We start from the raw sequence: 288,358 nt of genomic DNA on the forward strand, positions 1-288,358 counted from the left end.
ACATTCTATGGAACTTCTGATAAGCTCCTAAGAATTGGAATCACTAAATCAAAGAACAAAAAGTGTAATGACAGGGTCATACTACAGAGCCTGTGGAACAGCACTGAATGGTGTTAGGAAATCAAAGCAGCAACTTCATCTTGTCAAATGGCAATTATGGGTGCTTTCATCAATATAAATTGTTCAAATGTCACGTTGAGACAAGTTTTAGGGGTGTTAAATGAGTACCTTAAAATGACTTTCTCTAAAAATATTCTAGAGAAGTCATTCCTTCTTAGAAAAAGGGGGTTCAAGTGACTAGCTACGGAAAGCTAATGATTTCCCAAGCCATTTGGGTGATTGAATTATGGATAATCATCACCCATACATTCATACTGAGTCTATCCTTTAGTACAAGCATAGGAGCCCTTATGCCATGGCAGAGGGGTTGAAACTACATGATCTTAAGGTCCTTTCCAACCCAAACCATCTATGATTCTGTGATTCTATGCCATGTCATGGCCTACACCCTCATTGAGAATTGTACCCACGTTGGCTGATGTTTTGTGTTCCAAGTCTACCCAAGAACAAGAAATCAAGATGGAGCAATAATTGGAGAGGTTTCCAGAAATCATTCTGAAGTCTGATGGACTGGTGGCGCGACTGATGAAGGGTAAGATGCTATGGGTTTCAGTGCCACTCACAAAGCAGTGTTGACTATTTCAATTTGCAACAGACTTATTCTTCCTCCTAATGTATTTTCCAGGCTTCTTAAGGTTTGGCATTACTGGAGAAGCTAAATTCAGACAGGCGTTATTGAGCGGAAAATATATTCTGGTCAGGTACCATTTTCTTTCCCAGTTAGTTCCATACATACTTAGCTGGTTCCATCACTGCAGTGTGCTGACAGCTCCTCACAGGAGAAAAATCATTTGTCTGATGTGGTGCCTGGGCTGATTAATGGGTTCACTGTGCAAAATGGCCCTACCAAGATCTAACTTTATTGAGAAAGGAGGCTCATTTTGTCTCTGTTTCTGCAGCAACAGATCCCTGTAAACACTATTTGTGGTGTGATTCAGAATGGTTTTTGCATTATTCTTTTTGGAATTATTTCCCTGGATGTTTCATGCACGGAGGTGAATTTGTGCAGTTTACTGCTAGGGTCATCAACTCTGTATGCGTGTACTTCACTGTCTCTCGTATTATCCTCTCCCCTTGAATGGTAACAATTGATCACTGCCTAATGTAGGCACTGCCTCAATCTGATTTTAGACACTTGGCCTGGGAGGGCAAATCCAATCCATCTAGTATTGAATTTCCCTTGGCAATCAGTTGAGCTTAGCACTTTGTAAGACCTATGAGGAGAGGTCAGTTCTGTCTAAAATAGTCTTTTCCTTTTTCATATTTATTCAACAGGAAATTAAACACCTCCAGAACATAATGCAGTCCATACCTTAGACATACAAATCTTTTTAGAGCAAGAGTGTCATGAAGGTCAGTATCCCTAAGAGTGCTCTTCTGTGGATGTACCAAGGTAGATTTGAGTTGCAGATTCCCCACAATGTGCTGGAAGACTTATCTGTGCCAGATCCAGGGTCTTCTGGCTATCATTTGCCAAGGAGGCTCTACACAGGGTGGTATACACAGAGTGAGCCCATCACACAGAGCTCACATCCTCACATGGATGTAGTTGTTTAGCTGAAAACTGACTTTGAAGTGTACGCAGAGCATATGGAGAACAAGTAAACAATAATACCTAAGGGAAGATATTAAGATATAAGATATTCAGTATTTCTACCACTGTTTGCATGTTACTAGTAACTGTTTTGTCAGCTAAGGTATAATAAGGTGCTACCTGTCAGAGACTCATACAAGGCCGAGGTGCAAATACTGAGCAAAAGAAGCATTTTCAAGAAATCTAAAACTATTTGCCAACGCAGAAGTCAAAACTGACATTTTAGAAGCTATTGAGAGTGTTGTTTGGAAGCAAAATGTGACTTTTAGAATTGTAAATAAATGCTTTTCCTAAGCATACCATTTTTTTTCCTACTTGATGGAAGCATTGTAACTATAGCAATGATTTCTGGGAGGACCTCAGACGCAGTTCATTACCTTGCCATGTCCAGTGGTCACTGGGCTGTTAACAGGACCTCTCTTTTTTGTCAACCTTGTCCTGGGTGATTGATTTCCCTGCCTGGGTTGTGGTTGCTCTCTGCCCCTCATCCTTTTGATTATTCCATTACATGAAGCAGCGTCTACCTCTCCTTTGACCACAAAGGGAGCCAAGGAGTGAGACTCCTAACTTGGGACCACGGTTCAGTGCCTGGAATTAGATGGGATGAGCTCATGCATTAGCTGCTCATCCCTAGCTCATTAGTTAGCAAGTTACTAAATGTGCCACTTGAATTCTTTCTGATAGGAACGAAACAGCTGGTGTCTGGGGATGTCCGTTCAAATTCAGCTCACGTTTGAACTTTTCCGGCTGCACCTTTGGATTCCTCAGTTCACCAGCATGTTTTATGTATGCTGATCCTGCTCATCAGGATACCCACGTGGACTCCAGTCTCTAATTAATTATTCAGCTCTTTTATATGAACATGTTGGAGAGTGGGTGAAGGCAGAGGAGGAAGAGAACTTAATCAGCAGCCTTATGTTCTGGTATGGTAGGTTAGGTTAACCTACATTAACTTAATTAAGGTTAGGTTAAGTTAACCAAAAAATTAGGTTGACTTAATTCTCCTTTGATTCAAGAGTTTTCCAATTGTCCTCAGAGAGAACAGAGTTAGACCATGCTTAAGAAAAACTCCTCTTGCTGATGTTGACGATAAAGTAGAACCTCTGGTTGTTAGTTGAACCCAACCTAGGTAATTCATCTCTCCACTTCAGGGCAAGTCTTAGCCATTTGCAGAGAACATTTTTACCATTCACTTGTGATACAGGAATGACAGAAAGGTTCCCGATATGTCTGTCAGAACGCAAGCCTAGATCCTCTGACAATAAACTTCAGAACTCCATATTGATCCTACATGACTAAGTATCATCTCTATCAAATTTCTGTAGCTTGCATAATCAAACTGCTGGAAGATTTTGATACACAGGAAAATCCATCAGATCCAACAGGCAGTTTGTCTGAGGTCTCTTACCACAAGGGAACTCTCAATTATGTCTCTTTGCATTCACCTAACTACCTGACTTTGTGTACGTAATTAACTTGCAGTGCTGCCACCAAGGGAATCCGTGACCTTTCCAAACAATTTTGTGGCAGCCAGAGATGAGCCCTCTGTAGGAAAGACACAATCTGTTTCTTGATTGCTGTGTCCATTTTGCTCTATTCCCTTTCTGTGTACCCTTTCAGAAGAATCACAAGTGAGGAAAAACAAAATTGAAGGAACGGCAGAAGGAATACCATGAACTCCTGCTACAGCACTGTGTTAACAGTGAATCCTAAAGGGATCACATGTAGGCAAAATGTAGGTTGAAATTCTCTTCACCTTTCATTGCAACAAACAACTCCTGAATATTTAATTTCCCTTTACATCTCATGGATTTAACCAGGGCATATTCATTTCCACATCCTTTTTCCATCCTACCAAGGATGGTTCTATACTTGAGATAACATTTTCTCACCTGGCCAAGACATTGCAAGAATTTGCCTGAAGAACAAGCTCCCTTTGGCATCTTCAAGGACACTTACGGACTCTTGTACTTGAATACAACAGTGGGAGTCAGGAATTTTGGGGACTATTTCTGTCTCTGGCATTAATCACTATAGGAGGGACGCAACAACAAGGCTCTGACCTTTTAAAAGATAGACTCAAGTATTAACCAAGATCTCCTGTTGGGAGATGAAGAGAGAGCCACTTGTGGATGTGTCATTCCACACCAAACAGGTATGTTCAAGTAAGTAAAGTAACTCACCTCCAAGGTTAATACTGACTGTAGTACTGCAGTGATGCTCCATGTCAAATGGAGACAATAAGGTTTATTAGCTATGATATGAGGGCAGCCATGAAATTTTAGCTGCTAATATATATCAAGTGCTCTTAGATCCCTGGGCAGGATGTAAAATTGAACTTCTTGTCATTTTTATCCAATACCAGAACAAGCAATGATCTCTACAAAACTCTCCTCCAATGAGCAAAATTTCCTGAAGAAGAAAACCATAACTGCATTAATGCCTCTTCTGAGTGCAGGCGGTGATTACTCTTGTAGAAAGGAGCAGGAGTAAGCTCTTGTAATTTATGTACAACTGTGTAGGCTGTTCATATCCACTTAAAGGTTTCAGTCTTGCCTCTCTCCTGTTGGTTGGTGTGCACCAGATTATATGGGTGATGTTGTAGTTAATCAAAGTGCAGTGCCATGCAGTGCCCTCAGGTCTTTCCTTTTCCCTTTTTTCCCTTTTTTAGCTCTTTCATTCTGGTTCATTAATTATGCTGCCCATGACAATGGGCTAATAAGTATTTGTTCTGTCTTCTCAGCATTAGCCTGTATTTGCCTGTCTCTGTGAAGTCTTTGCTTCCCATGCCAACTTGCCTTTTTACTCTCTTCATGCCTCCTAAGCCATGCTGAGTGACAGTAATTCCTGGCAGAACTGGACTCTTAAGCTGGATTTTCTTTGGGTTTGTGTTAAATCTCCCTAGTCTTGGCTATCCCAAACACTTTGAGCCAACAGCACATTTTACCTCCTGGCTGGCCAGCAGTAAGAAATCACAGCACTAGTCTACAATCCTCTCCTTGCAGCTACCCACAATTAGTGTTTTTCCACTCTCAGAATCGGCCATTTGTTCCCAGTCTTTGCTCCTTATCTCTTCCCCAGTTTTTAATCCGTGACAGGACTTTACCTTTCACCCCTGGATTGCCAAGTTTCTCAATAGCCTCTTGTGCCAGACTTTATCAAAAGCCTTTTGAGAGCTGTTGGAATCCTCCCTGCTCTCCAGTTTCCTTAACCCTTTCAAGGATTCAAGCCAAAAAAAGCGAGAGCATGAGAGGAGGAAGATTATTGCTCACAGGGAGTTTGGTGGTTGGCACATCTGTCATCAGTTTTGTGTTTTCTTGCCCAAATGGCTTCCAGTTGCAGAAGTGATGTGTGGTTTATGTTAACCTGCTTTTCTTGGGGTGGACTGGCTGTTTGCTGTTTCACCACATTTCGGGAGGGAGCAGGGGAGAGCCACTTCAGACTGTGTTTTATGTTATGGACTTATTTTGGTCACTAGGTCTTTGTGTAAACTCAAGTGACTGCTCCAGACACCCAGCCTTGGAGACTGACTTGCAGGTATCCTCTCATGACAATTGCATTTCCAATCTGACAGGAACAATTCAGTTCCTTGAATGTGGATGTGGTTGTCTGCATTACGGCATGGCTATGTAGGTAGTAGGTACCACACAGGAGCTATGGGAGACCTGGGCCATGCTGGATAGAGAGCTGGAATTGGGCATGTGGGTTATCTCCAACATCTAGAGTCAGCAGTAGACAGCTTGCAGCATGAGGTTGGGCAAGAGGCCTCCAGAGGTCCCTTCCAACTCCAGTTTCCTTGCATATGCTCTAATACAGTCTTATCAACACTTGGCACTTAATGGCACTTTGCCCTCCCTCCCAGTCCCCCTGCAAAGACAGGGCAGCAAGCTCTCGGGTGCTGCAGGGCACTTCTCATTGTTCAGCCTCAGTGGGTGACTGAGTGGGGCTGGCCAAAACCAGGCCCTTTGCTCTGCTCAGACACTTCTGTCTGCAGTAGCTAGCCTTTGCAGTTCTGCATACTCACACAGAGCCCCCTCCTCAACCCTATTTCACCACTTTAGCACGTCTCCTTTATTGTCACTATGCCAATTCTCCATTAACAATGTCCCATTTACTGTTGTCACTTCTTTGCTTCCACAGAAGCAGGTCCCAGATGAAAGGTCCCAACCTCCCCCCCATGAGCTAAGCCTGATCACATCAGTGTGCTGTTCTTAGCAACCCCTGAACAGGCTTCCCTTCCTGCGTGTTTGTCCTCTTGACTGTGTCTGGGCCTTTTGAAGCTTCACCTTGCAAGATGCCTCTTAAAAAGTGCTGAAGACCCTCAGATCTATAATGCCTTCACTTCAGAGTGAGCTGGATGAATTCAATATCTCTGAGGGCATACCTAACTAGTGCCTCTGGCTTTTGCTTTCCCATTTTACCTATATTAACATCATCCTGCCTGGACTTCTGTTCTTACTTGGTGTTGTTACCACCATAAAACCAGCAGACAGGAGAGCACAGGCAGTAAGTGAATTCTCGTATGTCTCCCTTTGCCTGTGAGTACCATGACCATTTCCTTTTTCCCTTGCAGCCCACACTCTTCGCTGCTCTTGCATCCTGCATCCATGCTCCTGTGGGCTTGGACATACGTGTTCCAGCACCCTCTATTACGTAAAGAAAATACAGCAATTGTAAGTGCATCTGGACAGGAGCATTTTGGGTCCTTGGGGCAGGCAATGGGAATTTCATCATTGGCCACTTTACTCTATATATCTACTGCTAGCTAAAATACAGCTATATATTAGTTACATACAAAGTACTCTGGGAATAAATAAATATACAGTTTTGTTCTACATCGAACATCATACGATGAATAAAGCAGGAGTTGCAGAGCATGGACTGAAATCTCTGGCTCTCACATGGAATCCCAGAATTCCCAGAAGTACTAAAAAGCTAAGGAGAAAGATAACAGCATATTTCAGTCCCTACCTGTAATCCTTAGGGACACCAAAAGCCTCTGGAGGGATCTGCTATTTCTAGTGAAGAGTCTCAAGAAACACCAGTGCCAAGAAATCAATTCCCAGCTCATAAACAAGAGTTAGCAGCTTACAAAGGAACACCTCCAACCCGGATAGATGGCAGTTGTACAAACACAGCCACCCCTCCTGAGGCAGCTGCATTCAGACAGCTTTAACCCTTGCAGCAGTGCTCAGGAAAGCAGCCAGTTCTTGGAAATGTCTTGGTTAACCACTTTGCCTCCTTTGGAAGCAAACACCATAAACCTGCTTCTTGGGCGAGAGCCAAGGCTTTACTGAGGGCGATGGTTTCACCTCAAAGCTCTTGTTCAGGAGTGAAAGCAACAGTGATATTGTGTAAATACCATTAAAAGTTGCCAAAACAACAGACCTGACAACAATGGATAACATAACTGTTTGAAAAGGGGGAGAGACGTTCAAATCAATGTCACCGTTCCTGCCAGGCAGAGACCCTGAAGAAGAGCAAATCTGTTACTACCAGAGCACAGGAAAGTGCCTTCTACAATGTGACCTCCTTTCTTCACCTTTTGCTGAGGTTTGACAGCTTTTCGTTAAACCCTGGCATTTAGTTACCTTGGTTTTCCAGCTGCCTTGGCTTTCTGAAGTACTGCTGCTGACCAGGGCATCCGTCAGTCTATCAGGTTCCCAAAATACTGTGGTTTTGGTAGGACTTGCTCCAGGAAGTTTCCTAATGGCCATATAAGCCGGTTGTTCTGCTTCTGTTGGGTTTGAACTTTTCTAATAGGATCAAAAGTGTTAATCTGAAGAAAAAACCTGAAAGATTGGAAACTCAACTGCACACCCCACCTTCTTGTAGCCAAAAAGCATTGACCATCAAGGTATGAAACCTTGTGTAGTGCAGCACTCCCGTGGCTGGTGGAGGATTAGGAAAAAAGTAGGTAATATCTGCTGGAAAGGGGAAGGTTTTATACACAATAGGGAAACGGCACATCATTTCCTTAAATGTCAGCAGAGTGAATAATCACAGAAAATAAAGTTTAAAAAAAGTATTTTCTGCACCTGAAAAAATAGAACACTGCTGTGGGATCCCTGCAGGAAGCGAATGACTTAGACTTAAATCTGAGTAAATCAGATTTTGCTCAGCTCAGCTTGAGAGCATCCAAAGTGAAAAAAGAGCTGCTCTTCTGTTCCATAAAAACACAGCTTTTCCTCTATTTAATTTTGGGACTAACAAAAGGGGAAGATTCTTATGAGTCAGAAGTAAATTGCTTTCATATGAAATAATTTTTATTAAACTCACTCACCTCAACTGTTTTAATTTAACTTTCTTAAGTACGTTACAGGGAAACTTTATCCAACCTTGATGCTCTGGTGTCTCAGGGATTATATATCAAGAGCATTTTAAATCACAGATGTAACACATCATGTGTTAGCTTTCAGCACCTGATAAATGTTATGGGTTTCCTAATGTTCTTGCAGACTTGGAGCCACCAGTTATTCTGCTCTCCAACTGTTGTTTGACTATGTGGCATTAAAGGCTGAATATTTTATTAACGAAAGGAAAACAACCCTTAAATTAAAATTAAATCTAGCCCAACTGCACAATGCTCAACCTCAGATCCAATTTATGCTCCTGGCTGTCTCCAGAATACATAAATTGGATAGTTTTGACGAGTAAAAATGTTTTCTGGTAACCAAAGGTGAATCAGATTCAATAAGCTGCCAGAAGTCCCACCTGGTACAGTCTAAGGATGTCTTCCGAAACAGTGAAATGCTGCAGTTTGCTAAGTGCAAACACCATCATTTTGGGCACTTTGCACAGTAAGACTGAACCAAACTTTCAAGCATAAATGCTGAAACTGAGTGGCAACAGCCCCAGAATCATAGACACAGTGGATGGAAGGTACCTCTGAAGGCCTCTAGTGCAGCCTCCTGCTCAAAGCCAGACTACTAACAACTCTAGACTAGGTCAGATGTGGCTTTGCTAACCAAATTCTGATAACCTCTGAAGTCAGAGGCTGAGCATCCTCTGTACAACCTGTTTCAGTGCTGTAATATGTTCCTTATGAAATTATGCTTCCCCCACTGTCCTTCCCCCACTGCAGACTGGCCATTGCTCTCTCTTACACTGCCCTGGGCTCCTGGAAAGAGTTTGGCTCCGTTACGTTCATCATTGTCCATCAAGGAGTTGTAAGCAACTGTTAGTTTCTCCCTTAACTCCCTTTTGCCAGACTAAATGAGCCCAGCTACCTCATCCTCCTTGTCTAGAAGTGCAGGAGGTCCCTGACCATGTTAATAGCAACGTACTCAGAAGCTGGGGATGCAAAGAAACCCAGGCATGGTGTTCCCATACAGAATGCAGCAGGCAAATGCTGTTTTTAACACATGGTCAGAAGTAGGTCCTTTGGATGCCTGCACAATTGGCTGAAATGACTAGCACAGCCTTCCCAGCAGAGCAGGGATGAGGCTGGTTCATGGAAAAGGGGAAGGGGAGGGTTTGACAGGGCCATCATCCCTGGAGAAACAGCCACCTGCCGAAACTTCCATTCCTCAATCCAATTGGTTTGTCATTTAATCTCCTGTCTTTCTCCTCAGGGTGATTCAGTTTGCTGTGGGTTTTATTTGCACATACATGATTTGTACTTAGAGGGATTCCTGCTTTCTCTCTGCGAGGACTAAGGGAGCTGGCTGGATGTTGGACTGGTGTGGGCAAGCACCTGCTGTGCAATAAATGCATCTCCCTCTTTCATTCCTAGCTCTTTCATCTTCCTTCACTATTTTTTTCACATTTCTTAATTTTCTTTCTTCCTTCTTTTTTTTTTTTTCCTCTTTTTTTGCTTTCTTCTCCTCTTTAAAAAACAAACACCTCTTTTTCCCCATTCTTGGTTTCTTTCCCCATCCACTCTGCTCATTGCCTTCACAGGTGTACTTAAGTCTTGATGCGATGTCAAAGTTGGAGCCAAACTTGTGAACCCATGCAGCTCATATCCCAACAGCATTTATACCCAGAAGGAAAAACTCCCAATTTCTGCAGCAGGTCTGTTAAGGTGAGATGGATTTGTAAGGGAGATGTATTAGAGGCAATGACAGAAAGCACTTGCTACATGGTCACAAACCATCACCACCAAGGGAAGGGCAGCAGCTCCCTGGGTTTCTGGGGACGTGCTCTGTCTCCGCTGTGATGACATCTGTAGGCTGTAGCACACTTGTCCACAGTTTATGGATGTCAGGCAGCCCCACTGGGGCAGCTATCCTTACCAGGCAAGCAGATGTCCTCAAATCCCGACGTATCCGCTGTGCACAGGAACATCTGTTGGGTGGAGGCTCCTGGGAAGCCATGGGGATCCTTGGTTGTGGCACTAACATCAGCTACTGCATGACCCCAGCATGGAGGGTCTGGAGGGCACATCCCTATGCTCCTGCCGGCTTTTGCAGCCATAATGAGCAGTGTCAGGGCAAAATAGGGGACTGAGGAGACTTCTGTCTGTGACAGAGGTTTGCTACGTTGCTGTGAATGTCACTGCATTTTTTGGTGCCTGGATTTGCTACCTTCAGCACAGAGATTGTGTTCCCTTTCTGCTGTTCCCCTCAAATCATCAGCTTTGATGCTGAGAATTTCTTAGTGTTTCTTAACCCTAGTGGAGCCCTGATCTTCAGTTGCACGTCCCCTGAGCCCTGAGGGAAGCCTGCAGCACAGTAGGGTGTTACATGGCATTCCTTATTTCTTCTGTGCTGAGAAAAAGCAAGCTTTTTCACACAGATCTGAGGTCTTTTTAACTGCTGTGGGGGAAGATGTGTCCTAAGCCCAAGTTTCACAGGGTTACATGTAGGTGACACTAGAACAGGGATGACATGATGCCAGACGCTAGGGACTGCTGTCAGACCCAGCAGCGCTCAAAACTCCTTCACCAGTGTCCAGCAGTTTCCCCTGTATGGCAGGAGCCTCACCGCCCTCTTCCCTGCATGAAGCACTGTCCACCTCTAAAGCCAACTGGGCTTTAGAGGCTTTGGCCAGCAAGGAGCCCTCAGCCCCATTCTGCAGGGCTGTTCTGAGCTTTGTCTGGTGACATGGTGGTTTCAGACATAGGGGGGATTAGGGTATAGAAAACCCAGAGCTAGGGTTGACACTGCATTTACAGGATCTAAGGCAGGGCCAGTCTGTAAGGCATGGTCATACATTTACTTCTAGAGAGAGCAAAGCAGGGAACCATAGTGCCTTCCTATAGCTTCCCCAGAAGAAGCATGGCACTGATGGTGGTATCCACCCCACCAGATACCGCTTTCCCTGTGCAACCAGGCAGCTGGGAATAACACTTCACCTTATAGCTGACAACAGAGAGGGCGCAATCACTGCCCCAAGCTTCCTAAATAGCATCCAGCAGCCTTGATCATCACAATGACTGTCACTGGAGAAGGCAGATGACAGATCATGGCAAGGACTAGAGAACACTGTTTCAGCCTTGCCAAGTGCTGTCACCAGGCCACATGAATCTCATGTTGTCAATGGGCAGCAGAGCCAATGCATTGCAAGGAACAGGCTCTGGGTTAGACACACGTCCAGGACAGAGAAGCTGTGATCCAGTCACCCGATGCTGCTGCCTCTTCCATGATCTCATTGCTGGCATCTGTCAGCACCATCCTCTGGGGAAACCCCTCACTGTTAAAAGGTCTCCACTCCTGTCAGGGGAACAGAGCTGCTCTTCACTGCCCAGGCTTGTGCAGGGGAAATCCAGCCTCCCTACATAGATTGGTTTCCATGTTTGGTCTTCTTTAGCAATAGAAGAGATGATATCTCCATAAGGGAGCACCAAGGAGGCCTGGGTGGCTCTCCTCATGTTGAGGAGCTCCCCAGCAGCTCCTAAATCAGGGAGCACTCCAGCAAATGGCATCTCCGGTTGGTGATGAGCACACTCTTGTTACCTATTCTGGGCCTTGCAGCCTGGCAGGATACTCTATTCCTGATGTGCTGGGTCCAACGTCTGACCCAGCTAAAACTCTAGTTAGCTTAAATAAAAGGTTGTATGTATTATAGATATAGAGATATAGAGATATAGGGATATAGAGATATATACATAGAGATAAATATATGGATATATAGATATATCCATACATAGATATAGCCATTTCTATTGTAGGTAAGAAGTCATATGCAAGTGTGGCAAAGTGAAGAAATCTCTTGTCCTGCTTGGAGCATGGAAAGTAAGCAGGAGTTTGCCCCAGATTTTCTCTCTGCTTTTAATACTCTGCATTTTTTAATCTCTCAAACTGGTCAGAGTGGTCATCAAAGCAGCGTGGTCATCCCACATTACATGCTAAGGGCTTTGTGATAACCTATTCTGCAGCACCCCTGGGGCTCCTTAGAAGAAAAGTGCCATATGAGGGAAGCCACCTCAGACAAGGCTTTCTGAAAAGATAGATGTGTGGAAATTAAAGGCCACTCTTGATGATGTTATATTAATAAACAAACAGTCCCTTCCCTCCCCAGTCCCAGGGAAGCGCTTTTTCCTAGATGGGAATGAAGTTCTTTATGCCACAAGCAGAACATCCGAATTTAGCTGAGGGGTTTGAAGCCTTTGCCAGCCGTGCTCAAACAGCATTATCTCCTGGCTGGGTGCCGGGCCCTCTCTGTCCCTGCTCTGGAGCCACAGCTGGCAGTGGCTGTTAACCCTTGAGGCTGCCACCCACTCCCCCAACAAACAGAGAAAACCATGAGGAGCTTTGCAGACATCATTGATCAAAGCTGCCCCTGCCTGCATGAGAAACACACAGGCTGAAGGCCATGTGGAAGAGCTGACGCCTACTGATGTGCTCGAGAGGATCCCACAGACATGCCAGGGTCTCACAAGGCTGCACAAGAGCTTCGTGTTCCTCCTGTGGGTGGAGAAACCCCAGAGAAGTGACTTAGAGATTCATCATATTCAAGTAGTCCAGGGAATTTGTCATCCCTAAAGAGTTTAGCATCCAGGAGGAACTCTAAGGTACTGCTGGTATCTCAGCTCCATGTGGCTTTTTTCTTAAGGACGATGATACCCTGCAAGCAGCATAACTTGAGTTGTTGAATATGTCCTCAATGGCAACTAGGGACTGAAGGAGCAGCTGGAATACCTTTGTTTCTCCCCTTGCAGGGATCAGGTTGGGATCAGTGCTCTCCAGCTGCATTTGGTTGATCACCATGCCTCTCTACCCGAGAGACTCCCCCTGTGGGACTGTCTCCATGACTCTGGCAGGATGCAAAGCCTGATTGCCATGCACAGCTCCCTCCCTGCTTCTCCCCCTGTTCCCTGTTCAATAATGCTAAATATTATCTCATCCCAGGAATTGATTCCATCTCATGCTTGGCTTCACATCTTGGGCCAGGAGAAGCTCTGCATGTCTCAGAGCTCATCAGAAACCTGTGTTCCTTTCAGATGGCTAATAACAAAATGAACACCTTCATCTTGTCCCCTGACCAGATATTTCCTCATGCACAGAGGTGAAATCTCCCCTCTGAAATACGTCTTTATGAAATAAAATTGCAAGCTAGTAGCAGTAGGACAAGGGGTGATGGGTTTAAACTTAAATATGGAAAGTTCAGGTAGATATAAGGAAGGAATTCTAAGTGATACTAGCTCCAAACTCCTCTGTGCCAGCACTTACAGCATCCTTAGTGTCCTCCTCTGATACCTCCTCCTCTCATCGCCATAATCAGAGCAGGCTGATGGAGGTGTTGGCCTGACGCTGCTATGCAGGCAGGTGGGCTGACATACACATGCCTTAGCTCCGCTCCTGGCTCTGTTTTACGTGCTCATCACAGTGACAGGTTGATAAGGTGTGGGTAGGCACAGACAGCAGAGACCCAGACAGCCCTTTCGGGAGCACAGCAGTAGGGAGAGAAGCAAGGAGATTCCTGGAGAGCATCGGAGCTGCAGGGGAACTGCAACCACAACTGGGAAACACAAGTGAACTTGAGTAAATCACTCCACATGCCACATTTATTCCTCCAGCGCTCATAGAAATGGCAGAGCCCAGCTACAGCTTGGGGTTTATTGGATCGCTGCTGGGCTAACGAGATTCATGGGGAAATTAAAGGTTTATCAGATGAGCTGAAAACAATGTGTTCTGCTGGGAAAAGTTGGATTTGAGTCATTTTGCAACTTGGAGAAGCATTTATTTGAACCACGCTTGACAGCGCTGACCACATATTGTTTTGCAACTGGAGCAGGGTGCCGGGCAATCGCTGCATGCTTGAGATGGAAGGGAAACGTTTCAGTTGCACTCACTGGAGTCTTTATTTCAGGTTTACAGCTTGAAAAATGCTACTGTGATTGTGGGTTTTCATTGCAACTCGTGACAGATTTATTATTCTTCTCTTTGATACCCTGACAACCTTCAGCAGGGAAGAAAACTGTGCTCTGCCCAGCTGTGGCTGCATGCCCTTTGGGGCCAGACATTGTTTTGCAGGGAAGGCTGTAAGTGTGTACATTTAAAACAAGGGCTACCCCAAGCCCAGCTGCACAACTGGCTGTTTAACCCAAACAGTAGTATTAACAGTCAACAAGTCAAAGTTGCTCGAGTCCCCAGCAATGACATCTTGCAGTCTGGATGCAAGTGTCCCCGCTGGGCATTGCCTATCTGTACAAGGGTCTGGGACTGCTTCTGGTTTTGCAAAGCAGAGCCATTGCATGCCCTGTTCAGCTGCTCATGCAGAGGCCAATAGCACCATAGTGTGGGGCACTGGACCATATGCGTGGGACTAATGGCTGTGAGAGAGAGACAGGGGCAGATTCCTGCCGGTACAGAGTAGCTGGACACCAGATAGGCTGTGAAATGGTCTCTCCTGCCTCTGTTGAAGCAACAACACTGCACTGTCCTCACCTGCTTAAAGAGAAGACTCTTCTCTGCCTGAATGCTACTGTGGAGCTCCTACAGAGCTTCCCCCCACTGCTGAGGCAGTCAGGTCTGGTGGGTGCATCTCGTCATTCTCCTGACCTTAAGCACCATAATTAAATCAGACACTTCATGTAAGATCTCTATATTCAGCCCAAAGCTCTTGCAAGGCCCCAGCACTTATCACCTCAGCCCCAAAGCTGTGGCAGGAGGCTGACAGCTTGCTCTTCCCCGTGCAGTGAGCCAAGGCTGGCTCAGGAGGAGAGACAGAGGCTGCAAAGTCCCTTAGGGTGAGAAGCACCAGCAGCCCCAGAGCATCCCATGAGAAGGTGGAGGAAATTTCCTGCAGGAAGCTGTAGAACCTGTACCCAGCACAATTTACAGCAGGATTTACACCTGGGATTTACAACAGGGATTGCCTCTGGTAGGCAAACTGAGCACTCTTAGTGATACAGCCAGAATTCCTGGGAGTCACTGAGCATCAGGGATGGGCACAAACCAGCCAGTGTGCTGGCTCCTTTGAACAGGCCCTTTCCTGTGGGGTCAAGTGCCTTTTTTAAAGTGAAGGCACTGGCTCTCATTAGCCTCTGACCTGGGCAACCTGCTTGGGGTCATTTTGGGTTTGATCTGCTGGGAGGCAGAGGCAAATCAGGGCTTCTCTCTTTAGTCTTACTCATCTGGCATCTTATTATCACGCTTCTCTCCTGGCTGAACCAGCTGTTCTCCACAATCAGTCCCACTGAGATAGCAAAACCAGCTAAGCATGCTGTTCCCAGTGTGTCCTCCAGCCTACAAACATCCTTATGCCTTCCACACATCACTGAGGCCCCTGTGTAGATACAGAGCTCTTTTTGGGGCCTCTGACTTGAGCAGGGGATTTCTGAAAGCAGAAGAGAGGTTTGCAAGACTCGTCCTCAGCACTGGGAGAGACTTCAATGCAGACCCAACCAAACCTCATCACAGTATGGATGTTCTGTCTGGCTGCTCTCTTGCCTTTCATCCTTCTCTACTTCTCCCTTTCCCTCCTGGTGCAGAATGTCTAGCCCAGGTGGTCTTCTATGATGGCACACCAGTCACATAAGTTCCCACCTATGGAGAGGAAAGGAGACCTGTAGGGAAAGCCCAATGAGAACAGTTTTCCATCTTCTCCCTACCTACAGGTACTGTTTTTCATGCAGGAGGAGGGGATCCAGGCAGGACTGGAACAGCCCATGGTATCCCTCAGAGACCTGCTGTAGCATAGAGGGGTCCCAGTGAGGGTACACAAAGCAAAATGAACTACAAGCCTGCCTTGCACCAGAAGCATTGCACAGACTTTTGCACCAAGCAAAGACAAAACAAGAGCCTTGCGGGACACATTCAGCTCCACTTTCTACACTGTCCACGGCACCAGAAGCATCCAAAAGCACAAGGAAGCTCAGAACCAAAAGTGCAGGTTGTGTCCTCTCCTGGGAAGCCTCCTGGAGAAGTCAGGCAGTGGCAATGCCACTGGGAAATGAGACAGAAACGTGCTGCAAACCACCATGGCTGCAACAAAGAGACAAACCTCTGAGTTTCAGTGCAATCTGAGCTAGAAAACTCCTGCAGAAGGCCTCTACTGACTCAGCTTCCCTGCGGTGGTGTGACCACAAGCAGCACCAATAAAAGGCCACATAATGGATGTAGCCTCATCTGCTTTGATGAATTTTCTGGCACAACTGCAGTGATGAAGAGAGGGACTTTTTGCTCGCAGGCTTACCTAGGCACACCAGCCAAGCCTTATGCTCTAAATTAAGTCCAAAAGGCTGGAAGAATATAACAGGGTTGTGGCTGAAGTTGAAGGAAATGGCAAATAGCCTTGTTTAGTCTACAAAAGGAGGCTAAAATGCCATAAGATAATAATCTTCCAACATGTAAAATGTTGCTCTAAAGCAGGAGGTGGTCAGTCATCGTCCCTCAGCTCCTGGAAGGAAGACAAGAGTAGTATCCAGCAAAAGTGACTCAGGTTAGACGTGAGGAGTAACTAAAAGGAGATTCAAATACCAGGTAATAAAACTGGAGATTAAGTTGCAGAAGAAAGCTGCAGACTCCCCATATCCAAAGGTTTTTAATGACAGATGAGACTAACTGACTGGGAATAGTTTGGGAATACTTGCTCCTCACTTGGTGAAAGAAATCTGGCCTCAGATTTCTCAGAAATCTCAAGCATAGATTCTGTTTTAGGGGCTGGGCATGGGCAAACAGATGGGCAAAGCTAAAATATAAAGATACTTTGAAAAGTCATTGCCCACAGAAACAAGCCACTCCGTGAAATATGGAATCCCAGCATTTTGGGCTCTGCTTATTTCCCATCTCCTGTATTGCAGCTGTATGCAGTACTGGTCAGACCCCAGCCCTGCCTTTATGTCCTTTCCTCTTCTCCAAGCCCTGGGCATGTTTTCCCAGGGAGCAGGGCTGCTATATGATATTAAATAGGTATTTTTAGCACATGCATCACTATGGCATCTCCTCCTGCCTAACAAAGCTGAAGTCAGGCCCTAGACCTGCTGTGACATGAACCTCTGGTTCCCAAGAGCACAGAGGGCAAGCAGCTGAGCTCTGCTTTCCAGATTACACAGTTAACTGGGGCTTCAGGACCAGTCTGATTTATTGATGCTTTCTGAAGCCTGCAAATTGACCTCCTGTTGGTGAGCAAGGGCCAGTTGATCTTCCAAGGTGCTCCTTCTCAAAACAGGTGGATGAAATCCCTCCTCACCACAGCAGAATAGATGTTAAGCATCAAGCCTATGTCAAAGTCACATCCAATCACCTCCTGGTAGCCAAGTGCTGAACCAGCTGAAAAGGTCACTACCGTATCAGCCAGAACAGCTGGATCTAATAGAAAATGAGTCAAGATGATGCATAGTCGGCATTGCAGGAATAACAGATGTCTCCCGGGTTGGCTGTACCAGCGTGTTGATGTACTGAAGCAACTGAAAGGAGACTCGCATGACCGCAGCATATCATCCTCTTCCCGTCCACTGAAACTGAGAGGATCCGCAGATGTTACACACAGATTTTATGGAGACCAGGTTTCTGCACATGGCAGATACAAGGCAGATCTCACTGCAAAACCTGATCCTGGCAAGGGCCATTTGCAATGAGGGCTGCGGAGATGGAGCAGATTGCAAAGTAATGGATATAACCCAGTTTTGATTTGCGTTAGGACTCTGCAGTCTTCAGTCCCAGGCCCAGCAACACCAGTGCTGCCACCCTGGACCAGGCATGCCAAACCCCCAGATTTGCCTTTTCACCTTATCATGGAATCCCAGACTGGTCCGGGTTGGAAGGGACCTTAAAGCTCACCCAGTTCCATCCCCGTCCAAGGGGCACCTTCCACTAGACCAGGTTGCTCCAAAGCCCCTGTGTCTGACCTGGCCTTGAACACTGCCAGGGATGGGGCAGCCACAGCTTCTCTGGGCACCCTGTGCCAGCGCCTCAGCACCTTCACTGTGTTCCCTTCTGTGGTTGAAGAGGTGATCATGTCTGCAAGTGATGAAAAGCAAAAAACAGCTGCTTAGCTCAGACATCTTTTATTGTCCATATTAAAGGAGACACTTGGGGGCAAGGTGAGGAAAGCAGCTTGCAGGGAGCGGTGCTGGTAAAGCCTGCAAGTCTGCAGGAACTGTGGTGCTGCACTGGCAGCACCTCTCTCCCAGAGCTGTAAAACGGATTAACTTAACAAATTCAGAAAGAAAAAGAAGGCTAAAATAGGAGCCTAAAATAAGAATCAGAATCCCTCTGGTAAATTGCTGAATTCAATCCCTGCTGTGGAAAGCCAGTTGCATCAGGGGGAGTGAGCTATTTTCTGGAGATGTACTGGAAATGGCATGGATTAGTCAGGGAGCAGCAGTAGGTGAGCATCAGTGAGGGAGCCTGTGGTCCCCCAAAAGCTTCCCCACTAGGTTGGGCACCCCAGCCTACACTGGGGGACACAGCAGGAGCCAAGGGGTTGTGGGATGGGATGGGAAGCAGGAAGCACCGGGCTCAGCGCTGCTGATTCAGGCCCCCAGCACTGTGGCAGTGACAAGCAGCTGGTCATCTGGCAAAGCAATTCCTGCCAGGCCAAGTGCTGCTGCTAGTGCAGGAACTGCTCTTGGAAGCAGCTGGCAGCAACTCCCCAGGGAGCACCAGTGGATGGATGGGGGACAGCAGGAAGGAGGTTTTTCTTACCAGGCTTCAGTCCTCACTCGGACGTGCTGAAACAAGATGCTAAGCCTTGAATTCAAATCCTCTGGTCTTCCTTTTCTGCAGGCTCTTGGTTTTCCCCATCTAAAACCTGTTTGTTGAAGCCACACATGATACCTCCTTGGGAGTTGGGCCCTAAAACATTTGTCCTGAGTTTTAAGATGATTCTGCCTCTTGCAGAGGGCATGGCACAAAGTTGATGGATACTGGGGCAGTGAAAAGAAGCCATGTAATGCAGGAGACTGGGGCTAAGAAACTCTGCTAAGGAAAAACACCTTTCCCATGTGGTAAAAGGGGTCACAAAGGAGAAAACTCCATCAGGCCTAATCCCTGGTCATTGTTAAACCTGGGAAATAATCACCAAAACCTAGGGGTTTATTTTGCTATGTTTTTTTCTCCCCCCCCGGAGCAGCAGACTGGCACGTAGAGCACTACCTTGTAAATGAGTAACCATTCCTTATGGAGGTATTTACAATAGAGGCACGTGAAGAAGTGCTGGTTGTTAGAAGGGTTTTGGTGAGATCACATGAAGCTGATGACTTCAAGACTTGCGTCTCTCTGTATGAGAGCACCAGGAGAGAGGATTGCATAGAAAACCTCTGTTGTGTCTCAGACAGGTATGGGAGGGGATGTAGAGTTTCCATACCATGCTGTTTCCTGCAGGCAGTAGGTTATGTGTGGTGCTTGTCCCAGAGGTGCACGGTAATAATCCCTTTCTGGCCCTTCACTATGTTTTCCATTGAGCATTGCCTCATTGTAAGAAAGTGTATGGCCAAGTTAGGGAAATTAAATCCCTGTGTGCCACCCGCACTCAAGCTCTGCATTGTAACACCCAGGGGATGTAAGCAGCCGAGCTGAGTGCCCAGACCCACATTAGGGCTGTGCAGGTTTCTCTGCCCCAAGGACCTGTGGCTATGAGCACCCTCCTATGCAAGCTGCAGTCCCTGGACCCCAAAAGCCAGAGCGAGCCCAGGAGAGGCAGCTCAGCAGTGCCATGGGATGCTGAGCAGGCAATGTGCCGGCTGGCCTCCTGCTCAGCCTGCAGCCTCACCCCAGCTCACCCTGCAGCAGGAAGGAGAAGAGGATCTCTTCCATTCCCCTTCTCTTTCCTACAGGACCCCTCACTTTGTACAGGACTTTTGCTCACCCATCTGCAGCGGAGGAGGAGGAGAGGAGCCCCAGGCGAGGTCCCTGCCGCCGGGGGGGCAGCGACAACGCGGTGTAGTACTCGGGAGGACCACTGGAGGTCTGCGTGCGTTTGCTTTCTCGCGTTCACAGTGCAGCGCTGCACAGAGCGGGATAAACCCCACTCGCATTCCCGAGTCACCCCCAGACCCCATGGGGCAGCTCTGCTCCCCTCTGAGCACCCCCGGGCTCCATAGTGGGGCAAGAATCCAACAAGACACGAGTACCAGATTAGCTCGTCTGGATCCTCTCCACCCAAGAGGCATCTCCTACGGCCAAAACGGCACAGAGGACATCCCCTCACTCTGTTTCTCAAGGAGCTTATTGCAGCTCTCCCAAGTTTGAGGTGAATTCACCCTCAGTACAGACCCGTATGAAGCTCCTGCCTTCAGGATGTGCAAACCTCCATCCTCTTCCTGGGATCACAGACAGGGCGATGCTGGGGTTGTTACAATAAGGCTGGTTTTGCCAGAGTTGCAGGTTCCTGCTTTCTGAAGACACTTGCTGTCATCCAGCTCCTGCAGCTCTGGTCCTGCACCTCTTACCGGTATCCCCATTGCTGCTTCTCTGGTCCCTGCTGCATCAGTTGCCCTGACTTTGTTTTTGACCAAGTTTAGACATGGCTGTGAGCCACAGGATGATGTCATGAGCGTGTGTTTGCACAGAGGTTTTCATTCCAGGAGGGTGCTCACCCCCTTTCCCAGCTCGACGGACAGACAGGTACAATAACGCCGGCACTGAGGATGCAGGATCACAGCAGTGGCTCAAGGGTGGCTCAGATCAGTTGTGTTTCATCCCAGTTTTACCCAGTCATGACTGCAGGATGACTTCTTCCCTGCCCTGGCCTCTGTAGGGTGCCAGGCTGCGCTCATTACTCCGGGCTGTGATGCCATTGGATATCACCACGCCTTTTGTGAATTCTCCCAGTGCAATGAATACAGCAGCTTCACCCCCATGGAAATGCCACTGGACCTTTTAAACTCCATGAGTTGTTAGGACTTCAGTTTTAAAGGAGATATGGCACAGCGTACCCCACTACCGTGCTTTAGATGTTTTAGGGCTGAAGGTCTCACCTGGCACATAGCCCTGTGTCTCTCCTTTCCTATGACCACACCATATACACCACCCTACTCTGCCTGGGAGCTTCAGGAGACAGTGGTGGACCTTACCATGAAGGGAGAGCAGGAAGCAGAGCTAAAGTAAGCAATAGCAGTCAGAGCCTTGCTGCCTGCTTGGTCAAACACAACCATAACATGTCATTTTATTAAGCGAGCTTTGGAAACCTGCTGCCATGTTACACATCCACAAACCACCCCCGAAATAGCCTTCATCTGAGGTTGGGCGAAAGACAACTGAAATTCAGCTGGGTGCTTGAGAGGGAGGAAAAGGCAGCACAGGCAAAACAGGAGCAGAGTGGGGCCAGAGGTACCGGATGTTTTCCTGGTGCATGAGGATGGGCTGGGGAGGAAGGAGGCACAAGAATGGTTTAGGGAAAATGATGGTCAGGTGCAGGAAAGGAGAAGCATTGCTGTTTTTCATAAGCATTGCAGCTTGGAAGAGCAAGGAGATACTAAATGATGGGCTTTTTCAAGTGGCAATGACAGAAAATGCAGATGGCTTTCCTAAAAATATGAACCCCACCATGTTTGCTTTATGAAGAAGAAATACAGTGCACTGGCCACGTTTCCAGCAAGGCTGAAGCAGCATACACATTGAAACCTGATGCAGGAGTCACAGCAGATTCCAGGATGACAGCTTTGTCTACCCCAGGAAAATGGGGACTGCCTCCAGCTCCCCCAAAACCCCTTTTAAGACCCCAGCTGATGATGCCCAACACCTTTCCTGATGCCCAGCACCTTTCCTAATGCCCAACTGGCCTCAAGGAGGATGCTGGGCTCAGTGATGGCTCTGTGGAGGAATGATGGGAAGAGTGATTTTAAGAACTTGAGGCCCCCCAGACAATGAAGGGGGGATCAAGCAGATTCCCCTGCCATAGGTTTTGCTTTTCCAGGAAGAGCCCATGTCTCTGCACCACCCAGATAGAGCATCCCCCAACCCCAGTGAGCAAAGGGAAGGGGACCTGGGGCCCACTCCCTGCAGCATCAGAGCCTGGAGGCATCACTGAGCAGGAAAACTGGAAATACCTGAAAATTTGCCTGAGCTCCTTGCTGAAAGGCATTATACAAGGAAAGGAAAATCCCAGCGTGGATCAGGTGCTGGAAAAACCAGTGTAAAATCAGCTCTGACATGAGGGCAGCCCGTACAGGGGATGAGATGACGATATACATTGCCTCTCCTGAGGCCACAGGCACGTTTCTGCTGGAGTCTGGGGCACTGGCTGGCCCTTGCAAGCAGTTACAGCGCAGTCTTGCAGGCCAAGCAGAAAATGGGACTTTCCTTTGCTTAGCAGCAGAACTAACTCCCAAATGTAGCCCCAAAACCCTCAAATAACCTTTTCACATCTTATCCTGCTTTATCATTGCAGAGCTCATCTTGGGCCAGGGTATTTGTCAGTTGTATTCTGAGGTTTTTCCACCTGTGGTTGGTTTGACATCTGATTTCCCTCTCCTTGCTGCAGAATGTCCTCATCTCTTTCTGCTGTAATTTTCTGCCTATTTTCCTCTTTTTATCTCCCCTGGGTCCTTTTCAAGCTCCTTCCCCCCTGCCTGCTATCAAGCTGCAGTGCCTGCCTTGTAGAGAGGTGAGATGCTACTCATCCAAGCCCCATCAGCTGCCTTAGAAGAGCATAGGGCTGCAGCCAAACCTTGCTGATCATCAGTTACAACAGTTGCTGTTACAAATGCCAGCAAAAGAGCTGTTGGTCAAAAGTACAGTCATTAACCTCATGTTCTTCTCTTCTTCCTTAGCAAAGATGGATACACATTGACAGAGTTGTTCATGACGCAGCAGATTTCGTAGTAGCGTTGCCCTGCTGACCCAAGCAGGTAGCCAAAATTTAGGTGGCTGGAGGTTATTTGCAGCAGGAGAAGGAACTGACTGTGGAGACAGGTATTTTTCCAAAGCAGTGTCGCTAATTTACAAAGAAAGTGCAAAGTCCTGCACTAAAACCCCCAAGAAATGAGCATTTCCTGGCTCACACCCTCTGTGTTATTCCCACGTGCATACAAGCTCTCAGGCCACACATAGTCCTGGTCCCTCCTTTACAACTCTGCACCAACCTCTCCTTGTTTGAAAGATGCTCTAGATAAATCTCCAAATACTTGCTGCATAGCTCAGATTTTAATGTTGCTGTGATCTACAGTGGGGTTTCATCACCATGGATGTTACTGTACATTAAACGCAAGTTCCCAAAATCCCCGTTCGGGAGAGGATGAAACCACACTGTTTGGGAAACATTTGTATTTTATTCACAACCCACAAAATTCTTTCAACCCAAAAAGAGTTGTGGGAAGAGATTCATCTTCAGTTATCCCCTAGGGAGTCTTCCACAGCTGAGCTAGTCACCCCGCACACCCTTTATAGACAAACCCAACTGCTTTTAGCACATGATTCACCCGATCTATTTCAGAGGTCCACATTGGGTTGGGAGGCTCCATGTTTCTCCCCTTTGCTGTGCCTGGAGCAGAGTGCAGCCAGCTCAGACACCAGGTCTATGCCTGTCAGCAGATCCCACCTCTGACCCCTGGTTGCCACTTCATGGAGTTTCACAGGTTGGAGATAATTCGGCACATCAGGTTTTATGTGACTTACTATTCATGGCACAGAGACAGCTAGGGAAGGATGGATCCTGCATCGCCACTGCAATGGGTCACGGTGCGTGGCAGGACTGGGGAAACCGGGATGCAAGTGTGGTTACTGCCAACCACTCGCATGGCACTGGTGCCGCAGTGATGGCTGCTGAGAGTATCAGTGAATCCAATGCCCTGGGGTCTGTGCCTCAGGAAAGTGGCCAGCAACAGGCTCTCAGCAGGAATAAGTGCCCCAAAGAGAAGCTGCTGCAGAGATGCTGTCAGAGGGAATGCAATGAGAGAAAATCTTGGGATGCTAATTAATCCCCCTTTAGGGAGATATTTATTAGGCAAATGCCTCACATTCATACGCACATCTGCAGTAGACAGAGAGGCTTTTACTTTCTTCCCAGCCCAAAAAGAGGGAGGATGGCTCCTGCAGCTGAACAACCGGTAGTGCCGGGGGAGCTCAGCCCACTCCGGGCATCCCAGGTCAAAAGTGTGGAAAAAACACTTGGAACGCCCAAGGTCCAGGTTGGAGGAGAACCTGGAGGTAGCTGAGAAGAGCTTTAAATATGGATACCTTCTTTCCCTGCTCACTGATGGAGACATTGCTAAGGGCAGGGTGGGAGCCACCACTGCCAGACAGTCTCATCCTGCTGGGATGAGCTGTTCTGGAATCACAGCATTAATATAACCTGGGGCAGCTTTTGCTGTCAACCAGATAATTGCTGAGGTTGATTGATACAGTCCCTGATGAGCAAAGGATTGTGGCTGCTTGTGGCTTTTGCAGAAGAAAGATAGAGCCAGCAGCACCTCTTTCCTTGCCCAGCAGACACTGAGCAGTGGGTCAGGGAGGTTTGCAGGGGACCTGTCTTGGCATTTCCTCACTCCTCAGGTGTGAGGATGCTCTGCAAGAGTAACTGCTCATCCCAAATTGTTTGCTTCATTTGCAGTTACACAGATCTCATTACTTCAAGAGTTACAGCAAAATCTAGTTGGAAGAAGATGTTTCAAGTCATTCAAAGCCCAGGGTTGGACAGAAACCCTAACATTTCAGACCGAGAACAGGGTATGAGCTTCCCACAGTGGTAATTCTGTTGTGTGTTTGCTGGGTGCCTCCTATAACCTGTAAAGGGAGTGACTCCCTCTGACCCAAGATAAGAGCTGCACTTTTGGTGAAGTTAAATAGTGATATTTCCAAGGCTTACCGTTTTGATGTGCTAATCCACAGCAAAGTCAGCCTGAAGCAGACTCAAACGTCCTCAGCCCCCAGAGCCACACAATCTGCCCTGGTTATCACAGGGCTTTTTCCCAGCTGTAGCAATGGATCAAACATTTATACAAGCTCCTTCTTTACACTGAGCACCGAGGGCTGGCATGACATTCGAACTCTGAACTGTCCATCTTAATTAAGCTAGTTCTATCCATGAGGTTCAGCGGTCGGTCATGGCATGTGGGAGATTTACCCTTAGGTCCCGGAGGAATAAGAGTAAACCCAAGAGCAAAATCCTCAGTGACTTGGGATGACAACTGTGTTCTTAATGACTGAAAGCTCCTGGCAGAGCAGTTGCCTTGCCAGCAAGCTGCTGTTAACAATATCCTTTTCATTCCAGGGCCCCAAATCTGCTGTCTGCGAACCTGACCGGCTTTTGCAATTGATTTTGGTGAGGTCCTTCATTTTCACTGACATTTGCTTCGGTCAGTCACAGCTGCCTGCTCCTCCTCCATCCCTCCTCCCCACCGTGCAGCACCCCCAGTGCCTCCTCGTCAAACCCCTTTACAGAGAGACATGGAATCTTGGCTTTGCAATAGGAAGGGCAAAGTTTGGCTTTCAGACAGCAAGGAAGGACTTGGGAAATCTGGTCCGGTGCCTGTGTCTTCTTTGAGCTACTGCATGATAGTGCATAAATCACTGCTCTCCTCTGGGCCTCGGCCCCCTCTCGGTGGCCAGGGATGACGGTACCCCCTTATCTTGGGGGAGCAGGCGATATTAATTACTGTTCATAAGATGCTCAAATGCAGCAGCATAAATAGTAAACAAGTATTTAGTGCCTTTCTAAAGATAGCTCATCTGCAAATGCTCAGGTCCATGGCCTGAGACTGGAATTGGGAGCTCCCCTGGCTGTTATATAAACCACAGTGGGGCTGGCTTTTCTTTTTTTTTTTTTAAGGAATGGGTTGATCTTATTACTGTAGCTCATTTCATAAGTAAGCAACACATCTGACTAGAAAGGATCAAACAAAAATAAATGCCTGCTTAACCCAGGCATATGGAAACTAGGCATTTTTTAATTATACTTTTGAAACAGCAACCTCCTATCTTTGGCCCAAAGCTTTCAGAATTCAAAGGCAAACACTGCCCTGATTTATTTTTTTTTTTGTCCTTCCCCCATCCACAGACTTTGCCTTTGTGCTGGTGAATGTGGGGATGCTAGGTCTCTCCCAGCCACAGGAGTCCAACTGATCCTTGTTGAGGTGATACGTGACAGGGGGATGCAGGGATGCTGTACGCTTCACCTCTTCCCATCTCCTTCCCCTGGCAGGCTCCCCTGTCGAGCCAGAGATACTCTTTTTGGCCAGCCCATCTACTGAGCAGCAAGGCTTTATAACCCTACATTCTGCTCTCCAGTTCAGCCAGTGGGAGCTGGGGGTTGCTCTGGCTGCAGTTGCAGACGATGCTCGTTAGAAATGGGAACTCTGCGGGCGCTTGAGCCTGCTGCTGGCGAGGCTGTTCGTGCGTGCCCGTCTGAGCAGCCTGGCAGAGCTGCAGCGTCTGACCACCAGCAGGTCCCACCGCCACCGGGGGAAGAGCTGTTCCCCAGGGACAGCGATGCGCGGGGTGCTGGCACCACTCCTCTGGGTGGGAAGGCTTCCAAGCCCTTACCTAATCCTTCCTCCTCTCCCATCCCTCTTATTCCTGAACAATTTCTCTAGTAGAAGAGTGAAGCAATGAAACCACAATGAAATCACCACAGTGAAATCAAGTTTTAGCTCGGAGTAAGACCCAGTCAGTGAGTGCATCTTCCCAAGGACCAAAAACCCCATGAGCTCCAGAGGCAGCAGGTCCGGCAGGGTGCCAGGGGCACGGCTGCACTCCTGATGGATCGGTGCACTTCCCAGGGGGTGCAGGAATGGAGCTTATAACGGGGTGCAGGAATGGCGCTTATAACGGGGTGCAGGAATGGCGCTTATAACGGGGTGCAGGAATGGAGCTTATAACGGGGTGCAGGAATGGCGCTTATAACGGGGTGCAGGAATGGAGCTTATAACGGGGTGCAGGAATGGCGCTTATAACGGGGTGCAGTTATATCCCTGCAGGGATACAACTCAAACAGGAGTGGATACAAGGGTGCCTCTTGGAAAAGGGGATGCCCCGGTGCACCTTGCAGGGCGAAGAGACACGGAACAAACTTTCGGGGGGGGGGGGGGGGGGGGGTGTGCACCTCGCAGGCGCAGCTGAACCGTTCAGGGGTGCACAGGAGAAGCTGAGGGGGTCGCACAGCCGCACCCCACAGCGGTGGCTGCCGCCTGAGGGGCGCACAGATGAAGCTCCCGGGGGACGCAGCTCGCAAGAAGGGGTCCGGCTCCCCGCGCCTCCGCCCCGTCCCTGCACCGGCCGCGCACAGCGCATGCCTCGGGCAGATGCCGGCCGGTTCCAACCGGGAGAGGCCGAAGCTTTTCGGGTCCTGCGAAGAGGAGGAGCCCGTCCTTCCTCCTCCTTGCGCATCCCCCCCCCCCCCCGAACCCCGGCTCTTCTCTCCGCCCCGCTCAGCGCCGTAGGCACAGAAGGAAAAGTTACAGACCGGGGGGAGCTGGTGCATGGGGAGGGGGATTTCTTTGGGCTGCCCCCCGCATCCCGCAGTATTCCCGGGGCCGGAGTGCCATTTCGCACCCCGCGGTGAATGACTCACCACGGAGCAGCCCCCGCCGCAGCCCGCCGCGACGCGGTGCGGTGCAAGGGATGCCCGGTACCCCCCCCCAACTCGCTGCTCCGCGCCCCGAGCAGCGCTGCGCACCCGCACCGACTGTTCCAGAAGCTGCCGGGTGCATGGTGCTTGCGCTGGGTATAAATACATAGACACAGGCACACACCGGTGGGGACGGGCAGCCGCGCTGCCGCCCCCCGCGCCGTAGTAATTTGCAAGGGGCGGTGCGGGGATGGCGATAGAGATAAGGGATGGGGATGGAGACGGGGAAGGGGAGGGGCCGCGTCCCGCCCCCCCCGATCACATGTCGACCCCGGGCAGCCAATGCGGGGGGCGCTAGGACCCCGGGGACCCTCGGCCCCCCCCGCACTATAAATGTCTCTCCAAAATGCAGCGGAGTTCCTTTCTCCCGTCCCGCCCGGCCGCGCCGCTCCGCGCCCCGCGCAGCCGCTGCCCGGCGGGTCTCCGTCCTGCTCCGCGCCCGCTCCTTCCCCCTCCCCTTTTCCTTTTTATTTGGTAATTTAATTGGTTTTAGTTAATTTTTTGCTATCCCCCCCCTTCCCGTTTTTCTCCTCCGCCCCCTCCCCGCGGCCGGTTTGCATGCATTGTCTGTCTCCCAAGATGGTTTGTGAGACCAAGATTGTGGCGGAAGATCATGAATCAATCCCGGGATCTAAAAAAGACACGATCATTGTTTCTTCCTCCCAAATGTGGCCCTCTTTGGCGGGCTCCCCTTCCACCCCTCCGCCAACCCTCAGCTCCCCAAAAGAGGATCCCAAGCGCGACAATGTCTATATCCGCGAATTCCATCCCTCCGAGCAGGAGGTGGTGCGCCGCATATTTTACGAGGGGATCATGGAGCGGATCCCCAACACGGCGTTCAGGGGGCTGAAGCAGCAGCCCCTCACCCAGCTGCTCTACGGACTGCTGGCCGGTGAGTACCTCATCCCTTTTGGGGAAGGGGGCCAAGGGGTTTTACCCCTCCGGGGTCTGCACAATGTGATCGGAGGGACGGGAGGAGCCGGGGGGGGGGGTGGGACACGGACCCGCAGCCCTGGGCTCTGCGGCGGAGCGGCCTGGGGAGCGCCGCAGCATCGTGCGGGGCGGCCGCGGAACCGCAGCGCTGCGGCGGGGGGGGGGTGGCTGCGCCGCTAGGGATGCGCGACCCTGCGCGGGGTTTGGGAAGCGGGGGAGTCGCTGCGTAAGTTGCGCGGGGCCGAGGGCAGAGCCGTCCTTCCAGTCATTCCAGGCCTGGAGAACGGCGGGTGGGATGCGAGGAGGGGTGCGGTGGAGGGGAGCGGAGGCGGGGGGGCGCCGCTTTCCGGTGTTGCCTGGAGACGGCGGTGCCCGCCGGCGGAGCCCCCCACAGTGTGATGAGGGGGTGACCCTTGCAGCGGGGCCGAGTCGGGGGGGGGGGGTGTCAGCTCCCAGAGCTGCATCCTCAGAACAGCACCTGCAAGGTGACCCCCACCCCGCATATAACTGCGCCCCGTGCTAATAATTAGCAGTGATGTGTCCCCCCCACGCCGCCTCCCAGAGCAAGCTTTGGGCTGGTTTCTCCTGCCCTTGGTGGTTACAGGCAGGTTGCACTCTCGTGCTTCAGCCTGGGGGGACGGCAGGGCCCTGTGCTGGAGGGGGTCCCCCCGCCAGAGCAAGCAATTGGGGTGCAGGAGGGCTCTGGGGGCAGGGGCCGTGCCGGGGGGAGCTGCCATCTCGTGGGCATCCGCAGAAGCCCCTCGGGTCTTCGACAGCACGCCGGCACAGAGGCGGTGCGATGGAAATAGTACTGCCGCAGTGACACACACATGGCTGCGGAGCGGCGTGCCCGCAGAGTGGCTTTTCCATCCCGGCCGGGGAGAGCAGAGCGGGGCTGGGGGCTCCCTGGTGTCCCCACCATTGTCTCACTGGGGAGGCTTGGTGGGATTCGCCGTGCTGTGGCGGCATCCTCCCCACCGGCTCACTCCAGAGACCCCATAAACTTCTCCGGGGTTATCTTGGTGTGTCCCTTAACATGATAATCTCGAGAGCCTGAACTGTGTGTGTACTGCAAATGTATGTTTTGTCTGTGCTTGTTTTCTTTTTGGTTTTTAATTTATTTTGTGTAATGAGTTTGTATTCCGAAATCAACACTACATTCTCTTTTCTGACAGGTATCGTTTATTTCTCTTCCTTATCTCCATAGTAATATGCTTTGTTGTGACCAAGTCCTTCCTGCTGACCTGCTGCTTGCCCATCTTTCTGATGGGCATGAGGTACTACTTCAGTAGAAAAGTTATCCTGCACTATCTCGATTGTGCGCTGCATACAGACATGTCCGATATTGAGCAATATTACATGAAACCACCAGGTGAGTACGAATTCCCAGAGGGAGCCTGCTCCCAGCCCTGCTCCTCCGGGAACATGGCTGCTCCGTGCTGCTGGTGCCTTTTCCTCCTGTCAGCAGCACTGAGCAAGCTCAAAAGTCGCCAGAATGCAGCTCTTTAGCCATATCAGGCGCACAGATACCTCTGCTTTTAGTTTAGGTTTTTGGGGTTGGTTTTTCCCCTTCTCCCTTCAAAGATGTCTAGTCATCCAAGGCAGCCTCCATCCATCCTGGAGCACAGTGCTCCGGGGTCCCACAGCCTGCCTGTGGGGACCAGGATGTAGGTGCTGGGGGATGCTGGGGCTGGGTGATGTGGTTTATTTACTGCAGCCTAGGTCCAACCCAGCCTTTACTTCTTGTGCTTGGTATTTCTTTGCTTCTTGCACTTGGTATTAGCTCTGAGAGTGGGAGGAGGGGATGATGAAACGCCTTTTAGCCCAAACACATAGAGGAACCTGTTTTAGTTATTGCGCCCATTTCCCTGTGTTATGCAAGAAGAGCATGTCTTAATGCAAGTGTTCTGGAAGAGGCACAGATCAGGTATGTAAAGGGATGCTGCCTGGGTTTGATATAATACACGTTCACCCGTTTATTAGATTTATGCATGTAATTAAAAGTATAGTATCCACTGATAATATTTGGCTGTTCAGCTGTAAAAGACCTCTTACATGATGATTTAAAAAAGAAAAAGGCCCTTTAGAACTTGTCAGGTGCTGTTTCCCTTCTTGTAGGCACACATCCATGTTGAGGACAAGAGCAAGGGGATGACTGGGCAGTCGCTTGGGGTTTGAGGTTTGGTGGTCACGTAGCACAAGGAGTGAGCTGGGAGAGCAAGGCAATGCCAGTATCCTGGTTAGTTCCATCTTCTCGGGGTACCTACTCTGTCATTTTTCCATGTAACCATGTTTTCACTGTGTCATTGCTGTTCCCTGTGTGCAGCTAACCTCGTCCTGAGCACTTCTAGAGGATTCTTGGGAAGCAATACTATAGCCACAAACTTCCCTTCACTTCTACAGTGCTCCTCCTGTAATGAAAATCCCTGAAGACTAGATGTGCTTGCTTTAGATTTCATTTCCCATCATAGTGCATATCTTGTACAGGTCTCGTCCCATCTTACACATGGGTTGTGTTTCATTTACAGCGCTTGTTCTTGGAAAAATTGATGTGTGACTTGTATTTAAAAGCCTCCGTTTAAGGTGGTGTCGCAAAGATGAAAGGTCTCCTAAGCAAAACATTTCCAAGCCTCTGAGGTTCAACAGTGTATTATGCTGGATAATGTAGCAGGGGACTCCAGTGGAGCAAGAACGTGTACTATGGAGTCGCTAGGTGTTTGAGCTGATTAGTGCTTGGGACTTGTGTGGTCACGATTCAGGGCATGGATCAAAGTGCTTCTATTTAAAACACTATATATATATATATATATATATATATATATATATATATATATATATATATAATAAAGGGTCTCGGAAGAAGAGCAATGCCCTCAATTTGTTTAGGGTCAGTAATGTAATCTGGTTCAGCGGTGTTGCCAGCATGTCTTTGAAGTGTTAACATTGCTTTTATTTGGTACCTAAAAGGGCTGATTTCAATTTTAGAGCAAACGTGTGGGCTTTAATTTTTGACAGAATTTAACTGTGTGTAATTAGGCTTCTGCCATGCCATAAAACACAGATTTATGGGGTTGGTGGTGCTTGTTTAAGGTTCTTGGTGTTAAGCAGGTTGGCTGGAGTCGTAATTAGATAAAGACCAAAGAGGCTTTGGGGAAGAGAAGGATGTCTGTGGGTCGGAACTGGTACTGCCAGTGATGTCTGTCCATGTACCGTGAAGCTGTGTGGTGCTATTTGGTGTAGCTGTGCACAAGGCATGAAGCCAGTGTTTTGCTCTTGCTTCCTCCCAAAATACAGTTGCTGGTTTCTTCCCTGTAAGACAGTAGTATAAATGCAGTTATCTTGGAACAGCCTGGAGTTCTGCGTGCTTCAGAGGCTGTCTGACTTGCATTGTCTGCCTGAGTGTATGGAGACAGGCAGTGATGTGCCATATCGGCACTGCCCATCCTGCCCAAAGGACAGAAAAATGACAATAAAACAACTTCCAGCCCCAAGTTTGTCTTTATTTGTCTAGTTTACAAATTAGCACACAGGCAGAAACGCGTGCAGTGGGAATGAGAAGGGCTCCTTGTCCTGTGTAATGCTCCAGCTCAGATATTAGTGAGAGCTTTCTCAATGAGGTGTTAGAGAAGAAATGGCCACAGCGAGGGTAATTTGGTGTGGGAACAGGGGCCCAGAGAGGCTAGAGATGGTCAGAGCTTGACTAGATGAGTTAAAATCTAGCCTGATGTAACTGCATCCCAGCCTGGCTTTGGCTGGGAGCACAGCAGGCAACTTTTTGCTCCTTCTGGAGAATCCTTCTTTACCTGCTTGAATGTTGTTTTTCCAACATGGAGAATAGAGGAAAGGAGCGTTTTTGGTGTGGTTTATGAATTCTTGTTTCTTAGGGTGATGAACACAAAGCTAAAACTGGGATGAGGTTTTAAGGTCTCAGATCTTGACGGTGGTTGTGGCTTTGCTGCGGTTTTGCTCTTAGCGTCTGTGGTACCTGGGTATGAAAACCTGTTTGCAGTGGGCTGCCTGAGGTACCCTGGGCTGGGTACCACTGTACAGAGCATCTATAACAAATAGCCCCTGGCAAGGCAGGCATCTACAGTGAGGGAACACTTTAAGTATTAGAAAGGATCATTCGTGGTGGTTTTGCCAAAGCACCTGCTAAAATTGTGGCTCAGCTTCAAAACCAAACCAAAAAGACCTGATTTGCAATGGGATACTGCAAGCACCCAGCTTAATGACGAGTGTTGAACAGTCCCATGAGTTACATCATATTACAGTGTTTCTGCAGTTTTCTGCTCCTCTGGCTTCCAAGTTATTGTTTTAAATTTCCTCCACTGGGCTTTGTATGAACTGAGAACTATGTGCTGACAGTGGTTCTGCACAAACACACCAGCCAAAATCTGTGCCTTTGTTTTCTCTTGCCCTCCTACACCTAAGCCAAGGATCTGGCAGAACATTTAGGCCAGCACTTGATTCTGAGCTTGTATGCAGCGGGGGTGACTTTTGAAAGGTATTGCTTGTGTTGAGTCCTGTGCAGGCATCTTAAACCAGGAGGTTGAATGGTTCAAACACCTCCCTGAGCTCTTTGTAAACTTGCGTTTTTCCATTTAAAATAGCACTTACAGGAATTTTCCTTTTTAGGCACGGGGTGGAGGAAAAGAAAGGAGGTGGATAATGGGCTTAATTGTCAACCAGAATAACTTGGGCTCTAGTAAACAGAGGAAAAAAGAAGGAATTAATTTTAAATAGAGCACTGCCTCTTGCATTTCTCTACGCAAATAAGAGGAGCACAGCTGGAGCTTCTTTTATGGTCTGATGAATTTGACGACTAATCAATTCCACAGTGTCTCTTCAAGCTTCTGTCCCTGTTAGCTGTGTTGTATATATATACTGCAGTGGCTGGTGGTGTGTTGGAGAGATTCTTGTGAGGCTGAGGGCTCTGCTGGAGGGTGATGGAAACCAGGACTCCTTCCCTCCGATGCAAACCTGATGCTCTCTGCAATGAGCAGGGACGGGGCTTTAGCTGATGAGCCAGCAGGTCTTTCTTTGTGGCTTGCAGTGTTATCTCTGCTGCCAGCTGTCCCAGCAGGGTCTGCTGAGGGGTGTGCACATGTGCTGTGTTCATGGTAGTGGGAGCTGGCCTTTCCCCATGGTTTTGGGCACTGGAGATTAGCTGAGTGATTGCATTGCCATGCTCAGTGCTACAGGGCAGGAGCGACAGGCAACGCAGCTGGGCAACCTGGAGCGCTGTGGCTGCAGGACCTGGTGGAGTCTTGAGGGCATCTGCCTTGGATAATGCAGCAGATGAAGCCCAAGTGTCTGCTGCAGGAGGTGTCAGGTCACATTAACCACAGCACGCTGAGAGCTGTGGTTTTCAGCAGTGCCTGCGCCTCTGCTCTCCTGCCTTCATCTAGGGCTGAGCAGAGCCTCCCTATCCTGCTACCTTTTGTCCCCTGGTACATGAGGGTGTGGATGAAGAGCCTGGGCTGAGATCCCAACCTCCCTGGGTGATAGGGCCCTAAGGCATTGTAGCATCAGCTATGAATGGAAAAGACCTTTAAGATCATCAAGTCCAACTGTTACCCCAGCACTGCCAAGTCCACCACTAACCCATGTCACTGGGAGGTGGCTATGGGGGATGGATCATGAGGGTTCAATTCCTGCTGCTCCTGGATGGCACATTCCTCAGCTGAGCCCGAAGGAGGGATGTCCTGCCCTTCTTGGCAGAGGCTTTGGGATCACATCCTTCTGCCAGAAGGATACCAGTTGAGGTGGGGCCAGAGCTGGGTTGTGAGGAGGTGATACCCTGTTTGCCCCTTGTTCTTTTTGAGGTGTACCTCGCCTTCAGTGAGACCTTTATCTGGTTTTAATTGTGCTTTTGGATCAGGCTGTTTGCAGCAGGTTTGACCCCAGAGGAGCTGAACTTAGTTTCCAGCTAACCCTGTTCACTGAGTGCCAGGCACTGGAGGCTGTGGGATGCACAGCAGTGAGGTTTGGGGTGCAGGGAAAATACAGGGGCCACCATGGGAGGAGATCCTCAGCATGGGATCTGTGGTTCCTCTGACATGCCCAGACTCTTTGCAAGCCTGGGGGGGGGGTTTCTCCCCACCACTGAACCCAGTTTCTCCACATTCTGGGTAATGCTCAAGCTACCAGATAAGCAGGAGCGCCGCTGCAGAGTGATAACATTGTTTGGAAAGAATAGAGCAGCAAAGAAAGGGCTTGGTTACCTGAGGCCGGGAGAGGGCTCAGGGCTGCTGCTTCCCAGTACAGGAATGTGTTTTTGGAGACCCCAGCCACACTCGCGGTGCCCAGAGGCAGCTGGAATCCGAAGCATCCCTATCTTCAGCATTTCTTGCTGGCTTATGCAGTGCCCTGACCTCATGTATCTGCCAAACCCCTGCGCTCGCCCTCGTGTATCATGGTTTTCGTGCGTGCCTCTCCTCATGCACGGTGTAGGGTGGTGAGAAGTTGGAGCCAGAAAGCCCAGGGGAGGGGCTGTGTCCTTATCTCCACCTCGGTGTCTCCCAGCTCTGCTCCACACCCCTGAGAACTGAGGTCAGGTCTTGTCCTCAGGCAGTGCAGGGTCTCTCCCTTGAGCAGTTCAGGTGCTGGCGTCTCTCTGCAATTCAATGAAGGTGCTTCAAGGGATGAGATCCTGCAGGGTTAGGATTAGAGACCGTTGGTATACTTACAGTGGGAGGTATTATGTCAGAAAGTATTTGAGGGGAACAGTGGGGGTACTGCACTTACGAGTGTTGCTTTTGAGTTTTGACTACTTAGCACTGGAGCTGCTGCCTGGTTTGGCATTTCTCATCTCCAGTGCAGTTTGTTGGGGAGCAATAGGAAAAACAGCTCATGTTTCCAAATGTTAGGGATATGCTTTATCCAGCATTAGTTTTATATTGGTTTTATTTGAATCATGTAAAATGTCTTTAAAGTTAGGTTGCCTCTCCCAAAACCCGCCTCCTCTGATACAACATGCACTCCATCACTCCTGACTGCCTCGGTTTGCTGCAGAGGAGCCTTGGCTTTTTGCATCTGGAGGCAGCCCCATCCTGCAAGCGCTTAGCAAGGGCACAGCGAGCACGGCACAGCCCTGCCAGGGCCAGAGCCAGAACACACCATGGCTCCTACGCTTCACCTCATGTTCCTAGAGCTGAGCGAGGGCTCCCCCCAGGGCCGGCAGCATGGGTGAGCTGGAGGCCACCCAACGCTGTACCCTTGTGGATAAGCACTGGGTGGATCTGGAGGGGATACAGCTGAGGTCCCCCATAGAATCATAGAATAGTTAGAGTTGGAAAGGACCTTAAGATCATTCAGTTCCAACCCCCTGCCATGGGCAGGGACACCTCACCCTAAACCATGTCACCCAAGGCTCTGTCCGACCTGGCCTTGAGCACTGTCAGGGATGGAGCATTTACCACTCCTTGGGTAAGAAGTGCCAGAAGTGCTGAGCCATGCAGGTCAGCTCTGCTCAACCTCACTGAGTGCTTTCAGGGTCCTTCTGCCCCACAAACTCTATTATTCAGGGTTTTTTCCACTTCTGGGGCTCAGGCAGTGCAGGGTAGAGCAGTGGTGCTGTCAGGCAAGGGCTGGCACGTGGGAAAGCTGCAGTTGTCTGATGAGCAGAGCAGCCTGTGGATGCAGGGCTATGTCATCCATGCATATGGTATGAGCGTGTTCATGGGTAAGCCACTGCAGCCTTCCCCCTCCTGTGTATTTATCACTGGAGTAGGAACATATGCACAAACCCATTCCTCAACGTGCGCAAGACAAAAATAGGTCTCCCACGAGTGCTGGCTTGGTCCCATGTCAAAATTAGATGAAAATAGATTTTATAGTAAGTTTTGAAGAGCAATACTTATTTTTTCTGCACACGTTGAAAAATTCTCTCCAAAGGTAGTCCCTAATTGACATGAGTGTCAGTTAAAGCAGCAGCATTTGAGTTGTATCCATCTGGGTGGGTTTGATGCTTCTGAACATAAGCTCTGCCTGCAGGTGTTTAAAAACCCCAGTACATGCAAGTGCTGTTCATTAATCTTCAATACAAGAAGTAATAAGTTGTGTAAATTGAACATCAGGAGTGTTACAGGCACAGTTAACTTCCCCAGACAAGCAAACACAAGCCATATGAACATGAAGGGGGCTGGAACATCAGATGCTTTGGGTTTTTTTTTCTGGCTTTGAGTATCCTTTTGAATGTTTTCTCTGTGTTGGGTGTTTCCTGGCGTGGTTGTGTGCAATTGCTTACGACTTAAAAGCATCTTCTCCACAAGTTTAAGTGCAAATTGATGATTACTCTTCTAAAGGGTTTTCAGTGGCTCCTCTTCCTTTTTTCTCTTTCTTAGGAATGGCCAAGATGAGAAGCCTGCTTAAGGTTTTCATAATTGCCTAAATTTAGGCTCCATGTCAGGTATGTGGCTTGTAGTAGGGGTTTTAAAAGTACAAGGCTTTGAGCCCCTCTTGGTGCTTGAGTTTTGGATGTGGGAACATGAACTGAAAAATCTTACTTCCAAGCACATTATTATATTTAGTATTACGTTTAGCCTCTTAGGATTATCTTAGAGTGTCTGTGGTCAGGTTGGCTCCTCCCAGTGTGCACAACCAGGGGCCTTAATACTTTGGAAATCATCATTAGTCATCGCTCTCTACCTTAAGACCTCTAAATATACTGCAAAAGCAGCTTTTAGGTAAAACCCTGAACGCACAGCCTGATTTTCAAGAGCAGCCGTTCCAAATGTGTCCACATTTCAGGGTGGGTTTCTGAAATGCCTTTTGTAGGCTTAAATCCTTATCCAGGCAGGTTATATTTAATTACCTGGGGTGGGAATGGCTGGTGGGGCTTGAGGTGGCTGCAAGCCCTGTGTGGGCTCTGGAGGCTCTCAGTGTCATTTACTGGTGTATTTCAGAGCACATGCTTTTATTCTGATCATGCAGTGCTGGGGATCTGTTATAAATCATCACATGCTTGATGCTGCTCCTTCCAGACTAAAGCAAAAAGAGACTTTGTGTGTGTTGCTGGTATCCGGTTCTGTGAGCAGCTAAGGGATGCACAGGTCTTTGTAGCTTTCTGCATTAGCGAAACAGGAAGTCCAAAGTGTATTTTTAGGGTTTTTCTTTTCCTTTCATATTTTCCCCCTTGTAGGAAGCTGAGGAATGTTTTCTTTTTCCTGTAAGGTGGTTAATGAAAGCGGTCTTTAAGGCAACCCAAAGAGAGCAGGGTGCCGTACCTAGTTTACATTTACAAATCTACTATTCTAACCCAAATAATAAGGTTGGTTGGTTGGTTATTTAGCTTTTGGGTTTTTGGAATCACCAAGAAGCCTCATGCTTTTTACTAAGGGTGCATCAACAATTAGTTCATAGTGGCCTGGTTGGAGCCAGGTACAAGCTGAGGTATCTCTTACAGATGGCTTTGAGCCATTTGTTCAAGTCATCTATTGACCCGTTGGACCCCAGCAATCAATGAACTTTTTATGCAAGCACCTAGGGTATCATTTGTTGTCTTCTGTAACTGTTTGACAAGTGCTTCTTTCAAGAAGTGAAAACTGTTTCTTACAGTCTAACTCTAAAATGTAGACCCAGGACTCCCATGGTTTTAGTGCCAAGCCGTGATTCTGCGTTAAAAGTGGGATTCCTGCGAGTGAAAGGAGGCTTTTCAAAATAGGTACCCAGAAATACATATAACAGGAATATTTTTAAGTGCCTACATGAAATATTACTATTTAAAATTGGATTTGCAACAGTGTAAATGCTGATAGAAGAATGCAAGGCATTAGTGGCACATTAGCACGTGCTGCTTGAAATGATAACTTACAGCTAATATTGGTCACTGAAACTTTGTGTGCTGCTTCTAGGATTTATCCAAGTGGCAGAACTGAAAAATGCAGGGTTTTATGAGAAAAGGATTTTTCAGTTCAGGAACTGGAAAATGAAAGGGAAGATGGTTTTAATCCAAATTAAGTTGATTTACTGCTCATTCTGTGTGTTTTCACCATGAAGAAGCAAAAACCTCTGTGTAGTGGTGAATGTAATACTTTTTTAGCCTGAAACAAAGCTGTTGGTTCTATTACAGGCTTCCTCAAGAAGCAAAGCTCAGACCCAAGTATTTATTTAAGATAACTGATTACGGTAGAGCCTTGATAGGATGTCCCCTGCCATCTGGGTAGGACCAAGCTGTGTGCTGGCAGAAAATCATAGGATGATTTGGGTTGGAAAGGACCTTAAGATCATCCAGTTCCAACCCCTTGGATGGAACATCCTCGGGGGGATGCTGTGCCGTGTGCAGGATTAGTGCCAGCCTGGCTTCCCTCTCCATCATCTTTCCCAGCAGAAGATATTGGTGAATTCAGGACTAATGTGTAAATTGTTTGGAGTTGACAAAACCTGCATTTTTAAGCTATTTGCCCAGATTTATCCTCGATCACTAGTAATTGCTATACAAGCTGCTCCCACCGTCTCTTGCCAATGTGCTTGAATCCTGACTTGGAAACCGAGGTGCAAGTTTGTTTGCTTTGTACGGTTGCAGCTCTTGGTCTCTGTGCTAAGGCTGCTAATTGAAATGGGGGTTGATGGACCAGCTGTCTGGCTGTGAATGGCTTCTCAGTGCACCTCCCAGACAACACTCATTTAAACAGCTATCAGCTAATAACATCTATTGGGGGTCAATAGTAGTTCCTTGAGTTCTTTCTTTCCCATTTTATCCCCCTCTTTCCTCCCCTGCTACAGCAGTTCTCTATCTCACTTGTCCAGTTTTGTGTCAAACAGCAATATATGCTGGTTTTTATCCTCTGAATACTGCTTGGCTCTCTTGTCCATTCCTGTGTTGAATTCTCTGGTGGGTTTGGTCTGGTTCTTGCTCCATTCATCACTTCTGGCATTTCCCAGCAGTGATGGTCCCACACCCAGCATCCCTCTTTGTATCTCTCTGATCTTCCCCTTCCTCCTGTTACACTTTAAGTCCCTGTTGCTTTGCTTAATCTCATTGTGTAAGTACTTTCATCTTCTCAGTTTGCCATTCAGATATTGTGCATGGGGAGCACAATGGAATAGAGCACAATATTTTCTTTTTGGTAGAGTACTTGGAATAACAAAGATGAGAAAATAAATAGAAGGCAGCAGCACGAGGATATTGTGTCTGCTGAGCTGAAGAGAGTGCGTCAGTGCAGTGCACAAACCCACGTGTCGGTGGTGGTGGGGAAGGAACATTCTGCCCAAAGGCAAATGAGCTGCAACAACCGTGTTTCTTACACCTTCCTTAGAGCATCTGACCCACGTCGCCCCTACGTGTACAGCTATTTGATCTTTTCAGCTATGATTTTTTATTACAAACCCCATTCTTCCCATTTTAATAGGATACATAAAATCATTGCTGCAGTCAGTACAGCAAAAAACCCCCACATTTCATTTGCTGAGATCAGGGCTTTTTTGTTCTTTTTTTGGAGGTGCCAAATCTGTTCATCCTCCTTGGAACTAGATAACAGCATCAGAAGCACTGTGTAACACTTCTCGTGGGAATCCAGGGAAGACCTAAATCTGTAGTTCTTTCAATTTAAAATAATGTTAAATAGTGGAACTGCAAAGAGAAGCTTTTGCAAATACCCTGGTTTGGAGCACCTGCCATTTGTAAGCAATTTTGGATGATGGTTGGCTAGAGACAGAGCAGCAAAAGCATGGCAGATACATGGCTGCTGTCTGCTCAACAGCAGCGAGCATCTTGGTGAAGTCCTCATTATTGGAATTACGTCGCTGGTGGTGGGATTTGTTCAAGAGAGGAAGCGAGGAGGGGAGTTACTGGATGAAAGGGATGCTGATGAGAGATGCTTTAAAACTCCAAACTGTGTAAAAGGGGTATTTGTAAAACACCTTTTCAGTCTTTTGCTGCCTGTGAAGTCAATTAGATTCACTTAATGGCTGTGAAAATACACGTCTGGTGTGATTTCAGATCCTGCAGATGTTTAGGGGATAGCATCAAGATGTGCCTCTTGGGCAGATTTTCATTTGGGAATAAGCCATGGTCAGGTTTTACGGGGGGGGGGGAGGGTTTGTCGAGCCATCAGCAGTCTGAAAAGCATCAAAGTGTCTGCAGGGATTCTTGGAGTGGGAATGTTTTTCATGGATAATGCAAGCAGCTAAAGAGGATTTAAGTTAAATTAAAAAATAACCAAAGAATCCCCCCCAAAACCCAAACAGCACCCACCCACATACACATACACACACTGCATTGACACAGGCTGAACTCTGGGACAGTTTGGCTTAAAGATTCACTGGAGCATTTGCTTTAACTTAATCGTGGGCTTAAATCCCTTGTCTTTTGTTGGGAGTTCAGCACAGGGGCATCCTTCAGTTACGCGTGCAAGTGCTCTTTTGGCATTTACAGGAGACCTGTGACATAGATAGGGCATGCAGTGATGGAGTAAACCTTGCGTTTGCTGTGTGTGCTCCCAGCTTCCTGCAAGGGGAATTTAGGATGGTTTAGGGAAAACTGGTGCATCAGAAGGAGGAGTTGCAGCTGTGAACCTGCTTTTAGTTTACTCATTCTGCCATGTTTTAGCATCGGTTATGGGGGTTTAGCGTTGTTTAGTGTTGTCTTTGTAGTGAGGAAGATCCAATGGTTCCTGAAAATACTGCACTCCTACCCAGGTTTGCATCTCCCCTGGCTGGTTGCTCTAGGTGCCGTTCGTGTTTGTAAGTTGATCCCCTTTGCACAGATGCGTGGTGAATAAGCATGGAAGTGTCTGCTTTCACTGGCTCTGAGCAAGCCTCATTCATTTCCCACGTGTCTTCCAATGGAATGAGAAACAGCCCCTTACCTACGCACTGATTTATTTTGCAGACCTCTTCTAAATCCCTGGCTCTTGTGTCTGGTTTTGGGGCTGGGGCTCTAAGGAGCCCCACTCATGTGGATGTGGAGGCTTAAGGTGGTGATAGACGGTCATCAAAGGAGATGTGGGAATAAACAAATCAGGCTTTTGTGGGATGTCGGGGCCATGGTAGTCTGGACACAGGGCAAAGGGTTATCTTTTCTTCTTCTTTAATTTTTAATTTAATGTGGAGATTTATGTAGATGTTATTCTCATTTTCTGTTAATGCATCATCTACACCAGGTCCATTGTCTGTGCCCAGCCTGACATACATTTATGCATCTAGACTTTTCTTACACTGCCACATTAAAGCACTAGTTTCAGTCTGGAGCTGTGTAGTTCAGTAGAATCACACCCAAGGCACATTGGCCTTCCTGCACTAGAGGAGGGATGAAGAAACATGTTGGCTTTAACAACAGTGAGCATCCAGGTGTGTGTTTTTCTATACCATGGTGGTGCTCTGGCTTTACATGAGGCATTACCATGGGTTTGCTGAGAGTTAAAGGTTGATGTGTGGTGATGGAGGCTCACACTGCGCAGGACATCGGGCTGGGACTGCAGTGTGCTGGGTGTAAGTACTGAGGCTTTGTAGAGGAAAGGTGTTAGCTTACAGTGGGAGCCTGTGGTGGGATGGCCATAGGGAGGTGGACAGCACGGTGGGATGGGAACATAGTGGTACCCCCTGATTCTACTGGACCATTGGAATCACCATGCACTGTATCCGTTGGTTGAGGGTTGGGTCGGAGATGTGGGAAGGTGCCTGCAGCTGTCAGTGGGTCTGGTTCAGCCCCACAGCAGTGCAATGACACTTCTCAGGGTCTGGGCCTGTGTGATCAAATGAGTGCCTCCTTCCCTGCTCTTCTAGAAGAGGATGGGCTGGTTGGTGTTGTGTAGGGTTAAAGTTACTGATGGAGGAAGACCTCTGGTGTTTGAAGGAGTATTTGAGGGGTTAAAAGCACTCAGGAAATACTTGGAAGGCTTGCTTCCAGAGAGTTTTGCTAGTTATTTATTCACTTATTTATATGGGTTTGGGGTTGCATTTGCTATAAAACGAAGCCTTCGTCCTGTCACTACCTCTAGCCACGGATGTCAGAAGTGCATGACAAACCCCCTTTCCAAGGAAAAGGCTTTGTTTCTTGGCATGCTGCAGGTAGAAATTGCTTTTATTTTTCCCACCACCTTCCATGCCATGATGTGTCTGCAGGAATGCTGTGCTGCCTCGATGGCAGCAGGGCAAGGAGGCTGTGAGTTTGGCTGCTTGACCCAAGCCTGATCCTCCTTACCAGCTTTATTATAATTTCAGATCCCCTGTTTAGTCATCTATTCCTTTCCCAGAGTTTAGGGGAATGGGTTTGGCCCTCTGCTTGGATGGCTCATACTAACAGGTCAGACAGGATTGGTCCCAGTGAGAAGTGTGATTGAGCTGTGCTTCAGTGCCACCCTTGCTCTTACAATGGATTTTGGGGGCTTATCTTGGTGTGGCAGATGGTGACTATTCACATGCTGTGATATGATGGGGTGGGTTGGTCCCAGCTGATTACAACTGGCATCCTTGTTGGGTGCCTGAGCTCTGGGAAGGGTATGTGTGCAGCACCCTTTCAAGTTGCTGAATGTGCTAGAAATAGGATTTTTTTATGGCTTGCAATAGACTTGAGGTGATCAAGCCATGTACATTTGACCTCAGCCTGTAGTTTGTACCAAATACATGCCTGAACCTTTTCTGTTGTCTTCCTTCCATATTAAATAGTGAATTCTTCACTGTGATTTCAGGGAAAATATAACTCCTTGTGACTGCTGTTTCTCTGCTGTAGATTATTCATACAGTGGAAAGTTAGAGGTTGGGGAGGGTTAGTTCACTGTGTTAGCAACAAGGTAGGATTCTTGTGAAACCCAAGTCATCTGCAGAAAGAAAGGCTTTGAGCACAGCAGAGTTGTATTTATTGGTGCTAGGAGACAGCCATGGTAGCTTCTCTTTGCCATGCAGTGTTTGGTGAAATGCAGTCCCTGTCCCCCAGTTCCTGGCATGGCCCAGTAAGGAGCACAGAGGAGCTGCCCTGGGGTCTGAGGCTTTCCTGGTCAGTGTTTCTGCACCATAAATACTGTTCATTGTTGCTCATCGTTGTTGCTCATTGGCTGCTGTGGTAGCAATCCTCATTCAGAGGCTTCTGAGGGCAGAGAGAATGTGCTAAGGGTGGAAAGACCCCATGTTCAGAAGCACTGAAGCATGTTGTACAGCATATTTTAGCTGAATACATGCATCTTCTACATGACCTACAATTGTATGTTGTGCCTTGCCCTTTTCACTCACTTCCCTACTTTACAGACATAGATTTGGGTGGTTTTGCAGAAGCAGTCAGCATCTGTACCAGCACCTGAGGAGCACCATCCCATGAGTTGGGGTTATATGCTGGTTACCTGACAGGCATTCCTGTTCCCAGCACTGCTGTCCTTGATGTCCTAAAAGTAATGTAAGCAACGTAGTCCTGTTTTGGGGTGTGCTTTGTTGTGGGGTTTTCTTCTCTTGTTGTTTGTCAGGGTTTATTTGTCTGTCGTGTTTAAATACACGAATGTTTCTAGTCTCTCCCTTTTCAGTATAGGTAGGTGCCCTGGCTGTAACGTAGGGGAAAGCACTTCTCGGCCTTTTTTATGGCTCTGATTTAAAGAGATTGCACACATAAGAGTTATTCTGCCCTAATGTGTTGTTATGCCATACATTAAGTTTGAACCTACATCTTGGGTGTGATTCATCTTTCCTACCTTATTCCTGGCTAAAAGCAGTTGTTTGCAGTGAGCTGTGTAGGCTTTTGATGTGGTCACTTATAGAAGAGGGGCTCTCCGAAAGGGTGACTCATCTAAAGGTTGTTGACCTCATTTAGAGCAGCATAAATCTCCTTGGAAGTCCTTGTAAAGTTGAGAATTGCATTTATTATTTAACCTTAAGTAAATGTAAAGTTAGTTTCTGTCTTTGCTGTGAAGCATTTGGGGCAGTACCTGTGTAGATACAGGCATTTCCCTTGAACTAAAGGGAGCCTTGGCTAAATTTAGACCAGACGAGTAGTGATGGATGGTGAAAGCGAGATCGATTCTATCTGGTTTCCCTGTATGATTTATGGCTAGGCCAACTGCTAAGCTAAAAGGGAGTCATTTGATGATTATTGCTCAGTGCCTTCTTACACTAATGCGTATGAAGTAGAAGTCAGCCAGCAAATAATGAACTCTAAAACATCCAATAATGGTAGGTTTTCCAGTGCTTGGAAGTGGAAGGTGCTGTAATGTAAATTCAGTACCTTTCTGAAATCACTGAAGCCATATAGTGAAAGATTGGCCTAGGTGATGGAGACTGAGCCTTAACAATGTCCTTGGAAGGAGCTGGCTTAAACACAGCCAGCAACACAATTAATCTTGTATGCTGATTCAACTAGTGAGCAGCTAGTTGTCACATCAGTCTTTCGGAGCAGTTGCTGGGTGCACAGAGGCTAGCAAAGCTGGCAGGAGGGCTTTGTCTTTTTTCCTTTAAACTCCCATCTAAACATCAGTCTAAACTCTAAAGCGTTGGTGTGCTTAAGGTCTGACTCCGCACTTGCGGGCTTAGTGCGGATTCTGGATGCAAAGGGAACATCTGCTCTGGAAGTACTTGTAATGCTCTTTTTTTCCTGGTTTTGTCCATTTGTGCAGACCAGCCCGTTCTGCTGAGCCAGCTCCGCTGTGCTGCACTTATCATCCAGTGAGCCCTGAGGACAATGCCAGGCCAAAGTCACATATTCTGGTCTTTATCCGCTCCTTTAAGCTGTTTAATTCTTTGCTTATCGATAACAATGGCTCACATGCCAAAACTACAGACAATGCCTGGTTCCTCAAACTGTGCTTCCTCTTGATGACCCAGCAGGTAGACTCCAATCGCTACATCAGTGGTTTTGTCTCTCCTGTCTTTGTTGTGTGTCCTTCTTTTCAACAGTGGAGAGCAGAGCGATGGACTGGGTTAAATAAGCCCTGATAAGCAGGGTACTTCTAATCCCCCCTAACTGCTTCTGCAGCTTTGTCTTGATCAGTTATTATACACTGGCTTTATTGCAGCCTTTGCTTTTCAAGGTGCACCATGGCCGGCAGAAAGAGCCGGATGCCAGTCCTGCTGTTGCACTTCTTAATATAGCACCCTCTGAAATGTGCTGGAAGGGCTGTCTTTCCCCATCTGCGGCATCGCCTGATTTTTAGCTGTCTCATCAAAAGCCTGTTCCTGAGATGTGCTGGGCTCTTCCCAGGGCTTTGCGGAGTTCCCCTGGTGCTGTCACACGTGGTGACATTGTGGGCCCCACGGGGCTAAAGCCTGTGGAAAACCAACCCGTGAAGTGCTGACGTGGGGTATTGCCGCTAACAGCCTGTGCTGATCCAGACACCCAGGCTAGGTGCTCCTGAAGCTTTAGAGGAGTAAGGAGCTGTCATATAGGTGTTTCAGAGGAGCGGGGTGAGGTTTAAAGCAGAGGCTTTAAGATCAGGAATGACACATTGGAAATGTTACATCCCCAGCAGTGACAGCAGGAGATGTTGTTTAGGACCAAACCTGGCCGCTTCCTGAACCTCATTTACTGCAGAATGTGTTGGTTTTCTGCAGGCAAAATATTAAAGTGAAAGGATGCTATAGCTAGCTGTCCTCATCCTAGGGGTTTTCCAGGGGCCTTGGCACCCCAAAATGCAATGATAAGGTAGCTGAGTGCTTTTGAGGATGGACCAGCTCCATCAGGAAGCATGGAGCAGGCACTGATCAAAGTCAGTTCTCATACTGTTACTCTAAACTGCAGCCCCACCACCCTTTCCATCCCCAGCTGAAGGTAAAGCTGGGCTGCAGTGAAACCTCCTGGTGGGACCATCACCTCTGCAGTTGCACTGCTGCTCCAGGTTTATCAATGGTGGCACGTTAGGCACAGACCAGTCTGAATCCAAATGTCCTTTTGGGTTTGCACAGATGTTTAGGCCAGCTGTTACCTACCCCCGTGTCTCATTTTATGCTCGGGTTTATCAACTGCAGAGGCCACTTCTGAATTCCTGTCTGTTGGGGTGGCTTCAGACCCATTGCTGTTGCGGGTTGTGGTCATGGTGTTTCTGGTAGTGAATGTGCATGGAACTGTGCTGTAGCCCTGTTGCAGGTCAAATGCTGGATGTCGCTGTCATCCCACTGATCCCCTCATTGCAGCTCTGGAGGCTTTGCCTGAACTTAAGAGGTGGTTGTGAGTAGCTTCAGCCCTCAGTGACAACAAAATGAAGGTGAAAGGTACCAAGGATGGAGAATAAGGTAGATGAGGAGTAGCTGAGCTGGTTGCTCAGGACCAAATCATTGATCTCTTCATGCTGTGTAGGTGATCTCATTGCCAGATACCCCATGAATCAAGGGTTGTCACCCACCCTCAGCACATTGATGTGCTGCCCTGTGCTCTTCCAGCAGGGAATTGTTTATAATGGGGCAATGAATCCTGCGGTGGTAGGTTGTGTGGAGTTATTTATGGGAAGGAAGGGGTCCCACAGCAGTTCCAATTTCATGCATGAGTAATTCTTGTGTGTCCCTGACATGTTTTGTTACCCCACGCCTGGGCCTCGCCTGTTGTAGAGGGATGCTCACGGGTGTCAGCAGTGTTGGAGTCAGAGCCTCTCACATCCCACCTGGTTTCCCTGGCCATAAACTACACTGAAATGCAATTATTATCCAGGAGCCCTCCAGGAGTGCCTTTTAACTGAAGTCAAGTGTAGAGTTATTAGCAGAAGTTGTGGGAGCTGTTATGCAGCCCTGCTTGAAGCCATGGGGAAACTAGAAAGGTGGAAGGGAGAGAAACTCAAGACATGGGAAGGATGGAGGTAGGGTGAGATAATAGGGTAATAATGTGCCTGATAAGCACATAAATAAACCCCTCCCTATCCTGGCTGGCTGTGCAGCTGCAGTCAGTCACTGTTGCCTGACCTTGGTTGGTCCCTGTGCCCAAGCTGTGTCTGTGGCCAGTTGGCAGCCAAAGTGTCACATCTATGCCCCAGACTCTTCCCGCTGGCAGCACTCACATCGCAGCAGCCCTGCTCTCCCAGACGAGCTTCCTTTCTGCCTTGATGTGGATGTAACTCGGCTGGGCTGCCCTGGATTTCACTGAGGATGGAGGGGAAGGAGGAGGGAGACTTGCCTCAAGTGCTGAGTTCTTCTCCCCAAACCCCACATGGCATTAAAGGGTAGGGATTTAAATGGCATCAGCAATACACGGCTGTGGCACAGCCACCTTTAGGCTGGGGACTGTGTCCGCTTGCTGCTGCACATGGCTTGTCTTGGTGCATGGGTGCTGGAACCATGGAGGATGGAGCCAGACGTGAGTTCAGGATGTTTTGGGGCGGCAGAGCTTTGCTTGCTGCTGCGGAAATAACAGAATTTACCAGCAAGCAGTGGGTTTTAAAAGCTCCTGTCAGACGGAGCTTTGCTTTTTCAGAGCAGCACACAGCTGTTAACTGCTGGTTTGTCGGGGCAGTGCTCCTTGGAGGGCAAGGGTCTTAAGGAAGCTGTGGGAACCTGCTGTAGTCAATCACATAGGACTCATGCTGCCGAGGAAGGCGGATGTCTCATTTTCCCCCCTCTCTCCTAGCAGTACTCTCTGCTATTGCTTTTGGCTCCAATCTTTCCACCCATCCACCCACCGGCCTTTTATTCACCAAAGGGTGTAGAAGAATTTGCAGCAAAAATAAATGAATTTGGTTTCACCCACCATCGCCGCCGGGTGCGTGGGGGGAGCTGTGCAGCTCATGACAGAGGAGAAGAGCAGGAGAGGAGGGCTGCAGGCACAGGCAGGGAACTGCATGGCCTTGGGCAGGAGCGGTGGGTGCTTTGGGTGCAGGATGGGCAGCCAGTGTGGCGCCAGTGCTCTGGGGAAGACATCAGGGTGTATGGAGCCTGAGGGCAGCCTGTGCTGAAGGAGAGGGGTGGGTGGGTTAGAAGGATGCTCTCTTTTGGTCCTCAAAAGCTGGGAATCAGCCTTAAATATAGAGCAGAAAGGCATGGCCGTCATGTGTGCTTTCAGGCCCTGGGTGCCATCAGCTGAGAAAGCTGTGACTTGCTGTGAAGTGTGAACAACCCCAAATCATCTTCCTTGTTACCCGCATCACAGCCATCTTGTGCCTTTTCCATAGACGTGTGCATTCCAATTACTTTTCCCATAGAATGTTTTGGGTTGGAAGAGACCCTTTAAAGCTCATCCAGTTCCAACCACCCTGCCGTGAACACAGACGTCTTTCAATAGACCAGGTTGCTCAAAACCCCATCCAACCTGATCTTGAGCGCTGACAGAGATGAGGCACCCGCAGCCTCTTTGGGAAACCTGTGCCAGTCTCTCACCCCCTCATTGCAGAGTATTTCTTCCTTTATTATGTCTTTCACCTCTTGAGTTCCTGCAGTTGAAGCTCTGCATGGTGAGGCCGTGGGCTGGGGGAGTGGAGATGGCTAAGCAAGGCAGCAGTGGGCTTCCCATGGCTGCTTCTCCTCTGCCTTTGCCTTTTGGCAGCCTGGAGGGTTAGATCAAGAGGCAAGGGACAGTGCTGCAGAGAGGCTTGGTGTTTGGCTGGAAACAGCTAATGCCTCCAGCGGGTACCTCCAGCACTCCAGGGTGGCGCTGAGGGGGCAGCTGTAGTTAAATGCAAGATGTCCATGAAGAGCAGACCTCGGAGTGAGCTGGAAGGGCTTTGGATGGCCATAGCGATGAGTTCACAGGGGACCCCAGAAGATGGAGGTGGATGGAAGTGAAGGCAGAGACGCTGCCACGAGATGAGCATGTGAAGGGCAGGGAGAGTTGTGGCCGCTGGGGTTTGTGTTTATCTTTGCTGCAGTGATTATTTTCAGATAGTGGTGTGAGAGAGTAAAACGTCAGCCCCTGCTATTAATAGCGCTGCAAACAAGGCTCCTGCTGCTGCTGACAGGTGAGATGAAGTTAATTTAGGTATGAGAGTGCACAAACAAGGCAGGCCCTGAGTCAGTCCACTCGGTCAAGAAAAGATGGGGAAGAGACCCCCCTCCAGCCCTGAGGAGGGGCAGTGTGGCATAGCTTTCCCGGGATGCTTCCACCCCTCTCCATAGTAAGCAGTGCTGGGTATGGAGGGGAGCTGCTGGGATTGCTGAAACATGTTGGTTAAAAGCAAACTGAAGACCTTCAGGGTTCCTGCTCTGAAACAGGAAGGTTTTCCCAGAGGAAGGAGGGTCTTAGCCCAAAGCAGCACATGATAGGAGCCCAAAACAGCTTTCGGTAGCAAATCCCCATCCGGATGGGATGCAGCTCCCCAGAGGAGGGAATTGACAATTCCATGGGTGAAAGCTTCTCCTGGGCTTATTTGTCACCTTGTGAAATTTGAGGTGCCTTCATTAGGCTGAAGGATGTGGCTGCTGGTGATGCTCAGATCAAACACAAGGTGGGCAGCAGGGTGAAAGTCCTGGGGATTGATGGTGCTGGTGTAATCAAGAGCCAAGCACAGCTCACATTGTTTGAGCAGATGTGTCCTGTCTGCCGCTAATTATAAGCATTTTCGTGCACAACACACTGGGAGATGTGCCAGATACAGTTTCTTTTCACATTGAACTCAAAATCATTATAATTAAGCCTTAAAGTTGTAAGTAAAAGCTAACAAGGAGTGTGGGTTTACCATCATGCTGCTTGCAACCAGGCTAGTACCCACTGAGATGGATGGGTGTGAGGGCACAGGCTGTGTCCTGGAGGGTGGTTGGAGGGATGAGAAGGATCTTGTGGGCTCTGCCGTGGTGGGCACGTCCTGGTTTGGGTTTTACATAGACAGAAGACCCAAAAATACTAGAAACGTGCCATTTTGCAACTGTGGGAAGCGTTGCCGAGTGAGCGTTAGCAGCCTCTTGGGCTTGGTAGGCACAGAGGAGAGGCGCTTGCTAAGAAAGAAATAATCAGGAATAGAAACAGGAAGCATTCAGAGAAGCAATTCCATAACCTCAGGCTGAGAGGAGCCTGGGTTGGCATCTCTGGTTTGGGGAACACGAGACAGGCTTGCTGAGAAGCAGCTCCAGGAGTCACTGCCATGCACAGGGCTGGGTGACAGGGATGTGGTGGCAGTGACACCGGTTGATGGCTGTGTTGTGGCACTTCTGGGAGCTGCCTCTTGACTGGGTGGGTGATGGACACAGCATTCTGTGTCCCAGGGGAGCATCCCACCTCTGATCCCCAAACACGGGGGTACATGTGAACCCCCTTTTGGACTACCCCACAGGAGCTGAAATTGGTGGCTGTGCATGTAGGGGTGAGAGTCATTGTGGCCTTTATTTTGTGGTGTGTTTACCATGCAGCCAGGGGGATGGGCTGGGGTTGTGTTGGGCAGATCCCCCCCATAGAATCATAGAATGGGATAGGTTGGAAAGGACCTTAAGATCATCGAGTTCCAACCCCCTGCCGTGGGCAGGGATGCCTTGCACTAGATAATGTCCAAGGCTCTGTCCAACCCAGCCTTGAACACTGCCAGGGATGGAGCATTTAGTGCTTCTTTGGGCAACCCATTCCAGTGCCTCACCACTCGCCCAGTAAAGAACTTCTTCCTTATATCCAATCTAAACGTCCCCTGTTTAAGTTTTAATCCATCACCCCTTGTCCTATCACTACAGACCCTGATGAAGAGTCCCTCTCCAGCATCCTTGTAGCCCCTTCAGACACTGCAGTGCTACTCTGAGGTCACCACACATTGAGCAGTTTAAAGCAGCTCTGGAGCAGCGAGAGGCGAGCTCTCAGCCCTGTGATTTGTATTCGCAGGGAAGGCGACTGCTGGGTTTCAGCTCTTTGAGGTCTTCGTCTGGGGTTGTGTATGAATAAATGATGTCTTGAGATGCAGGTGACTGCAGGGAACAAGCTGCACTGTCACTGTGGCAGCGGAGGAGACAACTGCTCCTGATAAATGGGTCAAGATGGGTCCCGGGGTTTCAAAAATTAGCTGTTGACCTAGATAGCGACAGCGGGATGACTTGCAGTGGGAACAGAAGCGAGCGTCGCTGGAGCTGCGCATCGCTCTGAAGGTGGGGACGAGCCTGGTGGGCTGAGTTGAACCTGGGCTGGTTCCCTGCGCTTCCTTTGTGCCAGGCTTTTCCTCGGCAGCTGGGCTGTGCCATGGGGAAGGGTGGGAGGCCTCGGCCATCTCTTTCTGATGGCTTCACTGAGCTGCGAGGGGTGTTTGTCCTGCAGGCAGCAGCTGGGGAGGCACCTCCTGCCACCCTGTGCTTTGCACTCCTCCAGTAACGAAGGACTCTGGGGTGCCTTATTCATGCCCTTGCCCCTCATTTTGCAGGGCGAGCGGTGCTGTGCACCCCTGAGCACACACCTGGGCTGTTCAGTGCCAGTCCTTATGGACATGTGCCATGCCATGCATGGGGAGGTTGACAGGGTTGATGCTAAAGATAGAGCTCAAGTCAGGTTTTCTTCTCCTTAGCACTGGAAAGAAGGCCAATGCCTGTGGAAGGTCGTGGTGTACCAGGGTTTTCCCTGTGGTGGGGTCCTCTTCCTCTGGATGAAGCCATGTTTCTCCTGAGCACTGACAGTCAGCACTTTCCTTCCCAGTGACAGAACTGTCCATGCCCCTTGTTAGCTGCAGTAATTGAGCAGTGCCTTTTTTGGGTGTTAATTAAGCAATATCCAAGCTAAGGTTGCAGTTGCCCTACGCTGACATTGGTCTTTTCAGTTCAATTGAAGACACTTTTCCTTCACAGGACTTCCTGTAAAGATCTTTAGTTAAGACCTGAAGTAGTTCGCTACTTGAATTTCATTTAAGTCCACTTGCTGGTGGGGCCAAGTGCTACTGCAGTACTCCACAGTTACAGCAGTTTCCAGTGGCATTGGCTTTAACATTTGCCTAATACAAGCAGTGGGATAGAATGGCATCAGTGCTTCTCTCCAGCGAGGTCCAGTTTTATTTGAGCTTCATAACTGGGGCTGTGGTTGGAGTGCTTGGCACCCTGGGGTACTTGCCTTGAGCCTAGCTGGATGCCCTTCAAGTTGCTGTGCTTTGATTAGGTTGGGTTTTGCTTTGGCTGCTTGAATGCATCATTTGCTCTATACCAAGCCTTCAGCCCCATGGCAGAGTGTCAGTGCTGACCACCCTGTACACAGAAAGTGCAGCCTCTTGGTTAAGCCACGTTCCTGGAGCATTGTGTCTGCTGACCAGTACTGGGGCACAATTAAGGGCAGGCTGGTTTTGCTCGCTGGTTAAACCCTACATGGTTTTGGTCTGAGTTGCTTGAACACCATGTTTCCAGCTCTTGAGATGCTCTTGCCTGGTCTCCAGCAGAAGCGTAGCAGCTGCAAAGCAAGGGTGACCTGGCCACAAGCATCCCAACCTGTGGGGGGAAGATGGGGTGGGTGAGCCTGATCTTGCACAGGAGGTGCTCTTTCTGGGTGTGTACGTGGTGTTTTCCCTTGTTAGTGCTCTGCCCTTTCATCATCAGTTACCCATCATGTGCCACTGTAAGCTGAGGATCACTGCCCATCTGTACTTCATAAAGCTTGGTCCCTAGGAACCTTGTTTTGGTTTGTAGTGACTTCCCTGTGCATTTCCTTTGGGAGAACAACATTCCCTTCACAGCATCAAGGGAAAAGAAAGTTTGGCTCTTCTATAGAGAGGTCATTAGTCCCCACATGTGGCAGAGGGGTGATTTCTGACCCGAAGCCCACCTCCCATCACTGTGATTGTCAACGGGTGCTTTACCTGCCTTCCCCATCCTGGATAGCCAGTGGCTACATGTGCTGCTTTATCTCCCGCAGGCTCCTGCTTCTGGGTCGCCGTTCTGGACGGCAACGTGGTGGGGATCGTGGCAGCACGGGGCAACGAGGAGGACAACACAGTGGAGCTGCGCCGTATGTCCGTCGACTCCAACTACCGCGGCAAAGGGATCGCCAAGGCCCTGGGCCGCAAAGTGCTGGAGTTTGCCATGCTCAACAACTACTCCTCCGTCGTGCTGGGAACCACGGCCGTGAAGATGGCAGCCCACAGGCTCTACGAGTCCTTGGGGTTCAAGCATGTGGGTGTTGTTGAACATTACGCCCTGCCAGGGATGACGCGCTCCTTACTGGAGAGAATGTTCTTCCAGCTCCGCTACCACCGCTACCGCCTGCAGCTGCGGGAAGAATAGAAACCCACCCAACCAAACAAAACCAACAAAATATGCGTTTTCTTTTTCCTTCCTTCTCCCCCTTCACAAAATAATAAACCACCCTCCTCCTCCTCCTCCTCGCCACCCGATTCTGCCGGTTGTTGGGTTGAGTCTTTGTTTTCCCTCATGTCATCTCTTGGTTTGCTCCGTGCAGCTCGATGGCCCGGCCGAGCAGCGCTCCTTCCTCGCATGCTGCAGGTGGTGGTGCTGGGAGTCCTGCGACGCGGCGGGGCAGAGTGGAGTGGAGCGGAGCGGCGGCCTCTCCTCCCCAGGTACCTCCGGAAAGCACAGAAACTCAACTGCGAGCCAGTTACCACTGCTCTGGTGTACATAGTCTCCTCCTCCCAATGTAAGATAACATAGCCACGCGTTCATGGTAGTGCAGAAAATATTACTTGAATGCAGTTCTCAGTATTTCGGGCACCAGTCAGTAGAATATGCATTTGTCTTACCATTAGTTACTGGTCAATAGATTTCAGAGACAAGTGGGGGGGGGGGGGGACAGATTTCCCCCCTCTACCCTAACCCGCTTGCTCCAGTGCATGAAGAGGAAAGCGCGTGCACGCACTCACCCATCGCACTGCCACCACGGCACTGGTGTTGCACTTTTATTGGGATGTGCCTCATTCTGCCAAATTCCCGAGAGACCCTGGGTGCATCCGGTAACCACGACTCCGCTCCATTCCCCCGCTCCCCTTCTCCTTCCTAAGCCAGCACGGACTGGGACCGGCTGAACTCACTCTGAGCCCCATTGTACCATAGCGTGAAGTTAAGATCAAACCTAAGTATCTCCCGCGCTGTTCCGTAGCCACGCGTAACCTGCAGTCCTGGGCCAGGCTCCGCATGTGCGTTGGACTTTGACTTTGCTGCCTTTTGGGGGTTGTTTTTTGTTTGTTTCTGTTTCATTTTTAAGGGTTGTTGGGGTCTTTTTTCCCTTGTGTTTTTTTTTGTTATTGTTGTTGTTATTTTTAGTTTTGGCTTTTGCTGAATGGTGTCATTGAGGCGTAATGGAGGCTGCAGTTCCTATGGCAACACATTTGCACATTAATGTGCGCACCAAATCTAACCACTTCAGAGAAGCAACGTGTGACAGATAATAGCATTTTGGGGGATGCTAGGGGGTTGGGGGGGAGCATACTTACTATCTTAACCAGCTGCTTGTTTGATAAATGTAGATGGCCTCACTGCAGCCTTCCATCAGAGGTAATTAACTGCTTTAATGATGTCAGATTTGTGAATTGTACAATGCAAAAAGCAATGCAAAGCAGATTCGGCATGTGTCTGTACCCGGTATGTATGTACAGTGCCTGCCAACTAAAGAATAACCAAGACTACAGCTTCTTCTAGCCTGAGATATCAACTTTTATAACTTACTTAAACAAATAGCAACTTTGCATGAATTACATCTTGGGGAAAAAGAAGGTTGGTAGGTTTTAACTTTTAAAGCGTGGTATCAGAAGTATACAGAAAACCATTTCTGGCTGCACTTAATTTGGGGTGGGTGGAGGGGTTCAGCTCTGTTAATACATTTAAAGGGAAAACCCCTTTAATTTAATTCCTGGGAAAAAAAAAGTTACTATTTTATGAAGTATTATGGGGGGGGGAACCCCACCACCTATCATGACAAACTTGACGAAAGGGTAGAGCATGTGTTAACCACGCTTGCACTTGCAAACACAATGGAAGCATCAGTGGGAGAGCCCCAGAGAAGGGAGGCGGTGCGGGGTGAGAGGAGAGGAGCTGTGGGGTGAATGGGGGGCAGACAGCATGGACCCACGTGTGGGATGCTGCCTGTGTCCCACTCCCAAGAGTCGTCCCTTCCTCTCCAGCCAAAAGCTCTCCCAGCACTGAGACGTGGCCGGTGATGCTGAATGGGAGCAGCAGGGATGGGGCTCACCCCATCCCTGCTGGGGCCATGGACCAGGCGCTGATGCAGGGGCGCAACCCCGGTAGCGTGCTCAGTGCTGGGTTCCGGCTGGGTCCAGCCTGTAGGGAGCCGGGGGGCAGAGTCCCAGTGTGTGTCCCAGCAATAAGGGGGGAAATGAGGATGGTGAAGGGCACTGTAGCAAGAGACCATGAGTTTAATTAATTAACAAAATTTCTGTATGGGCACTATATTTTTAAGAGTCTTTCTATGCTGTACATTTCTCCTGAAGCTGAAATAATGTACTGTTGGTAGGGATTTTGTATAGTGTACAGAAATGGGCAGACTATTTTCTTGCTGCGTTCAGTGATTTATTACCCGAGGTTCAAATAGACAAATATAAAGTGTTAAAGTTGAAAGAAAAAAAAAAAACAACAAAAAAGACAAAAAAAAAACAAACCACAAAACAGTTTGTGCCTTTTTTTAGTTTATTTTTCTGTTGCTATAGAATCACTGCACTAAAACCTTTCCAGAGGGGAAAAAAAAACAAAACCATGTCTCTTATTAAGGGAGGAATACGTGAAGCCGAAATCGAGTGTTGGTTTTTTTATTGGGGTATTTAATTAAAAAGAATGTTGCTGGTTTTATTTGATACCTGTGCCTTTGTAATAACTCTCCACATTCTGTCAGAAAAGCCAAACCTGGAATAAATCCCACCAGATCCCACAGATGCAGAACTACCATCAGGTTACCAGTATTTCCTTTTTAATGCTTGTAAACCTTAACTGATATTGCAGTACCTGATCGTAATGCCCTGTTGAGTTGCCTGGGCAGGAGGTGCTTTGGAAGGGTGCAGCTTTTGGGATGCTGTCTGCATTCCTCCCTGGGCACGCCGGGTGCCGGAGATGCACCGATGAGGATTGAGTCGTTGCCACTTGGCCAGTAGCTCCTGAGCAAATTTACTCCCTTAAAGCTTCTGCCGGTTGCTTTGTGACCAGGCTGCTTGGAAAACACCCAGCTGGTTGCTCCCAGCTCTCCAGCAGGGACAGCTCGTTCCTGCAGGAAAGGGATCGCTGCCAAATCAGATGGCCTTTGCTCGCCTTGGAAGATGTTTCACCAGCCCAGGCAGGTGAAACACCATTGATCCAGCCCTGGGTTTTATTGGGAAGCCCATGCAGCTGCCAGTGGTGCAGCAGTGGAAGGTGGGTACAGGACCTCTGGTGGTGTTGCTGCTTTTCTATAGAATAGAATGCTCTGAATGGAATTAGACAAGGTTGGGCTTAAATGCATCAAGTAATACTGTTGTTTAATTTGAATTCTTGGGAAGCTTCCCTAAATGCGACAGCTTGAGCTCCACTCTGGAGAAAGGATGCCAATGCTTTGCATGGCCTCTGGGCTCTGGACCATGCCAGGCTCACCTGCTGCCAGCCAGGGTCCAGCCTGCCTCGCCCTGCTGCCTGGACCATGGTGCAGGTCACAAGGTGATGGGTTGAGGTTGAACTGCCTCTTTTAGGATGACCCATTGCACTTCCTCCAGGCGTGAGCATCACCTCCTGATTCTTCCCATCCCAGTTCAGCAAGCGGTTTGGTGAAGAGCAGCACAAGATGGTTGTGGGTCCTGAGCTTGTGATCTGGGCCTACTGCCAGAAACTCTTTGAGATCCTGTTGCCAGTTGTTGAATCTTAATTCCAACAGAGACTCACATCAGTGTGAGGTGGGATTTGTTTTGTCTGTTTCTTCTTCCAAGGATACTTCTTGCTGGAGCACAGGGAAGAGCGGAGCATGTCTTTGTGCTTTAACCTTGGTTGGTATATGGTGGATAGTGAGACTCTAGTAGGCAGAGGATGTGTTGGAGATGTGAAGGAGCTCCCCCAGCTGTGCCTGGTGCCTGTTTTCACCTTGCTGTGCTCACGGGTTATCAGATCCTGAGCAAACTGGCATCTCAAGCACATACAATATTCAGCAATAAGCTCTGTGGGAAGCTGGGCCCCTGAACAGATCCAGGACAATGATGCTGAGCAATCAAACCAACAGAGAAAGTAATTTCCAATCTTACTTGAAAACCTTGAACTGGTGTTTGTTGTAAATTCAGACCATGTTTTCCCTCTGTGAAGCAGACAGCACTTGCAAGATGCTTAGAAATTGAGGTTGTAAATCATCTCTACTGGGAGATGCAGAAGAGTTTGGGGCATTGCCATCAGCCAAAAGCCGTTCCTTGCCCTCACCTTGCCGTTCCTGTGCTCTCTGTGGGACTGTTTCTGAGCAAGCCTTTACCTCTCTTGAGTGTGCTGCAGGCTGTACCAGCACAGGACCGAGCATCAGGAGCTGGGCTCTCCCCTGCATGGTCCATCTGCTCCCATCTGCAGCACATACAGCTCAAGGAGCAGCCAGGGAAGCCGAAGAGAGAGATGCATGGCGATGGCTGTGGGGCTTTCCAAGCTGGCCATCATGGAAGGAGATAGCTGGCAGCACAGTCAGCTGTTATAAAGAGGCTGCAAGGATGCTTGGTTCCCTCTAGGTCTGGCAGGGTTGAGCTGGTTGGCAGTGTGCAGGGGGATGGTGTGGGGCACAGAAGCAGGACCTGGTGCTGCAGAGGTAGTTGGACCCCAAACCCAGTGTCACAGCTCACAGGGCACAAGTCATTGTGCTATGTGCAAAATGCAGCTAAATTCTTACAATGCAAAGGGCCAGCTCTGCATCTTGACTGTTTCAGCATCACCCATCGATGAAAGCAGGAGTAAATGACACTGGGGACGTCTGTCCCCAGGGCTGGGACCTGGACTGTCGTTTCCCCCTGCATTCGACCCATGGGAAATGAGGGTAATACTTGAGGTCATGAAGTCTGAATTCAGTAATCCCTGTGTAGGAGCAGCAGGTCAGCAAGTGGCTGTTGGGGTTTGGATGTGCCTCTTGGGGTCCCAGTGCTGCGAGAACAGAAAGTGCTGGGTGCCTGGTGGGGATCAGGACCCTTTCTTGCTACAGTCAGCTGCGAGAACAAAGTCCTGTGGTCAGAATTCCCAAGGGAACCGGGGTTTTGCAGAGGCTCATCGTGAACCTTGCTGCTGCCCGTTGCTCACTGAACAGCTGGTCTGCTGCCTTTTAGTTTGCCAGATTTGCTGGCTGAGGTGCAAATGGATAGGGACTGACTGCAGGGATTTCCGAACTGCCAAACGCACAAAGGCAGGAACTGGGTCCGGTTACCTCTGAATTAACAATCTCATTTTCAGAGTGCTGGGAGCCTCTTTCGTTAGCACTGGTGTGGTGCTGTCGGTATGCACTCTATTTAAAGCTTAATAAAGGCATTTTAATTCCGTGCTAACTGGAGTATTGGGGTGGAATATACCACACCGCATAAAGAAAACTAAAACTAAGGGATGCAAACTGTTAAATAAGCTTTAAAATGCAAAAGGATTGTTTTATATTTTCTTTTTCTCCCTCAAAATAGATCCACACAGCAAACACACAAGTAAAAGAGGTGTGCTCTTCCATCCCTCAGTGATAGAGACTATGCACAGAGATTATGTTAATCTCCCACCAAAACTCTGCTGCCTGAGTGGTCCTTTGGAGCACCTTTCCTTGGAAATCCAAGAAGAGAATAATTTGAACAATAGAGTTTAGTTACAGCACAGTGACATTTAGAACAGTGAGCTCTAAGTCAGCGTTTGGGGGTTGATCACTGTTTAAATAACTGTTCAGTGCTCTCTTTGGATCACACGATGGTCAGCTGCGGGAGAGAATATACTTTTAACATCTAAATAGTAGCAGGTGGACTTACTGAGACCAAGAGCATACAAATACCTAATGCAACTGTAAACTTATATACGAGTAACGCGTTTGAATGCAGAAGCAGCTACTGCTATGTAAGCATAATGAGCATACAGCTAACATTGTTTTCCATTTCTTTTCCTCCAGAGCTTAGTCCTTCTGACCTGTAATCTGTATATTTGCTTTTATAAACATGTAATTAGGTTTCACAGGGCACCCGTTGCTTTGTGAATTGTACTTATGATTGTGCTGGGCCCTTAGCTTTAAGCAATTTGTGTGCTTGTGTTATTTGATTAAAGCAAAAGTCTTCTTGAGACAAATGCAGTAAAGGAAAAAGGAAGCTGTTTTTTGGTGGTGGTCAGGAGATGTGTGGTGTGAATTTGGGACATGTCCAATGTCAGCTGAAATAAAACCCAAACTGGAGTTAAATTGCTAACCAGAACTGCTCATGTTCAAGGCAGTGGCTGTTTAGATCGTGTGTTACAGGCTAAACTCATGCCTGAATAGGAACTCGGATTTCCCCCGAGCAGCCTCTTACTCTGCATCTCCTCACCGTTGTACAAGACCGATGTGAAATTAGTCTTGTGTTTTCTATGTTCGGCATAGTATGTACTGTACTTTGTAACGGGAAGTGGCTACAAGTCCTCAAAGATAAACTAACATATTTAAAACAGCAATAATTACCACTGTAAAGCAAACAAGCACGTGGGGAAGAGCACAGGGAGACAGCCTAGGAAGGTGATACTGTTAGGAGCACACTGGCATCAGTGCTGCTATTGCACCTGGGGAGCAGGGTTAAGTACTAGGAAAGGCCATCAGTCTTTGACTTCACCTTGGTAGAGAGCGTGCCCATGTAGGATCCCTCCACCTGAATCGCTCCTTGGTGCTGTAGGGCCTTACCCAGCGAAGGTGTTTCACCACAGCTCTAAAGGGTGAGTGATTGCAATTGTGTTCCTGGTGGGAGAGACAGACACAGGGAAGAGCTGTCAGAGGCGCACAGAGGAAGGCGGATGCCCATTGCCGCAGTCTCGTGCCCCGGTGTGCTGTGCTACTGCACTGGTGGGGCTCCACAACAGCGGAAAATAGAATAAATGAATCCACTTTGCTTAGAGAGGGAAGCAGAGTCAGCTCTGGTGCAAAGCTGTTTGCATACGTATTGATACAACCCAGTTCCTGTAGCGAGTTAGCCCTTGGTGTGCTTTAGGCACTTGAGTTCCAGCCTACAAAGCGTTATCCCGATGCAGCGTGGTCTCTCCATCTTCCATTGGCAGAGCCCCGGGAGCCAGCCAGCTCCTGAGGGACAGAGGGTGTCCTTGGGCGGGCCAGGCGAGGTGCTCCGGATGGATGACTTGTAGGTACTTAAGTTCTGTTCCTGATGGCCGCTGTAACTGTGAAAATTAACCAGACCTGCTGTGATAAATTTGGTTATATAAGGTTTATTTGGTTAATTTTTTATAAGTGAAAACTGAAAAGATGAAAGAGAATTGTAATATGAGAGCAACTGCTGTAAATAATGTATGAATGAATAAAATCTAAAACTTATGTCAGTTCTTTCCTAAACTGTATTGCTGTCAAGTTACTGGCACCGCGGTGCAGGTGCTGTCTGCATCTTTTCCAGCTCCAGCATGGGCAAGCACCGCTCATTCCTATATCCATTGATGAATGGGGATGTATGTGTGGGTCATGCATGTCCTTAGACTACATTTCCACACTGACTAATGCTAACACGTTCAGAGGTGTGGATGTTCTTGGAGCTGCAGTGCTGGTTCTGCCCTGTGAGGGGGCTCTGCCTAACCTAACCTCTTGCCTCCCATTTGCCAGTTGAACATTTCCACCCAAAATCCCACCTGAGCTTGGAGGTAGCCCCAGGAAAATGTCCCGTTGGAGCAGAGAGGACAAAATAAAACCACACAGTGTCTTTCCTTCTGCTGCCAAGGACATGAAGCAGTAGAGCAGGCTTTATTGCTGAGGATGCTTTCATGGTGGAGATGCTAGCATGCATGGTTTCTGGTGTTCCCAAGCCACACAACCCCTTGTCTCTTCTCTGTGCATTTCCTTTAGTTAAGACCAGCACGAATGGGTTGTTCCCACTCTTTGTGCATTAAACCTGCACAAAGAGGCTGCTTCTGACCAACTTTTCAGCATCCCTGTGAGGCAGGGAAGCGTTAGTCCCAGTTTGGGGATGGAAATGGGGCTCCAGCCTTCAGCCCAATTAGATACAGTTGGAATAAATTGATCACTGCTGAAATGGCCTCTGGGGCTGTTTATTCCTGAAAAGCAGCAAACTAGCTGTGGAGACGACATAGGCGGCACCCCCTAGCAAGGGCACTGGGTGCTATCACCTTCCTGATGGGGGCTGAGGCCTTGGGAAGTGCAGGGTTATCTGGGGAGCAGGCAGGCAGTGGTGTGGAGCAAAGGGTTAATGCCTTTGCCTTGTGTGGATCCTGCCCCCATCACATGTCTGCCTTATCCAGATATGCAGACACCCCATAGCAGTATCACTCTGCAGAGGGGTACATAATGCACCTCTGGGACTGACAGTGCAGTGCTGTGGAATTGGGGAATTTGGGAGGTGTTTTGGGGGGAAACAGCTGTAAGCTCATGCACATGCACAACCTTTTGCTTTGCACTGAAGCTACTAAAACCTTTTCATCCTTTAGTAAAGTAACAGGGACTTGGCAACAAAAGCTATGTAAGTTTTAGAAGCTGTATTGTGGGGGTGCCTTAAAGCACCTCAATTAACTGCTGACTGGGCTCTAACTCCACTAAAGCCACACATCCTTGTCCTGGTCTCCTTTTCTACCCCTTCACAGTCAATTGCTTTAGATAAAACATGAGAGTTCTTGGGGACAAGGACTTTGCCCCCATTCCCTATGCTCCCAGGCACATGCCTCATGCTCTACATGAGGCTGGACCTCAGGATCCCTTCCCCTGTCCAAGCTTCCCACCCAGATACACCTTAATGCCTCCTAAAAAGCCAAAGCAAACCAGGGACACGAAACCACCCTAAGCTGTGCCTTCTGCTGAGGCCTCCCCTCAGTGGCTTGGTGCCCCTCCAAGTAAAGGAGAAGCCATGGCTGGAGCAAGGCAGAGAGGCCCCCAGGTCTAAAGGTTGTGCACATCCAGCCCACAAACCTGCTTTTAACTTGGCCAAGCAGCCAAAATGTTCCATCTTCTTTCCCTTTCCTTTCCTTTCCTTTCCTTTCCTTTCCTTTCCTTTCCTTTCCTTTCCTTTCCTTTCCTTTCCTTTCCTTTCCTTTCCTTTCTTCTCTTTCCTTTTCCCTTCCTTCCTTTTTCCCTTTCCTTTCCCTTTCCCTTTCCCTTTCCCTTTCCCTTTCCTTTCCTTTCCTTTCCTTTCCTTTCCTTTCCTTTCCTTTCCTTTCCTTTCCTTTCCTTTCCTTTCCTTTCCTTTCCTTTCCTTTCCTTTCCTTTCCTTTCCCTTCCTTTCCCTTTCCCTTTCCTTTTCCCTTTCTTCTCCTTTCCTTTCCTTTTCCCTTTCTTCTCCTTTCCTTTCCTTTTCCCTTTCTTCTTCTTTTCCTTTCCTTTCCTTTCCTTTCCTTTCCTTTCCTTTCCTTTCCTTTCCTTTCCTTTCCTTTCCTTTCTTCTCTTTCCTTTTCCCTTCCTTTCCTTTCTTCTCTTTCCTTTTCCCTTCCTTCCTTTTTCCCTTTTCCCTTCCTTCCTTTTTCCCTTTCCTTCCCTTCCTTTTCCCTTTCCTTTCCTTTCCTTTCCTTTCCTTTCCTTTCCTTTCCTTTCCTTTCCTTTCCTTTCCTTTCCTTTCCTTTCCTTTCCTTCCCTTCCCTTTCCTTTCCTTTCCTTCCCTTCCCTTCCCTTCCCTTCCCTTCCCTTCCCTTCCCTTCCCTTCCCTTCCCTTTCCCTCCTTTTCCCTTTTCCCTTTTCCCTTTTCCCTTTTCCCTTTTCCCTTTCCTTTCTTTTCCTTTCCTTTATTCTCTTCCCTTTCCTTCCTTCCCTTTCCCTTTCTTCCCTTTTCCTTTTCTTTTCCTTTCTGCTTTCCCTTTCCTTTTCCCTTTCCCTTTCCTTCCTCTTGCCAAGAGACAGAGCTCTTCCCAGCCATGTTCCACTACAATCCCGCTGCTCACGCAGTCAGCTCCTTCCTGCTGGCTGTTCTATCAGGTAGGCTGAGCAAATGCTGCTGTGGCAAGTTCTGGGGCCTCTGGCTTTCCCCCAGTCTCCCCTGTGTCCCTACAGCTGAAGGGTTTGGGGTCATTCCATGTCTAGGCTTCACGAGGAGTCAGAAGCAGGGATGAGCTTCTGCCACTCTTAAAGGCTGGGAGGTCTCAGAGCTGCTGCAGTCATTAGACGGGGAAGGCTGAGCCTTCAAACCCAGGGAGATCGCACCAGAAAACTGATCTAGCATTGGATGTTCTCAGATGTGGATTTTATTCTCCCTTCTGCTCCCCTGGTACAGAGCAGCTGAGCAATCCAAGAGGTGCTTGCAGGGGGTTTAGTCCTTTTTGGACCCCTTTGGCCTGACAAAAGCCCCCTGCCTTGAAAAATAACCTCATGCTACATGTAAAAGCTGCACAAACAGCTAAAGCTTTGCTCCAGCTCAGAAGGTGGGTGAGAGGAACCAAAACCAGGAGACTTTGTGCCAAGACTCTTACAGCTGAATGCATAGCATATGCTAGGGGAGCGGGGTTATGCCTGCACTGTGGATGCCCTCAGGCAAATGTTGTCCAGCTAGCACTGCAGATAAATCCTATCAGGAACACACAGAGAAAAATGCATGAAGAGAAGCAGTTCTTTCATTTTAGTGCACTTTATCCTGCAAAACATCACCTAAAATAACTTTGAGGTTAACCACAGGGAAAGAAAAACCCACATTACGTTTTATGTGATCCTGCTTCACAGTGCAAAGATCAGCTTTCTGTTCAAAATGTTCTCTAATGCAAGAAGGAGGCCTAAAAAAGGCTTTTTGCTATTATTAGCCTTTGTATGTGTGTCAATTTGTCTAACAGCTCATGCGAATATGTGTATTTCTATAATGCAGCATTTTTTCTCTTATGAATGTACAGATGTACATTATACATCCACCTCCCCCATTCAGTCTAGCATAAGAAAGAATTCAACTGGAGATACTCCTTTTGCATTGTGAAGTGGGCTTCAAATGACAGGGGAAATTATCCTGACCTACCACTACCTCCATTCCCATTAAGTTCTGTAGGTATTACACACAGCAGGAAGAAAATCAGCTCTGTGCATCTGATTCTATTTCAGACAATGTTAAGTGAGACATCAGTGTCTTGGGAGGGGGGCTGAAAAAGAGCGAACAAATGAAAAATGAAAAGCCTTGGGGCGAAAAAAGAGGAAAAACCAAATCACACTGAAAACTCATTTCTACAACTGCAATAGTGTGGAAACTTCCAGTAGCTGTTTTGCTGCTTTGGTTCCCAGGCAGCAAAAACTTGCACTAGGGCCCATTAAACTGCAGCAAAGATGTCCTTGATGTGCTGGATCTGAACATTTTATCATGGCGATATTGGTCTCCTAAATGTCAGATCATACCTACAATTATCACTCACAAATTCCTTCAGTCTGTCTATGGGGAGGGGGACTGCAATTCCCCTTCATGCTTCAGGTCTATGCAGTGTTTAAAGCCAGTGTTTGAGATTTTGGGCATCCTGGCAAGGTTCCCTCACTGTGACTTGCAGAAATCCTGTGTCTAGTGGAGGCAGATGCTGCTTTTTCACTCTCATTCTAGCAGAAACACAATAGATTTTGATATGAATAGTAATGCTCTCTAGAAATAAAAAGGACATGATTCAGCTGGCTAAACATAAGGATCCAGCATCATTTGAGACACCCCATGTTTAGATGACTTGAAGTGAGCCCAACCAGACTGTGTGCATTGCTTTGGGAGAGCTAATAAGCTGGAGAGGCAAACAGCATTGTTGTCTTCTCCCTTACTCCCATGCTGAGTCATTTAGGTTTATAATATGTTATGTTTGCATAGCAAATGTGATCAAGTCACACAGATAGCTTGAGCACTTGCAAGTTATGCAGTCTAAATAAATATCCTTTCCCCCCAAGGGATTGTTTGTCTTCACAGGCTCCTAACATCTGAGGATCACAACTCAATCACATGATTATCTATTATTTCTACAGTAGCCTTTTAATTCATACCAGTCACACCTCTGGTCCTAGGAATGTGCCCCTTCTCTGCATAATTAAAGATAAAGATAGATTTCAATAGGACAAATACTAGCGAAATGAGCAGGGTATGTGATAAAGCAGGTCCTTTGTCATTCACTTCAGCAGAATTAATCAAAACACTTCAATATGCTAATAAACAGCAAAATTATTCATTGAGCTGGTTTGCTCCCCCATCATGTCAGTGTCAAAGGATTTGTCACCAGAGCTTCCGCACAGATTTTCAGTAGTTTTTGCATATGTAAAGAAGTCTTAAGGGAAAACAGCACAGAAGCTCAAGCCCTAAGAAAGGCCATGTCAGATGTGTAAGAGCCCTGAATTTAACGTACATTGCACATGCTCATATAGAATAATATAACCAAGTCTGTCTTATTTCCCTTCTTGTACTCAAAAACTCAGGAAACTGTTTCTAAAAGTTGTATGATGAAACTAAAGAAATATTCTTCATCAATGTGCAATAGCCTAATTCCCCTTGCATGTGAACAAGCACACTTTTAACTGCACGCTGTAAAGTTCATTCTGTAAGCAAGTGTTCAGGTGACAGGCCAGAGGTCACAGAGCTATTGCCTGCACTGTTGTATATTACTATATACAATCTATTAGGTGAAGAATGAGGTCAAGGTAAGGAGCAACATTCAAGATTGTTTCTTTGTTCCCCTTCCATTAAATTAGAGAATGTTACATGCATCTGCTGACATTCACTTTGCCACTAATGAGTTTAATAAAGGTTGGGTGAATTACATGTTGTAGTGCTGATGAAGACAAGTTCAAGCTGATTTCATTCTAGTGCATCTAGCTCTGAACAAGATGCTCTAAACCTCTGGGGTCATAGCTACAATGCAGTCTTCAGAGTGCAATTAGCCTCTGTGGTGAGTCTAACTCTGCCAATTGCATGCATTTTAAGAGCAGGACCAGAGTATCTTTGCCTCTCTTCCCTCCTTTCCTTCAGGAATACTCAATGAGTGAGTCTTCAAAGGGATTTGTCTGGGTCTAGGAGTTGGAAGAAGGTGTTAGAGCAGGGAAGTAACATGGTGCACTTACTGAAATTCTATATAGTAACTTTTTGGTTAGTTCACTGGGACAAGAAGTTCTTGGAAGTGTGATACTTATCAGTGTTATTTTGCCTGTAAAACAGTTTAATTAAAGAAAGCCATTTAATTCCTACTTAATTATGAGTTCTGGGAGTGTTACCAGGGTTAGACACTGAACTTGCAAGTGCCAAGCACTTTACCTATCCTGCTCAGTCTAATAAAATCCATTGATGACTTCCATCTGCAAACCACTCCAATTAGCACAAGTCCTGGTCTAATAAAAACAAGACATATAGAGCAAATGCCATAAAATCTGATACAGCCTGCCTGTACAGACTACAAGGTATTAGCTCCATGCTTGTGTCCTGACTTTCACCATTGACATAGGTTGCACCTTCACAGACCTGTGCCGTACCCCAGTGGAAGGAGAGGACCATTTGATTGTTCCACAAGGAAGTGATCTGAAAACCTCAATTCTCTGTGAGCAAAAAATCTACCCCAATGTACACCGTGAGGAGGAACACCTTGGCCTGTAAGCAATAAAGTGTCTGGAAGAGTAGTGGTAGAGAGACCTTATGGCTCAGATGAAATTTCAACCAACCTCAGGCAAGAAATTTGATGCACTTCAAGATACACATTGGGAGGCTGCTGTAAATTGTACATTGTGGTTGTTCTAAAGCTACAAATCAGGTCTGAGATTTTGGATCCCTGCACTGATGTCCAAGTTTAAAGTTATCAGTACCAAAGAGTTCAAAACCTGCTTGTTGCTTAACTGGAAGGTTTCTTTATAGCATCCTCATGCTTTCTGAATTGAGCCTTTTCCATGCAGGTTTCATTTAGTCTCCATTTTACCAGCTGAATTCTCTCACATCACTAGTCTTTAGGGAAGGGAATGCACATTTTTCAATTGCATATCAAGAAGGGTTTTCAAAAGTGACTTTTAGTCCCAAAACTTTATGGACCAGGCAATATAATGGTTTTGTTCCCTATTTCTCCAAGTCAGGGAAAGGAAGTTTCAGGAGATTAAACACTTACTTAGCCTACAATGTGAGGCTATTCATGTAGGCAGTAAAAGGATTTCAATTCCACAGTTTCCTCACTATTACTAATGTGTTTAACTGCATCACAGACATGACAATAATTTAAACTGGCAAATTTGGAAAGAAGGAAACAAGAATAAAGAGATTTTGCTGCTGCTGGGGAAGGAATGTCCTTGGGCTAAGAAATGTGTCATTGGCAGATGTTCAGTACAGAGTACCAATAAGCAAAAGAGAGCAGGAGGTGGAGCGGGACCGGGAGCAAGTAACACCTACTGCTAAGGTAATTTATTGAAACAACTGAAATACAGGAAACCTCAAATTAGTTTTAAGGCCACAAAATCACACAAAAATAGCTTAAAAGCTCACTTGTGAGTCAGAAGGTGATGGAGGGGAAGCAGGGACAAGGAAGTGCACCCCTGTCTCTGTACCATAATGTGGAGCATGAACAATGTGGGGGATGCATAATGCAGGAGCGATGTTAAAAGGAAAACCCCTTCCAGACGAAGGGCAAAGGGTGTGCGTTTCCCTGGGTTGTTCCTATGGGCAGTTACACAACAGAGTCAGTTCTGCTTTGTTCTGATCTACATACAATGATGTGTTTAAAACTATGAAGCATTCCCCAGACTGCAGACTGGAGACAGGAGAGTCAAGGCTCTGCTATGGGATGTGGTAACTTAGAGGCTGATTTTTATTCCTACTCTCTCTGGCACAGGGAATATTGATCAGTTCATACACAGCGGCCAGCCCCAAGGGGGAGCACAGAAAGCTCCTCAGCAGAACATCCTGTAATCTGGTGGTTCACACACTCCGGTGGATGATGGATGTTGAAAGCCTCTCAGGGAGAAAGGTTTCCTACACTTTGTAGATAAAAGGACAGGAGCAGCACCAACATCCATAGCTCTGGCTGCCTCTTGAATGAAGGAGCTGCCTCCCCAGTGTTAGAAAAAAAAGCCATGAATATCAGTAGTAAGGAGGTGAATCCCAGAAGGCAGCACTTAAATCCCAGAGGGGCAGAATCAGTCGCACTTATGTATTCAGAGGGCTGGCAACCACAGGATATGTCTCAGGCATTTTATAGAGTTCTAAGTCAATATCTGAGTCTACAAATGCTACATGACACTAACAGTTTGCCAGCTCCTGCTGCTCCTGCCAGGCCGAGTAATGCTCAGTATTCCTGATATTAACACCTGGTAAAAAGAGGGGCCAGTAGGTCATTTGATCCAGGATGGGCTTCTAGATAAGCAAAGATAAATTGCCCAGCTCAACAGGTCGTTTACAAACTGGAATAGCTCCCTGCATCGAAGGCGTGGACACACCAAATGCACTAGCAAGAAATGGAGTGCTGGATCTGTGTCTGAGGTGGGATACAACAAACATGGTTTATAGCCAACTAGAAGTGTAAGATGCGCTGTATTGCACACAGAGGAAGCCAAAGCTAATACATTTCAGATTGTGCCTGTCAGGTTCTGATGGCTCTCAAACGATCCATCCTCATGCTCACCTTTGAGTAAGTCACAGGCTTTTGTGCAGTTTTGCTATTTCCATGCTCCCATCCTGAGCAAGTCCAAGAGCTTTTTGATCAAGACGTGCCCCATTTCCGAGGTCCCAACAACACTTGCTCAGTAACACATTGTTGTGGTCATTCCTGTAACACATTATGCACAAGGAATTAACAATGAACAGTCACTGACAAGTAGGGATATGTGCAGGGAGAAAGGGAAACAACAAAGAGAGGCCTGGAGAGCTTGAACACTACTACTTCTTGCTTGATCAAAAGACCAAGATCCTTTAAAGATCAACTGTAGATCAGAAGAAAACCCTCAACTATGGTTTTGTTTGGTATGAAGAAAAAACTCTCTGCACTAGTTGAGACAGACTCCATCAGAAAATTCCAGCTTCTCCATCCCAGTAAAACTCTAATGATTAAGAAATGTCATTATGGATTCTTTCCCTGATTGCAAATTAGAGCCTGACACTGTCATCCTGGTAGAACGCAGAGTTGGACTGGGTGGGATTCTAGCTGGGAATAACTCAGAAGGAAATCAGGGTGCTCCAGGTTTGCTACTGGTGGCTACTTGTACTCAGAGTTATTGAGGTTGTAAGGATCCCTGATAGTCATCTACTTCAATCCCCAGCTCAAAGCATGGTCAGCTTCAAAGATGATTAAGGCAGGGAGCTATATTTCTTTTTACTTTGTACAGAGCCTCTTTATAACCAGTAACACAATGTATTGGAAACATCATTTAGCTTTAGAGATGTAAACTGAGGATTTGATTTGCTGGTGTCATTGAAGATCCAGTGGTGCCTTTTCCGATGCTGTGTGTACTGTTCTCAAGGCCTTAATCCCAGAAGCTAGAACTAGAGTTGGAAAGGATCCCAATGGGCTGCTCAGCCACTGCCCCAGTCCTGCAGGAGATCAACTAAGTGTAAGTATATTGTGATGTGAATTTGTCTATCCTGTTCTAGAAATGTATAGTAATAAAGATCCAAAAGCTCTGCTCAAGTCCATTCAAATGCTTAATTATCCTTAGCATTCTTTCACAAGGCTTGCTTAACAACTTCCCTAGTTATACCTTGCTGAAATTTAAGCCCCTATCATCTCATTCTATCTCCAGGGGACCTATAGAGCAGTTTATTACCGTCTTTATGACAGCCCATTTCATGCTGGATGACTGCTTTTAGTTCTCTCCTCAGTCTTCTCAAGGTTAAAGGACTTAAATTCTTTCACCCCACAGGTGTATTGTCTGCAGCTCTGGTCATTCCTGCTGCTCTCCTACGGATTCTTGTTGCTCCACATCTTTTCTGAAATGCAGCTCTGAAAATTAGGCAAAGCATTCAAGTGAACCCAATAGGCAGATATGTATCACCTTGGGGCAATACCAAATATCACCAAATATACCTGGGGCTGAAGGGGGGGGGGTAAGAGGATGAGAAGTTGATTATGCCATTCTTGATCACTATGCAAACACCTACAAATCCCCTGGTCTTTTCCTGGTATTGATACCTAACTAGCTGATCCCTGCTGTTGGGAAATACAGTGCTACATTTGGCTACCTAACCATTTTTGCTTATAGGTGAAGCTTTGCACTCATCCCCACTAAATCACTTCTTTTTGTTCATTTTGTACTATCATTCTGTTGTGTTAAAAGCCTTTTGAATTATAAACCTGATGGACAGAGGGATTTAAAGCGAGATTAAATTCTACAAAAGCAATATAAACAGAACTAAAGAGTTTCCTAGAGAAGGGTGATTCATTGTCAGAAAAACACTTGGCTTATTGTGCAATTATGAATGTCTGAACACTGAATGGCCCAGACTGGAGGGGTAAGATGAATTAAAGAGGTGACCATCAACCTGGTTAGCAGGGAATGGAAGGTGTTAAGGGGTATGGAGAATGCCAGGAGAAGGTGAAGGTAAGAAGTTAAAGGACTAAAAGATTTCAGGTCCAAAATTTAAAATCAACCATATCACAAGCCATAGTATCAGCGGCAACACAACACGGCCATAGAACTTGACTAAACTCCAACGTTTACACCACTTTTTTAACCTCATCTGTGACCCACAGAGGCCCCAAGGGAAGATGTTGTCTTCTCCCAGCTCATGTGTTACAAAAGCTCATTATATTCAGAGGAAAACCTCCCAGGGAAGCTTATTTAATTTAACATCACAGTTCAAGTGAATGAATGGGAAGATAAACAGAGGTGGGGATTGCTGGCAGGCGAGAAGGGTGGCCCAGCTTTCAAACTGCTGCAGAATTTATTCACTGTGAAGAAATGAAGTTCTTATAGGTGTCCTTCACAAGCAGATCGGAGTCAGTCACCAGCCTGAGCTGGTTTTGCGGCACAGCTTAGAGTGAAAAAGAGAAGGGAAAAATACTCTGACAGAAATCCGGAGGAGATTTGTCTTCACCTACCCATACCCCAACAGGACATTTGGGATAAGTCAGCAATTAACTGATCTCTGGACTCAGCTGGATGTGGGCTAATGGATCAGTGCGAAGAGGCCAAGGCAATCCAGGAAGAGATTTAACTTTTGTTGCAGCCAGTTCCATACAGAAAGGCAGTGTAAAGGCAGCAGCAACTCGTGGGGAGGATGGAGGCTGATTCTCAGGAGTCTGTAAGTATAGTTCTGTGCTTAACACACAAATTGGAAAATGGGACTGTAATATGATGCATGACACTTCTGAATAATTAGAAGTGAGAAACTCAATGTGCACAGCAGATGAATCTGCCAAAAAATGAAAGGGGGGGAAGAGAGAGTTTCTTCAGTCAGTTTTTGATAGCACAGATAAAATGGATCATGAAATGAACAACTACAGGAAAAATACAGTTAGCCAGAAAATTATCTCCAAAATGCCATAAATGCAGCAATGCCAAATTGCAGAGGGAAGCAAGCTGAGGGCACAGAGGTTAGAGGCAGAAAGATTAGCAACCTTCCTTTTAACTTGTGAATAGTTACTAATGAGAGGTTTACTACCAATAGTAGCAGTATCTATGAAGTCTGGGGAATGGTTGGCAGTGGATTAGATTATCAGTGTAGACAGGAAAAGCTGAGGAAGAAAGAATCTAAAGATTATCAAACTAATTAGCCTTAATGGAAGAGGTGATGTGGCAAAACACACCACAGAATGCAAACATCATTTGGGGCTGGACTTTCAGAGTTCAAAAACCAAGCAGAGAGGATCAAAAATTGCCTGGATTTACAGTGGATGATAAAGACACACTAGATAACATGAGAGGGTCTTACAAAAATGGGTTGTAGAAGTGCACTTCAAAGATGTCACAAAAGACACAGCTGATGGGATGCTGCTGTTTTCAGTAGAGCTGTTCCAATCAGGCTGGGGAAGTTTCCCAGGAAAGCAAAACCAGGATATGACTGAAATTTATGTTAAATCCCAGAGACACCCTGCCTACTACAACTATTGCAGGATGGCAGAAATAAGGGCTGATTTCCTTCCACTCCCTCAATCATCGAATCATGGAATCATTTAGGTTGGAAAAGACTTTTAAGATCATCAAGTCCAACCATTACCCCAGCATTGCCAAGGCCACCACTAACTTATGGTACTGAGGGCCTCATCTACGTGATTTTTGAACACTTTCAGGGATGGTGTTTCCACTGCTGCCCTGGGCAGCCTGTTCCAATGCCTGAGCATCCTTTGGGGAAGGAATTGTTCTTAATATCCAATCTAAAACCCCCCTGGTGCAGCTTGAGGCCGTTACCTCTTGTCCTATCACTTGCTATTTGGGAAAAGAGACCTCACTACAACCTCCATTCAGGCAGTTGTAGAGAGCGATAAGGTTCCACTGAGCCTTCTTGAGACTAAATCCCCCGTCCCGTCCCTCAGCCATTCCCCATCACATTTGTGCTCCAGGCCCTTCACCAGCTCCATGGCCTTTCTTTGGCCCCACTCCAGCACCTCAATGCCTCTCCTGTAGTGAGGGGCCCAGAACTGAACAGAGGATTCAAGGTGCAGCCCCACCAGTGCCCAGTACAGGGGATGATCACTGCCCTGCCCTGCTGGCAACACCATTGCTGATACAGGCCAGGATGCTGTTGGCCTTCTTGGGCACCTGGGCACAAGCTGCTCATGTTCAGCAGCATCAGTCAGCACCCCCAGGTCCTTTTCTGCTGAGCAGCTTCCCAGCGGCTCTTCCCCAAGCCTATAGTGTTCCATGGAGTTGCTGTGGCTCAGATGCAGGACCCAGCATTTTACATTGTTCAACCTCATATTACTGGCCACAGCCCATTGATCCAGCCTGTTGAAATTCCTTGAAGAGTACTGAGCCTTCCTGGACCCCTTTGTCCTTCAGTGATATTTCCCAAGGAATTCTGCCAGTCAGCATCCTAAACAGGCCAAAGTCAAACCTCCAGAAGTCTACGGTAAAGGTTTTGCTGACTTTCCCCCTGACTTCTCCAAGGACAGAAAATTCAACCATTTCATGATTGTTTTGCCCAAGTGTCGTGGTTTAAACTCAGAGACACAGTCTCTCTCTCACTACCGCCTTCCTCCCCCCCGACTGCCAGAGGGATGGGGAGGAGAATCAAAAGAATGGAACTCCCATGGGCTGAGAGAAGAACAGTCCAGTAACTAAGGTATAACACAGATCACTGCTGCTGCCACCAATAATAATAATGATAAAGGAAATAACAAGGGAAGAGAATACAACTGCTCACCACCCACCGATCGATACCCAGCCTGACCCCAGCAGTGACCTAGCCCTTCTGGGTAACTGCCCCCAAAACTGGGGCATGACATGCTGTGGTATGGAATACCTCTTTGGTCAGTTTGGGTCAGGTGTCCTGTCTCTGCTTCTTCCTGGCTTCCCCTCCTCCCTGGCAGAGCATGAGACCCAGAAAGACCTTGGTCAAAGTAAACATTACTGAGCAACAACTGAAAACATCGGTGTTATCAGTGCTGTTTCCAGGCTGAAAGTCAAAAATACAGCACTGCACCAGCTACTAAGAAGGAGAAAAATGACTGCTACTCCTGAACCCAGGACACCAAGACAGCCTCCAACCATCACATTACTCACCAGTCCTCTGTTGTGAACAGCAAAGCTAGGCAGACATCTCCCCTAGCTGGCTCACTAACCAGCTGGGTTAGGAAGTTATCTTCCACACCCTCCAAGAACCTCCTGGATTGTTTCTTCTCTGCTGTGTTGCACTTCAGCAGACATCTAGTAGGTTGAAGTCCCCCATGAGAATAAGGTCAAGTGATCATGAAACTCTCTCAGTTGTATGAAGAACAGTTTATCCGTAGCTTCATGCTGGCTAGGTGATCTGTAACAGGCTCTACCAGGATATCAGCTTGGTTGGCCTTCCCCCTGATCTTCACCCACAAACATTCAGCCTTCTCACTCACAACATTGAGTTGCAGGCAGTTGATGCACTCCCTGATATACAACGCAACCCCACAACCTCTTTTTCCTTGCCTATCTTAGAATCATAGAATAATTAGGGTTGGAAAGGACCTTAAGATCATCTAGTTCCTTTCTGAAGAGCCTGTAGCCAAATGTTTCTGACAACCTGCTAATATCAAAAGGAAGTATGCCAGCCACAAGTGAGCCAGTGAGCCAGGGAATAGAGTAAATCCTGGCACAGAATGAGGCAACACAGGTGGGAAGGAGGAATGAAATTCCAAAACATTTCTGGGGCTTCTAGTACGGCACTGTATACTTTAATGCAGTGCAGCAGAATATTTGAAGGGAATTCCAGCTGTTGTCCAACTGAAGAATGACACAGGATCATAGGGAAATTCAGGACGGCTGGGACTTTGGGAGGTGAGCTATGAGGTCAAGACCAGGTTATTCAGGGATTTAGCCACATCTTCTAATGGTGAAGTGAGAAGAGATGTTTCAGGCCACTGAGGAACTCTATCAGGATGCATCACACAACCTTCAGCCCATTCTTTGGCCTCCTTTTCCAAATGGATTAAACAAGAAAATGAGACAAACAGTTTCTGTTGACTCCCCAGATGAAATGATTTTACTTTCAAGGGCTTTTACTTAATCATTACCAAGAATAAATGATGTCCTGGAGGCTTTAGCAGATTCATTCTCTCAATCTACCCTCAGTTTTCAAAAGTTGAGAGGTTTTTTTCCCCTCAGACTTAAATTGTCTTGCTCACATAAAATCTGAGAGCAGTGTTTGAACTAAGGTTATCAGGTTGGACCAGTGTTCAAGATCAGAGTCCCACCATTCCACAGTGGTATGTGGACATTAAAAGAGTCAAGTCCTGAGTAGATATGTACTGATCATGCCATACCTATGCAAATGCCAGCAAATAGCTGTGAGGTTGCATGTCTCACAGGTACCAAGTCAAAGTGTTTTCAGATAGCATTCCTTCCCCACTACTGCACATGGCAAATAATGAAAACATTCACAAATGATCTAAGGGAAGATTCAGGCCACCAAAGACACAACTAAAATTAAACCCAAAGACACAAGTCAGTTCAAAAGGGGTTATTACTGCTTTCAGAAAATCAATTAATGTAATTTCTGCCCACAAAAGATAGCTGAAGATAAGCAGAGCCACTTATTCCCCTCTCCCCATCTATTTTGTGATCTCCCACACTCATTGATCAGTACTTTTGTAGGGTTCTGCACTTCAGACAGAAGTTTTGTTCCTTGCTTTCCCAGGACCTCTTCATAGGCTGTGATAAAAAGGGAATAATTTTAGAGATCAAATTGAGAGTTTTAAGGATTGCAAAGGGCTCTTATGATTGCTTCTGCTCCAGCATACCCATGTTTTACAGTCCCTTTTATGCAGAACTAAAATAACCTGAAAAGGTGGTCATTGATTAGAATAAGGGTCTTGAGTTCTCTGGTGTGAAATTATTGCGCCACCCAAAAGGAATTCCTGGCAGTCATCATATACAGAATATTTTCACCTGTATTTATTTGGGAGGAAATCTGTGGTCAGGACTGGTCTTGCTTCCCTATAATGGCTCTTTAGATTCAGGCATGGTGCAGGGTAGCTTGCCTAGGGTTTGGAAATACCGCACTGCCCTTATTTTATAATTACACATAGATCAGCACACAAGTGAGGTAAAACTGATGCCTTGTCCACAGGACCTTGTTGTGAAATGAACTGCAAACACTACTTTATCTCAAAGAGCTTGTTCAAGGAAGTTATTGCCATGCTAAAGAGATAGATACTACTGAAACATCACAATTTGAAAAATACAGCTATTTCCAAACCCTGTATTGCCATACAGGATAGAAGGCAGTGCGAATGGATTGTACAGTAAAAGAAATTGTCCCAGAGGCTCAGCACTGCTCTCAGTGTCTGGGATCTTATGAATTAGTTAAAACCTAAGGAACTTTGAAGCCAAAGCACTTCAGTGAGGTCTGATAAATCTAATAATCCACAAAATCTATACCTAAACACAGTAGCACAGAGCAGATAGTAAAGACTAGATACTCACCTGGCTATCCAAGAACAGAACCAGAAGGTTGAGAAGACATCCTAGCATTTGTAATTCATAGTACAGCAGATACTGGTAACGTACATCAAAGAGCTCTGGTCTCCACCTCGCTATGTCATAAATCTATATGACAACTCACAGACTACAATTAGAAGAAATCATGTTATTTACTGGAGAATCTGGAGTACTGGAAAGATACCCCGAGTTCATGGTGTGTGCACCCTGCAAGTTGTGAGGACACAAGCCTTGAAATTTTGCTCACCAGCAATCCTCCAAAATTATCTTAGTTTGCCTTTTGCCCTCCCACCAGCATATGCAGAACGAACCCTTGGATGTGTGTGATAAAGCAGTGCCCTTATTGCTTGGTTCTCTTCCTTTTGTCAGCTGACTCTTTAGGAATCTGAAAACAGGAAGAGAAGTTGTAAAAGCAGAAGGGGCAAACCTGGTGCCCAGGGGAGCTCCCAGTCTCTCTCTGCAACACAAGTACAAAGTATTAACCTTGCCCGCTGTATGACAAGCTGTACAAAGTGCATGTGTCTGGGGAAGTGTGACTGACAGTCTTTTATGAAGGGCTGTGTTTGAAAATTTGTTCTGGATGGTGACCTCTGCATTTCTGTAGCTTCATACTTGAACAGATGTCAATTCACAGGACAGGATCAAGGTTCTTTATGTTCTTAAGCGTCTATTTGTTTTTTGTTAGGCTGCAGGGTATGCCTAAGTATAGATCAGGACTGAAAAACTTCCCTCTCTAGTTTAAAAGTATGCATCCTAAGAAGCGTACACAAGGTGGAAATCAGCTGGGAAACATACAAAAATGCTGACTTCTTTAATACAGTGGCAAGGTTAGCAACGCAGCCTTAGAGAAGCAAGGCTTAATTAGTACAGGCCTCCTGAAAACAGTGCATCTTCAACAGGAGTGAAAGAGATGAGGTAGTGGAACATCTCACTTATTCAACGCCACTGCAAGCACAAAAGGCTTCAAAATGGCAAAAAGCAGAAGAAACTTAGTGCAAGCTCTTGTCTTACGGAAAGGTGAAATCAGACCCTCTGCCCCCACAACCTGGTGCAGTGTCATAGCCATGCAGGCTGGACTCCCGCCCAGCCAAAGAGCTGACCCCAGTTAATACACAGAAGGTTCTGACTTTGCTTACATGGCCACTGCTAATTTTATAACTATAAGGATCAATTTTACAAATGAGTGACTCATTTCAGCTGACAAGTTATGTATGATTAATAAGCAACATCAGAAAAAGATGTTTAATAGTTTAATGCCTTTAAGCACAATGCAAAACTGTTTAATGATACAAATTAAAACTGCTGTAAGATCTCTGTAACTATACATTTTAAAATTTTAAATTACATTACTTTGATCATTTGAGCTCTAATGCTGAAAGATACTGGACACCTCTTAAAAGTTCTGTGGTTGACTTCAACTTCTAAGTAATTAGGAGACTTTGAGGACAGTTTCATATTCTACAACACAGAGGCAGAACTTGGCAAGCAGCAATGTTATGAAACAAACTCATTTGAAAAACAAACTCTACAGAAACCCAAAATATCATTAGCAAATCCAAGCATTAAAATAGAAGCCTGAATCTTAACAAAATATAAGGCTGAACCCTAAAATTTATCTGAACCATATTTAGCATTGCACCAGTAATAAATAACAGATTAGGCAAAACTCACTTCTTTAATAATATTCTAAGGCTATAGTGTACAAATAGAGTTTGAAATTAAGTGAATTGACAACAACCTGGTTGCTTTTAGTGTGTTTAGGCATCCAGATCTGTTTATCTGTTTTGCTCCAAAATCCTAAATATAAATTAATTTGGAGACTCTCAATTTCCAAAGAACTCTTTTTCTAAGTCTGTGGAACGTGGCATTTAATATGTGATGCAAAACAAGCAGCTGCCTTCTACTCACAAAATATAAAGTAAGCTGAGCACAACATTAAGAATTTGCTGATACTGTTCAAACGGTGCCAGATTACAAGTATTTTTACAAAATAATAAGTCTAAACCTCTAACTCAAATGTATTTTTCACATTCCCAAAGGGTTAATATTGTCTTGCTTCATTTCTTACATGTAAGTAATTTAGCTCTGAACAAAAGCAGCTCCCTGCTGGTTACCTTGGCTAAAGGAAACACAATGAACTGGTAAAAACCAGTTTTATCTCACTGCCGTTGCCTAGGGCTACAGACAAAATGAAGTAAAAAAATTCACATGCAGAGTATTAGGTGCTTATGAAAGATCCAGCAGCGCTGTTGCCTAGTGATTCAACGAGGAATCAGCATAGGCCAATGAGGTGTACGGGTGCTGAATAACATCCCCGATGACTGCTTTACATCTCCTGCAATTCTGTCATACACCCCCATGATTTCCCAGTGGTAAGAATCACTTTCAAGGGAACCTGTCAGAGAAAAAAACACACAAATTTAAACAAACACACACATCACATATAGCGAGATTACTATTTTTGCTTTTCCCTTTGGATGTTGATGCTGCTCTAGATTACATGCCTATCAATATGTCCTTCATACCTATTACTACTTAATTATCACTACAATTTTGATTAAAATACCTTAACAATTCAGACTAACTTTCTATTTTGAAGTTGCAGATACATGTTACTGAATTGCAAGGAATATGCTAAAGCAAAATTTATCTTTTTATGTTTCTCAAAAGAGCTACAGAATCAGAGTGTTTATATCAGAGCTTTGTCAGTAATGCATAAACATACTAGGGTTTTTTTAACATCCACTTTCCCAATTCTGGGGCATTTTTGTTGTTGCTTTGGTTTTATTTCAGTTTGTTTTGCAGTTACTGGTGCTCTGCTACACAGTAGATTTTCTGACATGAAAGCTGCCTCATTAGCAAGGGCTATATATTGGTAAAGAAACTACTTCAAAGATAAAGTATCCTTTCCCTCAAAGAAGAAAAAGAAATCCCTCCCCGTTAAGACTATGCATGTGCTCTACTTTAGTGACATTTTCCCTGTGTATTAATAAGTAATATTCATATTAACAGAGCACATAATACATATTTAGTTGAAGCAAGTGTACTGAAGGAGAGCAGGAGCATTTCATGAAAATCTTTTCATCTCCAAAATCTCTAATCCTAAAAGACATTCTTACTGTATAGAACAGTAAACAACATGAATAAAAATACATATTTTTTTTAAGATCTCTCATTTTTTTCTTTGAGGTCAAGCTGTTGGTGCTTTATAATTTCTATCTGACTTCTGCCATTGATCCATTCATGATGCTTCAGAGGAAGGTGGAAGTATCTTCATGATGCATTTAGTCTTAGATGCAGTAGGAGCAAAAGTATGTCATGATTCCCACAGTAATTTGCTCAGGAAAAGAAGACCAAAACACGGGTAATAAAGCATGTATTTCCAAATACTTCTACTGCCTATTAAAAAGTCCTTGTCTTTCAAGAGCCTATTGTCCAAGAACATATTTCTGTTCACCCAGTAAAATGTAGTTGTTGTTTAACAGAGAATGACACACTGAATACATTTACTATTCATTTTCAAGATGAATTTGTCAGTGTGTGATAGTAAACACCTTAGAGGTGAAAAAGACTGTATTCTAAGATGGTGTGTCCCATTTTGTCCATAGGACATTAAAACCTCCTGCCATTAATGGCTTGTCTGAAATACATAACACTGAAATTATATCCTGCCCATGTAACTATGAACACTCTCATCAACCGTGTAAATTGTTTGTCTTTCTTAGAAACCCGCTAAATTGTTCATTATTTCATGGCAATGAGTTCCTCAGGCCAAGTATGAACAATGTTTTCCCTGGCAAAGTCACCAAAAAGAGTCTCCTAAAACTATCAAGGAAGGGCTGTAGTGTTGCTGTTCACCTTGTATACTGTCAGCAATACCATATTTGATTATTTTAATGAACCTTATAGCAGCATGCATGTCACGTTACTAATACTGTCATTAAAAACATTCAGAGGTACACCTTGAAATACAGTCTTGCTTTGTTTTTCAAGGAATTTGTAACTAAAGAAGTTAGGTAAGCACAGGTATACAATGTAAGCAACCCATAGAAATGCAGTTTATAAAGACTGGGAGCATCAGTGCAAGCAATGTATAACCCCAGAATGGCCAGGTCTCACTTGACCAAATCTGGTGAACAGGAGTACAAGTTCTCACAAGGCTTTATGGAACACTGAGAAGGGGATTCCAGCATGGGAAGAGTAGTTTAGATCTCCCTGATCATGAGGGATACTACTCATGATCCTCTCACAGCTACTGGGGGAAAGATGGGCTCCATAAGAACACAGAAAATGTAACCGCAAGACCTCCACAGAAAGCGTCACAGAGTGGCTGAGATGCTGAAATAAATAGAAGATACAGAAGATCTGGAGGAAGAAATAGGAGCTAGAACTCAACAAGTAGTTTTATTTTTCATCCATTTCCATTAGTGCAAGTCTGTACATTGCAATCATTTCTGAAATAAATACTTTTTTCTGTCCCCAAATCCTGTTCAGTAATAACACTGAATGAGTCAGCTGTCAACACCAAGAACTCAGTTTTCAGGAAACTGGAAACCCTTGCACTGTTGCTCACTTAATAAGTTTAGGGATCCCCAGGAACTATAATCCTTTACTAAACAACAAAAGCTGAGAGGTAGGCTAGGGTGAAGGGTACAGTCTTGTAAGAGAAAAATAGAATTCTTTTATAAAATAAGCACAGTTAGGTCCAATACATAGATAGATACAGTAGTTGTGTAGCTAGCTGCTCAAGTTTTTACAGATGTTGTTTTGGTAGATGTCCTATACTTAAAACGCTGGCCAGTGACTTTGTCTGCTTTGTATTTTAGGCATACACATGGAAATGGTAAAAAGACCAATTTTCTAAGTGAAAATTACTGAAGAAAGATCTTTTGCAATAGTTTTTCAGCAGTAATGAATGCCTGGCACATTTAGAAAGCCTATTAAAGGCACATATTTCTCACTCTACCACACCCAGCAGAAATTTCATGGCAATGAAGGAAATAGATTTTGAAATTACCATACTGCATTGCTAAGACAAGAGTAGATGACAATCACACTTTCCAAAATGGAGCTTGAGTTTCTTTCAGTTATTTTCTTTCAGAATTTTTATAGCCATTTAAAAATGCAATTGCCTTCAAATATGAAAATTAAACCATTGAAGTGAAAGGCAAAATCGTTGTCTCTAGATTCTCAGTAGGATGATGACAACATACAGAGCTAAGTGTGCCTCAGATGGTAATGGGAATTCAGAATTGCCCCTACCTTTAGTGGCACTTCCAAGGCTGTGGTTTGCTGCAGGGACTCCATTGTTCTTTTTACCAGCGCTGTAAGGTAAATTTGAAAACCTACAGCTTTATTTTCCATGATAGAATTGTTGTACAGAAAAACAAATAAATCACATGGCTTAAATTCTGTTATATAACACCCGTATTTCTACATTAAAAAAATCATTAACCGTTTACCATTTTTTTCAGGGGTTTGGGTTTTTCTTTAAGTTCTCTTTTATCTCTCCTGGAGGTTCAATTCCTTATTTTAAATAGAATTTTAGGGTGAAATTTTGGCAGTTACTTAGCTTATATAACCCATAAACAGAGAACTCCAGCACTACTGTATTTTATACAGAGGTACAGCATGTGTGAGTGCTGTATTTCTCAGCTTTCAAGTTCAGTACTCTCAACTGTGTGTTTGGTGACATTTTATACATTTTCATCTTCTTGTGCAGACGTAAAACTCAATCTGAAAAAACCAAGCAAGGAAAAAAAGACTGGAAGTCTGAACTGTTGGAAATATCTTATTCATCAAAGTAAAAGATCAGAGCTAAATTTAAGAAAGTCTTTGCTGTGGGATAGCGGAGTGATCAAGAATCTAAACAATTAAACTTCAGTATGATTTATGCAACTTAACAACTCATCGCGTCATCACACTATGCTCACTATTACTGTGCAAATGCATCTGTAATTGTTCCAAATCAATCAGCTGGGATCAGATTTGTCATCCTTGGCCATGCCAATTAGTGTTTTGTGTGACAATGTTTGCTGCTGCAACAGAATATTGTTCTAATACAAATCAATGAGAGATTCAATAGATAAAGAGTTTTTAAAAAAGCAGTAACTTCCAGCTACTGAAAGTGAAATAGGAATACCAGGGAGCCCCAGAACAGAAGTTATTGAGCAACCTCCATTGCTCTGACAGGATGTCACTATATGCCTCACCGAATTGAGAAGTATCAGAGTATGCAATATGTGGTGATATGCAATACTGCTAGACTGAAACTCACATGAGTACTTAGAAGCCTTTTTGGAAGTTATCCCTCGATGCACATTACATTGCTTTTGCAGCTCAGGGTAGATGCAAAAGAGCAACAAGAACTCTAAGAAGCTGCCTATGGTTGTTGCTCTGGCTGCCACTGAAACCTTTTCTAGTGATGCCATTAGAAATCTCTTCTAATGAAGAACAGTATGGAACATTCTGTGTCACATCTGTGACACTGTGGCTGGCTTGATAACAATGCTGAGGTTCTGCCTGAACAGAAGTGGAGTGCTCAGGCTGCTGGCTCACTCAGACTTGCGTGCTAATGAGCTGTCATAAGATTTTCCATGAAGTTCAAATTATGCAGTAACTCAAAAGATCAATGCCTGAAATGCCAAAGCTGAGGAAACAGAGACATTTGTTGACACAACGTCTACACCTATATATTTGCTTCATGTTAGATCTGAGGCAGTTTACGGTCCTGTAAAAGACATAGTATTGTTTTTGGAGAGCAGAAGCAAATATTGCAACCACAGATTGTGAAAGGGGAAGTGCTGGCCTAAATAATTATCCATTTAAAATGAAGTCCAAGTCAACATGGCTGTTAATAGAGGAGTGTTGGTCTGCTTCCATCTTGAGAAGCCCACTCTGAACTTAAACAAGCTGCCAGCTCCAGGAGGTCAGCAATACAGCCAATGTCAGGGCATTCCAACCACGCATCATGCCTTCAGAAGGCAAAGTATTGCCAGTCAGTCCCTGTGCAAGCATTTTTTCCAGGCTATGGATGCACAAGGCTTTTATGAGAACATAACATCTGGATTCTCTGCTTTTCATACAGAATTACTCAGATCTGTATGTTCCACCAAAGCACTTATGAAGGGCACACTTAACTGTGCAACTTAATGTTATTTGAGCTGTTAGACAGTGAAACAGCAATAGAGCATTAGGCAATGGGAGAATAGGTCTTTTTGACATAAAGAGCTCCAACAGACAACAAAAGATGGAGCACAAGTCAGTGGCATCAATTCATGGGTTGAGATATGAGTGGTATGATAAAGGATGCTGGCTGCATATGCACTGAGTGAAACCAGTTTTCTTCTAGCTCTTTAGACCTCTGACTTTGACTAGGTCTCTCCTGTATAACTGTTAGCCCCAGAAGGGGGCTCATGCTGTCAGTGATGATTGCTCTGTTTGTTCACACAGTTTTTGCTTGAAGGCATCGGGCATGATCAGAATTCTGCGACATTCTTAACTGCTCTTAATTTTTAAAAGCACAAAGTGGCCACATCAGTGAATAAACCTAATGGTTCCTCATTCTCTTTGACTTCCCATCACGACCTCTCTATGGGTTTGTTCCATTTTCTTTCTTGTTTTTTTTCTGTGTCAGTTTGGCTCCCCGTTCTCTTTCTCATGTCACACTGACTTCTCCATCTATTCCCAGAGTTTAGTGGGTGGCATAGTGAAACCATTCATTTCAAGCAATCAGAAGGTTTTTTTTGCTGGCATTTCAGCCTTTTGAAATCATACCTTTGCAAGTATCCAAAACATTTGCCTACATCTACTTTACAGCAGAACTTGAATGAAATAATAAATACATAGAAACAGAAATGGCAGCTGGATTACCAGTCCCATTTAGTAGTCTGCTAATACAGTAAACAGTGAAGAAAGAAGCATTAAAACTAAATGACAGTCTTTGCACAGAAATAAATAAGTAAACTAGCTGAATACATTTAGGCTGGAAACTTAAAGTCCTAGATTTTGGAGATATGAAATTCTGGAACAGTCCCCCAGTGGAGACGATCATTTATAAAAACTCCAGTGGAATGGTGGTAGGTAATTGCAGGAGAGGTCCCCTTTAGTCCTATGTATCTGATTCTCCTGCTACTCTCTCATATCTCCTTGAAAACTCCCCTCCTTTTCAAGACTCAAAACAAAAAACCCAAACATACACAACTGTATCTTCTTTATCTCATATATATATCATAGAGTGTGGTCACTAACAAAAGTGACCACAATTTTTAAATACATCTATCTGTATCACTCTTAGCTTTTCTTTTTCTTTTCTAAGATTTAGATGAAGGCTTTTGGTATAATAATAATTTCTGTTCAGTCAAAAATCTAGTATATCTAGGGCATATAAATTATTCATTTTAAAATGTTTCTTTGCAGCCAGCCATATACTGCAATGACATCTGTAAAATGCTGTTCTCCCAACCTTTGCAACTTACGTCTCAAAACCCTCAGTCAGCAATTACGAGATTTGTTGATTATACTCATCCTGGAATGCTTTGTAAGTGTTAAGAGTGTCATGCTAAAAGATTATGTATAAATGAAAACTGGTGACAGCAAACCAAAGAGGTCATAGAGGAACTGAAATTTTAACATATATTAGATTTTCTTGATACTGACCAGAATAAATATGCTTATTGAAAGCGTTGTGAATAGGAACAAAGAAAAGACACACATGCCTGCTGTGGAACAAAAGCTTATTTGTCCTTATCGAACTGAAGACATTTTTCAAGTTCATTCACCTATGAAATTATGACTCCAGAAACATGTCAAAGCTGGCCAGACACATGATCTATGGAACAGGGCTTTTTGCAAATTGAGAGCTATCTGGAGGCATCTTTAGTTTATGCACCAGTGTTTTTCAAGTTAGAAAAAGGCAGCTCAGGGGACAGAAAATGTCACTAACTTGTGATGACTAGTTCATTTTTTTGTTCTTCTGTTACTTGAGTCCACTTCTCATGTGCACTTTTCTATGCAGCTGCCTTGGTATCCATTGAGTGTGAAATTGTAGCAGAATAAAATAAAATTTCATGGAATTTGAACATGAGTCAAAAATCAGTATTGGAAGACTTAAAAAAATAACCTAAGATATGTTCTTTAGGTAGTAACAATCTAACTGATCTAAATATCAAAATAAATAGCCTTAGTTTATTCTGATTTTTTTCTTAGACTGGTCCTTTTGCTGTTCTTACGTTTAAAGTAGGTATTACTGCTGAAATACATTATACCTGGTTAAATATCAGACAAAATGTTTAAAACTGTATTATTTTACACATACTAAATATAGGAACAGATGCAGAAGTGAACTTCTTTAATTCTATTAATAATGCATTACTATAAATGAGTTCTAAAAAAATAAACCTTCAAAAATTGCCCTAATGCACTGTGATATTGAACTTACACTACTGGAATACACATATTTCTACAAAAATACATTATTGCAAGTACCAAGTTTCTTTCCTTTAATTAGTCTTCTCACTAATGGATGCAATTAAGAAAGCATAGTGACGAGGAACCATCCATAGTAAACACTACCGGCAAAGTTCACCTTTCAAGTCCACCAGGTACATACGGAGCACACATCAGAAGCCAGATTTTACAGTTATTAACTATGGATACCCCTATATGGCAAAAAAAATTTAATTACTCTGCATTTCTTCACCCCAAAGTGCATTCCCCCTTTTAGCAGTAATTTATTCGGAATAATTCAAGGGCAAAGAGGCATTTCAAACAGCATGGAGAGGTAGTCTCAGAAACAGTCTCCATAAAATCAAAAATTGGGTTCTGTAATTCCTGAATAGCCTTCCAGAGTCCATAGAGAGACTCTCAGTTTGATATGGGGACAGTCTGCCTACCTGATTACACACAGTTCAGAACTCAGAGATGCTGAGCTCTCTCAGATCCGAGAGCTTGGGTTTTGGCATTCCCAAAATATCATCTGCCTTTCTGCTTCCTGGGCTGCTGGAGAGCTCAGGATGTGAGGAAGCCAGGCAGGCAAGCTGGCTAGAAACCAGGCAGATTATTGATGGTAAAGCTGACAGTCTTCTGCCAAAACCAAACCAATTTCTGCCAAATGTTTTGATTTGATCTTTCCAGGCACACTCTAATGGAAAAGGACGATTTTTAGAAAGCTCTTTTGCAGTCTTGTTCCTGCCCTAAACAGAGAATTGAGGGAAATAATATGCCACATCTTTGTTGAAAATTACACAATTCAGAGTAGCATGTGCTTCATTGTATTTCAAACTGTGTCAAAGCTTGGACACTCAAAGCCTTGTTACAAATAAATGATGTTTTGCTTTGTCCATTCAGAATGAACCATATGCATACTATAAAACTGTGGGTGATGGCTTCTGTTTGAAGAACGTATTGTTCCAAAATACAGGTAACACCTAACTTAAGTTACATGCAGTACTCTGTGCAAAAGTAGGTATTAGGAAAAAAGAACACCTTATCGTTTGCCCCTTGTTTATGAAATCCAAAAGATTCAAAATCATTGGTTGGGCATACATTATTGGATGAACTACAAACTGGGATTCTGTATACTGAAAAGTACTGAAAATTCTTATTGTGGACTATGAAGTCCTAAACAGGATTAGAGAAAGCATCAGCATTCTGACTGCCTGGCAATGCTCAGCCTCCTCTCAGGAGAGTCTTAGAAGCAGACATTTTAATGTTGTAAAACTATACAAAAGAGACATTTCCATGGGGGAAATGCTGCTGCAAAGGCTTACATTCTGTGCTAAGATCTAATTGAAATAATGCAGTTTATGTTCTTCATTTATAAATCTTAGATTTATTGTAAGATTTCATATCAATTCTGCAAATCAGAAAACTGAGACACACACATTTGTTGTTGCTTTCCTGAAAAAGTAGATAAGAAGCATGACTGGAATCAGAATGCAAACATGCTGAATAGTAGGCCAGTGCTTCTTGGATCACAGTAAATGCAGAAGACTATCACAGCACTGAACAGTAGTCCATTAAAGCCATCAAACACTACTCTTTAGCTTTAAATCCACATCTTTCCCTTTACTGAGCTTTGTGACTGTACAACTGAGATTTCTCTCTGGATCATTAAGCTGCAGGCTGGAAACTGCAAGTCAGCAGATTCTGTAGTTTCAAGTTTCTGAATGGACAAAAGCTGATTAGATATGTAAAGACAAAGCTAACAGCTAAAGAATATCAGCAAATAAATGTAAGAAGAGTAAGACCTTGAAAAAAAAAAGGGAGAAAGATCTTTGGTAAAGGGATGGAAACCATATTTGAACTTTCAAAGCCCTGAAGTGAATTAGAAGCACACACCCTACTGACACTCCTTCTTTGGTTTGAAACTCACATACCTAATTTGTTACCTCAGCAGCTCCTGAATTGGAAAAGATTAGGAGAAAAGAGTCTTCCTATTTAGCTTCATTTGAAAGGAATCTAGGTCAACCACTCTCAGACTGCTCTGTGATGTGAACCAAAACTGTTCACACCAAGGACTGGGGACAATAGGGAGATCTGCTTCATCGCCATACTTCCGACTGGAAGTGATGTGCTGGTGCAGATACATGCTTCCTCTACCTATTCAGATCAAGCAGAAGCCTCATTAATGACACTGAAGGAAGTCACTTTGAAGACAACTTGGATTAGTTCTTTCATTAGTAGCAGATCTATTTGCATAACACAATCACAGAATGGTAGAGGCTTGGAAGGGACCTCTGAAAGGTTCCAGTCTTCATCTGGTCCAACCCTCCTGCTCAAGCAGTTGCTCAGGACTGTGTCCAGATGGTTTTTGCTTATCTCCAAGGATGGAGACTCCACAGCCTCTCTGGGCATCCTGTGCACTGCTCAATCAAACTTATTGTAAAAAAGTGTTTCCTAATGTTCAGAGGGAACCACCTGTATTTCAGTTTGCATCCATTGCCTCTGGTCCTGTCACTGGGCACCACTGGGAAGAGCCTGGCTCCATCTTCTATGTCCCCTCCCTTAAGGTATATATATATACATTAATAAGATCCCTCTGAGCCTTCCCTTCTGCAGGCTGAACAGTGCCAGCTCTCTCAGCCTTTCTTCATGGGAGACATGCTCAGTCCTTCCATCATCTTTGTGGCCCTTCACTGGACCTTTTCCAGCCCATGTCTCTCTTGTACCGGGGAGGCCAGAACTGAATGCAGCACTCAAGGTGTGGCCTCACCAGTGATGAATAAAGTGGAAGAAACTGAATGACTGAAGAAATGAAAAAGGAAAATAATGTCTTAAGTTGGTCTTTATTGCTAAGGGAAGGACATTCTATCACTCTTCTGTTCTGAGGTAAATAAGTATATCTGAAAGTTACCGTAATGCAGAATTTTCTTTTTTGATTTGCCTCTTAGGGCAAAGTAGAGACAAACCTAAAAATCAGTCTTGAAACAGCAGAATGAAACAAATTTATGCCATGAACACTCACGCTTGGCAGCCTGTATTAAGTGAAATGACAATTTCCAAGGTACCTCAGACCTCTAGACTGCCCAAGTCCATTTCCCAAAGGTCACCCTAGCAACTTCAATTACATAGTGATAGCTTTGAAGCAGAACAAGGAATTTCCAGGTACATTTGTTCAGCACACTGCAGGTAGATGTGGAGATATGCAAACTAGGTACACTGTAGTGTGTAGATCAGACATCTCGAGTATTTGAACTGGACTCTTTTCATGTTTCCAGAAAAAAGCCTCTAGTCATCATGTTTCTACAGTGGGATTATTTATTACTACTATTCATATAACAGCTAGAGGTTTTTTTCCATTATACTGGAAAAGTATTAATTTTGCTGAATTTATTAAAAATTATGCTAGCAATGGAGATCAGAATTTGACCCAATGAGGACAGAATCTGTGATTTTTTTATATGTATAAGCAACCATGAATAATTCTTATCTTTTGGGTATAATATTAGCTCTATACTTATAGAATCATAAAATAGTTAGGGTTGGAAAGGACCTTAAGATCATCTAGTTCCAATCCCCCTGCCATGGGCAGGGACACCTCACGCTAAACCATCTCACCCAAGGCTTCGTCCAACCTGGCCTTGAACATTGCCAGGGATGGAGCATTCACAACCTCCCTGGGCAACCCATTCCAGTGCCTCACCACCCTAACAGGAAAGAATTTCCTCCTTATATCCAATCTAAACTTCCCCTGTTTAAGTCTTAACCCCTTACCCCTTGTCCTGTCACTACATTCCCTAATGAAGAGTCCCTCCCCAACATCCCTATAGGCCCCCTTCAGATACTGGAAGGCTGCTATGAGGTCTCCACGCAGCCTTCTCTTCTCCAGGCTGAACAGCCCCAACTTTCTCAGCCTGTCTTCCTACAGGAGGTGCTCCAGTCCCCTGATCATCCTTGTGGCCTCCTCTGGACTTGTTCCAACAGTTCCATGTCCTTTTTATGTTGAGGACACCAGAACTGCACACAATACTCCAGCTGAGGTCTCACAAGAGCAGAGTAGAGGGGAAATTAATGCAAATTGATGTAAAATAAGATATTAAAAACACTTCTATGCCATCTTACAGATCTCATTCAGCACACTATGCTTTCTAACTCTGAAACTATGGCATTTTAAGACATCGTCTCTTTCTGGGTAGATACTGCAATCTCTCATAAATTGTACGGTGTTATTGTAATTAAAACCAGATTTGAACTCCTGCATTTAGAGGTCAAATGTTATTATATTAGCCTAATTCATTGCAAATGCCCCTAATATATTGAACTTGAATATTTTCCAGGCTCTCTGTTTTGATCAGGTGAAGTTCTTATTATGAAGTAATACTCACAAGAGGGATCAGCGATGAAATGAGACTAATATGGCAAATTGTACTGTTTAAATGAACACAACACAAGAAGGTGAAATTATTTTTTTCTTAGATGCTTAGGTTATAATGGAAGATATTTCTTGTATTGGATCATTTAAAATATTTGTGACATTATGCTAACTGTTTTAGCTAAAGGTATTCTTGAGCTTCAAACTAGACCAAAGCTTGCGAATAAACGTTTGGTGCCTACAGGAGTAAATCCACTACTTACTGGAGAAGAGATTCAATAGCCTCCTGTGTGCCCCTGTTTTCTACCTAAATTTGTACCAGATGATGAGACACCCTCTGGCTTAGGGCATAATGTCTGGAAGTAAGCCAGGTGAGAGGATAAAAATGTACACAGGAACTTTTACTAACCCTTAACCTTGAAAAATCCATCATAAAGTTCTCTAAATATAAAAAAAGCAGTAAACTTAGAAATTACAGAACATTATATTCCTCCATTAAGAATTTCATATTTTTTTTATGTAATGGGCCCCAATCATAAGTATTCATATACTTTCCAAGCCATTCTTTTTGAGCTGGTTTATTTCTTTATACCCCTTTTAAACCCTGGCTAAAGCATTATTATTTAGCTTTACAGAATTCACACATTGGATGAGGGAGTCTTGATAAGAAAAGTAAATACAAGTAAGCATGTTGATGAACTCCAGATGAGGAGTGTATCACATTTTATCTGCATAAGAGCCAGTGGTGGAAGACATCCAGAAAAATCAGCTCAGTATACATTTCCTTAATCATAAGAAGCAACATGCTGCTTCTTGTTATATTAATTCTTTTATCCTCTGAGAAATCACAGGTTATAGGGAGAAGAAAAGGTGGTGGGGGAGAAAGAGAGATTGTATTTACCTGAAAATTCCTGGATTTGAGAATCTTCTACTTCAAACAACAACTCGTCATGAATCTGGGCAATTAACCTGAAACATTTTAGAGACTTTAGATAATGTAGGCAAGAAATTTCTAACAGTGTTTCCTATCCATATCATCAACTAATTGCCATATGCACAACTGGTATCTTAAAGTGAGGATAAATGTCCTAAGGAAATGAAAAATTCATTAATGGATTTAGAAGGATTGTCACTCCATACATTCAGAAAACATAAAGGTCGTAACCCCAAACTCTGCTTGCTAGCTTATAAATGTCCTTCAGGGAACTGATGTGATAAGTTATTACTTAAAACCAACGTAATTTGCAGAAAAATGCGAGCAATTATAGAGACAGGCTATGTTTTGTTAATATAGCTTGTTTTTTCAAGTTGAGCTTAAAATGCGGTTGGAAAAGGGTGGTTTTACTAATGCAAATTAGGTCAATAGTAAGAGTACTTGGCTCACTGGTATGAAAATATTAACTCCTAGCTGGCCAGTGACTTGAGTCTTTTTCAGAAAATTAGCTTTTCACTTAAGTGCAAAGTAGGTGCCCTCAAGGTGACAAACAAGTGGGTTGAAGAGCGAAAATGTAGGAACACATACACAACAAGATTGCCTCTGCTGTCAGGACAGATGCCTTCATAAGGGCAGAGTGTATAGCTGAAAGCATTAACATCTTGAAAGCCATGCAACTACATGGACCTCAGCTCTTCAGCTAGGGCTGTTTTGTAATGAATTTATACTGCTTATTTGTTTTCACTTTGTCTGTATTAGATCTGTATCATAGGTCTCTTGCATACGGACGCTGACTTAACTGTTCAGTGCTTACAGGAAGAGCACCCTAAATCGTTGGTTTGGGTGCAAAAGTACTTTCACAATAGAAATAATAAATATATTTGATTGAATCAAGTCCACAGCAGAATAGATACAATCTAGCACATATAATCCCTAAATTCTCAGGAAGGAAAAGTACTGCATATACGATTAGACTGTATTCCTACTAGGTATATTTTAGTACATCTTTAATTATTGTTGGGAGTCTATGTCATGAAACTGTACCACCTATTTCCAAATTGCTTTGTAATTTGTATATAACATTTAAATTAAATGCCCTTCGTCGACTTTTCTTATTACCCAGTAGTGATTCAAGTAAATAATGCTTTACAAATGGCTGAAACATCAATATGGTTATTGCTTAGAACTTTTCACAGCTTTCAGGAAAATATCCTAAGATAGTTTCACACTGCCTTAAATTACAATGTGACATTGACTAACAGTGTGGTGAGCTCTAATAATAGATCTTAAATTATTAGTCACTTACAACACAGTCAGAAGCAGAGTGAAACAGATTAACATATTTTTAATAGGAAATTGGGACACAGGATACAAATAGATTAAAAGACCATGATCATCTTTAGCAAGAGAATACAGTTACATGACAAGATAAAATTTCCAATGCAAGTAAATTAATTAAAGTAAGAGATTTCTTATAATCATTCAAGTGACATTTAAAAAGATATAAATCAGAAATAACTGTGAACATTAAATATTAATATACTGTGAATCAATTGAATAAGTGAAAATAATTACATTGATTAAACCAGTGCAATAGAAATGTGACTGGTTATTATTTTTACCAGAGTAGTGTCTCATGACTTCAGTTAGGATTAGAGCACCATATATTCTGAATATTTGGTAAGAAGAACATACAATATACCTTAAACATTTTATCATGAATTCATCAGAATTTAGGAATGAAGAAAAAAGAACTGGATTTTCAAAGCCACCCAGCGCTGGATCATCTGATCACTTCATCTGCACGCTAAAAGTAAAACTGAGCTCAGGAGGAGTAGGGCTGGACCAAAGATTGGTGCTACATTATGTAAGCAGAAGCAATGTGAACTGAACTCAAAATTGTGTCTGGACAGCACAATAGACGTGACACAACTCTACATGCTCCAGTTCATCTACTGAAAGCACCACAGCTCTTTTAGCTTGGTTCTCTGTCTGGGCTAAAGGATCCTGTTTCTCAATGCTTGTCAGCCTGAATAGGACAGCCTAGCAGCTCGGGTGTTTTGCCAGTGAACTGAAGAACTGCACAGAGCTGCAGAATTACAGCTACCCCATCTTAAACATCTAGTGATTAATTCGAAGTTCAGAACAACATTCTGTCTCCTAAAATACAGAACTAGAAGTTAGCATTGCTGGTTCTCTGTGTAAGTCTGCTAAGCAATGTATATTCAATTGGAAAATAGGGATAAGATTTATCTCAGAGATATGAGATCTAAGAAATAAGTATTCCTAATACACTTCTGTTTTGGAAAGATATTACATAAGTTTTAATTAGTGCTAAACATGACTTCCTAGCTTGATGCCAATAAGTGGAATAGCAGACACTGTTTCCTCCTTAATGTTCATCAGACAAGTTAGATTTTTTTCATCTCTTATCTCTTTTTCTTATTCATCTCACATCAACTTAATCCATTCTACTCCTGCAGATTTACAGTACAAGGCCACCTGTATTTTTTCAGGGTTATTAAAGTAATAATTCTTGCATGCATTATGCTGCCGCACAGAAGGAAGCATTCAATCTGATATCAAGGCAGATAAAACAAAGAATCAAAGCAATTTATACATTCAAATTTCATAGCTTTCCCCATTCCAATGCATGCACCCACCCACCCATTGCACACCTTGAGTGAAAGAACCTTGAAAAAAACCCTGTACTTTCTCTTAACAGCTTAATTGAATCAGCTTCACTTTGAAGGAATATTGAAACAGCAAGCTTCTCTCATTATCTCTTGCTAAAACGCATGGTAAACTAGATTAGAAATTGCAAACCAGGCAGAAACTAGTATCTTCTTTGTTCTACAGATAACAAAAATGCCTTTGATTTACAAGCTAATATTTTATTAACTATTTTTTGATTGCCTGCAAGTTACGCATCATTTTTGATGAATACACAAGTGATTTCTTTCACTGAGAAACATGACCTGTGCCTGAGTATGGCTGCAGTGTGGAACAGAGACACTGCTACAGCCTGCACCTTCAAATGGAGTATTTCTGGGATTGCCACCTTGAACATGGCTTTTGACAACAGTTCAGTGTGTCCAGCACACAATATCCTTCTTAAACCATTGTGCTGCACTAAACAATTGTAAAGAATTTTTTATTCTCTTCCACGCTACATTCATCATTCTTCCAGTTTCCTGTGAATCAACGCAAAGGCTAAAACTTCTCAGGCCTTCAACGGATCCACCCAGTTATATATTACTGACTTATATATGCAAAAACAAACTAAACTATCATCAAGATATTTTTTTCTCAAAGTATTGTACTTATGGGCCTATATTGCCTCCTTACGTATACTATTTCCTAGCACCAGGCTTTGTTACTGTAAAGCAATATATTCCAGATCTGGACCTCTCTATTCTAATGTACAGAATTACAAGTTTTCCCATGACTACTGCAAATGCATTGCTGAGAAATAAGTACTCTATTGAACTGACTTCCACAAAACAGCTATTACCTTACTGGTGAGCAACTGCATTTCTTTACCATTAAAGGAAACATTTTGTTTAAACTGCAAACAAGAATGCTGCGGCATGACATGATGCAGACTCTATTGTAGGACTATCCCTACAACAGAGGGATAGAAGAGGCCAGTAAAAGATAGGAGGAAAAAGAAAAACAAAACCAAGATTTCCATTGTAGTGTTTCTCAGAAGCTGTTTTTTTAACAGCGGTGTGCAGTGTTTCAGGACATTAAAATGTGCCAAGAGATGCTCAAACTAATTAAATTCATGCTCCTTCTGTAGTCAAGGGACCAAGCTAGGCTCTGACTTAGATGTTCTGAATGGATAATCTGGAAAACCCCAGCTCTCTGCATTGACATTGCTGGGGTACCATCTCCTAAACCAGCCACCTATATTGGATACATGCAGGTAGACAGAGGTAGCTTCTGTACATTTTTGTGATACAAAAAAATTGTCTGTTTTAGAACTTAGACTCTTCCCCACAATCAGAGCAAGATGAAAATCTACAGACAGACAGACTCTCCTACTATATAACCTTACACCTTCTTCCTGAAGCATCTGCTATTGGCCACACTCAGCGGTAATGGAGCAGATGGATGCTGGATCTGACTCTTCTTAGAAATCTCCATATTGCCTACACTAAAACGGTATTATTTTTTTTCTGATTCTACTAATACTACCTGTTAATTAATTGTGTCAGTTTCCCCACAGAAGCACATAGATTCCAGTGGAAAGAATGACTATTAAGTTGTCATGTAACTAAGGAACAAGGTTACAATAATTCTGTAGTAACTTTGTAGATTTTCAGGGTCTTTTTGAAGCTGTATCTATAACGATTTCTAATGCAGTGGTATGAAAGCTATAGCATGAGATATAACATGCTTGCATAGATGTTACCTGCATTAACTTGAAGCTACACCTTTCAGTGCTTCCATAATAAAGACCCAGATATTTTGACTTTTTAACATGTTAACAGTAAAAATTCAGCTAACTTGTGAAATCTGTTTTCTCAGCAGCTGCATCATGAAGAGCAGGAATCTGAACAGATGGTTAATTAAAGAGAACAGAATTTCTGCATGTACCCAAATTGTCTTAAAACATGCCAGTCTAAAAGGTGATCCACAAAAGGCTTTTCTAAATAAAATATATTTATTTGGTTTGAATGACCCATAAAAAGGAACACTGTAAAACCTGCTACATCATGCATGTCCATTTGGCTGTGATATTTAAGCATATTAAACATATTTAGCTCTTTCTATAAAGAATAAATCATGTTGACTTGTTCTGGCTCACTGTGCATGAAGTGTTCAGGTAACAGCTCACCATCTTGTGGATACATGCAAAATACTGCTTGAATGCTCAAGGAAAGTCATGATTTTGCTAAGTCACAGCACACCTAGAAATGCAATGTTATCTGGTCACTTTGGGAAGCAGAGAGCTACATACTGGAATGAGACAGCAGCTATGGAGAGCTCATACTTATTTCTGACATACCAATATGCTCTAGGATATTTCCTTCTGCTACCGAAACAAAAGCATATGTCTTTGAAACAAAAATTTTATTCATCTCTCAAGTAGAATCCAAAGTTTTTATCTTTTCCTTGTAATTCTATTTCTCCAGTATTAGGCTAAGGAGAAAAGCTGACTAGAGTTAATCCTTTAGAGAAAATCTGCAACCATATATTGGGAATTGTGGATACAGTTCCAGAGTGATAAGCATTTACTTGAAAATCCTGGATAACTGCTATAGAGGAAACGTAAGTAAAACCAATTATTTAATTCTTGAAGAAACAAGAGACATAAGATTTATGCCCAGAATTAAAGAAAATCATCATACAGTAGCAGCACTAAGCATTACTGATTGTGTTTGGTTGAAGCTACGACTTAATTAAGAAGTTGGTTTTATTAGTATGCCCTTTTATATGAATCTCAGAGATGATAAACAATAAAGTAGTAATGTTTGAATCCCTACACACCTTACAAAAATGCCTCTCGGTTCTAGCATCAAAAACTGAAGCCACTTCCAACAAATGAATCATTTGTGATTTATCACATGAATTGTATGTGAACAATTCCAGGTCACATAACACAATGCTTGTTCCTGGGACGATCAGGGCTGTTTCTAATTTAGCTATCTGTACAAGCGAGCTGCATTTACAGTTCACCAACTCAGAAAATCATTGGGTTGATAAAAGTGTTTGTTCCCTGAGGAAGACATATAAAACTTCCAATTTCCACTGCTATTGAAAAGCACCTGGGACCAAGAAAATAAGATCCTGCCTTTTCCTTTTATTTGCTGGTGGCTCCTCCTTTTCAGATCATTCATTTATATCTGCCCTGTTGCTGAACCCGTCTCTTTAACTAGGCTCCGGACATGCTGGGAAGTATAGCTGTGTGCTTGTGGCACAGGTCCAGTGCTGAAGGAACAATAAATTGGTGAGAAAGCAGAATTGCTGGATTCACACCAAATTACTCAATAGCTCTGCAGACTTGTTAAATTTAATTTGCATGTTATTGGGATATTAACATCTTTAATGACTTTTTGAGAAGCCTATGTAGCACCAGTCAGACTTTGGGTAACATCAGTGCATCTTCAGCTTACAAAGTGATATTTTTTACAGGAATTTCCTCAGGCAACAATTCTTTCACAATCTGCAAGCATCCTTTTCTCTTACCAAGTTTCTATGCATCTGTCACTGCAATGATGTTTTAAACACTGAAAATAACTACAATTGTCCACCTGAGTACACTAAGTACCTTTCCACTCTTGTCAATTCCATAAATCTTTCTTTCAGTTGCTACTGTATGCCTTGATCTTACTTCAGAAGTTTCTTTGCTATCATCTGTCTGCAGGAAACATAATGTGGGGGTTCTGAGAGTTGCATCAGACAGGTAAAAGCTGGCACTTGAATAATTTATGCCAGCAGCACATTTTCAGTAAGCAACCTGGCCATCAGCAGCAGAACAGCATCTTAATTAAAAGACCTAGGTAAAGTGGAAGATGTCTGAAGAAATTTTGATTACTCATTAGTGCTGCACAAAATGCAGAGATGTTAACACTGTTGCCAACAGATAGCCCACACTAATATCAGTTCCTTATCATATGTATTGCTTAATGCAAATTATTTGCAAGTAAATGATTGACTCTTCAATGTCAACACCGTAAGTTGCTAGGCTGGCATTTGAATTAAAAGATGAAGAAACACGAAGAGAAAAATGAGACTGCTATTTGATGGAACAGCCATTGATCAGTCACAGTAGAATATGCTGCTTTACCAAGAGGGCCTCTGTGATCAAATATCATGAAAATGCAACTTGATTTCCTTCCCCTGACTTCCAAATGCAATATCAGAGGCACAAACCACACCTGAACAATCTACTGATGACTACTTGTACAAAAACAAAGCTTCATACCGTTGGCTCAGAGCTTGCTCACAGCTGAACAGCTTATAGTGAATGAAAACTGAATGCCGTGCTGTCAGTGGAGAAGACTGCAAACATACCTGCAAGCTAACTCTGTAAGCTGTAAGGCTTTGTGTAGAATTTACTTTATTATTTTCATTTAATTCCAAGGTAAGGAAGACAGAATGCTAAGTGTTAGCCACTGCTTGGCCACACCTAATAGGATACTGTCTCCTACTATATGGTTCATAATAACTTCTAAAGTATATATAAAAGATATTTCTCTTTGATATGCTGTTCAAAGTGAAAACCCTGTTTCCAAAATTAGAAATTTTAATGGGAAAAAAAAAAACCAAACCTACAAGGGGATGAAGACAGAAGAAAAGATAGTAATGTGCTATCTTTGGAATTAATATGATCTGATGTGATGATAATAGGAGATTGATTACATTTCTCATTTTGGAAGAGCTACCGTGCGTTCCTACAGTTACAACAACAGCAGCAATTATGCATTCACTTCCTTTTAGCAATATTTTTCAAAGCACTTCACAAAGGATGTTAGGATCATTACCCTGGCTTGACTGAAAAGAAAATCAAGAAACAGAACACTGGAAAAATATCTGACTGAATGTCACCTGGCACACAATTGGAAGCACAGACTTCCAAGTTTCAGTCTTTTGGCAAGACCACAGTGGTGCTTTAAAATGCCACTGTCCAACCAGGTGAGCGTTTGCAGAATTCATAAAGGCATTGACTGTGCTTTCCTGTCAAGTCTGGCTTGCAAGTACCTACTAAATATTACAGCAAGGAGTCATTAGTAACTATTAAAAGGCTGTCCTTTAGCAGAGCTATCCAGTTGTTAATGGCTGGCAGGATTTCAAAATTCCAGATTAAAACAGTCTGTCTCTTTTAGATGCCCTTGCAGTCTTGGTCTTTCCCAGGTGTGACATTCATAATAGGAATAAAAAGGACAGGCAGTGATACTTTTCTGATGTCTGATGTAGCCAGTCTCCTATGCTTTCACAACACAAGAAAATTCACCATGTAAAACTTCAATACTTCTCCATGTCAGTGCCTCCTTAGCCATTTGGTGACACTATACCTTTAAAGGAAATAGTTTTGAGAAAGAAAAACCCAAGTAAAATTTTCTGTTGAGAGTAGAAAAAAATTCAAAGCCTTTATCAGATGCAGCATTACTCATGAAAAACTTTGGCTTTCTCAGAATTACTACAAACAGCTTGTTCTTGAACCTAAAGATCTGGGTGCAAGGTAGAAATTGCAGAAGGGAGTATGTTCTTTGCCCTCTCAGCACCTCCACTAGCCTCCTTCACTAAAGACTTGCTCGATTGTCCCAGAAGGCAGCTACTCCATGACTAATCTAACTGAAAGTTACACCAGGCCACAGGTACCGGATTCTGGTTTCTTCATTCAACTCAGGCACCAGAAAGAATTATAATCAGTGCAGAGAATCTCCCCAAAAGGTACAGTGCCATATACCATCATCCAAAACTGAATATACAAATATATATATGCAGTATCTCCAGCAAAGAACCACTTCCCAGATCAGATTTATACCAGTGGGCTACTTATTTCTTTCTTTTCTTGGTTATAGTTCAACTGTATTTTGCTCAAAAAGCTGCAAGAACACTTATGAGTGTTATTCAGAACAAGTTTTATTTTTGGCAAAGGAGTGACTCTACCTTTGAATTCAACACATGCATTTTATATTTGTAATTAGAAATTCCATTTTGGAACATTGATCAAATAAGACAATGCTGTTGTGCATAAATGATACACACACACACACAGAGAGTTTATAGGGTTACATATTACACATAATTGTAGAGTATGTTTGGAAGGCCAAACCCTGTTACTCTGTACTGACCTAACTCCCACTGAAGTCTTTCATACATGATTACTACAGCTAAATTTATGATTTCCCCTTCTGGGTGACAACAGAAACACTGATGATCTGCACTACCTGCTATCTCTGCTTTCATCTGAACTTGTACTGCAAAAAATCATGTTCTGCTGGATTGTTTACTGCAGCATTACAAAAGATGAGAAACCATTTGTTCAGGGTTTTTTTATGCATGTTTAACTTCAAAGTTTCTTTCTATTGCAGCAAATAATAGTGCTCACTGACTCTCTGCACCATCCCCTCCATCCTTTGTAACAGGAAAAGTAGACTTCATTATTTCTGCTACTGATATAAAAATCTTGAGGACATTCTGTGATCTTCAACTATGTGCAGTCACAACAGAAGGGAATGATGATGACCTAGCTTTTCTTTAGCAAAAGAAAACCATCTACAGAAGAATAAAACATGTTCATTTATTTTGCTTGAGCACTGGCTTCCTGATTCCTGTTTTTTTTTTCACAGCCCATTGAATGTTCAATTCCCATTGTACAATTCACTCAAAATTCAGGAAGGATATGATCAGTGGGCTCAATTTCAAAGATGTAGAACTACCACTAAACTAGATCTGACTGAGTTTAAATGGCCCCAGGGCACTTCATCACCTTGGGATGGATTTACAGATCCAACCATTTAAGCACAAAGATATCTTTGAATGTATGAAACCATCCCACAAGTCCTTGCTTGTTAAAAGATTCAGAGGCACACATGACATTTCTACAGCTGCTTAAAATGCCAGAAACACATCATTTCACTAATTTTGTTCTAAAATCAAATAGTTTTGCAGTCATTCATTACTAACCTGGCAGTTAAAGTTGGAGAAATAACAACGGAGGTAAAAATCTCCACCATAGCCATTTTACAAAGATCAGCTGCAGATCCTAAGAAAGAAAGTGATCTGTTTTTAATTTAAAGCATGATAAAGGAAAATGTTCTTCTTGGAACTATGGCACAAGAATGAAAAACATCTGAAGATTATGAATTATAAGAATCTGCAAATCTAGCAGACTCAATTCATGTAATATGTGAAATATCAAAAGAGTAATAAATTAATTACATGTTAATTAAAACCAGAAAACAATAATATGAAATTAGATGTTAATTAAAGGTGACTTTGCCAGTGATGGCCAGGAGTTGAAAGATTGCTTTTTATAAGAAATGTCTGAAACTATCTAACTCTAAATTGCAATGAAAGTTTACCTACCAATCAATTAAAACTTAATGTAATAAAAGGTTAGAACATTGATTCAACACCACATATCCATTTGGAAACTTAATTTTATGCTTTTTCATATTTCCATGTGTATGTAATGTATATTCATTACATTACAGTGTTAAGAGCAGCGGTGCATAAAACAGTGTCATGTTATATAACAGATTACATATTTCTGGTGATCAAGAGGCAGAATGACTCTCCAGGCCTGCAGTTTGGTGAAGGCTCCTGTTTTGAACCATGCAACAGGGATCCAATACATTTTACATAAAGATTTATCAGATAAAATACAGAAACAAGCCATTAAGTAAGGATTGGAAGCCATAATTCTCCTTGTCCTATCAGATATCCTAAATGTACAAGACTACAGACATCTTTTTCACACACCTGATGAATTTTGTATTCTTTCTTCCAAATGGTTCAACTTCCAGAGTAGGGATAAAGAACAGCCATGTGGGCAGATGATAAGGGCACTCTGCTGGGCGATAATCATAGAATAACAGAATATCTCAAGTTGGAAGGGACCCATAAAGATCATCCACTCCAACTCCCTGCTCCTTGCAGGACTACCTGCAACTAAACCATATGACTAAGAGTGTTGTCAAGGTTCTCCTTGAACTTTGCCAGGTTTGGTGCTGTGACCATGTTCCTGGGAAACCTCTTCCATTGACCAACCACCCTCCCAGTGAAGAACCTTTTCCTAATGTCCAATCTGAACTTCCCCTGATATAGCTTCATGACATTTCCTCATGTCCTATCTCTGGCCACCAGACAGAGGACATCAGCACCTTCTCCTCTCCTGCCCCCCTTGAGGAATCATAGAATCACAGAATAGTTAGGGTTGGAAAGGACCTTAAGATTATCTAGTTCCAACCCCCTTGCCATGGGCAGGGACACCTCACACTAAACCATCTCACCCAAGGCTTCGTCCAACCTGGTCTTGAACACCTGCAGGGATGGAGCATTCACAGCTTCCTTGGGAAACCCATTCCAGTGCCTCGCCACCTTTACAGTAAAGAACTTTCTCCTTATATCCAATCTAAACTTCCCCTGATTAAGTTTTAACCCGTTACCCCTTGTCCTATCACTACAGTCCCTAATGAAGAGTCCCTCCCCGGCATCCTTATAGGCTCCCTTATAGGAAGCTGTAGACTGCCATGAGGGGACCCCTCAATTCTTCTCCAAGCTGATCAAACCAAGTGACCTCAGACACTCCACTTAAGTATTGCTCTCAAGACCTTTCCACATCTTGGTGGCTCTCCTCTGGACACCCTCCAATAGTTTGATGTCCTTCTTATGTTGAGGTGCCTCAAACTGCACACAAAACTTAAGGGGGGCCTGCACCAGTGCAGTATCGGGTGGGGAAATCACATCCCTTGACTGTCTATGCTGTACTTGATATACCTCAGGACACAGCTGCCCTTTTGTCTAAGAGAGAGTATGTAAGACATTTAGGAGATAGATAGACTTAACACCTCTTCTTCATGGTTTTCTATGACAAACTGCCTTCTCTAAATCCCATACTGAGACTGTTTTACTCATTAACCATATCAAGTGCAGATCCAGAGCTGATCATTGAGATGGCTACATTTAGCTTCAAATACTTCTCTTGTTTTCCTGTTCAAATATGCAGTTAGGTAGAGCTGAATTATAAATGAAGAATATTATGCTGTATATTGGTAAAAACTATTGAACTGGGAAATACTAAAAAAACATAAAAAAAACTATGAAAGAACTGTGGGAAACCCAGCTGTAGTAAGTTAAAATACAGTCCTCTTAATATTGTCATGTACCAGAAGTTTTCTGCTATCAGTTGGCTGCTACCATAACCGACGTGCAAACTGCTTAAAATAATTATACTATTTAATATAATTATAACCCACATGTGATAAATGCAGTTTAGTCACTGTGATGTTTTAACATAATTAAGAAAGTTTTTACAGTCTTAAAATATTATCTCATAGCTGAAATCCTGAAATTAAAAAGATTGTAGTCTTGAATGAAATTTTTAATAAAATTTGGGAATACTGAATAGTTCTTATTCCTTCCTTCATCACACCTTCTAACATTACATGCTTTGAATAACAGTTACAATGCTTTTCATCAGATTCGTCCTCCAGTATTACTGAACCAACACTGAAATATGATAATCTTATTATTGTGGTACTTGTGTTTTGTAGACAGCCCTGTGACAGCTTTGCCTGAGCTCCAAGCTCTTTGGACAGATGGACATAAGCAAGTGCTGCTCAGAGGCCATGCACCTTTATTAATGCTACACTGTACACTCAGCAGGACTTGCTGTATTAGGTCCAGCATTGTGCCTCTAACTGGAGAGGGCTGCTGGCCAGTTGGATGGAAACCCAGGTACATGGAACACAAGTCTCTGGAGAAGGTGGGACAGGCATGCCCAGTGTTACAAACATGTAAGATCTGCTGCAGATTTTATGAGGTCATTGTAAAATTTGACAGTTGGGTGGCTACTAAAGCAAGGCAGCCATCACTTGAGCACAGTGATTATTCAAGCAACAGGGTGTCTACTAGAATTCTAGATCTGTACATATCCTTGCACGGCCAGTACTTAAATTCGATTACTAATTATAAAGAGATCGAACAGGACAAATACTTAAGTCATTTTTTAAATGAAACATTAAAATTAATAGTATTGGGAGAGGAAAAAAAAAAAGAAAAAACCCACATGATCGTCTCAAAAAGAAAATTCGAATCACTTTTTAAAAACACACCACCACCATGTCTAGAAATCATTTTTTACTTGCCTGTAAATTGTGCACTTCCAACATAACTTAATGAAAACCCTGTCAGCATCATCCGATTGAAAAAGTAATTCTTCCAAGCAGTGGCTTAGTAGGGATCTAAGTCTGCCAGCTCAGTTTCTATGGTTTTCTTTAGGTAGGTATATGCTGTACAGTCTTGTGGTCCAAGCGATTTAAAGAGTGTGTTAATGCATTAGATTAACTAACAGTTGAACACTTTATGCTGACTTTCACATTTCCAACCTATACAGCAAATTTACAATGTTTTCTGTGAAAAAAAAACCCACCTTTTTTCTTGCCCTCTACAAAACTAAGTTTGAATGGTCCTTAGAAAGAATGAGTTGGGTTTCAAAACTAATAATAACAATGTACAATTTTTGCAACATTGATTATTTCTTAAACTAAAACTATCTGGCACAGTAGAAGTTAGAATCTGTAGACAGCATAATCACATAAACCTTCTTGGAGTAACAATCAAAACAAGAAAGGAAAAAGTGTTAAGACAGCAATATATCTGAAACACTGAATTCCAGATACTCTCTCTATACATAGTATGCATGTATACCTGTATTTACCTACACAGAGCACTGTAGTGTATTAGAACACTGATACTGTTATTATTATTATGACACCATTTACTGGCAAATTCCAAGGTAAATAGAATATATCATTTAAACTTCTCTTTCCTAATAAAGCTCATGCCTCAATAGTTGAGTCTCATAGACTAGAGAATATTCATTCTTTTGAGATGATCAGAGGAGTCGTCCACTAAAGCCAAGCACAGACAAAGAGGGAGGTAGGTGAGCAGGATTTTACCTTGAATGACAAAATTGACAGCCTGCCTCTCCGCTTGTGTGCGTAGCTTGTAATCCTGTGCATTGATATTAGGCAGTGGTCTTTTACGTCCCATGATGGAAACCACATAACCTTGTAGGATTTAAATAGAAATTACTATTCTTAGAGTGATTAAAATTAAATTTCATAAATTCATTTTACAGATAATATCAATTTTTGTAATTATGTGCTGCCTGAGTCAATTTCATATTGTGCCCTCTGAAAACAAGCAGAACTTCTCTTATTTAAACCTTAAATGCTTATTGCATTTTTGGTCTAAGAATTACTTCATTCAGAGAATTGGTCCATGTTATACAGGGAAAACTTCTGTTCATTAAAGCTCTATTTTCATTAGGAACATCTACTGATATACCAGCAAACTCTCTCTGTGGGAGAAGAAACTATAAATACCTAGCAGAATTAGCTATCTATCTATTAGCAGCCATAATTAGAGCTTTCTATACAATGAATATTTTACTTGGGAATAGTGAAGAAAAATCAATTTGTAGAATAATTAAATCATTAATGACTATTTCCAAAAATTATCAAATAGTTTTTTTGGGGAAAAAAAAGTTATAACATTTTCTTTATGCGGTGATTTCACACCCCTTTCACAGAAAAACTTCCTTAACTTTAGTGTTCTGGGGTTTTTAGTTTAAAAGAAATACATGAGAACACAGTTAAAGCTTCATGTTAAGCCTAATGATCTATTTTGCCAAAACAACTACTTTGGAGCGCAAGTGAAGGGAGTTCAGAGAGGAAAAGAGATGAGAAGATCCTCATGTCAAAATCACACACACAAAACCTTATCTCAGCTTACCTTCAAAACTAAATTTATTATTCTAAGAAAAAATGAAAAAACATCCACGTTAAAAATGTATCTTTACAAGATCTTTTGTTATACAACTGGTTGCCTTGACTGTCCATGAATTGTGAATAGCTACCATGGAAGTTCAGACTGCCACCATCTCCTCTTTGACAACCAAGGTATGAAGCACATATGGTAAGAAGACCTCTCCAAACTTCTCCATAACTGTTTGGAGACAATATTATGTGTTGTCTGGGTAGGGACAACACATACCCAGACTTATGTGCAGAGGATGAAGATTATTCTGCTGAATTAATACAGCTTTCTGTGAATTACTGTATTTCCAGGAGCACTGATACTAAAAGTACCAGTTTTGGAAGAAAGAGCTGAATTATCTGGAGGTTAGGACACTCTTTGGCAAATCAGTCTTCCCAATTCAACTAAGACTCCCCATGAGGAAGAGTATCTAAAGAAGGAATTCTTGAAATGTTGGATTCTCAGTGAAAAATAGATCTACTGTGATATCCTTATTCCTGTGTGGTGTGTCTGCACAACAGGATCACCCTCACAATACTCATCGCTGATGAGCATCCCCAAATACCATCTTTCATACAATAGTGGCAGAGTATGGGCCTGTGGTCAAAGGTTAATCTGCAAATACATATTTCAATGAGGTCTTACTTTAGCCTTTTTTTTTAATTTGTTGATAATTTCATAAAAAACAACAATATAGTAACGTATAAACTCTATATACACTAACAAAAATACCTTAATCACAAATATTAATATTATTCATATGCTTATCATGTCTAAACAGAGCATTGAACATTCATAACATCTAAATAATATCAGTCAAGTGGGTGTTGTTCACCTTTGAACTGCAAATAAGTAAATATGTTACCCTACAATGAGCTCACCAGGTTGGAATGTTTTTGTTGGGTAGTTGGAATCTGAGGTGGATTAACAAGAAAAACACTAAATAATGTCAACATGCTGCAGATCTTTTGAGCTTGTACAACCAAATCAGTTTGTTCTTTTACATTAATAGGTAAGAAAATGGTTGATAGAAAGGGACAAGAGGAGCAGTGAATACTAATTACGCAAGTGTGGTTTGATGTCAGTCAAGGACATTCGTTACAACACTCTTGTCTACTAAGCTCATAAACCAGATTCTTTATCACAGGAGTATGGCTACTGAAATTCATCCACCTTTAAGAAAATAATGCTCTGTTATTTTAACTAGATCAGAATATATAATAAATGCATAATATTTTACTATATATGTTATGCTATCTATTTTCATGACTAGAAGCCAGTTACGTTTTTATCATGACATTCACCCATACAATGATGCAATATTATAAAGCACATTTAGTATTTATTTCTACAGAATGTCTTAATACTGTATACCCTATTAGGAAACAAAAGAAATACATTTTGACAGTTCTGCTAAGTAGCTTTCAAAAGACAGTATTTCAAGCATCTCTATTTTTCTCACCTCAAATTACCACACTCTTAGGATTCACTAAATATAAATGAATGTGTAGACTAACAACAAATAGGATGCAAGAAGAGTTTGCAGCTGCTGGCTCCAAGTAGCACTCTGCACACATCTGTCATCACAGATACCACCTGAACTTCAACAACAAAAATTCTGAATGATGGAAACAAAAAATATGTAAAAAAAAAGAAAAAAGGATTTGTAAATTGGTTCTTTGACTAAATGGCTGAACTTCCATGGTCCAGCAGCCAGGTACAGAATTTATTAAGTAAAAGATTCTTTGGGCTTTTTTGTGTTGGAGTACATTATGTGTCAAAATGATGCAGCACAACTTGACATTAAGGAGAGTTCATTCTGAGAACAGATGTCTTATTCTGTTAGCATCTGTCTGAGAAAAGGCAGACAGGCTTAACCAGTTCTTTCATTCACCAAGAACTGATATTTCATCTTTTTTTCTTGTCCTGTAACTGTCTAATTTGGGTTAAGCTGAATCTTTATTTTCACTGCTGTCAGACAGTACTGATGCGTAAACAAAAATATGTTTACGGGTTTTGGATTACCTTTATTTCGGCATTGTTCAATGGTTCTCTTTGTAAATTCATTTACTTTCCTGTATTTTTGCATAAAACTCTCTATAAATTGACTGGCTTGAAGAGGAGTAATTCCCAGGCAGTCAGCAAGACGTTCTTTACCTGGTGGTAAAGAAATTATCTTTATTATGCAATAAAGCAGAATGGAAATACACTAAATACAATAGCACTACTACATTCACAGTTACTGGAATTAGTTAACTTTATTTACCTCTGTAAAAGGGGACAGATTCAATACTCTACAATCACATTTTAACAAATACATATTTAACTTGGAGCTTGAATGTTTTACTGAAGTTACTGGATTCAGAACATACCCCATAAGAAGTATATAAGAAGTATGTAATTAAGAAATTCCTAATTATATCTACAATGTAGTTGAAATATCTTTTTTTCATAGAATAACTTTGTTGCTTTAAGTATCGTTTTATTAGTTCAGTGTTGAAATCTGCACACTTTGAGGAGTAGAACAAAGAATTTGAAAACCATCTTAAACACAAATGTGAATGAAGATCTAAAAAAGAATGGAGATGTGGCTGGTTCAGTTTAGCTAGAACCTTTGAATTTGTTGTAAAAGCCACAGGGAAACTTAACTGCTGAAGCAATTATAAGAAGTAGCCTGATACTAGAAAGGCCGTTAGGAGTCTGAGTGCCACAGATTTCAAACAGTCATGAGCTCCTCAATGTCTGTAAAAATCTGGGTCCAAGTTGTGAAATAAAAGGGTTGGAAAAAGAAAAGAAAAAAACAAAACTAAAGCAAAACAGAAAAAGCATTTCAACAGAGAGAGAAAGGAATAATAACTTTTAGACAGGATATAGGTGCAAAATACATATTATGCTGGAAGTAAGAGCATTTACAAGATAAGGTGGAAAAAAGCTGAAGACAGTTTTCCAGAGTGTGAAAATATAAACTAAGAGCTACAGTTCAAATACATTTATAAACCAAACAGTTCCAGTAAAAATAAACCATACATCAACATTAGTCAGATGAGGGCTGAAAGACAGATATATTCATGTCAGCTGCACAGCAATGCAAACCCAGCACTGTGTTTGCAAATAACCTAAGTGGAAAAGCAATGCCTCAAGGCACCAAAGGCACAGAATAGATATTGTCACAGTAATACTGTCAAGCAAAATTATCTAGTGTTTTTTACAGAGAAGATTTCAGCCACCTAAATACCATCACTGTCAGTCTGATGTGCATTTAGGAACAATTCTGTAGCATTTTGTTCTCAGTCATGCCAGGATCTGCACTAAGCTGCAGGAACACCAGTCTGGACAAGGTGCTGGAAGAAGAAATTCATTAGACATCCACAATGACTCTTGCTGAGTTATTATAGGTCTGTAATTTTATTTGACATCTAATTAATTTGGGTTTTCTTCCTGGGCCAACAGAGGACAAATCTACCTGCTAAAGCACATGTTAACAGTGAGGAGACTGCTGCAGCTTCCTTAGGGAACTGTAACATCTAAGTTTGTCCATGTTAGCCATTTAAAGAACTATCGATATACAGAACAAGGTACTGCATAATATAGTAGGAAAATTAAGCCACAATATCAGCAAGGAAGTCTGAACTATTCCAAGGAAATGCAGATGCTGGGAAATAAAAAAAGAGAGGTAACCGTGTCAGATCCTGTTTCACAATGCAGGAGCACAGGCCATGTGAAGCAATGCTCAGGAGAGGACTGCAGCTTCCCTCAGCACTCTCCTTGAGTTACTTGTGCCAGGGGAATTGTTAGCGGCAGCTTATGAGTTTTAGTGTTCTCCATTCTGTAACATCATCTTTCAAAACTGAAAATACCGTTAGCTTTCCATTTAAACACCATGACATCCCTCTGTGTCGATTCAGGGCTCAAACATACTGCCATTGAATTGAATTAATTCCTTATTTTACAGGTGTTTAAGTGCTCTGCGCTTTAGTTCTACATGATGACTGTGGCAGAAGCAGGCAAACTGAATTGCTTCAAACCCAGCAAAAGACAGTAATACTGTCAAACCTCTCAAAAGTTGGTGCTTTATTAAAGTGCCAACTCCTAGACATAATGGGACTCTTCTTTCTTTATTATACTACTTTCTATCCCCCAGGATTATAGAAAAGACCTTGAATATATGAACCAAGTACAACCTAAAGCTAAGAAAAGAAAAAGAAAAAAAAAACAAGATCCCTATTTACTACATGAAAGGTTTTCATTAACTCCTGTAAGCATAATACATATATACAGGCAAGCTCCTCAAGGATTGTGCCTGCATTTTGCAACCACAAAAGAAGTGAAATAAATATTATTCACACTCTTCAGTTGCATCAAAATGTATCCTTAATGAAAAGTTAGCCATCTTTGAAAGGAGACAAACTGTGGGTGGAATTCAGCCCATCGGTTTTAGGTATCTAACAAGAAACAGTTTAATGATATCACTCCATGTTATGTCTTAACTAGGATCAAATCACACTGCTAATGAGCTGAAGCATTCAGGCCCTTTACCTGCCCTGTCTGAGATGGAGACAAAGCACAAACAAGTAAATGGATACTTAAATGAAGCATTGCTGCACTGAAATGTTTAGTGTCTGGTGCAGAGCAAGTGAGGGAGTGCCAATACTCTGCTTAATCTAATCATCTAAGTTCTCCATAGTATGAGTAAACAGACACAGGCCCTGTTGAGGGGGGCTCTAGATCCAGTAACTGAGGCATTGCCTTTTCTCCACTGAAAATTCAACTAGTGGAGATTCAGTCTGATAAAGTCAGGTTATCTGCCTGTTCCAACCACAGTGAAAGGAAGAGATAGGAAATGTGCAGCATCTGCATGGACCAAGGGGCAGGGTTGTACTGCCTGCATTTTGTGAAGTACTTTAGTGAATAAAAATTCAGGCTGGAAATGGGAGACTTGATTCCAGTCTCAGCATGGAAGGTCTGAATTTACATTGCAGGAAGGCAGTGCTGGGCTTTTTAAATATAGATGTTAAACACAGATGTTTAAAATGCCATACAGTTTAATGTAAAAATGCAAGTGTGTGTATATATATTTTTATTCTTGTATGAAGGTATATAATCTACACACACATTTCACATAAAAAAGATATTCTGGAGAACTGAAATTGAAGTGTTTTTCTCCCTTTTCCAGCTGAATGTCCTAAACAATAAATTGAATGCCCTTGGCCAGCTCTGCCTTTGGTTCAAGCACTATTGATGACTCACTGCAAAAAGACAGTTTAGAAAGCATTCTCACTCAGGAACCCAAATGTAGTTTTAAGTGCTTCCAAGTTAAATAAGCCTGCATCCTAGGGCTTTCATTTCCTAAACGAGTTTTCCAAATACTCATCTTCTTTAGGGCTTTTGGATTTCTCCAGAAGACCTACATAAAAGTTTAGTTAGCTGCTCACTAGAACAACTTCACAAGTGCTTGTAGGCTGATGAGACACATACAGCTGTGTTCCCAGAAAAGGTAAGAAGCATAAGGAGAGTTGGGCGTCATTTAAGAAATGGCAGGTAGTTTGGGAAAGTACAAGAATGTCCTGACTTATCTAGGACCTGGGCAGGACTTAGGTACAATGGGTAGCTGTGGATTTTTGCAGCTTTTTTGCAGTTGTGAAGAAATGGCAGCAAACATTCAGATCTAAAGTGAGAAAACACTTTTATGTTGTGAGAGTGACAGAGTACTCTCACAGGTTGCCCAGGGAGGTTGTCAGAGTCTCCATACTTGAAGACAGTTCAAAAGCTATCAGTACATGGTGCTGGGCTCTAGAAGTCCCTGTTTGAGCAGGGGGCTGGATTTGATGACCTCCAATGACCCCTTCCAACCTCAGCCATTCTGTGATTCTATAGATGTGTATTGAGACAATATTAGAGCTCTTCTAATTCCACTGAAGTCATTCTCATCTCTGTCTATACACTGACAGAAAGCAAAGTCCACTCAAACTAATCTTAGAGAAAGACAAATGCTTCAGTTGCACCAGCAGCAAATCAATACATCAGAGTAATCTTTGTATATGGCAATGTGGCTGTATTAATTTGATAATTTTGATAGTGGCTAGATAATGTAATTGATTAATTATTAATTTTATCAATTATTTAATCCTTGGTAAACATAAAAATTTAATATTTGTCAAACTTCTATTCACCTTTAGAAATTCAGTCTACTTATATAAATTATGTATGAAGTACATATCTACTGTAGCAGCTTACCTGCTCCATACACCACTGCGTAAACTATACGCTTTGCTTGCTCTCTATCAGCGTGTTGCACTTGTTCACTTGGAATCCCCTTCCTAAACAAACAAACAAACAAACAAATCAACCAACCCTATACATTTTCAGTTAAAACTAATTTGTTATCCCCACAGAAAATATATTTAAAGTCAATAACCACTTAATAACTACAGACTTGTAAGATATGATCAGAAGCACTTAAGGACTGTTTTCTTCAGCCAGGAACGCATAATTTCCTCACAAATTTTGGTGATGATAGCCCATAGTAAATGAAGCTATTCTAATCTTCATCTTCTTTTCTTCTAAATCAAATTCTGGGCTGGGAAAATCCTACTGCTATATTATTAGTTCTTTAGGATGAAAAGGATTCACTATTGACCCATGAGAAAAATTAAATCTTTCCAGCAACAGCATTTCTTCAAGACATGATGTATATAGAGACTCAAAGTGTACGTCTGACCCAAAGCTTATTTAAACAAATATTTTACCAACAGGAATATCCAACCTTTTATCAAGAATAATGATTGACAAAAGCATGCACTGAATCTCTCCAGATATCTTACAGAGCTCCACAAGGATGCTTCATAAAACAGCAACAAAAAACAACTTCATAAAACAGCTGCTTTTTAACTAAAGAGTGTAGCTAGTTTACTTCCACCAAAGTATTAACCTTTCTGGTTCCCATTCACAACTAACTGATGTAAACAGTCCTACAAAATGGGTGATGGATTTAGCAATTTGCAAATAAAAAGCTAAGATTCTGCAACCATCAAGTATGTGCCATCTATGCTTTTCTTTATCCAAATGTAGCTTCAGAAAGAATGCCAGCATTATTGACAATTCAAACACATTTGGTTTAAATGGAAGCGCACTGGGAGAAACCTCGATCATCTACTCATACTCTGAAAACAACTGCCTACATAAAATGTATTTAGAACTTAGAGATGAATTGCTACAAGAGATACTTGAGGATATACACACAATTTGCGAGTAAGCCTGTTCATGATTATTTGGCTGCATTTTTAAAAGCAAAGTTTGCTATGCTTTGTTATGAGAGTGTTTGGCCATGAAAGATGTTTTGTCATGAAAGTCTGGATGACAAGCTTTGAGAAAATGGCATATTTCTGTCTGTCTTCTTCAAGAAGAGCCTTGCACCACTACTATGCTATTCAAGTACCTAGAATATCTAGAGCCACAAATTTTTGCTTGCCTGGCGCATACAGGAATGTTAGCCAAACCTATGCACAGTGCCGATAAAACTAGGCTCTCTGAATTATAAGCAGGTAGACCTTGAGTGCAATCAGATCTGAGCAAGTCCTTATTGCAGAACAGATTTTTTTTTAAGGGAAAAATAAAATTTAATATTATTTAAACTTCACTGGGCAAAAGGTCTTTGGCTAAAGATAAAATAGACTTTACACTGCTCATTTTAGGCTGAGAAACATGAAGAACTGGATAGTCTAATACATAGTGTTTTCTATCTGTAATGAAGACTATTCACACTAAAGTCAATCATTCTATAGCTGGAGACTCTTATAATTTGCCTTCTTAGTTATGGTAGGTCAAAAATTTATGGGTCTTTTGAATAAAGCAGGTTGAGATTCCCAAATGCACCTGAATAAGAGGACAAAGTGGCAATTGGAGCTAATAAGTGCAGAATTAGGAAGCTAGACATCATTAAGGATTTCCTGAAGCAACCTCTGGCAGAAAGTCCACAGGAGTTTCCTGAAGAACCTGGCTTTAAGCTACACACACACTTGAGAAAGCATCTATCCAGAACCAGGAGGGAAAACAGACTCTAATAAGAGAGTAGATCTTACCTGAGACTGTATCTGTGATTAATAACCAAGACCAAAGAATGCTGAAACTAGGGAAACAGTACAAAATGTAATATTGCTTTCATAATACTGCATAATTTGAACTAGAGGCCTGGAGAAGGCAAGAGGTAGCAGGGCAGCAATAGTCAGTGAAGTAAGATTCAAACTGTGAGGCTAGAGACAACTGAGAGCCAAGGGATCAGCAGGTGGATGAGCTGTCGCTTACTTCTTCTCTGAGAAAGAAGAGCTATAACGGAAAGAACACAGTGGGTAAGAAGTCATAGAGATCTTTAGAGGAATATACATTCTTACCAGGTCATGTTACCAAGGAAGAAGCAAGATGATAGTCTTGCTGGGAGGGACTGGTGCTTCTAGAGAAGCTTTAAAAGTGAAAGGAGACACTAGAACTTGGTTATGTGTACAGCGAGACTCACTGCTAGGATATTAAGGATGAACTTGCATTATCCAAACTTCCACTTGACAGGGCTGACTTGGATAAACAGAAATAGACTTGTTGCTGCAACCACAACAGGCAGCATCAGGAGAGGATCTTATGTTTCCATAGGAAGCAATCACAAGAAAACTTTGACTAACAATTATCAGTGCAGATGCACACACATCATGAGATCATGGCAATCACATCAGTCACTTAGCATTTCCTGACCTTTGGTAGTCATGAAATCCATGAGAAGCAATTAAAAGTTCAGACCTTTATGTCAAATAATTCTTCTAATATAACACTTAAAATGGTCAGCCAACACGTCCTAGTGGGAAATAGGAGCACTTGGCAGAAAGGCATTACATCTAGCACTCTATATTGGTAAATTTATGTACCACATTCAAGAATCCGGAATAATAAGGTATGAAATTGCCATATAAATCACAAGTGCTTGAGCAAACAGAACTCATTAATCAAAACTATTCCTTTTTGTTTCCAATGATGAAAATGATTTTTCAGTTTCTATTGACAATGATTGTTTTCTACCTAGGATGCTTGATGCCTTCTGTAATACAGAGTGGCATCCCTGCAGTTTGAGATGAAGATGACTTATTCCTTTGAATAACAAAATGGGGGAAGTGGGGAGGGGGTGCAATTTCCCAGAAATGCAGAAGCCATTTTAGAAACCCTCAGTGAGGCTTCTTGTTCAGCCTGTTTTCTCTACAAACAAAGCTGTATTTGTGATAATTAACTTGTTTTAATGTGTACCATAAGAACCTATTTAAATTTAAAAACTTTAAGTCTGGCTTTGGACTCATCATGAAATACCATGGTACTGAAAAGGAGACGCTGTTATCTGCCTACTTGTGTAAGAATTTTCTGAGCTACAATCACTAAGCAAGCTATGAAAAGCATGAAAATACTTACTGTTGAATTCTGGTATGATGTAAAATAGATCTATAGTAGAGATGCACTGTTTCCAAATGAACCTGAAAAAGGAAGCTGAATGGGCATAAAAAAGCCTTAATTGTTGGGCCCAGACAGTGACACCTAGGCAGATTTCATCTCACCCAATACTGTATGCACATCTGGTGGAACTGGATGAAAGCTTATATGGTGTAAGAGAAATTGATGCAAAAAAAGGGTTCAAGGGAAGAAACAATTTGCTGTGGTTCTGTTGTGGAAATAGCATGATTTCTGAAGTCCTGCAGATAATACATATGCAGTTATTAGTTCTAACATGAAAAGTATTTTTCCATTTTATGATATCCTTCTCATTAGTCTTTCAAACACACTGTTCAAGTTTGCAATCAATATAATCATCATCCTCAAATCCCTCCTGACTTGCCATCTCTAAATGTGCAATATTTCACCTCCTACATTCTTGCCCTTGCCTGCCTACTTGTCTCAGTCTACTTCCACATCTCTAATTTGTTTTCCCTTTACCTTTCTTCATTTAGTACAGGTTTGCAGGTACTTTGCTTTATAGTACTTTACTCGATACACATCTATTAGGTGGAATAAAGAATGGACTTCAGCGCTGCAAGACATGTTCAAGTTAAGAAATTTCATTACTCCTGGAAGGAATTAGCAGAGCTAAACGATCTGGAAAGGCCTGTGAGGACACCAAAACAACTTAGAGCCAAAAACAGCAGAGAATCTGACAAAGATAGTGAGAGTAGAGATATATAAAATCTTTAAAAAGGTGGTTCTACTAAGAACTGGGCTGGAAGCCTAAAACGGAATAGCTGCCTAATTCTTAGAGTGAAAAAAATGGAGAAAACATTTGTAGCAAAACAGCGATGAAAGATTAAATTCTTAGTAAAACCATACAGTGCAGTATGAAACTTAAGAACAAGCACATGGAATTTATTACTTTTTCAGAGGTAATATCTTGATTTTTTTCCACAATTTCTCCAAAATAAACTATATATTTTCATATATTAATGAGGTCTAATGGACATCTCAAAGATGCTTCTGTTTAAGTCTTAAGTCTTTAAAACATATGAATACCAAAATTCTTTACACCCAAGAAATACGGCAATCATATCTGTAATTGAAAAGCTTACTATAAACTGGAATAACACATTTAATACAGAGTTCTTGATGGATTTGTTTTAAACCTGCACAGAATATAAAAAAGAAAGGAATAACATAAATTGTAGGACACAGAAATGAGCACACGGAGCATGAAGTACAAAAACTATTAAAAAAAATAAAAAGGCTGTAAGAGCTGCATAAGGTTTGAGCAATGCCAAAATAAAGCTTTGAGAACAGGTAGAAATGGAAGGAAATCAGTCTTGAAAGAATGCGATAAGACATTTCAGCATTTCTGGGAAATGTTGTATGGTGACGGAAGTCCTCTGTTTATGTACAGGAAGAGGCAGAACAAACTTCTCAAACACAATATCTGGCAGTCTTGCATTGCCTTGATCTGCACTACATCTCAGCCAAGCTAAGCTCAGTCATAATAGCCACAAAGCTCTTGGCTGCTCTCCTGCATATGCCAATTAATCCAGGTCCTAGCTGTGAATTGTTGCTGTGGGAAATGAGATGGACTGCCATTAAACTCACTTTAAACATGGTCATTAATGTCCAATAAATGAGTGGATATTATGAGTGAATACACATTTGTTCACCCAACTGCTTTTACAGCTTTTTTTAAATTTCATCAGTGAACTATATAAATCTCTCACTTTTAATCACTTGTTGCTGTTTAAGAGCAGATGAGGGTTGTATATTTTCTAACTTTGTGTCTGGAACTTTGTGCTGGCATACGAAACTGGTACAGACCATTGATGCAATAAGTGACAACTGCAAGCTTTAGCAAACCTCAGTTTACAGTGGTATCACCATTGGATAGATCATGTAGGAGGTAAATTCTGGAAGCTTACTTTTTTACTTATATTGGCCTTGCTATAACTAAAGCAAGCAGCATATATACCAGAGTGTATGTGAGCATTCTAAACATATGGAAATGATTAGCTACACATAACATAGTCTGTTCACTGTTAATGCAACTCATAAGAATAAGTAATTTTTTGGACAGCTGCTATTCCATGACTAATGGAAAATGCTGACAAGGCTCAGGCATAAGTTGTCTCTGATATTTTTAGGTAATATGAGAAAGCAGTCTTGGAACAACTTTTGCCTGGCTGATCTGCTATAAAATACAGAAAAGGAAGAGGCTGGTTAACAGTTTCCCTGAAGCCACTGTCACTACTCTGCCTCACATCTCAAACAACAGCCAGGCATAAAGTACATACAATTAGGCCATCTAGATATTTTTATAATACACAGTTTTAATATACAATTTGAATAAGAATGTGAAAACCACATATACAACCATATATATATGTCTTCTATAATTATGAGGTATTTACAAAACTGTGTTCTGCACAAAAAAGTAGCTACATTATCTTCCTAATAAGAGCTTAGAGACATCAAGATGAAAAATGAGATTTGTCTGGACTGCCCAGAGGAGTGGAAATAAAGAAAAAAGAAAGAAGCATCTACAAGACTGAAATGCAGACTAATATCTTGTCAGAAGGGAAACAGCAGGTAAATAGCTGTTGGAGACAGACCTTTCTTAATGCAACCTAATTATATATTAAGCTGGTTTTGATTTTATTTCTTTATGTCACTTCTAAATACTTCTCATGTCTGATTCAGATGTTACGTTAACTGGTTGTATTCACATTTTTATTGTGACCTGGTTTGTATAAGTGAGATATAAGGTTACAGAATAACATGAAGGAGCTCCTTACCCAAGGATAGATACCAATAAACGAGCCAACAAACTAGGGCATTGAGATACCTTAAGCAGTATATCAGATTCCTCACATCACCTTCTCTTTTGGGGTCCCCATCTCATATTGTGTTTATTTCCACCCTGGCACCAGGAGAGGCAGAAATGTCTTCCAGTGGATACTGCGCATGTTGGAGAATGTCTAGCTTGGATCTCCCATGTAAATATAGGGTTTTCATGTACTTAAGCACAAAGGGTGGAGGGTCATAACCTTCCACTCGGAGTTTAAATTACTGTTTTGTTTATTTAGAGGTTTTATGAAAGCTTCTAGCTGTGCTTAACTTCCTTGAATGAAAGACTATGGCACTGTCAGCTTGAGCTATACCATAGCTAACGTTTTCGTCATTGTGTCTCTTTTCCCTCTTCATATGCCGCCCTACCAAACTGCATTTTAATTTGTTTTATATCTATTTAGCACCACAGAAAGCTTTATAACCCCTATGAAACTCTTTTGCAAGACTCCAAAAGCACTTTAGGATTTTAAAAGTCCTATCAGCAGTTAATCATAAAATAATTTATTTTGTCTGAGTTGCCTCCACAGGCCATTGAATGAAGATTTATTTCATTACTCCTCAGCCTTCTTTTAAAGAGCATGATATGTAGCTTTCACGTATTTTACAGAAGATAAAGATACATCTTTGCTGATTGCTCTGTGGGCCAGAAGTCTCCTGTTGCTCTATTTTAAAGTAGCAGGGAAACAGATAAAGAAATCGTAACAAGGTCACGTCATAAATTACAGCTATCATCTGTATCAATTTGTTGAAGGATTCATTTGAGAGTAAAGTGATCCATTATCTTTATTAAGATATTTACCTGCATATTGAAATCCCAGCAAATGGATACTGAAGAGGTAAATTAGATCACACTTATTTTCAGTGCTCTTGACAAAAAAGGTCACTTAGAGGTTTTTCTTTAAGAATGCACAATTCTGGACATCTGTCAGTTAGAACAGAAAGTCCCCAACATTGATAGAAGTGCTTAAAAGAGCACATCCTACCCTGCAACCTTCACCTTTTCCCTCCTTCAGTCCTGTAGGAACAAAAAAGAAGGGCTTTCTTCTCACACCTGTAGCCTCTCTTACGTAGTGAATTACATGGACAACTGATATTTATTCTGAGTCATGCAATTGTTGAAGGAATTAATTAAATAGAGGGCATTCTTATTTTAGGGTCTTTGGGTCTACAGGCACAGGATAAAAGGAAGTCAGGGCAACTAACTCCCAGTTTCAGATGCCAATGTGAACATCACCAGTGATGAGTCCCATCACTGAAAGAATAAAAGTAAACAGATTAAGGGGTCTGTACAAATTGGGATGACAAAATTTATCAGAGGCCATTTGTATAAGACAATGTCAGGGATCAAATGCAAATCGATGCTCTAAGGGTTCTTTTTTCACTTATCATATATACTTTCCAAGATTCTCTGTAAGAGGCTACAAATAGTTAAGAAGGAACAGAAGCCATTTTGGGACATGATACAAGTAGCTGTAGCAAAGTATCAAAAAATTACTCATTTGGGCCTGTTAGAAGTCTCATAACTTTACAAACAGATAGATAGACCATCCTTTACCAGAAAAGTGAATCAGAAGGAGACAGACTTCTTAATACATATTCAAAAGATGATGTAACTGCCATCTCGGATACTACATGGAACAAAATATGGAGCTATAACGTTGTTACAACAATGTACAGATTGCTCAGGTTAAAAAAAAAGCAGGGAAAGAAGGGAGAAGATGTCACACTACATCAAACTGCATCTACAGAATTCAGAAAAAAATAAGCAGCAGACTTTTAAATATCTTTCCAAGGCAATCAAAAGAGGAAGAAATCAGTCATGCTATATATGAGGGTCTTGAATAAATGAGTTCTGCAGAGAGGGGTGCAATACTTCATATCCCATCTCTTCAATCTTCACTAAAAAACACCTCTTGCAGCTTAAATGTCTATTATGCTTGTAATCACATAGAATTAAAGGCAGAGTAAAAGTGAAGATTGAATTGCCTTTGCATTCTTGATTTCATCAAGATCTGGCTTGACACTAAAGTTAATTGAGTTAAATGAAATAAATGGAAACATATTATTAAGCTCTGGAGTGTGCTCATGAAATGTAGCATTTCATCAAAGTCACGCTAGAAGGAGATGACTATTTGGAGATAGCTTTTCATACACAAAATTCCTCCCCGTGGAATTAGCAAAGGCAAATGTTATCAGACAGCACAAAACAAGGGAGGCTTGTCCAACCTCCTCAGAGTCTGCTTTTTCACCAGCTTGTGTGTTAGCTGTGGTGGTGACAATTCTAAAACTTGATTTTTCATTTATCCTAGAATGCCAAAAACGCATTTAATGTGCAATAATAATAAGCTTCCAATGTGGCATAAAATTAAGCTGTCTGTTTAAACTTGTAGTTAACAACCTGGTTTATTTAAAGCTATTGTTTAGCTCTTCTAAAAAACAAAAGCCATTATGCTTCTTGAAGGCTTCATTCCCTCTGCCTTATTATCCGCAAGTCTAAACAAACACCACAGCTGCACTTCTCCAAGGGACTGTAAACTATAAGGTGGAATTTCCATAAGCTGACATATAGACAGTCTGTCAGAGTGCAAAACAAGACAAGTGTTAAGTTTGATTAATATCAACTATTGCAAGCAAGCTTTCAAAACAGATAGAAATTGCTTTGCTACAGAAGTAAAACTGTTAAAATATCGCCCACCAACATCCATGAGGTGTTGAACTCAGAGCTTAAAATGTTTTAAGACTCTGATTCTGAGGAGGCAAACTGAACAGCCTCCCTTTCACTACATTTCAGCATTTACAGTCCAAGAGCATTTACGGTCATTTGGGATGGGGGGATAGAACAAGGGAGTAGAAGGGAGTACACGGAGAGAGAAGTAACTTTATTAAACCACTACATGAATGTTCCTTGAAAAAACATATTGCAATAATTGACTATCACAAGCCAACCACTAGATCTGTCTCCTATATCTCAACAGAAATATTCAAATATATATACATTTAAACCCTCATTTGTGGAAGCAGAGCTACCTAACATAGGTATTCCAAAGGCAAGACAACAATTATTACAGCTATCATGCACATTATATTTCCAAATGCCATCATTTCCAAGTGTTTCCTGTCACAATCTTTTGAGGAGTATGCTTTAGTACAATTCTTTTATTATGCAAAAATGTAACAGTGCAATCATTCATTAAGAAACAGACATATTTCACAAGCGATGTTTATTGAGAGGGATGAAAACCTCTCTAGAATTAGTGCTTTTTGCCTAATACAAAAAAGTCTGATTTAAATAATGATGCTTCTGCAGAACAAAGATTTAATCTGTCAGCCTTATAGAAATTTAAGTAAAAGCAATGAACTTTACCATTAATGACACACCAGGCCAAATACTCCTCCTAGGCCAAAACTGGAGACATAACTCAAAGATACAATGACAGCTGATTTCACAATGTTTTCAAGCAGATATAAGACGCTGCCTAATCCCAATGTGAGTATAATAATAGGACAGAAAAGAGAAACAGAAATACAATATTCAGAGATCCTGAAGGCTGTCTTCCAAGCTCTTTCACAGCTTCTTCTCCAACAGAGCAGAGAGGAACAAAATTATATAGTACCCTCAAACCATTTCCCCCCTCCAGATCATAGTAATTGCGAACCTACCCCTACATGCTGCAGAGCTTGAGAAATAAACCCTTTCACAGAGTCTAGAGAACAGACGATAGCTTTTCTGCAAGCTATTTTATCTGCAAATAAGATTTTTTAAAGTATGGAATTTTTTTTATGAAATAAAGGATGGGGAATTAGAAAAACAGAAAAGTTGTAATAATGGAACAAGTAGGAAGCAGCATGGTTTGGTTGTGAAAAAAACAAATGCAATTTCAGGATGTGTCAGGTCAGCTATTTGCAATGACAGGGCAATATTAGTACAGCTGAACAATATACTGGTGAAATTTTGCCTGGGGTAGTTAACCAGGTATTTTATCTGGTTTGGTTACCATGCTCAAGAAACATGAATTTGGTGGGGATAGGATACGAGAATACTGAATGGGGTGGGGAGGAAATAAATCATGTGAAAAGAGCCACCAAGTATGTCAACAGTAAGAAATTAAACCGCCCATTAATATTCTGCAGCACTGTGGCTAACTGGAAAATAACACCGCATATCCATACTTTAAAACTGTCTTACCATCCAAACATGGTGCTGCATCCAGCAGCCTGGTGGAAATAATCCCTGGCCCATCCTAATTCTGGAACTGTGTCCAGGAATTGTTTGGTCCAGAGCCATGGCCATGACAGGGACCAATTTACTAACTCAGATTCCGAGCGCCAGCAATCAGGAACATGCCTGGCACTAAATTTATTATAATAAAGTTAGCCTCTCAAGTAGCTTATTTATGTGCTTCATCCATCATTCTGCTAGCCCAGTTTTGTGGCTGTTCCAAAATTACGTTTCTGGACCATGATACAAGTATTCCTGAGACTGCTCTGGTGCAGGGATTTCAGAGCTAGCTAAAAAGCTGGCTTTGGTAACTGAACGAGCTTAGTCAGACAGTAATTCAGTGCCACAGAGGCTCATCCTCTTACCAAGAAGAAATACAGAGGAACATACATGGAGTTCCATGTCATCATAACTAGCTGACCCCAATACTAGTCCACTAAGGTATTTTGATGACAAATAGCAGGAGAGAACTTGTCTTGCTTCCTTAAAGAATGAGGGATAAGAACACAGTTCATTGCCTTCCTGAAGTATTATACAAAGCAAACACTGCAAGGAGAGCTAATAAAGTTAATGGGCAATACTGGCAGGAATAATTTGGGTATATAAACTGTAGGAATAAATATCAAATAGAAAGCAAGAGGAGGTTTCTAGCCAGAAGAGGAATGGGGAATTCAACAGCTCTTCAATGGCATTATGTAGGTTAAAACCAGTTCTAAGTTAAGAGCCTGCCAATCTATAAAATGGAGTTTATGACATTGTCACCTGCAACAATTTCATGACCAAAAAGTTCCTTCTAGTCTTACACTCCTGTGTAAGACCAGGCATACTCTTACCAAGCATAAGGCACTCACCAGCAGTGTGAGATATTCCGTCTTACTTTTTCTTAGAGTGCCTCTTTTGAATGTTTCTGTTTCTTAACAACTGCTGTCACTGCATCTTTTCCTACCACAAGAAACCACATTTATTCTCAAAGGAATACAAGTTTATACCAAGGTACCTCATAAATCCGAATAAACCTACAATGATCTGGCTGCAGGAGCTGCAAGTGGCTCAGCCTCACTCACAGATATTTTGCCAAATCAATTATTATTAAACACCAGATTCATAATGAGAAGTATCTCCATAATTAGACCTTCTGCCCCAGAATATGATTTGATTTGAAAGAGCTGCCTTCCCATTCTAATTGTAATTGTGTCTCTCTCTAAACTGCAGATAGGAAACAAATTCTCACTTTTTATCAGTAATACTCTGAATAAAAAAAAAAAGGAAAAGATACAAGATAAACAATGAGAGGTATTTTAGCCATTGAACAGAATAGAAATGATACATAAACAATGAGGTGATGGATAAGGACTAACAACTACTCAGTTAAAAATACCACAAAAATTGTTTCTTCAGAATCTATTTCACAAAAGAAAAATAAGCAGAAGCTTTGAAACAAATTAAAAATAACAGTATTACAAAAGCAGGTAATGCAATGAAAATTAAGGGAATGTTATGTTAACCCTTACTGAGACTCCTAGCAGGTGACACTGAGTTTAAGACCTCCAGAGTTAGTGAATCAATATTGGCTGAATTACACAGCCAAATGTCAGACCTGAAAGATCACAGCAGTCATATATTTCTAAATAGAGACTCCAGCAAGGATATTCAGCTACATGTGTTTAAGAGGACTGCCATATGACACACATGAAAACTCCATGCTCTTCAAAGGCAGGATTCTAGAAGTAACCCCAAATACTCAAGGTACAGAGCAGGCATGCTTGTAGTTTGTCTTAATACTGCAGAATGTAGCTTCATGATCTTGTATGTGCTCAATGGCACAGACTGCCTCTTCTTCACTGCAACTCCCAATCAAAAAAAAAAAAAAAAAACATTATTTTGTAATGTATGAAGTGAAATTAATTTTACACCTTATATTAAGTTCATAAAATTGGAGAAATTAATCCAAAAGACAATATGTTTTAATGCCTGCTTGGAAGTGTATGAAATAGCCTGGACTACCTAAAAAGTCTTTAGACAAAGGTGGAGTTCTAAGAGTCCTGATGAGAGATACCCTCTCATTATTTAGATAATGAATAAAACTGAGATTTCTAACTGGGGAAAAGGGAGCTGTGTAACCCTGGGGCTACATCTTGTAACAACATGTCTGCCAACAGGGATGGGAGGAGAGAGAAAGTTCTTTCTATCTTCTTGGTAGAAGTCCACCTGGGCGAGCATGATTATTTCATTATTCCCTAATCACCTAACAAACACCCAGTTGACAGCTCTTGATTAATAATGACTCTTTCTAGTGCATATTGATAATATTTTCCTAAAATTAATACAGAAGCACAAATATTCATAGCTGTTTAAAACCCATTTAGCTACAGATCTATTTATCTCATTCTTGATTAACTGGCCTTTGCTCTTGCTACTTAGGGGAGTAAGCAGCTTTATTGAATTCAATGTCTCCAATACCGTACATTTATATGAAGTGACCTAAAAAAAGACAGTGTTTTGCTGAGGATGAATCTCCGATCTATTTGAGACAAAGAATGCATTTGAGACAAGGTTGTATAAAAATGGGCAAGTGTATGTATATTTAGTCAGCCTACCGCTAAGCATTTGTGCATACTTGACCTTATCTTTTTCAAACATAGGCAGTACACCATCTTTTTCTGTAATTCAGCCCATGAGGACTTATTTTTGAGGACTTATTTTGATTTATTTCAGGAATATCCAAAATACCTCTGCTTATTTCCTGTGTTCTTCAGAACTCGGCAGGACAGCAACAGAAAGAGCTACTGTCAGGAAGTATCCTGAACTGCCAAGTGGCTGGAAAAACAAGAGTCCCTATTTTGCCATAGTTCCCACTGTATCAATTGCCAGTGCACAACAATTTCGCTCACCTTGCCACTATTAGCTGTAACCAGTTCACTTGGCAAGTGCTGAAGAAATAAGATAACCCCCCTTCCTGGAGAAAGACCATTTGTGAAGAATAAACCAAACCTTTCTGCACTGTGGTCTTTTCATTTAACTTACTATTTATTTTTATACTCAAAAAAAAAAAACAACCTGCCAAACTTTTGTACTTCTGTTATGGCAATCCCAGGTACCCCTGGGCTTTGCACTTTGTTTCTCTCTAGGACTTTTCTCGAGCAATTTCCAAAATTAGCATGTTAGTCTCTTACCAAAATGGTTCACAACAAGTATTACCATGATTCCAGCTGAGGAGAGATGGACTTCTGTGTTCAGTACATTTTATAAACAGCCTGCAGTTCTGAAAATTACTGGAAATTAAGTGTTCGAGTTACCCTGATTCTGGCAAGGATACTGTCAGCTGAAGACCCTTTCATGTCCTAAAGTGTCAGCCAACCAAGCCCATACTATAAACATGGAAAGGAATGGTTTTCAAAAAAATTAGTGTTAAAGTATTTACAAATCCCATTATAGCTACAAACTTCTTTATTTTAGATAGTAACAGCCATTGCGACAGATTGTCCCCTTATTCTGCAGCCATTTGTTTAAACTCTCTGAAAGCCACACAGACTCAGTACCTACTAGAAAGTAAATTCAGTACCTGGAGGATCATGTATTCATCCTGTTCTCCATTATTACACAAAAGAAAGCACTAAAAGCATGATATGAGGAAGGAAATGAGAGGGAAGGGAATATTTTGTGGTTCTGATTTTACCAAACTCAGACCTCAAAGTGAAACAGGAGCAACTAGACCACTATCAAATTCCCCACCCTTCTTTCAACCATAGCCTTGAGTGCATGCATTGTACACAACTATCACAAATCATCTTTTCATTGGTATAATCAGAGTAAGTATCACCCTTAAAGAGCACCCACTAATTACTTTGTTACCCTAATTCACCATCAGCAGTCAATGTGTACATGTTAAATTATAGCTTTTAGGTAGAAATCAATAGTTTGAAGAGAATGTTTTCATGTGGCAATGGTGGCAGTTACTAGATTATTCAGGTAATTATCTTTTAATACTGCATATCAGGCAGCATTATAGATATTCCTCTACTACATAGTATTACAGGTATTCCTCTACTATGTAATACTATATAAGTATTTTTAGAAGAGATTATTAAAATTTCTCTACTCATTCTTTAGCTGCAGAATATAAGGAAAACTGCATAAAGGTAAACTTCTTGTGTGTTCTCCGACTCATATGCTATGATTCCCAAACTGAAAAGAGCTTGAGTATAAAAACTAAAATACTAAGTCACAGCTGTCCAACTGTCTTATCTATAAAGGGATTTTTCTGAGGCACAGACCAATGTGCATTTCATGACACTGGATGTACACTGGCTCAACAGACAGCCTATGACACACAATATATGACAGAAAATGCCCAAGTAATTTAGCACTGCATGAAAAAGTTTGTGCACAGGAACAATTACCTTCCTGCTCTCACAGAAATGAAGATACATAGTTTACAGGAGTAACAGATTTATGCTCACAATTAGATCACATTGTAAATTAAAGACCCTTCTGAATTTTTCCCCTTCTCAAATAGTAAATATCATCTACAGAACAAGTATTTTTACCTGGAAAAGACATCATTTAACAAATGTTTCTAGATTAAGATTGCATTGATTTAATCTCACAGAGAAATGTGGTCCCTTAATCCTGGATGTCCTTGAATTCTCTAGGTACCTCAGAGAACTCTTCCCTTCTCCTCACAGTTCAATAGGCTCCCAAAACTCTACATTATGCACATGCTCATCACAGACCCATTCTGAGGCCCTAATCTAGGAAATGTGAACTGATTACATCATTATTTATATTGACAGTTTCTGGCGACCAGGTTTGGAGTTTCTGGCTTTTTCTAGTATAAAATGGAAGAGGTACCACTCTGGAACAGTTGCCCAGCTGCTGAGGGACAGTAACTCAGTTGTCTCTTCACCTGATAGGATTCATATCCACAACTCTGCCTCCCAGTGACATATAATTAAAGCATGCTCTAATTGCAAGGCCACAGTTACTTTTAGTGTCCACCCAGATCACATGGAAATGGGACTATTGTGCAAAAAAAAACCCAACCAACTGAACACAAAACACAGGCCACCCCAAAACATCAAAAAGCATAATTCATGAGTTCAAAAGGAAAGCAAACATGAAAGTACTCACTATTTTATTTAGAATACTCAGGTGAGAGTCATAAATCTTTGACTTTTGTCCCTGTAGCTACTACTAACAAACAGAATTAAAGAATCACTAAGTCAAAAACAAGTAAGCCCCCAGATGGGACTGAAATAGAGAAATCCCTTTCCAACCGAATGCATCTGCAATAAGATCATGGTGTCATAAAAATACAGTTGTGAGAGAGTCTGAGAAATCCCCTCAGCTATCCTCGGAAATATTTGTCTAATTGTCCCATTCCTTCCAGTGATGGAAATTCCACAGCCTTCACAGGTAACCTATCTTCATATTTATCTACCTTTAGTATTCAAAAGATTTCTTTAACTGAAACATCTCCTACAACAGGGTAAGTCCACTCATTATTCCTAGTTCACACTCTATCCAATTCTTTGCAATAACCTTTTATACACTTGTAAATTTTTATTATGTTTTTACTAAATCATCTCTCAACAAATCCAATTATTTCAACTTTACAATATTTGCTGAACAGAATCTCAGATGCAACACACAAAGTCTAACCTTTCTTTGTATTCTTCTGGCAGGAGAGAGATGTTGAGTTGAATACTCAAAGATTTAAAAAGTTGAAGTGAGGTCGTCCCCAATCACATAGCTCTTACATAAAAGCTGGGCACCACAGCCACTTGAAAAGAGTGAATCCTGCTCACTTATTTCAAAGAACACTACTTATCTAGCAGGTACCTTCAGGTATGGACTTTGGACCACTAGCTGTCATTGTCATTCTGTTCCAGCTTTCTAAGAGGAGTTCAAATGCAAACTTCAGTGATTAGAATTGCTCATCAACTTCTCTTAGATGGTTCTGTAGACAGGATATCGCCTTTTTCACCCTCTGAGATACATACTTTGGCATTGTACATGGTGTCTGGCAACCCAGCATTGGGGTTTGTATTCTATTTTAGGGGGAATAAACACAATTTGCAGATATCAAAGATGTTAATATTACATTGGAACATGCTGATAACATCTTCAAGATTAAAATGGTTAAGATAGTTCCAGACTCATACATAATACAACTGCATTTGTATGGCTAGGCTGCCCTCAGCACCTTGATGGAAGGTATCACTATGCTCTCCTGGATACAGTTAATTTACCACTATGAAGGATCTCCAGTTCTCAAAGGCAGATTCTAAAGAAGCAGAGGAAAGGACATAATCCAAAAATTTTAAGTAGAGTCTAATGCTTGAGTCATAGGAACTCTGAAGCAGTACTACCTCAATCCAAGAAAGCAACTCACGCAGGAATGCAAGAACCAGTCAGGTAGGATGGAATTTATTTATGTATTTATGAGGTACTTATGTGCTTAGTTAAATCAAGATACTTTTCTTGGATTTTAACCCAATATGGTCAATATGATTATATACTATGACAGAGGAACAACAGCCTACTGAGAAGGGTGACAAATGAACAGTTTGAAAGAGATTGTCACTGAACCTCTAATTAAGAAAGAAATTGCAGCTACCTAAAAGACTGTGGACTTATTTTGCAGCCTCTGTCTTTGGAACTGGCTTTAAGATATGCCCATCAACTGCACTTTAAATACAATTACTTAACTACTTCTTTTTCATTTATTGTGTAAAAGCTAGATTATAGAAGTGAGAGCAATTTCAGTCTGAGATCACTTGTCATTGGATGTCTTATGGCAGTTAGGTCCCTTGGCAGGTCAGACAGCTGCCAAAACAGCTCTCATCACTTCAGCACCAGGCTGATGATTTGGCTTTCAAAGGACTACAACTGTCACAGGACATCAAGAAAATATTACACAAGGTGGTCTTGAAGGTAACTGGAATCCATTATAGCACAAATTTTAAAATGTTTAGGTAAGTCTTGAAATTTTTCTATGTGTTCAGCAGCAATTAGGTCATTAATGTAATGCACTTCTGGTGTTCTTGTAATAGCAGGTGTTGACCTGTCTTTTAAGGCTTACTCTTCATAGGACACAACACAGTACTTGCTGTAAGATAATGTTGGTAATGGCTTATGATCAGTTCAGACAGGATAAGAGTAAGAATAGTACTAAGGATATACAAGCAAGCATTAAAATGTATTTATACCATCTTAAGTTTTAGCCAGTGTAACTACACTAGATGACCAGAAAATATGTTGGAGGTAGATGGCACAGATGAGCTTTGGCTTTCCACTGACAAAGATAGATGATAAATGCAAATCTATTGCAGAGTGGCTAACAGAAACATTCAATGAACTTTATTTTCATGTGAAAAAAAAAGCACTTTAAAGATAAAATATAAGACCAAGAATGACATTACTCAGAAACTCACATTAAGTGACCAGTTAACACCAGCTTCTGAGAGTTTTATCTGAATAGCAATTTCATGACAGTTCTGTCAAACAGTACAGACTTAAATATCTACAGCACCTACAGCAAACACTTGAGCATAGTACAAGGAAGCCCAGACCAGTGACAACTGAAATGAGCTCTGCCTGTAAGATAGCCCCAGGAGTACCAGATTATAGCTGTCTTGCAGAGAGGATTGCCCCTCAGCTAGAATTATTGGGTTGGGTATGGTGTTACACATGACACCGAATTTCAGAATGAAAGTTAATACCTCCATTCAGCCTTTTGCTGTAATGTACAGACATGGTTTGGGTTGACAAGTGGAGAGAATATAAAGCTAAAAAGGGAAGGGGAAAAAAAAAACAATAAACACAAGTGATGCACAATACAATTGCTCACCACCTACTAACCAATACCCAGCCTGACCTGAGCAGCGATCTGGGTCTTCCAGGTAAATCCACCTTAGTTTCTATACTGGGCATGATGTGCTGTGGTATGGAATACCACTTTGGCTAGTTTGGGTCAGGTGTCCTGTCTCTGCTTCCTCCCAGTTTCTTGTGCCCCTCCTCACTGGCAGAGCATGAGACTGAAAAGTCCTTGATCAGGGTAAACATCACTTAGCAACAACTAGAACACTGGTGTGTTATCAGTGTTGCTCTCAGACTAAAGCCAAAACACAGCACCGAACCACCTGCTAGGAAGGAGAAAAATGACTGCTACAGCTGAACCTAGGACACACACTTACGCATATCTACACAGCACTGTTAACCTGTGTAAAGATTCCACATGAATTATGTTGAATAGATACATGGATCCAACAGTTTTCCAAGAGAGATGCATCTTTAAGGTCCCAGAGGCAGACTGAGTCATGGTAGAGCATGCCTAACTAAATTATGAAAGGAAAGCTTTTATACATCAGAGATCTTAATTCAATCAAAAACCTATACAGCTAATCTCTTCAGAGAAACTGGCCACCACCTGTATTTGTTGCCAAATGCTCTAAGGGCTTGTAAAGGTTTTTCCAAACCTTTAAAATAGAGCTTGGCTGGACTCTGTGGTGTGGCTCAGATTTTTGTCCAATAATAATTCTTTATGAATTAGGGCTTAATATTTATTTGTCTAAGGAGTTTTAGATGCAGAAAACCTGCTAAAAGATAGCAACTAACATGCAATGGGAAGCTTAATTTTCTTCTTCTGAGGAAGCTTCAGAAACTAATCTATTTTCTCAGTCATCTTGGAGAAAACCCCTTTTTTGTCAAGATTTTCCAATTGACCAAAATGTGTTGAAAAGATTTGCAACATCATGCAATTCCTTCAAACAGAATAAAACATTTGGTATACCGCTTGGTCCATCACTTAAAGGATTAAGACCCATAGAAAATCAGGACCAAGCAGAGAAATAAGGTTTGTTGTTTATTTTGCTCTCCCTTCTGATAACTTGGGGTGGAATCAACTACAATAAAGTCAACAAACTATTTGTCCTAAAGATTTTATTTACCAATAGTGAACTAAGAGAGCTGGGGAAGTATCTGCAATGGAAAAGTATTTGTGAAGCTTTTGATTTTATGTCTTCTCTTTGGTGGTAAATAAATGAAGGACAAAATTCCAAAGCCCAAGGTGAGTTCACACATTCAACAGGAGCAGTCAAATTTGTCAGAACAAATACAGATGTCTACACGTGAGTTGGCCGCCTGACACCTACTTTGTTCTCAATAGTGAGAAGTCAACACTTCTAAAGTGCGATCAATCTTATTATACAGGGAACATCAACAACAGGTCAAATGAATCTCTCCATGTATATAAGAGATGTCCAGGGTTAGATGAGATTAAACACTTCCTTCGTGTTTCTGAAATTAGTAACAGTCATATAAGAGATTTAATAGAAAGTTACTTCCAAGCATTAGATCTCCTGAAGCTTAAAAGAAGAGTCAGCAGAATCATTATGCAATGATTTTGTAGACACACCATGACACTTCTGTCTGATAAAAATATTTCCCTGTAATATTTCATTAAATTTAAAGTTACTGTGTAGCAACTCTAAGAGGTTGACGGCTGCCAAGAGCTGTGAGGTAGCTGAATAGAATGGTGTTTCTGGAGCCCTGCCCAGAGTTGAGACAAAATTTGACTCATCTTCATGCATACATTTGCAATATACCTACAAACTAAAATAAGGATTTAACTCCATCACGAGGTTCTAGTGATATCCTGTTACAGCCAAGACTTGATTATAATACCAAAAGAAGCTTCTAAGTGGCTCTGAAGAGAAAGGTGATCTTTACATGACTATATCCATTGGGATGTCTGTGACCTTGAATTGTGTTCTCCCAGAATACACATACGCTAAGCACTGATTCAGTTGTTGGTAGCAGGATAAATATAATTTGAGCTCCATTTTGTGTCTTTGTACTACTTCACAGTATACTAGCAAATACTGCAGTGAGTAGGAAATACTGTGCTTGGGAAGCCTATGCATGCAAGGATTTAGAAACCGTAGGATAGGAGCTGAACTAGATCAGGACTGATGAATTCATCATGTCTATTTTTGCTTTTAATTTTCAGCTAACAGTCTTCCAACAAAAAACAGAGATAAAAGATTAGAAGAGAGAGGAAGGTCATGGAACTGTTTTAGCAAGTCTAGAGGAGGCCACAAGGATGGTAAGGGGGCTGGAGCACCTCCCATATGAAGACAGGCTGAGAAAGCTGGGGTTATTCAGCCTGGAGAAGAGAAGGCTGAGTGGAGACCTCAGAGCAGCCTTCCAGTATCTCCAGCTGGAGAGGGACTCTTCATCAGGGACTGTAGTGATAGGACAAGGGACAGTGGATTTAAACTTAAACAGGGGAAGTTTAGATTGGATATAAGGAAGAAGTTCTTTACCTTAAGGGTGGTGAGGCACTGGAATTGGTTGCCCAAGGAAGTGGTAAATGCTCCATCCCTGACAGTGCTCAAGGCCAGGCTGGACAGGGCCTTGGGTGACATGGTTTGGTGGAAGGCGCCCCTGCCTATAGCAGGGGGTTGGAACTGGATGATCTTAAGGTCCTTTCAAACCCAAACCATTCTATGATTCGAAAGTATGAAAATTGCATGACATTTACCTGACAGGATCCTGTTCAATCTGCTTATATGCTATAGCATTTTATTCAGTCTTTTTCTGACTTATCTGTTCAAACTGTAAGCTTCTTGACATCTATCCTGTCACTTACTGAATGCTCATGTACTTTTGAGCACAAGGGGAGTCCCAGTCTCAAATAAGATTTTTAGACATCGCCATTATATAAACAGTAATAAGAAATACCTTCAAACAACTAAGCAACTAATATCCCATCTTTTTTGATAGTCAATCCTTTGATCTGCAAGCTGAAGAGATCAGTCAATAATAAACTGGGAATGGAGATAAGAAATATTTTCTTTTAATTACTGAAGGGCCACTTTTTCCAAGTATCACATCATCCATCAGAAGATGGAAGCACTAAACCCCCTGAGTTCAAAGGAATCCCATGATCTCTAGTCCCTCTATTTCTTGCACACATAATTTGATTCCACTACTTCTACTGAATAACCAAGCAGGTTTCAAAAATTCTTATACTTTTACTGAGAAAAGTTTTTCTGCAATTTTCCAGATGGAAATTTTTTAATTTATATTTGACTACTGCTCTCAATTTTTCAAAAGAATTGGTTAACAATAATACAGTGAGAAAGTTATCAGCATGCCCTGTTCAAAATACATTATTGTACCAGCTTTAGTCCCAAGGCTTATACTGGTCAGCTGGATTGCACCATTTTAACATATGGTAATTGCCACCATGGAGAAGAAAAGGCTTAGAAAGACAGTATGGACTTATAAGTCCTGCTGTGTTAACAATAGATACCGTAGGAAAACACTGTCTTTTATTATCACTACACAGCAATACCAGAGTTCAGGTTATTCTTACAATTTTGCCTAATTGCTATTAAAATAATGCAACATTTCTTCTTACCACTGAGAAGCCAATGTGGAAAAGATATCGGTGGTTTCAGGTACTTGGAACAGTTTCAAAAGTTCTGGTTCAGATGATAAGTCAGCAAGGATCCTTAACTCAATATGGGAAAAATCTAGAAAGCGATGTTAAAATAAATCTCTTGCTCTAAAACAAAATTGTACCTGCATTTTAACTAAACTATCACAAATTAAAATACAAGTCTAGGGTGTTCAGTCATTTCCTCATGCTCAGAAAAAACATGTAAAAAGCTCATTCTGAAGTAATTTCAGCTAAAGATCACAAGGTGTCTGATCACTTTGTTATCTTCAGGTGTCAATTAATCTTATTAGCTCTTTGTTTCTACTGACAAGGCTTACATATCATCTACTTCTGAAGCACGCTAAGGAGTATACATCATATAACAATATTCATTGATAGTAAGAGACGTGACAGCCTTGTGAACTGTAATAGCATCCAAAGGAGACAGAAAGAAGAGATGACAGAACTGCGGACATTAATATGTATGAGAGTAATAATACATACTATCTTACCTGCTGCTAAAAACGTGTATCCTTTTTTTGACACAAACAATGTTCTTGGGGAAAAAGTTATTATTTCCTCTTCTTTTCCTAGAAAGGGGATAGACATATGAGTCCCAAACCCCAGTTCAAAAAAACTGTGCTGCAAACCATAGGAGGTTGTAAACAACATACCAAGGCCACAACTAAAACTACACAAAGAGCAATGTAAGCAACCTAGCAGAGCACCAACTGCCAGCAGCACAACTGTTTTACTCTATCAGTCATGTACAACATCTTTGTCTCTGTCATTCTTGCAGTACTGCTTACTTCTCCTTTTTCAAAACCAAACCCTTCCCAAAACACTAGCTAACAAACATCTACAAAACTAACATCATTCACAGATCATCTAAGGAGGCATCCAGATAAGGAAGGGTCTAGAGATGAGCTAAAAAAACAGATTTTTGTATCTTTGAATATGCTGCAGTGATATGCTAATAACCAAATTCTGATTTACAGGTGGTAGGGGGACTGCAGTTGACATTGGCATCCAAATTCTAACTACAGAAATGCACAATAATATCACAAAGCAACAATGTACGTTGACAAGGTATTAGAAACAATGCATCCTGGAAGTACCACTTGTCTTGGTGTAAAAAGGAATGGTGGTTAGAAATACAACAGAATGAATCTGGTCAGCATGAAAATGGAAAACCTAAGTGTGCCTTGATACAGGAATGAAATACATGTGTGAGAATAACATATTACATTGATTGGACTGTTTCCAGAAAGGTCGATATGCCATAATTACTCACAGCAGCTCAGGTTTGCACAGGCACTGCTCACACATTTTTTGGTAACAACTTCAAAAATTTACTTACAAAATGAATCAGTTAGGTAAAATAAAACTGCTGTCAACATCTTACAGTGTCTTCAACAGAATTCTGTTTTATGATCTGTATTATTTTAAATGCATGGTGTGAATAGGAGCGAAAAGGCAAGTGTGCCCTCTCTGAGAACCAAGTGCAAAAAATGAGCATCATTTCCCAGCTATGGATGTAGGTGTTCGAGAAGAGTTTATGCTGGCAAATCTTTCTCTTTTATTTGAGTCTACTATTGTGGGTTTCTCTCTTTATCACCTGGGTCATGCTTTTCTACACTTTACTGTGACTCTCTCTGAATCATCTACCTTAAATCCACTTCTGTTATTACAAACAATACATCTGACTATTGGTGTTTACTTGTGAGGTTGATTAAAATGACTCAGCTTGATACCACCTCAGACAAAGCCTTACAAGCTGAATTCACACAAAATCAGCCCTAGGATATTTAATGGAGTCATGATGTGTAATTTCATCTGGAAAAAGAACAGTGACATAGTTGAACGGAACAAAAATATCTCAAAGTTCATGAGTATGAGATCAGTGCTGAAACAGCAATTTTTTCTGCAGGAACAGTCAGCAAAAAGTACTTGGCTTAAATGCTAATGTATAACTAAGCACTAATAATCTATTCTGCTCTTCAATGCTGGAGCTACCACTCTGCTTTAAAATATAGCTTAGTAAAATAATTAGATAAAATTGCCTTTTCATGTTAGTAAAAAAAGAGTTTACCTTTTATGCACTGTTTCTTTGTGATTCTAACTGGATGTTTAGAGATACCTTGAATGTTCTACAAGTAAGAAGAATAAAAATGCTTAGCAAAGTTAAAATTTATGAAAACATGTTTATGAACAGTTCATAAGCAGCATAAGAACATAATGCCAACAAGTTCTCCCTGCATAATAAATAAGATTAACCCTTTGCCTTTCAAAGGAATCTTCACACTTCTGTAACTATTGATACTTTTAAATAGATGCTCTTCCCTGAAAATTGGAAATGTAAGAACATTTTCCCACCGGCAGCCTTTCCAAATCCTAATCTCTGGATGCACCACAGACCATAATTAAAAACCCAATAAAAATAATTTCCACCTTATTTTAACCTGTATTTTTCTAAGATACAGTGCATTACTTTCAGACAAGAGTATATGCAAACCCTGCCTTAAGCTAATGGAACAGATTCTTCTTCAGCCTCCAGAAATTTTTCTAAATATCTATTCCCACTTTTTGGAAATGCATGATAAAATAAAGGAGCTCATTTCTGACTGCAACACATCGGGCAAGGTTAAAAGTGAGAACTAAGTTTATCAACAAACATGCAGGACTAGGAATAACAGAAGATTTCTCTTTAAAGATCTGCATTCATGGGCCTTGAGTAAAGCATTGAAGATGACACACAACAGCTTCCTTCTGTTACTTTAAGTCATTATTTAGTCTCATCATCTAGAAAGGTAACACATGATATGAGACAATGTGTATCAACCTCAATTTTCAATGCAATCAATTTGCAAGTGGTTCAGGAATCAGGTGAACCTACTAGTGTTATGTAATACTGTGAATTCAGGAGATGTGAATGGTGCTATATAACTTTCAAATCAAAGTGATCATTTTGAACTCATATTTGTTATTTTAAACTTGAAGGATGTAATCAGTCTGCAAAAGCTAATGAAATTTAAAGCAGAAGTAAAAGAACCAAACCCCCAAAACAGAACTGTTTTCATTTCTAGCTTTAGTATCACACTTAAAGATCTATAATTTAATGTATTAAAGTTGAACACCCACCACAGCACACCATACACACAGACACAGGAAACTGTTACATAAAATACATAATATTTTTCATAGCTTGCATAAACTAGGAACACTGCTCTCAATCCATCAATACCAAATTTGACCCATAAGAAACACTTGCTATCTTTAATATTTTGTTATTCAGTTTCTAGAAACAACATAAAAAGGACATGGAACTGTTGAAGCAAGTCCAGAGGAGGGCAATGAGGATGATCAAGGGTTGGATCACCTCCTGTATGAAGACAGGCTGAGAAAGTTGGGACTGTTCAGCCTGCAGAAGAGAAGGTTGCGTGGAGACCTCATAGCAGGTCCCAGTATCTGAAGGGGACCTACAAGGATGCTGGAGACGGACTCTTCATCAAGGACTGTAGCGACAGGACAAGGGGTAATGGGTTTAAACTTAAACAGGGGAAATTCAAGTTAGATAAAAAGTTCTTTACTGTGAGGGTGGTGAGGCACTGGAACAGGTTGTCCAGAAAAGTGGTAAATGCTCCAACCCCAGCAGTGTTAAAGGCCAGGTTTGACAGAGCCTTGGGCAAGACAGTCTAGTGTGAGGGTTGGAACTTGATGATCTTAAGGTCCTTTCCAACCCTAACTATTCTATGATTCTGTAATTTTAAAAGTTGTGGGAATGGTTATTATAATGCTATTAACTTTATTTTGAAATTGGTGGTTATTTAATCCACACACAAAACTAACATTTCTATTGATAACTATTTATCAATAACAAGTTGGGGAGAATGAGTGCTTGCTCATAAGAATAATATGCAGTTTAAGTGGGCATGGAAGGTAGTAGATCCTCAGAAGTTTTGAAAATTGACTCCTTTATTATGTATCTGGACATGAATGTGGGAGCCTCATTTTATATATTTAAAAATAACCCCAAAATCACGAGATTTTAATTCTGACTTAAATCACTGCAATGGTAAGGATCATTGTATGGACTTTTACTGGGCTCCATGCTGGTATGACTTGTACTTCCAGCACATGTTAAAGAGTTGTTTATAGTTCCTCTCACTGATTATAGTTGCTTAACTCATTAGCTTCAAAATCCTGGACAAAGTGAAATAAATAAAAATTCATTCCAAAACCTACCTACAATGGTAAAAATAAATCACTAGATTGCCTTCTTGTTTTCACTGACAGCATATGCAGAAAGTCTGCTTTCAGTGCAATTTTAGAAGTGTTACTAATACTTCTGAAAAACACTAGTAAGTAATTGCAAGTGCAAAATGTACTGTCACTTGTAAATCAGTTAACAACTCATGATTTGAAAAGTTTTCAGAAAAGAAGTAACTCAAGAAACATGACAGTGGTGATGCCCATCTTTAAGCTATTGGAATAGCCTAATTGAATCCTCTCATCTAATTTTAGATGTCTTTAGGCTGGTCGTTGGTCTAAACTAGCTGCCTGGAATCCCTCTACTCAGTAGACAAAGACAGGAATCTCCAGCGGATACTTCAAACTGTGTGTATATGAGACATACTCACAAGTTGACCTAAGATTCCCCTGGAGATGATGTTTTCTAAGACTTAGATTATGAAATTTGGTGATATAAATTTACCTTAAGTATTTAAAAGGATGGAGAAGGACACTCAGAAGAGTCTTCCAAACGGAAAACGTTCCTTTGCTTCAGTTGAAAATTAGGTGACAGTTTTATTGTATCAAAAGTAGAAGATTGATGTGGCTTTGGTAAATGACTATTACCACCTGGACTACATAATAAAGCCTACATTTTTGCTTTTATGTATTAATTTCAGGTATATTTCTGCAAAACCTTCAGAGATCCAATCTGAGATATGACTCTAATCCCTTATTGTTAGAAGAGGCATCCACATCTTGTTAGAAGTTAGAGAAACAAAACTGAACTCTCTGAACAATTATGCTCCACCAGAGAGAAAGGAATATACTTGAAATGGTCAATGGAAAAGCTGGTTGTGAAAGTTAACCATTAATAACTCTCTTCATTGTTTCTGAGGGGGGAAAAAATGTCAAGCTATTCTAGTGGATGATTAACAAGAAAACCCTAGCACTGGTTAAAAAAAAAAATATGTAAGTAAATAAAACCCAACACTGTAATCCAAAATTCATTTCCAGTGGTTCCAGAAGGATAGAGGAAGCCAAGGCCCAAGTTTCAACTATGTTTGAAAGGTTGTAAAGATCAGGGGAAGTTCTAGAGAGCTGGAAGAAAGAAAGTGTCATTCCTGTCTTTCAGGAGGGCAAGGAGGAGGATGCAGAAAATTACAGCCCAGTCGGCCTCTCCTCAATTCCTGGGAAGGCGATGGAGCAAATAATCCTGGAAAACATTTGCAAACATATTAAAGTCAAGATGATGATCTGTGGTAGTCAGCATGGATTTACAAAGGGGAAATCATGCTTAAGCAAAAATAGCCTTCTGCAATGGAGTAACTAGCTCAGTGGAAGAAGGGAGAGCAGCAGATGTTGTTTACCTTGACTTTAGCAAGGCTTTCAAAACAATCTCTCATAAAAGCCTCATAGACAAACTGATGAAGTACAAGCTAGATAAGTGAACAGTGAGGGGGACTAAAAACTGACCGAAATTCTAGGTCCAGAGGGTTTTTGAAGAGTGGCACAAAGACGAGCTGTAGGCCAGGTGTTAGCGGAGTACCCCAGTGGGCAATACTGCTCAACACCTCCATTAATGACCTGGATAACAGGACTGAGGTGCAACCTCAGCAAGATGGCAGACAATCCAAAACCTGGAGGAATGGCTGATGCATTAGATCACTACTCTGTGATTTAGAGGGACCTCAAGAATAGAGCAATGGGTTATCAGGATCTCAGAGTCCACAGTCTGCTTTGCAGAAAAGTACCTGTGGATCCTCATGAGGAACAATTTGAACATGAACCAGCAATGACCCTTTGTACCTAGGAAGGCCACCACCACCCTCGGCTGCATCAGGAAGAGTGTCTCCAACATGCCAAAAGAGGTGATCCTATCCCTTTGCTCAGAATGCCCGATGGGAATTACAAAGATGAAGCCAGATTTTTCTCACTGGTGCCCAATGACAGTGCAAGAGACAGTGGTCAGAATCACAGGAAATTCCATTTAAACATAAGACATAACTTATCTACTGTGACAGTCACTGGATCAGATTGCGTAGAGAGGTTGTGAAGCCTCCATCCTTGGAGACAGTCAAACCCCAATCAAACACAGTTCTGAGAAACTTGCTGTAGTGGATGCTTCTTTGAGCAGTGGGGTTGGACTACACAATCTCTAGTGGTCCTGTCCAAACGCAACTACCTTGTGATTCTATAATTCTGTTTTCATAACATGACTGTAAGTGATTAATGAATGCATCCCAGGGCTAACCACCTGCCTTCTCTCTACTTCACCTGATTTCCGACTGAGATAGAACTGAAGCCTTCATAGTTTGAGGCAGTGGAAAGCCACAGGACCCTGGTTGCATTGCCAAGCAATTAAAAAAAATAAAATTTGTATTATATATATAAAGTACATTTGTAGCATAACATTAAAATTCAAAGATTAAAGACTGAAACAAATGGTAGTCAGCTGGTGTATCATGTCTTAAAATGCAAGCTCTTAGAAAAAGAGTTGTATTATCTTGATTATGGAAATGCATGCAAAAATGTACAACCAAGCTTCATAAATCAGTTTGGTAAACCTGCAACAAAATTGATAAGTATTACTTGACTGTATAAATGGAAATCTCTATTTTTATGGTTTTCACAGAATTATAGACTCATTTAGGTTGGGAAAAACCTTTTAGATCACTGAGTCTAACCATTAACCTAACATTGCCAAGTCCATCACTAAACCATGTCCCTAAATACCACCTCTACACATCTTTTAAATACTTCCAGGGATGATAATTCCACCACTGCCCTGGGCAGCCTGTTCCAATGATTGACAACCCTTTTAGTGAAGAAATTTTTTGTAATATCCAATCTAAACCTCCCCTGGCACAGCTTGAGGCTGTTTCCTTTTGTCCTATCACTTGTTACTTGGGAGAAGAGACTGACCCCCACCTCACTACAACCTCCTTTCAGGCAGCTGTAAGGTCCCCTCTGAGCCTTCTCTTCTACAGATTAAACACCCTCAGATGCCTCAGCCACTCCTCATCACACTTGTGCTCCAGAACCTGCACCAGCTCCATTGCCCTTCTCCAGACCAGCTCCAGCACCAAAATGTCTTTCTTGCAGTGAGGGGCTCAGAGCTGAACACAGGATTCAAGGTGCAGCCTCACCAGTGCCCAGTACAGGGGATGATCACTGCCCTGGCCCTATTGCTGACACAGGCCAGGATGCTGTTGGCCTTCTTGGCCACCTGGACCCAAGCTGGTTCATATTCAGCCAGTTGTCAACACATCCAACAACCCCAGGTCCTTTTCCACCAGCATCTTTCCAGCCACTCTTCCCAAGGCCTGTAGCATTGCACGGGGTTGTTGTGACGCAAGTGCAGGACTTGGTACTGAGCTTCACTGAGTTTCAGGTCATGACAGTTAGAAAGCTTAAAACCCTCACATCTCTTTTTCACTCTTTTGTTGTCAGTGAAACCGTCTTCTTTCCCCAACTACAAGCATTAAATCATTAAAGATTAAATTTTATAATATGATAAGCAAACTTAAAAGAGTACCAAATCTGATCTGCACTAAAGTAAGTTGAGGTATGATAAACACAGACTGGCTGTCTTTTTCCTGGATCTCCAAAGCTGACACCTTTCTTCAGCAGTGGACTTGCCACATAGGGATCTAGCGCTCAACAAATTCACCGTCTCTTTTACAATTTCAGTTACTTGACACATTTTTCAGCATCTAGCCAGTTGCTGGATTATTGGTTTTCAGTTAAACTCTTCATAAAACATCATGCTGGAAAATAAGGGGGCACAGGCATGGCAGAAAAAGAAAAAGTCTCACTAGAAACACTAGATTAAAACTGTGTGTTGAAAAATAGATGGTCGATTTCTTTCCTCCTTCCTCCATAATCTGATTTCTTGCCACTGTAATCCATCCTGACTGATGATTCTTACTCCAGTGTTTAAGCACAAGTGAGAAATTTTTTTTCTTCGTTCTAAAAATACGTCTTTTAAAAGTCATTCTACTTTTGCCTGTGGTTTCCGGTGAAGGGAGTGCAGATCCTTGCCTACGCTGTTAGCTGCTGCATACAGAGCCATTCAGAAACAATGACAGACTTCACTGTTACAAGACAACGCAGAATCTTGATGTCTCTTGGAGCCTCACAAACACAGCTTTCTCATATAGCATTCAAGCCTAGCAAAAAGTATACTCTAATCCATAAGGAAAGCTGCTGTATAAATGAAGAGTGAAATTATCAATGAAAATAAAACTTAATCAAAATCCAGCAAATGCCACACAGTTCCCAGTTTGATGAGTTCATGCTCAACCTGTTACACTTTCTGTGGAGCTTTCCATTTTTGGTATCCAAAATTCTACATCTACATTTGCAACTGAGTTTTGATTCCTTCCTAGGTTAAAAACCAGTTACTCTGGTTCTTTCAAAGGATAACAGTACACAGATATATACAGGATAAATCACCTCTGAAGTCACTCTAGTTATACCTAAATCACAGAAGCTGGTGGTCCTACAAACAGCAGGGAGGGGAGCAAAAGAAACATCAAACAAACCAACATCGGCAAGTTACTGAAATAAATGGGAATGTCTGGACTGCAGAGAATTCTGTGGACATTTGATTCTGATTAATTCCTGATCTAAGGACTTACTTAAGAATAAGAACAGAAACAAAACTTACTACTGAGATAGCAGTAACCTTTCATAAATGTATAGTGTGGATGTGTCACAAGGGAAGATCAAAGACACCCAAGAATTTAGACTGAACAGATATAAGGAAACAGCTAGACCAGGTAAAGTTGTAATGTAGATCTCCTTTGATGTGGTGACTAATCCACTTGCTGTTACAGTGAGGCACAGTGCCAAACACTAGAGCAAAATAAAGACAAATAGAGGAATCAAATTTTTTCTTTTTTTTACTGCGTCTACTAATGGCAGCAAATAGCAAAAGCTAGTTGCATTTGTTATGAGCAAGAACACTTACTGGGAATGCAATTTTTTAGATTTCATTACTCTAATAGCTGTTGCTTCAGAAAATCAATTATTTCCCAATACTTGAGAAAAATACAGATTCTTCTCATCTGTATGAATAAAGTTCAGAGCAGCAAAATTCCACTTTATCCCATCAAATGGAGCACTCCAGAAAAAAATGAAGCATTTTAAATCCAAAAGTTTCTCAAGTTTATCTTAGTATCTTCTTCACAAGAAAGATTATGAAAATAATTAGGCTGCCACTATTCTCTTTGAACAAGAATTCAGCTTTACACAATGCAGCACAAAGTAAGCTTTTAAATTCATGACTTCTGTTTAAAGACTGGCATTGTATTACTTTTGGAGCAGAAGTAATACTTTGGTCTGCAAGACCAGCCTTCATTACAATGATAATGGATAGGTAGATGACAACTCTTTTGAGCTTTAAATTCTCTCTAATTACTTTTTATTCCTGTAGTGGATTTTTTCCCCTGTTTATCCGCTGCTTCAAAATTTTCTCACTTCTTTTCCTTCCTTTTCAGTTGTCTGTCCTAGCACTATGTGAGCCTGCACCTATTGACAAACTGTGCTCTCATGGCCCAGTTATTAACTTGAGAAGAACTGTAAGCAGAGATTCAGTGAACTACTTCCTTTATGGTCACACTGCCCAAAGTAGTATTCTGGCAAGCCAGAACAAGACGACTCACTCAGAACAAATGAACTCAATTTGTCTGGCACCTCCAAAGGTGGTGACAACTTACCCATGAGAAATTACACAGCACAGAGAAAAAATAAAAATGCACCCCCCAAACCCTCAAAATAAACCTTCATGATTTCTCTTTTAGAAACTCGCCATATTCAGTTACTGCCCATTGCAGCATCTGTGTATTACTGTAAAGGAATACACAGTTATTTTCTGTGATTTCTACATGAGACACAATTTCAAGACAGTCTGAAGATCTGATTTTTCAGTCATGGCATGTAGCTCAGTAAATAGAGAAAATATGAAAATGCACAAGGTCACCATAGCAATGTCAGCCTGGTATGAATGTGTACCCCTCATTCCTAAGCACATCTTGATTTGTCTGCAATTGCCACCTAGTGGCTAGTTACAAATTGAAGCCATTCATTTCCCTTGTCAAGAGATTCAGTCTTGGGGTAAAGGACTTCTTCTTTTTTTGGTACTAGTTACTGTTTTTCAGGAGTTTTTCATCATTCAAAGGTAATGCATTCCCTTCTGCCTCAACCAGCAGCACAGAATTATTCAAGTTTTAGGTGTCAAGTGGGATACCCAGAAGTAATTCATCACCTTCCCATAAGCTTAAGCAGCTTTCAAAGTGATTACAAGGGAAGAAGAAAAGCACAGCCAAAAATATTGGACTTCCAGCTTTAGAGAGCTGGCCATAAGAATAAAGTATTGTTATGTTAAAACATAAAGAAACCCACTGAAATCAGAATTATACTACATTCTTGCCTTGCGAAAGGAATTAGAGGAACATGGTGACACCTCTCACTTTGGAGAGCTTGTAAAAAAATTTCTAAGGTTTTTTTAACTGTCCTCTCAGAACATAAATCTCTGAGCTTTGAGTATTTCCTAAAAATGTGTATCTAAAAATCCCACTAATGGAATACTTCATATGAAGAATAAAATTATAAAAAACCCTACCTTCAAGCAGACTTTCTAAAATCTGAATCAACAACTCACAAGAGGCACTAACAGACAACTGCAGAACAAACATGCACACGAGATCATACATATATTTCTGAACGCTGCTGAAGATTCAATCTGAGTACCAGCCTTATGGATGAGGATATAAAATTAACTCAGCAGGACATAAGCTCTATGAAATTCCTCTGTACAGAAGTACAATGACTATGACCACACAGAGACTTAAGGGGATGTGAGCATATGTCAATATGTCAACCTCAAGTGTGAGAAAAGTGCTCAGCCGGGAACTGAAATTTGTCTGGATAAACGCTGGAATACCAAAGATTGTGATAAACTACAAACGAACAGCACTACTTGTCTTTTGTAGCCATACTAACATTGCTCTTAGACTATCCTAAAATTGCATGGAATCAACCTTAGTACAATCCCAGGGGACACAACATAGTGTATAGATTAACTTCTGTAACAGAATACTCTAAGTAACAGATATTACTATAATTTCTGCACTTTAAAACACCTTTTAATCTGCAAGGCAGTGAAAGCCACATAGCTAAAGCTCTGCCTGTTCTGATCAAAGATGACCTTAATTTTGGCTTCGGCAGCTATGTGCTCCAGTCACATTCATATTACAGAAAAATAACCTGGCAGTTATATTCCAGCATGGATTTCTAAAACACGATCAGCATACTTTTGGCTTCTACCTCCCAGAAAAATAACACTGGCAAAGGCCATTCAAAGGATAAAATGAATCAGCATATAAGCAGCTACCTTAACAAAGCCCACACAACAGCAGCAGGCCTCAAGTGCTGACAATTTAATTTATACATAGTGTATTGAAATGCAGCATCTTTGAATTTTAATGAAACAAGTGCAAATATGCAGTGCCATCATCTCGCCAGCACAGGAAAATTTTACAGCAACGTTTTTCCTCCCTTTTCTACAATTCTAATCTTCTCTGAGGAGCTTTTTGCCAGAATCTAAAAGAGAGTGAAGGAGGAATTCAGCCTCCACAGTCAATATTTCATAATGTGCTAAAAATACTTTAGCCGGTATCATTCTGAGTTGTATAGAATCTTTCCTTTTTGAGCTGTTACATTTAACTGCTCTCTGTATTTACATGCTTATGTTTGGTTTGTAGAAAAAAATAATGGCAGACTCCCATCTTGCATAAATAAAATGCAAGAATTCTGTATGCTGATTGCTGCATCGAAGCAGATTTATACTGGTTACACATTATCTTTCTTTAAATAACAGAGAACAATTATAGATACAAAGACAAACCCAAATAGAACACAGTTATATACATGATTGCACTGCTCTTGTTACTATAGAATCACAGCCCAGATGATGCTCCAAGCCTTACTGAGCCAAATGGAAAACATTATGCTATAAAAAGTAGTCCATGTATTGGCTACAGCACTCACCATGAGATCAATGAATTTATACAATTCAGGAGCATTTCTACAGAGAATGCCAAAGACATGCACATATCATAGAAAAGGATATCATGTGGACTTGAGATGATAAGAGAACAAAGGTTTATGATGCAGAAACCTTGTTTCCGCATTTGGATATTAACCCAATATGATGATGTTCTGGAGCATCAGACATGTTATCATATGGCTAACAGTGACTTTTCATATGGTAGCTGTCACACCAGTAAATAAGAATATCCTGTTGTAATGTTAATGTGTAAACTTTCATCATGAACACAACTGAAATAAAGTCTTGTCAAAATGCTCATCTTTAAGTAAAATTTCCCATCATAAAATACTGTGATGAGTGAGAAAGAAAGAGAGATAACTTCTGTCTCCCAATATTGTAAATACGGTTTCTTTAAATGCTAAAGCCTTCTAAATATACTTCTAAAAAAATAAAGCAACAACAAAAGAGGTTGCAAAAACACCAAAACTCTAAACACTCATAAAATGAGATACTATTTTAGTGCTATTAGTGCAGTTACAATCAGCATATGAATGAAGAGTACTGGAATAAACATACTGAGAAGAAACATGGCACAAAAATAGATTCTGAAGCAAGAGATACTCAGGGAACACAAACCAACCATAACAAACAGCATGCGTGCTCTGGCTTTCTAATAGCATATCAGCTCATATGAGTGACAGTTGTTTGTACTGACTAGGAAAGGTGACCCTAAATTGCTTTGATGCAAAGGTTCAAGAAAACACAGAGATAGCCTCTAAGACAACATACTGTTATTTTAGTGAAGCCCACAAAGAACCATAGAATAGTTAGGGTTGGAAAGGACCTTAAGATCATCCAGTTCCAATCCCCCTGCCATGGGCAGGGACACCTCACACTAAAACATGACACACAAGGCTTCGTCCAACCTGGCCTTGAACACTGCCAGGGATGGAGCATTCACAACCTCCCTGGCCAACCCATTCCAGTGCCTCACCACCCTAATAGGAAAGAACTTCTTCCTTATATCCAATATAAGTTTTAACCCGTTACCCCTTGTCCTACCACTACAGTCCTAATGAAGAGTCCCTCTCCAGCATCCCTATAGGCCCCCTTCAGATCCTGGAAGGCTGCTATGAGGTCTCCACGCAGCCTTCTCTTCTCCAGGCTGAACAGCCCCAACTTTCTCAGCCTGTCTTCATACAGGAGGTGCTCCAGTCCCCTGATCATCCTCGTAGCCTCCTCTGGACTTGTTCCAACAGTTCCATGTCATTTTTATGTTGAGGACACCAGAACTGCACACAATACTCCAGGTGAGGTCTCACAAGAGCAGAGTAGAGGGGCAGGATCACCTCCTTTGACCTGCTGGTCATGCTCCTTTTGATGCAGCCCAGGATACGGTTGGCTTTCTGGGCTGCGAGCGCACACTGAAGCCGGCTCATGTTCATTTTCTCATCGAAAGCTTACCCATGTACATCAGAGCGTACTTACGTAAAAATTATTTCATAAGCCTAGAGGTCCTCATAGAAGACTTTTGACTTGATGCTTTATCTGAACATGTAACATGTCTGACTTGTCTCTATCTCCTGTGTTCCGCTTTGGGGCCCTCAGCCTAAGAAGGACTTGGACCTGCTGGAGTGAGCCCAGAGGAAGCCACAAAGAAGCTCAGAGGGCTGGAGCACCTCTTCTATGAAGACAGGCTGAGAGAACTGGGGTTGCTCAGTCTGAAGAGAAATCTCTGGGGAGACCTTAGTGCAGCTTCCAGTGCCTAAAGGGGCCAACAAGAAAATTGGAGAGGGACTTTTTAAAAGAGCAAGTAGGGACAGGACAAGTGGAGAAGACTTTAGCCTGGTGGAGGGGAGATTTAGATTAGATATTAGGAAAAAATTCTTCACTATGAAGGTGCTTAGACACTGGCACAGGTTGCCCCATCCCTGGAAGTGTTCAAGGCCAGGCTGGATGGGGCTTGGAGCAACTGGTCTAGTGGAAGGTGTCCCTGCCCCTGGCAGGGGGCTGGAACTGAATGACCTTTAGGATCATTTGAAAAAAAGATGTGATCCCATCCCTTCACTCAGACTTGCTGTTTTAGCTCCTTACACTGCTCTGCCAAAGCTTTCTAAAAGCTGTGAAGGAAAAGGATAGGGGAAAACCAGGACACTTCCAATTTGTGCAGCAACTCACCACTACTGAAATACCTTGTAGAACTAAGAATTCAATTGTGACTATAGACCATAAACTTTCAGAAAGAGCATTGTTAGTATCACAGAGCAGCCTGTAGCCTTAATGAGGGGACAAAATGCCTGAAATTTAAGAGCTGCCACAATAGTTTTGAGAGCACAATTCTGGCAGTCCACATTGCTTGATGTGTGTGAATGCTAAGGAAGTAAAACCTCCCAGGATAGTGTAATGAAAGGGAGATAAACAAGCAGCATCTCATCCACACTGCCCAGAAATGACTCCCAAACTATTCCAAAAGCACATTTGAGTTTTATCTTGGAGAGAATTAGTCCATTCAATCCAGAATACAGCCCAGAAGGAAGTAAAACAGTGTGGATAAAATAAAAAAACTGGTTTGCTAAGTTAAATAAGAGAACAGAGCTGGTTTTGATTGCTCAGAAGGGTCTCTATGTCAAGAGATTGTTTCTCCCATTAGAATGAAAACCAGATGAGTAATTTGTTATTCATATTCCAAATACTATTAGTAACACACATTTTTTAATAAACAAGCATGAGATCCTCTATATGCATCACTATGAGAAAATATTATTTATCGCTGCTGGAGAGACTGAGGTATTGTCAATATTTCAGGTTCTTGTCAATATTTCATGGTTCTTCTTTGAGCACATTAACATTTAACACCCCCTAATTAGTTTCCTTTCAAACTACATTCCTGCTTTCCTAATTAGAGGCTAACATCCTTCTTTAATTGACAAGTTAAATTATTTTACTTCTTTGCTTTTTTAGGGCAAGCTGGTAAAAGCACTTTTCCTGAGGCGAAATAGAAATGCTTTTATTCCATTTTCACTTGGTCTGAAAAGGTAAAAAAACCTTATTTATCTTCAGAATAATTTGTTGTTACTAAAAGGAAGGAAGCTCTCCCTGAAGCCCACCACTTTGTGGTTTTTAGTTTAATGATAAAAACATCTTCTGAAGTATAGAAGAGTAAGCTCATTAGTAGCATTTCAGTTTTCTCTGCTGCAGAAGCCTGGAGGAAAGAAACCTTAATACAAAATATCTGATTCTAACACAGAAGTTTACATCATAAACCAAATTATAGCATCCAATTATATGCAATCTTTATATCTGGAGTGAGGCTTTCTCTGTGTTCATTCTGAAAGAGGCTTGATCTTAATTGGCTTTATTGGTTTTATTCTTTTCCACCTCTGTTGTGAATTATTATTGCTGTAAACAGTGAGAAGCTGAAAAGTGGTATTTCAAGGTAGATTTGGAGAACATAAACAAGTCTTTATGAATGTCATGAATCTCTTTAATTATCTCTGAGCAACATAATGAAGCAGTCTCTTACTGTAGACAAGACTAATGTATTTATACAAAAATAATTAAAAATAACATGTTTAAATTAACTAATAAGCTTCCCCTAAGAGCCATAAGCAATCCATAGTGGCAAATATAACTAGTGTATGTCTATATTTCTAATTAAGTTGATTGAAGAACTTTAGGGTTTATATTTACTTTTAGGTTTCAGATTTGCAGGTTCTCATGGAGTAGTGAACAGAGTTACACTGCTATAGCAGGAGACTACAATATTCAATGTGTTCCTGTTTAATGATATACTATACCAGTATACAACACTTATTTGTGAGAAATGCATTGATTATGCACCACACATATTGTAAAAGAAACCAAATTAGAAGAAATGGAGTGCACACTTAAATTGGATGTATACATGGAGAGCAACTGAAGCAAATTTCTACCAAGAAACCCCTTCCAAGTTCCTGGAACACAAAATTCATAAAAATTCATATGAATAAGTTTATCTTATGAGAGAAACCCACATAAAGCCAAAAATATGCATCATCCATACATCAGATGTGGATTTGTCAAAAAGATGATCACAGAAGAGTTAACCGATCTGAAAAAGAAATTCTGCTCTGTACCTCGTCTGGTCATTTCCCCTTAAACCTATGAGTAAATCCTCATGGATGCCATTTAAAAGAACTGCATTTCTTAAAGGCAAGAGGACAGATAGAGCCATTACATTTATAAAACAAATGAAAGAAAGAAACCTTTGTTTGGGACCCCGTCTCCCACAACCAGCACAGCAAATGAGATGTGTTTTTCTATTTGAATTCTCACTTTATCTGATTTACACTTATCTGTTGCTTTAATCAATCCCTAAAGCATTTAAAAACACAATTAAAAATAAATACTTCAGCAAATATTCAGCTAAAATTTCATAGCATTATAGTAACTGCAAAAAATATCTACAATATTTATGATTTCTGGCAAGACTCTTCCCAGTCCTTTAAAACTCAGTAGAGTGACTGGGCACTGCGATATATCTTCTATATCAATAAATGATTAAAGAAACAGATGGTATAAGTTCCATAAACATTTCACACAAAAAAAGACATGCCAATGTTTTTCCTTATAAGGAAAAGCCAGCCTTAGGCAACCCTGGATGCTAACTTTAGCAGCATTATTTTGGAGAAAAACAACCTTTAAGAAAAGTAGATTTTGTGTCATTTTTAGCTTGATGAGCCAAAGGTCACCTTGTGTTGGATGTGGCTGTTTAAGACAGCTGTCAGTTCAGCTCTGACTTCTAGATGCCTTTGCATCATGTCAGAATATTTAGCAAACTGTGACCTTCATGATCATCTTTTCCATTCTCTCCCATTATTTCCCCTCATCTGGGCACATGAGAAGTAGGAACAGCAGTAACACAGTATTCCCTTGTTAACTCAGAATCTTAGACACTGTTTTTACTCAGCAAAAAGCACAAAAATACCACTTTCTATAAATTGGATGTTTTGCTCTCTCTTTGTTTGATGACAAATTGTACAAAAATAAGTACTATGAGAGTAGGAAGACATAAACGAAACCTGAACTGTGAAAATAGATAAAGGAGCTAAGGAAATCACCAGTGTTGTGAGGTTAAGAACCTCCCTGGACAGGTTTCTGCTGCAACACCAAGCATCACCATAGCGGCCAGGACTTGCGTGGAGCCACATGAACCCACCCATGCAAAATGGTCACAACATAAGCATTATATCCAACATCTCTCTTCCCAGATAGAGCTGTGGAAGACTTTGGCCTTTCTCCCAGTACTGCAGAAAAATTCTAATGCCATTTGTACCCATTAAGCTCATGGCTAGTATTTGCAGAGACATATAAGCAGTACTCAAACCTGCATGGCTAAGAACTGACAATACTTTTGGGCACAAGTAAAAGGACAACAGCTTTGTGGATTTCTACCAGCTTTCATGAGCCAAGTCCCACTTTTGCATCTATTCCTCCCCTCCCACAGGCCAGAGTTAGGTCTTTGCTAAGATAGGCCACAATTAAACCAAACACTACTTTTTTACTGCTATTCCCCCACCTAATGCCTTGACTCGAGCCCCTGAAGCAGTCTGCAACCCTGTGTCCTCCCACACCAGCCCCTGCACACTCATCCATGCAGCTCTGACTATGACAGAAGTGGAACACAAAAGGCCCCACCGGTCCCTACAGTCAAAGGTCAGTATGTTTCCTAAATCCAAGTAAAATGGTATAATAAAATATATCCAAATGTGCCCTTAAAAAGGCCACTTTGGCAAAACAAAAACTCACCCAAGCCTCTAGCAGTGCAGATAGTCAAATAAAACACATTCCAGCCACAAGTATGTACTTGGAGATCATTATACCAAATGACAGGAGAAGAAGCACAAAAAGCCCAGGTGTCACAGCTGCATAAGCATCTCCAAGACTTCCAGAGCAACAGCATAGCCAGCTTAGCCCTTCACTGCTATGAGGCCTGAAGCCAAATTCCAGAAGAAAAGGCCTCTTTTCCCCCCTCTTCTGCAGTCCCCAGGGTACCTTCGAAGGCTCACTGATCCTTTACAAGGAATGGTTCGTGAACACCAGCTTAGAAAGAACGATTCAGAGGAAATCTAGAGGGTGCATGTACAGCTCACAATTCTACCCCTCTACCTCAATAAATAGTATTAAATTCTCATGCACAGGTAACAGGAAATACTTGTAAGAATAAACGTTCTAGAGTAAAACATCTATTTAATAAGCTTTTCCTGTCCACTATTTACATACAATAGAGCAACTGCTAGACTAAGATGAAAATGAAAATTTGATGTGCAAAAAATATTATGTATTTTATATAAATAATTTTTAATTCTAATTAAAATGTAAGTCTTCAAATGGGCTCACTTACTGGATGTTTGGCTGAAAGTCTGCCAGTCGCAGTTCCTGTCTGATTCCATGTAGAGGAAATAAATCCCTGTAGTCAAGTAAAGTAAACCCCCCCCCAAGAGAAAAGGGTGAAGACATATATCTAAATCGTATTTAACGTAAGTATCAGTAATAAAAACTCACTGAATCAGGAGTAAATAAATCAAAAAGAAATATTCAGAATCTTCTGTATTTAAAAGTTCCTAAACTGTAACCACCACACTCATTTCACATCCTTTTAAGATTTATTTGAAATACCGTATTTTATAGGCTACTTTTTCTGTTTCTACCTTTCTCATGCATGTTCGGAGTCCATCCACATAAGTTGATTTCATCTTATGAACCTAAATTATTACACAAAAGTTCAGATAAATGCTAATTTATAAAAATAAGAGATTTTTCAAGTTTAAGATCTTAATTTCAAAATGCATATTAATTTGTTTAGTAGACTTTTGTAAAATGATAGTTTTATCTTAGTAAATGATGGATGCATACTCACTAATAGCTTGACCTATCAGCGTAACTGAGGTAAGTACTTGGTTATACCTTAAAGCCAAATTTTTGCAATACTTAATGAATTACTGGAATTTATTGCTTTACATCTTATACCCCAGGTCAATAAACTACACAAAAAAGGGCACGCATACACACAAAGGTACCACCCACACCTTTTGGGGGGTTGGTTTTGGTTTTTAGTCTTAGAAACATACCCACTGAAAAGCCAAACATGAAGTGTGAGAGCAGACTAACTACGTTACTTTGAAATTTTACCAAAAATTCCCCCCATAACTAGTTTTCTTCTTCACTTTCAGTGGAGGATTTCCTCAGAACTCAGCAAATAAATGTTTTGCACCAAGAATGTGTTTTATAGCACTTCACAAATTTAGCAGTGGAGATCTGTTATTGTTTTTGCAACAGTTGTTTGATGGCTACAATCTAGTATCTTGCAAACCAGAAATATAATCATTAAATTTACAAACTCTTGATACCTACAAATTCAAAATTTAAATGAATATTTGACTGAACTTACATTACAGCCAACTTTTTTGTATCTATTTAGCCATGAATATGTTCTCTTTCTTGCTAATTTTGCCTCAGTGCAACTAAATTATATGACAAATATCAGCTCACCTGACGGTATTCTAAAATTATCTTAGGCAAAGGATGAAGATCTTGCAACTGCTTTAGCTGCAAAATAAAGCATGTAAATTACTAGCATACTTTTCTGTGAAGTTATGTTATTTAACAATCTTAACAAAATAAGTTTTGGAGGAAGAAATATTCTCGCCAAGATGAAATAAATACTGGCTAAAAAATAACGTCTTTCAAGCAATCTCAGTCTAGGCCCAGGAAGCCTCCATTCTCCCCTGCCTTTAGCAGGAGGGCTGGAGCTTACTCGTTCCCGACATTCACCTTCGTGTCCCAGACAGAGACAAAAAGACATACAGACATAAAAACTTCTCCACAACATTTCTGAAAACACTGGAGCATTGGCGGAGGTGAGGGGGGGGAGTGTTCTTTATGGTCCTTGGTTTATTTTTTGTGATAGAGCACATCAATGCAAGAGAGGATACAATAAAAGTATACAAAATAATACATATATAGACACATACGTATTTACATGCACACAAAATCCAACAGAACTTCTCCTTTTCATTCCCTAATATAAGTTCTAGAACTTCAAGAAAAATTGAAATTGTTAAATCCAAAAGCAATGAGATAAAGCATATTTCTGACATTACTTTGATTGTAAAATGCTATAAAATTTTGAAAGCAAAAAGAAAGAAATTATTAAAATAGAGACTGGATATTAATAAGTACAACAAAAATATCTGGACCTACAACAGTTCAGGGTGAAAAATAAACGGAACCCTACCAGAATGGAGATTTAAAGGCAATTTTTTTCCTTGCTCCCAGGGAGAGACAACATATTAATTCTCTAGTACTTCTCTATTGGAAGGTTTCAGCCTACCTTTATCTGAATAACTCAGTCTTAGCAGCTGTTGGAAAGAGTACTGAGCTAGATAAAAGCCTTGCTTTGATAACTGCAACACATCTTATATTCCCAGAAAAACATGACATGCATTGTATTTCATTAATCCCTCCCACCTCACCTCCCAAGGCTCTCTGTCACCCTCCAAAATTACGTTTGATCTATGAAACCTCCTACTCCTTGAGCAACATGTGGTTTTTACAGTTATACTGTTGACATTATCTCAGAGATTGTATATGGTAGTTCAGACACTTGGCCCAAAAGCTGAATTTTCTCTTTCACACATAAGAACAAATACTACCTTTGTACCTTCTCCAGAGGTGTCCGTTCTCAGCAATGAGTTGAGTACTTTTATTTGACTCCCATGTAAACTAGAACAATACAACTGCAGCACCAAGTCAGAAACAGGTACAGCTGCATAAAGGCTCCACTTGCCTCAAGTTACCAAGAAGTCTGCAGTTTGGCTTTGACTTCATTTTCAGACAAATATTTTGCCAGGTTTCTGCACTTGTGTGGAATCACACATGAATATCTGCATTGCTGACCATTATCTGCTCCAACACTAACAGAACAGGAAAAGGTTCATGTGGGCAATTTATTGCACTGAATCTCTTGTACAGGCATATCAAAATATCTAAACTGTTTAGTCATTATTGCTTGAAGGGAGCAAGAATCTCTCAATGCCCTGCAGATTTAACTCCAAATGCAACCATTCTTCCTGAAGACGAGCAACTCCATGGAGGAAAACAAAGCTTGAGGAAGATTTATGCAGACAACAAGAATAACGCTGGACCATACAAAGAAGGTGACAACTCTGCATTCAAACCACAGGTATCAATTAATTTCCTACAGAGCTCTTTAGCTAACATGAACAAATGAGATAAGGCTCCATAAAAAGATGACAACATAGTTTTAGCCCAAATCTCCTGACAGCAAAGAGGAAGTCTGGGTTGGTAGTTCTTTCACCAGCAGATTTTACATTAATGTTCCTTTCTTTCACCAGTAGTGTTTTTCACCCAACTAGTCGGTTATACCAAGCTACCAAAACCTGGCCAGCCACAAAGTCTCCCTCCTTTGAGGAAGACAGTCATGATGGTACTAAAGTTTTTAACTCCAGTTTATAGCTAATGTTTAATATCAGTAGCTAGTTTGGTTTTCCTCATCATAGAATGCAACTTTCATTTCTGGCATGAGTAAATGAAGTGTGATTAGTACAATACAAAAATAAATCAAGACTGCTAGGAAAATCTCAGACAAATGACATTTTCACTGGAATAGAACTTAGAAGTTTTGCTAAATCATGAAGGTGGTTTTAAAATCCCTCCCCATCTCACCACAACTTCCGAGGTGGACACAAGCTGTTGTATTTCAGTTCTGTGAACCTTCTCACACAGTGTATGCAGTTTTAACTTTTCAAATAGTATCTACAATGAGAAAAACACAGAATAGAAATGTTTCAGTGTTTGGTTACTGAGTTTAAGCCTCAAAAACAATCTTCAAAGAAAATAAAGCATGCTGTAGCAACGAGAGCTGTCACAGAATTGAAAAAACCCAAATGTTTGTTTTTGAGCTATGAAAAAAGTAGCATATTTACTAAATTCACACACATAATTGATGTAAATACATTCAAATACAGGTTATCCAACACTGACAGATGTATGACAAGCTGATACCACCCATTAAAATCAGAAAATCATAATTAATATCAAAGAAAGAATTTTGAAGTTGTGAGGAAAATTTTATATCTTTTATAATACTTTTGCATTTACAAGCTACAAAATAACAGTAGTATAAATGCTACCTCTCTGAGCTGACTACTACTGGTCACAAGGAATCGTTCTCCAGCGACTTGATGAGCTTCCTGTTCAAGTTCTTTGAGTCGCAACTACAAATTAGTACATCAGAATTATTCTGTTCACATTCTTACTTTGGTCTGCTACTTCCTAGGTTGAGTAGATCAGACTTCTATTTACAAAGAGGGCACTTGGTAATGTGAAATCATTGCTGGCTATCAGCATTTGGCTTGATTTCTTAAACCCTCTTTAATCTGTATGTCTTCATGATCTGGGAAGGGGATTTATCATAGTAAAAAGTACCAAAACTTGTGGGAAAACAAAGACTATAGTGATCTCTGAGAAACAGAGCTATGGGAATTTTTCTGGTAAATTAATAATCTGTCAGACCACTATGATTACCTAGTCAGATTTTATGCTACAAAATAGGATTCTCTTGTAGCTACTCTTCATGGGGAAATGGCAAACTTAGATCTCTCAGGACACCTAAGCTGTAAAGAGTGCTTTATTTACAAAGATGGAAATATTTATTACTTCTGAAGAAGATAATTACTGAAAACTGTGGGTTCAGAAAAAGTCATTACAATTTTTACTCTACAACACATAACCCAAAAGGAACTGTTCATTTTGCAAAGCAATCTCAGTTCTGGGGCAAGGCTAATGAAACAAATATCTCTTGGAATTATCCTCAAGTGCAAATATAATTAGTTATACTTACAATAATAAGAGTATAATAAAACACTAGAAACCCTAAACTGCTATATAAAATGTGACAAAACAGACTCCTCCTCTTTTTGAATCAGTTATCCTCAGTAAAAGCAGCAAGATGATGCTATACAATTTGTAAATGAAAAAATAAAGGCAAAATTTACCCCCAGAATCTCTGATGTTTTTTTCAGTTCATGTTTGTTCACATGTATTTTGTGTGTTTCCATCACTGTAAATACAATTATATATATACTGAGAACATTTACAATTGACAGTTTTGATTTTACATGCTTCTTAGACTGTAAAATGGGAAGTCAGACACACACAGGTGCCATGAGGCTGACATACTGTTTAGTACCCTGAGGTATAACATCCTACTTGAGCATAGTCAGCAGCTGTGTGAAAACAGTGTATTTTGAATTGAACTTTCATACCTGCCAGAATTTTGAGAAGGGGAAGCTCTAACGTGCAAAATAATTGCCACAAACCTTGAACCTGTAAAGCAAGATACGAATAAAATCTTCAGTAACAGCCAATTTTAATCTTAAAAGGCATAGTTGTGTCATTATGTGGCTCTATTTTCCAGTAAGCAGTATTTCACTTTCTGTATAATCCCCTTTAATATGGCAAAACTATTTATGCAATTAAATACTACTTAGTGTGAATAAAAGTCTAAATACTGTAGCCCATTATCACTTCAGTTTAGCAGCAATACATTTTGTAGTAGTAACCATTTTGTATGGGAACAGTAATAAGAAAAAAATAATAATAAGAGGAGAAGTTTCTTCTGAGTTTAACCTTGAGACTTAACCATTTCCTCCTTCTGGAAAAGATGGCAAATCTGATGGGAAACTTTATTTTTAATGTTGACCAGCAGTGTAAACCAATAAGGATTGAAAGCTCCTACTTAATTCTAGTAAATAGAATTCATTCATTCTGATCTGAATGAGAAGCACATCACTAACTCTCCTTACTTCATGACAGTGCCTCTAAAGTTATACTTGAATAACTACTTTTTATATCTTACCTGTAAGTCATGAGCAAGGTCCATCATTACATTATAAAGCTTCTGCAAGTTCACACCTAAGTTTTGATACTGATAAAAAATAAATCAACAGTCTTAATGCTAACATAAATATTTAGAATACTATTTTGAACGTGTTTAAACTATATATTTTTCGGTACATCTCCTCTTATATTTAATACTTTATTAATGTTCTTATACCTCTGAGAAACACAATTTATGTACAGAGTAGAACAGAACATGAACATTCAAGATTTTACCTGTTCCTTGATTCACATTTTGCACAGACTGTGTACGGATATATGAAACAGGGTCGCTATATTGCCTTTGACATTGAAGGCAGAATTCTATTGCTATGAAATGAAAATAAATGTTATTATTAAATGAGGAAAACTTCTTTGCAAATTTCTTCTTGCAGTCCTCGTCATCTTCAGGATGACTCTCAGAACCTTGTGGTTGTATTCCTAGGGAGCGAAAGTCGGCATGGATTGAGACACCAGTACATCTAATCACTTGATCCCATGCCCTCTGGTGCAAGAGTCAGCTGTACATAAAGAGATAAACATAATCGATCCTCCAAACAGCGTGTGAAAATCTGCCTCACACACAAACCTCACAATTTTGGCCTAGTGTCTGCAAAACTGCTCCACTATTGGAAGAAAGACAAAAGTCTGGAACCAAAGCATTACAGCAGATGCAGAATGACAAGAGCAATGCTTCATCCATTATTTGATCCAAACAGAATGCAGAAGGAATCCAAATTACTTGTTGCTGCACAAACACAACAGAACCAGAACTGACTGAAAATCAGCTTATTTTAGGGCAAATTGTAACACATTACTGTAATAGAGCTGTGCATTCCAGTGCACAGCTGGGGAAGAGCCGTCACAGGAACTCTATCATATTGGTCCCACTGATTTTTAGAAGTGCCAATTGTAACAAAAGAGTGGGAGACAACGACTAGTTACAAGAACTTATATTTCATGCTAAAACGAGAATTACCCAAGTTCTGGAGTAATCTTTCCTACAGACATTTTCCTACCACATACGATATGAAGACAGGCTGAGGAAGTTGGGGCTGTTCAGCCTGGAGAAGAGAAGGCTGCGTGGAGACCTCATAGCAGCCTTCCAGTATCTGAAGGGGGCCTATAGGGATGCTGGAGAGGGACTCTTCATTAGGACTGTAGTGACAGGACAAGGGGTAACGGGTTAAAACTTAAACAGGGGAAGTTTAGGTTGGATATAAGAAGGAAATTCTTTCCTGGTAGGGTGGTGAGGCACTGGAATGGGTTGCCCAGGGAGGTTGTGAATGCTCCATCCCTGGCAGTGTTCAAGGCCAGGTTGGACGAGGCCTTGGATGATATGATTTAGCATTAGGTGTCCCTGCCCACAGCAGGGGGGGGTGGAACTAGATGATCTTAAGGTCCTTTCCAACCCTAATGATTCTATGATTCTATGATTCTATGAATATAACAAAGGGGCACTAGTGTTGCAGTCATTCAGAATGCGCTCAAGCCTGGACCATAGCTGTTTTTATCTTGTAATGACCATATAATTCAAGATAACAGCAGATAAAAACTAAACAGATGTCTGTTAGTGTGAAGCATGTCCCAGCAGAGCCCCAGCAGCGGGAAAGAGTTAAAAAGGGGTAATGAATTCCCACGACAGTCCATGCAGGTTACCCATCTGCTCAAGGACTATTAGTCTATGCAACTTCAGCACTGGTTGTGCTGGTCATTTGTGAGTAGACAATATGGACACCTACTGGTACAAGCTTCCCTTCAGCCTATAGCAGGCTTTAATACTGCAAGACTGAGAAAAAGTAGACCCTTGAAGGTAGGATGCAGAGAGCTCTCTCCAAAGATGAAATATCGACATCCACCAGGGGTCATCCTTGTTTTATAACAGTCTAGTCCTGTCCTACCAGTCAGGACTTCTCTCCACATCAAATAGATTAATATAAGCAGGCCTATACTGCAGTGAAAAGCCCTCAAGCTGTCTCCAAGAAACCTTGTCCATATCCACTGGTTCTGGAACAAAAGAGTTGCCTGTGAAATATTATGGTTTGAGCAACAGACAGCTTCCTTGATCCCATTCTGGAGGTGGAAGTAAGACCAATGACAGGCTTCAGTGACACCAAGATTCCTTATCAGCAAATGCAGTAATGATAAGAACAGTATGATGCGTAGCACCTCTTTCAGCAAAAGTTTCAAGGTATATGGACTATGACCCCTTTAACTGAGCCTTTTGGCACAGCAGCAAATATAAAGACAAGCAGCAAGTAGCACATCTTCTGTGCTGCAGAGGTGTGTGGGTGAGTAGCAGGCTACAGGATAAAATAGCAGCCATTTCAAATACCATGCGGGTGGACAGGACTAGTACAATACAGAGGGAGCTTAACTGAAAGAGTGGTGCACAAGACATATCACCTGACACAGATCCCTCTTGGAGTACAAACAACTGTTAGGAACCCACCAGTAAAGTCAGAGCAAGAAGGTTGAAGAGAAAAATCTGGCAAAGAGTTAGCATTCATGGAAGAACTGGGACTCACTGAGCAAGCAGAGAAGCCAAAGAGAAAGTGGGAGAGTTCAAGGAACAAATTAATTGCATAAGTACTGGGGAGGGAATAATCACAGGATGTTAGAGGGAGGCATTAACTGGGATTTGGATGAAAAAGTCAGCATAAGGCACTGGAGATGGCTGGGGAAAGGAAACAAACTAGACCTGAAGTGGGACAGGAAGGAAATAACAATTCAATATTTAACTCAGAGCTGGGAATCAGCATGACAAAGTTGAGAAACTATAACTAAGAATAGATGTGATATATGAAGAACAAGAGACTGAGTCAAACTAATGAAAGAGACAAGATTAAGGATGCTGACTCTCAGAAGGGGACATCACATACAGAAATAACCAACAAATTCATAGCTTCTGCCAGTTCGCCTGTCCATTCCCTACACTAATAGCTTAGCCCATAAACTTCTAAACAACTGCAGTTTACAGCTACTGTTTTAAAGTAAATAGTTCTGGTCTCTCAGAAATATCTACACTGATGGGTATATGCCGATACAAGTGAGCTCTGTGCATGCTGTAAGTCCACTTGACATCTGGATTTGTGACCTAGAAGCCTGAACAAGTCTGAACAGTCTGAACAAGTCTGAACAAGCAAGGCCTCTGAAGTGACCAGTTTCAAAAACCACCACTGAGGCATTGCACATCTATTCTTATCATTCAAGTGACATCTGAAGGCCAATATGGTCAGAGTAGATATGAAACACAAAATACAAACACCAAAATTTTACACTATTCAGTAAGTAAGTTTCAACAGACAGTAAGATATCTTCACAGTGCTGAGAATAACCTCCCAAAAAGCACATTTTCTCTTTTTGAGAATAAAAATACACTGTTTTTTCATACACATGCTTGAAGGTTCACATTTGACTCCCTACTGTTCCTCAGCCTATGATGTGGTGCCTTTACCAGCTGTGAAATTCAGCAAAATTGTTAATAACAAGTAACTACATACAGGTTGCAAATTCACAGGAATTACAGAACAAGGCATTAGACAGACATTTTGGAAAGGAAAGCTGGAAATCGGTTTGCGGGGAGGTGGAAAGCAAAAGGATGAGATTGCATATTCATTCACATTGGTACTGAACTTTCAGGTTTTGAAGGAGAATTTTACAGCTGTTCTGGAAAGTATGATGCCATCCTGGCAGAATGAAGTGAACCCTCCTTCCCTTCTCCCCTTTCTTTAAAATTAAATTTCCAACAAGTAGTATTAATACAGTAATTTTCTTCCGTCAGGAGAAAGGCATTATGTGATTTTCTTTCTGCAGTATTTTGTAAGAAAAAGTAATTCTTTCATCATTTCCTTCCCCTTTTTACCCAACCACAAGCAACTGAAAACAAACTACTTACTGATGCATTTCTCAAAGTGCCTGTATCTGTATTTATTGTTCCCACAGAACAAGGATTTTCAAAATACTTCTGGATTAAACATTCAAAAGAGGGAACTGTGTCGCTGGGGTTTATCAGCCACGCTGCAATCCTGGGATCTAACACGACACTATCGGCAACTACAAAAAGAAGTTATTTTTGTCAATCAAAATACTTCAGCTACATCCCATACTGAGAAATACCTCTAAAGTGCTGCCCATCTTTCCTGTAGACACCCATCATAAATAGACAAGCATTTACACTATGAAAATGTTAAAACACTGAATTTGCACCTGTAACAATCAGTATCATGACTACATAGGAATAGCTCAGGGCAGTGGTGGAATCACCGTCCCCAGAAGTGTTCACAAACCATGTAGATGGGGCCCTTAGTGACATGGTTTAGTAGTGGACTTGGCAGTCCTGAGGTAAAGGTTGGACTTGATGATCTTAAAGGTCTTTTCAACCTATTGGATTTTATGATTCTAAGCAGAAAAAAAAAAAAGAAGGCAAACATAAACATTACATCTTCTGTTTGTAGTTGCTTTAAATCCATACAAGAAAGTCTTAATTTGTTCCTGTCAAAAAAACAAGGATCCCTTTAAGTAATTCCCAATTCTGACAACTATGAACACCTCTGGAATTTATTTTAGCCTTTCCTCTTGAGCAGAGAGTTTTTCTAGGGAATGTGAAAGATGAAGCAGTTTGACCTTTTCAGCTCCAGTCAGGACTGTGTTGAGAGGTTTTGTTACCACTAGAAGCTATGCTTAAATTATTCAATGATTTGATTCCTACTCTGAGAAGAAATACATCATCTTGACACGCCAAGCCTCTGGTCACAACCTCCCCCAGGAAGGTTTCTCCTTTCCACCATACTAAAACTGTTTTTCCATAAATTACTTAACCACTAATCTAGTTACTTCACCTGGTGATTTTAACAGAAACATCAAATGCACAGAGATGACAGGATTAGATCATAGATTAGGTAGTTACCTTGTTTCCAGCTAATTTCATTAGCATAAACTTGAAGTAAAGTCCTCAGGAAATCTTTTGCATTGAAACAAATAATTGGAACTTTGCAACGCAGCATTTGAAACAACACCTCCCTGAACAGAAGCAGTTTGTTAATGCACACTGTATCACTACTAGATTTAGTGAATCTACTTACTTTATACGTTTAATTACCACCTCTTACTAAACAGTTAACACATTTCTTTATTCCTGCAAGAACAGTACATTGTATTTGAATATTAAATTCTCAATTCATTAATACTGAGACTTCATTCTATAATAAACCAAACACCATAGCAGATATGCCTTAACATGCATTCATAAAGAAAACAAATCCTATTTGATACTCAACATTAAATGCAATCTTAATCCTAAACAGCAACTGGCACCCCTGTAATACTTTAATATATGCAAATAAAATCACAGAGGCTTCTGAATTAATTTAGTGGTATAAAGTGGTATTTCAAGTAATCTTTAAATCATGATTAGACAATATAAATTGCCATAATTGCCTAGTGTTCATATACTATTTAAATTCAGAATACTTCATCTATGTCACATTTTTCCATTCCTTTTGAAAAGGTCTATAGTTCCCACACTATTTTAAATCAATCTTACCAACTATATCTATCAGTATATAGATTTACTCATTATTTATGTTACTTTTATAAGGTTTTGGGGGCAATATAGAAAAATAGCAATTTTTTTATGGAGCTTTCAAGTTCATTTTTCTTTGGTGGTATGAAACCACAGTTCCAAGTGTTTGGTAGTCAGAAGTTGTGTAGCTCATAAGATATTACTGTATACAGAGTAGAGCCACTACTATACAACCACACTATTCCAACAACTAATAATTACCTATGGGTTTCATCTAAATGCTAATACACTTATTAACTTATTATTGAATTTTCACTCTTCATATGTACCTGCTTTATTGATATGTTATTCTCAATTCAGAACAACCTCTATTCAAACTAACAAGTTATTAAACCAGTTGTCATATAACTCCAGTATTACAGCTAAAGAAGTATAAGGAAATTATTTGGTTAAAGTCACAGTGGAGCAGTGGCAGAGATGAAATTAATAATTGAGTCCAACATCTTGAAAATGAATGCTTTGTAATTTAATAACCCAAATTCAGCAGTTTACAAGAAAGCAGTTAGTATTGAAAATCATAACACATTCTAATGAAGTTTTAACGTGTGACTATTATATCTAAGAATCAGATTCAGTTCTCATGTCTCCCTTTATGGGATGCTATTTCAAAGTTAATAGTAAGAACAAAAATGGATTTTGCTTATATTAACTGGAAGTTTATTACACAGCTACATAAAGCATTTACTTTAAAAAATGATCTTGCAATTCTGATGTAACATTATTACTGAATATTAGAAAAATTTTATTTGGGATCTCAAAAGCCAGTGAAAAGGCCTATGGTGTTCAAAAAACTTAAAATATCAGGAAAGCTCAAAAAGGATATTTACTGTAATAAAGTCCATCAGAAATGTACCAGGTAAGAAATTCAGTTCAGAAAACGGAAAACAAGCTACAAGAAAGAGAAACCTGTACAAAACATATTTTGTGGTGCCACATAGCTATAAGCTGTTTATAAAGGATTACTTGGTGAATATAAACAGCTCCTGTCAGAATCCCAACCTAGATCTGCAGGGCCGCAGTTAGCGGCAACAGGTTGCCAACGGGGGTTGTGGAGCCTCCTACATTGGAGATATTCAAGGCCCGCCTGGACAAGTTCCTGTGTGATGTACTCTAGGTTACCCTGCTCTTGCAGGGGGGTTGGACTAGATGATGTTCTGAGATCCCTTCCAACCCTTGGGATTCTGTGATTCTGTGATATGCTGAGCCCAAAAGAATAATCTATTCTTATTTGGTTTATATTAGCCCAAATTTGCCACAGGACTCATTCAGCTAATTCAGTCTCCTTACACTCATTAAGCCTGTGCCATGTAACCTACATAACTGTTGTTAAAAGCATACGTAAAGCAAAATAGTACTTTTTTCCTATATATTCTCACCAAACGAATCTCTCATGAGCCTGCTGTGCTTGTTGCCAAAGAGATAGCCATTCAAGTCTCAAATAAATTAATTTATCATTTTCATTAGCAGCATTCCAAGTACAGTCAGTTGAAGAGTAACTGGGAGGGCAAGGTTGACCAGTCTGCTTCTTCACTAACACAACAAATCCTTTTACTGATGAGGTTAAGACCTGTTAAGAGCAATGACAACAGTGTTTCCTCTGACAGATTTTATGTGAGCCTGTAAAGAAAATGTCTCAACTTTGCAATATGAAACCTATTTATGTACATGAGAGTTACTGCATCCAACACTGACACAGTAGAAGAGCATGCAACTCTTTCAGCCTTGAAATAAAAAGCCAGTCACAGAAAAAGCAAAAAGTAGGAATACTCCAATTCAGTCTCACTTCAAGTACACAAATGCCTGTTTAGCCCAAGCAGCTTCATTCCTTTTTTATTTTAGATTTTACTTGGTAACTAAAAATAAAATGCAATCAGAAGTATTAATGTTTACCTCATTTTACATTTGAATATTTTGTATTTGAACTGGCCCAGTTTCCAGGCTCCTGATGAACATGGGAGTCACACACACAGTTCAAATGTTTCTACAAACTTGACTCTAAACAAAACACATCTCTCACTAACCTGCTCTGAGTTGAGCTGTGAAGAACCATCTTGAAATATCATAGTAGTTACAAAAGCTGCTGCCTCTTTTACAGTTGTCAGCAATTCTCTTTTTTCTTCACATCCTAAATTCCTGACATCAAAAGGGCAATTTTCAGAAGACTCAGATTGTCCAGAAGTACAGTCATATCTTCTTTCATGTGAGGAAGTGTAGGTTCTTACAGGTAATCTCCTTGTTTTCTCTGAACAAGATAAAGGCACATCTTGCTTTCTTTTAAGGGGAGCAGTTACAATCTTTTCACACTCCTTCTGGTTTTTGTCTTTTACTGCAAGATTTCTTTCTCGATATCCCCATGTTGGCAAGTTTATATCCTGGTAACAGTGCGCTCTTTCGGTATCTTGACAGCAAAGCATTTCACTGGTGTGTAATGTCCTGGCTATCTGACCAGTGTTACTTATTTCAGAGCTGGCAGATGTTTTTAGTATAGCAATTGTGGACTCATGAAACTCCTGGAAAAATCGGGAATTATTCAGTGAACCAATTATTCAACTACTTAGGGGTAATATAAATAAACTCACATGAGTTCATTTATATGAGCTTTGAAGGAAGTGTTATTCCTTGAAAAAAATGTTGATACTAACAGAGTTAGTTTAGGGGAAGCACATTACATCAACCAAAATTCACATATTTATCAGTAAGATTATTTTATTGATTTATATTGCTTATATCCAAACCCACCACTGTTTGCTTGGGGTTTAACCAAATATTAGTCCAACACTAAAAATGGCATATAAACAACTAGATGCATCTAGTCCAGGAGTCAGCCCTCCATGGTGACTAAGTTACTGGTGGCCTTTGAAGAGAGAAAAAAAACATTCATCTCCATCTTTAGCTCAATATTCAGAGCATTTTTCATGACAGCTTCATTTACTGAAGGGACCATAATGGCTGCTTTGGAAATTCAAGTACACTGAGTCAACTGGCTCTCCACCAATTTCTTCAAACAACTTGCAAGACTAAGATGTAAATAAAATGTATATGAAAGTTGCACTGAAGATGTATTATCACAAGTATGATTATTTTATTCTATTCCACTTAACCCACTATGCCCAGAACAGCTTTCCTCCTTCAGACAGTCCCTGGATCCCTTTACAGCAGCATGCTATTAAAGAGCATTAAGCAAGAAGTTGCATGTTAACATCATGATTTTACTCCTTCATCCTGGATTTCCTTCAGAAATTTCCTCACTATGACACTGGCCCTAATATTACCTTACTGTTTATTTTGTTAGTTTCTTTTACAACCTCTTCAGCTGAGATAGATCCTCTGTCTTCATTTCATAAACAAGGAACTCTGGAATAGCAGCTGGCAACCTTTGCAAGATCCCCCAAGGTAAATCTCTGTTTAACTATTTACAGATATATAGAGTTGTATCTTCCCTCAATACTCCTCTTAAGCCTCGATCATCAACAGGTCTTACAGGAGCTGGCAAGCTTTTGACTCCTGAGCATTTGGAAAGATGATGGATTATTAGGGATGCATTTGCAAGCTGCTTCTCAAAGTTTACTGGGACTATACTATTATATTTACATTTAACTTACTCAAATGAGGTAACTATAAAAGAATACAAATACCGCCAAGTTCAGCATTTTGCATGATGATGTTCTTAGTGGTCTACTTCACACTGTCATTTAGCCACACTTCCTTTTTCCTGGCCAGATTTTAGTATTCGTTTTAAGTCTCCAATATTCTGTTCTGAATAAATACTTATACTACCTACAAATGTTTTGGCTTTGGAGGGCAAATTCCATTTATTTTCTTTTAAAAGCTCCTTCATTTTTTGAAATTACACATTCCTATTATGACTTATCTTTTAATCTTCAGAAAGATTACAGTCCCTGACAGAGCTTCCTTCAACATGAAGATTTTGAACCTGATTTCACACAGAATCAAATACAACACAATTTATCTCGTGAGTTCTCCAACTGTTACACAAAGTCGCTGTCTCCTAATTCTTAAGTCTTAGCATCATACATAAGCTTAATATTCACCCACTCCACTGAAAAGCAACTGAAGCCTCTAATAATGACTGTATTTTCTGCTCTTGGAGCAGAGTCTCCTTCAGTACCTCTGCTGCCATTACCATTCCTAAAATCAGGGCCTTTTCACTTCAAAGGAACCACAAGTTACTGCTGTGCAAGGCTCCCATCCATTCCCCCACAATGACAATATTCACTGATCAAAGGGTGTCGTCCATTTCTACTCCATCTGTATCGACTGAGTAAACCAGAATGAGAGAGCCAGTAAGTTGCTGAGGGGGTGTTCTGGTTTTGCAATATTCCTCAACCCAGTTCCTGTGCTCCCAAACCTCAGAACTACAGTCAAAAGATGAAAAAGGCTTATATTGCTTGAGATCATACTTTACAGGATTAACTCTACAGCAGAAATACAATTAACAGGTTCCAAGTAAATATAAAAGGGGAGCTAACAAGGCTTTTGCTATTACCAAAATGTATAGTGGTTGTTCTGAAGCCAAATTACTTGGATTTAGGCAATGCTAATCAAAAACTGCACACTGTAAGAAGTTGCCATAAGTGGAGAAATAGTATCACAGAAAGACCAAATGTTAAAGAGCTGTAGAAAGACAACTAATTCGCTCAGCTGTATTCTCCAGGCAATGCAAATAGTTGCATCGTTTAACACAGTAGAATTTGAATTGGGACACTCAAGTAATTATAGAATGAGGAATAAGCGTTTCTTTTTTAGAGGTTCAAAAATAAGAACATAGCAATTTAATTATCAAGTCAGAATAATACAGTTGGAACTACAATTAACCACAGAGAGAAGCAGCAGCTTCTAGGAAGAACTAGAGAAAACAACTCCCAGGATGTAGTTTCACAATTTATGTGGATCTAGGAAAATTTCATTAGATACAGTGAGTCAAAATTAGCACCCCATCCCCAGAAAAAGAGCTTCCATTACTATCCATGTGCATCCACAGCTGCATGTCTACCTACAAGCCAATTTAATTTGCAGGAAACCATCTCAATCTCACAAAGCTAACTGGTTTTCTGCATCTTGAGCAACCTGAATGGACAAAATGTGCAACATGCACCAGTCAGAGTTAAGGAAGGCTGTGAAATTACCATCTGGGACAGGGGTAGTACACTTGCAGTATCTGCAACTCACTGACCAACTCAACGGATCTTGCAATTGCAGCCTGAATTGGTGCTCCATTCTCATTCCTACACTTGCTGTCACACACAGGTATATTAAACCAAATTCAGAGATGATTAAATCAAAAACTAAGCTTCCTAATACAAACTAATTTTTCATATAAATCAGCTCACATTATGATTATTTGTTAGTGATTGCTTAGTGACAGATGTTTGAGAACCTTTTTAAACCTGGAACTACCTAAACGTGGCAACCTTATTTATTTCTAACCAGCCTGTCAAAAATAACTTGCAATAAAAAAAGGTAACAGAAGTGGGGACAAGACTCTCATAGGTAAATAGATGCCAAGTGCAAAATAAGGCAGGGGAAAGTTAATTAGGAGTGCATACATTATATTGTAATAAAGCTTGTTATGGAAGTGCCAGTCTATACCAACTTCGAACCTGCTATAGAAAGACTGCTTTTAGTGGTCTTCAATCTTATAAAATGCTTGCCTTTTCATTTTTCAGATGTGTATCCTTATAACCTAGTTTATTGTCCTTTGTCTTCTCTATACCTTTAAAAAAAAGAACGAGAAACATTTTACACTACAGGTGAATCTGAGAGCAGCACGTATTACTTCAGATACACATACAGTGTTACATTACTGACAATGCTACCAAACCTAAAGTAATTGCAATAAAATTTTCCATGACAACCATTTTCCTCAAATTAATACCATTCATGCTTAAAAGGGCCCTGCAGGTTCCTAAATATGTGCTCTGCCCCCATTAAGAAAAAATTAATTCAAATTTGTTATAAAGCAAACATTTTCCACAGTATTAAAAGGCATTATGGTAATACCATAAATATTCATCTTTCCTTCCTTAAAGAAAACAGATCCATCTTGGTCTCTTAAGCAGTTTAACTGTTTTCTTGGAATTAGGCACAATAATTTTCTTCAGCAAAACATTATTTGCTTATACATCTTTAGCATACCGTACCCTACAGAGAACTGACCATGCTTCATCTGCAAAGCATAATCTTTTTTCCCATTCCTCATCCTTGTAGTAAACAGGTATCACAGGACCAGGCAAGAACAAAAATTCAGAGCTGCCAAACTGTGCCCCAGTACAGCTGCCAGCCTGGCCCACCACTAAGCCACCGGTGACATTTACCACACAGCACTAAAAGCAGAGATGCTGTAGCATAAAAGCTGCTTTGCAAATGCACCTCAGGGCTCTGCACCTTGCTAAATGAGTCAGGACATGCCTTCTCTTTTCTGTCCTCAACACTGCCCGACAGCCCCAAGAAGAGAAGTGAAGACTGCAATAAAAGAAGGAGCAACAGGCCAGCAATATTTGGGGGTCTCTCCAGATTTTGCAATTAGTTGGGATTCCTTTATCTCCAGATTCTTTTATTGCCCAGCTCATGGGGACACCTCATGGGTAGAATATGCATTTTGTTCCCTCCTGACTTCTTTTCCATACCAAGTCAAATACTCCACTACTCTTTTCAGCTATGAAATTTGGACTGCCAGCAGTAAGACACTTTCTGAACCTAATGTGGTGATGACCAATGTCAAACTGATCATAAGATGATCTATCTCTATTTACTGAAGCTGTTAAAAAAAGAAAAAAAAAAAAAAAGATACCTAGGCAAATCAGGACCCTGTACTTAAAACACTCAAAAAAGCATTTTCAAAGACTAACTAGCTTAGTCTCCATAAGAAACTAAGCTTACTATAGTATTAAATGCAGGTTCATACTGGTTTATGTGTATAACCAGTTATTTAACTCCAGCTCAGACTTTTAACCTGAGCTGTTACAACAGTGAATCTGGCTGCAATTGTAGCTTCACTTTAGGTTTGTTTTTCATAACACTTCCTACAACAATAAAATTATAATTAAAGAATGACAGTGACTGAGTTTATATTCAATACTTTTCATTGTTTCATACATAGACATTTTTTCTTGACAAATTCACTCTCCAGAGAAGATGATGACAACTACATTTCTCTCTTTCAGCACTCAGTATTCAGTGTGGCGGTTATCTAAAGAGCTATGCAACCTCAAATTGCTAGTTTATGAAAAAGTATCACCAGATGGCAGTAGAAATCCATCCTTGCCTCCTAACTCCTTGACACTACACGGAACATTACAAGCTCTACTGTTAAGGTAACCAGAGAATTTCACCCACTAGTTCAACAGTGCAAGTATTTGTCCCTATTGAACCCAGTATTTAACTTCCAAAGAGAGATTTTCCAGTAAGCAGAATTTAATCTTTAAAGATATATCAATCAAACAGAGTTCATTAAAGTTTGAAACAGACCAATTAACATGACAGGGTTTTAGTTGGGTTTTGATTTTTATCTTAAGGGAGGCAAACCTTTTCTTCTCTGCAGATCCATGTTGATCCAGCTAAAGAGATAGATATATATATATATACACACACAAACAATTCCCTTAAAACAATTCAAATAAAGTTTGCTCTTAAAGCACTAGAAACAAACATAATCACTATATGGAAAACAAAAGCAAGAAAAGCCAGTCATGCGACCTGCCACCACTAAATGCTTATCCTGTTCTTACACTCCCTAGGGAATAAGGATTTCACAGCACTACAAGGACAGCAAGTTCATTTGACTAAAGATACCAGACACCTTCAGGGTGTTTTTTACAGCTTGACATGGAATGAATGGATCAAGAGTGGCCAAGGTCACATGGCAGAGATATCACACAGCACAGAGTTCTACAGTCTATGACAAAAAACATCACACAAGAAAATTAAGGAAAGGAAAATGACACAATAGCAAGAAAAGTGAAACAGTAATTAAACTGAGGCAGAAGAAGGATCAGATTTTCTTTAAAATAATGTGGGGTTTGGTCCAAATGTACCATTTTAAAATGAACCCACCTTCTGTATTTAAAGTATCACTGATTTACGCAGCAATGAACTATCCTTTTCAGTGCTCCACCATCAGGATCCACTCATCCATTACTTTGCCACTGAAAGAACCACCTGATCTGTTATTTAATAAACCAGAGGCTGCAACAAACGCCATGTACACAAGGACAAGTGCTAGATCTAAATCGCCTTGACCAGATGTGCCAGGATCTAGTTCTCAGGGGAAAATAGACAACTGAAATTAAGCAAAGCTCTATCTACTTCTTTCCAGAGCTACATTCTGTGAAATGCACAGAATTGAGAATAAAAATTCCATCTTGCAAAACCTCCATAGTATCCACAACATTCTGACTAAAATTTGCTCAACAGTCAGAGATCTGCTGAAGCATTTCTAACATTAGCTAATTCACTCTATCTCTGGGACTTCTATTCACTCTTCACCCTAGAATTTCACAAGGAGCAAGTTGCTAATGAACATGTGTTCAAATGACAAACATGAGTCTGGAGAGTTTACAGGCCTTCTGGCAAGTTCTCAGTATCTCTAGTGATCTTCAAATATCTAGTCCAGAGTCAAGTTACTGTATACATTGAATTTACAGTATTAGTTAATTGACGGTTTGAAATTCTCATCTAATTCTATACCACTTAGCAGGGACAGGAAATAAAACAATGAAGTTGAGGATACCGGTAATATCCTACCTAGTTCTTTGCACTTGTATAGTATTACTCAATCAGAAAAGCCCCAGCAAACGTCACAGTTACAGCTTAACTCCTTTTCTAACCCTGGAAATCTAAACGCTCACCTTTCTCTACCTTTTAAATAGGGACCATAGATTTGATACCGGTTTATTTGTTTGGGTTTCAATTTTTCAATTGAAAATGGAAATGCTTAAATAGGCTGAGATTTACTCACTCTGGTTCTTTTTTCTGCTAGTCTGAACTTCTACAGGAATAGATTGCAAAGCTGACATAATTCTCTGAGCGCTATCAGATAAAGGCACTTTAGAAATCTCACATCCTATGTATGATGTGTACTGTTCCATTTTTAAGATTAAACCTAAACAGAAAACACATGCAAATAATGCATTATATCAGAGCCACAGAACAACCCACACTTCAATTATTTTGAAATTACAAAATACAGTGCACATGTCACTTTCTATTGAGAATGAATGGCTGAACAACTCCTCTGACATTACTATCAGTTATGTATTGTAAATAAAAATCATCAAACTGCAGTAATTTACAAAAATTTACTTTGAAAGTTTTAATACATTTATAAAATCAGTCCTATTAAGTTCAGCTGATTTCCAATACAAAAACCATGACAAATAAAACAATTACCATTTACATATGAACCACCTCCCCTTCTCAGCATCTTTAAACTAGTTTTATCTAGCATGTAAATACATTTACTATTATTGCTGCCCACATTTTATCAAGAAAAAAACACTTTCAAATAACTGTCAAAACCAGAGCCAATACAGGATGAAAGAAACAGGTCTTCCTATCACAATATATATAAACATTAGTGATGTGTTGTTTCAGAAAATACTTACAGAAGACCTCTGTTTCTTAAACTTAATTGATGTACTCAAGTACTATTAAATCTTAATAATTTTGAAATAGTTACTATAGTTTGTTAATTTAAGAAACAGGTCAGCAACATCTAAAGTCTCTACAACCTTTGACCGCAGCTACTGCTGTTCCAAATTTTATCCTTTTTCAAAAAGCAGCTGCTTTTCCAGTTGACCTGTACCCATGTTCTATAATACTTACAAAATACTTGAAGAGTCCATTGATACAACACATACAGGAGAATCAGAAACAACAGTGTCCATACTGATGACTTGTTTTCTTTACGGTTAGACCAGAACAATGTATAAAACTTACCATAAAGACAAAATAAATACCCAGTATTTTAAAAATACTTAAGAGGATGCAAGCTGTACAAGTCAACTGCTCTGCCAAAATCTGCTGTTAGGTAAATTGCTGCTATACAAGTTAGTAACTGGAGCCCTATTACTCTGGTCATCTCCCACTAAATCCATTGAGACAAATGTTGCCTTGATGGTGAACCTTGACGATATTTCCTCTGCTTACATGGAAATTTTTTTCTTAGCTCAAGGCCATTGACAGATTGCAAGTTTGAATACTTACAAGTACAGATATTTGTATCCAAATTCAAAGAGGATGATCCATCAGGCTACATTAGTATTTGTTGTATCTATCCAGCTGGAATTTACAGTAAGCATATGAAAGGGAGAGAGAGGCAGAATGGCTTGCTTTGCCTTGACAGACAGAGAAAACTTTAGAGTCCAGAAGGTCAATTTAAAATTATTCTTCTTTGAAGAGCTCAGGATGAATAGGGACTGATTTCAAGGAAAAAGACAGGCTGTAAGGTAAATTAAAAGATATCGGAATGGTCTTAAAGTAGATGGTTGTGGTACTTGAAACATTCTGGTACATACTGCAACATATTTCTAGCAACACCAAATCTTCATAAGAACTATACGGGAAACAATCACGGCATATCCTGAAGAGAACTCTCCTCTTCAGAATGAGCACATTACGTTCATGTTCCAAAATCTGGAATGCCTTGTCTGTGTTTATTTGTTAGCTCACATATCAAAAGTTCTTAGCATGCAAGAAAATCTATTCCATATGCAGAAAATGTTCTTTTTTGTGCTATGCTGTGTGCACTGGAAATCAACATAAAGGCTAGCAGAAGAGCAGCCTGAATGCAATTCATTTAAATAACCAATGTATTACTCTGTATCGAAGAACTGTGACAAAACCGAGATGTGAACTCAGTGGGCAGATGCCAAAAGCCATAAAGCAGCATACAACTCAAAGCCGGTAACTGTGGCAGTTAAAACATACATCACAATGGTAGATAAATGTTAGCCTTGATAAACCAATAGTTATCATTCCATAAGCTTACAGACAGTTTACATTAACATACTTTCCTTTCTTAAAAATACACTGAAGTTTAAAAATTGAGAACTCCACTGGTGGCAAAATGCTCATCTGCCAGAGCATGGGCTTTCACCTCAGCCTGCTGCTCCAGCTTCTCCACCATCTCTTTCAAGCGATCTTCATCTGTATAAAAATACACATACAAGCTTCTTTCCATCTGAAGCAGCTTATTGGACTCTAAAAAGCTTCTCTTTGACTTCACATCAGCCATCAGATCAATAAGGAGTTTGTTTAATTTATTTACATTGGTTTCCAGTTGCTGCAACTGCTCAACAAGTTCCTAACAAAAGATACAAGACAAAATAAAAAATTACTTTTTTATTGTTAATACATTACCTGAACTAGAAATACAAAAGTTTATTTGCTTTTGAAAGCAACTTTTTTTGTAATTGAAAAGTCATCACAGATAATAGAAAGACAGGTGCTAAGGAATTCCACTTAATTCACATAACTTTTGAGCTCTGTGTAACAGTACTCACATCAGGTTATGAAAATGTAAATTCATTTCCTTCTTTACCCAGCCTTCAGCTGGACAGATGGCTGAATGACATATTTAACAAGTCTTCCTATCTTACAAGGGAACAGAAAAAACACCCCACTACAACAGAAAAGCCAATGCAATTTTAAAATTTAATCATTAATTAACAGCTACAATGTTCCCAACTGTCACTCTTAAGATAGTTCAGTGCAAGCAGGCTACTCATCTTCCACATTATTTCCTTATTAAAGGAATTGCTTTTCTTAAGAAACAGCAGCAACAGAGATGTCACTGTTTTAAGAGGCAATGTGAATCAACAGAAAGGCATTTGATTAATAACCTATAATCCCTAAACACGTATTGCTCCAATCACAGTTTCATTTTGTTATAAAAACTCTTCTATATGTTGCAAATACACTTGACAGATGGCAGCAATAAACGTATTTGTGTGTATTTAACCAAAGAAGTATAATGTAACAGAAGACTACCTCAATCCACCTTTGAGGTATCTACAATAAAAAAAAAGTAACAAGTTGCATTTAAGTACCCCAACTCCCATTTAAAACAGGCTCTGAATCTATCAGCTGGGAGCTCTGCAGCAGGGTTGCCCTACTACAACTGTCCTTCAAAATTCTGATGCTGTTATATTGTCCAAATGAGCCACCTATGGCCAGGCTTTTTAAGGGAACAAACCATACTACTGAGGTGTTACAGGTAACTGGGGAAAAAAACCCACCTGAAAGAATGAGAAATTTAAATTGTTTTCTAGTGATACCATATCCAGATGACTTATTTCCCATACCATAAACTTGCCAGTAATACAGGACTGGATATGCCTTTGGAAGAAATGAAGTTAGATGCAACGATCTGCTCAGTAACAAGAAATCACTATCTGCCAACACCTACAAAATCCAGCATTTGCTAAGAACAAAGTACTGCACCCATCATCATTATGCCAAGAAGTTTGTCGCTGACATGTGGGAGCCAGTTTGTGTGCCTACAGCCTTCATACCATGGTGTTCTCAGGAGAAGAACATGACATATTAAGCGTAATAATTTTAGTAAGTAGATAACGGCTTACCTGATTACTGAGTTGTATTCGACCTCCTCCATGATACAGCTCATCATAAAGGGTATGTACATCACTTTCTAGCTTGGACAAAAGGAGAGACTGTTCTTGAGAAGAGGCTGCTAGCTGATCTTTTGCTGTAGCACAGTCCTGCTTTAACTTCTGAGCCATCTGCTCCAAGCCTTTGTATGTTTTAAATAATTCTTGGGTTTTATTTTCTCCTTCCAGAAGCTGATATAGCCTGTAACAAATGAAGTTAAGACACACAAACGTTTTTAAGTTTCCTAAGCAATCCTGTCATTATTACTCAAGAGAAAATGTTCATCCTGAGAAGTCAGAGGACTACTAAAGGACAATACTGCTCAGGGTACTCTTTACTCCTTCTCCCACTGATTTCATGATCCTATCTATTTATAGCTAGTATGTGATTAACAAGAGTCAAAAATATTTCAATATTAAATTAACAGCAATGAAATACCACAATACCAGTTAGTAAGCGCCAAAAGAATGCAAACAGACATTGTCAGTGTGCTCTTGCCAATTATTTCCTGATATTTCCAGGGCTGCAAAGATGCAATTTTTTTAAGTGCTGAAAACCAGCAGACTTCATTGGCTGATGTGAATTAATAGCAAACCCTTTAGGGTTTGTAACTCTTTCAACTTCCTTTTCCTTTGAAAAAGGATAAAACTAAACCAAGCAAACAAAGTGATAAATAGCCAGATGGCATTCAGCAATTTGGAAACATTAATAATAAACCTGAACAAAAATGTTACGAGTTGCCAACACAAACACAATGGAAGCAAAATTAATGCTGCCTAATTCTTGCAATTATCCACTGTGCAAGCCCATACTCAGTTATCACTTTATTATTAAAAAACACATAAAGTACAGTTTTAACAGATAGAAAGTCTGACGTTAACACACCTATAATTATACAGTACACCTCATCAAAAGGTTTAGAGTCTTGATGTGACAGCAACACAGTGCACATTCCTACTGTATCACCTGAGCTACAAGGAGACTTCATTACTTTGCTGGTGAAAAAACAGACTCCTCCGTGGGGACAGGACCCTTAAGACAGAGGGCAAATCAAGCAGTAAAAACGAGCTAAACCCTTTTCCCATATTGAAGAAGTCGTTCCTCTCTTCTACCACACGGGGGGTTTTGCAGGCTAAGCTGCTGAGGCCATGCATACGATCTGGGAAATCACTATCTTTTACAGCTTTCCAGATCTATACTTCTAGAATCACTTTCAAGAGGTTGTAGTTCAGGGCACTTATAAAAGACAGGTTTGGCTTTAAACTTCTGTTATATTCCAGATGCTGCTTAGGAATGTTTCAGCAATATTAGTAAGTCTGATAACTGAACAGTTTTGACTCAGGCAAACCTGAAAATAATTTCAAAGCATAAGCAAGAGGCTAGTCTCATCTTGAAGTTCTTCAGAATTCAAAATACTAATTAGCAAGTAACTAAGAACTCAGAAAGACTAAAGGCTTAGCTTGCCTAAGCCTTTATTTCCCCAATATTATGTCAAAGTTCAAGTGACTATAAAGCTTACCTGAAAGAGAAACCATCCTTTGAACTAATAGTGTTTCTTGGCTGTGCATGTTTAATTTGCTCAGTTTTCTCCTGTAGGCTCTGTTGCAACTCATCAGCGCGCTGTTTTAGAGATTCTACCAACTTCTCGAGTTGACAGGAGATCTTCTTATTTTTCCTAAACTCCATTTCACAGTCTAGCTGAATAAGTTCAAATGATGCCTTCTGTCTTATCAAATGCCTGAATATTTCATTTTGTCTTGAAGCACAATACTCTTGCTGAGCAATCTGATGCTCCAAGTAGCATTTCTCCACAGGCATGCTCAGAAGTGATGCCTTCTCCTTCAGAAGGGGCATCAGCTCTTCATTGTTTATCCGAGTTATATCTTCTTTAATTGCTGAAATTTCATCACTTAAACTAGGTATTTTGCCAGTGAGGTTTTCTTGTTCCCCAATATCCTGCATAAAACAAAATATGTCAGTATCTTCCTGGTTCCCTCCAAGCCACTTTCCTAACATATTTATGCAGTTCATCCAAGATTCACGTACTCGTGTTACATCAAAATCACTGCATCTTTTCTATCTATAAATGAGAACTTCACAGGCAGTTTTATAAAACTTTACAACATAAGGCAAATACAACGTAGGTATCAAATAAATGTATTTCAAAAAAAAACAGTAATTTCATTCTTTTGCAGGGCCAGGAAACACTTATTCTGTTGAAAACAGAAGAGCTGTATTTTCCTTGGCACCTAGGTTTCAAGCATGTTTGACTAAGGGGAAATCCTGCCTGACCAGTTTGGTGGCCTTCTATGATGGGGCTACAGAACTGATGGACAGGGGAAGAGCAGCTGATGTCATCTACCTGGACTTGTGTAAAGCATTCGACACTGTCCCACACGACATCCTGGTCTCTAAATTGGAGAGACATCAATTTGATGGATGGACCACTCGGTGGGTAAAGAACTGACTGGATGGCCACACACAGAGTTGTGGTGAATGGCTCAATGTCCAGCTGGAGACCAGTAACGAGTGGTGTCCCTCAGGGACCAGTGTTGGGACCAGTCTTGTTCAACATCTTTGTCGGTGACATAAACAGTGGGATCGAGTGCACCCTCAGCAAGTCTGCCAATGACACCAAGCTGTGTGGTTCAGTTGACAGGCTGGAGGTAAGGAATGCCATCCAGAGGGACCTCGACACACCTGTGAGGTGGGCTGATGTTATGAAGTTTAATCACACCAAGTGCAAGGTCCTACACCTGGGTCAGAGCAATGGATCCCAGGCACAGCTACAGGTTGGGCAGAGAAGAGATTCAGAGCAGCCCTGCAGAGAAGGAATTGGGGTGTTGGTCGACGAGAAACTTAACATGAGCCAGCTTCAGTGTACACTCGCAGCCCAAAAAACCAACTGCATCCTGGGCTGCATCAAAAAGAGCATGACCAGTAGGTCGAATGAGGTGATGTTGCTCCTCTACTCTGCTGAGACCTCACTTGGAGTATTGTGTGCAGTTCTGGTGTCCTCAACATAAAAAGGGCATGGAACTGTTGGAACAAGTCCAGAGGAGAGCAGTGAGGATGATCAAGGGACTGGAGCACCTCCCGTAGGAAGACAGACTGAGGAAGTTGGGGCTGTTCAGCCTGGAGAAGAGAAGGCTGCATGGACACCTCAGAGCAGCTCCCAGTATCTGAAGGGGACCTACAAGGATGCTGGGAAGGGACTCTTCATTAGGGACTCTAGTGACAGGACAAGGGGTAATGGGTTAAAACTTAAACAGGGGAAGTTTAGATTGGATATAAGGAAGAAGTTCTTTACTGTAAGGGTGGTGAGGCACTGGAATGGGTTGCCCAAGGAAGTTGTGAATGCTCCATCCCCGGCGGCGTTCAAGGCCAGGTTGAACAGAGCCTCGGGTGACATGGTTTAGTGTGAGGTGTCCCTGCCCACGGCAGGGGTGTTGGAACTGTATGATCTTAAGGTTCTTTCCAACCCTAACTATTCTCTTCCATGACTGAAATCTTTCAAGCACAATTTTTGATAGTCAGTCAGATGATTATCAACACTGCTACCAAAATCAATCTTTTCCAAATAACTGTAATCAAGTCCTACATGCTAGTCATCCATAAATGAAAACACACCAACTGACATGATGCCTTAAGTTAGTCCATGACTAGCACAAGCTGATGTGTTTTCTCCTATTACAATTTCTTAAATTCCAGTAGCCATATCTGCCTATCACTCACTTGTTGAGAGGTTTCTGGGGCTTCAACTATCAGATTCATTTATTTGGTACAAATACCCGAGTTTCAAAAAGTCAGCAAACTAAAACTTTTTAAGTTTATGCTATAGAATACAAACAAGAATTCATTAATCATATTAGCTCTTCAGCACCACAAAATGTCAAGCAAAGTTAAGCTTTTGTTTTTTCTGTACAAATAACTGAGAAACAGTTATCATTTGAAAATACAAAGTTAAACTAAACTAGAACAGTACTACTAAGTCCTGGGGCTTTTAAGGTAGTTGTTTTTTTTAATTCTGGAAAGCAGCATTAAAGGTACTCCATACTGAAAAATTCCTAACTATAGAAACTGGAGCTATTTCACAAGAGTAGTTTTGTGATCAAGACTAGAACTTGTACAATCTCATTATGTAAAAACAGCTAAAAGAGCAGTAAACTCAGCATTTTCTTTTACTACACCCAGTTGACCATGCCTGCCTGTTCAGAACTCTACTACCTTCTGTTACCTCTTGTGGCTTACCTTGCTGTTTAAGGACTGCAACATGCTCTCTGCACACTTTATAGCTGAATTCAGGCTCTCCTCTTTGGCTTGCATGTGAATTAGCTGATGTTGAGCACAAATATATGCTGTCTGGAGCCTGACCACCTCTTGAGTCTCCTCAGAGATTTCATTAGTCTCCTCACAAGTGTCTTGTTCACTGACATCTGCAAACTGAAAGCTGCCTTCATGTGAATTTTCAACCCATTTAGACACACTTTGATCAAAACTTTTGTTTATGTATGAGCTAAGAGCTGCAGAGTTTTCTTCTTCCTGAGCCAAATACTTGTCCAAAGAAAGTTGGGAAAAAAAAACTGGCTGTGGATCTGACCCTTGTTGTGAATTTGAAGCAGTAACGAAAGAGGCCCATTTCTTAGTTGCATCCGTAAAAGACAGCAGTTCATTGTTAAGTCCATTAGCTGCCGCAGTAAACACCTCCAATCCTTCTTTTAATTCTTTACGTGCTTCCTTCTCTCTGCCTTTTAACATCTGTAACAGATGGCTGTTTTCAGAAACCATCATTTGAAGCTTATTATACCGATGAATTTGAAGTTTTTTTAACTTCTGAAGAATCTGAAGCTCATCCTTTAATGTCTTCAGTTCCTCCTCCTCTTGTCTACTGCTCTTTGAATCCACAGGCTTCAGAGTTTTAAGGACTTCATCCAGTGCATTTCCCTCCAAAACGGGCTTACCAGACTCACGAAAATTATCAAACTCTTGCAGTTCTTGTTCAGATACCACATACTGCTTATTTATATTGCTAAAAAAACACTCCAGGAATGATCTGCTTTTCAAAGATTCAACCAGCCAGTCAAAATCATCTCCTTTAAGCTCATCAGCTTTTGGATATCCAATTTTCTTGAGAATTGCCACAAAATCATTTCCACAGTTCATGATTAAAGTTTTAGGGTTTGGGTTTTTTTTTGTAAAAAAGAAAAGATCCAAATACATGGAAAAAATCTGGGGTATTATTCCAGCTGTAATTTTGGCGTCATTTCAAATGAACATTCAGTATTTTAATATAAAGAGTCTGCACAGGGAAAAGGAAGTGTCAGATCACCCAGAAAACTGAATGCTATTCTGGATCAGATGTTCAAAGACTATAAAGCAATTTTTATTTCAGGGATCTCTTTAATACAATTTTTCATCAAATCAGGACACATTTTTGCCTCAATTAGATGCCTGATCTTTGCAAACACCTATGTTTTTCCTTAATTCACTTAAATTAATCCTGGTACTCTGTTTTAATAGTAAATTTAAAAGAAACAAGTGTAAATATTGAGTAATTCACTGGCTGCAGAAGTGATTCACTCATATAGTTTTACTCACATTAAATAAAACAAAAACACCCACCCACAATCAAGCTTCCAAAGTGAGAGGAGCTTTCAGCTTCTTCTAAAAGCTAAACAGTGAGATTACACTGCACTTTGAGATCTTCTTTATAAAGATTTTACTTCTGCAACATACAGAATCTTGTCTTCTGGACCTTCATTTTAAAGTTTCCTCTGCGAACAGAACAAGGAATCTGTTAATGTAAAAATATCTCAACACAATAATGCAGGGCTTTGACAAATTATAAAAAAGTTAATATCAGTGTAAATACTCCAGTGAAAATAGTCACAACTTAAAAATGTCAAGGGGTTTGATGCTTTGGGGAACACCCAGCAACCAAATTAGCTTTGGGATCCTAAGGTGAGTGCAAGCAGCAAACAGGACAGGAGGATTGGAACTGGATGATCTTAAGGTCTTTTCCAACCCAAACCATTCTACGATTCCATGAATTATCAAGGAAGACAGAAGGCCTTTTCTGCAATTCTGCGGTAATATCCAGCTTGGTTGGTCGGGTTTTTTTTAGCTTGGTGGAACATGCGTCCCACAGAACACCCCACTCTCTCAGCCAGCCTGGAGGGCATGAGTGCTTAACAACTAAAAGCACCCTTCTGAAATTCGGTATGTATTTAATGTAGCTTACACTTACGGATTACACAAGAAACACAATTTGCTTTGCAAGTTTCATGCCCCAGGGCAGCTTTGCAACTGCCCTCTGTCTTCCCCACTAAAACAGGGCTAATAAACACAAAAGAGGTCACGTACCTTTATGTACGCTTATGCACGGCCGCTCAAGCCGCCATCAAACACCACAAGTATCTTAAGACCCCTGAGGAAGCTGTCCACCATTCCCGTCCCCAGATCACCACAGCCACCTCAGCGCGCAAACGGGACCCTCAGGCGAGGCGCAGAAACACCCTCCGGCCGAGTCCCAACTGCGGCGCAGCTGCTGCCCACAGCGCCAAGTGGGATCTCGGCCTAGAGTCGCCCGGAGCAGGGTAAGGGGGGGACGAGGAGGCGCTGCGGCCGCTGAGCTCCCCCCGCCCCGCTCCGAGCGGGCCCGGACCCCGATACTCACCTCAGCGCCCCGGGGAAGTGGCGGGAAGCCTGAGGGAGCGCGCGCGCCCCGGGGGCTCGAAAGGCCCGCCACGCGCCGCTCTCGCGCGGCCGCCCAGACACGCCTGCGCGCGCACCCCCCCCACGCTCCCGTCGCCGATACGGGACGCGGGATTGGCCGGCGCTTGCCCTCTGCCCGGTGACGTCACGCAGGCGGGCGGAGGGGCGGAGCTTCGCCTCAGGGGGTGCCGGTCGGAGCTCGGTGCCTTGGTGCTTGCCGGCCGCCCTCTCGCCTCCATCCGGTCGCTCTGGCGTGTCCCGTTGCGCCCAGCGCAGGGCAGGGAAGAGGATGGCGGAGAGCAGGCTGCAGCTTGGCGTTGAGCAACGCCGGGCCTCAGCCATGTGTGCCCACCGGCCCCCTCAAAGCTGAAGGAGGTGGCTCACGGTGGCCGCTCCTACCGCTCGTGTGTGCACAGCTTCCCTATTAGTAATTCATCCCTGCTTAGTTCTGTTATCGTGTTTTCATGGGCTTTTATGTCCGTGAATTTGTGTAACACCTTTCTGAACCTGGTGGTACCCCCAGAAGCTTTGCAAAATTCAGCCAAATGCAAAACTTTGAGAAAAAATCCAACCTGCAGCTTAAAATAACGCTTCCTTAAATGTAATTGTTCTTTAATCCTCACCTAATCCTGTTCAAACAATGCCTGGTGCTGGCGTTGCAGGGGTTGGTGAATGCCAAACCCTTCTCTTAACCCATGCCCTTCATGGCGGTCTGGAAACCGCCGGTACACTTCTCTTCGGCTCTGTCTGCTCCCATGTGGGTTTGGGCACTGCAAAGCGGGTGCTCCATTCCCTCCACCATTTCACAGGCACCTTTTACAGCACCGCTGCACCCTGCTGAGGTGCACAGGCGAGGCTGCACCCAGTCCTCAAGGTGCGGGTGCACCAAGGTGTTCTAAAGTCATCACCAATGCCCTTCCTTACCATGATCCCTATTGCCTTCCTGGCTGCTGCTGCCCACCAGAAAAGCCCTCAGCCGTGACTGCAGAACCCCTTCAGCCTAGCGAGGGCTGGTTCTGATTCGAGCATCGTGTAAACGTCATTGACAGCTTGAACATCCTTTATCAGCCATTCTTCATGTTTAACCATCTTTGTTTCCTGTCTACATTTCACGTGCCACCTTTCTCCAGGCTTCCCTGCTTGCCTCGCAATAGCCTCCTTCCCTTTCTCCTTTAGTCATGCAGGGGAGAGGTTTGGGCCATGGTTTTCTATTTGTGTCAGACATTTCTAGTCCCATATTTTTTAAACGCCTGGGCGTTTGTAGGTTTCTCACTTCTGAACTGCTCATTTAGGGATTTCTGGCATTTTCCCCTGGTTTTGCATAGGTCATTTTCTTAAAATTGAGTATCCGTTTGCTTTATTTGGCTAATTATACTGTGGTTGCTACTATGGAGCAGCTCACCCACTAACAGCTCTTGAATGAGATCCTCTGCACTGCCGAAGACTAAATTCAGAATGGTGGGTTTTTTCTTGTGGTTTCTAAGGTCAGTTATTCCAGAAAGTGTCATTTATTGCATCCAGAAATGTTGTCTACACTTCGCCCTAGTGAGGCATTGACCTGGGCTGTTATGTGGGTGGCTGAGCCCTCCCACCACATCTCCTAAACCTGCAGCTTCTCTAATCTTACTCAATGCAATTGTTGGAGTGAATCAGCACAGGGAAATGAGCAACCTTGCAGCTCAGCACAGCTAGGAACAACTGACATGGGGATTTCTGAATCAGAATCAGCACCTGTATCCCCTGCAAAGTGCAGGATGTTGATTTTTGGTAAAATGTGGTCTGCGCAAGACACTTCTGAGTTAAACCCTGACCTGGCAGTGAGTTCTCATGGGTAAGAAGCGCTGTAGTGTTGAATTCCTCCCTGTCACATTACAGCCTGATTACAGCTGCATTTTCGGCTAGCTGAAGTTTTCACATTGCCTTGCAGACAGAGCACTGCGTCTTCCCAATGGGGAAGGAACAAAAGCTTTCACCATCTTATTGCATCAGACTTTGGCATTTCAGTTCAGTCAGTGACTGCACTAAAATCAACTTCTGTAGCAGTATTTTGGAGGCTTGTGCTTCATGTATTGTTTTGGGTTTTGTTGATTTGTTTTTTTTTTTTAAGTTTCATAAATACCAGTGTATTTATGAAATACCATGGAAAAAATTCCCAAGTAAAAGCAAATCTTAAACACGCAGAAATCTTCCTAAAGTCCTTAGTGCAATCCAGCTCTGCCACTGAAGTCCACCTCCTAGATGAAAGAAGACACATCTGATAGAAGATTGTCTAGTTTTGTCTGTCAAATCCATTAGCTGGAATACTGCAACTAATGTCTTCAGTTCCCTGTGTGACTGGTTCCTCTCCCTCTTTCCAGACTTATGCACATACAGCAATCCCCCTCCCCTGTGGCCTTTCACAAACCCACATCCCCCTCTGTGTAGCTGGGCCAGCAGGACTATAGGCTCATTTTGAGGCTGGTTTGGAGCTCCATACATGCTGGCCAGCAGCCACCTCTTGAAAACAAGGAGGAGCTCAACTGGGGCAGTGTTCAGGCACATTCGGTGTAGGAAATAATTCATTTCTTTATACTCACACACAGAATTTTCATGAGTTTTTGCCATGGATTATCATTGCAGCCTCCATCCGATCTCTGCTATGTCAAATTCGGTGAAAATTAGCCTGAAGGTTCAAAAGTTATCAAGGAAAGGAGGAGCAGAACAGATGGACGGAAGAGGAGTTGTCAGACAGCATGATCTCATAATCCCCGCTGGCATAGGAATTCAGGCTAGAATTGAAATATTTCAGGTCAGAACAGTGTGAACTTAAAATTCTCATTTTGAAAGAACAAGCCTCTAAAGTGAAACAAATTTTCATTTGTCAGACCATCGACTGGCTTTTAGGGCAGAGATTAAGCAGCAGCCTTCCCCTACAAACACATCTTCAACATTGCTTACAGCCATTTCCCCACCCAGCCACAGCCCTATGTGCTGCAGTGTTTGCTTTTGCATCTCCTTGTGGATGAAGATTGTTTTTCTCTGATTCATTTTGTCTTGGTTGCGTTCAGTCAAAACACAATTAAAGACTCACCCTTTTTTGCCGTTCTAGTACCAGTTGTTTTGCATCTGTGCCCAAGAAACAGAGAGGTTGCTTAAATAATATATTGCCTTTACAGGACACTTTATGGTACGTTCCAGCAGATTAAAACATAGACGTTTCTGGAAGGATATGTGTTAGCTCTGCATTATTCCACAGATGCTATGTTGCATTTATTTCACTGCAGAGTACAACATTGTTGTGCCAGATACCTTAGAGAGAAGCTATGGGTTACCCATTGGCCAAGGCTATGAAGAACAGCCGAGGAGCATGTAGGCAGTGCAGCTGGCCAGTATAAACCCTTCCACTGGGATACATCTGTCAGCTGAAAAACTCTTATATAAATCATCTGCTTATGACTACTTAAGGCTTTTGTTTTGGTTTGTGTAAAAAAAAAACAAACCAAACCAACACAGATAATACGTGGACAATATAAAGTCATTTTCATTTGCATCACACTGCACATCCGCTACCAGCACGATGACGTTACAAGTCCCTGCTGCAGACTGCTGGAGTAACAGCTGCTCTTAGGAAACACCCTGTCCTAAAAGGCAGTTCATTGCTTTATGCATATTTATATTCTGAATTAAGAGCAGCTTTTGCAGTGCTATGTGAACTTTTATTATAACAAAGTCAGAAGACAGGAATTTGGCACCAGGTTGCTCTCTCCCCCAAGCACATGCATCTTCTCTCTAGAGGAACATCAGATTTCATTCTGAGACCTTGTATTCCCAGAAAAGCAGGTCAGAGTGATTAGTTTTCTTCAGCTTTGTTGGATTCGGTGTCATAAGTAGAAGAGAAGCTCCTACACGCTTGGGCTAACACTGCTGGTGTATTAGACATATAACACCCAAGGTTCATTTTCTTTCCTAGAAAACGGTTTGTTTACTCTTCTGACCCTATTTCGTATGAAAACCCCCAGCGGAGCTGCTCAACCAGGCTGTCTGCAGTGGGGTTTGTTCACAAGCAACTGAACCTCTGTGGGGAAGCACACCAAGACTTGTCAGGGGCCTCGGCAGGGACTGCATGGGACCAGATTGCTCCCTGCCTCTGCCCTGCCTGGTCCTTCTCCCATCAGCACTCCTCCCCAGTGCAGCAGGGGTTCCTCTGCACAGGGCTGACACCGGACAGCAGGATTCTGGGGGGCTTTCATGGGGTTGTGTCCTCAGCCTGTGGACTGTAACATCATAGCAGGCAATAGGAAAGCCGGCTCCTACCAGCAGCAGTCTTTGCTCTTCCAAACGCAGCTCACTTGGCAGCAGTAATGCCAGCACTCCACCACACCATCATCATGCACTTCTTGCCACACCACGGTCCTTAAATAGACAGGGTAATTCACAGCTTCAGGAATAATAATAACTGAGAACTTTGCCATTGCAGCCACTTTAAATTGCCTCTGTTAGAGGAAACTGATCTTTATAGCATCATGAACTTAATCCTGGTTTAAAGCTTCTTTCCATTTAAATAGGCCTTGACAAACTTTAACTCTGATAGGCAAGGCAAGTTTCTGGAATTTTAATACTAAATTTGAAACATCCATTATTAGCAAAATGAGGAAACGTCTATAAACACTTGTATAAACAAATCATAAGACATTGTAAATGTTGTAAAAGAAGCTGCATAGGTTATAAATTGTACATGATTTACAAAAACAGTGCCTTCACATTATCATAATTGTGATACCCCATGTGGTTCTGTGGTTCTTTATTGTGCTGAGAAAAGTGGTGCTGTCCCCAAATACTGCACTGCTAGGAGTCTTTTACAGCCTTTTTTGCTGTTGGAGACTGATTTATAATAAGCTAGTAAAGAGCTGAGTTGTATTTTAATACTTTGTGATACTGTGATAGCAGTAATTGCAAAGAAAGCTGTGGTAACAGTTTTCTATGCTTTGTGCATGAAGATTTTTCCTGATTCAGCAGCTGAGCTTATTTGAATCAAACATAAAGGTATCAATGAGCTCCTTGCCATGATTTCAACTTAAAGCTCCTATTTCTGTATTTTAAAGACTTTGCTGTAGTTAAGTGCAGCACATATGACACACTGAAAGAGGCTTCGGTGGATGTCGCACACTGCAGCAGAGAGCACAGCGATGGGACTTGCAAAGCTCTGTCCCAGCTCTCCTAGTAACAAAGTAAAATGCTCATCTTGGTCTGTACATCAGCAGTGTCGTGACTGTCAGATCTGACAAAATACACATACAGAACTCGAGGCTGCCTTTTAGTGCCTTTTTCCCTGTCTTGTACAGAGCTGGAGTGATTTCAAGTATAATTACTTAGAACAGGCGCTAATGCATTTCAGTTTGCACTTTGTTTTACAGGTTGGTTCTGGTCTTCAGAAATGTAATGGTGGAAAGTCATACTGTGCCCATGGTCAGGGACAAGTAATGTTAATGATGATTGGGGTTGCACTGGGCCAACAGGGAGAAGATCCTTAGTTTATACGGCACTCCAACCCTCGTACCATACTACTGACTTGAATTGCTAAAACTCAGTGAGCTCCTTATGAAACAGCCATGAAGCCTATACACACAGACTTGCAAAGAGGAGAAATACTACACACAAATAACAAATGATGAAAAATTAAAAACCCCCAAAAGGTATAAAAATCTGCATATTGTGACGAGATAATGATACAACACAATACTGCATGTGCTATAGAACATAGTACCACACACGTGCATACAAATGAACCTGTACAGTATAATACACCTGATGGGCAATGAACCAACCATTCCTGTGGCTCTGGGACCCAGGGTCTCCGGCGCAGAACCCACTCACTAACACCTTCAGGTAACAGTATGACTGGTGATCAGCAGAAAGCTGTCTTGCCAGTCCTTCATATGCACCAAAATCCCACTTAAAAAGCTATAATACACAGACTCTGACTGACCTAAATGGTGTAACCAGGGTTCACGCCTCTTGTGCAAAAGGGAGGAAGACATTCTGAAACAGGAGCACCTTCTCTCTGCTTTGCCCACAGGTGAGGCTCTGGCTGGACGTGCCTCCCAGGAATACTTAGCTGCCATGGATTTACAATACTCCAGGTAGAGAAAATCCAAGGTGACCCCATGTTTTCTGGCCTTTTCTGTTTCTTATGGCCCCTGTGTTTTAGCTCTAGGTAGTGACAACACGCCTGGATGGTTCTTTCTTTAACAACTCTTTAACCCATTAACAACTAGTGCATTTAGGCAGTTACTTAAGCAAATTGAGTCCTTTCACTGCAGAGGAAATTAATTGCTGATGTGTCTGCCCCATTAGTGTTTGTAGGGAGAACAGCTCATCCTTAAAGAGTAGCTAAAGGGATTTCAGTTCTCCTCCCAGCCATTCTGGGGAGTGCGAGTTAGCGGATTAAATATCAGTGCTGTTACTGGCTCTTACCATACACAACCAATGGCCAAGTGTCCCCAGGGAAAGCAGGAGTTGAGGCCCCAAGGATGGAACCAGGCAGAGCTCTGTCCATGGAGCTCACACACACACAACTTCACTTCTTCCCATTTCAAGCTCTCTTGTGGCATTTCAGTTCATGGGTTACACAGAGGGTACAGCCAGATGCTCATAATAGTGCTGTTTATGACAGTAACTTGTTTATAGATCAAGAGGAGTAACTGTTGTTAGGCTACATGTGGTCTAGCTGAACCCATACACATCCATGTCAACAAAAATAACCGTGCTTAAGGGCAAAGTCTTAATTCTGTAAGTTAGATGCAAGTCGTATTAGATCTTCTTTTTTCCTATCCCAAATCCTACACTGAGAAATTAGGATAGAGACTTGTCTATAAATACCAGATGAAAAACTGTCCTTCCCATGGATATGTGGGGCTTATTTCTGCTTTTATCTGGTGAAACTCGCTCTGAACCAAGTTTGGGGTTTGTGTAAGGCAATGCAGGACCAGTCTCTGGTGAGCACTGTGTTACAGAGGATCTGCTGCTCTTTTCTGGGTATGAACAAATGAGCTGCAGTGGGCGGGGGAGGACAGGTTGGGCAGGGAGGAGGATTCACCCTTCAAACTGCAGTGGGAATGTACATGAAAAGCTATGAGTTTTAGGGTGGTTTGGTTTTATTCTGCCTCTCTGTGATGACAGAGTGCACTCACAGAGCTAGAGGAGAGCTAACCCCAGAGCAATGAAGAGGCGTGTATCCTCCTGACACCAGTGTACCACAGGGGAAAGCCCTTCCTTTCCTCTTCCCTTAGGAAAGAGGCCAAACCTCCGTGTCTCCAGAAAAAGAACTGGATGACTTCATCTCCAGAGCCCTTTCCACAGAGGAAAAGACCTGGCAGCCCTGTAATCTCGTCCCTGCTCCTTCATTTCCTATGTGGTAATTGCAGAGAAAATAGATCAGCTGAGCAGCAGCATCTCCCCACCTGCAAAGAGCACGATCATGATACAGAAGGAGAGAGCTGCCGAGGCAGTGGCAGTATTTAACCTGGCAGCATGCAGAATGCTTTTTGCACTCCTGTTCCTATTACACACAGTTGTGCACTTACACACAGACACATGCAGGCATGGAGCACACACAGCACTAGGATACTATTTGCATCCCTAGGTAGTGCTGCACTGGCTGCTCTGCAGCAATAGAATCACCTCCCTGGAGGGATGTCAGAGCGCTGGATGCCGCTGTGAGTTGGCTGGGGCAAGGACCCCCAATCCAGCCACCAGACCCCATGCTTGAACAGCCATGGCACTGCCTGCAACCAGACTGCTTCTGATGGAGCCAAAGGAGAAGGGCTGTGCCTGAAACACCTCCTGGAACTGGCTGTGCTTGAGGCAGCAACAGCCCCCAGCTGCAATAACTGAACGAGTAAAAACAAATGAACCCTTTTTATTTCCACTCAAGATTATTCGAGTAATTTTTATTGAAAATATAAGATCTACAAAGCCATGGATACCCAGCGTGGAAGAACTCATTAAGTTAGCACATTCATCTTTCAAAGGAAAATTTCAGGTCGACCTAAGGTACAATAATGTTCAATTTAAAATCTCGGTTTTTTTTTCCTTCTGTAAGGTTCAAATCTCTTTCCATTAGGAGGTTCTGTGCAAGAGCTGCTTGTCATGAAAGGAAACACTTTACAATCCATGAATGTGTTCATTATATAATAAATGAACAGCAACAATATACTAGCCTTTTTTTTTCCTGTTAACAGTCGTGTGTTAAAGTAAACTCTTACTTTATTTTTTTCCATGATTTGGAAATTAGTTACATATGCACCAGAGGAGCTAGTAATTTCTGCTGCTTGTCAGCTACACACAATGAGTATATTGCTGTGTGCTTTCCCCAACAATGAGGATTTTAGTAATATGCAAGGTGTACAGAACGTAATACCAAAACCTGCATCACAGAAAAGGTTAATTGTTTTCTTATTCAGCTGCCAGAGTTTATAACCTTAGGCTCCTCCCCAGAGCCAAAGTAGGGGTGGCCGTCCATTAGGTTATGTAAATTAAATGTATACGTTTTCCTTGTTGGCAAGTTCCAAGCAGTAAGCGAGAGTGCAAACAAGGATCGGTAAGCTGCCACAAAATGGATTCGTATTTCTACTCCGTGTTGTAAGAGCCAAAGGGAGGACACGTATGTCAGATGTTGAAAGAACAACTGAACCTTTGTTTTTGATCGTTATGGTCAGTCTGTCATGAGGTCTTGTATCCGAATGCTAAAAATGGCACCACTCCTGGACATCCCATAGCCTTACACAGTACATTTGTGTTTCCCCAGCCACCAAGCACTGGTCTCACAGAGACCCTGACTCCATAAGCTAACAAAATACAGATTCGGGTGCTGGCGAATCCAAGGGAGGGCTGATACAAAGACAATTAACCCTCCCACCAAAACCTAATGGTATGATTTTACTTAAAGCCACACTGAATCAGTTGTGAGAGGGTGGACATACGAACGCACCTCTGTGCTTCAGCCGTAAGAAGGTGGACAACTGACCATTCCAACAGAGGGTCTCGAAACAAAGCTTAGTTGTCCTTTAAACAATGAGAAGGAGAGGCATACATAAATGGTCACCAAGGCACAATATGACAAAGGTGAAGAGTCCCTGAGACTCTGGTCTGGGTCTGTACCATTCCCCTCCCTATACAAGTAAATGAGAACATTTAGGAAAATATAATACAAAATCTCTTACAGGAAATATAGACTACACTTGCTAAAATCACTTCCCTAAAAGTGTTTATAGCTTTTTTCTTTTTTTTTTTAGTTTTTTTTTCTTTTTTTTCCTTCTTTTTTTTTTTTTTTTTTAAAAGACCTTCTTTAAACAGATAATGCAAAGACTGGTCCATTTTTTTTAATTACCCGGCAAGCCAAGCTCTAATGACTTCACTAAGCAGAAGTTGTATTAAAATACAGCTTCATAGTATTGCTACAAGTTGGGTAAATATGTTCTGAACAGCTTGATGAGTACTAAATAAACTTTGCTGTTTTACAGCATACGTTTTCATTTTTTTGCACTTTTTTTAAGAATAGAAAATGCAATTATAGTGTGCAAAAGAAAAAAAATTAATTATCTTCTAGCTGAATACTGTAATTTTAAGCCATGTCTTCCATAAAGATGTACTGACATGAGTAAATAGAAGAAAATATAAGCCAGAGATTTCACTTCCTTGCAAGGAAAGATTAACTATTGCAAACTGGATCACTTGAGTTCTGTATTCTTCAGACAAAGAAATGGAAAAACAACCCAAAAAACCACTGAAATGCTTCAGTTTCATCCCTTCCACGGTAACAGGTTGAAACTGCAGCACTGCTTTCTGCTGCTCCCGTTAACGTGGACAGAATGATTTGCTGCTGGTTGGATACTGAATACAAAAAAAAGCAGAAGAAAGTTGAGATCATCCCACATGAAGTCATTATTAGAGCTGGCTTTTCCCCGTTTTGAAGTACAGTAGTGACTTGTAAATATGACCTTTTCTAAAGATCATCTGAGATTTGAAGATTTATCTGCCTTCTTCACCCAAACAGCAGCTGCTGAATTTACTCTACAGAGCCCGCTACAGCCTTCAGAATGTTGTGGGTTTGGGTTTTGTTTTCATCATGAAAAAATACCACAAAAAGTAGTTTTAGGGTTTCGTTTCTCTGAATCATTGACACATTGTAGATTCCATTTATTCTTCCATGTTTGAAAATGGTTTCTGCAAAACTCAAAATAACTGTCAAACTCCCTCACGCCATGCTTCCAACAGGTTGAATTTAATACTTCTTGAATGGAATGACATAATTTATTTTCTTTAATTTGCAGTATGGCTACATCAAGCTAGCTTTAAGTCACAACTGTACCTAACCACAGTTCTCTGCAGCAAACCCATGATTTACAATATCTAATATTGTGGTTACAGTGCAGGGAACCGTGGGTTAAGAAACCTCCATGTCAGAGTACTGTGGTTGGGGTTTCCTGGAAGAGTGGCAGTTGACAACTCTGGAATATTCATATAAGTGCTTCAGTCAGATGGTCCTGAGTTGAGCGGGGAACTCAGGCACTATGAGAGCCTGGCATTCAGTCTGCGGGAATGTGTGTAGCCTCCGTCACTCGAACCGCTTTGCAAACTGTAGTGGTCTTCAGCATCACTGGCACTTCCAATACTGTCCATTTCACCTGGAGTAAACTCCATTCCTTCAATGTCTACTTCTAAAGAGAACACAAGAAGGCACATTTTCAGAAAGGCAGCAGCTGTAGCAAGTAATCATGGGCCAGTGTCAATCAGTGTTCAGGTGAAACCTGAATCATACTTCATTTTCTGTAATTAACAGAAAACTGGAACAGTAATTCCCGGGGAAGGGATGATCTTGTCCACCAGAGAATTAAAATCCCTTCTGTCCTCATCCACATAAATATACTGCATGGCATCAGTACCAGATGCTGTCCCAGAACTGTTCCAACCTGTGCACTGACACCGATTATAAAACACCCCAACCCTCCAAGGCTGTGGCACTGCAGCTCATCATAACTCCAACCAATGCAGGTGTCGCTGGCAGTGAGACACAGTCAGCCTGCACCGGTGCTCACGCACAGAAACACTTCACATCATGAAATAAGGGATAGTGACAGGCAGCTTGAAGAGCTCTGTCCTCAGCGAGAACCAGATATAGAAACACTTGGTGATTGATACAGAGAAAATACTTTAACGTTTAGAATCACAGAACCATAGAATCATAGAATAGTTCGGGTTGGAAAGGACCTTAAGATCATCTAGTTCCAACCCCCCTGCCCTGCCGTGGGCAGGGACACCTTACACTAAATCATATCACCCAAGGCCTCATCCAACCTGTTCTTGAACACTGCCAGGGATGGAGCATTCACAACCTCCCTGGGCAACCCATTCCAGTGCCTCACCAGCCTAACAGGAAAGAATTTTCCTCCTTTCACAATAAATGATGTGGAATTCATTTATTCACACATATGGATTAAGACCAGTAAGATCTTTTTTTTTTTTCCCCCAAGAAGAAGATATTATTCCAGCCTTAGTAATAATTACCCTAAAAATTCAGAACATTAAATGTTAATTGTTCAAAAAACTGGCAAACCCACATGCAGTGTAGCCAGCTTTAAAATCCAAGCAGTACTAATGCTTCACAACTGCTTAGAAAAAAGAAAACATTTCCCAAAGCATGTAAAAGAGATGCAGTAGGTTTTCATCCTGCAAATCACACAATGGAACTATTTTGCCAGGGTTTTGCTGAAACCTTGGATTTAGTTCTAAATGCTTTTCTTGCTTCCCTGTTTACCTTTCCCTGCCAGCTCCTGCAAGTCCCTTTGGGAAGCCCTTGTTCAATTACCTTGTTCAGAGTCAGTGGATATTGTTGATCCCATACTGTCAGTGCGGATGCGCTCCATGCCCTGCACGGATAGCTGCTCCAACCGGCGCTTGAGGTAGCGGTGCTCCCGCTGTAATTGTTCTTTAATATTTAGAGCTTTTCGGTCCTGTTCTTCCAATTTCTGAAAGGGAGAAGAAAGCCAGTGAGCTGACAGGTTTGATCATGTTAAAACCCAGGTAACTGAAAATCTGCTCATGAACAGTAACATAGAATCATATAATCATAGAATGGTTTGGGTTAGAAAGGACCATCCCATGGGCAGGGATGCCTCACTCTAGACCTATCGCCTAAGACTCTGTACAACCTGGCAGTAATTTTAAAGCAGTTTAAATGTTTTCATTAACTCAAAATTTAAATTAAATTTAAATTGTTTTTTGTTTTTTTTTTTAATTATAATGTTATAGAAGTCAGTACAATTTAAGCAGGCTGGGCCAGAGCTGAATTTCACAATAAGATACATGAATATATGGGGAAAAAGAACCCCAAAATCCCTCAGTGATTCTCTTGCCACCAGCAGCCGCTCCTCAGCTAAGACCAAATTATTGTTGCCTTGGTTGTGGGGAATGTTTAAATTACTTTGTCAGGCAAAGCTGGCACCATCTCTGATAACTGGAGTGTAGCTCAGGTTTCAGTCAGAACATAACGCCTCTGTAGGTGACATAAGAGGCTTATCACCATGCAGGAATCACTGCAGCCTCCCGAGTGCTCTCCCTCCTACTGCAGGCCATGGAAATTTTTAACATTTAAAAAGCTTCATTAACAATAGGCAGTATTAATTATATACAGTAGGAGGAATTTACTAACAATTCTCTTTATTCTTGCCTGTTTTTTTCCCTCCTTGAACTGCAGCACAGCAAATACGATAACTCGGTGATAATGCCCTACAAAATCAGTGGTATTAATCCAAAACTTCTCAGCAAACAGCCTGTGAAAGGTTCCTTCCACACATGTACCTAAAATCTCCCCTCTGCTTGAGTAAAAGACAGTATTAGTTATGGAAATAGAATATTTCACACCTGGTAAGATGTGCTGCATTGTTGTTCCAAATGCAGTAACAGAAATAGTGTGTTTTAAGATTTCAACTGAACCCTCTTCCAAATCACTGATAGCCATTTAAAAGAAATTACTATGTAATTAGTGAAGAAAGCGTAATGAGTATGATGGGATCAAGAGCAGGAAGGACAGAGAAATAAAAATGCCTCGTATCATTTAACAGAATTACCTAACCAATGAAGTGAATTACATGTTGTAGCAGCAAAAGCACTTGTAAGAAAGACCCTGTTTCTGCTTGAGCTGTGTTTACAGGACACTGAGATTTAGGAGATGTGCAGGGACTGAGCACAGCTGCTGCCAGTCCCTCCCTGCTGAGCGAACCTCTGCTGGGTTTCCTGAGGAGAGCAGGGGGACACAGTGCACAGCAAACCACAACCAAACCCATTCCAGAGGTCTGGCTGTTCCAGTGCCAGCCTCAGAGCAAAAGTATTTATCTTTGGAAAAAAAACCCAATTGACACTATTGAATTGAGCAGTTTCCTGGCTGAATGAAATCTAACTTCTGCAGCCCCCTCCCAGGCAATACACTCTGTAGATACACATCATACGTGGATACACAATAAGAAAAAGGGTTGGCACATCCACGTACGCAACAAACCAACTGTGCCCAATTGATCAGATTTCCTTTTCCCTGTACTTTCCTGGCTGCAATCCCAAACTTTAACAACTATTTTAGGAATGAGCTCAGTGATTCAGATCCAGGAGACTCAAAACCATCTGATTCTTCAGGGCAAGCTGCAGTATATGGGGAGGGTGAATGTGTGAAAAGTTCAAAGCTAATGACTGTATTTGAAATGGCAGAGAGGCACTGGCATGCTCTGGTGGTGCAGCGGGGAGGCAGCTTGCCTGATGAAGGGGAGCAATTAAGTGGCACCCCAGTTAGGGCAGATTCAGTTAAAATCTCAAAGAGAAGGTTAAACTTCAGCCTCAGTTTTCAGAAGAACAAGTACTTTGTACCGAGCACGATGGACTTGGACGGAATCTGCTCCTAGCTGTTTTTATCAGCAGCTGACAGGGTGACTACATGGCTAATCTCTCACACTTGCCACTTGTAAAAACAGTTCTTCAATTTGTATGCATAAGCCCATGACAGGGGGGCAGCCCGAGACAAAACCCACATGCAGTGCCTTTCACGCATGTTAGCCTCCATTATAAACAAGAGGCTGAAATCTCAAATGGTAAAACCAGGGCTTGCCCAGCTGGAGTCAGTCTGCTTCTGAGGGCTCAGTAAAGTTGCTCACAAGAAAGGTTTTGCTTAAGTTAATCTTTAATTCTTCATCTGAATCACACACGTTTCTGCAGCTGCAGTGGATCTCAGTGCTGTGCAACCGCAGGCTGATCTCCACAATACTCCATGATCACCGGCACTGTTTCACCTCTCCTGACACTTCTCTTGACCTGTTTCCCTCTAACACTGAAAAAAATGCCAGCCTTGCACACAGCAGCAAAAACCTGTTCTTTAACTTTTACATTTGAATACTTGTTTGTCTTATGTCTGCATAGAACCCTGGTCTCCTGAAAACGATGACAGTGAAAATGGGAGTGAAGGTGTCTTTAAGAGAGGAGGCCTGAGGAATAATTCCCTTTGAAATTACCTTTGCCGGTGTATAACCTGTGCTGCTGCTGGATCACAGGTGAGATTTTGGGTTTTGTTCTACTCTTGTTCCACCCATGCAAGGGAGAGGCAACAAACAGGAGAGTGGATTTCATTTTGGTTTCTTTTAAATGATTAAAAAATGCTCCAGGATCTGGTCATTAAGATGTGGGATGGGGATAGGGCTTCCTAGTAGCTATAATTCCTTTGACTCCATTAGATTTTTTGATCATGAATAGATCTGGCTTTTTACATTGAAATCAGTGCAGTACAATGCTACTTTACTTAGTTCTTAAAAATACATCTATTAATCAAAGAACAGCTCTGATACAGATATTAAACTGAATGTAAACTATTAACAACTAAGCAGAAATCACATAAATCACTGTTTTATACATCTTGGGACTGCAGGTAAATTGCAAACTCTTGATGCTGTGCCTGAAATCCTTGCAACTAATAAAGGCCAATATACCCAGAAGATCAGACATATGGATACGGAGTTGTGTGAAAATTAGCTTCCTTTCTATGGATTCTGGAAGATTCTGCTTTAAAAGAAATCAAAGGATGAATGAACGTTTTTACCTTGATATGCATCTTGGCTCTTTTCAACAGACTTAGAGTGGTGTGCCGGGTGCTGTCCGGCCCGAGCGGCACGAGCTGTTTTAGCTGTTCCAAATATAGCCGGAGTTTAGCCCGCCTGAAATGATTAAAAATGAAGAGCATTGTAGTGAAGTTGCACCCGAACAGCACATCCTATATGCAAACACCATCTGTTTGCAGGAGCTCTGTGCACAACTCGATTCAATGGTGGCTTCCTTTCCCCTCCCTTTGGCAAAGCTTCAGACCTAAAGGTCACTTGAAATGCAGTTAACACTGCTTAGCACATGCAGACAGCAGGTTCATATCTGTACTGCAAAGCTGTTTGCTCAGCCTGGGTAGTCCCATCTTAACGAAGGGGGAGATGTGAGCAACCCAGGCAAGGCTGCACACTGAGCCTATGACTGGGTAAGGAAGGAGAACTGGGACTTCACCCCAACAGTGATTTTTGCCATCAGCGATGAAGCTGTGAGAGCGAGCAGGGGGGCTGCAGACCCCAGCTTCCCTCTCCCTCATTAGCCCTTCCCAACGAGATAGGACACACTCCTGGTACACAAGACAAGGGCATGCATGCAGCTCTGCACAACTCATTGCTGCTTCCAGACATGGTTTATCAATGCATTGTAACAGGGAGGTCCTAATGCCCCTTCTCCTCCCATCCTGACCCACATTCCCCCCCCCCCCCCCGACGAGGAGATGCTTCTTCTCTCGCTGTACAGCCATGAAAACCTTTATTATCAACACACAAGAGAAAATACACCCAGCCATTTTGGGTCCTGCTTTCTCTGTCACTCCCTTGCAAGTATAACTACTGCTGCTCTCAACAATCTCTCCTTTACTAATGACATTAAAACTATCAGTAAAAAGAGCATCAGCAAAGCGGTTATTTCTACAGATGCTTGGTTCCCAAACTTTGACTGTCTTTGAGAAGGATGCTGGCAATACAACAGTCTGTGAAACAGTGGCTTCAACTACCCAAAGGCAGGCAGTGGCAAACCAAACAACACTGTGTGAGCATCTCTACACCTAAATCCAGAAGAAACTCTCTCCTGGTTGTAATACACTGATCCATACCATTTTGCAATGGGATAGAAACGGATGCAGAAGTGCTTATATGAGCAATACGTCTAATATCTTCCTTTCCTCCAGCCTGTTACAGACTGAACAAAGAAATGACCTGGAGTGTACCAATATCCCCCACAAAGCTAATAATAAGAGAAGTAGATCACAAGTGTGAGATGAACAATCATCTTGTTCAAATCTGCTCAATGCTGCATGAAGGAAACACACTTTGCAGGAAATTTAATGCTTCTACTCAAAAATGAACCTTCTGTTAAACAATCAGTTCAGAACCAGAATCCAGCAGCACTGTTTGAAATGCAGAGGATTTAATATGCACTGAATGACAAGTTACACGTGTGTAATTGCAATGATTAGTGTAATGTGACAACCACTTGAGAATTAATGGGGAAAAAAACCAAAGCAAAATAAAATCTAATTAAAATACAGTAATGACTGCACACTCACATGTTCTGGCTGCCTATAAATCAGGAATGTATTAGGTAGGAAACCAAAGAGCAGTTCCATAAAATCACTAATTCCTTCTTCAAGCCACTCAGGGGAAAAAGGAAATACTGGTCAAAATGTGATTCTCAAGAGAAAACTGATGACAGACTTGGTTCAGGCCCGTGGTTTGTTTTTAACTGCAAGACTCTAAACTTCACCACCTAAATGCTATTACTGAAACAACAGCAACAAAGACTGGGATAAATATGCACAGAAATTGCCCCATCAGTTCACAGGTGCCTTGTGGCTGCTACTGGGACACTGAGCTTTAAAATAGCAAAATGCCAGAAATAGGGAATATAGGTACTTATACAGAAAATCCTAATCAGGCGAATGTCTGTTCCTGGGGCTGCAGCACCCAACAACCACCTGGCTGATTTGGGTTTAAATATAAAAACTCGCTCCAGGACTAAACTGAAATAATCTTTTAGTTTTTAAATGGCCTCTACAGACACACGAGATCATCTGCGTCACTCAGCACAACTTGGATGCAACTGTATTTAGACAGCTGACAAGAGAGTGGGGACTGAAGATAAAGGAGGATGTGGCAGAGGACAAGAATAGTATCCAAGCAGTAAACAGAGAGTTAAATACATGGAAATGGAATGAACAATATACTTGGACTAACTGAAAGTCTAGTGAAGAATAAACAGAACTGTTGATCTGAGATCTACTTAATATTAATCCTGGAGAACGTTAATGAAGCCGGACTACATACTCAACTTCTCTGCCTCTATTGCTGTTTGAAGAAAGTCTGCCTGCTGCAGGGAGAATGTAAGGAGTTAGTGCACTTCCTTACCATCAACTGGGAAGTTAACAGAATCATCACCAGGGTGCAGAGGGCACAGGCTGTGAGTAGTTTTAAAGCACTAATTCTTTTCTGTTATCTGCCAACCAGGTAAACCAGGACTTCACAGGAGAAGAACATCACAGGACTGACACTAAGGAAAGCATTTTAACTGATCAATAAGAGGAACTGAAACGCATAGTATTAAAACATTGTTTTAAGGCATTCTAAGCACTAGCAGTTGATAGCACTAAACGTAATAAACACACTTGCTAAAAGACCTGCTCTAACTTCATGTTTGTTTTTAATGGGAGCTTACATTTAATTACTCAGCACCTATAAATCCATTAAAGATTATAAATCACCAGCTTTAATGCAGCTCTTTACGTAAGTGCAGGCATGTTTATGTGGCTAATTCATATGTTGAAACACAACAAGCAGCATGATCGATGGCATAGATTGTGAATGTAAAAAGCAGAAAATCAGCCCACACAATTCCTGTGGCTCTGGAGTAAATATCCCCCCGTCTTTCATTTAGCACATCGCAAAAGAAGTGTAAGAATGTAAGAAAACATTCCAGGCGTGTTGTGTTAACAGATCACACCAGCAGGAACACGGGACTCCAGCTCCACAGCAGATAAGTTGTAACATACAGATGCTGCCAGCTTTCATTTCTCTCTTTTTCTGCAGGGACCTGACAGCTTTTGCTTTTCCTCAGCTGCCCACTGGATGAGGGAAAGGCACTCACAGAGGTGATCGTGGCTGGAGCCGCTTTGTGTTTTGCAGCTCATGCCTCAAATTCCATCTAGAAAACAACCAAGAAAAAAACAACCCAGCAGCCTGGTCTCAGAGCAACGGGGCAACAATATCAGTGCGTGAAGTGTGGTTGCAGTTGGGTAATTAGCTTCAAAACCTGCCTGTCACACCTTCACCCACACAAGGATGGCGTCAGGTCAGGACACTGGTGCCTGGAGAAGCGGACACTTAGCTCACGTGGATGCACAGAAACATCCCCCTCGTCACTGGTGCTGCATTTACCAGGGAAGGTCAGGATCTAAGAAAAACAGCCATCCAAAATCTGAATCCTGAAGCCTGCAGCTGTTTCAGGGACAGCCCCACACACAGAAAGAGGTGCATGCATGACCTGTCTCTGATCTACCATGTTTTCCTTTGTGCCAGATGATGAAAGGGTTTCAGCTGCTCAAGAGTTCACTGTTTCTCCATTAGCAAGCTCACATGGTCCTATAAATCTGCATTACAGCTCTTCTAATGCTTAATAAAAATGAATAACTAAGCCCATAGATTGGGTCAGTGTTCCACAGCAGTGGCCATGTCTAGGAGCAGTCGGGTGGTTCACCCCATTCATATAAAGCAGAAAGCCTCTTGCTGACTACTAACATTTCCAGCTGGAAGTGCCCTGATCTGGTTTTGAATCCATGTAAACCCTAATGGGCAATACTGGCACATGTCTGAGAACCAAGAGCAAAATGAACCCTGGAGTCCCACAATGTGGTGGGCAAAGCAGCAACTTAACAGTGGTGTTAGGAACTTCCCTGTAGTACAAGGCATCCATTAGAAGTTCATTTAAGTCCTCAGAAACTCCAGTTTGCTCCAGTGCTCGGCTGTGAAAGGCAGGAGCAACGCAAGCCAGTGAGCTACGGTTCACCACTTCCCCCAGAAAAGGCTGCCATGCAAAAGTAAATTAAGCTCTTTGACCCTAACCAATTTTGAAACTGTGTTAAATGAGTTTATTAGATAATGGTCAATAAGCTTCTCCATATGTATGAAATCCCAAATGCAAATCCATTTCAGCGCACCAAGAAATGCAATACTAAGATGCAGAGGGGAAAAAGAGGAAACAAAAACCCCTATTGTTCACACTGGATAATCTTCATTCCAAGGAAACTGCAACAATTCCAAGAAATTCCTACAACTACTTGATGGGTGTTGCAATGAGAACAAAATACTTCTTAGTGGGGCCAAATAATAGAAATAATAGAACAAGAGGCAATGGCTGTGAATTGGGAGGTTCAGGATGGACATTAGGAAGGAATTTTTTTACTAGGGCAGTGGTGCACAACCAGAATAGGTTCCCATAAGGGCTGTGGAAGTGCAGTCCTTGGAGGATTTTCAACACTTACCCAGACAAAGCCATAGACATTCACTCCAATCAATATTTCTATGAACACAGAAACCAAAATTGCTCCCATGCATGTAACAGCAAAGCACCCCCAGCTGTGTGACTTAAATCTGTGCCAGTGTGATTGATCCAGTGCTGGTAGGATGTAGAGTGATCTGATCCACATGTAGTCCTTCCACAGGGCCTCTCTAAGGGTTTTTTAGGTCCAGCACAGCAGATGGAAGTGGCCTGCAGCTAGTCAGACAACAGACAGTTGTTCAGGCAGTAGCTGAACAGCTTTTTGACAGTAACTAAGGTTCCTAAACCATTCAAGTATAAATCTAGAGACTTTATTTGGAGGCCACTGATCTGTGCAAAGCCAGCTGGAAAGGCAAAGTGCACATCCAAAACAAGCTGCTTAGTCTTAGCATGGCATGTTTCAAGTAGGCCCTGGCGAAATTAAATGGCCATGGACACTTGTGATATGGGGTGACAGCTTCACATTCAAGTGAAACATGTGAGTGTGAACTCTGCAACCCCTGGCTGGGCAAAGCATGCAGACAAAGCTGGGACAGCCTTCCATGAGTTTATGGGAGGTAGCACAGGGTAGGCATTTTCTTGAAGGTGCACCAAAAGGCATAAACAAGAGCTCCACTTGTGACATCGTGCTGCTGCCAGAGATCATTTGTGGAAAGCATCAAAAGGGATATGCTCATCTGTTTCTCAACAACTGTGGACAAGAATGTAAAACTCACTAGAGAAAAGTTGAATTCATGACAAGTGTTCACCTTGCACATCCTTAAGGTGATGTTCACATCCCCAACAAATCAGAAGAATGACTCTCTCACACGCACTCACAGAATGGTTAGGGTTGGAAAGGACCTTAACAGCTACCCATTCTGTTGGCCCAAAGCTGGCTGGAGAAGGGAAGGAGCAACTCTATCAGCAAAGTTTGTCATCCCATGGGAAGCCCCAGAACAACTCTGGTCCACACCCATTCTCTCCTACTAGCAGACTGCCTGGTCAAGACACAGAGCAGTCCTGGCCATGCTGGGAGACACCTCAGAGCTGCAGCATCTCCAGCTGCTGGGTGGCAAGGAAATGGACAGAAAGCCACTAAATATTCCCATACTGCATGCTCTGAATTTCCCTTCATGCTGGCTCCAGCCAAAGTTGGCTGGGTTAGGCTGGGTGCTGTTGCTTCAACACCCGCAGCCCAGCATACCTCTCACTCCATAAGGCATCACCAATGCATATATGGGCATAAAACAATGCTTGCTTGCCTCACAAGATGGCCCTAACTGTGCTTTCTGCAAGATGCTTTAATGGTAGAACTGCTTACATGGCTGAACATGTCTCTGTTTCGTACGTCTCAAATTTACTTTACTGAACCAGCTCTGTGTGCTGGTTGACATACTCTCAAATCAACTGCTAAATATACTCCCTTGGTGATACTCAGAAAAGGAAAGGACACTGTGTATCAAACACTCCAATGACACTGAAAATGCAGTCATCACAAGCCACACTAGTGACAACAGATCTATGTGAAATAGATTCAAAACCTAAAAATTACTCATTTCTGTACATTAACCATTTCAGTCCAAAAACCAGACACCCTCTGACCCTATCACAAAGTAAATTCAATACAAGTTTAATACAAACCAATCCCCACTTCAAAGAATATAAACTCATTTGAACCTAATCTAGGAGAAGACACACTATTACAGACTGGACAGGATTACCAAAGCTTTTCAGATTCCTTCTCTCATGTTTCATATTTTTCCCCCACATGCAAACCTATCCTGGTCACGGTGCTGTGCAATGAAGGTAATACACAAAAGTTTAAATCTAGAGCAGTTCTTCATTGTTGCACAATGCCTATGTAATCTGGTTTAATAACATGCATAGGAGAAAGTCGGAGAAGAATCTCTGCACCAAAAATTCACTTCTGGAGTCAAATGTCCAGCTACATTGTGAACCAAAGCAGCCTGGGCCAAGCCCAGAACTCTGGGTTAGAGGCCCCTGCAGTTAACTAATGGTTGTGTTCTCTCCCTAAAGAAAGGTGATTTTATCTCCCTAACAGACATGAAATTCAGCATAAAATACAGAAGTGAGCTAACTGCAGTAGCAAAACGCTCATGTTTTTACAGGAAGATTCTTCACAGTTTCATTTATGAAATGCAAATACCTGTGTACAGGGAGCTCTCAAGTTCTAGAATCAGCAAACACAGCAGCTCAGGATCCTCTTGTGACAGGAACACAGACAGCATCATTATTCATAAACTTCTCATTATGTCTAAGTCTTTAAGAAATGCAGACCAGCAGGAACAGCTTCCCCACTGTGACTGCAGGATTCACCTGCACCAAGGTAAAATCAGAGAGAGGAACTCTGCCTTCTGACTCCAATACCAACCCCTTCTTACTACAGCTTGGCAGCATCTCTTAAGGGCTTCAGTTCATTTTGTGCACAGTCACACTCCTGAGCAATGACAGAATTTAGCTGCAAGTGGCTTCAATGGTACTGAAAATGAGATGTGTTCATATTGTTTTGTATGTTCCTGGGTACCATGGCCATACATACAATGTAGGTAAATACGTACTTATATCCCCCACTGCTTAGTAGAAGTTGGTACTCACTCTTGCCTCACTCCTCCTTAAGCTAATGCTTTTTAAAGTAAGTGTCATGACATTTACAGCTCTACAATACCTTTCATGAGCTACCAGAGATGATTCTGTACTAAGATGTTTGTTTACAAGGGCGTTTAAAGAGATTATATATAACCTTCCATCTTAAGAAATCACAGAAATTCAGTCATATAAAAATGGATCTAAAGAAACCTATTAATGGTCCAGACAGAATTTAGCATAACCTCAGCAAAATATTAAATACGATAGAAGATAACAACACTCCACTGAAGTATAAAATCCTGTCTCTTCTATAGTTAGTTCAATCAGAAACACTTTCAATACTTTCTAATCTACAAAAGATACCTAAAATGCATTTTTTTTTCCCAAAAGAGGCTCTACCTTATACTTGAATTGCACAGTCTATTTCAGCTACACAACAAATCTGCTTTAGTGAAAAGGAAAGAAAACCTCTTGGTATTAAAGCACTGTACCATAGCAAGGCACCCAGTGTGCCGACTGCTCTGAGATGTGTGAATTGCTTGCTCACAGCTGAGTGCCTCGGAGTCAAACCTGAACATCCAGTAGTGCCCCAAAGCTTTTGGCTTTTTATTATCCCAGAAAAGCTGAACAGCAGTGTTCTGTCATAGATGCCATTGTTTTTCCACAGTAAGAACAAGATTCTGCAGTTTGTGCTGCAGGTCAGGATTCATCCAAGGTTTGTTCCACATGGCCTCTGCAACTAAACTGAGCAGCAAATCCAGCAAGGCATGGTGGCAACTAAGAGGGAGAAAAAGCTGTGAGTGCCTAATTGCAGTGATTGTTTGGGAATTAAATGCAACAGCCCTACAATCAGTGCAACCACCTGCTGCATTTACTTCAGTATTAACTAGGAGTTTCATTCTCTATATGCATTTTCAGTGTGCTGAGTGGTTTTGATGCATCACTTTTGCTGAACTGAAACCAGCCAGACGGCTTTAGCAGCCAGGTAGCTGATGCTCATGGGGCTATCTCTGAAGTATCCAAACACAAGACATCAGCTGCAAGTTTATCTTAGCATCGCTAGCTTTCAGGGAGTCAGTGCTGCTGTGAACTTGGTCATCTGCACGTGTTCATGTGAACAATGGTCAGAAATGCCTGCTGCTGCTCCTAATGCTAATCAAGACAGAAGAAAACCTCTGCTGCCTGTTTCACAGCTTGCCATTTCAGTGTTTTGTGCATTTTATCACCCAGAAAAATATTTACGTTCTCTATTTCACCATATATAAATGCACACTGCAGCATTCACTGTGCATTTTATTTACTCTCACTTAGTGCCACTTCAGCCCACTTGCTGAGCCAAGTCTCCACACTTTATCTTTGCCTTTTTACCATCCAAAATTTGTGGCTTGTTCATGTTTTAGAACACATGCATGAAACCAGAAATTATGCCTACATCTTTCAGCAAACAGAAGTTAAGGGAAGTATCTGCAGCACCACAGATCGATGTGGTTTTGGCCAGGTAAGCCTCTTGACGGCAGTGCAGAGGAAGCTGGCTGAGACAGAAGCTGGGGACAGGTGAATACCAGCTCGTCTATGAGAGGGAAGCTGCTGATTCCCAGGAGAGGGGATGCCTGGCAGACCTTGCTTCCCTTATTGCCCTCTTCCCCTTGGCCTCTTTTCCCCATCCCTCCAGTAGCTCCCTGCTGAGTGCAGTGACAGCTGCCCATCCTGTATATGAGCACTGGACAACATCAACATTTCTTCACTCTCAAAATGCCTCCAATCCAACTTTGATGTTCACTGAGCTCCAATTCCCACCACAGGGTGAGCTGTGGTGGCTCATGTACTGCCATAAGCCAGCAGCAGCAGCTAAGACAGGCAAATGACAGCAACTCCTGAGGCTTGCTTTGGGCTGGAATGATCCTGTAAAGCATCCTGGACAATGCCAGTGCAGGACAGCTGACCAGAGCCTTAACAGCTGGTGGCTGGCCAGACTGCCTGTGTGCTGTCCCGTCAGGGCTGTATCTGACAGCAGAAGCAGGCAGACAGACTGAGGATGGTCCCAGAGTCATAGTTTACTGCAGAAGAAACAAAAGCCCTGTGGTACATTAGTGCCTGTTCCCATATTGTTCTCCTGCTGCAGAGTGAGCACGAGCTGTCAGAGGCATGTGAGCTGTGACACCATGACCCAGGGCTACCCCACCACACGCTCATCCAGGTGCCTGAACTGCCTGCAGAGCAGCCCAGGAAGATAACACCAAAACACAGTGGTCAGTTTCCAAGCAGTCCTTTTCCTTCATGGGCTCAAGGCGGGCACTCAGGGGAGCGCTTGTTCAGGGCAATGCACAAGGACACCAGCAGCTCTACCTGGTATCTGTTTTTAACTGCTGGGGAACCATAATCAGACTCTGCAGTAGACAGCTGCAGGACCAACATCTGACCACCCTCATCATCTCTCCTTGTTTCTTTCCAGGGTCCTCCCTGCAGCCAGGCTTGTCCTCACAGCTTTCCCCAGGCTTCAGCCATCCCACTGTCTTAAGCTGCTTTTATTTCAGAGCAGCCATGAAAGGTTTAACAGCCCTTCTTAGGTCTTGGCCATAGGCAGAAGCACCATGCAGAAGTCTGAGATGTGCTTCACAAGAAATGCCAATAGGAATTTACAAGCTATACAGGAATTCTCAAAACATCACAAGCAAACACAATGGCAGCTGGATACCATTTGTCTTTTCTGGATGGTGACCATCTCAAACTTACATGTGTAGAATTATCCATCCTTTGACCAGAAGCGGTAAGATCTCTGACCTTGAAAGAATCTGAGGCAACAGAAACCAAACGTTATGGAAAGAGCTGAAATCCCTCACAGCACATTTTTGCTCTTGTATGGATTTCTTTTCCTCTGCAAATAAAAAGGGGATTCCAACCTGTATTTTAGCATTTCAGCTTTCAGGTTCTCCTCATCTATAAAGAACAGTTCTCTGTATTTTAAACCTTCAAAATCAGTGTCAGACAAATACGAACAATTCTTACATCTATTAAAAAAAGACATTTCTGTTTCAGGTGTCTTCTATTTTTAGCCCTGTTATCTACTGATTGTCATTTAACATTTACCTCCCAAATGCTGTTAAGCAACAGCAAGAGAGGTATCGCCTCTTACCACAAGCTCAGCATCACACACTGCCTACGTCATACAGGCAGATGAACTACAGAGCCTTGTGGGTAAATACACAAGTGATGGAAATACCATTGTAGACACTTGAAAACAGAGTCCACCAAAAAATAATCAGCCATGCTTTTAATAAACTTATTTAACACCTCATTCATCCTGACTTCCACCCATTTCTCTCTCATATTAAAATATACACACTGCAACTTAGTAGTCCTAAATTAGGCCTCTCAAGCCCATCTGTCTTACTGGCACTTGAGTTTCTTAGATTACACTGCAGGGAGATTTAAGACTTTGTTACCTCAGACCCAGTTAGACAAGGCGAGTGCCATTGCAAGATGAGCTATTACAGTATCAAGCAGTTTTAATTCCCACTTGAAGTTACATGAAGTACACATGTACTTATACACACTGCCCGCTGAAATCCCAAGGGCTGATTAGGACTCGCCACCACTGACATAAGTGCGGTAACACTTTGGTGCTCACTGGCGGTGGAACACCACAAAGCAATTTGCACACAGTAAATCCAAACCCCAGACATCGCTCTGCAGTGCTGCAATAGGTGTGCTTTCATTCATCACCATTCACAGTACTCTTGTAAGTAATTTGTTAAGGACTTAAGAGTGCAGGTCAAAAAGAATTGCATTTATTTAAACAAGGGAAAGCTGTGTAACAACTACAGGCTTGCACTGGGTTTACACCCAGAGGGGAACAGGAGGATAACTATCATTTTCCACAATTTAACCATTCACCAAAAGGTGGCTGAAGAGGATGCAGTCAGTCTGCCCCACAAGTGGCTCCCGGGAGCGTGTATGTCCCTCTCACACAGCGCTTAAGGCACAGGGTGCAGCATGGCTCTGTGCATACGAGCTACACGTTTATCAAGTGACAACACCCCAGAGCAAGTCACTGCTTACAAATCAGCTCGTGGCTTCAAACTGGCTTTAATTATCAGACTGCTTCCCCACATCAAAATGCTAAGCAAGAACATAGTGTCTCAGGACAGCTGCCAACAGGAAGGACCTTAAAAAAGAAAAGGGGGGGGCACAACTACAATGCTTAGAGAAGCCTAGGGACGTTGAGCTGTGGCACAGCACTAAGTGTAAAGAGCATGGTACAAGGCCTAGTGTGCTTTTCCTGCCTAATTTTAAACCTCCCTATAGACACAGTTATTTTATACGTAAGTCAAATGAGGGGAGAAATACTTTTAAGATTTATTTTTTTACACACCACTGTATGATGCCAAATTAAAGGGGAGGCAAGTCAAACCAAATTATTTTAGCTAAATTAAAACCACACATTGCCGTCACACACTGAATGCAAGGCCTTGGGATGGCAGACAGCTGGAATTAAGCAGCCTTCTCCTGCATTGAGTAAAATGAAGTGTGAGGCACTAGTATCTGTAAAACTGGATACCTGTGGTTGTAGTTTTAATGGCTATTGTACCTCTATAGCCAAATATCAAGTAAATACCAAGCATCCAATTGTAAGTAGCATAGCAGGCTTCCAGTATCTGAAGGGGGCCTATAGGGATGCTGGAGAGGGACTCTTCATTAGGGACTGTAGTGACAGGACAAGGGGTAATGGGTTAAAATTTAAACAGGGGAAGTTTAGGTTGGATATAAGGAAGAAGTTCTTTCCTGCTAGGGTGGTGAGGCACTGGAATGGGCTGCCCAGGGAGGTTGTGAATGCTCCATCCCTGGCAGTGTTCAAGGCCAGGCTGGACAGAGCCTTGGGTGTGATGGTTTAGTGTGAGGTGTCCCTGCCCATGGCAGGGGGGTTGGAACTGAATAATCTTAAGGTCCTTTCCAATCCTAACTATTCCATTCCATTCCATTCCATTCCATTCCATTCCATTCCATTCCATTCCATTCTATTCTAAAGTAGCCTCACAAACGAAGGGACTCCACATTCCCACATGCACAAGGCATCACAAGGAACAGCAGCAATTCACACCATAGTTTTAAAACCTAATCAGAGTTAACACAGCCGTATCTCTAGCTCAGCACCTAACCAACCACCTTCTTGTTCTCAGACGTGGTAAGTTTCAAGCTCTGACTGGGAAATTAAGCATCAGAAAGAGATGTGCAGAGCTGTGTCTTACTTCCGTTTTTGCTTTTACTAATACTTCCTCAACATCTGCACCTACCAATGGCCATTTTAGGAGTAGCTAATGGTGACAGGTTGAGCATGCACAAATGAAGTTAGATGGCTTTTGGGGGAAGGAGGTGGTGTGTGTTGCTATCTTCTACCATTGTAGATACTTGAGATGTCCTCCAAGGAGATAGCTAGGGACCTCTAAGACAACAGCAAGGTGCCTGTTCCAGCCAGCCAAAGGCTGCTTCAGACCCCAAGTGAAAACACCAAAGGGAAAGAAGAAATGACCATGAAGTAATTAAGAACACATATCCCCAAATGCCTTGCTGTACGTCTCCAACTCAGCCACTGAAACCTTGTAATTAGAGGTGGATAGAAAAGACAGTGAGGTGCATATATAAACAAATCTAGGGGCAGGATTAAATGCACTGACTGTAATTAAAGATAGTCTCTTCCAAGGCTACAATGAGTACTCTTACTTTCATATGAATTAAAACCCAAGCAACATGTATGTAATATTCCCCCCCCCAAACAGTGGCAAGATCTGGCATCACAGGGCAGGGGAGAGTTGCAGATATCCGACAGTCCTGCCTCAAAGTTTAGATTTAGCTTGTCACAGCACAGACAGTGCCTTGTTTATAACTTAATTTCCGTCCTATTTCCCTTTCCATTGAACAGTACAAAGCTGGCTGTCCCTGTGCTAGACAGGGTGCAGCCCAGCAGAATCTGAAAACGATCCATTTTGGGATGATAAGGCATGGAACAGCTTTTCCAGACTCTCACCCTTACCCTCCTTCTTCTTTCATCCCCACAAAACTCAGCCCAGGTTTCTGAAGTGCTGTGTCCTGAGGTTATCTGGCAATGGAAGGAAGAGCCAGAAGTTTGGACCTGCTTGCCATGCGAGTATGTAAAGTCAGGCAGTGGGAACCAAGACACCTGACAGCCTATGTCAAATACCTGCTAGCACGTAGACCCAGTAACTGCTTCTAGCCAAACACACACAACAAGCTCCCAAATTTCCCTGGCAGAAATTACTTGCTCCACCCTTGCTGTTCATTTCAGCAGTCAACAGAACAGCATTTACCAATCGGGATTAAGTCAGCTTTCCTGGGGGAATTACAGGGTTTGCTACCTTTATGTTTTGTAAATACCAGCTAATGTGGTATGAAAGACACAGGATGTCTGTGCAGCGGTGTTTGTAAACACCGATGGTGCTCTCGACTTCAATAGGAGCTGCTGAGTTCTGGCAGCAATTACACTCCAGGTAGGCCCCTTAATTTAGCACCTTGTATCTTCGCTTGGTTACCTAAATTGGAACATGAATGAAAGAAAAGCAGACGAAGTTGTGAGGCATTAATCCCAAGGTGGCAGCTGGGAGGAGAGGACTCACAACCAGTCCTCCAACCTTTTAGAGACACTTTACCATGTTCAGATGTAGTCTTTGGCTGTTCCCTGAATTTGCTGTAAAGTAGAATTTAATATATGCTTTCTTAACGTATGGCATGTAGCCTGTAACTAAAATTGCTAGTTTTCAAGTTATAAACATTGCAACATACGACCTCATGTACATACATCCAAGCTCGCACCTTTTATGTGTCAGCTATGCCAATCTCCATGCACTACACAATCAGTTACACTAAGTTGCATAGGAAAGGAACTGTGTAACATCAACTAGAATTAAGCAATAATATGAGCCACTTGACATCTTTGACAACTCCTGTCACTGTGCTCTGTTCCAGCAGGATGTGTACATAACTCAGTATACACGTTTCAGTTTCCATCTCAAAACACAGCATTCTATGAAGTCCCAAATCAACTCTCTCCTTCCAAAACTAGGGAGGGGTGGGGGAGGAAAGGAATCTTACCCATTCTTGTGAATTGCATAGTTCTTTAGGATAAGGAAAGTCAGTTTCAACTGCATCACATGCATGGAGTTTTAATTGGGGTTTAGGGGTTTGTTTGTTGTTGCTCCCCCACAAACAGAAGTCCCAAATTAAACTGCTGTGAAGGAACAGCATTATGGGCTTTCACATTTATGATCTGAAGTTGTGAACATGTGCTTGTTTTCACATTTATGATCTGAACACTGGCTACATGTTCATGCTCAGTACAGTTCCTAGAACCGTAACTGCATCCCCTGCAGCTGCCCGGATGTGATGTGGGGTTCAGCTTGCAGGCAGGCATGCCCAGCTCCCACTGAAATCCCCTGAGCAGGGTACAGAACTGGACCCACAGCCTGCCACATGCTAAACCACTGTGTGTACTGAGGGGAAAAACACACATCAAGAAGTACCTGACCGGCAAAGGAATTCTGTGTAGTAAATCTAAGCAGAAATGTCTGCTGACAGAGACCACAAGGGAAAGCAACATGAGCTGTAACAGGAAAGTACACGTTGTTCCATCCAGAAAAGAGACACTTTGAATTTGGGACCAGGCCACAGAATATCCAATACTCAAAAGGGGTAAGCAGCCCACAGAAAGAAGCACTGAACACAGAGCTGGAGATGCCAATACAGCATGGAGGCAGGGAGAGGAAGGAACAGGACAAGCTACCCACAGAACAGAGCCACCTCTTCCAGCCTCACTTGATCTCTTAGAGTCTACTCCAGCCAGGGACACTGGGTCATCGAAATCTTGTGCCCATGACATACTTGGGAGAAAATAATCCAGCCTCCTGCAGATGTAGTGTGAATCCTGACTGCGGAGCCAGCCTTGCCTCGAACAGCTGGAGCTGTACTGCTTGGTTCCAGCTGCGTTTGCCACCTCTTCAAACAACAGCAGGTACCACTTCTGTATATCCAGTGTCTGTCTGTGGGCTTCCACAGACTTGACTGGCTGGGATTCAGCCAAGGATTCCCACTGTGCTACCTAAGACTTGTTCAGAGGCCAGCTTCTTAAAGCCATTAGCTGCCTAAATACCTTAAAAAACAAAACGCCCCAAAAAATCAAGTTCCACTTCACTTGCCCGGATGTAGCCAAGCAAGCTTAAAAGGAAAACATATCGTTTATACCTAACTCCACACATCTCTTCCTCCTCAAGAGAGCTGTCACCATCAGGCATCTCTTCCCCTCTATCAGGACCTAGCTGTTGTCTGTGTGGTCCAGAAAGTACCTGGAAATCTGGCTCCTCTATCTCCATTTTGTACCACACCAATCTACCCCACCACCCTGGATAAGAGCTGGCCAGGTCAATTAGCAGATGCTGAGAACATAAACCACCTTTTCACTTAGCCCATTACAGGCCAACAGACAACGGACTGATGGTTGGAGACAGGGATGAACAAATTCAAGCGGAAAAAACCCATGCACTTGGTTTCTCACCCATCTGTTTTCTGCTGGCTGTTTGGCTGGCCAGGGAGCACACGGCTTTCTGGAGCCCAGACCCAAGACTGCACTTAGGCTCTGCAGTTGAAAGCCAACTTCAGCAGGATAAAGGACATGACAATTTAGTTAAGACTGTATTTCAGTCCATTTTTCACTGCCAAATAAAAGCTCTATCCAAAGCATGAGGATGTGTACATCCCTGACACCTGGATGTAACTTGCTGAGCAGAAAACTTCCAAGCTTCATCAGCATTAAGATACTCCTCCTTTCCAAACCACCAGTCTAGGTGGGAAGACATTTCTGTTGTGAGTGCATGATCCAGTGAGCTGTTGTGTGCACTGAAAAGACATCAGTTCGGTCTATGGGCATTTATAGTAGCTACTGCAGCATGTGGAACAGGACAAGCCACGAGACCGGACACTTGCGGACTGCTTAGAGGTGAGGAAAGAATAGCATTTCAGTGCAAAGCTTTAAGCCCTCTATTTCTTTAATTCCATGGATTCATCAGACTCAGGAATATGGGACATTTCAATAAAAGCATAAGATTCAGTTTTCAGCTCTGTGGGTCCAGTTCTTTACAGACTTTGCTAAACAAGCTCCACAAAAACTATTACACCAATTTAACACACAAACACCACCACATACTTTGCTCCTCTGTTGGAAACCTGAGGGTCAATTGCAAGTAAAAAGGGGTTTGAGCTAAGACTCAGCTTTGCACTGTGTGAGGCAACATCATTCCCCTGACCACTACAGTTGGCATCCTTGCAGAGGCACTCATAGCTGGTGGGGAGCAGATGCCTAAACCATGGTGGCTGCCAGCTCACAAGTTCTTAAGACATTACCTTGCTTAAGCAGTGCAAAGGTACAATCACTGCAGTTCACTGGAGCTGCAATAAACCACTTCACACCAAGCAGACGGTGTGTAAAAAGTTCATTACTTGATGAGAAAAACAGAAGAAACAGATGTAATATAGAGGTTTGGTTCTGCTAGTAAGATAAGGTGGTTCCCACCACTCGTAGCAGCCACATTATCTGGGTGGTTTATGTGTAACATGGACATGTCCTAGAAATGGCAGCAGTTTTTATAGACCTGTTACAGCAATGAGATCTGTACCAGGTCAGTAAGACCCATCCAGCACTCTCCACACAAGAGCAGCCAAAACTGGATGCTTAGAAATACTAAACTGACAAAGTGACCTGTACTGCTCTGTACTGTAAATAAATACTGTCACTCAAAGAAGCAATCCCATCCTCTCCCTGTGCTGGCATTAGGGTGTGCCCGTGACAGTGAGCTGGGTCAGGAAAATGAACTTGCTGAAGAAACAAACTTCTCCCTTCCCTCCTGTGCTGGCAGGAAGCAGGACCCAGCAGCAGTGTGCAACTGGGCTGGGTTAAACTCCCAATGGAATCATAAAATCCCAGACTGGTTTGGGTTGAAGGGACCTTAAAGCTCATCCAATTCCACCCCCTGCCACAGGCAGGGACACCTTCCATTAGAGCAGCTTGCTCCAAGCCCCTGTGTCCAACCTGGCCTTGATCACTGCCAGGGATGGGGCAGCCACAGCTTCTCTGGGCACCCTGTGCCAGTGCCTCAGCACCCTCACAGGGAAGAACTTCTGCCTAAGAGCTCATCTCAATCTGGGTGATCCTTCCCTGGAAGTACTTTACCTCCCGCACCAGTCAGGGGGTTTCCTCAGCTAGTGGCAGCGCCGTAGCTTTTTAACGTGACAGATCAGTGCAGTTCTGTCTTTATGCTGCACGACAGTATTAACTGCAACAGTAATTTGCAATTTTGCAAAGGCAGCCCATAATAAAAATAAACACAGAGCATTGTGTTGGTATGGCTGTTATTTCCATGACCTTTCTGTTCTGTTTCAAAACTTCCAAGTTTATCAGCAGCTGGCAATTACATGCTTTTCATTAACCCTGCAATTTAGTAACATGAAGAATCACAGAGGGAATTCCAAGACATTCATCTATGCACTTTCTCAGCTTATATGAACTTTAAACTCCAAGTAAACCTGGTGGGTGAAATTAATGCATCAATGGACGCAGCTGTGATCCTGGCATGTGCACCTCCTCCATGAGAAAGCCAGCTATTAACACTTAACTTCAGAGGCACTTACTCCCTTTACTTTATCAGTGTCATAATGTGCCCATGAAAATATAGATTTCTTATTGAAACCTACGCTTATGTACAGACACCTACATCATACACATGGTGATGCAATAGAACAACCTTTTTCTGGCAAGATTTTAGCTTTAAGGACTACACAAACCTCAGGACAGCATTACCACGTGCACATGCGGGAACACTTCCAGTGCTGTAAACAATGCATACATTAGGCTCATATGGGAAGAAGAAAAGGTTTGTTTTCTTCTTCCAAAAGCTCTTGCAAGTCACCATGTCTCATGTATGCCCCATCCTGGTCTTGCACTTCCCAAAAGTCAGGGCTGTTCCACTCAGCTGATCCAGGCCATGTCCACAGCAGTCTCAGTTCGCTGCAATACAAACTAGTGAGCCTGGACAAGAGAGGACTGCTCTCCCAACATCCAGCGACCAAGCTAAACACCTGCACACTTCTTGGAGCAAATTCCATAGGAAAGCAGGGAAATGCCTCTAGAGCACATCTCTCCCAACAGCACTGCCTGGTTTTCACCTCCATGTGGCTCAGCTTGCCTGGGGACCTGCAATGGGATCTGTTGATTTCTCCAAGCAGGAGAGCACTCACAAGTCAGATGCTGCAGTGCTGAGCACTGCCATGCTCAGGATCACCAGTCCATCCTGCCCACAGACATTGATCAACTCCCTTTTCTCATTACACTGCCACTGCTTCTAGGAGTTGGTGGAATGCAGGCAGGACAACCTCTACTGGTGCTGACCTGCCCCTTTGTCCTTCTTGATAAGGAAAAACCAAACAGGAAAACCCCACAGAGAATAATACAAATGGTCTGACAGAGGCAGGAGATAGCTGCCCATCTAGATCAAGCCATAGTTACCCAGCCAAGGCACATGGTGCCAGAGAGGGGACAGCAGCATGTGGCTTGCCGATTTCAAGGCACTTTCATCAATTTCTTCCCTAATTCTTAAAAGCTGTTCTTTACAATCATTAAGTTTCACAAGCCATTGTCAACGCTGAGCTCCTCCTGCAGCAGAGCTCCTCACAACCAGAGAGCAGTGAAATTACTTTGTCACCAAAGGAGCTTTGACAGGTCGGTCCCAATACCCCTCATCAGGGCTCCATCCACCTCTGACAATAGACAGGACCACAGCAGGGAGGTGTCAGTTCCTCCCACAGAACAGTAAGATGACCTCAGTACAATCTTCTAGGGGATTTATCTTGGGTTTTACATTACAATGTAGAACCAGTATAAATTGATGCAAATAAATGAGATCGTCCTCTCTCATTTTAAGAATCAGACTTGTAGAATGGTTTGGGTTGGAAAGGACCTTACAGTTCATCCAGTTCCACCTCACCCCCCCACACAGGCAGGGACACCTTCTTTCACTAGAGCAGGTTGCTCCAAGCCCCATCCAACCTGGCCTTGAACACTGCCAGGGATGGGGCAGCCACAGCTTCTCTGGGCACTCTGTGCCAGTGCCTCAGCACCCTCACAGGGAAGGGCTTCTTTCTAATGTCTCATCTAAATCTTCCCTCTTTCATTTTAGAGCAATTCCCCCTTGTCCTGTCACTACATGCCCTTGTGAAAAGTCCCCTTCTAAGAAGCTCGAGTCTTTCATGGATTCTTGGGGTTTTTCTACACTGTGAAAGCTGCATTCCTCTGTAGAGCTGTCAGGTTAGATAGATTTAAAAACAGCCTTCAAGAAGTCATGATTAATGATATATTTGCTATTTACGTTGCTCTGTGAAAGCCCACTGATATAATGGTCCATCTGAAAACAGTAACAAAAAATACATACATTAGTATATATGTATGCATTTATCCTCTGGAACTGGTCACATCTAGGCGCCACTCCAACTGACCTGTCTGTAATTAGACTATCTTCTAGAACCTCATCTGTCCTTAAGAAGATTTTTCTGCCTTCATACTTCTTATTTAGAGGATTTCCTCTTTCATGGTTCTGAGATGCAAAGCAGGACCTCCAATAGGGGATGAGTCCTTACACAGCTTCGCTATATTGAGCACACACTGAAGTTATGAGCAGGGTATTCTAGGCAGACTTAAAGCAGAGAAAAAGGAATTTTACCTATGAATTGCTGACAAACACTTTACCATAGTAGTAGCCTGACCTTTATCATATAACGAGAGTTTTTGTTGAAATTATGTCTCTGCTTCCATTTGTCTTTCCCTGAGCATCCCTCAAAAGTATACAGAAAAGAGCCCTTACAGTAGAAAATGCAAATTAAAGCAGTGGTGCCAAACAGCCGAGGCTGCACACACACACACAGATCAACCACTGCCATCCCTACTGACATCAAAACCAACACAGAACCTGAAACAGCACCAGGAACCATTACAGGTGGCTTTCTGGTTAGTGGCAGCTCTGGCCACCTTCATGCAGGACCTGTAAACGAGGAAGCCATTTCCCTGCTCTCCAGAACTCAGTCCAGCCCAGAGACACCACGTGGGGCACTGGGCAAGGAAGAGGATATGAGCAGCCATCTCCTCTCTTCCTCCATGATAGGCTCCTGTGAGATAACCAAGCGTGTCTCAGCCAGAAGCATCATGGCAATGATGATTCAAAGGCACTAGTCCTGGAAAGGGGTACACCTCCAAAATCAACATCCAGTGTTTCACAGCTGGCAGGAGGAAGGCTCTGCTGCAGGAACACACTGGCTGGGAATCTTCCTTTAACCTCTGCCAGATGCTCAATGGATTTTAATGCATTTTTAGTAAAACATAGTGAAAACCAGTACAATTGGGATTACCAGCTCATACACACACAGGACTGGAGGAGGAGGTTGTTAAAAAACATTAAAACTACAAGAGTCCTTCAGAGCAATACATCAGGTATCTAGAATTGTACACCTCATCTGCTTTTGTGAGCACCCATTTGCACATACAAGGATCTTGCTCTAATTTGCAGGTTCTCATCAGGATTAATAAAACTCTGGCTTCAGGTACAGGCTGACTGTAGGAGGTACAGCTAACTGCAGCAGTTACAAATGTTAGTTGTATAATCATACGACATACCTTGCAGTTTACCTATTTTGACCTTGAGACAACAGAGAAAGAAAAGGTAGCAAGGTAAATACTCTATATAGGTCCAGCTACTACAAAGATACAACACAGAACTGAAAGTGAGAACAGAGGTTGGACAATTAATGTCCTCCTTCTACCCCTGCATCTGCTGCAGATGCCTCATTTACTGTGCTGCTTAAACAGCAGAGAGAAGAAGAGGCAATTCCATCTTCAGGGTATAAAAATGATTGGAAGTAAAAAAGGAAAAAGAAGAACTATTCAGTTCAGATGACAAGTCAGTAATGATGGTGTAGGGGGAAAGGAATAAATAAAGCAGAGTATCTAGAAAGAGGATGGGAAAAAAGTAAGAGTGAGAAAGAAGCACAACTGGGGCCAAAGATAATTCTTTCATTGTTAAGGAAGTGTGACTGAAGGACAGAATTTTGCATGAAGCTATTTTCCTGAAGACTCTGTTGGCAGAACTCCTGCCAGCTGATTTCACTGCCTCGGCCAATGTACTGCATTCTGCAGCCCAGGCCTGCGTCCGTGAGCTTGAGCCTTCCCTAGTTCCTCTCATCTCTAGGACGACCACGTGGCTATTAGGCAGAGCTATAGTTTACTCGTATTACAGTTAAACTACAGGAAAGCATGGAGGCATGCAGGGGAAGCGATGGTCTAGCTGCTACAGAACTGCGGCCACAGAACAACACACAAAACTCCCCCATGAGTTCAGTCTTGTGCCATCAACCACGTTACACTTATTCAGAAGCATGCAAATAGGTTTCGTCATATTCACACACACACAACCCCCCTGCTTTCTTTGAATGCATGAAACCCAAAAGACCACAAGCTACAGAAAAAAACCCAAACCCCCAAAAACCTACCCTGAAGAGTTTACTCTGCTGCCTGAATGATAAGTGAAAGGCAGTGATCCTGCAGCGAGGGGGGACCGCTTGTACTCGGCAGCTCTCTGGGTGCACCGACAGAGCAGCACGCCCCAGGAGACATCCTACAGCTAAAAACCCCATCTGCAAACAAAGTCTGACAAGGTACAGCAGATGGCAAACACTGCCTCCAAAACTCTGCAAACATGAGCTCTTTAAAAATCACGTCTTCAGGGTCTAATGAACGTCCTCAGTAAAAGTAAGTGCACCTTTTCACAGCCCTGGGTGCACAGAACCAGGCTGCAGCTCAGGAATTGCTGACTTCTCGCTCACACACAGCTCCTTGGACAGGACACATACCAGCAAGGAAGCAGATGGAGAGGAAGAACATAGCTGTAGGTACTTACATGCAAGATGGAAATTAACTGCACTTTAGGCATACTTTAAAAAAACACAGAATAACGCTGTGTGACATACTGTTCCCAAAAATCATCCACCTTAATCACAAACTGCTTTGGTTGTACTCATAGCACTTAACACCTCTAGCAAACAGTTGATGCAATTAGAGTCTTTATTTGTAACTCTGTGGTTAACCGGTTACAGCATTAATCAGTCCAAAGCTAATTATCAGGGATGATTCAAAAACAGCATACCAAACAACATGAAAAAAAGCCAAGTAATATTATACATATTACATTTTAGTTGATTAAAAAAAAAACCAACTCTATATAAGCTATTCAGTGCAGAATCAAAACAACTTTAACACAACATTCTTCGATAAGCATGGTAATTCTAACGTCAGCCATACATCTTTTAACGCACTTTTTTCTCAGGACTTACCTATGTTTTTCTAGTTCGTTGTGTGATGACCTATTAAAAAGAAAAAAGAAACATTAGAGAAAAGGCTAAATAAACCAAGAGTTAGAGTATTTAAAAGCCAACATCTGCATAAACTGCAAAAGAGCTCTCTAAAGCATGTATTTATATGGATTATGAAACAGCTTCGCCGCTAAATCATTTCACTGTTACATCCCTTAGATACTTCAAGTTATCAATTTCCACAAGTAAAGCATGGGTTTGGAGGGGGAATGATAAAAAATTTGCATTTATTAGTGTCCAATAGATTCAGCGACAGAATTGGACATAAAAAACTGAGCAGGTTAGTAATAACAACAGCCCACAAGATTTTTATCTGTGAAGGAAAATTATGAGGGGGCAGAAAGCATTAGAAGATCTAAATGATAACAGGCAAGAGTAAAAAGCACCCAAAAAGCCAGCTTTCAAGCCCACAGAGAAGCAGAAAGAAAAATCAGCAGCTAACCACTGCTGTTGCTGTTGACATCTTAATGGCAAAAAAGAGGAATCTTCTTAATTCTTCTGAGTCTACAAACAGGAAAAAAAATCTCCTGAACTGCCCACATCAATACGCTATTCTCTTCCAGTCTACTAGGATTTTAGATCTCCCCCCTGGTGACGCTTCAGGTTTTTTTCCCATTAGAAGGCAGTGCTAACTTCCTGGAGGATCATTTTTTTTTTTTTGATTCAGCTGGAAACAGTGATTTTATTTATTTATACAGCTCAGATTAAAAACATTCCTAAAATGAAGTTATTGTCACCACTTCAAAACCAGCAGCTTCCTGGAGTTTTAGCTCTGTCCCACTGGAAACATGTCCAGTACGTAAGGATCAAAAGATACAAATGCAGCAGCAGCTTTTATAGCAGGCAGATTACGTCAAAGCAGCTCTCCTACATCATGCTGTAACCCCTGCCTGCATCTGGCCATGGTGTGCTGACCAAGACTGCTTTGTGGAAGGGGCAGCGCACAGTCTGTTGGGCGAGCACAGACATCACAGGGTGAGAAAGTCCTCCTGCACAACTGCACAACCTGCCTGGTCACGAGCCACTCTGCCTCTCCCCATGCACACGTATGCATCTGGATGCTGCGGCGTACCTGGGTGTTCCTGTTGACGAAAGCAGCTCTCAAGGGGAAAAAGAAACTAAGGCTCATGCAGAGAAATAGCTGGTGAACAAACCTGCTACTGATTTTAGGCTGTGCAGCTCCTGATGCTGCAAAGGAATTAAGCAAACTGCCCCTCTGCAGGGAGAGGAAAACTCAAATGCTTCAAATCCACTTTTCAGTGGAAAGCATCCCAGTGATGTTACCAAGACATCAACTATGCCAACCATTACAGACACCTTTTTGTGAGTCACTATCAGGTAATGTCTGTATTCCTACAGTGCTATGTAAGTGCTCCCAGCCAATGCAGCAACACTGGAAGTGTTTTTACACATATTCTGTGCTACTTTAATAGGTCAAGGTGGGCTGTGCCTTTGCCATTTGACCATAGTAAGGGGATACCGTTTTTATTTTCTACTCTTACACACAAAAAAAGATCAGACTTTTTCTCCACAGATGTTTCTCCACACCAGCATTCACGAAAAGTGACAATGTCAAAGTGGCTATGCCAAGTCCACCAACATTTAAAAAACACACAGAAAAAGTAAGTTCAGTACAGAAAGATTCTCCCAAAACATCTCCACGGGAAATGTCAAAGGCACAAAGTCACTGTTTGCAGGGAACTCTGGAAGGGCAAAGAAATACAGGCTGGTCTAGATTCATCCCTATGGCATGACCTCCCTGATATTCTTGGCAATTATACATAGAGATGAACACAATCACTGTAACCAGCCAATTCCGAGCTGCCTGCTGTAGCAGAGCGCACACTTGGCTCTGGTAGCATGGAGAACCCTGGCCATGAATTTCAGCTTGCACAGAGTATTTTGCTAGGTTAAGAAAGGATGCAACAAGTAACTGGAAGTCCTTCTGTGTGCAGCACATGTACAAGGTATCTGGCTCATGAAAGGTGACCCCTGTATTCACTTGGGATGTCCTGCCAGGCCTGCTCTGGGGGGGCACAGCTCTCCATCCTGGTAATGCCAGCAGCAAATGGAGCAGTGGTGCACGTGTGCCTCTTTATAGAGCATTCAGGACACAAAAGCCTAATCAAGACTTGCAGTGTGCAAATAAGGGCATCAGCCACACGTTTCAGGTGGTGTGGGGATGCTGACTAATGCCCTTAACTATCAGGCCCTATTCAGGAACCAAAACTGAGAGTTTTGACATTTACCTGACAGTTGCTCCACCTATGGAGCAAGTTAACTATCCTATTACAAGCATGATGGGTTTTTTTGTTGGGTTTCTTTTCAGATTTTTATTCTCTCCTTCACTGTCTACAGCACAGTGTATTGTAAGAATATCCATCTCCTTCTACTCTCATGCAACCTGAAGGGAGGGGAAAAATAAGAACCAGTCTGCACACAAACCAGTAGTCCAAGCACTACTTATTTCAAAATGGAGTCTTACTACTTCAGTAAGAGATAAGATGTAGGCTAAGAAAATACAGGTGTATATATATTTATATAAAAGAGGCAGATGTACCACTGTGGTTTTCACACAAATGGTCTGCGGAGCCCTTCAGAAGTGGCTGCAAGAGAAGGAACACTTTCGGTGTTTAGCTTAAGTTCACTGTTTTGGGTTCTGTAGCTCCAGGCAAAACCTGGGGGAGTTGGGGGGACAGTGATGAAGGAAAGGTGTCAGTAAAAAGGCTCAGATAAAAATAAAAGGGAAAAGCCAATAATAAAAGAATCATCAGCAAAATCATAGATTAAAGAGAAGACTGGGAACGCTGCTGCTCAGACTACATTGTTGACCTGAGACAGCCCTGATATCCCTTTAGCAAATACCGAGCAGCTCACCAGCTATGAAGCAGCAGCTACATTTTCTTTGTGGAGAAATTGTCAAAAGAAGATTTGAAAGAAGGGGGAGGAGCCAAGCGCAGGTCCCCAGAGCTGTCCCATTCCACCACCCTCCCTCCCCTAAACAAGAATTCTAGGTATGTGATTTGAGCATTTGGTCAATGCAATATCCAGCAGACACACCTAAGCAATGAGGATGGGTGCTAACCAAGGTAACACTAACACCGAAAAGACAAGTCTTCCCCAAAGCCCACTTTCTACCAGTTTATGGGTGAGCCAGCAGGAGCTGCCCACATGCCTCAACATGGGCTGATGTTTCACTGTATGTGTTATGCGCTGCTTGCTTCATTATTAAGACACCTTCTCTCATTCCTCCATCTGTCTGCCCCAGCAGACAGTGCATCCTGTCAGGAGGAAACCAGCACAGCTCCTGACAAAAGCAAAGACATAGCAGCAACGCTGCTGACATTTTCTCCCTGGTTCTAATGGGAGCCAGGTCTAGACCGTGAGTCACCAGTACGCTACCAGTTGCCAATGCATTTTAAAGCGCTACAGGGAGCAAAGCAGGCCAGTTAACCAAGTGCTTAATACATCCTGCCCATGCCAGGGCTTTCTGGTGCAGGCAGGGTTGGCAGGGTGCTGTACAATTCATGTGCAGAGGACACCACTCCACCTAAGGCCACACAGCACTTGGAGGGCCACATGGACTACACTGCCTGCACTTTACCTTGTGTCCAGGCCAAAAGAGTAAGAACAAACAGAGCAGGAAGTTTGACAAGGTGCTACACGTTTAGCATCTGCATCCAGTTCCCTCTCCCAAGTGTGCTGGTGTGTAAGAGCACGCAGCTCATATGTTTGCAGTCTTGTCTGGATGCAACTGCTATGCAGCTTTTGGCTGGAAGGATCCTGATTTGCTTCCACATGTGTAACCTGCCATGGGATGCACTTGAAAATACTAGAGGCCACCACCTGAATCACCAGAGATGAGGAGCAGGGAAACACTAAACCTGAGCATAAGCACATGTCCTGCCATTGTGCGCTGCTCCTGGGCTTGTTGGGCTTTTTCTATTTGTTTTAAAATGGACACATTGCTTACAGCCCGTCAAAGGAACGGCCTGTATGGAATGAATCCACTAGAAATTACTTTTGCATTCTCCTCATAGCAAAATTTAACCAGCCCTACAGATGCAGCCGGGATCTGGGAGCCAGGCATACTGGCACAGCCTTGCTGCAGCGCTCTGGCTCCAATACCTCATTCAAGTTTGGGCTGCCACATATTTATAGTGGCAAGATCAGAACACACTTCTAATATGGTGGCAATTTGTTTTCGCCAATCTGCACGAGCACTGCAGTTCCCAGGCACTGCAGACATACTGGTTCCTCAGGGGTGACAGACCAGTTGGTGAGATCTATTGTATTGAGACTAAAATGCATCGGTTCCAAAAACAAGTGCAGTGATATCAATTGCTGTCCCTCTGCTGCCAGCTTGAGGAAAGCAAACCCAAGGGATCTATCAAATTCCAAAAGCAAGGCAGAAGAAAAAGCAGAGGAGCCGTGCCTGCACAGTCTGCTTTGCAGCGTTTTATTCCTGGCCTCCCACAAAAAACAAGGAAAAAGTGAAAATAAAATAAAAAGCAGGCTGTGATCCCTATGCTCCTTTGTGTGGGCACTGAAAAATATCTGCAGAGAGCAAGGGGCTCACTCTGCAGGCCACAGGCTGACCCTCGCCATCAGCCAACACTAACAGAGGAATTCGGACATTAAGCTCTGTTTTTATTTGAAACACCAAATGCAGCTTTCATCGTTTTCTAGATATAACCCTTCACCAGAACACAGCACAAAGTACAAGTCTATTTATGTAACACACCAGCAAAAAAATTAATTAATAGATACAAAAGATATATTTATAAACTGGCATTTATTTTACCTCCCCCTCCTTCAAAAAAACAGCTCCTGAACTAACAGGCCAAACACACTGCACCACCGAAACCAGTTCCTTTCCCTGCAAGTAAATTTAACTGTGACCTCAGTAGACTGGCATCTAACACTAAGATGTGAGCTTTTGTTTTACCTTATTTCTGACCCTTTTGTGGCAAAGCGGCTGCCTGGGCTCCCCTGTGCACAGACAGACGTACACCTCACCCCCACATACCTGCTGCCATTACAGCAGGGGCAGAAGAAAGCCCAGATACCTGCAGGCTCCATGGTTTTCTGTCAAAGTGCCTTGCCTCGTGACCAGACGTCACCACACTTCAGATTTGAGTCATATTCCTCCTCGGCACATCGCACACGTGTTACCTATCCATTTCCTTGGAGCAAACAGGGAGCCTGGGGGGGACTTTTGAATATTTGTTCTTTATAATTCCAGAGCACATCTGCACTAAACCCAGCTGTTTGTTTTATGCTTTTCCTTTCATCCCCACTACACATTAACAAGAATTATCAGACTGCATGGCACTGGTTTAGGAAGTTCAGGTATTTATTACACGGTGGTCAAACACCCGATAACTATTTGTGTAACAAGAAGATGTGACCTGGCTTTACCTCCCCCCAAAACACAACCTTGTGCCGTTCTCCAATCTCAGGCCCTCTTTACAAAAGAAGAATCCAGTTTCATTTGCCAGAGGATTTTGGCCAAAACTACTGGAGGGGAACGAGTCTGAATCTCAGCTGAGGACACAGTACAAACGGCAAACCAGAAAGAGAGAAAACAAAGCAGTTTGGTTTGTGTGACGTGGAAAAGGCACATCACAGGAAACTGAGGGAGAAGAAAACACATAAAATCAAGTAATTTTAATGCAGAGGTGAGAAAGAAATGGCTAAAAATTGTGTCTGATTGTTACCAATAACCCCAAGAATATTGTTTAGCAACAAGCTGCTAATGGCCACTTCCAGTTTTGATCCAAAGCTACCAGTGGACAAAGCAAAAATGTTAAATTCCTGCACTGGAAAGAAGGCTTACAGATTGCAGTTAATTAAATGTAATTCTGCTGTTATTTTTCCCTGCATGAAACCAAACCTGTCAGAATTACTTCTCACTTAATTGCAGTTGGGAGGCTATCAAGCTTTAGCCCAGACCTCAGCATCCTGTCCGAAGGGAGGGCAGCTTTCCTCTCCCTTCTCCTGTGGATCTGGGCCTCGCCAGCCATCAGTGAGAGGATGGAGGTCTCAAGGTATGACTTCTTACATGAACATCACCACCACCACCTCTGCAGAGGAAAGAGGTGTCCATCAGTGCCACTGTTGAACGTCAGGGCAGCTGCAATCCACCCCTGCACGGTCCCCCAGCAGCTGGTTAGCACATCTTTACTGCATGGGGTACTCTACTGCATGGGGTACTCTCTGTCCCCTCCACAGGAAGGCAACATGGGGGAGAAAACACAGAACAAAGAAGGGTACAGCACACCAGGCTTCCTCGCATCTGACAGTTTTTCTCCTCCTCCCCTCTTTTGTGATTTTCCAAGAATGAGGAGGAAGATGTTTTTCATGCCTTTATGTATGTATAGCTCATAAAGGATGAAAAAAATATATACATGTATAGCTGTATCACTTTTTAGTCTGATCAGATGCTGCAAGCAGCAGGATACAAAAATAGACAATGAAAACAACAAAGCCCCTGCAGCTCTGTAATGTGCAGTTATCTGCTCCTTTCCTATTCCTCCTGCCTAAGTACATATTTTTTGTATGTAAGAAAAAACAATGCGATAATAAGGCACATATTTCAGACATGTACACAATCATGCCTGCCTGCATCTGATGCTCCAAACCCAGCACGTCTGGAAAAAGGTTAAAGTGGAACAAGACGGTCAAACACTTTGTCTGGTGGTTGACATCACCCAGAGGATCTGACCACTTCAGATCCTCTGAACTTTGGGCACTCGTCTCCCCCCTGTAATCTTTGAGCTGCTTAGGATGATTTAACTGTATTATCAAAAATACCAACTCTAGTCTGGGGCTTGGAGCCTATAGCCTATAAGCTCCAACTAATAATAAACCAGCGACAGTGGTGCACCTCATGCATTTTAGACTGGATGTTTAAATGTTAAGGATAATTTCTGCCCCTCAAACCTAAGCTCACAGGCAAACATGAGCAGCGACTGCTAGATGTGGTCACAGTGTTGGTACGTACAATGCAGGGGTGCACACATGGGCTGCTGCACCTCCATCCCTGAAATAACAGGGTGCTGCATCAAAGCAATGAGCCTCCGCTCCCCACACCAGCAAGTAAGCCCAGTGACATTGCTGAACCAGGCAAACACCATTCTGGTGGTGGTTACACTTGAAACCGCTTCTCGACAAGCATTATCCTGTCCTGTAACACCAACAACCCACCCCTAATGTAATCACTGCAGCTAGAAGAAAAGAAAGCACAAGTAAATGTACAGATGGCATCCCGCAGGGTGGCATTTCTGAAGGCTGCCACTGCTACAGAATGAGAATTGAAGCGAAAGACTAGACAGGTAAATACATACCTACAGGCAAAAAAAAAAAGCAGGAGGGTAGCTGCAAGTAGACGTGTATGCCTCAGCTTTAACAATGCTAGCAAATCTGTAACCAGCAATCTTTTAATTCTGCTGTATTTGCTAGATTACAAATCCTCTCGTAAAAACTCCTGAAAGCAGCTTACACTTCAGACAAATAACTATTTTGCAGTGGATGACAAGAGACCTAAGAACAGAAACGATGAAATAATAGCTGTAAATAACACAGATTTCTTGAATGCAGGCAACAGAAAAGAAATCTGTGCAACTCAAGGTGCACTTTACGGATGGAAATCCTCTGAGACCCGGTTTGGTTAACTGCGATTGGATTTTTTTTTTTAAAGGCAGAGAGTATATTTTATAAGAAAACAATAAAAAATCTTCAGGAGCAAAGTGCCTCAGGAAACAAGACGCACCTCCCACTGCTGATGACTTTCTTTTCTAAAACGAACTGACGTCTTCTCTATGCTCCAAGATGAGACAAAGAATTCAACTAAAACCAAAAAATGCAGGAGTACTGAAATGAACAGCCCCCCGCCCCCCCCCCCAATGGTTGCCTTGCTCGGAGCAGGGGCATAGGGGAACAACTTGCTCCCCCTCTGTTATCTCCCAAGACACGCTGCTCACCCGCAGGGTGCTCACCAGCTCATGTTTATTTCAAGGAGGGTGCTTGTCAGCTTTTGATTTCGGTTTGCACCTCCGGTGGGTGCCCCATGAGCAGCTGCTGGCTGCCTGCCCCGCACCTCCCAGCGCCAGCACACCCAGCTGCCCGCGGCCGTGCGGGATGCCCACTGGAGGAGCAAGAGCGGAGCGGGCCTGCAAGACTCGCTGCTTCTTTGGAATACAAGTCACGTACGAGCCGAGTTCATTTTAGGCTATTCTACAGGAGCCACCAAACAGCACGACCGTGCAGAGCAGAGCCTGAACTGGGGAAGAGCATCGCTGCTCTGGGGCGAAGCAGGCCCGCCTGGACACGGTCATTGGTCCTCTCCGGAGCAGCGCTGGAAGAGCAAAGCAGAGCAGGCACAGCACAGGACAGGACTGGAGGAGCTTCTAGGCAGGGGCCGGCACTGTCCCTATAAGACAGCCTCCTGCACGTACACAGCCACTGCCCGAGCAGCAAACAAAGCTGCAGAGAGCCTGCGCACAGCAGCCCTCCGCTCATGCCATCGCAGCACAGGTAGCGGCTGCGGGGAAAACAACAAAACCACCACCACGACAAAAAGGCGGACGATCATCGCGATAAATAACAACCGAGTCATGCACTTGGATGGAGCTGCATGCGACAGGCGGGTGGGCGACCCGGCGGTGCAGCAGAAGCCACGAAAAAGTCAAGTTCTACTCCGGCACCTTCTTACTTAATACCTACAGGAGAAGTTCAAGTGCACGGGCAGCTCTCCCCCATCCACCCTGCACTCACACACCCACTGCGAGAGCCCAGCGCCGCGCTGCAACCGGAGGCTGCATCTGCTTTGGCTGCGATGGGGGAGGCGGCCGGTTCGCTGCCTGTGGTTTATAAATAAATGCGGGGGGAGGTAAGGGGGGAAATTAGTGCCATGCAAAGAGAAGTCTGGGTGGTGATTATGGTGTTAAGATCTGCAGTAAAAGCTGCCGTCGGTGAGCGCGGAGCAGAAGGAGCGATGAGGGCGGATGGTTTAGAAGTGCAGTGAGTACTAAGGAGATGGTGTACGCGTGGCAGTGTTTATATGAGAGATCAAAACAGAGCCAAGCCCATCCAGGGAAAAAATGGCGACTACCGGGATGGGGGAAACTAAGACACTGGATTAGTTCTTATTTTTAATAAATGTATGCACTGCACATAAGCTAGACACATTGGAAAAGCTGCCGATTCATTCTGAAAAAGCGGTGCGTCTATTACCTGTTATTCTGGGATTTTCTGGCCATGGTGCCTGCCTTTGTTTTCTTTCTGGAATAGTCACTATCGAAGGGTAACACTGATGCATAGCCATGTTCTGCTTCTAGGGACAAAGTCAGCATTAGTGGCAATATATTTTTTTCCATGCATTTTTTTCCTCCTTTGCAGGAACGCTAGGGTAAAGAACAGAATTTTTTCCGGTTGATTTGTTTGGATTTTATTCTGGCATCTCTTAAAAAGAAGCGAGACAAAAAGAATATAACAACTCGGTCAACCAAAATGAGACAAAAATTGCCGAAATTAGGAGGATTATTGGAGTGCACATTAAAAACGAGGCGGATCATGCAAACCCTTGTCACGCTGCGCTGGGGGATGGGGATGGGGGGGGGGGAAGGGACACTGCCATACAATTAACGACTGCCACACACAGCGAAGTGTGAGGTACCCTGAGCGCTGCAACACACACACCATCCCCGTCCGGAGCGCCACCAAAAATAACCCGTTCCGGGGTGTTTTTGTTTGGTTAAAGCAAAGAGGAGAGCACTGTGCCTCCCCCAGCGCGGTGCCTGTGCTGAACCCCGCGGTGCCCGGGCAGGTGAGGCCGCAGGGCTGGTCCCCCGGCCCGGCCCGGGCCGCCCGCCGCCGCCGCCGCCACCACCACCACCGCCACACAACAAAGGCCGAGAGCGGCTGGGAGCGCCTGCGGGTGACTGAGGGACTGCCCGCCTGCGCCCAGTACCTCGGTCTCGTCTCTCCAAGTACTCGGCCGCTTCCAGGAGGATTAACAGAGAGTTCAGCTCCATGGCTGCCTGCGCCTGGCCCTCAGCCCCCCGCTGCCCCACGTCGCGCCCCGCGCCGAGTTCACGCGCGGGGGACTTCCAAGCCCCCAGTTATAAGGCACCTCGCTCAACCTACATTTGACACGGAATCCGGTGAGGGGGCGGGACGCAGCGGCAGAGCCCGGCCAATCAGCAGCCGGAACACCCCCTCCGTTTTCCTCCGGCTGGGGCAGGGAATGTTGACAGATCCCCGTCGCGCCCTCCGATTGGCTGGCCACTATAGTAACAATTTAGAAGCCGAAGCTTAGCAACAGCACGTGGTGGCCCGGCCCCCGCTCCCGCTGATTGGCCGGCTTCTTGCATGTTAAGCAGGGAGAAGCCGCCGATTGGTGAGCGGGGAGACATGTAAATGAAGGGGCGGGGAAGGAGCCAATGGGGTAGGAGGCGCGTGCCGTGCCGCGGGAGGCAGGGGAGGCAGGGAGCGGGGAGCCAATGGGAGGGCCGGGGGCGGGGCGTTGCCGTGAGGAAGAGGCAGGCGGAGGGGCGGGGCGCTCCGAGGACCCGCCCCCAATGCCCGCCCTCAGGCGCCGCCGTGAGGGGCACGCTCGGCGCGCCGCGGCCTGAGCAGTCCCCGGTGTCACCGTAGCCCTGCCGCCGGGCCGCGGGCGGCCTGCACCGGGGAAGCAGGGAAAGGCGGTGAGGGTGCAAGGCCTCCCTCAGCAGCGCCTTCCGCCTCCCGCCCAGGGCGCTCGCCGCCGCAGCCCAGCTTTGCCCCCGCCCCCAGGCCGCATGGGCACAGGCGAGGCTCCGCCCCTCCCCTCGCGGGGTTGTGGTGCATGCGCGGGCCCGCTTCACCGGAAGGGGAACCGGGAGGGCGACGGGAGGGTCCCCGGGGCTTGCGCCGCTCTCCCGCCCATGAGGGCGGTGGTGGTTCGGAGGAAGCGGGCCTGGGCCGGGCCTGGTGTCCCCTCAGCGACGGGCGGTTTTGCCATGGGAACTATTGTTTTTCCCTGTAAATAGGAGCGCGCAGCTCGCTGTAGGCCATGGGGAGGAAAGCGGGGCTCGGGTGTGTGGTGGCCCCGCAGCCCATTGCAAGGAATGCGAGGGAAGCAGGGCAGTGAGGAGTCAGTCTGCTTGTGTTCCCACTCTATTCAGTCCTTACCAAGCCACATCTGGAAGACTCTGTTCAGTTTTAGTCCCTGCTAAGCAAAAATAGGTGGATAGGCTGGAGACGGTCCAGGGAAGGGCTGTGAAGATGATCATAGGGCTGTTGAGCTGCATGGGAAAAGCCTGAGAGAAATGGGTCTGTTCAGCCTTGAGGAAAGAAGGGTCAGGAGGGACCTTATCACCATGTTCCAGTATTTAAAGGGTGGCTAGAAAGAAGGTGGAGACTCCATTTTCATAAGGAGTCGCATGGAAAAGATGAGGGGTGTTGGGCACTAGTTATTCCTGGGGAGGTTCCAACTGGGCATGAGAAAATGTTTTCTTATTGTGAAAATCAGCCATTGGAATAATAACCACAGGGAAGTGGTGGATACCCCAACACTGGATGCTTTTAAGTTGGGCTGCTCAGGGTGCTGGGACATCTAGTCTAGGTCTTGGTTTGCCTGGGAAGGTTGGACCAGATGATCCTTGAGGGCTTTTCCAATCTAGCATTTTATGATACCTCCTCTGACAGTGTCTGGGAGCTTGGCAGGCACTGAGGGCAAAAAAAACAACCTCCTCCCCAGGCATCATCAAATGGAACCCACTGGGCATCATCAGGCCTCGTGCATCTTACAGTAAGAAAGTGGCTCTTAGTTTGCCCACTGCAGGCTTTCTTGCCACCACCAGAGCGTGAGGACATCCTAAAGCTAGCACACATTTCAGACAGGTTTCTATTTGTTTCTTCTTACCGTCAGGGCTGTAAGTCAGGAAAATGTTGGCATATGAGTACAACTGAAGGAAAGACCTCCTGCTCACATAGTGTAAAGTATGGCAAGAGATGAATCAGAATGAAAAAGACGATAGAAATGGGATGCCAGAGATATAAAAATGCGTTTGGCATATACATCCGTGACCCCTTAGAGTGGCAGGCAAGAGAGGGAGACAGCAGTACTGTAAAAACATGCATGGAGATTTAAAAGAATTACTAAAGTCAACACAGTAGTGTAACCTGCTGAAAAAAGCAGCAGTGGAAGGCTCTGGGAAATGCAGCCAGACTTACTGCCAGCTTTCCAACCCTTGCCAGCATATTCGGCTGCCTTTCGTCATCTGGATACACAGAAGCCATCTACCAGAATAGCTTGGCTCCTGGCATACAGGCTGAACAGGAAGGAGCTCAGCACCTTTCCTGTCCACGCCATCCTATTTGCGCTAACTTTGCATCCTTATCTCAGATAGCTGCTGCACAGCTGTTGCCTAAAACTGGTTGGTTTTTACACGAGCAAGTAGTTTTAAAATAGACGTTTTAAGCTGTGCTGTGATCATACGTTGGTACATCTTCAGGGCAAAAGTGCTTAAGCCTGTAATTAGTCGTCCTGCAGAATAGCATTTGCACACACAAGTGGTCCCACTGATTTTGGTTAAACTATTTGAGTAAGAGCTATTCAGCGTATAGGAGGGTTGTAGAATATTGTCCTGTGTGTTTAGTCCTTGACAAAAGATGTCAGCTAAGGTTTCCTTTTCAGAGGATAATAGTGATTCATCTTACAATAAGAATTATGCCTTACCTTTTTTACAGGATTGTGTTAAACCCACATACATATTACACCTGATAATTTATTAGCCTGTATCTTGTTGCCACACAAGTATAATGTGGCCCTTAAACATTGCTGAAATGCAGATCACATTTTGTTGCCGTTTGGTCCAGGCATCAGGGATAAGACAAAATACAAGGCTGTGAAGAAAGGAGGGTTGTGGCTGTAATTTAAGAAAAACTCTGACTCTATGAGTTACAAGGCAGAAGAGAATTTGGTGCATAGATTGCAATGGTAAAAAAAAAAAAACCACACTGTAACATTTTCCACTTGCTTCTTGAACTGTTGAAATGTGGGTGAGACAGCACAGTTTTCACTGTAAACGCATTGAAATTGATGGCAGTTTTGCTGTTGACCTAACTGGAAGTAGGTTTAGACACAGTTTGACGTTGCTTTCTGTTATGAAATAGCATGAAACCATATATGCATAGGTCGGTGTTGTCCACACAGGAAAGAAAGCACCCTTTGGCTGACCACATGCGTAGGGCACGTAGTAAAGAAAATGTGAAGATGTAGAGGTAAGGCACTATTCTCCACTGTAGCCACAGCGATCTAGCAGTACCTCAGATTTTCAGAGCACTTGCGTATCTTTGTATAGGTGTCTAAATGTAGCTTAAACTGTTTTCTGCACACCCTGTGGAATCAGTGAGACGTCCAGAAGGGATGATGAACGTGCTAGGTACGCGCAGCTGGGTGAAAGTGGGATACGCTTGTACAAGAGGGTTAAGGTAGGAATTTACTGAGGCTCTGAATGCCTGAAGCTTCTCCCACTCTTCCCCACCACGCTGTTAGCCTCTAGAAACACAGGAGTCCAAACAAGCAGAGCAATGTGCAGGGGCTGTGATGCACACCCCACTGAGCACTGCCCTCACCACCTCCTCAGTGCTCAGTCCCCTCCGACTGCTGGGTTCAGGCTTCCCTTGCCCTCCCCTGTGCTCCCTTGGACCCAGACCCAGCATCTCTAACTGCTTCTGGGCTAAAAACCATCAGACTCCATCTAACTGCTCTTTCTGCTCTTAAATGTGGACAGAAGTATTCTGAAGACAGTTGTTTCCAGGTGATCAAGCACAAGTCCACATTGATATTGGCACTTTCTGGCATGGAAGGGATGCTTTGGGAAGAGAGGGGCCACTGAAGCCAGCTGGACCATGTATGTGTCATGCAGTTCTATTAAGGACTGTAGCATAGGGACCAGTGCAGTCACAAAAGCAAGCTGATTTCTCTTCATGGGGGCTCCGGGCTTCATGAGTCATAAACTGTATTAATCTGCTTGAAATGTAAGTGTGTGTGTAACCACATGCACCCCTCCACACACACACACGCAGAGCCCCTACTCATGAAATCTGGAGTAAACCCACCTGCATTTAGGAAGGACAGTGTATGGGTTGGCTCATACCAAATGAACACTGACACACTGACCTGTAGTTGCATCAAAGGAGTTTTTTGTACAGTGTGCAACAATGTGTTAGAGAATACCAAGTCAAGCAGTTTTACCAAGATCATTTTTCCTAGAGTGAATTCAACCAAGTCCTCAGCAGGCACCATACAAATGTCTAAAATACCTAGAATGAGTCGTTCTGGATCTTATCTGTGCCAGGAAACCAGGACTAGCTTTGGTGGTGTCAGTGTGGGTGCAGAGGTGTAAAATGGGTGTGAAAGAAGATCAACCAAATTACTTCAAGAACTGAAGGACAGGCTCCAAGATACACACATGCTCAAAGGCTTTGCAGATTTGCATCTCCAAATAGCTTTTTTCCATTTCTAGGAGCAAGCAGCAGAACAGCTGAGTGCTACAGAAACAGCTGGCCTTCAGTGATAAGGGCGAGCTGTCACTTCGTGGTGAAGTTTGAAAAACTGTATATATTTAGAAGCAGAAGGAAGGGCCATCAGCAGCCACACCCCAAAACCTGACCTGTTTGTGGGTTCTTCACTGCCTGCACTTGGTGATTGGAATGGCAGTATTTACATTTTCAAGTGTTACGATGCCTTTCTGCTCCAAAATCCATCTTGTGGTGTGACTTAGCATGTGAGATCAGTGACATCAGTACTGCTGACTGCCATGAGCTGTGGTGAGGGCGGAGCTCTCAAGTTGGGGATCCATAATTCAAGCAACTTTATTCGCTATTCCCCATGTATGGCATTCAGTTTAGAGATAATGAGGCCTTCCATGCTTTTCAGTTTGGGCTTGTTGCAGCCACTGCATATTTCTATCTTCCATCTTTTAAAATACCTTACTGTGTGTTACCCCTATGTCCTTCACTGTGCCTTGGAGTCCACCCGCTGTTTCCTTGGGTGTTGCAAGGCTTAGATAATTAGCAGAGTTAGTCGTCTTCCTGCACAGGAGGGGCTCTGCACACAGCTGGCACTGATGAGTTTCAGCTCCCTGTCTCAGCTTCTGAAATCCCATTTAATTTCTTATCTCACCTGGGATCCAGATCATTAACTCTTGTTTCCAAGATACAGAAAACAGAACACCTGAAAGTTGAACAGAAAGAAGTTTCAGAAGGAAGTTTTGTCAGTGCCCAAGCCCAGTTTGAGACACTGACTGTGTCTACTCTTGTCAAATAAAGCAGGGCCAAAGACCATTCTCCATCCCTGATCTCAAATGGCAGATGTCACTGCAGCCACTTGGCCCTGTGTCTCTGGGCTGCTGCTGGTGCTCATGTGGCTTTTATTCATCTCTTCATGTTTTGTGTGGTTTGCTTTTAGTTTTGGGTGGATTTTTAAGCTCAAAGTGCCTGAAGATGTGTGGCAGCCTGTCAGAGAGCTGCTTTCAGAGCTTAAAGCTGAGGCAATGTGACATGAAAGTATGTGGAGTATTAGGATCAATGAGTTGCTACTACAGTGTTGAGGGACTGTGTATTGCAGAGGAGTCACGTCTGTGCAGTCTCACCCAAAATGCCTTCTGGATTGGTCATTGACCTGTCATACCCTAGAACTGTACCCAGTTGTAGGCTTGGAGAGAAGCTTGGTCCAAGGGTCATGACAATGGTGTAGATACTACAGCATCCTGTGGACTTGGATGACTCCCCTGCACTTGGGTTGGTGTGCTGTCTACATGATGCTTGCTAGCCCAGCTTGCTGCCTGCTCTTCACCAGTTGCTTGCTGCACTGTTTGAATCAGTGGCTTTCCCAAACCAATTGTGTTTCTCCTGGTTTTGTTTGAGATTTAACGAGGGTTTATAAAATGCTATGGAACAGAGATGCTTGAAGTCAAATCTGAAAAAAAAAAATAGTGCTTCAAACTGAATGCCAGTCCCTTCTAACATTCATTTCTTGTTAATGGCTATATTATAAAAGACAACATTTGTGTCTTAGTGTCCTTGAGAGTTTGGCTGCAAGGACCTCGAAAGCCTGTCTTCGCCAGCGCTCCCCAACCAGCGAGACATGCAGTACCCTGCCGCCAGGCCCTGCAGCCATTTCTGTGATCAGGCATGAAATTATTCTTAACTGATTGAAGCGAGGCGTACATTGAAAAGCTTGAGAGACACTGATTTGCTCCATCATCGTGCTCCGCCTCAACTCTGTTTCACCTAAACTATGCCTGGCAGTTTTGAATAGCATCGTCCTGCAAATCTCTCATGCTCAGAGCATGTTTCAAAAGGCAATAGTATCACTGCTGTCATTTTAAAAGACAAAAAAGAAACAAGACAAAGGCGAAACAACTGGCCAGTGTCACTCAGCAAAGACAGGGCAAGAGCTGGGAGGATGCCTGGGTGTCCCAGTCCCCAGTCCAGCGTGTTCGGCATTATGATACACGGCAGAGGAAGGATTTGTTATATGATTTCAGATCTGAGTCTCAGACATGTCATGGTCTTACTATGTTCCTTTGGCACAGGAAAGGGGCCTTGTGTACATTTGTATTACATTAAGCTTCCAAAAAATATGTAGACCAGTGCAGTGCAAAGAGGCTTTGAAGAAACCATGGGTCAGACCCACTTTGTGTTAAAGTGCTGGGGGGGGGGGGGGAGAAGGTGCAGGCATGGGCATCTGCCTGAGGTCACTGTTTGAACAAGCTGATAAATGAAACATTTCTCCTTTATCCAATAAAATTTGCAGTCGGGCATTCTTGTTAGGTGGCTTTGATATAAGCATATCATATACCAGTAAAAGAATATTCTGTCGCGCTGAATGTGTATCACCACTGTTGCAGTCTAGGACAGAGAAACAGAGCAGGGTTGTGCATACATGCTAGCAAATGGAGCCTAAACCAGTCTGCTCCTGGCAAACAGAATGTCCACGTTAAGAAGACAGGGAGGCAGCTCTGGACTGTGAATGAAACAGTCAGTGGTGACATAGTCTCAATGGCGTCTGTCTTCTCAATATAAAAAACCCCCAACATTTTCTTACCCAAGGTAGCTGCTTCTCTGAATCTGTGAATCATGTCTGCTGAGTTTATAGGAAGAAGCTCCAACAAATTTGTGTTGCTCTCTGGTCTGAAAATCCATATAGATGTGGAAGAATGAGTTCACGTGTCCTATAGCGACCAACAAAGTAGTTAGCAGCCATTAGTTTGTAGAACATTTATTACAGATGAAGAGGCAAGAAAGAAAATGTTCTCACCTGTGTGCTTGGACGTCCAGAGTCAACTGAGACATGAGCTGGGTAAATCACATTTTGAGATGTGAAGGAAATTAGAATTTCCTTCTAATTTCTAGAAGGAAATTAGACCTTAGACATCTAAAGAAATTAGATGTCTTTTCATACAGCCATTCTGCAGGAGTCAAGCTATGTGTATATGTATGTGGGAGAACAGATGTTTGTTTATCAAAGAACGAGTATCTGTAACGTATTTATAGGTCTGCAGTAAGTATGTAAGCAAATTGCTGAGTTCTGTTCCCAGTATGGAAAAATTAATGTGGCTGATGCAAATCTACTACCAGCCATAAGATTCTGTCACTTACTTGTTTTAGCCATGATGGATCCAAGTGAATCTGTGATGGTAAGATTATAGGTGCATCCCATATGTAACAATACCACTCCATTTCCATAGCATGTCCTACTTACGTATTTTAGACTATTTAGTCAAGATTTGTCAGTTCAGGCTATTAATAGATAGTAGGCAAATAAAATGCTGTTCAGCTGAATGAGGGAGGAACCAGTATTGATCCTGAACCTCATACTGCTAGGATAGTTGGGCTGGTATTGTCATGGTAGAGATAAGAGAGCTTATACATCAATACACACGTTCAAGAGAAGATCAAAGCAGCCCAGGTGGTAAATAACCTGGACAATTGCCTGTAAGACCTAAAATTAGAGATCAGCGCAAAGACTTGGCAGGTGAATAGTCAGCAGATGCTGTCTTATCTCTCTATTTGCTTTGGAAGATTGGGTCTGACCCAAAACATGTTGAAATCAATTTGTATCTTCTCCTTTATTTCAGTAGGCTATGCACCAGACTCTAATCTGTTGTGGGCCTAATTAAAAGATTTTCCTTATTGCAAGCTAATTACTCCTATGGAGAAATGAAACTGAATGTTAAATGAGCACTTGATAGGAGCTGTATTTATAACGTATGGTTTAGAATAAAAAATCATGGGCTTGATTTCACACTGTCTTCTATAGTTTCTTATTCCACATAAAGCAAGTACAATTTCCCACTCTATTTTATTGGTACAAGTGTGAAGAGTTGGGCAGAATGGCTGTAACAAGAGCCCTTCCTTATGTAAAGTAAAAGCTAGTGCAAGCAGGAAATCATCAGCTTTCAGCATCCTCAAGAGGAAGAAGCAATGCATCTAAATGGCAGCAAGGAGGTGGGATATCAGCAAAATGTTCTGACAGTGAGGACAGTGAGGCACTGGGCTGGGTTACTTGGGGAGCCTTTGGCATCTCCAGCGTGAAAAGCCTGTGAGAGGTTTGGCTCCAGCCTCAGGCAGGGGATGAACACCCAGAGACAAATACAAGGTACAGGACAAAGATGAATTCAGTGCCGTCACCTTGTGGTGACAGGCCATTTGCTGTTCTTGAACAAATGGCAAAGCAAGTAACATGAAAATGTGAAATCTGCAGTAAATAATTAGATAATGGGAAATCAATCATACTAATGAGTATATAGGTGTTGGCAGACTCTTAACTATCACTGTGCGGATGGAATTGATTTAGTGAGTACTTTTTTCAGGGATTGCAGTAGGAGGTTGCATAGGTCTGGCCAACAATGATTGTATGTGAGACTTCCCTGTAACGCCTCCCAGCTAAACCTTCAAGGGTTTTGGTGCTTTGCTTGAGGCACAAAATTCCAGCAAAGGGAAGATCTTTGCTCAACAACGCCAAAACACTTCTGTGAGGGCATGAAGGAGAGAAGGAATGGCCTCCAAAAGGCACAGCATGCTGAAAGCAACCTCGTATGCAAAAACCAATATTGATTAGGCTGCTTTGTCTGTTGGGGACCAGAAAGTATGATGCTGTAACATACAGTGATTAGGACCCAGCCTTTTGAGACCCACACAGCACTGCGTTTGCTGAATGTTGTGTTGCAAAAGGCTAAAATTACAAAGGGCAGTCTTCAGGCAGAGGTTTACCATGCAAGTGTCATTTGGGGTGCCACATCCTTTGTGTTGATGCACCAGCTTTAGCACTTGGAGAAAATTTCAGTAACAAGGTGCAAGTAACTGGAGGGCAGGATGGAGAATTTAACTTACTTGGTTTACTTGTTTTCCTTCCAGCTTTCCCCAGGTCTGTTTGTTTGCCTTGTGCTTGGCTCTGTCCCTGATCCCGTCTGTCCTGTTTTTGTTCGCCTTCCTTTGTTGCTGATGGTTTCACGCTGTTTCCATTCCTCTCCTTTCATATGACACAGATTCTGTGCCTGAGCCACGTCCAAGGTGTTGGACTCCCTGCAGTTACAGCACAGACACTCAATGCTGAGGACATGACTTCCTGCTTCACTGACAGTGTCTGCATTGTGTAAGTGAGCGTATGTTTTACCAGCTTACAGAAAAGAAATTTCAGGGCATTACTTAATAGATTCACCTTTTTCTAACTTGTCAGGACACTGGGAGCTCTTAATTTCTTTTTCACTGTTGCTGGTCTTTTGGTATCTACAGGAGACCAAGGTCGCAGTAGTCTAGATGATCTACACACAGTGAGAAGGAGCTTTCTTTATGGGCAACACAGAGAAAACAGACAAGGGTATGAGAAAGTTATGAATAAATTCCCCTATGCAGAGGGAAGTAGAACCACAGAGAAATCCCTGGATCTCATTACTAGAGATAATGATATACCTGTAGTAAGTTGGATAACTCGAGTCTAGTTCAGAGCTTTCACCACAAAATGGTCCTCATTCTCTTCACTGGGACCAGTGTAGCACAGGGATGGATTTTTACTTTTTCCCTCCCATTCAGATGTGCTAAGGATGGTGGAAGGTGGACCTATATCAGACAACTACCACAAGAGCACTAGGAGAGGGCATTACACCACTCACTCATGTAGGAAAGTCTAAGTCAGGCCAAGTCACTCTGTCACCTCTCTGCTTTGAATGAAATTATGAGGGTTGTTTAAAAGTGTTGTGTATATTGGCAGTTATCCCAGGGGGTGAGGAGATTAGAAGTATATTCCCATATATAAAAAGGTAATTGTAATATTCAGAGTTGCACTGATGAGAACTTAAAGCTTTAACTTCTAATAAACATCTATGAGGAGTCTGAAGGCACCCCAGATCTACAGTTCTAAAGGATTGTAATAAATATCCAAACTCCCGTGAACTCAGAAAGGCCCTGGAGGCAGGTAAACTGCAAATGCTGAGCAGTAGTACTGCTCACTTCTGAAATGCTATCATAAACTAACCTATAAATATGAATGAACCCATGCAAAAGGTGGCTTTTGTCAAGACTCGGGTAGTTGGGACTGGTGCCAGTGGAGGCTGGGGCAGGACCTTGTCATGCCTGCAAAGCAGCACAGAACTTGCACTCAAGGGGAAAGAGTTGGTGCTGGGGTACTTGGTCCCTGTTGCCCTATTGTGTGGGTCAACAGTGGGAAAATGCCCCAGGTGATGTCAGGTTCTTGGGCCACCTCAATATATTACACTGTGACTGGCTGAAGATTACAGTACAAGTCTGTCTTGACATCAGATAGAAAACCCCTTTCTTATGACTCATCCTTCTGTTTACAGGCTTGCCTTTGCCTCCCGAATTAAGATACATGCTTTACACTGACAGGCAGTATGATGGCTTAATTAATCAGATGTCAGAAATAATATGTCAGCATGACCTCTGCTTTCGTTGTCTGTACCTTTGACATTAACGCAAACACGTTAGACTACCCAAAACGCACACATCTGGGCTGTTTGTAGAGTACGTCTGTTTTATCTTTTTAAAGCTTTTCTTACCTGTGGAGCCTATTTATTGTATGGTGCTTTTTGCCACTTAGGCACTATGCTTAATCAGATTTGTAAATTAATTCTCTCCTGGGGTTTTTCTTTGTGTGTTCAGAGAGCATAAAAAGTGTTCATGACACGCTTCAAAACACACACTGGTTACATTAGTCATCCTTTCAGCATAATAGTTTTATGGAGAACACTTCAGGTTAAAAAACCCCAACAAATTTCCTTTAATCCAGTTTCTTTCCCCCACTTTGTTCCCTGTTCCATGTTGCATGTTAGTAAACAGCTACACGACACGCAAAGGCTGTAATTGTCTTGGGTTTTTTCTTCTGGAAGAAAAGAGCTACCGTTTTGTTCTTGAAGTATCTGTTACTACTTTTTATGATATATTCAACTGAAAACATTTTCATACAGGAACTTTGCCTTCTTCTGGCAGCTGGAAAGCTGGTTTCAAAGATGAGTGCTGCTAAATCATGGCCTGCTTGCCATTTCACCAGCTTGGCAGTCTCAGCCCTGTGGCAGGGCTGAGTCTGGAAGGGAAAGGGCAGCTTTGATGGGGAGCACCAAACTCTCCATCAGTGCTACCTGCATCTTCATGGATGGGCCATCCCTCACACCCCTCATGTCCCTTTCTTGTTGTAGCTGTTGAAAACACCTCCTAGTCAACTAAAAACTTTTGTGGCAAACATTCCAATATAGGAAAGGATTTAAACAGCAGAAAATATCTCTGATGTTGGTGAAGGGAAGGTGCTTAGCAAGTACTGCAGTGCCCATTGGCAAGAGGAGGACTGCCATGGCTGTTGAAACGCAGCCTGAGAGCTACAGTGACAGCAGGCTGCAGCACATCACCTTGGGTGTGAGGGGTACTTCCCAGAAGTCACAGACAAATGTGGCTGTGGTCTTCTCTTCATGCCAGTGGGACCTGGGGAAAAGTTCTCTTCATAATACTGCACGGTCACCCCTGAACTCTCTAGGCAGCCTTATCTACCCCCCTCCACCATGCACACTCCGCCCCTCCACACACACACCCCCAGTGTCTCAAGCCCTTTGTGTTTCACAGGAAACAAGTAGATAAACCACAGCTTTCAATTTCCTAATTATGCAAAAAAGTTGAAACTCCTAAACCTTCAGAAGCTCGAAAACACTGAAGTGGTTGGAAGAAAAGGCAAAGAGAAGACCTGAAACTAAATTTCACACCGCAGATGTTGAGCTCTCATAGACATTAGAAAGATGTGTGGTGTTCTCGTAGCACATTTACTCTTGGGTGTGTTTGATAGAGGAGGACAGCAGTGTGTGGTAGAGAGAGCCCTATCATTGAGGAAGGACACAGTAGCAGGAAAATCTTTTGTCTGATGGAGCAATGTGTGATCGTGAAATGAGAAAACATTGTGTTGAGTTGCTGCAGAGCGGAACTTGCTCAGCTCAGTAGGGAGGAACCTGCCTCTAGCGTTGCTCTCCAGCCTGGGGATTTCTGAGAGATGTTTTTGCCCAGACCACTACTTTTCTTTAAGCCTCCCTTTTTCCCTGGATCTGTGCCTGCCTCAGAGCTGTAGGATAAAGACACCCTGGGACTTAACTAGGCCTGCACCCGTGCAGGCACATGCAACTCCAGTAAATGCATGTGATGGAGCCAGCAAGAAGCTGTTACTGCTCCGCTTCTGAGTGCTGCAACCACTGCCTGTCCCGCTGCCTTTGCTGTGGCTGGCAGGACATGTGTTTGTGTTCCTGGGACACCCGGAGAGGCTGAGCTCATCCCATCGGAGCAGCTGCTCATTCCCCTTCTCCCTGGTTTCACATATTCGCTCCCAAATCTTCTTCTTCTTGCCAGTTGGTTCACACACACGATTTAACCCCTTCCAAATTCTGGGAAATGGGAAAGGCATCCAAAGAAGTGCACCTGCAGGGAGGAGTGGGCTGGTGGCAAGTGGAACCAACTGGAGGATCCCTCTCCCCACTGCTGCTAGTAGGCAATGCTGCTGCATCTCATGGTACTGGTCCTTATGGAACCCATTTTTACCCCAGTTCCTGTATTGCAGCAGCATGTACATGTCTCTAGCTTCTCTCTTCCTCTTTCTTTGCTCAGACATCTGTATTTTTCCCTTTTCCTTGGGGAAAAGTGGAGTGACGTGGAGGGAGGAGGATTCCCTGATTCTGGCAAGCTCTGGGAACAAGTGCTGAAGTTTCCAGCCAGATGCCAGGAAACCCATCTCACTCACAAGCACAACTCACACTAGTTTCTGCAGCAGCGCCTTTGTTCGCTGGCACATGGTGAAGGTCGCAGGGAGAGGGGAGGTTCATCAGGCACTGTTGGCCAGGCTTGCAGGCAGTTTTGAATTTTAGGACCAAATCATGAACCATGGAGGGCTGACTCTGGCAGCAGAGTGCAGGCAGGACTTTCTGCAGCCCGTGCTGCTGCCTTCACGTCAAACTGCTCAGCTCCTGGTTTCTGATATGGTTTTAGTATGGTTTCCATTTCATACATCAGAAAAAAAAGTGCTAAAATACCAGTTTGAAAGGCAGGGCCATTGTGAGGATCTGAGTACATTCCACCTGGGAAGCATCCTTGGCCTGGTAGAGCCATGCCATTTGTGTGGTGTCCTTGTTGAGGGCCTGTCCTGTCCCAGCTCTGCCCCAGCTTCCCTCTCTGTTCCCATGCAGAGAGCAGAGCTTGCATGTGGTGTGTCTCTGTGGCTTTCCAGTCCCTGCTTTATCCGGGAGGATGTTTGTTTCCTGCAAAGGAAAGCACAGTCGGATGTCATTGTAGAGGAGAATAAAACAGATCTTCACAGGGCCAATCTTTTACAAATCTACATGGACAGATTTCATCAGGGTTTAACTTGGCTCATCAAACCAGACCCCAGTTTTGTCTGTCACTAGTGGACAAGCTCAGGGAACTAATGCAGGATCAAGAAGGTGCTCAGTTTGTTCATGATGCAGTGTGTTACATGAGGCAGTCCCAGTCAGGGTGAGCGTTGGTTTCCCTGCACTGAAAATGGAGTGCTAAGAGTGACTACGCAGAGCTTTGAGAATGGGAAAACATGACATTAATGCTACGGATACTACACGCTCCTGGTGATCTGCTATTGAACAGTGCCACATGGCTTCACTGCATGATGCTCATCCGGTACATTTGTCGCTCCAATGAAACCTTGTTCCTTCAAAACACCACATAGACTGAAGTGACACAGGTTGTCCTATATGGTGTGAAGTGTTATCTAATGGTAGCCTTAGGTGGATTAGGAAGGTGAGCTTTTTAGGTGGGAAGGGACCTTACCATCCTCTCCCAATGGTGGTCTTGGGGGTGTTTTAGAGAATCACACAGCAGAGTATCACGACTCCTGGTGTCACTTGCAGTTGCTTTGTCAGTATCCACTGTGGAATGGCTAATAGTATCTGTTTCAGCCTGGGATTATCCTGGTTCCTTTTGGTTTTCCCTTGCAATGTTACACATAACAAACATTTTTGGCCACGTACATTTTAATTTTTTAAATTAAGGTATTTCTCATAAGAAAAAACTTTCTAAATCTGGTTACTGTTTTCCCTTATTGGGAATATTCATTCAGCGCTCACCTTTGCCAAAGATGATGTAGTGCAAGCAGGTGTTACAGCCTTACTTTCAGCCGTATGGAAAATACATTTCATTTCTGACAGTGATCCTGCTGGTTCTGTGGAAGGCTACCCCATGCAGAGATAGGCTGGCTAGATCAAACTGTACTAATTGCAGAGTGATTTGGAAATCTGTTCCACTTGCAAACAGAATGAATCCAACACTTTGTAACATTGAACTAACAAAGGTCACATTTCATAAATATTACAGAGCAATTTTCATAGATAATGCAGCAGGCTAGTTAATGATTAGAGCTGTAAAGTCCTGACGTAAAGCCATGATGAATTAGGGACATATTTTTACAGCTTCTGTTATTATTGCCTCAGGAGTCTGAACCAAAGGCAGCAGAAATAATTAGAGTCCAACATATCTTTAAAATCTAGCCTAGCAAACTGTATCTGGTCTTCTCAACGGCTTTTGTATTAGAAACTAGAAAACTGAAGAGATTTTAGAGTATCAGTGAGATTCTTGACAGGAAAATAAGCATGTTGGTTTCAATCCAGTTCTACTGGATTCTGCAATGAAAAATCCAGCCTCAATAACTGGTGGGAATTGGCAGAGCTCAGGCTTAACAGGAATGCAATTCTCCCTCTTGCTGCAGCTACTGGAGCTGCTTTATCAGGGCAGAAGGTTTTAGTAAAGATCTAGTTCTGCTCCTATGACTGACCCTAGAGACTGGCACTCCTGTGACTGAGTTTAGTGCTGTTGCTTTGATAGGAAGGTGTTCGAGCCACCTGAGCAGTAATCTTGCTGAAGTCTATGGAATTAGCTCTGTAAGGAGGCAATATTGTACATACTGTATGTTAGAAAAGGTGGTGGAATAAATCCTGGGATTATTCAGAGGCATGAAAACAGAAATCTTGGGCCTATGTACAAACAGAGGACTTAAAACCAGAGAATGTAATTTTCCAGGATTTAATTAGGCATGTTTTATATCCAGTAGCTGCACACACACAGACAGGAGGGTTTTATCTACTGTAAGCCATTTGTGTCTGATTCCAAAGGGCTAGAAAATCTTGGTATAAAACTGTGGGACAACTGTTATCCAACAGTGCTGAAGGGTGGAGGGTTTGGGAATGAGCAAAATTCCAGCAGGCATTTTACATTTCCTTCATCCAGAAGAAGCCCCCAGGGGATGGAAAGTGCCTAGTGTCACTCTGTAATACATTATGGAGAGAAATGAAATGCAAAGCCGTTGTGCAACATGCCGCAATGTCCAGACACTTGGATGAAGAGGTGGAACCAGTTATGTCTGTATTTGGGAAAGCTGTTTGACAAGATGAAACGTGAATTGTCTACGGAGTGATGCCATTTGGACACTTCAGGTTTTAATTAAAACTATATAATAATGAAATAATTATGAATTATATAAATCATATAATTAAATAATTACTTGAATTTTTAGATGCTGATGCTTTGAGGCCATTCAGAACCTAAACCTAAAATATAATTCCTTGAAAATCTAGTGCAATTCAAGTGGAAAACAAAAACAGAGCCCCAACATTCATGCAAGTAGCAGCTCAGCTAAACATAAACCAACCCGAACTGTGAAAACCAGCCCAAAGCAGCATCAACACCAGAGTCAGAAGAAGCCAAGAAGGCTTTTCCCACAGCCGGACATGGGGGACCCCAGCAGGCAGAGGTTCGCAGGGTCACTGCTCCCTGGAGGGCTCACCCCAACCGCAGCAGCACTTTCTCCAGCCCTGCCTCCATTCCAGCTGGAACGGGCTGAGAAGTAACTGGAAGTTTCTTGTCAGAGCAGATGCACAGCACAGCCAGTTCTTCCATTGACAAACGAGCAAAGGAAAACAAAACATCACACTGTCGTTTAAAAATAGCTTTGGTAAAAATACCACAGAGAGTGCTTTCACCCAGTAGAGATTGGTGGCTGATTAGGGAGGGTTATCAGTATACCTGGTGCTGGATAAAACCCGATCCTGCTGCTGGGCATTCGCACTGAATCAGGCAGATTGTGAGTTTGTGATGAATGTCCAAGAAACTGTAGAAGTTTTCTGATAACGCAGGAGTTTGAAACAAGGGGTTTCTGCTCCTTGCCTGCAATGTGCCTTTAGAAAAGCCCCATGTGGGCTGAAGCTGCAAAGTGACATTTTTGGGGCTGGTGAGACAGAGCAGTTAGGAGGCAGCCGAGCAGGGTTTAGATGTTATTCCTTTCCCATACCCATTCTGTGTTCACGCCAAAGACAAGTTGGCTTGGTCCACTACTAAAGTAGGGTGAGCAACACTGTGCAAGGGTGATTGCCATCCTATAAATTAGAAGTAAAAGCATTCATAAGGTTCAGCCTATGTTTGGAGACTTCCATAAGTGATGTCTGTGCCTCGTAGCCACGCTCTGAAGTGATAACTGTTGATCACAGGCTTTGCCATGTGATTTTGGGTAAGTTGATCTGTGGAGTGTTCTTGCAGGGTTGTCAGTTCCAATTTTAAAGCAGAGCGTATGCATGCAACAGTTTTCCAATGGTGAAGATCAAATTGTGTGACCCATTGCGACTTTTAACGTTCCTTCTGGTCTTCAGCCTCTTGATTCTGCTTATACAATGAATTCAGGTGTTAAAACCGATGTGTTTTTCTCACTCTGTTTATTACAAAGTACTTAGAGCATCATTTAATGTGCAACTGTTATTTGGATCTATTTGCATTATTCAAATTATTTCACCCAATAGGGGAATTAATATTCACTAGTGGAAGAAAATCAAGTAGTGAACCAAACCCCACCAATTTGTTGAACATATTTCAAGACAGAAGAAGAAATGGACATTAAGAGAGCAAGAGCAAATCTTGAGCTCTTCTGGGATGGTATAATTTGTTGGCTCAGTGCAGTCCCCTCAAGACCTATCTTGACCCATCACTCATCTAAAGCTTCATAGCTTGAGACACTGCTGAAATCCAGAGTCTTGAAGCATTGTCAGTACTTTATTAAAAACACCCACATTAGAAGTAAAGCAACTGGACAAGTATCTTTGCTAGGCCAAGTGTCATTCTCATGACCCTAAGATTAAGTATCTTTCCTGTTTTCATGTACTGTATCCTGACTTTTTTACATGTGACTGCGCTAGCAAAGCGTATTACAATGAAAATATGTACCAAACACATAAAAAGAGACAAACCAGCTAACACAGTGACCTGCCCCAAAGCAGGAAAACCCCAAGCTGGGGCTGCCCTTGCAGCTGGCAGCTACCCACAACTGAGTGTGTCCTTTGATGGTCAGGTCACATCACGTGCAGTGGGCTTGGGAGGACCCGATCACTGGATCCATGCTCAGGATCAGCACATGGGATGTGCTGGCTTACCAAAGCTTCACAGTGTGGCCACTTCACTGGAGAGCAGCCCAAGAGCAGTGCCTGGGGTCAGCATGGTGTTCTCCTGCTCCTGGGGTTCAGCTGCTTACAGCCACGCTGTGCAGCAAGTAGGGAGACACAGGAGCCCTGTTTTGGGTCTCCTTTGCAGGATGTGGGAGTGTACATCTGCACAGGGTCATCTTGCACCCCTCCGTTCTCCTCCCTTTGCCCCATCCCAGGATCTCGCCCATGCAGTGTTCCCCCTGCTACTGCTCTTCTAGGCTTTCTTTAGAATGCTGCCTTGGGTAATTCTCTAATCTCCCAGGGGAGGTGGAGGTTTCCCTTCCTGCACAATGTCCATTCCCTGGTGGGATCCACATGGGTCATCACTGGGTTTCCTGCTGTCCCATCTTGAGGCCAGTTTAGCAGAAGGAGGTCATTTGGGACTGTGTTTTCACTAGAGCAGTGAGTTACTGTTCTTCAAGCTGAGGGGACAGCAAGTGACACCTAGGATCTTTCACTCCCAGATCTGTTGCTGCTGCTTCAGACACTGCCCGGAAGGGAAACCAGCTGCCCCCAGCTCACCCAGTAAACCATGAACAGCAAAGGTGGGAAACTTAACACTCCTGTAGCACAACCAGTTGCCACATCTACCCAGCCAGGACCAGTGACTATTTCACTACTGAGATCCCCTGCAGGAAGGGCAATACTTACACATATTGATCAAAACACCTTTTAGCAGTAGCAGGATACTCGCTGCTCCAAGGGGAGGAGGATACATACCAAGCCTTAAGCTACTCCAGGCTTCACAGAACAGCAGACAGCCAAGTCCATGTGGCTGCACTGGGACACATTGTTTTCAAAGCCCTTTGTGATAGCACCAAGTGGCATAAATCAGAATTACCTGTCACAAGTTGTATGCCTCCATGTCTGTTTCTCCATCACGGCTGAGCAGCAGCTCAGACTCTCTGAGACAGTGGTTGAAGTAGAAGGAAGACAAAGAAGTAGCAGTGCAGGAGAGATGGGGAGATGGCAAAAAAAGCACTGATGTTTGAAAAAACTGGAAATAATCCCACTAGAAAGTTGTGCAGAGGTTGTGTTAGGGCAGGACATGAGCTCAGGGCTTCCTGAGAGCCAGAGCTGGCTCCAAGAGCTGCTTTCTTTAGCATCAATTTCAGAGTTAACATTTGGCTTTTCTACATGAGGAAGCGGAGGACTCTGCCCTGATGTGCACCTTCTGCAGTCCCAGTGTCCAGTCTTCCTTTGAAACAGTCTGCAGAACGTACAGCAGCTTTCAGTTAAAGCTCAGCCCATCCCCAGGGAACCTGTGGAGCAGGGCCAGCAACACATCTTCCTGGAAACAAGCAACATCCATGTTGCTAAATACTTCACATTCCTTCGGGACACCAATCCAGACTTGAAGATGCTTGACATGGAGGTTACTCATTGTAAGACATTTGCCTCAGGGAACCTTTCTGACTAGCAACAAGTCAAAACCTCAATCCAGACCTCACCTCCAGATCCAAGCCATATCCTGACCAGCCTTAACAGCCTAAATGTGGGGAGTCATGACCTGGGAGCTCTGCCAAGCTTTGGAGTCTTAGCCTTTGGCTCAATATCCCAAGCATTGAGCTATTACCACCTGTGGTATTTGAAGGCCTTTCTAGTACTTTATCTCTGCAGCTCAGGCTTCTGTTGTGGTGCCATCCTTCTCTCTGCCTTGGTTTAAGTAAGTCATTGCAAGACACATATCATTGGGATTCTCTTAAAACGTAGGTAGGTGTTGGCTTCTTTTCACCCTCCAGTTTGGGTGAAGTCAACATGCCTGTTCTTCAGTATATGAGTGGGTTAGCAATGAAAAGCAGCGTGGCTCAGACTTATCACCACTGAGCAGCTTCTAGGCACTGTTGTGGTAACTAAACAACCCTGCCGACATCCTATGGGTCAAATAAGTATTTCCCATATATGAGGTCAAGCCAGTAAGAGCAGATTTTGTAGAGTTCAGCACCAAAATGTCCTATTAAGAACAAAACGGGTTGATGAAAAATCAAGACAAAAGTAATTTGTCCATGAACATGAGGCTCAGTGCTGGCAAGGATCAGAGTGCCAGAGCTCATAACTGCCCCCTAACCCACCGCTCTAGCATTCTGGGGGACAGAGCCTGAGATCAGCATTACCTTTTGAAGGAAGAAGCCCTGTTCTTAGCTGGACTCAAGCATATAGCAGTCAGGACAACAACTTCATAAAGGCACTTTATTCTCCCTTCCTGGCTCCTCACTGACTTGTTCCCAGACTTTCTGGGAGCCTCTAGCATCATTTTCATTTCCCCTGCCTTGGCTGATATGCTGCTTCTGTGCAGAGATAACCTCCTGCAAGAGAGGCTTAGGCAGAAAAGAAAAACAAACATCCTGGGTCTGCATTTTAAGACTTACTGAAATAGAATCACTGGTATCACTTATTTCTTACAACAAGAAATCATTTGTATCTGTCAAAACCAAAAGAAAACCCTGAAGTGCTGCATTTCCCCATTCTGTCATCATGGTTATTAAAAAGAAGGTGCCATTTGCCATCTGCTTCTGATGGCACTACACCCCAGGTGGTCTTTCCACCAGTTCCAGAAGTTGCCCTAGGGTGCTGCTGTGCTTTGCTCGTTACTGTTAATGTTGGCATTCTGCAGGGTTATGGGAAGGTGCAGCAACACAAAGTTTTACACATCCAGGTTTCAGAAAGAAATGAGACACTTATCTCCCAAGTCTGCTGGGGAAAGAATGAAAAACAAATTGTTCTGGTGACATCCAGTTGCTGGCTATTAATCCCTTTGAGGATTTTGTATTGCTTCCAAGGCAAATACAAGATTAGCCTTTGGAGTAACAGAGTAGTATGGGATACAGGTCTAGGGGTTCTTGTTTGTTTAGCCAGTATCTACTTACAACTGTAGTTTTGTGCTTGTATGTTCACCGTGAGGTCTAGCTACCCGGTAGGTCCTTACTAGAACCTGAGAAGGCCCTTTGTGGGTCAAGCCCCCAGCAGGAATGGGTGCCCCACTGGAGTAACCACTTGTCAACATACAGAGGCGAGCAGGGCAAAAACCAACCCAGCTGTGAGAAGGCGAGTGGGAAATAGGTCTTAGTCATGTGGAACCTTCTTGGCAACTCCCCCAGCTGCAAGGGCTGCCCATCCCAGCTGTGCCCATCGATGATGGGGTTTGGAAAGGAGCGCCGCTGCTCTCAGAATTGCCGCTGTTTTGTAAGAGCATTTGCAGGACCTTCCAGTGCCAGATATCCAGACGTGCTAATGCAAAATGCATTAGCCCAAGCAGCAGGAGCTCCGGGGCTGCTGGCGCCATTGAGTTCCACTCATTTCATCTTTATTATAAATACTGCATTGTCGTCTCATTCTTTTCTCTCACCCTCTCTTTAGAAAAGAATTACAAGGCTCTAGTTGACTGGTCCCTTTGACAGTACAGTTGTTAAACCACAGGCAGTAAATACCTCTTTCAATTGTTTCAGGCGGATGTAGTTATTTCATTGGGACAACTGGATAAAAACTGTAAAAGCTAAAGAATCCCCCCCCCCCCCCCCCATGGCATCTCCACTTTTCTACCTCTGATCTGAATGCAAAGGAATCTCCTCCTAAACGCACCATGTGAAATCATCCCATCTTTAGGCTCACTCCCACTCCTCAACTTAGTTTTCTGTGGTTCAAGAAATACTCCAGCCTCAAAAGACTCACTGCTTACTTGTAAATAGTGATCTTTCACCAGGCAGCTCTCAGCTGACGAATGTTAATTGTTACACAAACTCTCCAGAAGATGAGCTTTTCTCCCAGGACTGAAGGGCAGCCACCTCCCAGATGAAACATGGCAGCTGTTTAAATAGCACAGGGTGCCAGAGCAGGGGGTGAGCCCGGTGGTGGGAGCAGAACTGGAGCTGTGCCATGCCACCATGGTTAACACCCCCCTTTTGTTTGGAGAACCTCCACAACACAACTTGAGAGCTTTAACCAGCACCATCAGGAAAATGATGTGATGTTTCAGTGGAAACCGGATATGAAAATTGTGTCTTTGGGCTCATGTTGTGGGATGCTGCCCCTGCCACTGGGGAAAACAAATCCTGGTTGTTGGGGCAGGGTAGGGGTGGGAGAGTGATGCTCTGCCAGCCTGGAGGATTTGACAAGCACCAGAGATGCTGAAAAGGTCACACAAGCCTTGTTCTTACCTTGAGGCAGGTCAGTGCCCAGGATGGGCAGTGCTGCTGGGCTGTGGCTCCCACTGGAGTCCCCCGGGAGCTGATTCCCAGCTCCCCTTGCTTGGGAAAGGCACGTTTATGCTCAAATGATGTTGCTTATAGCCCCACCATAGACAACAGCTGAAGAGAAATGAACATGCCATCAGCCACATTATTCCTTCCTGTTTAGTTACTGCCGCTTCCCTCCTCAGCTTCTGGTGGCGCAGGGCTGCTCTGCCCAGTGCAGGGTCTTTGGGAACGCCAGGAAGCATGGGAGTCACCCCAGAAAGACAGAGGGACTCACTGCAGCTGCTCATGAAAACCATCCTGATGGGGCCAGCGGCAATGAGACATGCATAGAATCCAGCTAGTGGATGTTGCCAAACTCTGTCTGTATCAGCCACATCATTGCTCTTCTGGGGTACAAAACACTTTTCTGGCCATCAGATAACGTGGAAATTTGTGTCTTTCTGGAGGTTACTTTAGGATAATATAAAGGAGTTGCTGTGCTTCCTGATGACCACATGGAGAGCTATCTACTTCTGTATAAGGGTGTGCTGAATTTCTGAGCACTGTATTTAACCAGGGCTTCACGCCACCCTGCAATCCTTTTAACTGCTTTTGGAGGGGTTTTTGTTTGGTTTTGGGTTTGTTTTGGGGTTTTGGGGGTTTGTTTTTGAGGTTTGGTTTTTGTTTTCCATTGTTAAGATAGCTTCATGTTACTGCAGTAGAGAACTTCAGTTTGTTTGCTGGTTTGTTTGCTTGTTTAAATAAATGCTTTAGCCCAGCTCTACCTGCAGAGTCTCCAGCTGAATAGGACTTCATGAGTTTGACCAAGTGCATTTTGAGATGGAAATAGATAGAAAGGGAGAATGGAGGGAGGACGATGACTTGAAGGTTCAGGCAACAAGAGAAAGTTTTCATTGATTCCTATTTTCCTGAAATTTAATAGTAACATCTTCATTGATTTCAGTGGCAGCAGGGCTGCAGTCTGCTTAAAAGGGAAAATAATGGTATTTGACCCAACAAATCTGTTCCAACCTCACATCTCCTTCCCTGCTTTTGCATCAGCTCCCGGTATCTGGCTGAGCAAACCAGCCATGTGCTATCTCCAAGCTCCACTTTCCCCTTCAACAGCTCTGTCTGGCAACTTATTTCACACAATATGGTAAAACTCCTTCCCCAAAGGGCCATAAGAGCATGGATCCAGTTGCCAAGGAAGGCCACTGATTCCTCTCTGCAAGGGCACTTGGCTTGGCTCACAGTGTCCAGGGTTGTTCTCATCTGAAACTGAGCTGATAAGGGCATTTTCTTTCAAGTGAAGAAGCATAAGCTGTATTTATATGCAGGTAATTTCCTCTTTGTTGGGTTTAGTGTAACAGGCTGGATTTCTGGCCTGTCTCTCCAGCGCTCTCCAACCACACACAACATATTTGCAATTGTCCATGTGGGAGATGTTTTGCCAGGAGCTGGAGAGACGCCACAGTACAGCTGGCTGTGGAAGGCAGAGGTGGACAGACACGGTCAGTCTTCTTTACTCTGCTTTTTCTATAAGGAAGTATCAGGGACCGAGTCACCTGCTGAGCATTCGCTGTTGTGTTCATCACAGGTGTTTATGCCACTGACCCATCATCTTGTCTGGGCATATATATATATATGTATATCTATATATCTCTCTATATATAATAGATATCTCAAAAAATGTAAGAAATAAACCATAGCTAGTGCCCTCTGAGCTACCTTCAGGACCTGGTGATTTTGCAGGCAAGTAGGACCATGCTCAGCTAAGGAGCAGGAGAGATTGAACTACATGTGTAGTAGAGGAAGGGTGTACTGAAAAAGCTGGCAGAAGAATCTCCGACTATTCATGGCCAGGAGGAGGGGAATATCAAACCAGCAGTACATGTGGAAACCTACCCCATTCCTCTCTGCAGGGGTTTCCAGAAGACAAGACCCCACTTTACAGCAAACTGATAATCATTAGTCTTCTCTGTATCATTTGACAGTTGCAAAGTACCTCGGGATCCCTCCCTGCAGGAAATTTGTCACATTTATTATATTATCTGGGTTTTATATTGCATTCACTTTAATGGCTGCCATGGGAGTATGCTCTTGAGGTTTAAAGATTGAGCTTTTATTTAAATGTATGTTCCTCTAATGTTACACATCTGGTTTTGTTTAAAAGTAATGTTACTAATTCTAGAAATCCTTTTTTTATGGGGTCCTTTATAACAGGTCCATCTAGCTCTCAGGCCCTGGATGTTACCAGCAGCTCCACCTGAGCCAGTGTGCTTTCTGACATCCAGAACCTTCGAGTTTCACCCTCCTGGGAACTTGTGTGTGGTGGGTCAATGTACATGGAGGTTTTGCAGAGGAACTTCCTACAGTCACCTTTGCATTATACTCAAAGTCCAGCAAATACTAAAAAAGTCTCTGAAAAACAGTGAACGTCTGAATGCCTTTCCTTTTCTGGGAGTACTTGGTGCTTCTTCAGTCCTTTGTGGTTTGGACTGGTGTCTTCCAAGAAAGAACTACCTGTGGCCCATCTATCCCTGCACAGCCTTTCAGTTCTAGACAAGGTCTTCTCATTCCCTGGGGACTGTCTGTCCCTTCTGCAGTAGGATCTAATCTCTGTCTCAGTTTTGGGGACCCTTCCCTCTTGTCTGTACCACAGACAAAGGGATAATGTCCATCACCATTTATGACATCTCAGGGCGGAGGGATGTAAAGATATCAATGCTCCATCCATTTGGGGCTGCATATGGACTCTGAGCTACAGCATAGACTGAAGTCTTTCACCTTCAGCATGTAAGATTGCCACCTAAAAGTATATTGTGCCAGGTTAATGGTTTTTGTCCCTCTCTGCTACTGGTGAAAAGTTCTTTTGCTGAGAGGAGCAGTCATGTCTTAACGGTGAGAGCTGCCATGAAGAGCTGGGACAAGCCTGGATCCAGAGCTCTGCACAGGGAGAGCAGCAGAGGGAGGTGGCATTCCACAGAGCTCTTTGAAATAGGCGATGGAAATCCTAGTAAGAGGACCATGGTGGCCATTCAGGCAATCAGACCAAGCATAGGAGCAGAAAGAGGTCGAGCCACAGCTGGACCCCTTCATTTTTAAGGACAGCAGGCTCAACTCTTCTGCATTGACATCTGAAGTAAACATGTTTCTTTCCAAAGCAAGTCTACAAGATGCTAGTGCTCATATTCCAGGAGAGGTAGATTAGGCAAGCTGTCAATTAAAAGCACTTGCTAAAGGTGAGCTGTGGATAAATTAATCCAATAGGAAAGCTCCATAGGTCAAAAGCTTCCTGCCAAGGCTGGGGAATGTCATACCACATTGCTTGTTGGTATTGCACATGATGTGTGTAGTGTCTGTAGGCAATGTCCCTGGATATGTTAGTGACACCTTTGCCTGCAGCCTGCATGGTGCTGTGGTTCATCATGTTTGAGCTGAAGGTTTGTTTCTGTAATGACCAAAGATCTTGTGCTGCTGAAATGCCCACATGATCACATCATACTAGCAACCTGGATGGCTGCATCTACGCTTGAGAAGCATCTCCTCCTAATACACCGGAAAAGCAATTGTCACAAACACAAGAGGACTTAAAGATGGGTCATTTTATAGGCACTACTATATGGAACTAATATTATGAGTGGTCTGACATGGAACATTACCAAGATACAAACTGCTGGAGATCCTCACAAAGGTCAGCAGGATTTAGAAGTAGTTGCTGGCTAAACCTGCAGGAACGAGTGGGTCCTGCACACTCTGCAGTCTGCTCCATGTCCAAAAGCACCAGCCATGGAGTTGAAGTTGCTGCAAGAGCCACCCACACTGAAGAGGTGGACTCTGACCATTCACAGCCTCTGAAGCAGGCCCAAGATGACTGAAGATCACTTCATCAGCCACATATCCAAATGGTTGGAATAAAGATTTCCTGCCAACTTTGGTACACTGCAAAGGTAGAAAAATCTCTGGTGAGAGGTGACAGGGCTTAGGCACACTTGCATGCAGAGTGACACTTGAAAGTAGAACTTATTCTGTCAGCCATGACCAAGATAAGAAGTCAACCTACATCAAACGTAGCTGAATCTGGGGGCATGTTCAGCCTGTGCCACTGAGTGCCCACAGGACATACATTAAAGTTGCAGGAAACACAAAAAGACATGATTCACACATGCTGTGGAAGAAGCAAATCTTCACACAGCATCCTCCACAACTTTCAGGAAAAGGGATGGAGAAATCCCCATGCTCAGCAATGCCCTTCACCGGCCACTTCCCTCAGATAACGTTTGGTTGCGTAATGCAATGTTTAAAACATTCTAGCATTGGCTGGTGTTCCTCAACCAATCAGTTCACATCTGTTTTTTTTTTGTGAAACTTCTTCATATTTATCCTCCCAGAGCCTTCAAAGAGGAAGTTGATGTTTTCAGTGATGCAGCAGGAATTCTGGATTAGTTTGGGGTTGAGGTTTTTTTTTGGGATGAAGAGGAATTTGGGAGAAAAGTAGTTCATATTTGCTCACCAAGCCCTTTGTTTTGCAATATGGATACCAGACATGAATAGGAAAAATAACATAGGTTTCCCTTGTGAACAGAAAGGTAGCTTTTATCCATAAAATATCTCAACAATCCAAGTAATGAAAAGAAAAATCCTGTCATGGGAGACAATTGGTTTGTCACCATTCAGACAAATATTTGTTATGCAAAACCAATTCTCATTGTAAAACGTCAATGCAGGACATTTGGGAATGTTCTCAAGAGCTTTATTCCCATCCCTGCAGTAATACAAAGTGACACGATTCGACTGCCTGCATTGCAGCAATGGGTCAACCCCTCCGAAGTCATGGTGGCTGGGTAGGGAAGCTGCTTCAGCCAGAAATCCCAGACATTTTACATCATGCACATTCTGGTTCTCAGTTTCCCGTTACTGTTTTCTTTCAGTTCAGGGATAATCCTAGATGTATGTTTCTTGCCATCTAAAACCAAGAGAAAAACCACAACAGTATTTTCCATGTAAGCCAAAATCTTTCACATGTGCCAACTGTCAAAGCAGACAAAAGAGCTTTGATCATAGTCAGACACCATAACTAGCTACTTGTTTTAATTACAGAAAGTTTTAGCTATTATTACATGACAGGCTGGCACATTCAGCACATGACATAATTTCATGAAAGCTTTTCATTTCTCCCAGCACAGCTCCAGCCGGAGGCTATTGCACTCACAGCAGAAGCATCAGTTCGAACCAAGTCAGGGAGAGATCCCAGACAGGGACCTACAACACCTGATCCCACACTGAAGCCTGCTCCCAGCCTGGGTGGGAGACCATCATCCTCGGTGCCCCAGCCAGGGCAGAGCTGTGAACTGCCCACAGATTATGTGTTTTCTTTTGTTCTTTTCGCTTTAAAGATGAAACAATTCTAAATCCCTGTGTTCTGGGACTATTGCATATTGCTTTGACTTGATGCTTCTCTTTTATTTATAGCTCACTAGCTGGTTTGGGATGACTGATGAGATAATCCCCAAAATACTGTGTTCTTTTCCTGCATGGATCACTGCCAGACCACCAGAAAAAAAAACAGCTGTGGCTCAGGTCAGTCCAAACAGTTTCACAGGTATTCCTGGGTTACTGCGTGCTTTCAGCTCCCTTAGAAATACTTCCATTTTGGCACAGCTTTCTGTGAACAAACTTACAAAAGCACTGATGAACAGCAAATCAAAGGGAGCATGACAGTTGTCAAAAAGGCTCTGTTCTGTTTTAACAAATGCTTATGAGGACTCATTTTCTCATAGCTGTGGAGCTCTAATCCTCATCTATTCAACTCATTAAAGGACCAAATTATATCCCTTATCACTACATCTAATTTCAAATTAAATCAAGTAAGCGTATTAAAAGGAATAAACACAAATATTTACTGACAGCGATAACATAGGAAGTGGGCTGAAAGAACGTCTTTCCCTTAGAAAACAGTGGAAAGCAGTGTCAGAGCTTAATTTCAGAGATTTCAGTTTAACGTCAGAGATTAACAGCCATTAAAACATCTTATTAACTCAAGTGCTAATTGAGTGCTTGGCAGGAGTAACAGAGCAGTGCCAACCGTACACATGCATAAAAATGGCTAGAATTTGGAGAAATTCTGTGGCTTAACATTTTATTACTTTTATGACTTGCTTTAATAATATGCTTGGCTGGCTTAGGTGGCCTTACCTACTTCCTTTGTGCCTGTTTAGAAGATGCCATGCTCTGATGGCACACAGTCTCAGCTCTCCTTAGAAGAAGTTAAATCCATTTGCAGTCCTTTAGGCTGAGATCTTCCCAATTTGGCTGGACTATGTGCCTCGCAGTGATGCCTGAGTTTGCGGGATGAAAGGTGCAAACTGCTGAGCTTTGCGCAGTCTCAGTGCCATGACTGCTGATGTGATGGGCACGGAAGGAGGCAAGGGGGGCACTGAGGGAACAACTGCTCTAGCTATTCCAGTAAAGAACCCATGACCATGCTGACCACCTCCTCCCCAGGACTGGTGTTTGGTTTCCAGAGTACCGGATAATTTTTCGTTCTTGTACATAGACATCTATGGTTTGTAGGGAGAAGTCAGACTGACATTACTCCTTCCTCTACATTTGACCTCTAACTGTGATGGTTTTTGGTTGTCACACATTGCTTCCCAGGTCCTTTCTTCCCTTAGACCCATAGCCTGAGCAGGCATCCTATCATGGCTTCCAGATTGAGAGAGGACAGCCACAAATTGCTGTACTTTGCCTTGGCAGAAGCACAGAGATTGCCTCCACTCCCTTCCCCACCATTACTCCCAGTGGGAGGAAAGCAACTAGTTTTTCCTGTCCAAGCAAAGCCAAGACATCATATTGCCTGAATTTTGCTTAGGGCTCAAGGGAAACACATCCCGCTCCTGGAAGTGTTGCTCCAGACCTCTCCCCTCAATGACTACAAATAGAGATGGGTGGTAGGGACCTCACTCCTTTAGGGCAAGCCTGAACTTCAAATAACACAGTCTGAATTAGTTGGGCACAGGCCGGAGATGTTACGAGTTCAGCACATTCTAACCACATTACAGATACTTGAACACCAAATAAGAGCCAGCAAAATTGATGAGAAGTTATGGGTCATGAAGTTTGTCATGCATAAACCCACTGAAGGTCTAACCTTGTTTTCTAGCCCTCAGCAGAGACACACCCCAAGTCTTTAGCTACAAAGAAAGCATTGGATAAAGCCAGGATTTACAGCCAGGCTATAGCTGCCCTCACTGACCCAAGCTCTTGACTTGTGTGTGGCTTCAAGACGCGCTCCCGTACGTGGGAGTCTGTGCTATTATTGCAGTGAGTGTGGCTCCTCCAGCTCAGCAGCTGCAGGGTTGGTAGTTTTACACAGAGCTGCCTGTAGTTAGGAGCCCCTGGAAGATGAGTTTAAATCTGTTAAAGTGCACTTGGTTTGTTTGCAGCTCCAGTGAAGCATGGGTCAGCAAGCATGAATGACCAGGACAGGGCTGGAAGCTGTACCCGGGACAATGTTCCAGCTGTCAGGCTTGCACAGGTACTCCTCAGAGGTTGTAAAGTGCTTCGAGTGGTTGAATGCACTGGGAGCCCAGTTCAGAGGAAGGAGGGAGGTTGTGCTGCATAGATCACCTTTCCCAGCCACCTAGAACTGACCAGCCACCAAACAACCAGTGCTTATTAATAAACTCCTTTAAGGAAATTGGCTGGAGTCTTACTTTGCATTGTGCAGAATGAATGGAGCTAAATATAATCCCAAATTCGTTTTGCTGCATAACAATGCGAGAGAAACTTCCTGTTCTAGCAGCAATCCCTGAGTTTAGAAGTAGGAGTTTCACTAGGCTGGGTGAAATTCCTCAAATCTCAAGAAACTTTAAGGTCACTCTCTAAATTCCCCTCTCCTCCCAAATAGAGATATTATTTGAATACTCTGTGTGAAGGGTAACGCAGTGTCTTTATTAGAGCCCAGCTGAAAGCACAGGATGTTTTAATCAATGAGCACGCAGAAACAAAGGTACTTCTTGGCTTAAGACCCAAATTCAATAATTATTTTTTCAGCTGAACAGGAATAAAGACATTATTTAAACATGTATCTGTCATCTCACACTGCCTGCGGCTTGTTGGGTATCTGTTTCTCAGGAGCACTGTGGCAGCTCCTAATGTAAAGGGGAAAAAATATAACCATTTCTTTGCATGGCTTCATTTGGGATTACATCTCCTTCTGTGGATCACCATGTCAGGAGAGGGTTTCAGGTGCTAACAAAGCCCATGGTGGGTGTGCAAGTGAACAGTTGTCTTTGCAAAGAGGCCTGTTTGTGTTTCAGAGTCACAAAACAAAAGGCCTCTGTGTTTGATTTTTGGTGCTAAATGAAGCACAGCCTGGCTGGGCTGCAGGAGAGATGGGATCACTGGAGAACTGGGAGCTCAGCAGTGGCACCGCTGCCAGGGCTGGGACCTATGAGATTCAGTGATGTAAAAATGCTTTAATCCTGCCAGGCTCCTTCATTCTGCCATTGGTTATGCTGCCAAACATCAGCCTTTCTGATGAGTTCTTCAGGAGCAGCTTCGATCCCCCAGTGCTGCCAGAAGGAGCAACCGCCTTGCAAAGACCTTTGCTCTAGGAAATAAACAAAGAGCTAATCTGTGAGACATTTTTAGTTCTGCAGGTGCAAAACCTGGTCTTTTCCTTTTGTGACAGTGCCATGCATAATGGACATGAACCCAGTATTGCCAACAGATACTGACCATTCAGCTCAGGGGGCACCTGAGGTTTTGGGTTCCATTCAAGCCCCACTGGGCTGCACCAATTCCCATTAGAAGAGATGTTCAAGGAAGTCAGGCAAACCACAGTTGTTGTGGTGGGGTGGACACTTCACACTTAATGGGTGGTGGAAGCTTTAGGAGACTGCCAAAGCCAAAGTAAGAAACTTTGGCGGAGCGGTGAGGTCCCTGGGCTCCACACATCTGAGCCTAAAGCACTGGATTCAAGGGGTGTAAGAAAGGAGGAGACAGAAGCTGGTGAGATGTAGACAGAGGTTTGTGTTGGAGATGAAGAGAAGAGAGGGCAGGAGGCCATGACCTTGGGGTAGGAGTGAGAGGAGGTGGAAAACAAGAGACGTGCTGGGTACCTGATGAGTATCTGCTGGAGTTTTCCTGGGTGTCTGCTGTTCAGGAGCACTGGGCTTGTGCTTCTGTGCCACATCTGTATGACTTGCATAGACAGACACTGGTATCTGCAAGATTCTACCATGACTGCAACAAGCTATTCATTTCTGGAGGGCTGCAGCTGTACAGAGACAACACACAGATCACCTTACCCTCCACAAGGGAGATCCTACAGGAGAAGACACCTTGGTAGCCTTCAACCCAAGGCAGCAGCACTCAGGTGCAAACTGCTGCCTTGATCGTAGTTCCATATGACCTGAACCTGCAAAAGAAACTCAACATTACCAGCTGCTCCTATCCAGCGAGCTGGATGGTCAGGAGCAGCTTTGAACTGCATGTGTGCCTCTGCATCACCTGTCTGCCAAGTGGTGTTTGGCCTCTCAACTTGGAGCATCACCATGTGGCACTTTCCTTCACTGTCCCATGGTTGTGGTTCTCCACATCTCTGTGCGATGTGGCTCTGAGGAGCTCCTGGCATAGAGCATAGGGTGGATTACAATGGGGGAGCATGTTGTAGAGCTACCTCTGCTCACTGGATGATGAACACATGGGCTGGAGCTTGGGCTGTCCCCTCTGACAGAGGCTGAGATGTTCCAGCACAGCCATGGAGGAAACAGGGCTCAAGAAAGACATGGTTCAAATAACTGAGATGCCTTTTTGTATGTCAGACAGGCCCTGCAGAAACTGCTGAGCTGCGAGGAGAGGCTGGAGAATGCTGAAGCAGATTTCGTGCTCTTGCCCTGCTCTTTGATGCTCTCAGCTAACAAGTTAATCAGCCACTTGTTGTCATGCCTGATGGGGTAAATAACAACAAACACAACCAGAGGATGGACTGTAGAGAGCAAACTATCTTCTGGCATGTGCTTCTTTGACTGCAACATCAAAGATCACATCAGGACTTTTGTAGAAGGTTGTTTCTCTGAGTTTCTTTAGCTCTGAAACTATGAGGAGTGTCAAACCCCATTTGCAGAGAAGACCTGGGGAGGAGGATGCTACTGAGAGGGCAGAGATGTTTAATATTTCACAAAGGGCATGCACAGACTAACACACAGTTCTCAAAACCTCCTCATTAAAATGCTTTAATTAACACTGGTTCAAGCACCAGCAGACGTGGAGCTTCGTGTGTCTTGAACACACTGGGGGTGCTGGGCACTGCCCAGTTCCCCATGGGAGTATCCTTTCACTTTCTCAGGGGAGGAATGTGTCTTCAACCCCCTCAGTATCTCCTTTTAACACTGGATGAGTTTCCTCATATTGAAGGACCAAGAAACATTTTTTTTCCACAGGACGACATACCAGCCCAGTGATCATTCATGCAAACAAAGTCAACAGTGTAAAGGGAGCAGCAGGGATGATCTTTTCCCTTTCAAAGGCTGTAGTTTCAGTTCCCCAATGCAGTCTATCCAGCATGCAGACTAGGCACTCTCCAGCTCCTGCAAAGGGAGTACTCCTCTGTCTTTGGCTATCTTGTCTCTGTTAGGAGGAGGGACAAGAAGAGTGCTTCAGAGCAAGCCAGACAACAGCAAAGCAGGGCACAACCCCACCTCCACAAGGTCATTTTAAAAACAGTGAAGTCACATCCCCAGCAGCTTCCTTCAGTCAGCACTGACGTGGGAGGAAGCTACAATGAGTAAGGTCTGCTGGAGCACTCATGCTGAGTGAGCAGCTGGAGGAGGGCATCCCCACACCCAGATTGGCCAGAGGACGGTTCCTCACATCCAGAGGGGCTGGAGGAGGACATCTTCATATCCAGATGGGCTTCAGAAGGGCATCCCCACATCCAGATGGGCTGGAGGAGGGCATCACCGCATCCAGAGGAGCTGGAGGATGGCATCCCAACATCCAGATGAGCTGGAGGTTGGCATCCCAACATCCAGATGAGCTGGAGGATGGCATCCCAACATCCAGATGGGCTGGAGTAGGGCATCCCAGCATGCAGACGAGCTTGCACTTCAACCTGCAATAGATGCAAATTTCCATTCCAGAGAAAATGCATTTTAATTATGCAAACTCTATGCGCATTTTTAAATTTTAAGGGAAGAAAAACAGGACCCTGCCTTATCTTTTTGTGAAATCATTATTCAGTTTGAAATGCATGGATAATTAACAACATTATCATGCAAATTTAAGTGAATTGAGCTTGCTGAATTAAAGTGACTTCACCTACCTAACCATAAGAATTGCAACACGAAGCTGTTGCAACGCAGCTCTGAGCACTGGTTTTAGTGCAGCACTGTAAGAGAGGGCCTGTGGGAGGGCATCTTCTGAAAGAATGCAGACGGTATCTTTTAGGAGGAATTCATCCTTAGGAAACCATTACCAGCTTTATTTTTCAGACTGGGCTGGAGTTTATACGCAGAGCCACATGCACAGAAAGAAAATAATGACTCATTGAATTTAAGCCAGATTTTCAGTGCTCCTCCCTCTGCTCTTTCTCCCTTGTCTCGCTGCCCATGAGGCACATCAGCCCTTTATCAGTGGTAAAAGCAAAGTAAAAAATTCTTACGTGTTGCCTCTGAATGGGAGCCATCAAGCTTTTTCAGTTCTGCAGAGCTCTCGTGTCAGACTTGTAGTCACATGAAAGATACCCACCTACTGAGATCAAGTTGTTTCCGCTTCCTGGGATTTTACAGCGTCACGTCTTTGACTGGAAGGTTTCAGACATCAGCGCTTGAAGAGGATGTGCACAAACAGCTCCCCTTGTCAGAAAAGGACCACGTTAAGGCTCCTTGAAAAGCAACCATCCAAAACAGACCCTGAATGCTCAGGTGATTTTTCCAAAGAGATTTTGGGGTTCCCCCTGCCATTAACTTTGATAATGCCCACACAATAACTTTGATCTCTGTAAGAGATCATGCTTAGGAAATACCTCAGCTCTTGTTCAGTTGTGGCATGGGTGGAGTGTCCCAGTCATCCCTCCTGGACACTGATGGGGATTCTGTCATTGCGGAACAGTGCTGATCGCAGGGACACAACATCATGGCTGATTACAGACACTGTGTTAATGAATGTTGTCCTTAGACAGTCACAAACAGCTAAGACTGGATATTTTTTCTCCCCAAGTACCTATAAACTGAGCAGAGGCCTATCTGGGCTGAAATGCTTTGATAGTACATTGAAAGTGTCAAAACTGTTGTCACGTGAACTCCTGTTTTACTGGTATATAAACTACTTAGCAGTATCACATTTGAAAAAGGTCATAAATGCCATATAAGTGGACAATATTAGATACAGTTTTGAGTGGTTTTTAGATGCAGCACCCTCATTCTCCTACCCCCTTGCATATCTTAACACAAAATCGTCTGAGCCCAGTGCAGTATTCAAAAAGCTTTAGATGAAAGAGGAAACAATGTGCTGCTTCTTAGAGAAGCAAAGGGATCCAGGAGTTTCCCTCTCCCTGAAAGTCACTGGAACTTCGTTTGCCCAAGTGACTTCAGAAAATGGAACTTCAAAGCCCTTCATAATTGTACAGCTGAGAAAAATACAGAAAGGCTGTAACTACCCTAAAATTCTAAACCATTTAATGCCTTTTTACAGAGCACATTTCCATTTATCAACTGTACCCAACGCTTCAAAGAGCGAGCAGTGGTGGTCAGTTCATCTGCCCATCCCTTCCTTCTAATTTTGTCTCCCACTTGTTGAATCTTGCTTTTGGTTGCACATCCATAGAGAAAGACTTACATTTTCCTACGTGTCTGCAAAACACCAGCCACAACACCTGAGCCCTCTAGGTTCTACTGTAATAAATAGTAATAGTAATAATAATAATGGTTCCCAGTGTGGACAGTGTGCAGTGAGGCAGCCAAGAGCCCTACCATGAGCAGCTTTGTACTCTGACATCTAATTACTGGTGAAGAAGAGGGTGGAGGAAGACCAGCTATAGCAGGGGAAGAGGGAAAAGCTCTTGGGAGAAAACACAGGTAGACTTGCTGTCCTCGCCTGTGCTTAATGAAGATGCTGTGACTGAATGCCTTTATGGTCTCACCCCAGAGAACCCCCCTTTTGTCTGTGTAGACTTCATGGTCCCTTTCTGCAGCCAAGGGATTTCTGCAGGCTGGTGTAGACCTTGAAATGCTCTGAAGCACCAGCAGAAGTCATGGGACAACAAACATATAGGGACTGTTGTGCTGTTGGGAAATGCTGGGAGATGGGAATGGACTGTAGAGGGCAGGTACAGGAAGTTTGCTGGGTCCTGAAACTCCTTGATTTATCACCCTGGTGCAAAGCATCTGTCCAGCACATGGTCAGTTGACATGACACAGCTAAGAAATCCCATGTGGAAATCCAACAGCCTGAGACATAGAGCTGTATTTATGACCAGGGTGGTCCCTTTCACCCTGTGTTTCTGCAGGCGGCTGAGCTGCAGAGCAGAGAGTTGGGAGGGAGGTGGGTAGGTCTTCCTGGTTTATGGGAAAAATCTGCAGTTTTGGAATTTGTTTTCCACTCTGAAGCAGGTAATAAATTTGTCATGGATTGTAATTCCAAAGTTGTTTAACTTGAGGTAGATCAAAGTGTTTGGTGTCTGTGAAAGCCAACATAGGCTGTTAAAATAATCCATTTTCTATAAGACTGAAAGACGTTGAACTGAAACATTCCAAAATAGAAATTAAATTTCTTGTTACCAGGTTTTTTTCTGTTTTTTTTTTGTCCAAATTGAAGCATTTCTGCAAGAGAATTCATTTCTCAGCATTTCCAAGCAGAAAACACTAGCCCTGAAGTTTCCCACCCCTGGTACTGTTATTGCACCACTGCCAGAATAGCCCCAAAGCATCCAAAGCTGGAGAAGCTGGGGACCTGCAGCTGCTTGTGCTGGCAGCGGCTTTTGGGAACAGTCCCCATATGCTGATGTGGGATACACTGGGATGGCCTGGGATACCCAGAGTGGACACCTAAGCATTCACCCAGAGCCCTGTTAGCGAGGCACACGTGGACGGCTGGTTGCTGTCACTGCAGGCAGAGCTGGAGGGCACTGCACATGCAGCTGCCTCTGCACAGAGCAGTGTCCTGCCAGGCATTTTCTCATCTGAACAAATTACCCCAAAGTGCCTCTAAAACATTCAGTTTGCTAGAAGGAATTGGAGAGACGTGAAGATACAGGTTGCTTTGTGCTGAGCTGACCAGAGAACTGCTCCTGCGTGATGTGGCACAGCAGCAGAAGGTGAGAGGCAGATGAAGGCACGTCAAAGACAATGATGTTCTGCAGTGACATGTTGTCCTGGAGTGTAAATTAGGAGCTAGAAGGGCTCAGTAACAGTTCAGCACGTGCTGACAGCAGGGTCTGTTTGTGCATCAGGAGCCGGAGGCGACAGCCCAGCCTGCAGGACCAGCTGCAGAGCGATGCTAAAAGGTAGTCTAAAAATAAAGTGCTTATCAGGGCGAGAAGGGCCAAGTATTTCATCACTCTGCCTCGAATGATGACTAACACAGCACGGGCTAGGAGGGTTTCTGGTTTGTTAGGAGCTGTATGGTGATTCACAGTTTGCTGGGCTGGGGCAAATACCTCCTGTTGGCTTCAGCCTTGCAGGAATGTTGGTGTGACTGCTCAGCTGTGTTGTCCCCCACTCAGTGGTATCTCTTCTCCTTGTAACGCAGAACAGAAAACACAGCACTTTATAGAGAAAGCACATAAACCCCATGGAGTCATGGCTGGGCCAACACCTGGAAGAAGCAGCAGGTTTGGGGTTAGGTGCTCAGCTCCCCCTTGCCCACCTGCCCTGCAGGGAAAGGTAAGCAAAACATGCCCTGCAAGGGAAAAGAAAGCTTCACCTCATCAGTGTGACTTGACTGACTCTGTCCCCAGCATTTCATTGAACACAGGGGTAGGTTTGAGTCTCACAGGCCTTGCATCCCTGGGGCACAGGGAAAGGGTAGAGAGAAGAGCCTGGCATGGGGCAGAGCACCAGCAGGGTGCACCCACCGCCCTTGTAGCCCTCACCGCAGGCAGGGCTGGCTGTGGGCAGGCTCCCATCTGGCGCGGGACCGTTTCAAACCCATGGCCGCGCCACACCACGACAACCTACATACACCCTGTGGCACCAAGGGGCAGCAGCTTGCACCCTCGGGCTGCGTTTACAACGGCTAACCCAAAGAAGAGCTCTGCAGCGCGGCTGCGCTGGGTCCCGCACGGACCCGGGGACACACGGATGCAGTGGCACGCTCAGCGCTGCCGCCGCGCCGGGAGCCCTCGCCGTGGGAAAGGCTTTGATGCAAGCGCATCTCCCAGGGCCGCCCGCCGGACTCCGCTTCCCCTTGGGTACCCGATCGTGTGAGCAGCGGCGCCGCCGCGCACGCAGGAGCCGCATCCTGTCAGCCCCTTTTGCAATCAGCGGGGCCATCGCCTTGGCCGCAGCGCAGAGGGGTTGCGACACGTGGGGAGCAGCAGGGCTGTGTGGGGCAATGCAGGGCTGGTTCCGTCAGGGTGCGGCGCCGGCTCCTTGCACCCAGGCTTTTACTCTTCGAGGGACTGGGGCTACGTGCATCAGTGGATGGTTTCTGCAAGTAATTCTCCTCTCCGCAGGAACGTGTATCTGACTTTATAATTCGTGCGTGCCTGGGAAGTTCAATCCAGTCCCACTGGAGTAGCAAGCTCAGTGGGAGTTTATTTATTTAAAAGAGTGCATGGAGTAGCATGGAAAAGAAGTCAAAATCTATTGAAAACCATAAATCTTCATCCTAAACCAGCTTTGCTTTTCTTAAAATACAGTCTAGGGGAACTGTCTGTAAAATGCGGGTTCCACGGAGCCTTGGCTTTAGCAGTGCAGTCCCTTCAGAATGATATTCTAGTATAATAATTAAAACATTTACAAAATGAAGATAATCTATGGCTGTTCCAAGTTTCTATGGAAATTTGGAGGCTATGGTGTATGCAGCTGTTCCCAGCTAATGCAAAGGTTGGCTGTAGCTCTACTTCTGAGCCCATTTGTAACTTAGGGGATAATTTATCTGTTCTGTTTACACAGTTCTCAGCTTGCACAGCCCTCGAGTGTAATGTTTCAATAGTTCCCAAGCAAAAGCCTATCTTACCCTCCCAGCTCAGCCTAAGCAATTAGTGTTCTCAAACTCAATGAGACACCTCTGCTGAAAGGTGTGGGTGCTTACTTCAGAGCTGCAGACACTGCATTGCACGAGGTATATCAGAACATCAGACACATCAGCAGAGAAATGGAAGCACTTGCTCATGCTGGCCCATGGTACCCACAGATGCTTGCTCTGATGGCTCTGCTTCACATTCAAGGTGCTTACCTCCAGTTTGTTCCCCTTTAAGCTCCTGCATCCCTCACCTGATGCTCTTGGTGCTGGCCTCAAAACTGCCAGCAGTGGAAGGAGCTGGCACAGCTGGCACAGAGCTTCTGCCAGGTCTTTGGCTGTTGGTATGGGTCCATTCTTGTGCCCTTGCTCCTGAACTGATGGTTCCTGCTAACAGGTTTTGGTGAAACAAAAGGTTAACTCAAAACAGGTTAGCCGCACACCAGAGGAAGATGAAAAGAAGGCAATACCCCCATAGGATGAGGCTAGCATCTCAAGGGCAGTCAAATATTTTTATCTAAAGCCATGGGCACTGTTATGTGAGTTGCTGCATTAACACTTTTACAGACACATCAGGAGAGGGCAGTTGGGTCACAAATCAGAAAGGCAGAAACACCCAAGAAAGGATCTTAAGTGCTACGATGTAGGACTTTTGGGGCTGACTCCACTACCTGGTACTTTATAAACCAGGCTGATAAAAAGCTGCAACCGCTTGTGGGGAAGCAGAGAGCAGGCATTTTGCACCTGCTCATCGTCGTGACATGAAGATGTTGTACGTTCACAATCTTATCTCCAGTGGCTCTGTAGCTGATGTAAGCAGTTTCCATTTTGCAGTTTTCAGTTGCTAATGAAGAAAATATTAATAACCTCTAAGCAAAGAAAGTCCACCCATAGAGCTGCACTCCAGCAGTACGCAATGGCCCCAGGGTGCAAAACCTTCAAGTCTCATTGAAACAACAGCATGAAAATCCGTTTTTTACAAAGGGAGGGGAAAACTGACAGTCAGGAGTGCACAGAAGAAAATCTTTCAGCTGAAGCAGTGCTGGAGCTTCCCATCCTGAACAAATATTTAGTAGCATTCACTGAATGATTCCCATAGCATCAGTTTGAACTCAAAGGCAGAAAGGCTCAGTGCTACACAGTGAGAATTAAAGAAAAAAGCCACCAGCCAAAAATATGCCAAAACACACAAAGCCCCCCAAAGCCAGTGCTTTAATTCCTGATTGTGTTTAATCACTGCAGGACAGCTGAGTTACGGTTGGGATGGAGGCGGTGATGGCTCAGAAGTGTCATTGATTTCAGAGAACAGCTGTATCCAGAGGCCCTCAGTCAGTTCTTAGTAAAAATTATTTGCAAATATACACATCCCACAGTGTCAAAGGGGACTACAACAAAGCTGGGGAGGGACTTTTTTGACAAGGGCATGGGGTGATAGGATAAGGAAAAACGGCTTTAAACTGAAAGAGGGGAGATTTAGGTTAGATATTAGGTAGAATTTCTTCCCTGTGAGGGTGCTGAGGCGCTGGCACACGGTGCCCAGAGAAGCTGTGGCTGCCCCATCCCTGGCAGTGTTCAAGGCCAGGTTAGACACAGGGGCTTGGAGCAACCTGGTCTAGTGGAAGGTGTCCCTGCCTGTGGCACGGGTTGGAACTGGATGAGATTTGAGGTCCCTTCCAACCTAAACCAATCTGTGACTCTAGGAAAACACAAAGGAACTGAGAAGCTAAGTCTCACTTCATATGGCAGGCCTTCACTTTTGCTTGCCCCAGCCTTCAGCCAAGCCAGAGATGAAGAAGATTGGGAAAAACTTCTGTGTGCTCAGGTCTGAGCAGGATCAGCTGCACCACCAGAGCCCCGCTGCTCATGGAAACACTTGGAGGAAAAAGCATTTCCTGCCATCCCAAGAATACTAATTTGGCTCATGTGTGACACTGCAAAGGGTCGTGCCAATGGAGAGAAACTCTGCTGATAAGTCTGTGCACAGGGCTTGCAGACCTGTATTACTGCAAGGGCACAATCATGGCATTGTTCATGGTACTTAGTTACAGGGCTTACTTTACAGGGGTTTTCAGTGCTTATAAAAGTTGTCCTCAGCAAAGGAGAAGCGTTGTGTTATTTTCTTGTGGACATACAAATGTGCATATTCTGTAGTACACAGAGATGTAAGCCAGGCTGAGACCAATGTGAACCCCTCCACTTCCTGAAGGGCAGGATCACAGCTCAGCTTTACCCCCAGCAGACACAGACACTTACAGATGCTGTGATGAAGAGCGAGGCTGCGTCCACTTTCTGGCTTCCACTGACTTGCAGCATTGAGAGTAAGGAAGGGGTTTTGATGTGACACAAGAGTGATTTCCTAGGAAATGACAAGATTCGTGGAGCTGTCTGTGCTGAGGGGTTGTTTGCAGGAGCGCAGGTCTCTCTGTGGCCATGCCAGTGTTTGCAGTAATAAATCACTTGTTTGCTCGGATGCATTCCTTATTCCCCATGGTGCCAAGTCACACAATCATGTCACTGTGGAGCATCGATGATTTTCTGTAGTTTGTTGGGTGTTTTGGTCCCCAGCAGACCGTCTGGGTATGCAGGTTTCCTTAAGCCAATCTCTTAAATTTCCAGTTGGATGTTAGCTGGATTTTGGTCATTGTCTCACCTGCAGCCTGGTTAGGCTGTGAAAACGTGCCAGCATATGGTTCTGCTGCTGGATTATAACATTGGTCACCTCCATCAGAGCTGTTTCCTCTCCTTTGTGGCACAGGAGGGAGGAGTGAGCTTTCTGCAGGGCTGCCATCCCTCCTGCATCTCCCAGCTCTTCACAGGTCTGAGGGCAGGAGGGCAAAGCCTCAGCCATAAGGGACAGTTCTGGAGAGATTTGCACAGAGCTCCAGGCAGCATGAGGGGGCTAAAAAGCAGGAAGAAATCTGCTGTCCTTTCTGTGCAAATAGTGCTAGGCCTGTGCTGAAATACTGTGCTAAATCAGAGATTTACCCCCCCTGCCAATTCTGCAAGAAGAGAACCAGGTCCTGGTTGCAGGTTGGCTTTAAGATGCCAATCCTGTGCACAGGCAATTCAAAGATAAAATATGGCAGGTTTCAGTAGCACATCAGTTTCCAGCTATTCTGGATCAACATCATTCCAGTTCCTGATCAACATCGTGATGAATGGTAACAAAACAAGAATTAAACTTGGAATTAGCTTAGATTAACCAACAAGTCTCCTTCAGACCCTTAAGAAATCCATTAGAAAGCAATTTGCACAGTCTGCTTGCTTTCTGGTTTTCAGGACACAAGCTCTTGCCCTTATGGCCAATCTTGCTGTTTCTGTGATTACACTGTTTTAAACCCAGAGCCTAAAAAGCTCCACATGTATTTAAGTCTCTCCCTGTACATATAAAGGCTTTGTATTTTTGTTTCAATATTATTATTATTTAAATTCTGGTAGGGTATTTTCTTTGTAACTCCTGCTGCTACACACATTAAACCAGTTCTGAAGTTAAATAGCAATTAGAGCAAGCGTTAAGATCATCAGCTGCTCAGGTCTATTAAAGCAGAAACTATTCTTGAAGCAATCCAAGAAACACATCCCAGCTGGCCAAAGACAACACACCTTCCTCGTGAAGGACAGGGTTTTGTGCAGTTACAAGCAGCTGCATCAGACCACTGAGCTCAAGGGGAGCCCCAGCGCCAGCTAATAACGCAGCTGCAATGTAGACGTGTTCTGGGAGCAAACTGCGCTCTGGTTTGCTTTCCCAAAACAGAGGAGTTGTGCGCAGTGTCCCGCTGTCCTGTGAGCATGTACACTCATCGGGGAGACTCAAGGCAAACCTGCTTACAAACAGCACAATGATGCCAGACCTGAAGCCGTGACAAGAGCTGGGATTCAGGAGTACATGGGCTTCTTTTGGAACCAGCCATCCTCACCCCCACCTGGCTTTGGCTGGGGTTTCCACGGAAAGGGAAGATCCTTTCTCTGTTGTGTACAGAAGAAAGGGCACATCCCTCGCCAGGCTGCAGTACTTGCAGTGGAGAATGCATTCCTGATTAGAAATAACCACAAATTCCAAAGTAATTTACAGCTAAAAGGAAGTTTAAACCCTAAAAATGTCCTTTTCTTATCTTCCTTTAGTCCTCTGGAAATTTAATACAAGAAAATCTCAGTTGAAACTTCTCAGATGTTTTGATTCACCTTAATTCTTAAATATATCTTAAGTCTAAGGGCAGTTGTGTGATGTTCATCCTATAGCATCTTTCAGGCAGTACTGCAAACTGCAAGGACTGATTAAGGAGAAGCCTGCATGAACACCCCTTCCCCTGTACAGCTGCTCTCATGGACCTCCTTCAGCATGGTGGGAGCCTGTAGCCATGGTGAAAGGAAGGAGGGTTTCTGGTGTGAAAACCTAACTTTACAATTGCTGATGGTATCATAGGCACTCACAAGATGCCTTTTTAGGAGGAAGGAGGGAGTAGGACGTGCACATGCATGCAGGGCACACCAGAAGGGATGAGTACTGAAGCTAATGTAAACACAGCCCTCCTGAACATACAGGTTTAACCATTTGTCTGCATTTCTTGAGCTTTTAAGCACCTGCATTTAAATAATTCACACCATATTCTTTCAACCCTATCTCTGTTTTAACATCTCTTAAATTAAGGAACACAAGGGTAACACAGCACGACATTTTAAGCTATTTAGCTATTTACCTGGGGCCCTGGGTTTGCCTCCTCCTGCCTTGGGCAGGTCCCTGCCACGCACCAGCTCCTCGGGGTTTAGTTCTGCGGTCTGCACCCATCTTCCCCTCTCCTGTTTAATTGACAATTCATAAAATGCTGATTCTGCAGTGATTTTGCCATTTTCCTCTGAAATGGAGCATAGAAAGAACTCATTGGCTATATTAATACATGAGATAAAATGGATGGAGATTGCAGAACAGCAAAATAATAAAAACCAAAGACACCAAAACCATCCTTAAAACAGAAGAGAGCAGTATTGGGTAGGGAAGAGATAAGCACCTTGCTCTATATACTCCTCAAGTGCACTTTCTGTGGGGAAAAAACTAAAAATAAGAGTTCTGTATCCTAGTACTCTCACGGAGACATTAGAAGATCATTACACTTGTAGACTTTGTGTCTTCCCTAGTCCATTAACATCCCATTCCCACACCTCATGCGAGATTTCCCTGGAGACGCCACCTTCTTTCATCACATCTGATATCTAATAAAGACATAAGAGAATTTAATAACAGACTGCACAGGGGAGACTTCTGCTGGAACAGCCAAGGCTGCTGCTGATGTGTTGAGATGCTGAGGAAGGATAAGAGTGACCAGGAAGCTGTGGGGTGTTTAGTTTTGGAGGTCGTGATGGTGAAGCCACTGATATCACCCCAGCCAGCCCAGACTTTGCATGAAGTGAGTCACAAGACGTTTCTCCAGCCGTTTCAGCTTTGCCTGATCAAGTCTCATTCCCTGTCACTTGGCTCTACACATTTTGGAGGGGGGAATACCTGGTCTGAAGGACCTTGAGACAACACAGCAAGTGAAGGAGACCAAAGTGGTTAGAATGAATTTGCACCCAGTTTAAACACACTCGCTGTGTTTAACAGAATATTCCTGGGTTGCTTAAAGTATCTGCTGCCCTGCTAGAGAAAGCAGCCCCAAAAGGTAGTGTTCGGTCTCCTACTAGAACAAGTATTGCATGAAGAACACAGTGCTTTTATGGCCCTGCTCTCCCAGCCCTGCTATAGTTTCCACAGCCAGATATTTCAGGAATTACCATTGGTTTTATGTGCACAAAGTGAAGCACCTCATGTGCACACTGACGTGGACAGTGGGATTGAGTGCGCCCTCAGCAAGTTTGCCGATGACACCAAGCTGTGTGGTTCAGTTGATACCCTGGAGGGAAGGAATGCCATCCAGAGGGACCTTGACACGCTTGTGAGGTGGGCTGATGTCAACCTTATGAGGTTTAACCATGACAAGTGCAAAGTCCTACACCTGGGTCAGAGCAATCCCAGGCACAGCCACAGGTGGGGCAGAGGAGAGATTCAGAGCAGCCCTGCAGAGAAGGACTTGGGGTGGTGGTCAATGAGAAAATGAACATGAAGTGGCTTCAGTGTGCTCTTGCAGCCCAGAAAGCCAACCGTATCCTGGGCTGCATCAAAAGGAGCGTGACCAGCAGGTCGAAGGAGGTGATCCTGCCCCTTTACTCTGCTCTTGTGAGACCTCACCTGGAGTATTGTGTGCAGTTCTGGTGTCCTCAACATAAAAAGGACATGGAACTGTTGGAACAAGTCCAGAGAAGGACCATGAGGATGATGTATGAAGACAGGCTGAGAAAGTTGGGGCTGTTCAGCCTGGAGAAGAGAAGGCTGCGTGGAGACCTCATAGCAGCCTTCCAGTATCTGAAGGGGGCCTATAAGTGTGCTGGAGAGGGACTCTTCATTAGGGACTGTAGTGATAGGACAAGGGGTAACGGGTTAAAACTTAAACAGGGGAAGTTTAGATTGGATATAAGAAGGAAATTCTTTCCTGTTAGGGTGGTGAGGCACTGGAATGGGTTGCCCAGGGAGGTTGTGAATGCTCCATCCCTGCCAGTGTTCATGACCAGGTTGGACGAAGCCTTGGGTGAGATGGTTTAGTGTGAGGTGTCCCTGTCCATGGCAGGGGGGTTGGAACTGGATGATCTTAAGGTCCTTTCCAACCCTAACGATTCTATGATTCTAAGAAGTTAATTCTTTTTCTTCTCTTAATCTGGAGCTGAGCAAGCATTTTCAAAGCAGCCATCTTGAATAAAACCACCTCAAGTGGGAAAGTGAAAAACCAAGGCAGCAAAAATACCATGTCACTTGTGAAAACTGGCAAGCTACAACAAACCACACTGACCTGATGGCTGGGCCTTGAGGTTCTTGTGGGGCTTGTTCATGCAGTGCCTGCCAGGTCCTTTGTCAGTCAGTTCTAGTGCATCTTTTACAAATCCATGTTCACATATATTCTCCTTGCAGAGATGTGCTGGGACATCTTCTATAAAAGCTTTGATTGCTGGTGACAGGTGATTGGCTTCACTGCAGATTATCCATGATTTCTCTCAGGTGCGTGTTTAAATAGAGAAGGGAATAAGTCAAGTACAGACAGATGCTTGGTTACAAATATATTAGATATATATATACTATAAGGTAAATATAGATAAGAAACGGAAGATGTCTATTTGCTGAGAGCTGAACCAGGGTGATGTCAACTGTGCCCTTTAGAGCTCAGCTCTCAATTTTGGCACTATTTTGCTAAGAAGGAGAAACATTCAGGATACACTGGTAGCTGCATCAAGGTTATTGGTAAGTAAAGAACTTAGAACCCTTTCACTGCCTCTTTCTCACTAAATCTGTGAGTTTGGGTTTTGCTACACTAAACACATCTCAACTTCTTTTTAACTGTTCAATGTAAATTGCCAGATTTCTTACATGCTTAAGGAGATTCCCTCCAGGATGGAGTACAGTTGAGATTCATTTCCAAGCTGTTTTCTTCCAGCAACATCACTTATTTTCTTGTTCCTGCACAGGTTCATTGCTTCCCTTGTTCTGGGCTCCCCACACGTGGTGTCCTCATTCTGCCTGTGCAGATGCATCCACATGGACCTGCTGCATCACCCACTTCTACAGCTCCAGATAGGCCCCACCACTTTGCTGTTGGAGCAGGGACCCACAAGGAAGAAGAGGTTTGCAAAGTCCAGAAATAATCTCAGGGAGAAACAAGGAAATGCTGAGTGTTGGTTACTTGGCAAAGGCTGCGCGTTTGCTGCCGCTGTGGAAAACGCCTGGGAGGCACCATTAACCCAAGTCTTATTGCTAGGGCTTGGCTTGCCTCCACACTGCTAAGGACCAGCACCCTCTGAAGGGCAATGGTTGCCCTCATGCTGTGAGCTCCCTGCAGAGCCTCACACACCCTGGGTCAATAATTATTGTATCAGGAACTTCTTTTCTTTAAAGTTTAAATTCCCCAAGTGATGGGAGGAGTGCAGCCTGCCAGCAGGATGTTTTTGCAGCTGGACGTGAAGGTGTTCGGGGTTCTGCAGCATGGCATGGAGGTTGGTGGAACATGATGCCTCCTGAGATGGTAGGAGGATTGTCCAGGGTAGAGTTTGATCCAGCTCATGACAAGCTCTTCTGTCTGTGCAGCCTTGGAAAAAACAACACTGACAGCCATGTCGAGGTTTCTCCTTGGGAGAAACCAGTTGGTTTGCTCCAGAACAGAGACAGGAGGGAGCTCATATGCATGCCATGGAGACAGCCGGTGAGCAGAGCCTGGGGGAACAGAGGCAGCCAAATTGGCTGTGTAGACAAAAGGTGCTTTCATACCCCTATCGTGGTCTCACCAAGCAAGATGCTAAATAGAGCAAGCAATGAAATTTATGCTCACCGTCAGCCGGGGCTGGTCCCTCACTGCTTGCTCACCACGGTCACAACTATCTGTCTGGAGGTGTTTATGGTCCATGGTTTTTCATCTGCTGGGAACTCCTAGAGCTTGGCCAGATGAGGACAAGCTTTGTGCACTGGCTCTGCAGCTTTTAAAAGTTAATGTGACTCAACAGCAGCTCTTCTTTGTCTCATTCAATTGCCCTAACCTTTGATTTTGGGCCTGTAAAGGGGTTTAGGCTGAGTTTTAACCTTAAGATATAAGATACATGAAGCACTCTCATAAAATCAAATCAAATAGCGCACAACTGACTGATTCCAACAGTTCCCCATCCCATTTATAGTCCACATTTTCACTAATGCAGCTGTGGCTGAAAAGCAGTATAAGACAACCTCATTCTCTATCATACATAGTCCATTCAGAGCAATACATGAAAATGTTTACTTTAAAATATAAATGTAATTATAAAGGTATAATTACAGATAAGACTGTGCCTCTTTGAGCCACCTCAAATTATAGCTTCAAATTATAACAATAAAACAGGGTCAAATAAATGACCTCAATTAATTTCATTACAGAGTGGAGCAAACACCACTCGGCACGGGATAAGCTTACACTGCCTGACCTCATTTCATCTGTCCTCATACCCTGCCACGGAAGAGTGCCTGACAGCACATCAGGTGAGCCCTCCTTCCCAAAGACGTTGCTAAGCAATCAGCTGCAGGGTTATAAATGTTGAGTGCTTAATATACGGTACATGGGAGTAGGGATTAACTTTAGGTTTTTTTCTTTCCAGGTACTGAGGGAACTAGGATGGCTCAACTGAACTGCCCTGAAACAGTTTGGAATCAGAAATCAACCAGATTTAAAGCTGTCATCAGTATCTGTGTACAGACTGAACTGATTTATCGTGCGTGCCATGTGCTGAATTGCAAAACCCTTACTGTATTAGTGATTTAACAGGAGGAACAATTTGATTTGTCATTACTAATAGGGATGTAACCAAATTAGTCTCCCACATACTTTATGCTGATGAGGTCATGCTTAGATTTCCCTTTGTAGATTTATATTCTCCCTAGCTTTAATCAAAGCTAAGAAACGTATCGTCTGAGTAACACTGTTATGAAATACTGAAGAATTTTCAGAGGGGTTTAGAAAGCCAAGAAAATCATGGAAGTAAAAATCAAATATAAGCTTTAATATTCAGCCCTATGCTGTACATTTGATTAAATATTAATTCACAGCCATGTGTTGGGTACTTACAACCAAGCTCTCTTGACCCATTTGAAATGCACGGTCACGTTTGTAAACTTGGCATTTGAAAAAGGACAGGTCAATGCTGTAGATCCCGCTTAAATCTTTCCTGCAGTTCTTGCTTAATTAGTGGCCTAACTCTGCCCTTATAAATTGTTGACTTGATCGCATTTGTGGAGTTAGGAAAATATTGCCTTAAGACAGAGGCTTTGAAAAATGCATTCTCTCTGCAATACTTTGTTTGGTTGTTTCTTTTAGCAAAGCAACAAGGGATGAAAGGATGGCAGCTGAATTCTGGTTTATTCAAAGGATCTGACTATTACAGAACTGCCATCTGAATGAGAACACTGGGGTTGGGCTGCTTTGTAGTTGAAGAGAGGAAAAAAGAAATAGCCACTGGGTAGAGCAGCTTCCTGAACAACATAGTAGGATACGATGTGAGATAAGAAGCAAGAGGCTTGTAGTGTGAGCTGGGATTTGGGGAGAAAGATGGTGCAGAATGCTGCCTCTGCTTCTGCCCTGCAGCTTCCCAGATGGTACCTGGCATCCTTGACCATGGCCAATACCTCCATAAATATCAGTGAATGATTTGCTACCATCAGCCCCTGCTTTGATCATCAAATAAGGCCAGCTCCATCCCACGGAGCCAGATTTTCCCCATCCGCAGCCATTGGTTGGTTCCAGTATCTTGCACTGAAATGTCTTGAAGGTTTTTGCTTGTGCAAAACTCTTAGCATTTCATTCGGTACCAGGGCTTTGATCTCCCCACTTGAATACTGCATTAATTCAGAGCTCCCCTGGGTGCAGGAGTTCACAGCATTAGTTAACCTCTTCTGGAAGTCTCAAACATGATTTGGAAGTAATTCTGTGCATTGTGACAGAAACAAAACCTCATCTTTAATTAAAGATAGAATAAAAGGGTCTTCTCTCCTTAGCCTAACCAGAATCCAGGCACCAACTATTTGCGCTGCTTTTTCACTGCATTGAAGAATAATTGCAAAGTCAGCCTGCAAGTCTCATTTGTGGTTGGAAAAGAGGACATGTTCCTGAATACCACCAAGCACCTGTGAGCAATGAGCTAGCTAGATCCTTAAAACATTCAGATGCAGAGCTGGCTGAAGCCTGAGCTTTCCACTTCTCTTCCCAACAGCTATTAGGTGTGTCGCAACCACTAAGGGGGTAGATGGTGACTATCACCCAGTGCCAGAAGGCAGCTTTTTGCTGGTGGTGGTGGTCACTTCTGTGTAGGACTCCAGTCTATACTTGTTGGGGTTGGTTTGTTTGTTTGGTTTGTTGTTTTGGTTTTTAATCTAATTACCTTTTTGTGTTATGTTTCCAGGTTCTGATCTGTAACCATTCAATGGAACGCTGCAGTCACTAAGGTCTGTGCTTGGTTTCATGCTCATCCTTCCACCCCCATGATTCTTACCTGCCTGCTCCTGGGCAGAACTGAGGATTCTGTGGGGTCAGTCCTGCAACCCTCTGACCATGTCCATGGGCTGTCAGAGCCTAGAGCCCACATCATCTGGTCCGGGATGGGTCCTACCAGTGCTCTACCATTGTATGAAAGCAAAGCGCATCACCACTAACACATACAGCTTTCTCCTACCACCGTGCTACTGAGGTGGCCTGAATCCTAAGTTAAAGCCACTACCAATGTCTCCTTATCATCTCAATGGAGAAACAAACCCCTCTTTTGAGTGGACAGGGCTGCCACCTGGAGGCACCCCAGTTTTCCTACATAGTCAGTGGAAACAAGGAAATGCCGGTGCAAGACGGACTGCAGGCTCCAGAGATATCCGACTGGTCACATAGGACATCTGAGCATCCATTTATGCAGTCAGGAGACGGCAAATTTGGCACCTCAGTTAAGCAGATGTTCTGTGCTAGCGCCTCTCTGGGGTTAAGGATTTAATCATGGTTATTTGCTCCCAAACCCTCAGGGGTTTTCTCCCCAAGGCCCAGGTCCAGGCAGGACCATCACTCCCACCTCCCCACTGATGTAACACTGTTAAATAAACCAAGATCTAATGCACTTCCATCTTCCCCTGTGACCACAGGCCCCTCACAAACCCCCTCATCATCAACTCTTTTCTCTGGTCAGTACCACACTCTGACTTGTTCTGCAGAAGTCTTGGTGTTACCCAACAGCACCAGCTTCCCACGGGGACCGGCGATACGTGCAGCAGGGTTGTGGCAGGGCTTGTGGCACCACGGTGCTGCCAACGTCAGGAGCTTTGAGCAAGAGGAAACAGCCTCACCAACAGATTTCTTGAGAAGTCAGTGGCGAGGCAGAAACGAAAGATGAAACCAAGTACCCAGAAATTCACCCCATCAGCACACAGCTGCCTCCAACCCGTCACCCCTCTCCTGCCTGGGCCAGGGGATGGTCAGCACAGCGCTGCTTGGGGCTTCTTTGTACAATGTTCTGGGCAGCAAAGTAGCAGAGCAAGGAGGTGGAGGGGAGTCGTGGTGGGGCATGTTGCCCCTAACACCTCACCTGGTGTGGTGGCCAGGGTGTTTCCTGCACCTCTGTGTCCTGGCCCTTTTGCAATACCTGGAGCAGTAAGTACCTGTTCAGCAGCAGTAAGGAGAGGGGTAAGGAGAGGAGGGAACCTCCCAGGAGAACACAGGAGATCTGTTATGGGAATTGGAAACCCTTCAAATGTTCACATCCCATTAGAAAGCCACCACCAGCCTCCACCGTTCAGGGGCATCCCTGGGAGATGCAGCCAGTACAGCCACTTCAGCAAAACACTGCTCCCACAGAAGCGTGGTTCTGAGGGTTGATTGCTTTTTTCCCTAAATAACTAATGTGGGGAAAAGGCAAGTGCAACCACGGAATTTCCAGAATCCATGGAAGCACCATCATTTTGGCACCCGTTTCTGTTTCATGTGCAACATGGGCCAAAGAGACCCTGATACCTTCACATGTTTTTAGGTTGTGTCTTACTCCACAGGCGACATTTCGTGCACTGTTAGGAGATGCTCCAAATGCAAGCCATCACCTGGCAAACAAATCAATGGCTGCTTCTTTGCTTGCCTAAAGAACAGATTTAGTTCCCCATTCCCAAAGTATTGGATGAGTAAAGGTTTTCCCTCAACCCTCACAGACTTGACAAGGACCTATGGGTCTGTTCCCAGAGGAGAGGCTGTTTTAACCCATCTCCTCCTAGCCTGGCAGTAGGAAGCCCTCCCAGCAGGAAGCCAGCCGTAGATCACCATGATGTTAACAAAAACAGAAGGGAAAAAAAAGAGCATTTTCCAAACCTGTCTCATTTTCAGTTTTCAGTAAAAATTATGAAGGGCATGAATTTTTAGGCAGCCATCAAGTAAATTCACTAAGCTGGTGACAGGGTTCAGTTCTGACTGTTTTACTTGCATGACCTAGAGCAAATCTTACCTCTTGTCTTCCGTGCCCCTTGCCTTGCTCCTAAGTTTTCTGTCAGCACCAGTTTCACCATGGGAAATTTTCCCTCTTTCCCTGGGTGGGTTTCTTCAGTTTGCCAAGGATTCTGCTTCTTGTGCTAAAAAATCCACATGGAGATGGAGAGCTGAACTCAACCCAGCCAGCAGCGAGGGGTGGTTGAGGACTCCAAACCCAAACCTTCATTTGAACATTCACCATCACATCTCTTCCTGCAGAAGCAAAAACCTTCGCAGCTAAAATTGCTTCTTGATGTCCCCACTTTGCCCCTTGTATGTGGAGGGTTGGAGCAGAGGTCAGTTTGACCCCCTCACTAAATGGGGGAACTTCAGCTGAAGCAGAGGATGTCAAATCATAACGTTAAACCAGATAACAGACTAACTCCATCTCAGTCTCAGCTCAAGGTGACAGCATTGTTGCATCCCTGGAAATGATAGGTAGCACCGTAGTGTACCACAGAACACCAAAGAGCACACTTTGCCCATCAAAACATCCTCTCTCCAGCTAGTACTTCACTACCCTCTTACAGTACTTTCCTACATGAATTGCTCTGCTGAGCAATAATCTTATATACAGCCATTAAGGCAAGGCTCTTCCTGTCTGCCCCAGGGTTTATGCAGCGTTTCCACTGCTCGTGCTAATGCTGCAGCTCTCGTTCAAACACCTCTCTCTTCTTCACTCACCTCAACGCCATCAAGGTCCTTCTCACACCAAACAGCTGCATCTCTGTACCCAACAGCAGAGTAAACCATTGCCAGCAGGATTTTACCCCATTACGTTCACACACTGCCAACGTGCAAACCCCGGCTTCTCCAGTTTGTTTGAAACCAGTCAGTGCCTTTTGAATTATTATTTCACATGGTTTGTGGATCACTCCTCTCAGCATCTTGCTGGGGCTGGTTCCTCTCTCTTCACTGGGAAGCACTGCCCTTGCAGCCAGGGTCTTGGTGCTAATGCTAAAGGAGAAGCAGTTTTAAATTCCCTTTCTATCTGTCCTGAAGATGGGATATTATGGAAACACGGAAACATAAAGGGAGTGTAATACAATCAGCATGCATGGATTTGGAGAGCAAGTATCGAAACAAACTTTATTCTGAGATACATTTACCGAGTCTTTCTTTTAAAAGGAGTGAAGATTTCCCACCCCAAAAGAGCTTGCATTCTGGCAGCAGCCCTCCAGGGGAAAATCAGAACATAAGGAGCAAAATAAATAGTATTTTTCCACTCAAAACAAGCCGAAGATAAAAACTTTATCCCCTATTGCATCCATGCGGTAAAGGCAGGTGCCCAGCCTTTACTTTCCTTACCTAGAGCAAATCTTACCTTTTGTCTTCCCTGCCCCTTGCCTTGCTCCTAGTGTGTTCAAGGGACAGTTGTGCCATTTAACTTTGCTGGTCTGGAGGTTTAGTCATTCCTTAGCAAGAGCAGTGACTTCCATGAATTAAAATAAACCAGTAAAAGAAAAGGTGTCATTTTATTCCTGCCCCAGGTTGAGGGGTTGGCAATGTAATGCTGCCCATTGGCCCCATTGAGTTTTGTTGGGAGACAATGCCTTCATCCTTTCAGTGCGCTGTGGGGTTCCCTGGGGCAACGTGGCCACATCAGGACAGTGCTATGAGATGAAAACCATAAGGACATGCAAACGCCCTGTCTGGGGATTTAACATTCAGTTTTCCATCATTTTTACCTTAGCCACATCCACAGGTGTTTGGAAAACCAGCATGGAACTGTCCTCCAAGGATGCTGGTGGACTTATTCCACAGAGAAATGAATCCAACCACATTCAGTGCCCTGGCTGTGGAGATACCCCCCTTGCACTGTCTGAGGGTGGGCTCGCTGCTCCAGGCTTTGATGGGCAGGATGGAGAAGGGATGCTCTCCAGATGTGAGCTGATGTGCCTGAGCAACAGCAGCAGCACTGGCCTTAAAAGACTTTTCTCTTTTTTAAATAACACATCAAGATTACATTTTTTTCCCCAACTCTGTCCCATCCTAGAAAGAAGCCCCTGTGTAATTCCCATGCTAATCAGATGAAAGCTTGCAAAACACATCTCCTTCAAGATGTAGGGGCATGTATTCAGTTAACTCCGGGTGACCTGTGAATCTGACAGTGACACACACCATTTAGATCCATGCAAATGAAAACCTTGCCCACGCCACAGGCACACTGTTAGCTTTTCCCATGCTGCTCACATGGAGCTGGAAACGTTCGATGAGTGAAATCTTAGCGATGCATTTCAGCAATAATTCATGTGCTATACATAATTTAGGACCTCGCTGCAGTCCCCCCCGTAACACACGTTGTACAGCGTGTACACAAAGGGCCAGACAGCAGCTCTAAGGAGGCTCTAGGCGTAATCCACAGTAAGAACAGGTTTGATCCATCTCCAATTTGCACCTGCCAGATCATGAAGAGAGCTAATTGGATTAAAATATTGTAATTATCATTTCATTTATGTGCGCTAAAACCTTAGGGAAACGTTTTAAATGGCAGAAACTTTGAGGATGCAGTCTCTGAAGTCTGCTTCTTAAAAGCCTAATGCTCTCTCCCTCCTCCATTGCCTGAGACTGGAGTTTTATTCCTAGGAAGAAGTGAGCTTGATGGGTGATGTGTGTGTAGCTGGCGTAGCACACAGACCACAAAACACTGCTTGATTTGATCACGGTCATATTTATCAAGGCTACTTGGATGCCTTTGATGGTATCAGTTCACAGTGATTGTGTCCAACTCTCCCTGCTGACCCTACCCAGGCAAAATCAGCTTTAGAACACTCATAAAGTGTGCTAAAGCTTTAGAACATGCATAAAGGACTTGGCTCTGGAGTCCAATGGATGCCAGTTGCAGGGGCAACTGTGAGTATGATATAACATCACTCCCCGTGTCTCCACAGGGAGACAATCCAATGTTCTGGGGGCAAAAAGCTGCTCCTGGATGCCCCAATGAGGGTGAAACCAGGAGCAGCACCCAGCCCCACAGACCTGTCTCATAAGTGGGACACACGTCTCCAGAAGGGGCTGGAAAACCACCTGCCTGGCACATCTTCCAGGAGGAATCCACCAGGTTCCCACAGCCCAGCACTGCCACGGCCTCTGAAACAGTGGGGAACAGGGACGATGTGCTGCCTCTGTGCTGATGGATGTCACCAAAGAGCAGGGAAACTACTCCCACGTGGTGCTGTGCAATCAGTTTCAAGGAGTAATGAAGCAGAATACAAGAAAGGCCAAAAATAACCCAAACCCGTGTCTCCTCACACCTCTTTTGAGGAGATAACTCTGTGTAGGGCAGCAGATTTGCTTGGCAGATTTACAAGCCAGACTTGGGCTTTCCCCACTCCTGCATCAGCCTGGATCACGTCTGAAGTCACTCCTGTCAACTTGCTCAGTGGCAAGTTCTGTGTCAGAAGATGTCTCATTAACTTCTGTATTTCTTCTGTGATGATGATTCAGGAATAAGCAGTCACAGCCATCATGAGAAATAACATGCAGTGTTGCAATGCTCATTTTCACAATAGCCTTAGGGTCTGCTCTGGTTTCCTGTGGAGCTGACACGGAGCTAATGATCAAGAGCAACTTCAAGCTTCACAGAATGGCCAGGCCTAAGTGTGCAGGAGTTTTATGTGTTCATCAACAGCAGAAAGGTGGCAAGAGAAGAACAAATAGCACCCTTATGAGGGGAAAACAACTGGAAGGAAACTCCATTTTAGAGAGTGTATTAGCCCTTTACATGAGGACACGAGGCTTTGACAAGTCTAGTTTGTACCCGAGGTCCGGCTCATGTCAATGGTGAAGCTGGGGAGCACATAAGGGCAGCTTTAGTAGCTGCGTCAGCACCTTGCATGACTATTGGCAGCCTGGAGCGTGCCGCTGACACATTTACCTGATCTCAAGGTTACGGTTTTGTTTCTGGGGCAGCCAACCCAATACACAATACAATGGATCTGATTTTCAAAGGGCAAGCACCCCACCCTGTCTGGAAACCGGAGACTTTGTAAGACAGATCCTATTAGACGGGCAGAAATCAATGCCTGCTCAGGCATTACTCATCTGGAAACTCTGTCCTGTGAGTCAGCCAAGGCGCCTGGTGTACCTGGCGAGCTGGAAGGGAATCCGGTTTTGGGATTGTTTTTCTTTCCATCACCCCAAAGTTTCCAACCGGAGCTGCACAGGCAGCAGTCAGCATCGCTGGGAAACTGCCCTGCCAGAAACACAGTATGAAACCCATTTCTGGTCTCACTGCACCACAGCTAACGTGTCTAAAGAACGTTTGGCTGAGGAGTTCCCTCTCCCCAGGAAAACAGCAAACAAGCAAACCTCACCAAAGCAAATTATTAATGATCTTCTGTTCAATCCATGAGCCCAAGGGAAAGGAGAAAAGCCCAAAAAGTAGAATTTGCCATTACCCATTTTTTGCTGGGATATCTCCAAGGAGGGCAGCACTCAGGATAGCTGTGTAGAAGCACCCCAAGCACAGTAGGTTCAGTCGCATCGGAAACAGCACTGCCATACAGTTCCTCCAAGCTTGAAGTCAGCAATGACAGGTCTAGACTGGGTTTCTCTTCTCCAGCTGGCCATCCCAGAAAAACCATCTGATCTGCCCATTTCCAACAGGCATAGCCCGCTGTGGACTGCAATGGAAAGCTGAGCAGCATAGTTCTTGTTAGTAGAACAAGCACAACTGCCATAGATGCACGCAACATGTAAAGGTATCTTACAACTATGACTGCTTACTGCTGAATTTCCTTGCACTGAGTGGACACAGTGAAGGAATTTCACCCTTCACCAGGTTTAAGCCACCAGTACACCTCTGTACACAGTCAGTACAGCCTCGGGGGGCTGGAGCACCCAGCAGCTCTTTCTCATCGCCGCTCAACAGGCGTTTGCCATTTCTGTGTCCCACTTGTGCTATGAATATATGTTTGGTCTTTCAGGTCTCCACACTTGAACAGCATTGATATAAAACTATCTTGGCTACAAAAGACAAAGCAGGTCAATGGAAATAAAACTTTCAATGTTTAGCTGTCAAATGCATGCTAATCATGATTTGTAACCCTTGTATTTCTATGAACCAAGGGATGTGACCTAGGTGCTTTGGAAAGGAAAGGATGGCAGCCCATCGACACAACTGTTGTCTTAGTTTCCTTGAGACACACCAGCAAGTGTCCGTTTCCAAAGCACAGAGGCTTCTGATGACCAGCAGAGCTGCTTAGGTGAGCACCAAAGCATATGAGGAGGCTGACAAAACCCTGAAAGTCAGGGATCCAGCACAGCAGGACCCTCCCAGCTTGGTTCAGCATCACTGCCCTGGACCATCCAGTGGCAGAACTGTCAGGGAACCACAGTATGACTGACTCTCCCTGATAGTGGATGGCTGCAGAGCCAAAGGCTGTAAAACTTCGATGCTGTGCTATTCTAGAGATCCAGACCCAGTGGTGGTGATCTGAGCGCTGCACTCACAAGGATACAATTGCTATAAAGAATCATCTGAGATTTATGCCATGATAATGTTTCCATCACCGCTGGCTGCAGTGAGTTCCATCGCCTGGCCGCAGTCCCAGCCAGGATCAAGGGACCATTTATTCACAGATGCAATGATGCTGTGCAGGGCAGAGCTTCTGAGCACGTGCTGCTCTGCCTCACCAATGACACAGCTTGCCTGCTGTGCTGGCTGCTGAGGGATGCTTGAACAAATCTTTAAGCATCACTAAGTCTTTAGCACAGTTCGGAAGCAGCCCAATCTTTTCTTTGTGCTGTAATGTAGCTCTGTATTTTCTTACCATCCTTAGCATTTACTTAGCAATGAGACTTCCCCACCTCCTCTCTTTCGAGGGTATCAGGCAGATCCCCAGGAGATTGCTTCCCCAGCAGTGCATTTATATACTCACCCATGAAATGTGGATTCTTCTTATGATGGGACAGGAAAAGGAGGCAGGATGCAACCGGGACCTGAAAATAATATTCTTTAACATTGAAAGGAAAACATGACAGCTAGAACAAGACTTAGCCTCCATCTAGGGATATGGGATATGATAGGGCTATGATCCAGCTCCAAGCTGCATCAGACCACTCCTCCTTTTCACAGGGAAAGGCCAAGCAGAAGGATGAAGAAGTCTGCTCAAAGAGACACAGACGGCCAACCCTGCTCCTCTGGGCTTCAGGAAGAGCACAGACACGATGAGGGAGCCATTTGTCTGCCACCCCACAGGAGCATTTCTCTCACGGCGTGAACGAGCACCGCGGAGCGGATCGCTCAAGGTTAAATTGGATCGAACTGTTACAGCTCCGCTTTCCCACGTGTGGTTTCAATTTAAACGCTATGCATTTCATGGCAAGTTATTAAAACCATCTTGGCAAGGAGAACTCCTCTCTGGAAGGAAAAAACACTCACCAGGTTTGCAAGCCCACAG

At 43.2% G+C, this 288,358-nt stretch overlaps 4 protein-coding genes and 5 long non-coding RNA genes across 22 annotated transcripts; 4 read left to right on the plus strand and 5 right to left on the minus strand.

Annotated features, from left to right (window-relative positions):
• Positions 1-14,417: 14,417 nt before the first annotated feature.
• Positions 14,418-19,082, minus strand: LOC134174077 (uncharacterized). Its single transcript, XR_009968488.1, has 3 exons — positions 18,751-19,082; positions 17,217-17,564; positions 14,418-16,501 (listed from the first exon to the last, which is right to left on the minus strand). It is a non-coding gene; the product is annotated as an uncharacterized LOC134174077 (long non-coding RNA).
• An 8,788-nt stretch (positions 19,083-27,870) lies between these two features.
• Positions 27,871-56,079, plus strand: NAT8L (N-acetyltransferase 8 like). The gene is made up of 3 exons (XM_062638654.1): positions 27,871-28,502; positions 29,751-29,915; positions 53,175-56,079. Exons 1-3 carry the CDS (start codon positions 28,169-28,171, stop codon positions 53,540-53,542), a joined length of 867 nt encoding a protein of 288 aa, XP_062494638.1. The 5' UTR covers positions 27,871-28,168; the 3' UTR covers positions 53,543-56,079.
• A 21,535-nt stretch (positions 56,080-77,614) lies between these two features.
• Positions 77,615-173,766, minus strand: POLN (DNA polymerase nu). Of its 6 annotated transcripts, XM_062638661.1 has the most exons (24): positions 173,664-173,679; positions 172,417-172,560; positions 169,112-169,173; positions 165,461-165,949; positions 164,816-165,006; positions 162,765-162,877; positions 161,754-161,911; positions 157,836-157,904; positions 157,243-157,303; positions 156,973-157,037; positions 156,109-156,192; positions 155,642-155,731; positions 153,446-153,502; positions 152,605-152,658; positions 152,298-152,363; positions 135,722-135,779; positions 134,142-134,219; positions 133,609-133,723; positions 111,860-111,942; positions 107,651-107,782; positions 104,764-104,874; positions 100,766-100,844; positions 91,091-91,158; positions 77,615-78,771 (listed from the first exon to the last, which is right to left on the minus strand). In XM_062638661.1, exons 2-24 carry the CDS (start codon positions 172,544-172,546, stop codon positions 78,638-78,640), a joined length of 2,547 nt encoding a protein of 848 aa, XP_062494645.1. In that variant the 5' UTR covers positions 172,547-172,560; positions 173,664-173,679; the 3' UTR covers positions 77,615-78,637. The 6 variants fall into 6 exon arrangements, 5 of the variants coding, with proteins under 5 accessions (XP_062494645.1, XP_062494641.1, XP_062494642.1 ...); XM_062638657.1 differs by lacking the exon at positions 169,112-169,173 and having other exon boundaries at positions 173,664-173,766; XM_062638658.1 differs by lacking the exon at positions 169,112-169,173 and adding an exon at positions 81,639-81,700 and having other exon boundaries at positions 172,417-173,689.
• A 484-nt stretch (positions 173,767-174,250) lies between these two features.
• HAUS3 (HAUS augmin like complex subunit 3) lies at positions 174,251-182,834 on the minus strand. 2 transcript variants are annotated; one of them, XM_062638662.1, is made up of 5 exons: positions 182,746-182,834; positions 180,321-181,843; positions 177,589-178,025; positions 176,042-176,270; positions 174,251-174,762 (listed from the first exon to the last, which is right to left on the minus strand). In XM_062638662.1, the coding sequence occupies exons 2-5, from the start codon at positions 181,287-181,289 to the stop codon at positions 174,496-174,498; spliced, it is 1,902 nt and encodes a 633-aa protein (XP_062494646.1). In that variant the 5' UTR covers positions 181,290-181,843; positions 182,746-182,834; the 3' UTR covers positions 174,251-174,495. The 2 variants fall into 2 exon arrangements, with proteins under 2 accessions (XP_062494646.1, XP_062494647.1); XM_062638663.1 differs by lacking the exon at positions 182,746-182,834 and adding an exon at positions 182,433-182,692.
• A 1,535-nt stretch (positions 182,835-184,369) lies between these two features.
• Positions 184,370-201,143, plus strand: LOC134174082 (uncharacterized). Of its 3 annotated transcripts, none has more exons than XR_009968491.1 (3): positions 184,370-184,614; positions 197,223-197,353; positions 200,954-201,143. It is a non-coding gene; the product is annotated as an uncharacterized LOC134174082 (long non-coding RNA). The 3 variants fall into 3 exon arrangements; XR_009968490.1 differs by lacking the exon at positions 184,370-184,614 and adding an exon at positions 188,788-188,902; XR_009968492.1 differs by lacking the exons at positions 184,370-184,614; positions 200,954-201,143 and adding exons at positions 188,788-188,902; positions 197,725-197,850.
• MXD4 (MAX dimerization protein 4) lies at positions 190,697-230,612 on the minus strand. Of its 3 annotated transcripts, none has more exons than XM_062638665.1 (6): positions 230,455-230,612; positions 229,719-229,815; positions 220,443-220,472; positions 197,896-198,010; positions 194,629-194,788; positions 190,697-193,480 (listed from the first exon to the last, which is right to left on the minus strand). In XM_062638665.1, exons 1-6 carry the CDS (start codon positions 230,516-230,518, stop codon positions 193,332-193,334), a joined length of 615 nt encoding a protein of 204 aa, XP_062494649.1. In that variant the 5' UTR covers positions 230,519-230,612; the 3' UTR covers positions 190,697-193,331. The 3 variants fall into 3 exon arrangements, with proteins under 3 accessions (XP_062494649.1, XP_062494648.1, XP_062494651.1); XM_062638664.1 differs by having other exon boundaries at positions 229,719-229,818; XM_062638667.1 differs by lacking the exons at positions 229,719-229,815; positions 230,455-230,612 and adding an exon at positions 225,511-229,680.
• Positions 230,613-239,938: 9,326 nt separating this feature from the next.
• LOC134174083 (uncharacterized) lies at positions 239,939-248,188 on the plus strand. 3 transcript variants are annotated; one of them, XR_009968494.1, is made up of 4 exons: positions 239,939-240,132; positions 240,217-240,357; positions 246,273-246,478; positions 246,559-248,188. It is a non-coding gene; the product is annotated as an uncharacterized LOC134174083 (long non-coding RNA). The 3 variants fall into 3 exon arrangements; XR_009968493.1 differs by lacking the exon at positions 246,273-246,478; XR_009968495.1 differs by lacking the exon at positions 240,217-240,357.
• Positions 248,189-267,982: 19,794 nt separating this feature from the next.
• LOC134174084 (uncharacterized) lies at positions 267,983-278,480 on the plus strand. Of its 2 annotated transcripts, none has more exons than XR_009968497.1 (3): positions 267,983-268,102; positions 277,853-277,954; positions 278,071-278,480. It is a non-coding gene; the product is annotated as an uncharacterized LOC134174084 (long non-coding RNA). The 2 variants fall into 2 exon arrangements; XR_009968496.1 differs by having other exon boundaries at positions 268,010-268,114.
• On the minus strand, positions 270,891-275,942 carry LOC134174133 (uncharacterized). The gene is made up of 3 exons (XR_009968517.1): positions 275,751-275,942; positions 273,573-273,672; positions 270,891-272,908 (listed from the first exon to the last, which is right to left on the minus strand). It is a non-coding gene; the product is annotated as an uncharacterized LOC134174133 (long non-coding RNA).
• Positions 278,481-288,358: the final 9,878 nt, after the last annotated feature.

This window comes from Pezoporus occidentalis, unplaced genomic scaffold (assembly GCF_034315485.1).
Source record: "Pezoporus occidentalis ecotype Australia unplaced genomic scaffold, CSIRO_AGI_Poc_V1 ctg58, whole genome shotgun sequence".
Lineage (NCBI taxonomy): Eukaryota > Metazoa > Chordata > Aves > Psittaciformes > Psittacidae > Pezoporus > Pezoporus occidentalis.

What these genes read in the sequence shown, in the direction of transcription:
- NAT8L (XM_062638654.1), top strand. Translation starts at nt 28,169, where the DNA reads ATGCATTGTCTGTCTCCCAAGATGGTTTGTGAGACCAAGATTGTGGCG. An exon ending in GCTCTACGGACTGCTGGCCG is followed by an intron (nt 28,503 to 29,750) that starts GTGAGTACCTCA and finishes TTATCTCCATAG; the next exon opens with TAATATGCTTTGTTGTGACC. An exon ending in ATATTACATGAAACCACCAG is followed by an intron (nt 29,916 to 53,174) that starts GTGAGTACGAAT and finishes TATCTCCCGCAG; the next exon opens with GCTCCTGCTTCTGGGTCGCC.
- POLN (XM_062638661.1), bottom strand. Translation starts at nt 172,546, where the DNA reads ATGGAACAGTACACATCATACATAGGATGTGAGATTTCTAAAGTGCCT. An exon ending in CGCAGTGGTGTATGGAGCAG is followed by an intron (nt 107,783 to 111,859) that starts GTAAGCTGCTAC and finishes CTTTACCACCAG; the next exon opens with GTAAAGAACGTCTTGCTGAC. An exon ending in TGTCAATTTTGTCATTCAAG is followed by an intron (nt 100,845 to 104,763) that starts GTAAAATCCTGC and finishes TTTCTTTCTTAG; the next exon opens with GATCTGCAGCTGATCTTTGT.
- HAUS3 (XM_062638662.1), bottom strand. Translation starts at nt 181,289, where the DNA reads ATGTATTTGGATCTTTTCTTTTTTACAAAAAAAAACCCAAACCCTAAA. An exon ending in AAGGATGGTTTCTCTTTCAG is followed by an intron (nt 176,271 to 177,588) that starts GTAAGCTTTATA and finishes CATTTGTTACAG; the next exon opens with GCTATATCAGCTTCTGGAAG. An exon ending in GAATACAACTCAGTAATCAG is followed by an intron (nt 174,763 to 176,041) that starts GTAAGCCGTTAT and finishes ATCTTTTGTTAG; the next exon opens with GAACTTGTTGAGCAGTTGCA.
- MXD4 (XM_062638664.1), bottom strand. Translation starts at nt 230,518, where the DNA reads ATGGAGCTGAACTCTCTGTTAATCCTCCTGGAAGCGGCCGAGTACTTG. An exon ending in AACGAACTAGAAAAACATAG is followed by an intron (nt 198,011 to 220,442) that starts GTAAGTCCTGAG and finishes TAATCATTTCAG; the next exon opens with GCGGGCTAAACTCCGGCTAT. An exon ending in ATCCACTGACTCTGAACAAG is followed by an intron (nt 193,481 to 194,628) that starts GTAATTGAACAA and finishes TGTTCTCTTTAG; the next exon opens with AAGTAGACATTGAAGGAATG.